The following is a 288,358-nucleotide window of genomic DNA, read 5'->3' as shown; positions in this document are numbered from 1 at the left end:
CACTGCTGCAGCAGCACAGCAGCTCTGAAATGGGGCCCCTGACACCTGGGCACTAACTCAGCCGGTCACCGCCTGCTGCTGTGCAGCTGTGGGTGCCTGGGCGCTGGGTGCTGATGCACCCCATGGGGGTACCCGTCCCTGGCGATACCCCCTCCCCGGAGGACTGGGCAGCCTGGAGCACAGCGCTGGGTGCGGGGAAGGGCTCCAGCACCACTGCCTTCCTCACTGAGGCAGACCCTCTCCTCTGGGAGAGCTGGGGGAAGAGCCCCAAAGCAGTTTTTGAATTACAGGGAGCCAGAGGTGGGGCTCAGGCTGCCCGGTGGTGTCCTGGACAGCACAACCTTCCTTCCAAGTCAATAAGTCGATATGTAATTACGGGTGAGACTTGCTAGCATGGTCTGCTGCTTTGTGCTGCCCTGGCACAGCGGTGCGGCTGTCGCTCCGGTGTAACCAGTCGGCATCCACTTTTGCCTTTGTGTTGCATTCAAGTATCTGCAAACCTGCCTCAGAAAGCTAAAATGGAGAGTGATGTACATTTGAGAATATGTTTTTCAAATCATTGTGAAGAGCATACTGTAGCATCCTCTAGAAGCACTTTTTAGTTGGTGCTCACAGTCTGAAATTTTTGGTAAGCTGTAACAAAATCAAGCAAATCCTCAGATGAAGAACACCCTGTGTTAAAATGAAGTTCAGACTGTAAACATGTATCAGGGACATAAAGGTGAAACAAAAAACAAAATGTTGCAGTGGTGTAATAATTATTTTCAAGTACGGGATCATTTATAAACACAGGATTCTCAGAGATGTGGTTATACTTATCCAAATATGTAATTACAAGGATACAAGTTTAAAAACAAGAATTAAATACTGTCTCTCAGTAATTACATAGGAGGAATCTATTTGGAAAACATCCCGTGTCTTTAAAGCCAAATATTAAAAAGCCTCAGACACAACAGACAGGAGTTTGGGCTGTTTAGGAGGTTTCATTGTGAATTGTTTCAACTGAGAATTTTTTTATTTAGTCTATTTTGTAGTTTTTAAAAGACTAATCTTAATTTAATTTTCTGGATTCAGAATGCCTAGTTATGAGCTACTAGCAATTAGTTCTATACATTTTTTACTCAAGTAATTTATAAATATTCTCAGCCTTTAATTCTACTATATATTTCATTGGGAATAAATATTTTCTATTTTTCCTTTAAAATGGTATTAATTCAATTGTATGGCATTACTAATATTCACATTAAAAGCATTAATTAGTGCTTTTCAGTATCAAACCCAAAGGAATTAGAAACTTAATGAACCAAAAATAGTATGACGGGATCTCTTCTATTCTCCACTAGAGCGGCAATAATTTAATATAAAGAGAGGCACTGCAGAATTTCCCAGAGAAAGAGAAAATTAGATGGTGGTTGGAACTGCAGTTGCTAAAGAGTCATGCAGCCATTAAAAAAAAGAGAGACAAGTGTCCACATTTCAGTTCAAGCAGAAAAAGGGACCTTAGGAGGCCCTGAAAACTGCTTTCTTGAGCAGCATACTGTGTATTGCTTGCATTGTGGTTTCATCTGTAAGAAATGTTACAGCTTGATTGTTAGAGCTACTACCAGCTGCATTTTATGCATTACAAAGTTATATATTACGAAGTTTTGATTTTTTTCTTTTTCCCCATTGGGGGCAATTGTTTGAAGCCTAGACATCTTGCTGAGTTAAAATGTAGCTTTTCTGTCCTTAAATCAAGTTGGGACAGGAAGGTGCTTTCTGGATCAGATCCTCTGTCACCCCTCTGCTGTGCGTGGCAATTGGGGAAGTACTGTAGATAGAAGGTTTGGTGTGAGCTGTGGCACTGAAAAGACCTGTCTTTGCTCTAACACTTAGTTTGCATACATGTGTTCCTAACTGAGCAGCAGGGAGAAGACAAATGCTGTAAGGTCTGGATTCAGGGAGGTGGGAACTTCTGAGTAATATTAGTAGCTTGACTAATGCCATTCAGGCTTTTAATTTCATAATTTAGGGACAACATGTCATCTACTTAAAATCTACAAAAAGCAGTCACTTAGAAGTGAGGAAATGAGGGATTTCAAATATTTTACATTGCTCACATAAGCAGGTTTTTTCTCCTCAAGTATATGTATTTCTTCACAATACAATAACCTTCATGTTAACCCCAAATTAATATTGTTCTGTCAATAGCAAGGCTGAGAAGGAATGCAGATGTAACTTCAAGGGAGATGATTGCTTCTAGAAACAAACTGGTCATTGTGACAGGATTTATCTCATCTAACTTTAGCTGTGTGAAAGATGAGTATCTAGTTTAAGTGTGCCCAAAAGACTTTTTCTTCAGACATGCTGACTGATCCATAAGTCAGATTTCCCTTGCTTACAACCCTGCAGTGCCCTGGACCTTATACCCTCCCACCTACAGCGCCGCTGCCAATAAATTAAAGAAGTTATCTGGGCTCCCTCTGTAGCTGGAGAAAGGGAATGCCCTTCAGGAGACCTTGTTTGTCCCATCGCAGGAGAGGCATCTGGGTGGGTCAGCATGAATGTCCCTCTGGGGTGCATGGGTCTCCCTCTGACATTAGAGGGAACCTAGACAAATTGCAGGGAAGGGTACTTTGCTTTTAGATAGCTACCAATGGCTGGGAGGAATTGCTCTGTTCATCAAGGGTTGGGAAGCTGCTGCTGCTACACCTTGTTTAGTGCATAGCCAATTAAATATCCTTAAAGCGAGCTTCTCCCATATTTTGCGCTTGTTAGACTGCTCTAAGACCTTTCAATTATCCATACTGATCATGAAATGAAAGGCAAAAAAACTCCCCAGACACCGGAGTCTCTAATTATGTATCACAGTTCTTTATAGGGAAGTTCGTGGCCCACATTTGTTTACCCTTCCTTTTATGTTTCTTTTTAGGTTCTTGCAGGTAAAGGTAGGTCATTGCTTCAATGTGTCTGAAATGACCAACATATCAAAACAAACTAAGGGTAAGCTGTGCTAACATGGATATACCTTACACCAGCTAATTCAGAGCAGGCAGTTTCTTTTTTTTCAGTCTTTTGTTAGCTGACCACACAAAAAATTCCCAAGTTTTCCAGCAGCATTTCACTTGTCCAGCGTTTTTGATAACTGATGTCCCTCATTGTTCAACATGAAGGTCACACAACAACACACCACCAGTCAACAAAGTGGGATGGTCTGCATTGCACATCTTGAGAAAATTGGGGTTTATACGTGATGGTGTAAACAACAGATACTCCTTTACATAGGAAAGGAATAGAAGTTCCTGCATAGCACATGTGCAATGTGGCTGAATTAATCGTACTGTTCAAGCGCGATGGTTTTTATGCCTACGGTTTTGCTGATAAATCTCAATGGTCATTAGTCCAAAATCAAGCTTTTCCCATGAAATAAAAAAGAAAATTTATTCAGATCTGAGGTTGCATTTCTGGTCTCTCTTATGGCTATGACAAACCCCCATCACCCTTCATATTGAAACAAGGGAAGAATGAGTTTGCACATTTGGAAAAAAAGAAATTGATCCTAAAGAATAAGGTCTTAAAATCTAACTTTGAAAAACACTTTACTTGTGATTTCTGGTGCAGAGGGATTTTTTAACTCAGTTTATGCAGCACAATAGCAACAGGCAGTGCACTGGAACTGAGAAGTGGGTTGCTATGCTGAGGTGCTGCAAAATAGCCTGCAGATGCTTTCTGAGGTCTAGAATAAAAACACTCCAATAATTAAGAGGGGGTGTTGTTTCACTGGCACCAAAATCACTCTGCTGACTACAGTTCATTATCACTGTGCAAATACCGCATGTGTAAGGTGGTTTATACTGTGTTCAAATTTGGAGTGCCCTAATTTAATACAACGTGAGCTGGGAAAGAATCAGTTTGAGATTGTTGGTATTAGGCATTTTCTTTGGTGGTTATAGTCTCTGTGTGTGACCTTAGGTCAAAATACCAAAAGGTGTAAACTAGAAGACTTGGAGGCAATCAAATCCAAACTTAGGTAGCAAAAACCTGAATGCTGGAAAATACAACCTGAAAAAGGAAAATAAATTAGACTGGCTTCTTTTCATAGGGAATGTGGTCGTATATGTTGAAACAATTGTCAAGCACAGATTTTTAAAAAGCGTGCAGTATCCAGCAGTTCCTCTCTAAGCAAAATAAGCAAGTTCTTCGTGGCGGTGTGCAGGGGAGCGCAGGATATCCGTGTTTCCTCAAACCATCTGCAACAGACCAGCTCTTGAAAATATATGAGAGAAAGAGTAATTTCCCTGTGCAGGTAAGGTTTTATGTCAGTGTGCCCAGCTGTGTGAGAAGCACTGCTGAGTGTGAGCGACGAATACATTTGCCAGCACAGCAACTGCGATGTCTGATTTATTGCTGTATGGGCTGTCTGGGTAGCTCAGCCCTGCAGCCTTTTATTCTGCCAGATGCTGATCACCTCTTGAGAGGTGCTAAGACACCTCATTTGTCAATGGGTGCTTGGCACCTTGCAGAAAGTGATCAGCGCCTTGTTGGGTTTGACCCATGAGTACTGAAAAATAAAGGTTACCCATCCTCTTGCGTGCAGAGACAGCTAACGCAAAGCCTGTGCCCTTGAAAGAGCCACTGTGACCTCTGGTGTGAGCAATTTAGAGGAGGAGACATCACTCAGTCTGCTGAATCTGCTCATTAGCTGCTGGAACAAAGATTCACTGTGAATAAATAGTCCTTTTAGCTTCTCCTACCCCACCATTTCAAAGCTAGAAAATATATTTTTGGAAGTGGCATCATGGAAGTGAACTGAGTGCCACCAGCTTGAGGGTCTCCCCGGGCAGCCTCGGGCATGGGGCAGTACCCAGCCAGGCTCCGAGGGAGGCTGTGGAGGTTAGATCCCATGATTCGCCCTCCTGCCTGGCTGCCCCTGCCTGCATGCGTGGGTTGGTTTGTGCTGGGATCATGTCCCTGGGGCAGCTCCCAGCACTGGTGCTACCGGACCTGCATCAGACTTTTCTTCTTTGCCTGGGGCTCCCAGGGGCTTTCTGTGGAGGGGCCAGCTTTTATGTATCTTGTATGGCAGAGAGCCCCAGCTTGTATGTAGCGCCAGCTCCGTTGAAACGCATCACCTGAGGCAGGGATCAGCTGGATCGTCTCCCCATCTCCACTAGAAACTACACCAGCAGCTTGTACCATGCTAATTAAACAAGTCAGTGCAGCTGTCAGGAACAAAACAGATGTTGATGTCCTACAAGGAGCATTTAAAACTAGTTTGTTTGCCAACTTGTGTTGCTGTTCCTTTGCTGATTGTAAAAAAATATTTCTTTTAAGTCAGGAAACAAACAGGTATATTTACTATTTCCTCCCTTCTGCTAGCAAACGTTTCTGCCACAGGTTGTATGGCTTTCAGTGTCAGCCAGCGGGAAAAACATACGGTTCCCTGAAAAAATGCTGACAAAGAAGTAATTTATTTTCTTGGATTTCTTCCCCTTCCTTGCACTCTAAGCCTCAAACAGTGGATGAATGTAGGAATTTTTTCACTAGCTCAATAGGGACATAGGGCAGGGTGCTGCCTCCCTGCTGCCAGCACCTCCAGCGGAGCCAGCTCCTCCTCTTGGGTGCCACCACATGCAGCACATCTGCGTGGGACTGGCCATGCTGCAGCACCGCGGGGGGCACCCTGCTGCCAGGTAACTACATGGTATTTAGCTTCTTCCCGTGGAGGGTTATTTCCATCCAGAATTTCATAGGATTCAGAAAAGGACTGAGCATTTAAAGGCTAGCAGGGGTTTCCAGAGCGAGGAAGAAAAGCCAGCACACATGTCCTGTCAGACACATCACCATCTGTGTGATCCACAACTGGTTGTGAGCAAGTTGTATGGTTTCACTTACGATCATCTATATCACAGTAGTGTCTAAACCAGCCCCAGTCAGTGAGAGGACTCTGGTCAGGGATCTCACTGGAAGCAAGTTTTGCCTGGTTTCGCTATGTGACTTGTCCTGCAGTCCTAGAGGAGATCCCAGATTTCCTTGCAGTCTCCCAGTCACTTCAGTGTGCCCCTGGCTCTGCTGCTGCTGGCAAACAGGCTGCTGAGCCCTTCTTTTTTTTCCAATGTACCTAGCTAAAAAAACTAAGTTCAACAAGTTTGGTCTAGATGCACTGGCTGAGATCAGAGTCCTGTTTCATTAGGCTTCATATAAAGACAGGATTATACCAGCCTGTCTCACAAAGCACTTGCAACTTGACAAACTGGAAGGGAAACAGCTATAATGAGAAATGCCTTGCCAAAATTCATGCAACAGATCAAATGCTGAGCCAGAAACATTAGCCAGGTATCCCAGTTCCTGCCATCACTTGTTCAGGTAGGCCTGCTTCAAACTGGGTAGCAGGTGGATCTATGTATTTATTCATACCAGTGGCTGCTGCCTCATAAGAAATATGGTCCAAAAATTACACTGCTAAATTAAATATACTTTGGAGGAATTGCTGGCCCCTGGCGGAGCAGCACTTCAGCCAAGGAACAGCTCTAGCAGCAGCTGCTCGTGCTGGACAATTAACATCACCTTCCTTGAATTTTGCAAAGCTAACAGCATACAAGGAGCTACCGAAGGGCCAGATGGCACCATTGACTTCTAGGCCACATTCACCCTTGATTTCAACAGAGAATTCTACCTAAAAATAATTGCTGTGACTTGGTCCCGGCTTTGGAGAATAAAGATGCATAGATTTTTCAAGCTATAAGAGGCTAATGCAGTATTCTAATCCCTCTTTGCATGAGAACAAATCACTGGATTTTACCTAGTCATTTCCACATCAAGATCATGACTTTTGGTCTAATGACAGATTATACTGCTATAGTATGCATGCTAGCTCAGTGCCTCTCACTTCAGCTGGAATTAAACTGTGGGAGTGAGAGTCCTCCTCCCCAGCCCACTGCCCTTCTGAGTAAATGTGGTTTGTCCCAAATTATCACAAATTATTCTAGCTCCTTGCATATGTGATAGATTCTACCTGCTCTGCACCTTCTGCTTTATTAATCAAAATCAGCTCCCTGTGAAGGAGGATTAGGTCTAGGATTTGCTTTTGACTGTGTTGCCCATTAGCTCTGCCAGAAGAAAAGTATTGCTGTAACTCAAGAAACATAACCCTGGAGATTGATACACTGCATCCCTGGGCATGCACTTGGAATTATGTACCTAAGAGTTCTGTTGTGGTTAACCCACTGCATTTTTAATGAGGGAATTCAAAGTGCTTAATACTAGTCAATCTCTTTCAAGACTCTTTTACAGTGAGCTGATCCAAATAGTTTCACCTCAGCCTGAAGCCTTTTTGGACAGTACCAGGATATAGTGCCATGTACCAGTGAGACAGACAGAGGGGCAAAGATAAGGTGCTCAGAATCAAAAGGAACCAAACTGTGGAGGTTACATATGGTGTTAAAACCCCACAGCCAACTGAGGGAAATCAGGGGTGATGCTGAAGATGGTAACTGAGCAGCTTGGCTGCAAAAAAAGTAGAAAAATCAGAACTCAGGTTTGCTTGTACTGAAAAGGTAATTTTTTTTTTCTATGATACGCATAATAGGGATTGGGTTTGCTCAGCAAAGCTTTAGCTCCCCTGTAGGGCTAGTGCTAGATGGGTTGCTGGTTGCTGTACTACCCAGACTGCCTTGACAGAGGTTCCCCTGAGAAAACTGTTCTTGTGGCCATGACACTGAACAATTATAAGAAAAAGCTGTGTGTACCACCAAAATGATGTGTTTCCATCTTCTTCGTCAGCTCAAGTAAGGACACGTCGTATTGCTGAACCAGGCAGAGCTTGCAAGTGTCTGCCAGCAGCAGAGAGCAGAGCAGGCGAGCAGCCACACGCAGGGGAGCCCCACTGTGCTGTTTAATTGTCACAAGGTGGGCATTTTCTTGTGGCTCAATGCAGAACAAATAAATAAAGTTTCTACCAAGAAAGCGACTTGCTGCCAAGAGAGGGAAGGAGTGCAGTTGTTGATACAGCAGCAGAAAAGGAATCTTGTAGGAAATCTGAGGCAGCGCCCTGCCGACTGACAAGTGGTGGTAATTTCTTCTGCTGCAGCCCTTCTTCCTCAGTTAGTGAAAGGGGCAGGTCTGGTTTCAGGGCCATTACATCTTCATGTAGCCAGAGCATTCTTTTTTCTTATTTGGGTGCCAACCATGGGAAATGAGTTCGATTCATTGCACAACTTTTACCATTTCTGGTTTTTTTTTTGTTTGGTCTGTTATAAAATTCTGTATGGGGTGAGCATCAATAGGGAAAAAATTACACTTGCCAGAGGCAACAGCTGTTATATTTGTGCTTGAAGAGGAAGAAAGAAAATCTTTTTGCAATGACTGCCAACTCCTTCATGCTTTTTGGATAAGAGTGAAACAACAGCTGGTACAGACACGTGTTCCTCTCCCTCCCCATCTTGCATTATTAGCAACTGTTAGTGCAAGTCAAAATAATAGTAATTTACTGGTAATAAGTAATTTTATCTGAAAATAGTTAATTCTCTACATATGTGAACACATTCTCAAATGGAAAGATACAAATTAGTCAGTGATTTTATTGAAGTAAATGGGGTTTTAGGGTGTTTGGACCGAAACTTGCACAGCATCTGATGTTTATGGCTATAGCAATGAAACAATCATGATATTTTCATCAAATCATTTGAATGAGAGGTTAGGAACTTGTAGTGCTCTGTCTGAGAAACTAGTAACGTGACAACACTCTGCATTAAGCAATTGCAGCATTGCAGTTGGTTGGAAGTGAGACTGTCAACATCTCCTCAGACTGAGGGACAAAAACATCACCAAAACACACTTTGATGTGATTGAGAAATCATTCTGGTGAAGAGAAATAAAAGACAATACCAAAGGGTTTCAAACTTTCAAAGGTCACACGCAGCACTTGGCCCGACTCAGGCAACATGCTATTGATGAGCTGCTCCTCCAGCAGTGTGTCTTCTTCACTCCTTGCTCCTCAGAGAGGAACAGGCCCAAAACACCCTTGCTTTCACCATTTCTTGTCAGGATAATGTATCATTTCTTCTGTTACCTTCCTTAACTCAAGGAAGAGGGGGAGAAATAAGTCCATGTCCTATCTTGGGTGCATATATATTTTTGCAGGGGAAGGAGTCCGCTTTGCTGTTTGAGCTTTTCTGATAAGTTTCTTAGCCTTTCCTGCCATTTCCCATGATAGCAGCTGGGCAACATGTGTTCATACAGAAGGACGGACTCCAGCAGGACAGGGAGGGCATTGCATCCACTTCTGGAGTGGGCGTGCACGCGGCGCTCACAACAGCTTCCCTACGACAGCTCTGGCTGGAGGGTGGTACTAAGAGCTGCTTCTTGCAAGGATCAGCTGCTAAAACTGAGCAGTTCTTAAGGACCTTCCACAGGAGGTCCTTCCAAGTCCTACAAAGATCCCTTGAGCAGGTGTCATGGGTGGTCACCATGGTGCATTAATCAACCACAGGACTATGATGAGTCCCCAGTGTGATACAGACATGAAATAAGATAAATATAGTTATCGGATGTGTCAGGCCAGGCATTTGCAGTAGCCTTCAGTGCTGTCACATAAAGGCAGAGGTAGAGCCCTCGCCCGCAATGCCGTGACTAAGCCTGGTCACTCGTGTTCAGGGAAGATTGTCAGATGGAAGCGGGTGAACATTCGGGACATTTTTTGGCAGAGAATGTGCTAAAAGGTGCCAAGAAGAAGTCACTGCATCCTTTGCTGGGGTTGCTAGTGAGGAGGGCATCCTGGGAGCCTCTCCAGCCCCACCACTGCCTGAGCCGACCGCACCAGCCCTGTGATGTAAGGCTGCAGCAGGCCTGTGAGCCAGTCCCACCTCTGAGTCATTGCCCAGTCTCCAGCATGGCCGTGAGTCATCCCTCCTTGGCTGTTCCTCCTCTCAGAGTTTCAGCACAGCAGAAAACCCCAAACAAAAGTGTGTTGGGTAGAGGAAGCGTGGTGCTCTCGTCAGAAACTGTCGCACGCTCACTACCCTCCTGGGCGATCACAAGGCAGACCCGCTGCTGCGGTTAAGATCTTTCCCTCTCTGTAACGCACTAATTGCCCAGGGCATCTGGCATAATCAAAACCATTCCTTTGATTTACTCAAATTCCAGTTTACTGGGTTCCCAGTTGCTGCTTCACCCAGGGGAGCAGGGATGGCTGGGGATGGCGAAGAGCTCGTCACGTCCTCTGAGCAGCAGCAGTGACGCAATGGCAGTAGACCTCAGACAAGATGTGCTCACAGCTAGAAAAACTGAGGAAACATGGTACTGTGGCACCGGCTGCCCCATAAAGCCAGGGCTTGGCCAGAAGGTGTGGATTGGTTTCACTGAATATTGGTTGAAAAGTAATGATAATATTTAGTTAGATATAACCAGGTGATGTCTGGATTACAAGAACAGAAGAAATTTAGACAAATGGGTAAGTTTGGGACAGCATCAGAACCCACATTATCTTATAAAGGAAGCCCAATTAGTAAACTTTTTCTTGGTAGCCTTTCTAGCCAGGAGTCATTCATCCAGTCTGGGATAAGTCAGAGATAGACTGGGTCTAAACGGAGCCCTGGCCAACAGAGTCCCAGGGAACTCACAGCCCAGCATTGACCGCTAGCATCACCCTGCTTCAGGGTACATAACATCATGCTCAGAGCAAGGGTTATGCCCTGAACACATGGAGCTCTCCACTGCTACCCGGCAAAGCTGATGTTAAAGGTGGTCCTTCATCCCTAGCCTGAAGAGCTAAGTCTGGGGGTGACTTCTCTGGGCAGGGAGCACTGGTCCTACGGTTGCCTTTACACCATCCTGAACTCCCTCCTCAAAGTCTCCAGCGACCTTCCCAGCCACGCATATGTAGCTTTCCTGTTTCTTATTGTCATTGAGCCTTACATGGAGCTCCTCGTTTGACCTGGGCTGACTGCCCAAGCAAGCTGATCCTGCCATGGACCCCCTGCCCTAGTCCAGGTGCCGACCCTTTTGTCTCTCCCAGGGGGTACAAGGAAGTTGCCCCTGTGTTCGCCTCCTCCATGACCTGCTGAAGGGTGAAAATTCAGCTCACTTCTGGTCTCTTCTTACTTCACTTGCTTTTAAAGCAGGAAACTCCATTAGTTTTCTTTCCTCCTCTGGCTTATATTCGCCACCTGAGATTGCAGGCTGCACGCTGGGGAGGTGCATAGCCGAAGTATGCAGGGTACAGACCTGCATCTCCCAGGGTGGCAAAATCCCAGCTGCAGCATCCCAGAGAGACTGAAGCTCAAATCCTCCAAATGGAGGGCAAATGCTGAGATCGATTTTAAAGGCAGCAGAGGAAAAGCCCAAGAGGGGTGGCAAGAGATGTCAGGGCATCAACCCCACAGGGCCAAGCCACAGCTCAGGAACTGCCAGCTCAGGTGGGGTCTCACAGGTGACGCTGGACTTGTTGACATAGACCCAAACAATGCACCATGCATTTCAGAAGACTTCTGAAACCTTGGAGGGGATTGAAGGAGAGGAAACTCTTCAAGAAGGTAGTTCTTGGCACATGAACAAGAGAAAAGCAATGCAAACTGTAAGTTAACCAAATGCGATCAAGTGGCGCAAGGTTTTGCCATCATGGGATGCTGAGGGTGGAAGAGCTGTGTGGGTTGCCTTCCATCCTGCCAGAAGGGCAGATCCTCTCAGCTGGGCTACAGGAGTGGTAGTCTCTACTTGAGCTGGTGGCTAAACCAGACTGGAAAGCGTTACGCTGATAACAAAAAGGGAAAGGCACAGGGGTACAAACTCAGTCTATTCTACTCCCCCTTGTAGGTAATGCATTGAGACCCCAAGACCTAGGCAGAGAAGAAATTCTGAAAATGCCTGTGAAACAGCATCTCAGTCAGAAATGGGGGAAAATGGCAATATTGCTTTATGAAAAGAAGCTTGCCTGAGTTGCTATGGCTAACACATGGCTGGGTGATGGGTAGTAACAGCGCTGAAAATCACTGGCTACAGGCCACTAATATATCTGAACAGAGAAAATGTGGGTGAAACCAGAACCTTGCTGAAGTCAGAGAGAATTTTACCATTTGACATGCTGCAAAGCAACAGTTGCCAAGCCTGAGTTCAGGCCAATGTTATTAGCACAGCTCCAGGGCGTCCATCTCAGTTTGGGACAATCACCACATTTTGCTTTTATGACTTTGTCTACAGATATGCTAATAATCACTTGGGCTCGGGCTTTAGCTTGCTGGCTGTGAAGCCAAAGTTGTATCACTTGTAAGAGGACTGCCTGACATAGCTCAGTTAACACCCTCAGAAATATTTCTTGGTGTGTGAGGCTACCAGGATGCGTGAGGGTAAGGTTTCACCTCCCTGCACAGAAGGCAGGATTAGTACATTCAGTGCTGAAATACACATTTTCCTATATACTACTGGAGTGCCAGTTCTAAATTCCCAGCAGAGGGAAAATAAGATTTAGATCAGGCGGCTCCATTGATACAAATGCATTTTAATTCCTCCAGACCAGCTTTTTATCCCAAGAGTGATGTTTGCTGGTATTTTAAAATTTTCTGTAGGCCTGCCGGAGCCAGCTTCCCACATCTCTAGAAATCTACTGTGAACAACATTTTCTTGGTTTCCTCTACTTGAATGCCTTCCAAGTTTGTAATTGGTGAAAGGACAGGTTTTCTCTTCCTGCAAAGATCTGAAATACAGATTTTTCTGGTCAAGTGGCAAAGATACTATTTTGGCAGACAGATTTCCAAATCATCTGCAAGCTGCTCTCTTGCTGGGGAGACAGGAGAGTCATTTCAGGAGTTTCCATCACAGAAAACAGATTCTCTCAGGGCTATGTGCTTGTGCCTGGCCACACTGGGTGAGGAGGGCTTTGCTCTGGTGTAACATCTTGAGCTGTGTCAGTCCCCTTAGTAGGGAGGACGAGGATGAGGAAGATGAGGTTGAGAATGAGGATGTGGAGGATGACTCTCCTGGGGTTACCGGAGAGCTGAGTTCCCCTTCACAGGTGTGATAGCCAGTGCCCTGCGGGCAGGGGGAGCCCATGGCCAGCTCCCGAGGGCTGTTGGGCACAGCATGGGGGCACAGGGGGCTCATGGAGCTGCTCCCCGTCTCACCACTCGGCTGGGCAGAGGAAACCCACTCCACCCAGGCTTGGTTCAGACCCAACCAAGGCTGCTGTGAACCCATTAAAATGAACTGCTCAGCAGCCTCCTCATCTTTTACCACACAGCATAAAAATGCAACACACCCCCATATAGTGAAGGGCCTTCCCTCATGGCAGCAACACTGCAGGGTGAAAAAAATTCAGCTCAACAGGTATGGTGGTTTTGGTATAGTAGGGAAGTGTGGCTGTGACAATATTATGTGTAATCTCACATGGCAAACTTGGGAAAAGTAGGCAAGTAGACTGGAAAGCAACCTGGCAGGCGCCTGTGATGCTGGAGCTGATACGAGACGTGCTCAAATAGGGTAACTCAGGTTCTGGGAATAACACTGCAGGTCAGAGTGCCCAAACACAGCTGTCTCCCACCTGGCCATAAGCAATGCATATGCCATTAATGAATGTATGTGGGCTCACTGGGGTGTACTTCTAGCACCCCTGTCTCCTATGTGTGATTGTAGGCTTCCAGCTTGGGTGTTGTGAGTCACTGCCTGGAGGAGCTAATGTCGCCACTGACTCTTCTGGGGGGGGGCGGGGCGGAAGGCCTCAGCACTTAGCTGAAAGGCATGGTGGTGGGATTATTCCAAACATTGCATCAGTTAAGCTTAGTCTGTTCTCTTCTGAATATGTGAAGGAACTAACTTGATGAACTTCTGAAAATTGTCTTTTCCTTTTACCTTTTAGACTTACGGCCCTAAAGACAGGTTCATTGGAAAGGCACTTGTAACTTGTGGTAGCATAAACCAGAATGAGACCTGAACATCTTCCTTTACTTTTTCAGGTGTTACCATTAGGCACTTTTGATGTCTGCCTGCCAACTTTGCTCCCACAGAGATGAAACTTGCTACCTCTGTTTGTAGTGAATAATGGCATATTCTTGAGCAGCTCAGTGGCCGTCTGTGCTTTACTCACAGAGTATGGTACTACTCATGAGGAACCAGCAGGCCCTGGCCCTGAATTAGTATCAGATGTTTGTGTTTCCTAGATCCCATTACTCATGCAAGGACAGCAGTGTTTGGGTTTGACAGGAGACGTCTCTAGAAAAGCCTGCTGTGAGAAAATAGACCGGTTCAGGAAGACCCCAGAGTTGGCAGAAGAGAGGATATGAGGCTATGGACTCCAGGACTGTGCTTGGATTTAGATGAGATCCTATGGTGATTTGCATTAAAAAGGATTTTGTTAATTTGACAAGTGAATCAAATACAAGCAGGCAATCCTTCTGCTGTCAGTAAATCATAGAATCTTAGAATGCTTTGGGTGGGAAGGGACCTTTAGAGGTCATCTAGCCCAACCCCCCTGCAGTGAGCAGGGACAGCTTTAACTACATCAGGTTGCTCAGAGCCCCATCCAGCCTGACCTTGAATGTTGCCAGGGATGGGGCCTCCACTACCTCTCTGGGCAACCTGTTCCAGTGCTTGACCACCCTCATTGTAAAAAATTTCTTCCTTATATCCAGTCTAAATCTATTCTTCTTTAGTTTAAATCCGTTATTCCTTGTCCTGTCACAACAGGCCTTGCTAAAAAGATTCTCCCCATCTTTCCTGTAGGCCCCCTTTAAGTACTGAAAGGCTGCAATAAGGTCTCCTCACAGCCTTCTCTTCTCCAGGCTGAACAACCCCAACTCTCTCAGCCTGTCGTCATAGGAGAGGTGCTCCAGCCCTCAGATCATTTTTGTGGCCCTAAATGATCCTAAGGTTCAATGGGTGACATGTATTAGCCTTTTTGTGTGATGAAATGTCACAGAAATATCTCCTTAAGATGCATTTCAGTGCGTGTGGATATCTTATATGTCTTCAGAGTATTTTGCAATATAACTCTGTCTCCCAAGAAAATGCAACAGGTTGTATCTTATTTGTCTTATATTGGTAACTACAGGCCTCAACTGAGTTTGGGACTGCTTTGCCAAGTACTATGGAAACAAGTCCTGGCCTTCAAGACCATTTCCAGAGACAAGCAATAGAAAGGAAAACAACCCCAAAAGCGGTAGCTTGCTGAAGTTCATCAGTCAGTCAGTGACACCGTCAAGAGTACAAAGGAGATATTCTTGAGCCCAACTATTAGAGCACTCTGTCTACCTAGGGAGAGTTCCTCGGTATTTGGGATTCTAGGACACACCATGGTTTGGTATTTCTGCAGAAATATTCAGAGCTTCTGGCCAAGCGTAAGAGGCTTTGTGTTCCAGGAGAGTAATGGGAGCAGGAGTGCAGCTCCCAGATGAGTGCTTTCCCTAAAGACAGTCACTCAGGGGCCTTTTGTGTAAATATATTATGTAAAATATGTACTTTAAGACAATAGCTACAAATGCCCTGCATTGCCTGGAGCTGGTTTTCTATTGTCTTTAGTGACCTCTCGTCTGAAGCATGGACTAAAGCCAGGCGATGGCTGAAGTGTGTGTGGTACATAGAGATGGGAATGAGGGCTGGCAAGTGCCATTGTTCTCCTCTTTGCCTCCCAGTGAACAGCATTTAATTCTGTTTTCGGCTGTCAGAAGAGATTAGATATCTAAATTCTGGTATCAATAAGCAGTCTGTCTGATCACTTAGGTGCAGAAAATGCGTTTCACAGAAGAAACTGTCAGATGCATGATTAAGCTGTTTGTGTATTACCACAGCAGTATAGCACATGTTTACGGAAAGTCAGCTTTTGAAAAAAGCACTAGAACAATACAAAAATAATTAAATTAACAAGAGTCCTGGGGATAAAGGATTAATTTTCCCAGCAGGCTGCCAGTGGGGATGAAGGCTGAGTTATCAGCTCCACGTAAGAGAGGTCTTTCTAGCAGAGCAGCAACACTCAGAGCTGTTTTGAGGAAGGCCCTCTCCAGGGGAACAGCACCCAAAGATAAATGTTCCTCAGAAATAAACGAAGACTAAAATGTGAATGATGGGAGGAAACCAAACAGAAAAACAGTATTGCAAAAGGGGGAGAAAAGGAATGAGCTATTAGTTGAAATGCTTACCAGCAGAGGACACTTTTGTTAGCTTTTTGTGGAACAAAAGGACATTGCAAAGTAAGTCAGAAAAGTGCTGCTTTTCAAAACACTTTACAATCAGCTCTGAAATCATATGTGTACATAGACTCCAGAGGCTTGAGCAGAGGGATATGAAAATGCTGCGTTTTTTCTCCCAGAGACAAGGGGAATGTATTTTTCCTTACAAAAATAAGGGACGATGAAGGAAATTTCTCAGGAGCATTGTGGCCCCCGCTGTGCTGCCCTGGGGCATTCCTGTGCACAGCGGGGCAGGCTGGTATCCCTGCAGGGAGGGCAGCAGCCACCAGCCCCACGGGGGAACTCGACATGGGGAGAGCCTGCGTCTCCTCTCCATCAAAATTAACTGCAATTGTTGCTTGTATGGGATTTAAAGCGCATGTGTGTCGCTTCTGCTCTCCAAAAATGCCATGGGAGGGGGCAGAAGGAAGACGTGCTCCTTTCCCGCCTGCAGCCCTTTTCCACGCGACATGTCCAACGCCCATGACAGAGAGAACGGAGGTGCTCCTGCAAGGCGTCCAGCCCCTCGAGGCACCCCGTGCTCGGCCGGTGCAGGGGTGCCAGCCTGTGGGGGTCCCCAGCCTACAGGCAGGCCATCTCCCACCTCGGGCCAGCACCAGTTCTCCCACCCTGGTCTCCAGCTCCTTGCAGTGGACATCTGGGCCTGGGACCGACAGTGGCAATAATGGTCCCTCTGGTGCAAATATTAAGCAAGACAAAATAAATGCAGGGAATAGTCCTGTTCTGACAGGAGGGGTAGGTAGGAGGGACAGAGGAGTCTGCACAAGCCCTGTTCTGGTCCAAAGGGTGAAGCAGAGCTTGGTCCCTTCTCTCCCCCTGGCTCTCAGATAGATGGAGGAGACAGCAGCTAGGAACACTGGCACCCATGGGCTGTTTGATCTCTCATCTCTTGCGAGGCTTTGGGGGGAAAAAAGCACAAGGAGGAATCGTCAAGGAAGGTCTGCTGAGGTAGGGATCTCTGGGGTGCACGGCCGCTGCTCACACTCAGCATCTGCTCCCTGGGGAGCCAGCCCATTGCCTCCCACCTGGCATCCGCGTCACCTCCAGCCTTTCTGTCCCTCCACACCCAGCAACACCCTTCCCAGCGTGTTTCCACATGGAGGATACAAATAAGGAAACAAAAGGAAAATAGGTCTGTGGTGCTGATGTGAAATTCACAGCCTGTGCAACGACAATTCTGCTTACGCCTTATTTCGTCCCTCCCTTACCTTTGCCTATACATGGCAAAGGGTCCAGCTCTCCTGTGCACTGTACAGGGACTACTGCAATGGGACCCAGCCTCAGCTAGCTGCTCTGTGCTACGGTAATAAAGACAATTAATAATACAAGCGAAGAAGGAAGAGGAAGCCAGTGTGAGCAGGACTTGGTAACCAACATCAGAGACTTGTTTCTGCAAACAGTAAGTTATAGGCTAGCACAGCTTTGTGTTTTACATAAATTTTATTGTGTTTTGGAGAAAAATGTGTACAGTCAATCAGGTTACTCCAGCAGCAGGTGGTATGTTTAGTATGTGCAGTCTGGTCTTTTTCTTTCCGGCTACTCAGCATAATTCTTAGCAGGATTTTATGCTCTAAAGGGTAACTAAAACCATCAGCATCCATAGGGATGTCTCTTCCTATTAGGGTTAATGACATTCTTTTGAAAATTCTTAAGTATATTCTGAAATTAAGAAGAGACATCCTGTGTTTTTATGAAAATTCAATAATATCCCTGTATCATTTCATAATACGAGTCTCTGAAAATGTTCTCTGTAGACAAAATGTGCTGCCAGTGTTGGAGAACATTTTCTTCAACACAGAGCTTTATATTTGTTGTAAATTTTGTCATATATCACCATCTCACTATTTTTATGAATAACAATTGAGTGGTTTTGAGTGGACAATTTTTTATTCTGAAAAGAGCTCTGGATTTGCAAGAGAAAAAAAATCCTAATGGAGCTGCAATTGCTTTAACAAAGTACATTTAAAAAAAACCCTGATGGCTGAAGATTAGTCATCTGACAGTGAGGAAAGTATTGCTTAAGGAAGGAACACAGACATCGTGCTTGTGAGTGCCAGCTTAAGATACTTCCATCTCCGTGTACTTCGCATCGCCTCTGTGCCATGGGACGCTGCTCCCAGCCTTGTGCTGGCACAAGTATCTTCTTGTTGCATTATGGTTCTGGGAGCTAAGCTGGCTTTTAGGCAAAAAATAATGGGCTGAGTTATTTTCCTTGCACAGGAGAGCCCTACTCTGGTTTAAAGTGTGGCAACACCTAAGACAGTGCTGGCAGAGCGAGGGCACGTGTGCTATGGCATGGAGGCAGGAAGAAGCAGCTGCAGAAGCGCTATAAATTGGAGCGGCTGCTGAAGACTTTCTCTGAAGTCATGGGCTTACTTTCTACTTTTCTGCATCAGTTTTTAGCCAATGCTTTTTCTCTGATGTCAGTGCAGTTATATACCCATTTCCCATAGGTAGAACTCCACTGACAAGCAAGCATGTTGTTTGGGACTCTCTTTGCCCACAACTATCTGCAATTTCCCCTGTAATTAAAAATGAGAACTTCAGTTCCAAATTACCTTCTTGTCTGTTACAACCCCAGGTTATCATTTGTACAATTAATTATAGGCAGACCTAATGTTAAAACTAGGAACTGAAAAAAAGCCCTATAAAAACAGAACACAGAGTCCATATTTCAGTCATTAAAAAACAAAAGGAATCAAGGCTTTCCTTGATTTTGGATAGTCCGTAAATGTCTTGAGATAGTACCTGAAAGAAAATAAGCAAGAGAGTGAACCTGCATACATACAAGGAAACTGCACAGTTTCAACACAGCTCAGCTGAGGAACCTTAAAACTCCTCCAAACTGCTTTGCTTTGTAGCCTCTGGGTGTTACTCTGCAAAAGAGCATTCCAAAACTATTTACACCAGGTTATTTAATTAAGTGAAAGCTGATGATAGTGTTAAGGCTCTAACAGACCTAAAGTAGAAACTTTAGGAATTCAGAGCAGGGGACCGTATCTACTCCAGAGGCCCGCAGAGGTTGCAAGGGAACCCTTAGGAAAGGTTCATATTTACAAGGCTCAGTAAAAAGAGGCTTTACCACGGCAGAAGCAGTGCTGTAACTCACGTTGGATTAAGTGACTATCAGGCCCACTTGACTCAACAGGGGCTCCAGCCGACTGCCTTACTTTCACCCAGTCACAAATTAGCCGATACACTTCTTGTACATTGTATTCAATTTTATCTTGAATCCTGGCCCTGCCCCTCTGCCCCTCCCTGGCATTTTGCAAACTGCACTCCCAGAGCAAGCAGCAGCATACGGCAAGAAACAGTGTGATACCTGTGATGGTGATAAGCACGTGGCCCAATGCAGCAAAGAGTAAAAAAGGCAAAGGCAAAGGCTGGTAGGGACCAGGTTGCTATGGCAAAACCAAACCATTCCACAATTTCTCCAAAGTAGTTGGCTCCAGAAACGTAGGTGAACAGTCCCCCTGCATTAACAGACAAAATATGTAATTTTTTACAGTCATCTCACGCACATGGAAGGTTCTTTCCCATAAAGTCAGCAGCAGAATATGCTACCTTTCTTATTCAGAGCCCATAACAGCAACCTAAACCCACTGCCCTGCAGCCAGTGGAGCCATGCCAAAGGAGGATCTTGTACAAGACTCTTGCACGGGTACAAGAGTCAGAGGTGATTCTAACCCAGAGGCTTCCAGCACTTTCACAATAATTTATTTTCATTTGGAAAAGGACTTAAGAAAGCCCATTATTAGATTTAAATTAAAATTATTAACATTAGTCAATTCTCTTCAGGCCCTAAAAAATATTTTGCAATTCCACTACTTTTGGGGAATGCAAAATCTGGATCTCAGTTTTGCATCTTAGCTAATCACAGCATCTGCAAGAGGCAGGTAAGTACTGGAGGTGAGAAACTCTAGGGAAGAGATACTACCATCCATAACCAGCCAGCAGAAGGAGTCAACACCAAAACCAGGAAACTCCTGGATCCCCATCCATATTGCTCTACAGAGCTAGACATTTCCTGGCTCACCACTCTGGCCCACGGCCACTCTTTCTCACCAAGCCCCGTCTTGAAGGAGACAGAAAGTAAATTCTGCACCTTGCATCCTTGGTGTTATTTTTTCCCCTAAAGTTTACACTTTGAATCTCCCTTTTGCAGTGTAAGAAGGCCACTACTTCTTCTTCTTGGGCACGGAGAAGACTATTTCCTTCTTTGTGCCTTTTACAAGGCTAAAATCCTCTTCCTATGTCCCACTTCAATCTTCTCTAAATTACCCAGCCCATTTCCTAAAACTTCTACTCACAGCTCATGTTTTCCAGATACTTTTGTTGCTTCTCATGGACTGTCTGCAGCCAGCTCACACTAGTCCGTGCAGCTCAGAGGGGCACCTGAACCAAATACCTGTGCGATACTGGCATCTCTGCTATTATTGTTGCTTTGCTGTGAATTCAGCCAGAAAACGTTATCTGTCCTACTGCTCTACTTTCTCCAAGGAGGTGGGGGATAAGAATATACCTTGAGGAATCTTGTAAGTGACTTCCCCGGGTTTCCTCAGCTGGCGCAGCAGGAGATCACTGTGAATGTTGATTCCCATTCCCAGCAGAAATAAGAGGAGGCCTAAGAAACAAAAAAGAAATGGATTAGAAAGACAGCTCTGCCTAGTTATCCCTACTCAAGCACATATGTGAGGTTTGTCTTTGGAGCCCACAGATAGGAGACCTAACGTGAGGTGGGTGGATTCTTTTTCAAGTCAAAAGATGCGCTGCTACTGAGAAGGCTACTGAACAGGGGAAGCATAGGTGACTGGTGACAAATAACCCTGTGTCAGTTGTGGGATCATGGTCCTCTGGGATCACCTGCATTGGAGAGCTTCAGTGTGGAGAGCAACTCTGGACAGAACGATGACCCTCCTGAGCACATTTTTTTGTTGGTGAGACCAGAGCACTTTCAGCTGGTGTGAGAAAAAGCTGAACTTCCCAGCTGGCCATGGTGACCATTTATTGAACATCAAGGGGGGAGCACAAAGTACCCAGCTGACACTGTTGGCTGATGGCAGCCAGCCACGGCTGTGGACATTACTGTAGAGTAACCACTGAGCTGTAGGCAAGTACCATTACTCTCATTTTACAGCTGGGGAAAGAGGAGCACAGAGAACACAAACTTATCCAGGACATCACCGGAGCTGGGATGGGAACCTACATCTCAACGCAGCTCAGTCCACTGCCAGCGAGGCTGCTTGGACAGAGCTATGGGCGTGCACATGGAACAGTTACTCCCTGAAAGATGCTGGCAGCTTCTGGCCAGAATGATTCATTGACCATACTCCATTTAGCTGAAAAACTAGAGGCATTTGATTGAGAAACTCTGCAGGCGACATGCCCTACATTTCATGCCACATTACACACTGAGAAAACCACCTCTGATCAATGACTGGGAAGCAAGGAAAGAAATAGAGGTGGTGTGTGCTACGAAGTACAGAAAAAAACACTAAATGCTGATAAAACCTCAACACTTCCAGTAGCAACAGAAAGTTGGTAAGAGTCTGTAGAGCAAGAATATACTGTTTGCTTTTTATTTAATATTTCAAGTACTGCTAATGCTGATTTCCTTTTTTTTAAAATTAAATATACATTTTATTTATCATGCAAATTATGTGATGTGCTGTTTTCTTTGCTGGGTGTGGGAGCTCTTACTAAACAATGTCCAGGATTTTTAATATGTGATGCTGTCTGAAAAGACTGAACTTGCATCCACAGTCTGAAACAGGGTACAGCAAGTACCTTGGTTATTTTGTACTTGTCATATCCAAAACATTTCCTCAGACCTCCATTTTAATCTTTATTTCTAGGTGTGCATTTAAAAAACATGCTCTGTGCAGCACCAAATGTGTAATGCCACCTAGCTGCTCTTGCTCAGTTATTCTCTCAGGGATTTTACAGGGTGAAATTCAGCTAGGCTATTAGGTTACAGAATATAAAGGAACCATATTAACATACAACCAGACTGTGCATGATCTCTAATCTTCCCACGTGTCTTACACGAGAAAAAAGAGCCCTTTGTCTCTAAAGCCTCCTTTATGCTGGGGTTTTGCCTTTCTTTTCTCTCTTGGTCGGAATAGCTGCATCAAGCGCAAAGCTCCCTAGCGGGGAAGACAAAGCCACAGTTTGCACTTGCACACGGCTGCTGCTGGGTGGACACTTCTGGCTGAGCAAGGGCACATCCCCGGTCAGCTGAGGCCTGAGATTGCATCTCCACAGCCCGTAGCAGCAGGAGGCTCTGGAGTGGTGTCAGTAAAACAAGGCTGGCGATTTGAGGCTAACACATAACATTGTACACCTTCAAAGGTGGCTGCCTAGCAGAAAAAAAAAAGGTCACTGCACATTTTTCGTTTTATCTGGTCCAGCAGGCAGGTTTTATGCTGATTTCCACCACAACTGATTTGAGTCACATGTTCAGTGAAGATTAGGACATAATTCAAAATGCTTACAAATTGCTTGGAGATTAGATCTTGGGAATCCTGCAGCTGTAATTACCTGATGTAAATCTGATGTCGGTGCACCAATCGTTTGGATATTCAGCACAGTAAATCAGGTAGTACCCCTGGAGGAAGCCATTATAAATACAGAATAATGTGCCAAAGAAAAGCAATTGCAGTGGGAAAGGTCTGCCTCTAGTGAAGAAGGGGTAAATGAATGTCCTAAGGTAGATAAGAAAACAAAGTCAGCGCATTACTCGTGATAACATTGTATTTGCAATTTCTTTGCTGTAGGAAAAAAAACTTTAACAAAACATAAAATATAAAAAAGGTCAATAAAGATTAAAAAAAGGAAAACAACCGCAACAAAATAAGATCAGCAACTGATGGGAACAAGAAACACTGCAGATACCCACATTTTTCTGGTCCTTCAGGACTGCACACAAGGTGGGGAGCTAGAAATGTCATCCAGATTCACTGCCACCTCGGGAATGTCTCTCTGCCTTCCTTCTCCATTGTTGGTAAAATGAGGAACTTGTGCCCACAAACCGCATTTTCATTTTAAGACCTTGCTGTAATGCTGCAGAGGGCTGAGCAAAGGATCCTGTGGAGGCACGTGGGAACACTGATGCTCAAACCAAAGTAGTGAGGGGCAGTGCCAATTGCAGTATTCCCCAAATGGGTGCTACTATGCCACAAGCACTATGAAGGAGCTTTGTTATGGAGAAGACATTCCTGATCCCACTACAAGGATTGATCCCTGAGGGCTTCAGCCCATGGAGGCAGATGGAGTTGAAGGTGGTGTCGAGACCCTTCTGGTTCTCTCATCCCCTGCAGTATATAGCCTAAGCTGTAATCCCCTTTCCCAGCCACTCCTGCTCCACTCCAACACGCAGCAGCTCTGTCCTGCTCTGCTCGGACACTTCGATGCAGAGGCAGAGCAATGTTGTCAGCTGCTTGGGGGAGCTGCTTTGCCTCCAGTCCTTCCCTCTCCTCCATGCTTTCAAACTTTTCTTTAAAATAAGAAGGGCTAAAACCCTAAGTTTAATACGCTAAACACCAAGATTTCCATGCAGCTCCAGCACCTAGGGCTTCCTTAGACAAAAGCTGTGCTAACACTAGCATTAACATGTGTAGGAGCAAATAATTTGTGCTTGTATTGTTTTAATTTTCATATATCTTTGGTTCAGATGGGTGTATCCCTCTTGACACTTTGAACAATTTATATCATCCTTGGGAGAGTGAAATGGAGAAGTTATATTCATATTTGTTAGGTATTTACTTACCTGGCCAATTAAGTTCTGATATGTGGTAAAATCTACACTCTTAATTTCTTTCTTTTGCCCTCTTGGGCTTTGGATGGTGCTTATCATACAAGTATACAAGCATTGTTGATAAGTAATCCACATACTGGGTTGCCAATATCAACTTAAGCAAGCTGAGGCTTAAAATGTCATAACGTTATAAATCTAGATTAAATCATACTGAGCATGTCTGAAAGGGAGTAAGCAGAGTACAAGCAACAACATGTTAATGTATTGACTGCTTTCCAAAGCAAGGTAAGACAGATTTCCAGCAATTAAGACAGTTGTGATGCAGAAGTGCTAAATATTTCTAAATATAGTGAAACCTAAAGGGTATGGAAAATATGTTTCAGACAGTGGTATCACATTTGTCATATTTATTACAGTATGGAAAGGAATGCTCTTTGGAGTAATGTTGCCAATAATTATTAGTTTTGCCCTTTTGGAATGGGATGCTGGAGTTACGAGTAGGCAAGGCCAGCTTTAGCAATCATACCTGCCTGTTGAAGTAATATTGACAAATTGGACCTGAACAGCTATGAGAAAAAAGTGGGAAACTTGCAAACGGAAACTTGGAGAAAGCAAATTATATAGAAGAGGGAATGGTATCACACCACACAAAGTGAGTTTAGGAGGGGAATTTATACAGCAGATTGGAGCAGGACTTGCATTGCTTTATCCTTTGTCAAAACCAGTTATGTTTGAGTCTCTTAATTTTTACAGCTGATGCAAGCAGAAGCTTCTAGCATGAGGTGGCATTTCTCAGCTCCCAGCAAAGTTGATTGTTGCCATGGTGCTTCCCGATGCTGCTGTTGCAGGATAAAGGTTACAGGCCCTTGACTTATCCTGCAGTAACAGAAGAGCAAACATCAGCCATAGACCTATCTACCATAGGTGCAGTGGATGCAGGACAGAAAGAACCTGCATGCAAAGTATAAGTACGACAGCAGGGGAGCCAGGAAGCATCAGCTTTTTTTTTGTTGAGGGAGTGAAATCCTGGCATTGCTGAAATCCCTCCTCATAGCAGTTTTGAAAATCCAAGTCAGGATTTCATCCAAGAATCTTTGTTGCGGAGCAACTTCTCCAAGGAAATCTCCTTGGGTCTGTAAATCCAGAAGCCAGATTCGGTTCTCTGTATCTGAACAATGCTCTAAGTCTTTGTTTTAATACAGCAATTGTTGTCTTGTTCTACATAGCTACTTGAGGGTGCACAAACTATTCCTGATGGGTTTTGAAAAAGCAACAGAAATAAAGGGGGGACACTAAATAGGTTTAAATATTCATGGAAGGGTCTGCATCTCTGCTGGAATTATTTTGCAGTGTGAAAATCAAAGGGGGACTGAAGGCCACCATTTTAGAATAACAGAACAAAAAATGGCCTTTTGGATTTAGACCAATGATAAATTTGACCTTTTTCTTTCAGTGCAATATTGATGACTAATCCTTTATTCCTTTATTATCTTTACTGGCGAAAGGCACTGCATCTGACTAAACCATTGCCAACAGCTTCTTTTTAAGTGAGTGAATAGTAAATTATTCATCTTCTTCTCCATCATTTATTTTCCAGAAGAACAGGCTTTGAAGAGAAAATCATTTGATATTGCATCAAATTTCATCTTGAAGGTATTAGTCCAGCTCCTTGAAAATTCCAGAGACCCTCAACCCAAATGGGGTAAACTATAGGTTTGTTCTTTCCACAGAAGGTGGAAATCTTTCACAAATGTTACCATAATGCACTAAGAATGGGCTCTCAGTCCTCCTCTAACAGCTTGTTAACTGGAGACATTTATGCTGCTGCTGTGTCTTCTCCTCTCCAGGGCCCAGATGCAGTAGGTCAGACAGCAGCAGCTCACATTTTCCAGTCTGGACACTCGAGGTGTTTCCAGTGCTCATGAGGTGTTTTACACCTTGGGGCAACTGGCTCAAGAGCTCAGGGCTGGCAGCTAAGAATGGGGGGCACCTGGCTCCCTCCCACCCTGTGGGTCACCAGCCTACTGCTGTATCTGCCCATCTAGCCCTCTGCCACCAGGCCCTCTCCTGGGTCTGAATGGGATGAACTAGGGGCCAGAAATTGGAGATACTGCAAAGGCGGGCAGGGCTGATGTGGTGCCTTTCCCTTTGAAGGTGGGTGCTGGCCATAACCCAGCTTGTCCTACCCATGCTGGGGAACTGTCTGAATGCCCTGGCCCATCCTCTGTGACCCTGGCCAGCCTCCAGAAGAGAGTTATGGACTTCTCCTGACCAGGGCTGCTCTGAGTCCCTGCAGGGATTTTTTGGCTTCCCTTGGAGGATGGGTGGCAGGGCCTGCCCTGCATCCCTGGTGAGGATGAACCAACATGCTGAATGGTGCCTGAGAACCATTTCCACACGGTCCGGGCTCCACACATTCTGGTTCCTCGCTTGTCCCACCCAGGCATACAAAAGGTGAGGAGGGCTGGTGGTCCAAATGAGGCCAGGCAGCCAGTTCCCCACAAGGGCGATGCCTTCAGGGCCCTCACAGCTCACATGTGCACTGAGCTGACTCCACAGCCAGCTGGAGCCGTGCATTGGAAAACACTCCACTGAGCGGTGGGTATGGGCACAATCGTTGCAGGGTCACGCAGGTTGGTGAGCCGTGCCTCTCCTGCAGGGGAGAAACACCCTGCTACATCGTGAGCACATGTCACAGTCCCTTTTCTCACTCCCTGAAAAGTCTTTCCTGAGGTGCTGTCTGCAGCTCTCACTGCTTTATTGGCACCTTCTCAACCAAAGGCCTCTCTAAGTCAGAGGTCACCTCTCTAGACTCTTTGCTGCAGCTCCCTTCTTAGGGAGGTGCTTTCAGTTTTCTTAGTTTGTACAAGTATCTGTACCCCAGGTGATAAGCAAAACTATGTGATTTGTGTTACACTAACTACAGAACAGTCAGACCTGAAAGGACTTCCCTGCTATGAAACAGTGGAGATCCCTTCGATCTGTCTTGTGCGCAGGTTGAAGAGGTCGGTGTCCAAACCTGGGGAGATTACACTGACCTCAAACCAGTTTTATTTGCACTGACAACTAACAACATAGGAATCTTTGCCATAGGTTGTCACTGGAGTCACATTGCTGGGGAGCTGCTGACACCCTTGACATACCTGACCACTTGGATGAAGGCTCAGGATGTTCACAAACATGATGGACTTCTACCTGGGGTATCTGTGATGTCCTGCACAAAGCCTCTAATTATTCGGGAGACTTATGGATATCAAATGGCATGTCCCAAAGACATCTCAGTTGGTTAGAGCGTGGTGCTAATAATGCCAAGGTCACGGGTTCAATCCCTGCTCACTGCAGGGGGGGTGGGCTAGATGATCTCTCAAGGTCCCTTCCAACCCAAAGCATTCTATGATTCTATTCTATGATCTGCTGCTGAACAGTCTGTGCTAAAATCTGCACATACTTTCTCTTTTTGAGCCCAATCCTGTAGGTTATTTGTGGATTGCCCTTTGAGGTAATTTTTAACTTTTACTGGTTTTGAGTTGTGTTACACTGATTCTCATTGAATACTTATAAAAGACTATCAAGTCTATTCTCCATGTATAGTCAACACCAGGGCACAATCTGGCTCCTAATTTTCCAGTGCCCAATTCAAAATTTTTCAGTTATCCGAGACTGGGTTTAAACAAATGTAACAGTTAAAATGTCAGTTCCAAGCAGCAGGCAATCTCGCTATCAGTTCAAAGGGAAAGTAAAACGAAATACCCCAAAATACTTTCAAAAGTGAAATGGAGAATTTTAACCCTCCCTCATCATGATGTCTGCTGATGTCCCAGCATATTCCTCTCCTCAACCATCCTACCCTGAGATGCTTTGCTCTTTCTCTTTCACTCTTATGGACTCTGCAGTAGCCAAAAAGGTCAACAAGCCAGGAATACTGGAAGCAAGGAGAGCAAGTAGGTTATTAGCAGCCACTTGTACTGTGCAGGGTGGACCACGTCCCTTTTGCTAAGAAGGTGTGCACAGCAAGACATTCTCTGGCACAGCCTCAGGAACAAAATCTGAGCTACCACCCAGGTCACGCACACACCAGCAATGCCAGCAGGCAGGAATGCTGGACTGGACGTTAAGCCTCTGGCAATACCCACTGCAGGTACAGGGCAGATGGCAGATCTCTCAACTGCAGTATTGCAGCTGTATCTCATTTCCTGATGGAAGGAAGGCTGTAAGTTCAGGAGCTGACCTTTTTTTTCTGGAGCTGATGTCTAGCTGCAGCTGCCTGCGGAGCCCGCCGGTGTAGAGGGTGTGCAGTGGCTGTGCGTGCTACCAGGTGACTGCCAGCTGCAGGGCACAACTTCCTTGCCAGGGCAGGGGGCCGCTCTGTGCCCAATTCCTGCATCACTGGGACTGTGTGAAACCATCAGATAACTGTAATCACTTGCTGGTCCATGGCCCAGTTTGTATATTCATCTTAAATCATTGTCCAGTGACTGCAATGGGAGCAAGAGAACTCCCTTTTTATTTTAATCATGCAGATTTACAGATCTAGTTATGACTAACACAAAGTTGGAATTAGCTCTCCTTTCTGAGCCACATGCAAAACATCTACTTCGTTGTTCCTCCAAAGATCTTTGGACAAACTTTTGATGACATTAATTTAAGGAACAAGAAAGATATATGTATTACTGAAAAGCTTACAGTTCAGCTGTATAAAACAATAGTAAACCTGTCACGTCAGGTACATTTCCAAGTATTCTGTCTAAAAAAATTTGCTCAACCTACAATCCTTGGGCTGTTTGTGGCTTACTTATGAAATTCATCCAACCTGAAGCCTGTTTGTAGGGACACTCTTTCTTTGTGGTCTCTTAGTAGCAGGTTCAGGGTTGGATGAAGACTTCTGGCAGGAGCAGACTCATCTTTCCTGGGCAAGAGACGCAGGCACACATCTGATCAAAGGATGAGAGAAGGACTGAGGAAACCCTGAGACAGATGGCACCATGGTTTGAGGAGTTCCTGAGAAGAAGGGCAATGGAGAGCAGAAAGTCTGGGCAGCACTGATTTAAGGCAAAGACAGCAGAAACACAGAAGGCATGGAAGACACTGCCATACTGAACCATTGGGGCTACTGAATTTGGACTGGAGATTAATAAGGACAGACATATTAGAGATAAAAAATAATATACAACATTAGAAAAGAATTCATTTGGGAGAGCTGAATAGCTGTAACCAAGAGTTTTCATGATACTGAAGGGAAGTAAGTTTGAATACAACAAGAAGAAAAGGCTGTTAAATGTAATATAGAAACAGCATCGAAGGAAAGAGCTCGTTAGGACTGGGAGAAGGGGGATAACCACAAGTTACAGACACAGGCAGGTCCTTTAATAAAAAGAAGAAAAGTCCCAAGGTTTGGAATGCATATTCATTTTCATATTTCTGGGGATAAATCATATTCCATTTAAAAGAGGCAGAAGGTAGCAGCTGCCCTGGGCAACAGACCACCATTTACTGTACTTTCTTTTGAATGATCCAATACTGGCTTCTGCCAAGGCAGAGTACTGACTGTGAAAGACCTCAACTCTAATCCAGTATGATAACTTCAGGGTTTCATAATTTCTCACGACTCATCTAACAACATTACACACAAACTGAACAAATTAAAAATGATAGAGTAAACTCCCTAGAATAGATAAGCAATTGCTTAACACCAGCATTTACGAGCAAAGCTCCAGAGTGATACTTGCTATCCCAGGAAGGCTGACACTGTGGATGGCAGCACTTGCAGAAGCCAGCTCCATCAAAGACTACAGTCAAAGGGAATCAGCAACCGCACTTGACTTCTGGCCACACAGTTAAATACCGACTTCAAGTTGAATCCTTACTGCTGGGTCAGAAAAGCTCAGTTGCTTACAACTGCATTTGAATGAGGTGGGATCATAGGAAAGAAAATACAAATATTTGCAAAAGCATGTGTGTCTGACGCAAATGGCTAAAAATGAAATGCTGCTTCTGTATTACTGCCAATCATTGCTGAAAAAAAAAAATATGCATTTGACCTTGGATACATTTAAGTAATCTGAGCTGTGTAACACTCAGTCCCAGCACTATAAACACCTTGAAAGTCAGTCATTCTGAGCATCTAGCACTGGTCAGTAGTGCCTCATTGATTGTTACAAATTTTAGGTGTGCAATGCAGTTAGCAAAGTAAGAAGGCTGAATACAGTTTAGGGATGAAACTTAGTCCTCTTCACATTGCATGCAGGAATTATTCAATGTGCTATACTTAAAATACAAGTGATTGAAAATGGAAGGAAAAGGAAAGGAACAGGACCTAAGAATGGGTATTTGGTTTTAATTAGTAAAGAAGAACTGTGTACGGTCAATTCCAAGGCAAAAATTTTTGCTCTTCTAAATTCACTACAATAGCAGGAAGGTTTCAAAAGTGTTTTGCAAGTCCATTTATAAATTACTTCCTTACTCCTCTTGTTGTTCTTCCATTATTTCTGGAACTGTCCCTGGAAAAATCTGATGCTGGTGATTACCAGCCTCCAGTTAGAACCAACAAAGGAGAATTCTTTGTCACTGGTAAAAAAAGCTCATGAAAACAATTGATCTTTTCTACTGGCTTTAGCAGGTATAGGAACAAAACCCTATACTTCAGTTATTATGCATTTTCTAAAGGGAAACCAAGAACAGCATTGTTGGGTCTGGTGCATTACCAAGCTGCTTCAGCAAGTCACAATCCATCAGCAAGTTACACTCAGTATATATTTATATTGGAATATTTGTTTCTCAAATGTTTCCATTTTGGTGTACAAACACCAAGTAGGTTTTAAATACCCTTAATAACAAAATATTTTATTTATATTTGCTATTAGCTAACCACTTATTTCTCCCTTTTTGCTTGTAATGTGGAAAGGAGATCTGAATGAAAGCTGAACCAAACATTGGGAAAAACTGACTGAATGCCCATAGCCAAAGGCAACTGAAGGAAGAGTCTAGAACCAGCTGTTGATATCTTTCCTGCCATCACCTGCCAAACTGGGGAAATTCATTGGCAAGACGGGGATTTGTTTTTAAAATATTTTGCCCTTTCATAGCCAAAGAAGGCAAAGTGAAGCTAATAGAGCAAAGGAAGTATGTCCTCTGTACAGATCCCTGTTGAAATCAGTACCAGACCCACAGTTTGTCCTCAGACACTACACAGCCAGGATCCTGGAGTCCAGGATGTACAGCATGATGGGCCTTTTGTCTAAAAAGCCAAACACTAATACTTGTAACAGCCTCCTTGACTAGGAGTGCTATATATCTACAACAGCAGGAGGCAGGACTCATTTCTATATTTAACTTGGGTAATCCTATTTTCGGAAAATAGGTTGGTCGAGTGAAGGAATTGACATAAATTGGATATATTATAGGAGAGGGACAGTAGCAGCAGGAGGTGTCCCATGTCTTGACCTTAGTAAGATTTTTTACACTGTCTCACATGTCAATCTTGTAAGTAACTTGGGGTTTCCTGGTTTAGAGGATGTTATTTGAAGTGGCTCCAAAATTGATGGATAAATTATATCAAGGGATAGTTAACAATTGTTCACTATCAAACTAGAAGGATATTTTGAGAGGGGTTCTGCAAAAGACTTTTCTGATACTACTCAGGGTTTTTTTTCATGAATGATATGCCTCTGGGGAAAAAAAATAATATTCCTAATGTTTGTGGCTGGCACAACTCTGGGAGATACTGAGCACACCAAGAGTGAGGGCTAGAGTTTACAGTAATCTTGAAATATTGGTTTCATAGTTTTAAAACAGTAGATTTGATTCAATAAAGACACTGGCAAAATACTACACTTGGGTAAGACTGACCAAGTGTAAAAGACAAGCTGGAGAACAGGCTGCATAGTAGAAGGAGTGCTGGTAGGTAGCAAACTGAGCATGAGCTAATGATGTCAGGCTGTTGTGAAAAAGGCAAATGTTAAAATGTAATGTGGGAACAGGAGTGCTGTTGGAGACACCTGAAGTAATCTTTCTCCTTTGCATGGTGTTAATAGGAACTTAAATTACACTGTGTCCAGCTGAAATCTGCACTTTATAAAAGACAAGGAGAAGGTGGAAGCAGCTCAGAGAAAAACAACTGTGGTCTAGGAAACGTGACATGTAGAAAGACTGAAGGACTCGGGGTTGTTTAAGCTAACTAAGAGAAAACCATTGGAAGATATTATAACAATTTACAACTGTATAAAAAGTTGCTGCGAAGAAGAAATGAGTAAAACATTCTCCTTATCTACCAGGAACACAAGAAGTAACAGGTCTAAACAGCTGTATGAAAAATGCAGCTTAGACATTAAGGAAGGACTGAGAAGCACTGGAACATACTAGCTGAAGTATGTTGGAGGAATCTCCATCGATGACAATTGCAAAGGACAGGCCAGACAAATGTCCATCAGGAATGGCATACACAGTCTTTAGACTCATCGTCTTTCCTTATTCTATGTATTTTACCCAGCAATTGGAATTTTGGACTGTGGCAGGCTTGGTTGTTACAGAGCACTGGAGCTCATGGAGCTCTCCCCATGCTAATTTCATCTGTACAGGCCAAACCACTGAGAAGAAAATGTGAGGACTATATGTGGCCAGGAACTGTCTGGGAATGGGAACTAGAAGCTATCTTGGTGAGAGAGAGGCTCTGACAAGAAGCCGGGGTGCAGGGATGAGATCTGGAATTAGCTGAGCAAAAAAACTAGCATGAGCAAAACCTTTTGCTCAGGCTGCAGACTGAACTCAATGCCAGGACAGCTATCTCAGTTGAAACCCTAACTAAACTTGGTCCAGATTTTTACTTGTATGAGGACAAGGGTCAACACAACTAGATGGATTGTGGTGATGAAAAATGTGCAGATCTCATGGTGCTTCATGCTTACCTCTACTATTTGATAGTATCTAAAGATAGTGTTAAAGATTATGAGAATGTTTGTTCTTTTATCTAAGCAATGGTGTGTCAAAGGCTTAGCCAGCCAAAGCATATATTTTAGCAAGGTATCTCACTCTCTTCTTCTCCAGAAATAACCACTTTATATTTATGAAGACAGATCACTTTGTTCCTATTGCTAAACTGTGGGTGTCTGCCAAAAGCATAAAATGTGTGCCAGAGTAACTTAACCAGACACTACGCTATGCACTTCAAAAAGCTCACGGCTCCACTGGAGCAGAGAGTTCAAAGAGTTCACAGAGGCTGAGAGTGTGAGCACAACAAAAAGACGCATCTACATTAAAAATGGTACAAAATCCAAGAATGCACAAATCTGTGCTCTTACAACTGCACTTAGAGAAAGTGCAATTATTTTCCATAAGTGGTCTACATGGGGCTGAGAAATGACCAAAGGAAGCCAGACATTTGGTAAGCTATCTCTCTCCAAAGCTAAATCTTGGTCAGACTGTATCTGACCAACATACACTAGACTCTAGAGTTGCAACTAGAGTTGCAAGACACATTGCTAATAGTCTTTAAAATACTCCTAACTGGCTTTTTCCACTCTAGTAATTCCTTCTTTTCCTCTTTTATGGCTGAACTCCTGCTCTGTCTCTATTGTGCTCTTCCAGACTTCCTGACTTTGTCCTTTCTTTGTCCTTCCTTCTTCAGATTCTCACCTCCTTTATGGCTCTTCATGTGTTTTTTTTTTCCAACTGGGAGTTGTCCCTCTCACTGCCCTACCACTGCACTCTGTCTCTTTTTTGTTGTAGTTCTTTCACCTTTGTCCCTCTCCCTTTGCAGTTATGGATGTGCATCTTTAGCAACAGGATTGCTCCCCTTGGGCTTCCTAACATGTCTTTGTTCCCTCTGCAGCAGCTTTTCTGGATCCTGTAGCTGGAAAGGACTCAGCAATGACACAGGATTAATATGGTTTATATTGACTTGTACATGAAAACGCATCATGCTTCCTGTACTATTTAATTTCACATTCCATTGGCTTTGCACTGCCTCCATAGTGTCACGTTTCAGTAAACTACAAACTCTTCGCATAATTGGGACATATAACAGCTACACAGTTGCTGCAATAGAAGCTGGCTGTTTCTTCCAGCGCAACGTCGGGCACCTGTGGACACCAGGGGAGGTGCAGATCTCCTGGGTTTCCTCTCTCCCGAGCGTCCATGCAATTGGTTTGTATGAAAGAGGAACAGGCCAGGTACCTGGTGGTGGAGGCTTTCCGGTGCCAGCCTCTAGCTGGGGAGCATGTCCTCAGGGACCTGTGAGCATGTGTTCAGGGGCAGGGGCAGCAGGCTCACTGCTCCCACGTGCAGCGAGAAGGCTCCCAGCTGCTTCGCTGGTCAGCCCAAGCAGCCATGTCTGGCAGCGGGGGTCACAGAGCAGGAGCAAAGTTTTGGGGCTACAGGAGACCGAGAAACACACCTAAGGACACAGGTTCATGAGGTGACAGCCAGCTGCAGGAGCCCCACCCTCACACGCGAGACTTGACACATCTGGGTTGTTTATTCTGCTACATGAAGTAGTTTGAGACTGTAAGCTATGTGTTGCTGTAAAAAAAAAAATCTTTGAGAAAACTGAGGTTGTAAACTAAAGCAGTTTCTCTCTAGCTCTGTTCTTTATATGCCTCTGTCAAAAATAGTTCTGTCCTGCCTCTGCTGAGAGTGCTTCTTTCACCATGTAGCAGGGTAATGGTAGAAGGATTTTTGACTGTTTCACCACTGTCCACAGAGTTCAGAAGCACAGCACCAGGTCATCTTCTTCCTTATTTGCTACTAGGCAAAAAAATGCTCTAAGAAACAGAAAGATGGAGCAACAAACCTCTCCAGCACTTTAGACCTGTTGTGTGTTGGGAAAGTCTTTTTCGTAACTGAAATGGCCAGAAACACTACATACATCTTTTTTTTTCCAAAAGGGTAAAAAATGTTAAAGCTGAAAATTATAATTTCTAAATCCTTAGGCTCACATTTTGAAGAACATTGGTTGAAATGTCTTACATTTGGAAAGGTAGTAATCCAAATTTCTTCTGAACCTGTAGGACCTCATGGCATCCATGGCAGTACATACACACAGAGAGGAACAGAATTTGAAATGGCCAGGACAGGTCCTGAGTTTGTGCTCACATTAAAATGATCACAGGATTTAATATCTTCTTTTTTTTATCTAAGTAAAACCACTACCATGGCCTGACTCTGAGTCACAGTCATCTTTGCTCCCTCCCAAAACGTGTCAAAGGATTTCCTAGCACTGAAAGTTGCTAAGTGAAACACTCAACACACAGAAAGTGTCAGTATTAAAGTATCCCTTGATCCTTGGATTTACCCTCTCACATCATCTCCTTTTCCCTTCCATTTCTTCTCACTCCTGCCCCACCTTTTGCCATAGCTGTTTTTAAAAATACTTGTCCCTTCCTGTGCTATTCAGTGCTACCTGGCCTTTTTATCTCTTCCCACCTTCTAGCTCTGACTGTAAACCTCACAGTGTTTTTTATTTCTCTGCATTCAAGACAACTTGTATTTTCCTAATCCAAGCTGCCAGGACTCCAGCTAGGAGACCACTTCCCTGTTGAGTAGCCTACCAGCCAGAAATGCATGAAAAGTCCTGCTCTGCCCCTACAGTGCCAGCCTGGACAATACTTGGCTGGACTGCAGGCTTACACGCTTTGGTCCTGCTTTATAGCCTCAGATGAACCAGAGGAACTGCTCTGCATGGGCAGACTCTAAAGATGTTAGCTGACAAACTTGATGTTTGAACAGATAAACGCATTTCTCAGACACAACTCTGCCAAGTTTAAATTGCTTTTCCTGGGAACAGCCAGACACACATCTCTACACTTTAGTAACCTTAGCCCAGGCCAAGTTTGAAAACATGAATGCTTTAATGATTCTTTTTTTTAAAAAGGCTCTAAAGAGAAACAACCAAACACAAAGAACAAAATAGCATAATGTAAATACATCTTTTTCCCCCTCCTTCATTGTTCACAGGAGCATCAGAAGTTTTATAGACACATATGCATTGTCCTGCCCCAGATGTGTGACAGGAGTCACTGGAAGGTTTGCTTAGGACAACAGTGTTCAGAGGTTTTTTGATGCACCTCTCTAACTGGAGGCCACGCTAATGTGACTAGACTGCTTTGAATAGCCTGGCTACCTTATTCAGAGCTCTCTTTAGCCCATACCAACTGATGACATGAAGGCCTACCTCAAGGGGATTTGGCTTTCTAGGAAAGACACCCAGCCCATCTTTACCAGTATGTCAAAGTGCTGCTGGTCATCACTCTGCCCCAGGATCTGCTCCAGCATAGTCCTGCCTGGGAACTGATCTGCTCCTTAACATCTCTGATAGGCAAACCCTCTTTCTCTAGTAGACAACACACCTCTTTGCAGACAACCTTGATACAGTGACATTTTCCAAAGACATTTCTGGGAGGCAGTCTCCCAGCATGGAAAGTGTTGGATTAAGTTGCTGAACTCTGGCACAGTTACACCCAAAATGGTATCTTACATATGGCAAAAGTTGACTGTGGGTGTTGCTACTCTATTACACGTTTAGAAAGAGTAATTAGGAAGGAGGAGGTCAAAAACAACTTCCTTCAAATGCGACCTTTTTTCATTGTTATTGCAGGTCACATTTTGATGCACCTTTCTAGGAATGGTGAAACTTTCTCCCCATCCTTAGGTATTAATACGGTAGCGATTGATGTTTCCAAAGTTCACAGCTAGACAGAATTTAGCTGGGTCTTAAAATGAATTTGGATCTATAGAAAAATACATACATTTTTCTTCTTATCAGTTGACTTTTCCCATCTTCCTGCACTGACTATTTTAATCCAGTTTTAGTATTAATTTTTTTTAATGAAATAATTTCATTGCTATTGTTGCACCTATGAGATGTTCCAGAAATAATTACAATGTCAGCTGAGCGGTCAGCAAAGATTAACACAGCTCTTATGTTCAAATGGGTGTAGGTGTACATTAATTTAATTATTTGACCAAATTCATTAAGGATCACCCTACTGACCAATTCACCTGCCACATTTAAATCAACATCTAGAAGGAGAGAAAGACACTTCAAGGTGTGTAAGTTAAGAATAGTTTCTTGATTTACAGTTTGAAAGTATTTATTTATCATAATTCTTCTTGACCAAAATGACTTTAATTTTGAAGGAGATATCAAGAATATAACTTACACCAAGGGAAACAGGTGCAGTGTCTGGGATGGAGGTTATTTCACAAATTTTTATTCTTAACTGAGCTCCCCAAAACTTAGAAATTACCTAATTGTATAAGCTTTTGAGTACACAAAGGAGCTTGTGAAAATTTGTCCTTTTGTCAAACTATATTTATTGGCTCAATAAAAAAGTGCTACCTCCCCCCATAGTGGCTGCCTCTCTTACGGTAAGAAATCAAAAAAATAGACTTGTAGACCTTGAAAGAGCAAAGTCTGTAACAAATTTCCCACTGCGCATATGGAATGACATATACACTTTTACACTTACACTTAACATTTTTCCCTTGCTTTTTATTTCCTACTTAAAAGAGCAGCCCCAATAAGGGGATACCATAGACATCCCATGATTAAAACAAGTAATTTCCTTGGCCTTAGGAGGCACATTAGGAGCAGTGGGTATGATGGGGAATGGAGAGCATGATCATGGCACACAATAATGCCTATCTGGGAAGAAAATCTGAAGTATAAATACAAAACTATAAAGGCTTGTAAAGCTGCCTGCTAATGACAAAATAGCACAAATGAATTGGCATCAGATAGAAATATACTGTTAAGAGGCATGTTGTCATGAAAAGAAGTGAAGAAAGATAAAAGTCTTAAGTTACCTCTGCAGAAATTCTTCCACTCCAAGAGATAAAAGGAAAAATTATGTGGGTACACTTCGGGCTGGGCAGAAACTATAGGTTTCTGTAATGTTAGCCTGCTTTCCAATGGGAAAGAAATGTATAGATAGGATTATTTGTGCTAATAGTTAGGAAGGCAATCAGCTAGTATTCTACTATGAGAGCACAATTAGGAAGGTATTTAATAATGCTAGAGGAGACTGCAAAGAAGCAAACTCCATACCAGCACTGGGTGTGTGAACATTTTACACTTCTGTGGCAAAGCATGCAAAGAGATGTTTTGTTAACTATTCGTACATTAATTTGAGGAACCTGGGTAAAAATAGCAATGAATCTAGTATTTTCACTGAAGAGAAGAAATTAGGTATTAGTATTACTGAAACTCACTGGGATGAATTGCAGAAAGTTAAACTCATTGATTGGGGAGCAAGGAATGCATGAGCAAGGCAAAGAGAATGGCCAGCCTCTGTTAGGGATATCACTACCAGCTCTAGAGGGCTATTGCTACCAGATCCAGAGTTACTGGTAAGTCCAAACAGCAGGAGAGAGGATGCAAATGTGTTACTGTGCAGCTGGTGAAGGCCAAAAGGAATCTGGTTAGGGTCTATTGCAAAGCATCAAGGTGAAGCAAAACAGAGAACAGGATTTGTTACTTGTCAAATACCTCCATGTTGTGTATTGGGAGATTAATGATAGAGGTTTCATGAGGCCAATAATGAAAACACCTTTAGTTATTGACACTTAATGATGGTGATTTTCTAAGACAAAAGGATAAAATAAGTATTTCTATGGGGAAAAAAAAATAATCTCTGGATTGAATCTGGTGGTTACTATACAGTCTGATTATATTCACTATTAGCACGGAGAGTACCACTTAGAAATATATAGATATACTTCAGACTTAATCTAATCTCTCTGTTTATCCACTTTGTGTTTAAAAAAACAGAACTAAAACTCCTTATGAACCAATACAAAATACTTTAAAAATTACAAGCAAATTAATTTGTAAATAACTTACTCGTTTGGGACCTGCATCCACCTGCATTTCTCTGGAGGCCTGAGCTGTTTTTCCTACTGATTGCAAGTAGGTACACCCATATGAGAAGACGACCAGCTTGTCCACGTAAATGCTTTCCCGCTTGACCAACCAGGCAGTACAGGTGGGCTCAAAAAGGGACTACATGAGCCACATTCTGCAGAGCTGGAGAGAGGGACAACCTTTTTCTTTCTTCTCCCAAATTAGTTTTGGAGAGAGAGGAACTGGCCAAAACAAGTGTAAAAAACTTATGCAGGAATATTGTTTTCAAATGCTCCTGGTTTCCCATTCTTTTGCCATGAAAGCCTGCTTTCCCTGAACTTTTTAGAAAGATGTCAATTTGTAGAAAATCAAGTACAGACACACCAAATGGGTCACCTGCAACCAGGGATCCAGCTGTGTCTGAAAGAGCAGCCTACTTAATGTCTGTCAGACAGAAATGAAACAGCAATTTCTTTTTAATATATACTAACAGAGTAAAAGATTGTGGTTTTGATTGGAAACAAAGTTGCAAAAGAGGAAAATAATAACTAAATGTAACTCTAAGTGGTATTTGAAACTGAAATGCCTCTTTAAACTGCTGGTGTCTCAGCTACTATGGGCAGCAGAGCGATGGGCAAATGCAGCACCCTGTCTTTTACACCAGTATCTTCAGGATTAACTTTGTAGGTCAGTGAGACAAGGCCTTCCCCCCGATAGTGTGCATGGTGGCATCTCCTTTTGCTCCCTCGCCACTCTGTCTTTCTCACTTCTGAGAGAAATGCAGCATTAAGGTTTATATGCATTTGATTGTGATGGCTTCCTCTCGTCTTGTTTCCCACCTTTGGTTTTTGAAGCTGGCCTGCAAAATGGAAATGCAGCAAACTCCTTCACGTGGGTACGAATGACACCACAAGTTGGAACCTGGGCAAAATCAAGGAAGACTACAAAGCCCTGGGCGCGCAAACAAAAAGTGTTGGTTCCCAAGTTCTCTTTTCTTCCATTTTACCAGTTAGAGGAAAGGGTGCAGCCAGAAATAGACGTATAATGCAAATGAACTTCTGGCTTTGTGGCTGGTGCTGTCGAGAGGGTTTTGGCTTTTATGACAACAGGACATTCTTCAATGACTACAGCCTGTTAGGGAGCCATGGGATCCACCTGTCTAGAAAAGGCAAGGGAATCTTTGGCAGCAGGCTTGCCAACTTGGTGAGGCGGGCTTTAAACTGAAGGACTCGGACGGCAGGGTCCAAAGTGGCAATGCTGACACCATTGCAGCCAACTGGGGAATAAGCCAGGCCAACCAGAGCAGCAACAAATGTTCCTTAGCTGCCTCCCTATGAGATGATAAGAACCAGAAGACCAACCACCTCAAGGTATGTATACCAATTCACGCAGCCTGGGGAACAAACAGGAGGAACTGGAGCTCTACGCCCAGGCAGAAAGTTATGATATCATAGGAATAACTGAAACATGCTGGGACAACTCACATGACTGGAGGATTGTGACGGATGGCTATAGGCTGTTTCATAAAGACAGGCAGGGAAGAAGAGGAGGAGGAGTTGTGCTCTGTGTTAAGAACCTTGAATGTATAGAAACCAAATAAGGCCCTATCAAATGCCTCTGGGTCACGATCAGAAGGGTCGTCTCCAAGGCGGATCTTACAGTAGGCATCTGCTATCGACCTCCAAACCAAGATGATAAGGCCAATGAAGCAATATTTGCATCACTTTGGGTCAACAGAACCTGCTTCTCATGGGTGAGTTCAACTACCCAGACATTTGTTGGAAGAACAATGCAGCAGCTCACATGTCATCCATCAAGTTCCTGGAATGCATAGAGGACTGCTTCATCATACAAATGTTAGATGTGCCAACCAGGAATGAGGCACCGCTGGACTTGCTACTCACAAACCAAGAAAACCTGCTTTGTAATATCTCAGTTAGCAGTAGCCTTGGCTGCAGTCATCACAATATTGTGGAGTTTGGGATCCTGCTGAGCACGCTGAAGGTTAGTACTAAGACAAAGATTTTAGATTTTACAAGAGCAAACTTCAGCTTGCTCACAGGTCATTTGGGAGGGATTCCATGGGAAGCTTCCATGGAGGGTAAGGGAGCTAGTGCGTGCTGGGAGTTTTTCAAGAATGCTCTCCCAGAAGCACAAAACCAGTTCATCCCCTTTAAAGGCAAGGGAAGTAGGCGGAGCAAGAGATCCCCTTGGCTTAACTGTGAGCTTCTGAGTCTGCTCAAAACCAAAAGAGAAGCATAGCAGAGATGGAAAAGCAGATGAATATCCATTAAGAACTACAAGGGCATTGCCAGGGTATGCAGAGATGCAGTTAGAATAGCAAAAGCTCAGCTCAAATTGAAATTGGCCAGAGATGTCAAAAACTACAAGAAAAGATTCTTCAGGTACGTAAATGACAGGCAGAAACAGAAGGAAAATAATGGCCTGCTGTTAAACAGAAGAGCTGAATTAGTCACCAACAATGCTGAAAAGGCAGAGGTTCTCAACACTTTCTTCACCTCTGTCTTTATGAGCACTGTTGGGCCCCAGGCCTTGGGAACACAAATCCAGGTTGATACAAACACAGACCCACTGTCAGTGAAGGAAGAGTTGGTACGTGAACTATTACAGGAGCTTGACCTGTACAAATTGATGGGCTCTGACAACACCCACCTGACGGTGATAAGAGAGCTGGCTGATGTCGTTGTGGGGCCACTCTCCATAATCTTTGAGAAGTTGTGGAGATCAGGGGACATCCCAGAAGACTGGAATAAGGCTAATGTCACCGCCATCTACAAGAAGGACTTAAAGGAAGATCCAGGAAATTACAGGCCCATCAGTTTTACTTCAGTCCCTGTGAAAGTTATGGAACGAATCCTCTTGGGGGCTATCACAAGTCAAATGAAGTCAAAATTCACCGAAGGCAAATCGTGTTTGACAAACCTGATTGCCTTCTACGCTCAGTTGATGTGGGGCGAGCGGTGGACATTGTATACCTGGATTTCTCCAGGGCTTCCAATACAGTTTCCCACAGCCTCCTCCTAGAGAAACTGACGCATTTTGGTCTAGACAACTGGTCTGTGGGTGGGTGGGGAACTGGCTGGCAGGCTGCACCCAGAGGGTGGTGGTAAATAGCTCCTTTTCAAACTGGCAACCTGTCACAAGTGGGGTCCCCCAGAGATCGATATTAGGACCAACACTGTTTAATATCTTCATAAGTGATCTGGATGATGGGATTAAGTGTACCCTGATGAAGTTTGTCAATGATACCAAACTGAATGGGGAACTGGACACTTCAGAAGGGAGAGCCACCCTGCAGGAAGTCCTGGATAGGCTGGAGGAGTGGGCTAACAAGAACCTTATGAAGTTCGACAAGGACAAGCGTAAGGTCTTGCACCTCGGAATACATAATCTAGGAGTGCATCACAGGCTGGGACCTATCTGGCTGGGGCGCAGCTCTGTGGGAAGGGACCTGGGGGTCCTGGTGGACAAGAAGGTCAATATGAGTAAACAGTGTGCTGCTGTGGCAAAGAAAGCCAACAGGATGCTGGGTTGCATCAACAAGGGCATCACCAGCAGAGATAAAGAAGTCATTATCCCACGCTACTCAGTGCTTGTCAGGCCACACCTGGAACACTGTGTTCAGTTTTGGTCCCTGATGTGCAAAAAAGATGTGGAGATGCTGGAGAGGGTCCACAGAAGGGTCACAAAGATGATCAAAGGACTTGGAAGCCTGCCATAAGAGGAAACGCTGAGAGAACTGGGTTTGTTCAACCTTGAGAAAAGAAGGCTTAGGGGAGACCTTATCACCATGTTCCAGTATTTAAAGGATGGCTACAAAGAAGACGGAGACTCCCTTTTTCCAAGGAGTCACATGGAAAAGACGAGGGGTAATGGGTACAAGTTACTCCTGGGGAGATACCAACTGGACACAAAAGGAAAATTTTTCACAATGAGAACAATCAGCCACTGGAATAATGTCCGCAGGGAAGTGGTGGATTCCCCAACATTGGACACTTCTAAGATTCAGCTGGACAGGGCACTGGGGTGTCTTGTCTAGACTGTGCTTTTGCCAACAAAGGTTGGACCAGATGATCCTTGAGGTCACTTCCAACCTGGTGTTCTGTGGTTCTATGATTCAAACAGGCTTCTCCTCGCCACCTGAGGTCTTCAGCTGGCATTCTCACTGTATTCCTTAACCAGCACAGCCCCTCTAGCAGGAAAGGCTGTATGACAAACTACATTTCAAAGCAAAATACTTTGTAAGTCATTTATCACAAGAAGTATTCCTGTACATACATCTTATGCCACTCATCATTTTCAGCTCATGGCCAGCTTTTGACAGAGATTGCATATACAGATGGCAGACTTGGCATTCAGTGCTTTTCTCACTTTCTTCCTCCTTTTCTCTGCCTTCCCACCTCACCAGTTTTGGAGGCCCTACCATTAAAGGCCCTATGTCATGAAAGTGAAGAAGCTCTGAGCTTACCTAAACCAGATGTGATAAATTCAGATTTTTATAGGATATTTGCCTTAGCACCATAGAGCATTTGGATTTGATTAAATTCACGCCATGCTGCGGTAATAAAGTGCACATTGAGAGATGAAGAGCTGGCTAACTAAGGATAGCAGACAAAGAGGCAGGGGGTGGGATTGGGGATTCCTCCCTTCCCTTTCCTCCCCTCAGCAGCAGCAGCAGCAGCAGTCTGTCTTTAGCCCTTCATGAAAGCCTCAGGGAACACACCATCTTGTGCTTGCCACAAAGAGAGAGGCTGCTGCCTAGTGGTGGAAGAGAAAGACAGAGAGCGTCCTGCTGTCACAGTTCACCACAGGCTGCTGAACTGCTGCTCCTGGACCAAGGCGGGAAGGGGGGAAGGTCTCCTGGCTCCATCCGCCTCCCTCTCGCATCCTCTCGGGCAGCAAATCTTTGTATTAGACTGCGCTAGGGGAGGGTTGGCTGTTTGGCCAGCAGTTGGTACTTAGATGACCATCTCCCTTCTTTTTCTGCAGGGGGCTAGATGGGAGCACACCACCTGCCAGACATGGCTCATGGGGCCCCACCAAGCAAGCAGAGTCCTACAAAGTCCTGTCAACGAGGAGCCATCAGCATTAACCGAGGGAGTTTCCAGAAGAGGATTAGAGTTGTTCTTAAAACACTCCAGCATATTCATCAACGACCTGACAATAAATACAAAATTACCACTGATAAAGCTGGTACATGGCACAAATTCTAGACAAGTGGTGAACATCAATGCAGGTAGAACAGTATTACTGAGCACTAAGCCCATACAGAAAAGTTAGTTTAAAATCAAAGAAATGCAGCCATACAAACACAAACCATTCCTAAGGAGTAATAGATTGTAACCTTGGTTACAATCGTGGTTACATCAGCTACAGGGTGCTCAAAGTAGCCTGGAAACACAGGGCTTCCTAGTGTGACTCCAAACCAAAAAGCACTCTTCCAATCTGTAAGCAGGTGCGTAGCATATGGGAACAGGAAGGTGATGTTCTCTCTAGATATGCTACTACAACCTTGGTATTGTATTCAACATCCAACACTGATGTCTTTATTTTAAAATGGATGTAGGAAAAGAGAGGAAAAAAGCCACAGAAGTTATCTGAGGGCTGAGGGGAAAAAAATGTCTTGCACTGAGGGCCTTCAGCTGTGGTTCAGTGACATGATAAATCTGGTTTAGGATACCTCAGATCAAATAAAAAATGTTGCAGCTACTTGACACCATGTGCAAAAGCAGGACAAATTAATTTTGCTGGTTTAAACCTGTTCCTAAATTTATGAAAAGGTAATTATATCCTGACCAACTTCATGCTGGATGAAGTATCATGTGTCTGCACCACTCTAAGTCTATGTCAGATCAGGTAACGTCTGTTCCCCTGTAGCTGGCATAAATCCACCATAAAAACATAAACCCAGCATAAACACCATATTATGTGCAGTAGCTAATTCATCAGAAATATGATCGTGTGCTCCTATATTATCTGGATCACACTGGTGCAGATAGAGGACCTGACAGCTCTGTAAAAGTAAATTGAGAGACGATCTGATTACTGTATAAGTGATATCATGGTAAGAAAACACTAAAGGATACTAAGAAGTGCTTTAAATTGGCACAGAGCAAGAAATAGCAAGCACCACTGGGAAGAAACTAAGGCTAGTCAAATTCAAGCAAGACATTTTAAACACATTGTTTAAGTGATAGTGAAAGAGTTCAGAAAACTACACTACCAAAGAAAACACTGGATTCTCCACAGAAAATGATGGATCCTCCATCTTCTGGGGTCTTCAGGTCAAGACTTGAAGTTACTCTCAAATATGTGCTTCAGTCAAACACAAGCTACTGGGGTAGCACAGCTGGTCATAACACATAGAAAGGCAGAATAGCTAGCATAGTGGTCCTTTAAAAATCTATGTTTCTCCATTATGGACTATATTGTCCTTCTGAGCGTACCTCTAATCAAAACTTCCCTTCCACATGCATGTTTGGTGTAATAGATGAAACAAAATTAGGAATGATAAAAGCTTCCCTGTGGAGAGAAAGAAGTCACTAAATTATGCAACAACATACAAAGGAACTTTTCTCTGTTTCGTACAAACATAAAGGAATGCTTAAATACAGATGTCAGATGATCAGTAGTAAAAGTAGGAGTAGATTAACAAAATACATTTATAATTAAAAGTGGAACAGCTTTATTCACGTCAAAATTTTAAAGTCAGAAAAACTGCAGTAGGCTACATCCATTAAATAAATGTAATTTTATTATTGATCAACTGTATGTTTTACTCATTATACTTGCAGTCAAGTTGAATCATGAAAGTATTTAAAACTGTTGTTAGATTATTTCTAGTAAAGATAATAAATAGAAGAAATATCAAGATAAAGTCTGGCTGTTATATCAAAGTACTGAACCTCTTTTCAAACACTATATGCCGATGAAATGCCCTTACACACTGTGACCAGTACTCCCTGCTCCTAACCCCTTGTAATACGGTTAGCCTACCCAATGCCATTTTATAAGGCAAACAGCCATAATACGTAAGCGCACTGATCGTGTATCGCACACCCACCCCCCACCCCGCTTCTTTCTACCCCTTTGTCAACATTGTAATAAGACGGTCTGCCCACCAGCTTTGTCGCCAGGATGTGGTGGCACCCATTATGGAACAGGGAAGTGTAACAGCACATGAGATACTGCCTACAAAATCCAGCAGCCGCAAGTGGGCTTAGGCAGGAACTGCTGCTGGATGGCAAACCCTGTGATCCCCCAGTGGTCAGGGATGCCTCCACCATCGTCATCGTCTTCCTCCGAGGACTGAGTAGCTCATGTTCTTTTAAGTAAAGTCTGAGTCTAGATTACAGTTATCATATCACGTGCTGATCATTAAGAATTTGACCTGATCTGCAGAGGGTCCAGGTGACTAAAAAGTCTAGGTAAATAAAAACTGTAGATAATAAGAAACGTATGCAAATTATTAGAAATTCTGTTTAACTGTAAGCTATGCTAATTACTAAAAATTCTGTGTAACAATAAGCTATGCTAACTGCTAGAGATTGTAGATAACAATAAGCTATGCTGATTGTTAGAATTTTTACATAATAATAAAGCTCTAATTATAACCACAACCCTGTGGCCATTGGCCATTCTACCAAGGATCCCTCAAAGAACCTGCCTGTCCGCATAGCATCAGCTGACACCCAGAAAAACTCCTAATTTGCAATTTTTTTTTTTGCTTTTTTACATAGAGCACTAATACTTAATACAACATTTCAAATATTAATTGATTCAGCAGAATCTCAGAATGGCTTGCATGAGAAGGGGCTGCACACTGTAAGAATAACACTGGAGTAATAATATTAGAAACAAAATTGTTTGTTATACAGACTTGGTTAAAATGAGGGCTTTTATTTTTACAAGAGAAAAAGTATACTCCAGCCACAGATGAGAAGACCCCCAAATTACTTGAGAAATAAAATGTATGAAAACACAGTGCTTCTGCCTAAGTCTAGCAGTAATGTTGAACAAGAAGCCACTGACTCAAAAGGTGTATGCATACCAGTAGGGTAACATTTCTTTCAGCTCTCTAGTCGTGCTCGTTGATTTCTGTTTCTGAAACGACCAGAAATTCTTGAGAATAGCAGAATGCATTTAATTAAATTTGGTATAACTACATATAATTAATGCATCTAGCTTTCTGGGAGCCAAATGTGTTATAGGTAGTGTCCTCCAGCTGACTTAGTGCAGCAAAGAAAAAACAATGTTAGTGATAACGAATATATCTCTAACATAGTGTTTTAGCACTTTAAACCATTCTCTGTTTTAAATTTATCTACAACAGCCTAGAGTTTCTATCCCTAAACTGTCTGTAGAGATACTGCAGCTGGATTTTCAACATATTGATTTTGATTGAGTTGCAAATAATAATTTCTGATCAATTATTACATGATTTTTTTCTATTTCTAGGAAGCAAAATAAAAAATAGAAAAAGGAATTGGGGGAAAAAGTGGCCAACTAAGTCAGAAAAAGTTGTGCCTCAGAAGCTAGATAGCTCTTTACTATGTAATGGCATAACGTTGTCACACGCACTTGCCGTTTCTGAAAAGCCATTTTTTCCATGAAGAGAGAACCGAAAGGCAAATTCCTCATGAAAGAACTCCATAGAAAATGGAAGTGGAGCAGACATAAAACACACTCAGCTCAATATGTCAGACGATATATTCTGGCGATATACTCCAGAACCAAGTCCCACTGACTGCAGAACCAGGTGACAATTGTGGAGCTATGTCACTTCAAAGTCATCACCAACAGTGGGTCAAAACTCTACTTTTTCTTTGAGCTCCTGATTAGTAAATACAGAATTAATTAGAGTTACAGCATTCATCGACATCTGATATGACAAAGTTTCTAAAAAAAAAAAGAAAGAAAAAAAGATAAATTGGCACTTTGGTAGTGAAACGGGAATGACGAATTGAGCATAAAGAACCAACTTTAGTGTTGTGGTACAGAAAGCCTGCAATGACTTTGTTTTTTCCTGTGCTAGCTGCACAGCAATGCGGCTCATTCAGTCCTTGCTCTCTCACTGCTGTAGTGGTTTTGCATTCGGGCCATCCTCACGCGTGTTCCCACGGCTTGCTTTGGCGGCCGGCGCTGCTCCCGGCGCTGCGTGTACTGCGCTTCTCCTGCCCGCAACAAGCGCTTCGCATGTTCCTTTACACAATATTTGGATTAGTTTCATCCAAAACTTTGCTCCAGCTTAGCGAAACCTTGTTCTTTTTTTTTTTTTTTTTGAGCTAAAAATTCAAAGCATACATCCTCTCCCCTGCTTCAAGCACCCGAATACCACCTGCTCCTTCCCCCGGCGGCCGGGACGGGGGAGAGACGCCGACCTGACCGGCCCCTACGTTTCGAGCAAAGCCCGGGAGCGCGGATTAGCCGCCCCCGCGCCCTCCCGTTGGCGATCATGAGAAGGACCGCATCTCACACGGAAGGCAGCGACGCTGCAACCAAACCTGCCCCAGCCCTCCCGCCCGCTCGGCCCCGGCTGCGCCCATTCCCGCAGCTTCCCTCGGTTTATTATTTCCCCCGTTTCCCGAGGGGAGGCCGCAGCTCTTCGCCGCCGCCGCCGCCGCTCGCCCCCGGAGCGCCGCGGGCCGGTGGCGGGGCGGCTCCGGGCGGCTCCGGGCGGCGCCGCGGGCGGGCGGGCTGCGGGGGCGGGGGGAGCCGCGGGGCTGCGGGAGCCCTGCCCGGCGGCGGTACCTGTAGAAGTAGTGCCAGCAGAAGAGGCAGCAGAGGAGGCGGCAGCCGAGCGGCTCGAGGCGGGGCGGGCTGCGCAGCGCCAGCAGCAGCGCGGGCACCAAGAAGGAGGGCAGCTCCTGCAGGAACCAGGCGCAGCGCGCCGGCAGCCGGCCCCGCGGCCGGCACAGCCGCTCATCGTGCTTCCCGTAGCGGGACGGCACCCGGAGGTACAGCGAGAGCTGCAGCAGCGCCAGGGCGCCCAGCAGCGAGCTGAGGGCCAGCACCAGGCTGGGGAAGCACTGCATGCTCGGGGGCGGGCGGGGGCGCCGGGCAGCGCGGGGCACGAAGGCAAACAGCCCTCGGCCAGCGCCAGCCCCGGCCTTATTAGAGCCGCGGCAGTCACCCCGCCCCGCCGCGCTGCCTCCCATCGCCCGGGCTCGTCAGAGGGCGCAGCCCCTCTTGCCGGCGCGGGCGAGGCGCCCCAGCCCGCCCCGAGGGGCGCTGCCCCCCGCGGGGCCCGCTACGGCCCCTCCCTGGGCCGGCCCGGTTCGGCCCCGCGGCCCGGTGGCGGCCGCTCCGCCGGGCGCGGCGCGGGGGGGTGGCGGCGGCGGCGGTTGGCGGCCGGCGGTTGGCGGCCGGCGCGAGGGCGGCCGCTGAGGGCCGGGGGGCGCGCGGGGCGGCACGGCAGGCAGCGGGCGGGTGCGCGCGGCTGGGGGTGGGGGGGGGCGGCAGAGCAGCGGGGCGGCTCAGGGGCTCAGGGGCAGCCCGGAGGTGTGGGCGGCTGATTCCCAGCCCGGGGCGATTGCTGCCGGTAAGGTGGGAGCGGCGGCGTTTCGTTCCCTCCGCCCCAGGCAGGTGTCGCAAGGCTTGGCTCATGGCGGCCTGGCAGCCCCACCCGGGGTCGCTGCGTGACTTCTGCGGTCACCAGGCACGAGGCCGTTTGCAGGCCGTGAAGTGACACCGCAGCCTGCAGTGCTTCTTGGCACCGTAAAGGCCACGCCACGGCTCGCCTGGTGATCTGTGATGCGCTGGCTGAGCAGCCGCCTGGTAGCAGGGAGTGCCGCTCCGCTGGCGTGCAGGTGGAGGGTAAGGGCAGAGAGGTGCTAAAGGCCAGATGAAAATTAACAAATGTGGTAGGACTAGGGAAACCCAGTCCAAAACCTACAAGTCTGACAACTCCAGCTCATCTTTGACATAACCAGAGCACGCTTAACTTTTTTAAGTGCCCCAAGTTTTAGTAAAGATGGTCCTAATGTAAGCCCCAGTTTTGCGGTGTGCTCAGAAGTCCTTCGGTCTCAACCACGAGAACCAGTTTTGACAAGTTTGCCTAAAACTACAGGCCAGGAATTAGGCTTTTCTTTGCCTGTTTCCTCAGGGATCTTCGTTTGGTAAGGATTGTCAGGGTGTTGAATTACTGCAGGGGGGCTAACAGAACATTAAACGCTGTGTTGTTAGTGGCCATTACAGCATACCACCTCAAGGCCATGAATTACGGTTGCATCCATGTCATTTTGCAGCTTCACTGAGAAAGCGGTTGGATCCAGCTCTGCAAAGGCTTGGACGCCACACAGAATGCTCTTGTGGAGCAGAGGTGGTTGCTTTTTATTCAGGGTCTGAGTGGTGAATGCACTAATCTAGGATGTGGGAGGCTTGGGTTCCGTTGCTTCCTCTGTTTAAGGGGATTCTCTTTCTGCAGAGACTGACCAAACCACCAGGCTGCAGACTATCCTGTAGTCTAGGAGGCACTTGCTCTGTTATGTTGGCTATTCTATGGGGCAGTTAGTTAAAACAGAGGAGTGGAGCTCTTTCAGCTGTGGATAATTTCTCCCTTATCCTTGTAGAGTGTTGTAGTCGCTAACATCATGTTCGTTGCAGTAAGTAAAACAGGTCAAGGCTTTTTTGGCCTCAGAGATTTGTGGCATATCATGGCTGTCAGCCACATGCCAGAGCACTCTTCCCCCACAGAAGATGCCTGTCTGCCTCCAAGTTGCCTGCTGGAGACAGCTTCTGGCACATGCCATCTCCCAGCTGTGTATAAAAGAGGGCTAGCTGATCTGGACCAGAACTGTGCTAGGTACGCTAGCCATAGAACAGGATAGGTGATGGGAGGCTAGTGGCATAGGCATCTGTGTTTGAGAAATGGTTCCTGGCTGTGAACCATCAGTGGAAGAAGGTGCCTGTTTCATGAGGCAAATCAAAGCTCAGTAGTTCATTGGGGATCATTGTGGGAATCACTTCAAAAGTATGCTTTGGATTCAAACTAAAAGTATAAAGGAGGCATAGCATAAGAAATAGAGGGGGCTGTGATCTCAAACACAGCACTGGTAGCTTCAGGTAGTCCCCTGCTCATCATCCTGGTCAGTTGGAATCAAGCTGAAGGGGCCTAGTTCTGCTCATTTACAGGGGAAGACGAATGGGGTGGGAATTCTTCTAATGTTTAAAAAGTGAGCTAGTCGCATAGAAACCATATCCAGTCCATGGAGAGAAGGAGGCACTTTTAAGGTGAGATTCATCTCATCCAAAGAGGTAATAAAACAGATAAATGAATCATAATGTAGAAAAACCTGTTTCTCTCTTGTTGGCTCTAAAAGACAAATGTGTCAGGAGAACTAAATCCCACTCTTGCTCTGAGTTAGAGCTCTGAAGTAATTTCTGTGGACAGACACTCCTCTAAGTACCACGGCATTTATGTTTGTTGTTGGAAACAAAGACTGCATGATTATTCATCACATTCAACTGCCAGACAGATCTTCCCCTGAGAATTCCTTCTTCGCGCCTAAGTACCACATCGGGGATTGCAATGAGAAAGGTGAAAGCAGTGCTGCAGAAGCATTCTTTGTATACATCAGTGGGTTTTGAGGAGGCGGCAAGGTGCAGTGCTGAAAGAGTGTGGTATGTGTAGGATCACCAAAACTTTATTTTAAACCAAACTTTGTTTTTCCCATGGGTGCAGATGAGGATGTTCGTTTCACCAGCCCAAAGGAGCACCAGGCAGTAATGAATCTTGCCCTGAAATCATCTTGAGCCAGCATCATCAAGCTACAAAACAGACACCATTTAATTCAAACTTTTTCTTCTCCAGTAAATTACAGATATTCTGAATGCTTTTTTATGTCTCAACAGTAAATAATTCAGTGGGAGTATTTGTTGGAAAAAATACTTCGAGAGTATAGTGTTTGCAGCCCTGCTGAATTAGAAGGGAGAGGGGGGAAAACATACAGTCTAAGCCCTGTTTGCATCTCTGATAAAACTTCAGACTCTTGGCTTAGTTTATCTTTGAAGAGAGAAATCCAACTCTTCTGAAGAATTGAATTGTACAGAATGTACAGGAGGTGCAAAATGAGGTATGTCAGAGGTATAAATTTATAAATAGGAAACATCTGGAGAAAGACTGTGGGTCATTTATAAATCTAGAGGTCTGTGGATTTAAGAGACTTTTCAGAAGAAAATTACAGATGGAAATCAAAGTGGTTTTGTACTACTGCAGGTCTCTTCCCTGAGTTCAGGATGTAGCCAAGAATTGGTATGGCCCAGCAGAGAGTCCCAGAATGGCTGGAGTGTCACATGCCCAAAGCACAGCCTGCCGCCTTCTGACACACCTGTGCCTCCTCTGATCCCATGGTGTATGTCCTGCTCTGGTAGCTCTGGGTGAGAACAGAATGGTTCTGTTTGATTGCCTTTCTGCAGTCTGGAGAAGTTTCTTACCTGAGAGCGCTCCTGTAAACCAGAATCAGAGCATAGTGAAAGTAAGAAGTAGTCTGTCACAAAAGGACCTGGAGCTTGGGTGTAGAGAGTACCATTAGGTGTGCAGACCTTGCAGCTGGACACATGTAATCTTTAGGAAGGGCTGCAGGATTAAGTTCCGAATGAGAACACTCAATAAGATGAACAATTGCGTAAGGTAGTTCCTTAGATCTCCCAGAAGTTTTATGTGCACTGGTGCAATTTTGAACAAGTATCTTTCCAGTGCTGACATGAATGTAGCTAGGCTGAAGTTAAGAAACATTGGGAGCTATCAGCTGCTGTTGACACTTTGGTTTACATCGTATGTATCCTGTGATGAATAAGAAACTGTTTGTTTCCTCATGGTTCATTTCCTATTGTGCCATCCTCATATAATTTTTAGTGCCGCAAGAGCACAGAGTTAATAATCTGATATAGACGTTTCCCTCTCAGTCACAAGTAGTCTTTTACTACTTAGCAGGAATTGGCATCTACTGACATAAGAAGCTGCATGACTCGCACTTTGCATCCCATGTTAGATCCAGCAGGTGAAATTTAAAACATTTAAAAAAGGAGAAAATTCTTTTTATTTTCCTTCAGTCAAATATGTTGATGCATAGAAAGAGTAGGAACCAAACAACATGTGATTAGTAAAACTCCATTTCTAAAGGCCTGTTCTGTGACTTGTGCAGGCAACTGTGGAAGAGCAATTAGAACTGCAGAAGTGTGCATTAACTTGGCTTGTGAAATTTAATAAATAAGCTGCTGCTGTTGTTCGTACTCCTAACAGTGATGGAAGTGTGAGAAGAGGTTTTGAGGAAGACAGGGCAGGTTACTCCAGTGTGTGTGAAGAAGGAAGAATAAATCTCTTGCAGGATTAACTTTAACCTAGTGCACACAGAGTTTTGCAGCAAGTTATTTTTAATAGTGTGTTCACATCGTTACTGGGATGAATATAAGAACTATGACAAACAAAAACCCACAAACAACAGGGAGTGACTTAGTATTCTAAGGCTGCCTTTCCTTTTACTTCAGATTTTCTTGAACAGCATCTATATAAATCAGCCACGAGATCAGAATCTGAACCCCAGTTCTCTCCTTTAATTCATCTTATTTTATCTAGTGACATTCTTGCTGTGTTGTCTGGTTTTCATATTCTGATCCCTGAGAACACAGTTCTTTCAGCAGAGAAGGATGATACCTTTACACCCACGCTGCCCCACCTATTCCAGTTTGTTAGCAATAAAACATCCTAACCACTGAATGTTACGAGATGAGGAAACACACTCAAGTTAAGTTAACTGTCTGGCTCATTGAAGCTGAGCCAGAGAATCACAAAATGAAAAGCAGGGGGAGCTTGAGGAGCACAAGAGAATCTTCCTCATCTGGTGTCTGATGTAAAGCACTGAGTCCAGACAGCGCAGAACTGCAGTTTCTGTGCTCACCAGAAGCAGGGACATTGTTGTTGCAGACAGTCTCTCCTGAGAAATTAGCTATAAACTCTAACATGTTTCTCCTGATCATTGTAAACCACATATTTTCAAAGACTTCTTGCTTGGCATGTCCCAGACGGGAAGGCCACCTTCTGAGGAATTTCATGTGAATGCTCCAAAGCTTGGGGGTGCTAGAGCGGCTCAAAGAAAATGTCACTATTTTTTTAACGTGGTTAGTTACTTTCTTTTCAGAAACAGTTGAATTGTGGCTGACCTTTTCCAAAACCTTTGAGCAGGCACCAAACTTGGAAAACTGCAGACTGTATGGTTAGAGCTGGCAAAGTTATAAACAGCGTAAGACAGGGCCTAACAATAGGAAATGCCAGGCATCGTTAATGGTTTTTGGTATTTTTTCCCCCTACCTGCCATGTATGGAAGTAACAAATGAGGTACAGCAGCCCCTGTGCTGCTGCGTTTTCCTGCCTGAATCCCAGCAGCAGGGGTTGCCACTGTACCACTGTTGTTGCCTGCCCAGCCAATGACTGGGTGGTGTGGGTGGTCTGAGCCAGCACTGCATGCACCCTGTGGAAACTCTGGCTATGCTGGATTGCAGGGCAGATGCCTTCCCTGGAGCTCCTAGGCCCTTTCCTGTTAAAATCAGGGACCTGCCGGGAGTGTGCCGCAGCTTCCAGCTGATGCAACTGGGTTTCTCCTCCATGGAAATGGAGAGTCCAGGAAGGGGCAGGACCTGGACAGAATAGGGCTGGCATCCTTATATAGAGTCGGCTGGGTAGTAAATTCTGAGTACACAGGTCCTGCAGATACATATTTATTCATGCCTCAGTTGCCTGTGTAGGGTCTGTTCCCAGACATGTAAATTAGAGAGGTTTTGGATTCTGGGTGCTTATGATGGTTAGCAAGTTCAGAAACAGGAAATTTGATTAATACTTTAGCTCTGTGGCTTGCTAAAATCTAGCAATTGTTTTGTGTAACTGGGCGGCATGGCAAGTTTTCTTTTCTCACCAACAAGCACCCACCTTCCTAGCTGGCTGTCCTGTTTCATTCTGCCTGTTTGTTCTGCACTGAGACAGCAGTCCCACTTTGGCTTCTCTGAGCCACTCCAGTATCCAAATTACCTCCTGAAGGCTATCCATATCTAAGGAGACCCCACAGGTGGAGTCTGAACTGCAGCAATCCTCAGATGCTAGAAAACCATAGGTAGCTTGTGACAAACCAGGGTAGCCCAAGCCCTTACTCACAGAAGGACAGAATGGGCTGCTTGGGGTAATTCAGTGTGATGCACAAGACTATTGTCATGAATATCTCTATATGATCATCTGTTTGTATTATATAATATCTTGAACTCTCAGAACTGTGACAGCACAGCCATATTAGCATTCTGCCTGTCAGTCCTTTATGGCAAGTCAGCTCTAATTTGGGCCCTTGCGGCAAAGGTGGCTGACAGTATCGTGGGCTGCATTAGGGGGAGTGTGGCCAGCAGGTGGAGGGAGGTGGTCCTTCCCCTCTGCTCAGCACTGGGGAGGCCACATCTGGAATGGTGTGTCCAGGTCTGGGCTCCCCAGTGTCATAGAGAGATGGAGAGAGTCCAGCAAAGGGCCGCTAAGATGATTAAGGGACTGTAACACCTGTTCTGTGAGGAAAGGCCAAGAGCTGGGACTGTTCAGCCTGGAGAAGAGAAGGCTCAGGGGAGATCTCATCAATGCATATAATAGCTGAAGGGAGGATGTAAAGAAGATGGAGCCAAATACTTTCCAGTGGTGCCCAGTGACAGGAGCAGAGGCAATGGGCACAAACTGAAACATGGGAGGCTCCATCTGAACACCAAGAAATACTTTTTCACTGTGAGGGTGACTGAGCACTGGCACAGGTTGTCCAGAGAGGTTGTGGAGATATCTATCCTTGGAGATCGATATTCAAAAGCTATCTGGACATGTCCTGCGTAGCCTGCTCTAGGCGACCCTGCTTGAGCAGGGGGGTTGGACCAGATGACCTCCAGAGGTCCCTTCCAACCTCATCTGTTCTGTGATTCTGCTAAATTCTGTGGCAATCTCTTTTAAACTGAGGAAGGGAAGTTACCAAGTGAACTGTTTACCATTTGAATGTTGCTAACACATGTATTTCAGTAAATGGATGGATTCTCTGCCAGAATTACAAGACTTGATTACATGAAGACATTAGTTGCATTCTCTTGATCCTAATAATTAGGGCATTATGACAAACCTCAATTAAAGTAAAAGTTGCAATAAAATTAAGGTGATAATTCTGTATCACTGATGTAAGTTGTTTAGTTTGGGCGAGTGTGTAAGCCTCATCTAAATCAGGACCAAAACAGCCATTAGTGAAGCAGCTGAGAATACCAGCATGTGAATTGCAATCTCAAAGTATAGCTTGGAATATGACCTGTCCCATTGAGAGAAATGGAACAGGTCATATCTTTCAGTGATGATACTCCAGGCAGTCTGCAGAGTTCTGGACCTACTTAGCATGCAAACTGTCTATAGGGAACAGAACCTTGCCAACAGTAACTGCCAAAGCATGCATTATGATCCCAACTGAGAGTTATTTGGTTTAGGCCAAAGCTGTGCCAAGGATCATTCTAGCAATTTAATAGTTGCCCTCTAGTGCCATTCATGGCATCGTCCAATTCAGCAGAGTAGATACAGCTAAAGGTTGCCAAAATGTATTTATTTTTAATGAAAGACTAGATTCCTCTACACCAGTTTGAAGCCATTAACAGTTTCTAAAACAAATTTGGTAGTCACAAAATCAACATGTTATTGTTTGTTATGTTTTTAAAGAGGTGGGACAATTGACAATTTAGTAAGTCAAATCAGCAGAGTGCAAATAGTGAAAGAGAAATTTCTCCTTGAACCGTATATCTGAGCAGGAGGAGTAATTACGGGTGTCTGTTGTTCCAGCCTCAACTTCTGCAGAGCCACTGAGGCCCCATCTGTTAAGTTGACTCTTGGAACCTGGATATCCTCCTTTCTACCTGGCAGGATAGCTCCTTGATGATTTTTGGCTTATCATCTTTTGCAAGTTTGTTCTTCACAAACTATGTAAGATCAGCACCTCACTTCTCTAAAGCAAATGCAAACAACTGTTTCAAATAAATTTGCTTTCTCTTGGTGAGACCTAATGGGATGCCTTGTAAGATGAGGACCTTTGTTTCCTGACCTTGCATGAAACAGAGCAGAGTTCTCAACTCTTTCCACCCTCCTCTGAGTTACTTTGAGTACTTTTAAATCCATATGGTATTTACAAATGATGGTGCCAGTTACAAGGGGAATTCTGTTTCCAAATCTGCCATTGACGTTATTATAAAAGAATGTTTCCAAAAGTGCTGAAATGAGCTATAAAATGACTCTAGGACTGAAAAAAATCATACAGCAATATTTTAAGATTATTTGTTTTTTAAGACTGAGAGGTGACTTTATACATGGAAAGTATCTTCATAGAGGTAAAATACTTGGTGCTAAATGACTCTTTAGCTTATCAGAAAAATGTGTAACAAAAAACAGTATCTGGAATTAAAAAACAGCCAACTTCAATAAAAAGTCTTACATTTTTAAAGCTGGAGGTGACTATCATAGAATAAACTTCCAAAGAGAAGCAGTTGGTTCTCCATTGCTTAATGCTTTCCAGGTAAGATTGGCTGCATTTCCAGAAGGTATACTTCTGGTGAGTGTAATTACTGAGTTCAATACATGAGTAGTTGGATAAAATAAAGTGGCCTGTGTTAGGTACTCAGATAAGGTGAACTAGGTTCTTTCTGGCCTTGAGATGAGTGAGTCTATGCGAAGCAAGAAGCAGCCATTGCTGGATCTATTAAATACACTTCTCTTCTGATTGGAAGCATGAGCTTATGAAGCTGTACTGCTCATACCAGAAACATTGTTCACTTCTTTGGCCATTCAGGAAGTCAGGATACAGCCTACGAATAAATGCTCTCTGGAACAGTGTGACATGCTAACAATACCGAGCCACTTCCACCTGTCAACTGGAGTGTGGATGAATTTCTCCAGCAGAAGCCAGAGAAAGTAAATAGAGGCACAAAGCCACCAATGCAGCTACCAACACGTACACTTAGCAGCTCAGCCTCTAGAGTTCATCTTTTCACATACCGTATTGAATGGTTCAATTAGATTTGCAGCAACAGTAAAGATAATATGATAATAGATTATTTAAGAAAAGTTATGTCATCAAGTAATCAGGTGGATTGTTGCATGCTTATGGTTACATACCTACTTGTAAATAATTGAATGTGTTTAGTTTAAATAGGGCAGTGGTGACAGTAAAGATTGTGCAATGTAGAAGCTGGAAAAAGAGTCTTGTTTGACTTGGTCTGCTGGAAGCTGATATTCTTGATTATACATCTAATTGTTTCTTGGTGTATTTTGTTATCCTCACACTTTGTTTTAATTTTGGCTCATTTACTATTTGGCACTGATCTAGTAACAAGACACCACATGTTGCTGGGCTGTGACTTCTAAAAGCCTGGCTGGAGAATCACTGTTTGACAATTTCTACTAACTTTCACTTCAGTCAATATAATAAGCAGTGGATAGACCATTATGAAAGTATCATGCAGAATGAGAATCCATTGTGTCTGGCATGTACAGTAAGAATCTGGGTAACATGCCATCTGTATAACAAAGGCACCGAGACCCTAGTGTTACCTTTATGCAAAAATCTGGATTCCCGTCATTATAGCTAAAGATCTGCAGTCCAGCATCTGAAGTGCTGGCAGGAACTGGAGGGGAGGCACAAGGAGGGTTGGTCATAGATTGAGCAGAGAGCAGTGGCTGCTAGGTCTGCAAGGGGTAAATGTGAGGAGGGGAAGGTGTGTGACGTAGGGGCAGAGCATCTGTGTGCTGAACACTTGAGTAGACTTGTTTGTGGATTCAGGCAGAACGTTTGAAGTATCTGGTATGAAGTGCTCAGTACAGGGTTACCAGGTGACATGATGTAGCTGAGGGCTGTTTTCTGAACTGTAGGCTAACACCAAACACTATGGCTTTTTTTTATGTACATGCCTGTGGTTTTCATATTTTAATCAGCACAGCATCTATTTAACATGCGCGTAATCTCTGTTTGCTATACGCCTCCTCCCCACCCCTGTAAATCCATTGAGATTACTTGAAGAGGCTCCTCTTGATTGCTGAAAGGTTGGATATGGCCTCTTCTTAGATTTCAAGGGAATATTATACTAGTCATTGGCTACTATTTTCTGTTAGATTTAATCAGTACCATTCCAGAGGAGACCCTGGGGATATGTATTTTGTCATATTGTCTCTTCAGACTTTGCTGTTGTCCTAAGTATGGTTGAGCAGGCATTAGAAGTTTAGCAAGGGAAAGAATGGTTCAATATTTTACCCAGCACTTGGGAGATCTACATGCACTTCTCAGATCTGCCAGAAACTCCCCATGTAGTTTTGAGCAAGTTACTCAATCACTTTTTCCCTCAGTCCCTGGTTTGTGAAATGGTAATTATAGCACTCTATTTGTAAGTAGGCTAGTGTGTTCGGGACTATGAGTTTCTTGAACACTACAATGCTATGAGCTACTTGCTTAAAATAGACCAGAAGGAACTAAGACGAAGGAAGCGTGCATCACCAACCCTGCAAGACCTTGTCATTAGCATCAGTGCTTCATGGCACAGCCCGTACATGTGCCTTGGTGCACAAAGCAAGCTATACTGGTGATGAAGCATTTCTGACTTCACAGTCTGTGAGGCTGATATATTCCCGGCACGACCTTAAACAACATGGGCCACACGGATTTTATGACTCTGCTATTGAAATGTAATTCTTTTATTTTACCCCTGTCAGCATTCTTTTAGGAATAGTTTGTCATTGTTCTTACTTACGTTATAAGCAGCTTTGGTTGTTCTAGCATTTGCCTTTTGTGTGCTTGCAAGCCCGGTACTCAAGTAGTAGTAATGGAGGGGCCATAATACTGTTTACCTCTGTTTTGCCAGGCTGCTCTGACTATCACACAGGAAGTAGAAATCTCTATGTTCAGTACTTCAAGCATTTGATTGCTTTCTGGTTGCTCACTTTCTGGAGCTGCTGAGCATGCCTCCCTACAGGATTGGCTGTAGCTAACGGATGTGTCAAGCTTACACTGACTGTTTAGATTGCTATTTTGTTTAATGCGCTCCCGGTGTGTCTCATGAGAGTCTCCAGAGACACCATCCATCCTGCTGTCCACTTGGGAACCACAAACTGCCCCAACCCTTGCAGGAGCCCTTTTACCCCACACTGATATCCTATATTCCCTGCAGCCATGCTGTAGAGCCCTGGGTAAGGTTCACTGCCCAATTCCTTTCACTAACTCCCCAGGACTTGTAGCAAAGGTGAGGTGAGTGGAAAGGAACAGGAGGGAGGAAGCATATGAACCAAAAACTGCATCTCTGGAGTAGTAGCTTTAAAGTCACATTGTCCCCTGTAAGCAGATTTCCTCCCATGTAAAATGGGGTTGCCAGCAGCCATCCCCAGAGGCTTGGCTTAGCTTGAACGCCTGAGCAGAGCAGGGAGGCTCTTCTTCCCAAGCCTCCTCTTGGGTCACAGTGGTGGGACCTGTGGCTTTCCTCCATCATCTCCCTATCAGCTGTGCTCTCCCTCACAGTGAGCTTACAAGCCTGGTCCAAAACCAACACAGCTCAACAGCACACTGAGACGTGGCATGGGTTGGGGGAAGAGAAGGAGGCATGACCTCTTCTTGGGGGTATTCTGGCAACATTTTCTTTAAGTTGTATCTCAACTCAATCTCAACTCCTCCATGGTTGGAGACAGGGACTTGCTATTTGGGAATACTTGAACCTAGGCTCTGTTTCAGAAATGTGGCATTTGCCATGCTTTTGAAGATCCACGTACATTTGTTCAAGTTAGAAGTATTGTTATCATTAACTAGAGCTAAAATAAAAATTTATGGTTTTTATTAAGAGAGTTAGAATAAGATCAACATGATTCTGGCAGAATTAGAGGGCAACTGTAGCTGAAGTGCTGAGCTACATAAAGGAAAAGAACAAACTGAGAACATTTTCACATGGTGCCAGTGACAGGAGAGAAGCAACCTTGCCTGCGCTAAGCCATATGCCAAGTCCCATAACTTAGAAGTTCTACGTATTGGCAAGCATACAGAACTCATATACTTTTAAAACTTAGCAAATGCCTATTTACAGCTTTATAGAAAGTCTGAAAGTGTCTAATTGTAATAGCAAGTGGAATAGGAATTCAAAAGGACTAAAATTAAATTTCTAAAACTAGGGTGAGTGCTTAAACTAGTGCATGCCCAGAAACAATTCAGGACAAATTTTGGTTTCTCTTAGGAAAACATTCTGAATTCCTGTATTATATTTCAAAGTAGCATGCATTTTTACAAATACACAGGCAATTCAACATATATGAAATTATAAATATGTATTTCTACATGATGCTTTTAATATAAATCTCATCAGTCCCATGGAATTTATCTAATTGTTTACTGTTATCAAGTGAGTGGCTGACTGACCTGTGGACTTGCCATATTGACTCAGTATGAAACCACACCTTTTCCTTGCTATAAGACGGAACTGGATACAGAAACATCTACTTTTCTCGGACAGGCAGAGATTGGCTGTTCAGTCACCGGCCAGCTGTCTGGCTACATATGTTAGCTGTAGTTTGGTTAATGAACATAGCTAATAGGTAAGATTCTGGTTGCATTAAGAACTGAATGAGGACTAATCCGCGCACAGGATAGAATATGAACCGGAACCAATTCATTGCTCTGGAATTAAAAGACTATGATTGGAAGCCTTTGGGAAAAAAATCTGATTTAAACATCACATTCTAACTTAAACACTGAAAGAGACAAATGCTTTTATGTGGAATTAACTGAGCTGCTGCAAAGGCAATCAGCGCGATTGGGATCAACAGAGCCACAGTTACTGAATGTACCTTTGTTGCTTGAGTTGATGGAACTAGAGTTACAATTGGGTTCATGAAAGGCAGGTCCTGCTTGACCAACCTGATATCCTTCTATGACCTGGTGACCCACCTAGTGGATGAGGGATGTCATCTGCCTGGACTTCAGTAAAACCTTTGACACCATCTCCCACAGCATTCTCCTAAGGAAGCCGGCGGCTCATGGCTTGGATGGGCGTACTCTTCACTGGGTAAAAAACTGGCTTGGTGGCCAAGCCCAGAGAGTTGTGGTGAATGGAGTTAAATCCAGTTGGTGGCCGGTCAGTCACAAGCGGTGTTCCCCAGGGCTCTGTTTTGGGGCCAGTCTTGTTCAACATCTTTATCAACGATCTGGATGAGGGGATTGAGTGCGCCCTCAGTAAGTTTGCAGATAACACCAAACTGGATGGGAGTGTCGATCTGCTCAAGGGTAGGAAGGTCCTGCAGAGGGATCTGGATCGATGGGCCAAGGCAAACTGTATGAGGTTCAACAAGGCCAAGTGTTGGGTCCTGTACTTTGGTCACAACAACCCCATGCAGTGCTACAGGCCTGGGGAAGAGTGGCTGGAAAGCTACCTGGCCGAAAAGGACCTGGGGGTGTTGGTTGAGATCCGGCTGAACATGAGCCAGCAGTGTGCCCAGGTGGCCAAGAAGGCCAACAGCATCCTGGCTTGTCTCAGGAATAGTGTGGCCAGCGGGGGCAAGGAAGAGATTGTCCCCCTGTACTCGGCACTGGTGAGGCTGCACCTGGAATACTGTGTCCAGTTTTGGGCCCCTCACTACAAGAAGGACATTGAGTTACTGGAGCGTGTCCAGAAAAGGGCAACGAAGCTGGTGAAGGCTCTAGAGCACAGGTCTTATGAGGAGCAGCTGAGGGAACTGGGGTTGTGTAGCCTGGAGAAGAGGAGGCTGAGGGGAGACCTTATCGCTCTTTACAACTACCTGAAAGGAAGTTGTAGTGAGGTGGGTGTTGGTGTCTTCTCCCAAGTAGTTAGCGATAGGATGAGAGGAAATGGCCTCAGGTTGTGCCAGAGGAGGTTTAGATTGGATATTAGGAGAAATTTCTTCACGGAAGGATGTCGTGGTTTAGCCCCAGCCAGCAACTAAGCACCACGCAGCCGCTCGCTCACTCCCCCTACCCCGATGGGATGGGGGAGAGAATTGGAGGAGTAAGAGTGAGAAACACTCCTGGGCTGAGATAAGAACAGTTTAATAATTGAAATAAAGTAAAATAGTAATGCTAAGAGTAACAGTATAATAATGATAATAATAATAATGATACACCAAGCAAGTGATGCACAATGCAATTGCTCACCACCCGCCGACCGATACCCAGACAGTTCCCGAGCAGCGATCGCTGCTCCCCGGCCAACCCCCCCCCAGTTTATATACTGAGCATGACGTCATATGGTATGGAATAGCCCTTTGGTCAGTTTGGATCAACTATTCCGGCTGTGCCCCCTCCCAGTTTCTTGTGCACCTGGCAGAGCATGGGAAGCTGAAAAAGTCCTTGACTAGCATAAGCAGTACTCAGCAACAACTAAAAACATCAGCATGTTATCAACATTCTTCTCCTACTAAATCCAAAACACAGCACTATGCCTGCTGCTAGGAAGAAAATTAACTCTATCCCAGCCGAAACCAGGACAAAGGAGTAGTCAAGCATTGGAACAGGCTGCCCAGAGAGGTGGTGGAGTCCCCATCCCTGGAAGTGTTCAAAAAATGTGTAGATGTGGCACTTTGGGACATGGTTTAGTGGGCATGGTGGTGTTGGGTTGATGGTTGGACTGATGATCTTAGAGGTCCCTTCCAACCTTAATGATTCCTAGTTTTTACTTTCATTAAAAAATAATTGAGCCACCAGGCCAGGAAACATGAAATTATTATTCTACCCTTAATTGGTTTAGTGGTGGACTTGGTAGTGTTAGATTAATGGTTGGACTGGATGATCTTAAAGGCCTTTTCCAACTTAAATGATTCTATGATTCTATGAAGTAGCATGTTGCTTTCAGTGTTGACCTGCTGCCTGCTGAGGAGGGAGGAAGGCACCCACACTGCTGTCACACACTGTAGGTGTTTGGGAAACTCCACGAGAAAGGTGAACATAGAATCATAGAATGCTTTTTTGGGTTGGAAGGGGCCTTGAGAGATCATTGAGCCCAACCCCCCTGCAGTAAGCAGGGATTGAACCTGCGAACTTGGCATTATTAGCACCGTGTTCTAACCAACTGAGCTAACCCAGCTGGTCAGGTGAGAAAGATCCTTCTTAATTTTCAGGCATGGGTTGGAGGCTGTTCAGCCATTTGGTGGAAATCAAGTATATTCAGCCTGCTGGGAGAGACTAGACCACACTCCTTACAGACAGGTGTTTGAAGAATTAGCTGGCAAATTTTAAAAAGTTTCTAAAGAGCATACAAGTTATCTAAAGTGTGAAATTAGGACACATTTCACTATTTCAGTAGGGATTGGCACCAGCATAAATTGCTGCCAAGTGAAAACTGCCAGCTCTAAAACATGGAGGTTTTTTCTCTTTTTAGCAGACTACTTTTAAGAATTTTCTGTGAAGGAAAAGACATTCATTTTCCCCTCACCTCATCCTCAGAAAGGCTGGTATCTTTCTCAGAATGAATTTTGAATTATTGTACTTTAAATTACCATATTTTTACTAAAATATTTTGGTTTTCCTAAAACTAGAGGGCAATGTATTGGTTTCCCCATATGAGTGATGTCCCCCAAAAATGCTGAACATTTCACCTATTCTTTTAATCAGCCTTAGGCAGATACCAAGTGGGAAAAATATAGGAAGGAAGAAAATAGGGAAGTGCCAGCAACATTAAGCAGAGGCATTATTATAGGCACTGCTTATAATGGCTTCTGGAATAGTGGAAGCAAGCTGGGTCTATTTATCCCTTTTCCACTATGCTTATTTTATTTTATTTTATTTAGGCAAATTAGTTTTCTTCATCTATGTTATAATACGGAATTTGAACAGAGAAGGGATACTGCTGAAACATTATAGTCAACTAAAAAGGAACACAGTAGTAACTGGATTGTTTTTTCCTGTAGGGAAAAAGACTTTTACTGATATTGTCCTTTTTTTTCCAATTTAACCCATATTTTTTCTCAAAATAATTGGAAAGAACTTTGCCACTTTGTTAGGAGTTGAAAGGAAAATATGTGAAAATGTCATGCTGATGTATATCCAAGCTTGAGGAAGTGCTGCTGCAATTATTCCTGCCTCCGCCATCCCACAAGGCCTTAGCTTGTACTAGGCTTAGCCTGCCTAATCACATTGTTCTGGCACAGCCTGGGCTGAATGTCCCACTTTTCTCTGAATGTTGTTGGCATATGCCAAAGAGCTCATGGAGGAACTTATGGAGGATCGGACTCTATCATAACAACTTGTTGAGGAGTCTTTCCATGGAGACGTGCCTTCCCACTGGGTTCTTCCCAGCAATCACAGAATGCTAAAATATATCAAGAGCAGTAAACTGTATGTGGGAAAAAAAACACTCCTGAAATGCACCGTGTGCTGTGACAAAACCAGTGAATTGCTTTAGATCTGTAAAAAAAAAAAAAAATAAGGATAATGTCATCTAATCATCATCATCAGAACATCTCCAGTAGAACTCATCTGACAAAGGAGTGTTAAATTAGGGCACATAACAATGGTACAAAAAGTTTGCCAGGATATTTAACTGGAAAAACGCCTTTCCATTTTCAGGCACTCCCCACAATGGCAAGAGCAAAAAGAAATTAAATTCCAAAACTGAAAAAAATTAAGGGAAAATAACATTTTATCTATGCTGGCAGTTGGCTAACATTGTTATGCCATGTAACTATGTGGTTTCTCTGTTCTGGTAACCCCTGCCTGGGCATGGCCTATATAGAAATGCTTCTTGATCTCATGAGTCATTCCCAGGAGATGGCAAACATGACTAAAAGACTGGAAGACAAGACACACACTACAAGATGAGAAACAAAAGAGCTGGAGGATGATTGAAAAGCTGTCAAAAGAATATCTATGCAATGACTGTGCAAGGAAAAGGACATGAAAGAAAGATGCAGAACATGATCACAGCACCCTTTTGCTCCTGTTCCTCCATAGCTGCCTCTTCTGTGCAGGCAGTCGCTTGCAATCCCACATAGACTTGAGGGGGGAGACAGTTGTCTCACTGGTTCCAGCCCCAAGACAAGGAGACCAGTAATGGTCCCCCAAGCATATACCTACCATTCTCCGTTACACATGTACCGTAGCACTTGAGTAAGCTGTGCAATGGTTTGCTTGGCTCAGGGTCGACATTGTCTTAGTATTTATGAAATCAATAAAAGCTTTTTGTTTATTGAGCATATGTTCTTGGTTAAAAGGTTTATTGAAGCACACTCGTCCTTCATAAAACATGTGGATGTCTTTTGGGACAGACAGTCAAATTTTTAATGTCACAGGAGGTCATATTAAATTCCAAATACCATAGCATATTAACAACACATGTACAGCAGCTTCAAAATTGATAATGTGCCATAACAATCTATTAAAGTTCATAAAAAAGGTTGGAGGCTTTTTCTGAATTGATGCATGAAGAAGTACTGGGGCACATTAATGCCCCTGCACCCTGCTTTTGAAGATAAAAGTGTCTTCACACACTTGCCCAATTGACAGAGGCACTGAGCAGCCACCTCTCTTTCTCTCCTTCTGTACTCTGCTAGGAAGAGCTTTCTTCTATTCTGCCACCCACTGAGTAGGCATTTGCTTTTAGAAACTTCTAAAACACAATATGCATTGGTAACACAGGGCAGAAATTTCTCAAATGCTTCAAGCCATGTCCTGACATGTTTCCATTTTTCTTTCCCTCTTCCAGAATTCATGGTCATTCTTCTTCAGACTAGTACTGTAGCTCAGATGATATTTTTTCTCAGATTTCCACTTACTGAAAAGCCTATCACCCTGAGAGCAGATAAGAACAGATTTCTCAAAATAACAGTACTATTATCATCAATTTAATGTCTACAATATGATGCCATGGAAAGTGGGGGGGATGCAATATTTATGCAACCAGAGTTTTGAAACATCTTGGCATCGGAGACTATTCCAGTACTTTGTAGACCATGTAGCTTAAAGCAGTTCAGGGAAAGAAATATGGAAACATGTTTTCAGGTTCAGTTCAGCATTTCAACAAAAGAGAAGCAAATGAAGAGAAAAAAATAGTCAACATAAGTCAATTATGCATTTCAAAAGAATGCTGCTTAAATCTACAAAGCATGAGCTAATACAGCATTAATTTTTTTTTAAATATCCTACTTTGACTAGTCTTTGTTTTGTTGAAAAAGAAAAGACACTATCAATTATTTGTATAGCTCTATCTGAGGCTGGCTGCTGTATGACATTTTCTGTTCCCTTTGTCTCAGTTTTAACACCTTTTTTGTACTTTCATACACTCTATCTTTTTATCTCCATCTCATTCTGCACCTTTCCTTTTAGATAAAAAAAATTGAATTTTTTTACTTACTTTGAATCTAGTAGTGAAAGACGATAAGATGACGATATTTTATATAGATGTGTGTGTTTGCTTGGACAGCAGAGATAACATTCTCAGCTATGTTCTTTAACAACAGTTCTTGACCCATAATTCTGTGTAAAAAAGCAGCATAAAAGTTGGCATTGAAAACTAATTCTACATTACCAAAAACAAGTTTTAAAAATACAGCAGCCTATTCTATAATACATTATTGTACTGAATAACTTCAGCCAGTGTGGGTTGTTGATTTTATGTTATAAGCTTTTGAGGGGTGAAAAAGTACACTAAGCATATTAGAGAGAAACATATTACCATTGATTTATTAATTTTAAAATGTGGATCAGTTGGCAAATGATCATTTTGTCTTTCTTGGTGCAAAACTTAATAACAACAAATTGTAGTAGAGCTAAGCACCTGCTGTGTTTTTTTGTTAACACAATTATGTTCAAAGCTTTGTCTTCATTTCCTGAAGACCAAGTTATACATACATTCAGCCATGGTGTCACTGAATTTCCATTTCTGTCAGTAGCACAATCAATTGAAACATCACCACATTCTTGCATTTTAATTTGTGGAAGAAAGAAAAGCCAGTTTGGCAGTAAAGCAATGTTGCAGCAGAAAGATTCACAAGGTAATAAGAGCTGGCTGAAAACCAGGACTGTCATTGTGCCAAGAAAGTAATCTAAATTGGTTTTACTTCAAATTTCAAATGTCTTTTAAATTTAATTGCAATTTCAGGGCAGAATTTCTTTGCTTTATGTAACAGTGGCTAGTAATACTGAGTTTTACTTCCGAAAAGTAAACTTGGGTTTACTTTGGGCTTGTGAAGACTCTTATTTTCCTTACCATAGCACTGTCAGTATGGACTGAATAGGGTTTCTTTTTGTATTTTTCCATGTTCTTCACTCATTTGAAAAGTGTCAAAGAAATTGTAATTTCTTGAGAGACTGGCATCTAATGGTCACTGTTCCAAGTCAAATGTTAAAGAACTCCCCCACACAGAAGTTTATTTTTTCTAATTGCAGTAATTTCTGTGATGTGTACAGTAGGATGCTCAAGTAAGGTTTGGGAAGACTTCCTAGCTCTAGCAGATGTTAAACATAGGGTGACTTTACATCTTTTCTTGTTTCTGAAATTACAGTGCTTTTAAAAGTGTTTTCTTTTGGATTCTTAGAAAACTCTGAGAAAGTCTGACCTGAGTCCAGCAGGGATACCTGTGTGGGAGGAGGCGTCAGTGTGCATCAGCTTTGTATTCCTGTTTCCTGGAGCAGTGACTCATGAAATACAGGTACAACATGGTGGCTCCTGTGGAAACCCTACTGACTCCCTCCCTGCAAGCCCCTCCGTGGGTGGCCTTGCCAGAGGGCTGTAGGGTCCCAGGGCTGCCCAGGCCTGAGGTGTGGGGACAGACGTGGGATAATGCAGCGACCACAGCCCTCCATGCTGACCAATGGACACTGGAGGCCCTTGGGTCTGGGGCACCCTGGCAGCTGAGCTGTCCTAGACCCATGTGGCTTTACCTCCCTTTGATGAGAATATTTTCAAGTCAATATTCCTTCACGTGTTAGAAGGAAACAGTTTCCCCCGCAAAAAATAAATTGCCCCTTTCTGGTCATGACTGTTAAAGATGTCGAAAGGAGTGCAAGAAAGCAACACGCTGTAGTCCCGCTGGATGCCAGTGAGAAGGGGGTACCTAGCCACTAGAGGTGCCTTGGAAAATCCCAGACAATTACAAAATCAAGCAACACTCAGCTGTCATCGCACATGCCAGCAAAGGCTGTATGTCTCTCATTTGCAGGCTCCAGACTGTCTCTAACAATTTGTGTCTCTCTTCAGCATGGGAACAGTGCTGCTTCAAGGAACAACGACACGTTCCTGGTGCATTACAAAGTAAACCCCTTGCTGCTCTGAAAGTGCCCATGGCCTGCAATCTGGGGACAACAGATCCCACTGAAGATAGGTTCATACTTGGGGTGTCAAAATGTTTCTCAAGGACTGGGCTTCCTGTTCAAGCTTTTGCTATATTCCCTGGTTTGCATTTTGCCACTCATTTTTTCCATTCTTCTGCTGCTAGCTATTTTTCATGAATATCTAGTCAGCAGGAACCTACCCTACTTCAACTTTACAAGAATTTTGACAATTGAAATTCACCCCATCATGCGTTTCAAAGCAAATCTCACAATTCTTCATCTATTCCTAGCTGTGAATTGCCCAGACATCTGAACCAAATTATGGCTTCGGCTGGCAAGAACAGGAATTTGCTCAATGCAAATCAATCGCTTCCAAAGAGTTTGTTTCATCTGTGCAATATTTTTAAATGCAAGTTTGAAGACCAGATTGGTAAGAACTCTTTGTTATCACTTATTGCCAACTAAAGACTGTGATTTCCTCCACTATTTTCAAAACAGATGGAAAATTAATTTCCCTGAAGTTTTGTTTTTTAATGGGAATGTATCAATTCTGATGCAAAATCTCAAAAGAATAATATTGAATGACTTAAAATTAAAATAAGAGATTGCAGCCCAACTCTCTCAATTTATTTTCAGCCTTCTCATTTCCCTTTCATTGTTACATTGCAATTTTTTTTTAATGTTAGAAATGCTGTTATAAGGTGGTTTCTATGACTTTGGGAACATTTTTCTCTTTCTCTCCAAATTTTTATTCTAGATTTTGTTTATTAATTTAAATTTCGACTTTTCATCCTAAATTAGAATGAAAACAAGATTCAAAATGCAAGAATTTGTCTCGGGATTTAATTACTTTCTTTCACCAGCTCAGAATTTGATCACAGCTGAATCATCCCAGTAACAAGCCTTGTATCACAAATCAGATTCCAAAGAACTGACTGCAGTTCATCTCCATCTCCAGACAGATACACTATCTTCATCTCAGGCTGTCTGAACCTGGGTTAGTACCCATCTGCCATCCTGAGGAACTTTTAGTAGAGGACCCATGTGCCTCTAGGCAGATGGAGTGCAGTTATCGCTCATCACTGATTTCAGCTCTAAGGCGCCTTCTGCCAGCCTTTCCTTAGGATGTGAAACCCCATATTCAAGCTCTCCCAGGTACTGAAACTAGTGGCACAGATCATTCAGTGCCTTTCTTGCCTAGTCTCATTTCTTGGAGATCCACCTATGCATGGGAACTCACATCTCATCACTTATTTTCCCCAGGATAACAGAGTGGAAAAGGATGCAAGGCAGGTGCAACAAAGGATGCCTTAGCCTCTTTAATATCCTAGGAAATTATACACAAAACCATCCTGAGCTGTGATGTCCCCACAGGAGGTCTCATCCCTGTCTGTAAGTCTGAGACAGCAGACACAGCAAGAGCTGTGATGGAGACCTCACTGTACTGTAAAGCCCCACTTACATACCCTGTGGATACGCACAAGCTCGCTGAAAAGTAAACACAGTTCTGCAATGACTGTTCAGACCCTCAGGGTTTGCCTGTGTCCTGCACCTTTTTTTTATTGGCATCTCAATGTCTTGATAGTTTGTCCTGGGTTTCCGCAGAATAGTTCACGTCTTGCTCAAACGCTGTGCTTTGTGACAGCAAGCAACTCTTAACACCACCTTGTCAAGTCTTGTGAGAGCAATACTGTCAAATGCACTTCATTAGCTGTCCTGACCGCTGTAGCCTTAGGAAGAGACTTGATCCAGCTGCCATAAATCCTAATGTAAACAGAGCAGGGCTTCCACAGTGTGCAGCCAGAGAGAGAGACGGGGTTGCTGGGAGGGCCACCCATGCCCAGAGGTGGAGTAACATGAGCATTGGCATTTCTTGGCTCTTTGCCCCCTCCAAGTCAGGATGTCATCTGAGGTTGGAGGAAACCAGGAAGTACAGGAAGGTTGGGATGCAGGTCCCTAAACATAGGTGTCTACTGCCATTTTACACATAGGATCTACATGGGCTTGTGCACGGCAAAGACACATAGGGTTTTATATGTCTCTCTCCCTCTCTAGCACACCTGTCAGTCCCATTTGGCTTTAATCCATCTGCACCAAACTCTAGCCACATGCCATCCCTCATGCTTTCACAGCATGAGTCCTCCTCCAGTGATAATAGCCTCCTGGTGCCAGATCAGGTGCTTATCAATACTCTCCCTGCCGGTACAGGATCAAACCTTTCCGCATCATGGCTTATCTGCCAAGGATCATCATCCAAACAACAAACAGAGGTCGTGGCTGGCACAAGGAATGGTATTTGGTGACACCACTTGCATTTCTCTCTTTCCAAACCCACATCGGTGTTTCTGAGTGCCTACCTTGGAGCATGTGGTTATTCTCAAACCTAGTTCAGAAAAACAGTTACACTAAGCATTGATTTAAGAGCTATTAATTTACTTGTTGCTGCAGTCATAAGGTTTAAAATTAATTTGCTCAGGCATATCCTTGTACCAACACGTCAGCATCATGTTTTAGCCAACGACTGTGCCATGTCTTACCTAGATGTCCAAGGCAAATTTCCGGCATGTTATTTAGGAGTGAAGAAATTGCCACATGGAAGAATGTCCAGAGTCTCTTGGCCTCCAACAGCAGCTGGTGCTGGGTGAATCAGAGAAGCCCTTCAACTGGCACTCCTCCCACCCACCCAGAGCTTCTCTTGACATGTGAGAGGTGTGATTTTAATGGCAAGGCCCAAGGATGCTGCTTTAGAAACTTCTCTTGTGATTAACATTAATGAAAGTATTCTCCACATATGTCTACTCAGTGTCTAATTTCTATATGAGTTGTGAGTTGTTGGTCTGAATGACAACTTGGCAGAGGGTTACAACTCCGAGCTTGGGAGCAGGGAATCAGGGATGCTTTTGGTCGCACCATGACCTGAGGAGGATATGCTCAGCTGGGTTTTTTTTTTAATAGATCTGCAGATGAGGTAGGGGTGATATTTGTTTCTGGATTTTACTTTGTTTTACTTGTGCAATCAATGTATTGTGGGACATGTCTCTATACCTAAAGCCTGGCAACTGGAAATGATACAGGCTAAAGAGAATGAGAGCTGCTGTGTGTGTTGAGCCAGTGATGATGCTGGGTATTAGTGACTATCAACCATTTTAGTTTCAGTAGTTTGTCCGAGGCTTGGCAGTTGACTCCTTTTTAGTCTCTGTAAAAAGTGTCCTGTGAACAATTCAAAGTGTGGGTCTCTGCAGATATGTCTCTTTAAAGAGACTCTTCTTTTCATAGTGCATGTTCCAAGACACAATAGATTTATATTTTGTGCCAGAGGTGCACTTGGGTAGAGACAATTGCACTGACTGGTTTACTGAGTAGGGAAGGGAAGTTCTTCTTAGTTGTGGTGTAGCTCTGACTTGATTTCATTTCTGTTCAAGAAGTTATTCCAGGTTGTTTATTGGTGTTTTGAGTTCCTCTTTTGATCAACATAATCTTTTTTTAAAATAATGTTTATGTTTCTTCATAGGGATAATTTGTTCTTTTGGCAAATTGTTTAATGACTGACCTTTTATTCTCGGGGAGCCATTTGAAACACACTTAACTAGATGTTACACAGGAAACATTCGGAACTGCCTCCTCTCTGCTCAGTGATTTAGTCTTGGCTGATGTTTGGTGACATTTCCACCCTGAGGAAAGACAGTATAACTCACAGCATTTTAGTGCCACTCTCTTTGTGGCTTATTGGACAGGTTTTAATACAATGGTAGGTAATTTATTTTCTATTTTTATTGTCTCTAACAAACAGAGCTGTAGATAAGAGTTTGAACTGGTACTTCATAGCTTATGTTTTCTTTCAAACCTTTTCCTCCCATGACTTTCTAAGACTCACCTTATATAAAACATGTAATTGTGGTACTGTTGGGATTTCTCCTAAAGAGTTGGGTTTGCTTTGATGGATGGCTTTTCATCCATTCAAACACTGCTGGGAAGTAGGAATGTGAATATTAATTTTCTGTAAGAAACACATGGACTAGACAGTCCTGGGTCTTTGGCACCGTGTGGAGAAGTTCTGGGATCCACAGAGCTAACAAAAAACCCTTTTGATGTAACCTTAGGCACTACCAAGAGTACAAAATAATGACAACCAATCTTATAGGAGGTGTGGGATGACAAAGTTTGGGGTAAGTGGCCTGGGCTTGGCTCCTGAGCCCCCCAAATTTTTGCACCAGCTCCCTTCTGCCTTTCTCTGGGCTGAAGCGTGAGGCACAGAAGACAAATGGCAGTGCCAAGGACCTTGGGGGATCAGCTCTTCTTGGACATACATTTTGCAGAACGAGTGTCCACTGGTGACTCACCAGATCTTGTCAAGATCCTCAGAGTATCTCAAGATCCTTACAGTATCTCAGCTTTGGACCTCTAAGGATTGGACAGGAGTTGATTTTCTCCTCGTTCTCTACCCTTGACTCAAGCAGCAGTGTTCCTGGGATGGCACTCAGCACTAGTGGTTTGCCACTTGAGTTCCACAAGATCTGTTAGTCTCTTTTTTCAGGCCGTATGAAAGAGACTTGGGGAAAAGTTTTGCCACTTAGTTATCACCAGGCCTTTATCCTGACGCTTAAGGAGAGATAGAGGAACCTCTGGGGGATGAAGGGGTGAAGGGTTTTGTCCCTTCTCTGGCTGTCATCTTTAGGCAAAGAATTTGGCAAATAGACTGCCAGCTGTATGTGGTTTGGCTGTGAACCCTCATCATTCCTCCTTTGTTCTCAGTTGGGTTTTCTCTCTGGAGCATGCAATTTTTGCCTAAAACACATGTGGTTCTTCCACCAGGTTGATTTCTGTTGATGGTGGATGTGTTTTGATTATGGGGATTGAGGGTTCTTTGTCTGTATTCCAGGTGCTTTTGGAGTAAAGGCAGCATTTGTCTCCTGTGTTCAGTTATTGTATAATGCCGAGGAAATGAGACAGGGCTTGGCCCTCACTGAGTTATTGCAGTCTCTTTTTAACTGAGTCTTGGTTAGGAATATTGTGAAATTGCCTTTCTGGCCTTTTCGTTTTGCTTGTTTTAGGCTGCATCTGAGTGAGTGAAAGTATCTGAAGCAGGTATCTGAAAAAATCAGTATCAGCTGCAAAGGAGAAAGTTTTCACTCTAAAATAGGCAAAGAATGACTTAGTAATTATTCATTCGATAATACAGAAGTTTTCAAGTGGACTAAGACTGATAAACGTCAGCCTGAAATCCTGAAGACCTAGTGGAAGTAACCTCAGAATGATGCAACCTCTGCAAACCCACAGAGGGCAAACAAGGTGGCCTGAAGATGAGAAAATGGAAAATGGAGTGGATAACTTTAAAAAGTGCAGAATGGAGATGGGAAATTATCAACTGAGCAAAATAAGTTTTCACTGAAAAAATCTTGATGGAAAAAATTGAACAAACTGTATCTGGAAGACAAAGAAGACAAGTATCAGCTACGATAGGTTTGTCAAGTATAAATAATGTTAAACCAGTTTGCTTTCCTTCTGCAATAGGGATAACAGATCTTGTGGAAAGGCCAAAAGCAAGACTGTCCACATTCCATGGTTCTAGCCAGGCCTTCCTTAGTGCTGTTTCATTTGATATTCTCATTATCATTTAGGAAAACATGGTTTAGATGAGTGGTTTTCAGTATTTTCTAATGTAGATCCATGACAAAGCTCACAGTCCTCCAAAGTAAATTTTAATTACTGAAAATATGCCTAATTCTCTTTGTTACATTTCAGAAACCCCTAAAAGGTAGCCCATATCAAAGCCTAAAAACAATAATTTCAAAACCACTGGTTTGCACAAAACTATCATAGGGCCAATACAAAACTGTTTGCACACATGACTACAAAGCAGGCACTGGTGGCCCACTATTGAAATGTAAAACATATGGAGGTCATCTCTTTGGAATCTCTTCTAAGTTTGCTCTGTTACTAGGTAATGGACCAAAAGTACATACGTCTCTAGAATCACAAATCATAGCTGGGAATTCTATGAAGCATTCTCCAGAAAACAATCTGAGAGGATTAATAAGCTAATTGAAGAAGCTGAATTCATATAAACAGTGTTCTTCTGGTGCCAATAAAGTAAATACTGTTCTTGTAAAACCAAGACTATAGACTGCAAGACATAAGAAATGACACTTCTGCTCCACTTGGTGCTTGGTAACAACTCAGCTGGAATATTGCCTGTGCTGGTCTGGCTTACATCCCTGCAGATGGAGAAAGTCAAGAGCAGCACAAATGACTAGTGATCTAGAAAATATGACTTAAGAAGAAAGATTGAATGAACTGCGTTCTCAGGCCAAAGGCAAAGACGACTGAAGCAGTCATGAAGATCTTTTCTATCCTTAAATATATATAAGGTTGCTCTACAAAGGAAAGGAATAATGTTTCCCATATTCATAATGAAAAATAATAGGCTTAAGTTACTGCAAAGGACATTCAAGATAAACATTAAGAAAAACATCACAATATTAAGGCTTAGAAGGGTTACAAAAACATCACAATATTAAGAGGAGCCTATGGGTTCCCCAGTGCAGGTCTTTGAAACATGAATCTGTCAGGAAAGGTGCAAGTACACATGGTGCAGCCTTAGGGCAATGTACTGACTGGTCTCAGAAGTTCCTTTACAGCCTTTATTTCTAGGAGCCTGTGAAGTTGTCCAGTTTAAGCTAAGATAACATCTGATAGTGGATTTCAGCCAGCCCACATGGCCAACTGTCTCCAGTTTAAAAAGACAGGACAATTTACAATAGGCAGTTCTTTATAATACTGATTTATACTGATAGTACTACAATCAGGTTTGTGTACAATTTTACTTGAAAGTGATGTAGATGAGACTATTTATAAATCCAGATTGTAGCTGCTATTTGTTTTGCACTGGGGTTATATTTCAGCTATGTCTTCAACTTTTTATTACTTTGTGCATTTTCACTGTTAAGGATCTGCTTGTAAATCATTATGTGCCTTGAAAACCTTCATTGAACTCAGATGGACATAGTCCATCTGTATAGCTTTTATAATCAACAAACTTTGTTGCCTCACTGTTCACACACTTTTGATTGTGTATATCCTGAAGAGCACAGGCCCTACCACTGATTCCTGAGTGATTCCACTGATGTCCTTTCTCCACTGAGAAAACTTCATTTTCTATTATTCAACCAGTTATTAATACATAAAATTATCTTCCTTCTAACCCCCTAGCAATTTGATTCTTTTTGAAAAGCTTCAAAGGAATCTAACACATGTCATGACTTTTCTCTACGCAGTGTGGGACCTTTCCCAACATACCACATTTCTCTATGTGACTGCTACTAGAATCTTATCCTGTGCCACGTCCCTGAGTGGAAGTAAGGATTGCTGATCTGTTTCCTGGATTAGAAATTTGTGTCACAACTGTCATCTTCCATCCCTGTAGCACCACAGCTGAGGTATTATGTCTGGATGGATTGTATATTCAAGTAGTAGTTTCATGACTTTATATCTGAGTTCTAGCTATATTCAGAACTCCAGTGTGAATACCTTCTGGCCCTGCCATCCAGCCATTATTCATATTATCAGGTCAGAAGTTTCATTTATTCATTCTTTAGTTTTAGGAAGTTTCTTTGCCATAAAGAAAGGCTAAAGACCAACATAGTGGACACCGAAGCTTTTCTGCTAGCCTTATTGCCATAGCTTGTTACCTGTCTTGCTTGCTCTTTTTACTCCTTGATATCATATCAGTCCCACAAACTTTTGGCTGGTTTCTGTTAGAGGAAAATATATCATGCTGGATCTGACAGCTCGAGAGAGCCGAGGCTGCCACAGCTCCATGCCCCAGGTCAAACCAGTAGCGAGGCTGCAAATGTATTCCCAGTAGGTATGCTCACACAAAGCACCCCAAGTCCCCTAAATCCCTGCCTTTTCCCACCTTTGGTCCTTTCCCTAAACATCTTGTAATAAGTCACATGCAATTCTAAACTGCTCTTCCCCAGCATCCTGTAATGTGTCCTACAGCCCCAGGCAGTGATCCCCCTAGTCTGAAAGGACATCTGGAGAGCTTCTCCCGATGACACCTTGTGATGGGTTTCAAGCCTGGACACAGGGGCTGAGGCCCTCCTGGGACAGCCCTGGGAGGGGCACAGAGAAGTCGCTCCCTCATTGCTTGGGGATCCTTGATTTGGGTTCCCGCCTGCAGTTGTGCCTCTGTGCTCCTCTGGCATGTGGAGATGGGCCTTTGGTGGGCTGATGACCACTGCGATAGGCCTGAGAAGAGCATGGCAGAGTGTTATATGTGTCCCTCTCCCCCGCCCCCCTCCCCATCTCTCTGTGCTCCTTTGTGGATGTGCAGGCAGGATTTTATTATATAACTTAACAATTTCCTGCTTCTGATGTGTTTAAAAACATTTAGTATTAGCTTTTGCCTTTAGTGACTTGTTCTTTAAAATATTTCATCTGGCCAACTTTGTTTTGTTTTCACATTTAACCTGACAGTCATCATGCTTTATTCCTTGCTTGAAATAACCTGTCTCTTTTTTTTTTTCCCAAAACCCCTTTTGTTAGCTTCTGCTGTTTAACCACACTGACTTCTTTGGCTTCTCAGGGGTCTTTCAGAGTTTTTATTAATTAGACAGCCACATTTATTCTCAGCTTCCAAAATGGCGTCCTTAAGCAATCTCTGTGATGCTCTGGGAAGATCATGGAACAGATCTTCCTAGAAGCTATGTTCAAGCACGTGGAGGACAGGGAGGTGATTCAAGACAGCCAGCATGGATTCATTAAGGGCAAGTCTTGCCTGAACAACATGGTAGCCTTCTATGATGAAATGACTGCATCAGTGGACAAGGGAAGAGCTATGGATGTCATCTATCTGAATTCTGTAAGGCCTTTGACATGGTCCTCTACAACATCCTTCTCTCTAGACTGGGGAGATGTGGATTTGATGGGTGGACTGTTCGGTGGATGAGGAATTGGCTGGATGGTCACATACAGAGGGTAGTGGTCAACAGCTTGATGTCCAGATGGAGATCGATGACAAGTGGTGTCCCTCAGGGGACCATACTGGGACCAGTACTATTTAATATCTTCATCAATGACATAGACAGTGGGATCGAGTGCACCCTCAGCAAGTTTGCAGACGACACCAAGCTGAGTGGTGTGGCGGTGACATGCCTGAGGGACAGGATGCCATCCAGAGGGACCTGAACAAGCTCGAGAAGTGGGCCCGTGTGAACCTCATGAGATTCAACAAGGCCAAGTGCAGGGTCTTGCCCCTGGGTCAGGGCAACCCCCGGTATCAATACAGGCTGGGGGTTGAAGGGATTGAGAGCAGCCCCATGGAGAAGGACTTAGGGGTACTGGTGGATGAAGAGCTGGACATGAGCTGGCAATGTGCACTCACAGCCCGAGCGGCCAACTGTATCCTGGGCTGCATCAAAAGAAGCGTGGCCAGCAGGCCGAGGGAGGTGATTCTACCCCTCTACTCTGTGAGACCCCACCTGGAGTACTGTGTCCAGCTCTGGAGTCCTCAGCACAGAGAAGACATGGACCTGTTGGAGTGGGTCCAGAGGAGGGCCACCAAAATGATCTGAGGCATGGAGCACCTCTCTTATGAGAGAGAAAAATTAGAAAGGCAAAAGCCCAGCTAGAACTCAGTCTGACCACTGTTGTAAAAGATAATAAAAAATGTTTCTAAAAATACATTAACAACAAAAAGAGAGCCAAGGAGAATCTCCATCCTTTATTGGATGGGGGGGGGGGGGGAACATTGCCACCAAGGATGAGGAAAAGGCTGAGGTACTTAATGCCTTCTTTGCCTCAGTCTTTAAGAGCCAGACCAGTCATCCCCAGGGCATTCAGCCCCCTGAGCTGGAAGACAGAGACAGAGAGCAGAATGAAGCCCCCATATCCAGGAGGAAGCACTTAGTGACCTCCTACGCCACCTGGAGACTCACAAGTCTATGGGGCTGGATGGGATCCTCCCAAGAGTGCTGAGGGAGCTGGTGGAGGAGCTTGCCAAGCCACTTTCCACCATCTCTCAGCAGTCCTGGTTAACAGGGGAGGTCCCTGATGACTGGAGGCTTGCCAATGTGATGCCTATCTACAAGGAGGGCCAGAAGGAGGATCCGGGGAACTACAGGCCTCAGCCTGACCTCGGTGCCGGGGAAGATTATGGAGCGGTTCATCTTCAGCACACTCAACAGGCAAGTGCAGGTCAACCAGGGGATCAGGCCCAGCCAGCATGGGTTCATGAAAGGCAGGTCCTGCTTGACCAACCTGATCTCTTTCTATGACCTGGTGACCCATCTAGTGGATGAGGGAAAGGCTGTGGATGTCATCTGCCTGGACTTCAGTAAAACCTTTGACACCATCTCCCACAGCATTCTCCTTAGGAAGCTGGTGGCTCATGGCCTAGGCAGGTGTACTCTTCACTGGGTAAAAAACTGGCTGGATGGCTGAGCCCAGAGAGTTGTGGTGAATGGAGTTAAATCCAGTTGGTGGCCGGTCAGTCACAAGCGGTGTTCCCCAGGGCTCTGTTTTGGGGCCAGTCTTGTTCAATATCTTTATCAACGATCTGGATGAGGGGATTGAGTGCGCCCTCAGTAAGTTTGCAGATAACACCAAACTGGATGGGAGTGTCGATCTGCTCGAGGGTAGGAAGGTCCTGCAGAGGGATCTGGATCGATGGGCCAAGGCAAACTGTATGAGGTTCAACAAGGCCAAGTGCCGGGTCCTGCACTTGGGTCACAACAACCCCATGCAGTGCTACAGGCCTGGGGAAGAGTGGCTGGAAAGCTGCCTGGCCGAAAAGGACCTGGGGGTGTTGGTTGAGATCCGGCTGAACATGAGCCAGCAGTGTGCCCAGGTGGCCAAGAAGGCCAACAGCATCCTGGCTTGTCTCAGGAATAGTGTGGCCAGCGGGAGCAAGGAAGAGATTGTCCCCCTGTACTCGGCACTGGTGAGGCTGCACCTGGAATACTGTGTCCAGTTTTGGGCCCCTCACTACAAGAAGGACATTGAGTTACTGGAGCGTGTCCAGAGAAGGGCAATGAAGCTGGTGAAGGCTCTAGAGCACAGGTCTTATGAGGAGCAGCTGAGGGAACTGGGGTTGTGTAGCCTGGAGAAGAGAAGGCTGAGGGGAGACCTTATCACCCTTAAAGTTAAAGATGTCCCTGCTTGTTGCAGGAGCGGTGGGACTATATGACCTTTACAGGTCCCTTCCAACCCAAACTGTTCTATGATTCTATGCCTATAAGCATATTATCCTCAGTTTCCTTTTAATTTCTTATCAAACAGCTTCTTTATTTTTACACGAATGTCTTTTTTAAAAAAGTTTTAATTCATTATTGTGGGGTTTGTGTGTGTGTTTGTCTTCTCTGTTCCTGCCAGAAGGCTGGATTTAATACATTATGATGCCTTGTATTGAATACTACTTAAATAGTTACCTACTGAACCATTTGCATTGGTAAGGACTGAATCAAGAGCTGTGTCTTTGCTGCAGGTCCTCTAAGGTCATAGCTACAGCATGACTTTAATCAATTTAATTGCTTTGTGCCACCACTGAAGAGGGTGGTCTTGCCTTTCCTCCCTACTGTTGTGCTTTCCCTCTGGATCAGGAAACAGAGAACTAACTCAGTAAAACTATGTGACACTTAGCAGTGCCATTTAAAACCTGCTGTCTTTCACTTCGGGAACAGCATGTTAAGCAGGGAGTTGAGCCGTCAAAAGCTCCAGCTGAGCTCCCTTTCAGGTTTGACTGGGGCTGAAAGTGCTGCCAACAGCAAAACTTTAAAAACATGGCTTAGGCTCAGCTCTGGTCCAGGTTCCTGGTCCCAGCTTACTGCAGACCCCTTGGGCAACATGTCCTTTATCTGTCCCTTGCCATGCTTGAGCAAGAGTGCCTATAACTGGCTTCTAAAAAAGCCAGTATAAAAGTAGAGCAGGTTTATCAGAAAGAGGTTCAGCACCTATTGGAGGAGTAGCCTTTTGCACTCTTCCGCAGTTCTTGGGGAAAGGCTTTGGCCTCTGCAGCTGGTAATTTTATTGTGAAGAGAAGGAGATAGAAAACATCATACTTCTTAGCAGCTTTGCCAAAAGCACTTGAAAACAACTTCAAAGAAGGACACCCCGCTCCATGCTCAGAGTGCAAAACATCATCCCTTTGTAGGGAGTTAAACCAGACCAATGAAATGGGGGAGAGACATCTTCTTTGATCATTTGTTGCTCAGACAACCTCCTCAGTAACAGTTTCTAGGTTAATTAAATGTTACTTCTTACTGACGACAGCTGAGCTTGCGTTCAAGCCTCAGAATTTGTTTCTGTGGCTGAAAGCTTGCACTCCCTCATAGTCACAGTATAAGACACAAACCTTCCAGTTAAGTAACGCACAAACATAACAGCAAACAGCAAGGTATGAGACCTGCCTTCCTGGCTTAAGTATTAGAAGTGGGGGAATGAGCTTCCTATGTCAGAGAACTGGTTGTTTTCTCAACTTTAGAGTCATGAATGCATAACTCTCAAAATTCATTTCTTTTCTTCAAGGGAAAGAATCATGCATTAAGTTTTTATGAATTTTCACCTTTTTCAGCTGGTCCATGATCAGATTGGCTCAGTCTACTCACTTTCTCTACACAAAGGAAGAAATAGGGAGGGAAGAGAAAACAAATCTTGCCTGCTCCTTTTACAATTAGGAGTAAGAGGAATGAGTGGATTATGTATGGAGGGTTCTGGTGGCTCTGTTCCTTCCCCATGTCTGTATGTCAAGTCTTGCAAAGCTTAATGATAGTACAAAAATCCTGCTGTCATGGGAAAACCATTATTTCTATGAATTACTACTTGTAGTCTATCTGAAATAGTTCCTGTCAAAAGGGAATACTTAAGACAGAAGGTCATCTGTTACTTGGGCAGCCTCTCCTTTACCTGTACTTTGTTCTGGGCAGTTCTTCCAAAGATTTCAAAAGGCTTCAACTACGGGAATGAACCAAGCTTAAAAATACTCAGTAGTGCTATGAATGCCAAGCCCCTATATTGCCAAGCCTGACTGTGATTGCTACCCCTGGCAAAGGGTTTCTTTCTGTAGCTAGAGATACCACAGATAGCATCAGATCCTGCAATACAAATACAAGCTAATGCCTGGCAGCATCTCCAGAACAGATCCAATGCAGCCAGATCTGGGGAGGTTTAACTGACAAATGGACATCAGGGTCCTAATTTCTAAAATGTGCATATGGTAAAGCACACACTAACTAAGCTAGCATATGCAGTGTAGTCCTATTCACAGAATTGCTAACTACACATGTCCAAAAATCACAAGTCAGGCTCTTCCTTTATATAAAGGGGCTAGTTTCAAAATAATGACATTAAAAAAGAAAATACCCATGACCTTTTGCTTGTTTGAACCCTTTCATCAAAACAAAGTAACAGTTTCCAGCTTCTCTCTAGCTCATGACAGCTAGAAACTGAATTATTACTTTTAATCAATTCTGGGATTGTCCTGTGTTCCCTGGACTGTGGGAGTCAGGGCTCTTAAGAGACCCTCTGGTAGCATAATAATTGCAATAAAAAGCCTCGGTTCTACAGCGCACACCCTTGGCAGCAGAAGGGCAGATCAGCTTATGGATTTCATTCTAAATAGGTGTTGGATGAAATTCTCTTCTCCTTCAGTTATTTAAGTTTAGGAAACTGAGTGCCTCTCCAGGGTTGGGCTCAGGCCTCTCACACCAGCAAAGGCAATCCTGCTTTCAGCCTGACCATCGAGGGTCATGGAAAAACATTACCAGGGTTTGTCCCCACTACAACGCAAGATTTCTGCTGCCTTTGTGCTTGGGAAGGCTCATGCAGCTGACAGTGCAGCTTTCATGCAGGACCTTTTCCAATGGGGCCACTCTCTTTTAAAGTATCTGAGTGCTTTGCAACCCTTTTGAGCTGGTATTTCCGGAGAGAAGAACTGCAAGTCAGCTTTTAAATCTGTATGTGTGGAACGAAAGCCTGCTGATGTTGTGACCATTTGTGTTTTTACACAGAGACACTGAGCTCAGGACATTTATTTCAGTGGAAGTGAAGTGCCAGTAGTTTTTACCATAAAGGTGATAGATGAAGGTAAAATGAAGGCTGTGAGCATGTGGCTAACCTCAATAACTCATACTCAGTTACAAAGCACCTGTGCCTTGCCTCTGTGAGATTTCTATCAATCTGTCAGGGCCATTTTATTCCAAGGTAGTAATTTTAAGTATTTGTCACAGGGTCAGGAGCCACCTCCCTTGGGCAGAGGCAGTACGAACGCAGCTTTCCAAAGCACAGAAGAAGAGACCAGGCAGGAGGAAGTGTGATTCAGAAGGCAAGAGAGGCTCCAATCTGTGTTCCCAAAATTATTTTTGCCTTTCATCCAAAGACTAGAGTGCAGTGTGTAAGCAGACCTGCACTCTGTGCCCCAAGTGCACTCTCTCATCCCTCGGGTACAGGCTCTTCCTTGCTGATTCTCTCTGATGTGAGTTTGAATGTCCTCCAGCTGAGAAAGGCTTAAAACGCATGTGTCATTTCCTGAGCACATGTTCAAACCACTAATTTAAAATTTAGGCATTACCACCAATGCTTTTTTTTTTTTTTTTTTTTTTTTTGTGTGTGTGTGTGCTTTTAAAGGATGCAGTGAGCCTTGTTTGATTCTGAAAAGGCAAGATTATACCACCAGCCCTCAAGATAGGACCCAGGTTTTGGTGCCCAGCATCTGGAGAAGGGCACTAACTCTGGACCTTTCCCAGTATGTCTCCTGGTGGCAAACTGTAGAGGCTCCCTGACCCATAGTATGCCTGGTTTCCAATCCTCTTTAAAGGGTGCCAGACTTCCCCTGTATCAAAAGTATGAGCTTCAGGTTCTGGCTTTCATGTCAGCAGCCCTGACTGGCTGCTATAACCTCGCAGTCCCGTAACACACTCAGGAGTTTAGAGACAGTTGTGCAGGCAGAGTATGATGGACCACAGATCCACTTTCAGCTCCTTTGATTCACAGGCCAGCACCCTGATGGCTTTCCCTCAACATCCACCACACAGTGAGGCTGGGCTTTGAACAGGGCAGCCTGGAGCTATTATCTCTCACTGCTAGAGAACAATCATAGAGCATTTAAAAGGAAATGAAGTGTGCTCTAGAGCCTTTAAAATCATCCCATTGAACTTTAATAGAAACGATGCTTCTGCTGTCAGATACTACATGATTAAAATACCACCAGAAAATACGTTTAGTGAAATTATACATTTTAATAGATTGCTACCCTATAGCAAGAGCCCGATTAGTTTCTTTTTTAATAAATCATCTAAGACTTTTCCATACAGATTTAAGAGGCTAATCTGACTTGGAAGTCTCAAAAGAGACAGCACTTTTTTAATGCAAAGCAGTCTTGTCTAAGGATTTAATTTTAGGACACTGTTTTTGTAGAAAAAAGATTTACCATTGCTAAGAAAACCTTGTGTATTATCACTCTAAATATAGATCCACTTGCTGGAGGAATACTGAATACTCTGTTCCGATCATCAGGGCAAAATAATATTTTTACTTCAGCATGAAACAATACCCAAACTTCAACCCCTTCATGGTTCAAGGTAAGACAATCATCTTGCCTGTTGCAGACAGAAAGAACTTTTTCTGAACTGGCATAGAATAATGTTTTCTTATTTTAGGACAAATATAAAAATGGTATTCCTTCTCAGGTTGTGTATTTGATGATGCTAAAAGAAGAAAAAATAACAGATAAATGTTTATTTTGTCATAGGCAAAGTGTTGCTTTATTCTCTGAGCACAACATCACATCCAAATAATATTTCAGATTCCCAGAGCAACATAACAACCCAGTCAAGTTCCCCAAAAATCCAAAGGGATTCACCACATAGGCGACCATGGGAATGGGATCATGCTCCGAAGATGGCAAATTCTGTGTTTTATTAAGAATTCCTGTGCAACTATTTGTTGCAGGGCCTCTTCTGCCTTTTTAACTTTTCGGAAGCTGATGCCTGCACGAGTAACATTGCTCCATGAGCAGCAGGACTGATAAAGCCTCGTTTCATCCAGACTCCCCTCCCTACTTGAGCCATCCTGCAGACTTTCTAGAGGGTCCCCATCTCCTCCTCCCTCTTCTCCCGTAGTGCAGGGGCGCAGCCCTGCTTTCCCCCGCTGGGGCTGTGCTTGACTTCCCCCCGTTGCCTTCTCCAGGCAATGCCCTCGGCCCCCCAAGCTGCTGGGGCAGCCAGCAAGAGCTTCAACCCTTTGCAGCAGGCTGGATGAGTATAAAGTTGCTAGTCTGGTGGGAGAAGCAGCGATAAGAGGTCCATCATCATCCCTTCAGGTGTTGTGCTGAGCCGGGCATGCTCGGAGCCAGAATCTCTAACTCTGCCTTTCCAGCAGGGATGCCCTCCCTCGTACCAGAGAGTGAGGCAGACACTGATATGGTACCTTCCTTCAGCACAAGCCAGAGCCTGTGCAAATCTCTCTGTGAGGAATATTGCCCTTCGTTCACAGGATTTTTTTCCTTAGAAATATTTCACAACTATGAAGGAGAAAAATTGCTCATGCCATCAGTTCTGTCTGCAAACTCTCTCCCGCTTCTTGGCAGTGGAGTTTATTAGTGGTGCTCTGGCACCATCATGCACTCCCAGGATGAAAAGATCAGTTGTTTTAGTTGTTTCTAATGAATATACAATTTTAAATAAGTTTTCCACATAAATTAGACGTTTACACTCTTCAGTAGTGCCAGATGGACAGAGCCATCTGTCAGAGATTAACACTCATTAAAGGACCACTTAGTATTAAAAAAATAACAATAATGTAGCATTCCAAGAAAATTTTTGCTTTGTACATTGGCTGAACTAAACAATTGCATGTGAAACTGCTCTTGTTTTCAAAGATCAGCATTTATGACTGCTTGTATAATACTTTACTGAATTGGAAACAAGAGATTGTTGAATGATTAACCCATTCTTACAGCTTGGGGGCATTTCTGAGGGTCTCTGATTTGGGATGATGCTGCAAATGCTGCAAAAAAAAAATTGGAGAGCGAGAGAGAGCACAGCTATCATACAGCCATGGGCAAGTCACAAGCAAATCGGGGATTGTTGCAGGAAAGGGTGAAGCCCTGAATACAGTGTCTTTCCCTTTGAATTGAGAACAAGAACCTGTATAAAAAAAGTTAGCAATACCATTGATTAGCTGATGAGTATTGCGGTTATCCTGCAGGCTCCCTCCTGGAGATTTCATTTGTATTTTCCCTCCTCACTGTCCCACCACCAGCCAGAAACCTTGCACCAAGGGAGCCCAAGCCCAAGCCTTGCACCTCTCCCCAGCTCCTTTGCACAAGGGCTGAGAGAGAGGCCCTTTGGCCATGACAGCCCACGCTGGGGCCACACTCCTCAGGCCACTGCAGCCACCTCACGCCTTGGGGACTGCTTCCCCCGGCCTCCCTTTCCAGCCACAGCCCATTTTGTCACCCAAACAGTGGTGCCTGGAGGCTTGCAGAGGCTGTCCACCCGGCAGGGCAGCAGCTGAGAGCACGCTGGTGCTGCAGCGATGAGTAGGAGCATAATCCTTAGTAATAAGGAAAGGCAAAAGGTAAACCCCCAGGCCTCCAAAAAGCTCAGCCTGTCTTTTCAGTGTTAATAGTGCAGGGTAATAGCTTCCTGGCAGGAACTTGCAAAAGGTGTTAGGTGCAGCGACTTGCGTAGTCTCTGCATTATGTTACACTTTATGGCCACTGGAGATGGGACTTACTGAACCAGGTAGTCCTTTCCCTTCCCATGTTTCTATTGCTTACATCTATCAATGCAAATAATGACAGTGTTTAATGTGTGTTTCTACTGAAAAGGTCAAGTGTGATTGGACAGCTGACAGAACTGCCATCAAAAGACAGATCTCAGGGCACTAAAAAAAGAGAAAGCTGTCTAAATGTATCTAAAAAGACCATTTATATAAATTAAATGTTTTCAAACTGGTTGTGCCTAATAAAATTCCCCATAGGTATTTCCACCACTGGCAGAAGCTATCTCAGAGCCGGCTGAGGTTTCCTGAGAATCTGGGGAGGGTGACCAAGGTCATGCAAGACTGACCAAGGGCAAACAGAGTGCCTAGCTTTATAAAGGGGGGGACAGATGAGCAAGACAACTGGAGACCAGTTGGCTTAACTTCAGGGCCCAGAAAAACACTGTAAGAACAAACCAGGCTACCTGCAAATACATGAAAGATGCGGAGCAGATGAGTGATGGCAAACACAGATTAATGAGGAACTAGTATGAAACCCATTTCAGGTTCTTCCTGTGGGAGGATAAAAGTGGAAACCATCATTCTCCATAAGCAAGAGATGTGCTTTGACTACAGTAAAGCTTTGGCATTTTCTAACATGGCGACTTATGAGGAAAGGTGACTTGAGTCAGCATGACACTATCGTAAAGCAGTTCAGAACTGGTTAGAAAACTTGTTTCAAAGAGTCATTGTCAGTAAATCCCTGGTCAAACAGTATAGTCATGCATCAAGCATGGATTTCACTGAAGCCAGTCTATGGTACTGTACTGTATCTTCATTAATGCTTTGGATACTGAGAGCCTGGAGTACAATTATTAAATTTGCAGATAACAGCTAGGGTAGAAGAACTTCCAGTACACAGGAGAGAGCCTAGGAATTCAAAATGATCTAGCCAAACTGGAGAAACTCTCTGAAAAACAGAAGGCAGTTTGATAAGGACAAGAGAAAGTGCAAACCTGACATGGGTTTCTGGATGAGCAGACAAGGCAACACCTGGCTACGCAGCTGTTCTGCTGAACTGAGGTCTTAGCGTGTGTCACAGCATGTTGCTGCTGCAGGGAAGGGTGAGCAGCATACTGGGTCACAACATGCAGTGGTTGAGATGTGTGAAAACATGAAGTGATACTCCCCCTGTTTGGCACCAGTCTGGCCTCAGCAGAAATGAGTCATTTGGGATGCTGTTACAGTTTGAGGAAGCGTTGACCAGCAGCCTGGAGGAAAGCAGCAAGAGCAACTAGTCATGGTGTAGGAAAGGATGGAGAGAATTAGGGCTGTTCCTGCCAGGGAAGAGAAAACTGAGAAGAGATGCAGTAAGCTTTTCACAATCAAAAACAGTAGCTGCAAAGGCGATGGGAGAGTTTAGCAGTTCTGCTGGGATAGGAAGAAAAATGGGATTAAATTGCAGAGAGGAGAGGGGGGTGTTTTTTCAAGTGCCCCCCTGGAAGGGCAGCAAAGCCCTGTCAGGACCATGCTGGGGGGCTGTAGGTGACCACACCAGAGGCTTTTCATGGACACATTGGAGAAACATCTGCCAAAGACAATTTAAGTGTGTGCGCTCCGAGTGGGAGATGGCGTGGCGGACTTCCCAAGTGTCACGCAATGTACCACTGCTATCTCTCCAAATGCCTGCAAGCAAGAAAAAGACCCTGGCAGCTGTGGTGGAAGTCACTAATGTTTGTCTCTTCCTGCTACCAAAAGGAAGTCAAGTACCATGGTTTCTGTTTTAAAGATAAGGAAACTGAGGCACATATCCCTGCTTGGGTGAAAGTTTGCCATTTGGTCAAGCACAGAGCTGGGCAAGAAGGCCTGTGCACTCTCTTCTAGAATGTGCAACCCTGTTGCCAGGGATCTGGTGAAGCAGTCACCCAGGTGGAATATGCATTTTGATAAAATTATCAAGATTAGAGCCAGGGCTCATTTTTGTGTCTATGTTGTGTTGCTCAGGGAAATAGTTAAGAAAAACATTGTATTTCCTTTATAGAACACTTTAGAAAATGTTTAATCCCTTTCATGAGGTGTATGCATAAGAGAAACTTGAAGATTTCATTGCATTTCATTTATCTGTAAAATTAATGCATCCCTCTTACTCTCCAAGGGGGGTCTTTTCTCCCCTGTAAATTTCTTTCTAGAGTTACACACTGCAGAAGCGGAGGTATTTGTCTGTCATGCCAAATAGAAGAGGGCAGTTAAAATAATAGACTTAATTCTTCTGATCTGTAGATGGGAGGGCTGGAGAAGCTTTGACCTCCTTTGAAAAATCTCAGGAGGGCAGAAACTGTGAGCTATTCCTAAAACATCCTTACAAAGCATTTTGAAATACATTGATGAAAAATACCCCATGGCAGCGACTGTATCAGTACCTAACTGTGCTGTATCAGCAAGAGTGCAGCCAGTGGATCAAGGGACGCAACTGTCCCACATCACACCTGGGCACTGTGTCCTCTTTTGGTCCCCCAAGGTCAAGAGGGACACTGAAAAACTGGGGAGAGCCCAGCAGGTTTGGGGGCATAAGCACACCAAGATGGTTATGGGGTTGGAGACCTTGGCACGTGAACAAACGCTGAAGGGACTGCGTTCATTCAGCCTAGAGAAGCGAGGGCTCGGGGGGATTCCATCCCAGTCTTTCAGTGCTGGAAATGTAGAGATGATGAAGGCACTCTCTTCATGAGGATGCACTGTGATGGACAGTCAAGTCGTTTCAGGCCAACTCTTGTCTCCAGACACAAGAAAAACTTCCCCACTGTGAGACCAACTGAAGGCTGGGATAGGTTGCCCAGAGGTGTGGTGAACTTTCCCTAGATGGAAATATGCAGGACTTGGCTTGGCAATGCCCTACATCACCTAACCTAAGGCCGTGCTTCCAACATGCGTTGGCCCAGCTGCTCTCTCTGGCCCTGGCCAAGCTGGGCTTTCCCCCAGTTTTTGTTTCTGTCAGTACAGCAAGTTGCTGGAGACTCAAAGAGGCAGCGTCTTAACAAGACTGTCTCTTACCTCTCCTTTGTCTTTCCTCTTATGGAGATACAGCTCCGTGGTAGCAACAGCCGGCAGCAAAAGGGTGTCTTTAGCATCCTGTCAGCTATGCCCATGCAAAGCAGCTGTATACAACACAGACGCAGGAGCTACACAGCCCGTTTTCACATACATCTCCCTGCTTGCAGAGGCAGAGCCACACCAGTGCTAGGTCTGCAGTGGCATGTCCCCAGAAAGGACTAGTGATGGCACGCTCCAGCCATATGAGGTGCATGAGGTGCCAGGGCCTGGATGCTGGATGCTCACCAGTTGCAAAAGCAACTCAGCAATGGGAAGTGAAGAATATGAATTTCAAAATGTTCCAGCTGGAGTCAGTTGGAAAAAAGTGGACATTGGTTTTTTGGGTTTTTTTTTTTTTGTCTTTTCCAGCCTGTCTTTTTAGTCCCTTACCTTCTGACTTCATTTTGGAATGCTCCTTAGTTATAAAATAAGCTGGATCCAGCCTGAGATTTCTCTCTCAGATAAGATGAGTTCAGCTAAAAGAACCTCTAGTCATGGAAAAGCTCATATGTCAAGAAAACGGACCTAGCAGTATTTAAAAGAAAGAGAAAAACAAAAAAAAAAAAGGGGGGGGGGGGAAGGAGGAAAAAAAAAAGCGCAGCAGCTTGGCTCCTATTCCTTTTTTAATGGACAAAATAATCTTGTAAAATCAACTTGCAGATCAGATAAATGAAACTTCTGCTTGGGATTAGAAAGTATGGACTTTTGTCTCCAGATACAATTTGAATGCGTCGTCTTCATCTCTGGTTTTGTTCCACTGCACAAGCTGCCAGCAGCGCCCTTCCACAGCCTCTGCCCAGGTTACAACGGCTGAGATGTGGCTCCCTCACCGCCTTCGTCAGCAGCTCCACATCTCCTTAAGAATGCGAAGCTTGAGTCATCTCCTATCGACTTCAGTGGGAGCTTGGTCAGACACAAAGGTGTTTTTTCAAGCTTTGTGAAAATAAGCATCTGTGCAGAGGTAGGATGCCACATACGTGGCCCAGTGGGTGCCCTCCTGGGTGGCCACCCCTCCACGTGCCGGGCCAAACCAAAGCACACGGACCAAAACCTGGGGACCGTCCTGCCCCTGAGCGCAAGGTTGGGAGATGCCAGGGAGGATGCTCACATCCGCCCCGCTGCCCCCGGCTCGGGTAGGGTGACAGCTCCAGCCACTGTCTCAGGCCCACTCTGCCGAAAACCATTAGACCTTTGGCACCACCTTTCACACGAGCAGGAGCGCGTCCTTAGCAGTCTACCTGCAATGCCACTTGCAGCGGAGCTTGGGGGAAACCTTTCCCTTTCCTCACCCAGCTCGTAGGCTGAGAGCAGGTTCAGCTTTTAGGCCAAGCTCCCACCTCGCCCCTCACTGAACAACAGCATTCTTGAAATACCAAACAAACAAAGTGAAGTCATTTTTGCATGACTTGCGAAACACCGAGAGATTACAAGAGAGCAAGATGGTCTGTGTCCAGAGATACAGCTGGAGGTGCACCATCACCTTACTTTGAATGCTTGCTTATAAGCTTCGTCGACAAAAATATTTGTATATAATAGATGGTGTTGCCGGTTTTTACTGTAGTTTGTGACAGAGATAACTCAGTAGGTGATCTCTAATGCAATTTTTTTTTAAAGTGTTTTTTTTTTTTTAAAAACCCCACAGTGTTATAAAGGGACTGTTGGAAAAGGGGGTTTTGGATATGGCCGCGAAGCTTAGGACAAACTAGAAAACGAAAGGCCCTAACCGATATTTTACAAATAATAGCACTACTACGATTTGGGGCTGGAAACATTGCCGCCTCCCGCCGGGACACACGGGTTCCTCCCGGACGGGCAGCCGTGCTCTGCGGGGCCGGCAGGCGCCGAGGGAAGCACGACACTGACACCTAGCGTCAGCCAGGCCCCCCCCCCCCCCCCCCCCCCCCAAAACAACGCCTAGGTAGGCACGAAGGGAACGACGGAGGACGAGCCTGCTCTGCGGGGCGCTGGGCGCTGCTGGCGGGGCGCGGCGGCGCAGCCGGGGCGCGCCCCCCGTCCGCAGCCGGCGGTGGCGGAGGGGCCGGGCCGGCGGCCGAGGGGGGCGCGGGCGGCTGGAGGCGGCGGGGCGGGAGAGGGAGGGCAGGCGAGGGCGGCAGCGAGCGGCTCCTGGGCGGTGAGGGGAGCGGGGGGCGAGGGGGCAGCGAGCCCCCTCGGCCGGCTCCTGGGCGGTGAGGGGAGCGGGGGGGAGAGGGGGCAGCGAGCCCCCTCGGCCGGCTCCTGGGCGGTGAGGGGAGCGGGGGGGAGAGGGCGGCGAGGGGAGCGCGTCCCTCACCCCAGCGCGCTCACTCGAGCCGGTGCGCGACTCTGCTTGCAGGAGAGCAGGCGGTGCGAGAGACTCCCACGGACGTTCATTCGCCACTACGAGCAAAGGCAGTTTTTCAAGGGACTTGCTGCTCGGAAGAGACTTCACTGGCATTTAGCAGAAAAGGCGCTTCCCTCCGGACCGGCAGTCCTGAGCCCGCCCCGCCGAGCCCCCTGCTCCAGTGAGCCCCGCTAAGGGCGCCCGCCTCCCCAGGGCTCCTGCTGCAGGTACGCAGCAAGAAGCCTCCCAGCCCCGGGCTGCCCCAGCCTTTGGGCGGAGGTTAACCTTCCGGTTAAAGCTTTCCCGGCTCTTCGTAGAAATACTACACGTTTGTTGAGTTTTGGGGGGTTGTTTATTTTTTGGGGGGGGGGTGTTTTTTCAAGTGAACATGAGAATACTCTTGTAGTTTCTGTAAAGTACAGGTTTACACCTGCCACAATGCATCTGTTACCCGCTTTACCAGAATTATAACTGGAATGATTTTTATTATTTTTAAAACTTTTTTTCTATTTTTAAAATAAAAATATTTTTAAAAATTAAAATATTTTTATTACTGGAATTTATTTATACATATATTTATATATTTTAAATATAAATGCAATATAAATTTTAATTTTTTTAATATAATTTGGAAATACACGGAGCACATGTCAGTAATGCCTCCTGTTGCCCTGCCAGCCGGGTAACTTCCCTGATAGATGAAAAGCTGAGCACGTACAAGAGCAAAGAGCTTATACACAACAACCAAGTCAGTTTATTTCAGAATCACTTGAAAGTGGCATTTGGTTACATCTCAGCCCTGCAAACAGAAAACCATTTCTTACAGCGCAGAAAGTGTGATTTCTCCCTGAAAGTAGTTGTGACGCCAGTCAGCATTTCCAGACCAGCCCTTTATTGCAGACATCTTACTGACAGGTTATTTGTAACACTGGCTCTTTGGACTGCGAACATAAAGGAAAATAGATTTTTATCATAAAAGATATGCACAAGCTCAACACTGATTCGCCACAGCTGAGCTGAAAGGCTCACTCTTCAAATCTTTATAACAATTCCTGGAGACAAATGGAAAATCATTTAGGTATTTAAGTATCAGCCGACACATCCCAGGGGACCCCTTTCCGTACCTGCCCACACAGCCCAGCAGCTCAGGCAAGCCTCTGCCTCTATGGCCCAGGCACTAAGATGCTAACGCTCCCCTTGGTGCTGCAAGAGTTCAGCAGAAAAATATAATAAACACCTTTTACCCAAGAAGGGACTTCACCCACGAGCACTGCTGTTTTCAGTCTTGTGAAGCTGCAGTCACAGGCTCAGGAAAGCAATTTCTCACTGTTTTAAAATTCACTAGAGAAAAAAAGAAATCTGAGAAGTTTAGGTTCAGAGACTTCCTAGTTTAATGCTTAACACAATGTTTTATTCCTCTTGTCATTTAGGTCTTTGTCATCTACAGAGCACATACTGTATCACTGAAGTCTAAAGTTTCATTACCAGCTTCACTCACAGTGGATTTGAGGCCCTGGATAATTCTTTAATGGGATTTAAATACAACTACTCGAATTAGGATGTATTTTTATTTGAAAACAGTGATTAAATAACTTTGGTTTCACAAGCTTTGAAAAGAGTATATAGAACTGTTTGTGGGGAATACATATTTACATGAATGTCAATGGAGGTCACAGGGCTGAGATAATTATTTACTTCTCAAAGCCACCAAGAATCAAACACATTCACTTGGAAACCCGGGGGGTGAGGGGGTCTATCTGTCACCTTTGCATGAAGGCCAAGACCCCTTTATTTACCTGTAACTTAAAGATAGCAGCATAGGGTTCTCAGCCTTGAGCTTCAACAAATTGAGTTAGGTTTGACAAAATACCTCCAACATTTCTTCTCTTTCAAGTAGCAGTAACAGGCTGCCCACCACTGCATCCAGCCCACAGCTGCACCAGGCAATATTTTGCAGTGTCAGCTCCCAAACAGGAGCGCAGAACAGTTGCTGACATTAAATTGGAAAAGCAACCATTTTCTTCCCCATCTATACCCATTCTCTCACCTCTCTGCCCTTTCCAAAAAAGATCCAAAAGCCTCTACCACACCCCCCCACCCAACCAAAACCCACAAGCAAACAAATAAACTGGCATAATCTCTTTCCTAATTTAGAGACACCACTACCATGGCATTTTCATTCCTGGGGTATAAGCAACGGGAGAGATGTCTCGCAGCCTGGCATTAGGGAATGCCCATACTATATAGATACCAGACAAGACGGGAAGAAGCCAAGGCTGAGTGTTCAGCTAATGCTGGAATAAGATAACCCCCAAATGACACCAGGCATCTGGAAATTGTCTGCGGTATGCATGAACGAATTGTTTTCAGAATTAGACAAAAATCAAGTAAGAAAAAAAAAATCTGAAATTAAAAAAAGAAAGCTCTAGAGACAATTAGAATAGAGGCAATAGATTTTGCATTACTGACAGAATAAAGTCAGTTCATCCCTACAGACCAACTCCAAATCATGTTTTGTAACCATCTATTGAAAATGCCATCTGGCTCCACTGTGGGCCCCAAACCAAAACATCTCACGTCTTTGGGGTGCACTAAACTGGATCCTGAAATTCAGTTTTTCTTCACACTGAAGATCTTTTCATAGGCTAGCTTGAAGGCTTAATTTCAGAAAGTTTCTCACAGAAATAGGAAGGCAAAAGGTCACCTATACAAGGGACTTGAAGCATTTCTCCACGAACGTAATAGTTTGGGCAATTTTTGAGAGCGGATCAGATACTAGTTATCACAGGGAATTCAGCCTGAGGAAATAACAACTGCAAATCATGGTGACTGATGTCATTTGAAAGCAAAGCCTCCTTTGATTCAGAGAAGAGCATTTTTCCTGAGGGAATAAGGGGAAGAGGACAAACGTGAACCAGAAAAACCCTACAGCAACCACCAAAATGACACGCCAAAGTACCAGGAGACTCTGTGCGCAGGGGTCAAACGGGGACACCCCCCCCACACACATTTCGGTGCTTGAGATGTCAATTCCAAATTCCCAAGCCAAGCCTGCAGCAATACCCGGTACCCCCGAGACACAGCAATGACCCCCTGACTGGGAAACAGCAAGAGCAAGAGCTGGGTCTAAAAATGCCCAGGCAAACTCGGCATTTCCAAAGGCTCCAAGAAGGGAGACGACATGGGACTAAGAGTTCAGTTCAAATAATGGCATCAGCTCAAAAGCCACTCCATGATTTTTAAAATAAACAAACAAACAAAGCCGAACAGTTCTTACGAGCCGATGAAGGCTGAGTTGAAGTAGCTACGTCCAAGTGGCAGCGTGCTGAGCGCGCCCGGGCGCGGCGAGGGGCACGCGTTGCCCGACGGGGTTACAGCGGGAGGCGGCTCCCGATGCCTACAGAGGCCTTCGCCGCCCAGCAGCGGCGCGATGCCTACGCCTGCGCTTTCTCCTGCTTCTGCTGAGCTAGAGCCAAAGGTGTGGAAGACCTACTGCTCCATTTCAGTGTCAAAAACATGACGCTGAAGAATTAAGGATTCGGTAGACGGTACTTTAAAAGCACTTTTTAAAGACAGTATTTAAAAAAAAAAAAATGAAACCCATAAAGAGCTTTTGTGAACAACAGGAGAAGGGAAAAACAAAGGAGTGTTTTAATGAACATGTTCTCACATTGAACACTTCTCTAAAATGCCCAAATTTTGAAATGAGAATCATTGCTCTGGCTGGATTTATTGCACCAGAAGAGTGGTCAAAGCTCAGTCATCCTACACGTAGCGGAAGCCTCCACAACAGTGCATAGAACTGTGAATATTCAATATTGTCTAAACCAGACACTCTTTGTCCCCAAATGCTAAGTTCAAATGCATATTTGAGTGAGAGTAAAATGTGTGGTAACGCTAAAATAATGAAACTATAGTCTCGAGTGAAGGTCTTTTCAGAAGTTTGTTATTCTCCTTATTTGTTTTTTCCCTTCTGACACATTTTAAATTGACTCACCAGGAAACTGAGCACTGAAGTCAACTCCCTCCAACCCCACCAAAAGACAAGATCAAAAAAACACCCGAGTGCTTTGAAATCAGGTATTTTCTGCTCTCAAACAAAAAGGGTTTTTACAACAAATCCTTCTGAAGCTAGAGCAGATTTCACAAAGCTTTAGATTTCTCTGTGTGGGCTTCTGAACTGTCATTGCTGGTTATTATTAGTAGGCACAGAAATTCCCATTTTAATTAGAAACTTTATTTTGAAATACATTACACAGTTTACATGTGAAGTGCTTTCACTGTAAGATATTTCATAACATTGTGCTGAGCAAAATGGCTGACCAATTTCCTTGAAGCTCTTCCACTTATGTTTTGTTTTTATTAAAACTGTCTTACAGAACTAAGATGCAACTTAGGCATTTGTATTCAGAAGCTAATTACTATGTTTACCTTAGGGAGAAAGAATATTCTTAACTGTTCCAATTAACTATGTGTTTCAATAACGACGTTAAGCATTTGGCATAAGACCGAAAGAAACCTGAGTCCTAATTAAACTTGTATTTATCAAAGATTTAAAAACAAAACAAAAAAGAAATTAATCTTCATGATCAAACTACTTTTTTTTAATAAGGCACAGTCAGACAAGTATTTATAAAGACTGGCTACCAGTTCAGTTTTACCTGCACAGCCTTCCTGCTGGTCTGTCAAAAGTAATCTGAAAGTTGTTTTCCCTGTCTGCTGCTGAGGCTTTTCAAGAACAAGGCAGAGCAATAAGGCAACTAAAAGAACGGACATGCAAAAGAGTTTGGCATTTGGGATGGATTCTGAACATCTGCAAAGTAGTTCATTTTGTAAATGGAGCATTCACCTGTTGTTATTAAAATGGTGGCCAACTGTGATAAGGAAAATAGAAGTGGTGTGAGCAGTGCCTGTTTGCAAAAGGGTACTTTAACAGAAAAAATCAAGAGGTCTGGTACGCTTTCAGGTAAAGACTTTGTATGCAGCAATGCCCACAGCTTTCAAAGATAATCTAAATTGAATTCTGAAATTCTCCTCTGCCACTCAGAAAAGCTGAATGTACCAGGAGGTTGCTTGACAGCAGGTGAAATATCAGGGAGTGAAATCTCCATTTAGATAATGAGCCAGTACTGCCATCCTACTTTGCATTTCTTATTAGAACAAAAGGAAGTCTTCAGGAATGATAACAACTCAAATAATTACACCATTATTTTGGCTGGAAGAAAGTTCAAGAACTCCTAAGATGTGATGATGTCTAAAGAACATGAAACAATTCTACCCACAGTCAAAGAATAAAGAATAAAAAATAAAAATAAATTAAAAAAAAAAAAAAAAGAGAAGCCTTACCTTCCCCTCCCAATTAAATCTTTTGAGGAATAATTGCTTGAGCTTAGCACTGTATGGCTTCTGTGGCCTATGAATACTTGATAGATACTCTAAGAATTATCATTTTCAAGCTACTGCTTTCTTTTCAATTTTAAGTCATTTCAAATAAAAATACTGCATCCATTTCACTTTAGTAATCAAACTGAGCATAAAAATCATTAAAATCGTATTTCTGATACAAATTTGTATCACATACTAAAAGATACTATTTTATAGATAAATGTAAACCAAAAAGAATTAGAATATACAAAAGGTTTTTAAAATTCTTTTGCACACCTGAACTCATAGTGCAGGTTTAAGATTAAAAAAATCTGTAAATGAAGTAGTCATAACAAATGTTGAATATAAAATACATTCAAAAGTATTTTACAGAATGGCTGAATTATCAAGCGTAAGAACTGAGGACAAAGGATGTTAATGACAAGCAGCCACATACAGAACACAAAGCAATAAGTTTAAATCAGACTATTTTGGTTTGTGTAGCCCTTTATTAGCAACTAAAATAGAAGATATCTGTTGTACATCACGGGTAGGTAACTGACTATACTGGAGTTTTATTATATTCTAATACAGGATCATTTATAAATGCGTTGTTTTCCTTTTTTTCTTCTTTTATTAAAAAGCTTTCACCCCTTTTTCTGTTTACAACTTGCAAAACTATTCTGAAAGCTGAGTACATGTGCACAGGTCTGCAAAGAGTGCAAATTTAGGATATGGTAAATGCTTCACATGTTGTATTTGTAAGGACTGTTTGCCACCATGCCTTCATAGCCATTATCTTTTCCAAAAAAATAAAAATAATTAAAAAAAAAAGTCACAAAGTTTCAATACCAGCCTTCCTTCCATTGTCCTAAACAAGAAAGCATTTTTAAATGAGTTGAAACTAAGGAAGGACTACACCTACTACAAAAGAAGAGAGTTCTATTAGTTTGAGGTTTCAGTATACCCAAAGACCAGGGACTGTATCTTTGTAAGGGCTAGGCTGGGACCCCGTATACAGAGTGTGTGCAGGTGCCATCCCTGAGCATTCAGCGGTTCAGTGGACCATAAGTGCTCCAGCTGCGTAACTCACTGAGCTGTCTTGCCAGTTTCGACACTGGCTTGACTGAGCATAATTCAAAAATGAAAAGCTCATGTTCATTCCATTCTTCTGGAGCTCGTTGATAGCCTGAAGAGAGGAAAAAAAGCTTTTTAAAAGAATGTATTGGTGAAATTATGACATTTTCTAGATCTCAGTCCTCTCCCCTCACCCGGGGGTCTTTGCACGATCTCCGATAATAATATAAGCATCTCCAAGTAATTTGTGGACCTAACCCATTTTTGTGCTGTTTCATTCACTGACACCCCCCCACTGCACTATGTACATCCATGCAGTTCTATAAAGCAACACTAAACAACCTTTCAAAATAGAACCTTCAGAAACAATGCTTTCAGTTCCATAGGGAATTTATACAGAAACACAGATGTAACAGAAAAAAACCCCAACCTATTAACACTTTTCAGATCGTATTTCTTCCATTAAAGAAAAAGAATGTACCAAGATAATTTACTAAAGTGTGACAACTGGCAAAAGTGAATGAACAGAATTTAGCTCAGATTCACTGCAAAACTTATCATTATCTGAGGTTAAGAGCTGAGTATTTTTGCAGTTGTCATAGTACTGGATTTTGCTACATGCATCCCCAGTATTGATATTGCTTATACAAACTTTTACAGACTCCAGTTTAAAATGTTCCTCTATACGTTCTCCATACAGACTACATTTCCAGTGAATTAAGTTTTCCCTTTTAAAAAGGTTAACATGCTTCCTGTTTCAGATTTGAATTACAGTAAAAAACACAGTGAGATTCACTCAAGCAATATGACAAATCTGCAGCACTCCAGCAGTGCTGTAAAGCAGCTGTGACCCAATTTAGACAACTGAGTTAAGCCAGGTTTATGTTTGCACTGCATCACCAAAGCAGAATACAGTAACTAGAAAGTACCAGTTAATCTGAATTCTAACTGCCATTAATTTATGAGTTAACAGTGCGCTGCACTAATACTTACTGAGGCAATCTCTCATCGTATTGTCAAAACTCAGCAACGCTGCCAGACATTAAAAGGCACTCGCAATAGCTGGCTAATAGCAATACAGAAAAAAATATATACGTTTGTAACTAATGACTCAAAAGAGTAAGTATGTACTTCTTCAGGGAGATGGATTTATTTGTTTATTTAGGGCCAAGAGAAAGCGAATGATTGTATTTCATTGAAATTCAAAAGGAACATGGCACCTCATCTCCCTTAGGGAACTGAAAACCCTCAGCCCTTGTAAGAGCTTACATTTGTCTATATGCAAGAGATGGAAATGGGAGACCAAGTTGAGAACACTTGGAAAAATAAATTAATCCAAGACTTGCCATTTTAGAACTAAGGAATACTCCAGCAATATTGTATTTAAAACAAATGTAAGCATTTTGCTAAAAGTTACATTTTTCAAAAAATCAGAAGTTACTTACGTTTAATAATACGCCAATAGGATGTCTTCCACATATTGTATTATGGTATTTCTTCAAGTAATTGCTAAAAGATACAGGGTCTAGCTGCTCTATAATGCTCATACCCTGAAAAAGAATCAATAGCAATGATTACTTCACACATTCATAAGCAAGTGTTTATACATCACCTATTTATGACAACACAGAATACTTCAGGAGGAAAAAACCTCTACTGTGTATCAAGGGAATCTCAGCATGTGAGCTCTAGCTTGTAGTCATCTTGTTACCACCTCTTGCCAAACTAAAAGTGCAGGAGCTCTTCCAAAGCTGTCAATGATCCACAGATCTGTGAAGCTATCTTTGCAGATACCAGTGAAGCTCATGTTAAAAAAGCTCCTCCCACAGACTAGCTGATCCCCACCTCCAAAGCTGCCCTACTTCCATAGGATTTTGTACAGCAATAACCAGACAAATTTACTAAAAGGGCAAAGTAGGAAGAAGTTTTGCCTCCACCTCTTCTCCCTGGTAACAGAGCTCAGGGCTGAGCACTTGCCTGGGACTTCTGGATGTCCGAAAATCCTAGACAAATCATCAATATACACAGATGCAATTCAAGCACGTGGCAAGCGTAATGTATCCTAGACATATCAGGCATGCAAGGCAGTTGATCTGCACACAGGCTGACCATCTATCTGCTCAGAGCATAAAAAGCAGATCCAGAACATCACTAAAGCACTAGAAAGTCGGTACATGACAGAAACGTTAAGAGCCAGGAGATGATGCTTCCACGTTATATGAGGCAGTCACATATATACATCCTTTTCTCCATCCACAGTGCGACCCATGATCCCATGGAGTCATACTATGAAAACCAGAACATGTATGGAAAACAAAACCTTCCACATGTACAAACATTTACATTCTTAAAAGCAAAAGGAATCTTACAACTCCAGACACAGCCTACTCGTACCCCATCCCATAGAGCAGATCAAATACAATGAAAGTAGTTTAAAGCAAGTCTAAATCAATTATTGTCTGGGCTTTATCATGGCTTTGCTATTTTGCCTGTATTAGACCCCATCCTCTTGTGCTTCTCCTTCCCCTGAAAATGATTGATTTCCTTCTCCAGGTAAACGAGCTCCAGACACTCACTAATTCAGTAAGACACATAGCTGTGCTTCTTACATGTAGCTGATGAAACAGGGAGGTTTGCTGTAGAGACTGGAAAAACCCATATACTTTGCACGGGAACAACGGGAGGTTGATAACAGAAAGGGAGAGAATTTCTCCTAAGGTTTCTGCAATTGTCCCAAGGCTTTCCCCTGCTTTTGGGAAAGTGTGGGTCATAAAAGGAGAAATCATGATGCAGGAAGCAGTCAGTCTGTCTGAAGTCTCCACCTCAAGAGTGAAACCTCTTGAATACTCTGCAAGGGCGTTGGCTGATCTGGCAGATACGCTAATTATTCAGACTGGATCACAGCTTACAATGGCGGAGCTGGAGATTCCCGAGAGAGTCAGGGAGGATTACAAAACAGCAACCATAACCACCACCTTTGTGTACTTTCAATTAAAAACAGACATCAGATGAATTAATAAAGAGATAAATTTTATGGAAAAATAAAACCAAACTATGCTGACCAATTGCTGGCAAGAGCTCAGTGTGTTTGGACCCCTGGCCAGTAATTACAGCTGTTACTCACTCCAGATCTACAGAACCTAAATGAGAGCCAGAAAAATAAAGGTAGCTATTCTCTAACTAGCAGTGATTACATAGATATCATTGCATTGCTAAAGTTTAAGCAGCATGTCTTTGAATCATCCATTTACTTATAAACTGTACATGTCAATACACAGCTAAAGAAAGCAGAACCAAACTTAACTATATACTCAGGTGAAACTAAACATGCATAAGGCACTTATTCAGATATGGAATAGCTCATAAGAATATATTTTATCCATTTGTAAACTCTTTCACAACTTTTAGAAAGATGAAAATGGCTGCTCAATTGACTGACTCATTTTACAGCTGTAAGTCACTGGAACATACTGGGCAGAGGCATTTGAGCATTTGTCTCGAATGGACATGGATTTATCAGAATGCCTAGTAAGCTTATTTCAATGCACAGTTCAGCACTGCAAAACATTTAGAGCTATGCAGTTCATCCCAGCAAATGCTAACAGAGTTCCATACATCACAGATTGGAGAAAATCCATAGGAAATGGGTTTTAACATATATCCTATAAGCATTCAGCTGTACTGAACTTTTCAATCTTTTGGATTTAAAAATCATTGTGGCAGAGAAGCAAAGACTACCAAGCTTGTTTCTCAGTCTAAAATGGTGCTGAGGAACAAAGGAAACATTTTTGTCAGGTTGTGGGTTTGTTTTTTTTTTCTAAAAAGCAGAAGTATGAAGCTAATCATTTTTTGTACTCAAAGTAACTCAGCCAGGCATGGTTTAGAACACAGTCAGAATACACAACAAAACCCACATGATAAAAATGCATCACACAGTTCTTCAGTTTATCAGATGGTTATTATGGCACCACATAGAAATTGCGTATCTCAGTTAACCAGACACTGTAAATAGCATCTACAATATCCTAGCACAGCGCACTTGATACGATTAAAAGCAGTTACATCCTTAAGTATCATCCCCTATAGGACCAGGTATCTACAAGCTTACCTTTACCAAAAAAAACCCCCAAACCCCAAACAAAAAAAAACCCAACAAACAACCCACAGGCTTATTTTATACCATACTCCAGTAATCCTTTGGCTGGTCAAGTGTAAGTTTGCAATCAGTTACTTCAGCTGCTTCTTCACACTTAAAAAAAATACAAACTAGTAGCACACTTATGGAAGTAGAAACAAATTTGGTCTTAGCACTAGCCAGTCCAAGCATCTTTGCATGTGGGAGTCACTCAGACTAGAGGATGAACAACCAACAGGGAAGTTAGTGGCTGGGCACAGCAGAGAGAGCAGGGCAGAGAGCAGAGGCAGAGCGCCATGGTCGTGCGTTATGCCCAAGCTAAGAAGCCTTCTCAGGCTGGAGCGCTGTGGAAGGTGCTGGCACGCCGTAGCAGCACCGCAGAAGCCACCAGAATTCAGCAGTTCATTAGAGCCACCTGAGAAGCCACCCGTGCTGTGCATGGCTCCTGCACAACAACCGCTGGCTGTTCTACACAGCTCTCCTTAACGCCTGCGTTATCCTCCCCCTTCAGCATTCAGGGTAACAGAATCCTCCTATTGACTCAAGTGAAGCATAAGGTTTCACAAATAGACAGAAAATGAGCAATCTGGCAGTGAAGATTGAAACAAGCAGTCTGCATTTTCGGGCTAGCCATAATCAAAAAATAATTACTCTTCAATGACATCTTACAGAATACTCCCCCACTTTTATTTAAAAAGATGGTAGGTATCAGGTTATGATATACAAATTACTGCACATCAGCTGCTCAATTATAACTCTTCATTTGAGGATTCTTCCCTAAGGTACCCCTATTAACCATGGGGTTGTTTATTCCTTTCACCGTCACTTTACAAGGTGCACTGTGGTACCCCCAGGGTAACAGAGCGGTCACATTAAGAGTTACCATGGAGAAACTGATGTCTGCCCAGCAGTATTTACTACTCTGGATTTTTTTTATGCTGGAGTCTAAGTGCTCTAACTCAAAATCACAGCAAATAAAATTTCTCACAGCGGTTACCAGGTTAGTAAATCTCCAATGCCCAAAACATTTAGCACTGTTTATGCACTAGCCAGGAAAAACATCATGCATCTGTACTTAAGGTCCAGTCTAAATAAGGAAGAGACCATTGTCCTCCAACAAGGGCATTTCTAAGGAAAAGTAATTTCATCTTAACCCAGAATACCTTCCTGCTTATAAAAGTGCTCATCCGACTGCTTTGCTAGTGAGGTCCAATAAAATTATTGGGCCAGTAATAGCAGAAGTTAAAACCTCTTATGGTTTTAATGCAGTTTTATCTCTATCTTAATGCTATTTTCTCTGTGGAAAGGCCTAGTGGTTACAACAATACAAGTTTCTTTAGCATACCAAATGACATTAAAAAATTCAATACTTATCTAAGGAAACAAGAAGTAGCTGAGTGGGGCATATAAAATTGAATAAACTCCTTCCAAAAGCTGGAGAAACATGACAGGGAGATCTTCGTGGCATTGTGGATAGCATCCCAAGTGTACCCACAACACTGCTAAAATTTCTGAAATTCACTGAAAGCAAAACCCACTCTGCACAGAGTTTGAATCTAGTCATATGTTTACATATGGCATGATATAAACAGGCAAAAAATAACCACATTATACTGCTACGCAGCATGTTTAGTCTTCCAGTTAAACTTAAGATTGATAAAGTATTTTCATAGTTCTTTAACAGTAGACATCATTTTCAGTGTTACAAAAAATGTCATTTCCTTTTGGCTGAATAACTACCAAAAGAAAGAGTTGGTGCAGCAATGTATTCACTAGAAGTAATTAAATGCTGAAGTCCAGTCTTTTTACAAGCTTTCACCACAGAAATTAACAAGGGGAAACTAATGTTTGCTAATGCAGCTTAATCTGCTCTCCTGCAAAAACAGTCAGAACTGCAAATTCTGGGACTCTCTAGAAAAACACTTGTCTTTATAGAGAAACCTCTCAACTGACAACAAGAATTATTAAAAAACTGGATAAATAGAATGAAGGCAAATTATTTACTGTTTCCATTCCAGCGATGAATAGTGGAAAAACAAAGAGGTTAATATGGATACGCAAAGCAAAAAACTCCAGAGATGTCTCCAGCAGATAGGATTTATTCCTTCAAGACAAGGAAAAAAATTAACATGTCCTGTATTACAACAGTTCTGTCTTCTAACAGATTTTACAGAAGCTACATGAATGATCCAAACAGTTTTAAAACAAATTTTAAGGTTGCATATTTCCAGAAGAATTACTTCTGTTCTGTGCCTTAGGTATAGTCTTGAATAACAAAATTTTTTCATTTAAAAAGAAATCCTTGGCTCCTGTGACTGCAAAGAAAACGCAACATAATTGGCATCGTGATCTTTATGTATTTAGCATTCCTTTCAGCTATTTGCCAAACCCAGAATGAAGTACGGTCTACTGCCTTTTCCCCACCACCTACTACAGAGTAAGGGGCAGGGGGAAGACTACTCCCAAGGAAGTGGTGACTTTCGTTTTCCTGACCAGCACAATCCCCTACAGCCTTCCCTCCTCAAAATGGATGTTGCTGAAACCATTAACATAATCACAATGCTGTTTCGATATGCAGGTATCATAGCTATGAAGCCTGAACTACCACAATACTCGATTCATAATTCTTACTGCTTCTCAAAAACCTAAGAGGGTATGTGGACAGGAATTACATTACACTAGGGCATTTTAGGTAGGCGAACATGCATTTATTCTCATAAATTATGCTTACTAGATTATACCCACAATATAATGTGTGCAGTCATTAAAATGGAGGATACTAGCTAAAAACAACAGCTAAGTTTTTATTGTGGTAAGCAAAGGAAAAGTATACATTCAATAAAATAGCTAATCTATAATATTTGGTTAGAGAAATTTCTAAAGTGTTCAAAGAAATGTAATGTACAGGAGAAATTTGTTAGTTAGTTCCACCAAATCTGAAAACTTACCATTTTATCTAGGTGCTCAATGGATCTATAAATTTCTCCTTGGGATTCATCATAGTAACTGTAACGGAACCTCTGACCTTGAAACAAAAATCATGTATAAAATAAAAAAGGGAAAAATCGTAGCTAAAACACTCCCTAGTACTTACTAAATAATTGAAATTATAGTACTTGTAAAGTAGTAATCTTCATTTATTTTATACGTTTTAGTTCCACTGAGGAAATTCTAGGGCAATCACAAAGTAGCAGCCCAGAAGCAAAGTAAAAAATACATGACGGGCAGCTATATTCCTAAAGAAAAACCTACAATGTAGAACTGACACTGCAGTATCACTTATTAATTGCCTGTTATTGCCTTGGAATCCAATTCTATAAATTAAAAAGTAAAGCAACATTTCATTTCGCTATCCCTCTTGACAAAGTCAACCCTGGAGTCAGGCTACTTCTGCTTCCACAACAATACCCACAGTAAATAAAGGTTAAAAGAAAGAGTTCATGATAATTCAATGAACAGTTCTAGATGGTTCATTAGCCACAACAGAACCCAGGTCATTCTTATATACCTCCACCTATTCCATAATTCAAAGATGAATAAAATATGCACTTAATTATGTAAGTTGACCAAAGATGACAATGAAAAAAGGGAAGAAGGTCTGTTGTGTAACATAAAACATCTTTCTGAAGCAATCCCTTTTCCAGCTATTACCACACTTAAAAGAAAAATGAAGTATTAAAGCAGGACAGAAGTCAAGGCTTCTGGAGTCTTTATAGCTCTGCCACCAAGATGAACTGGGATAGCTCTGGTGAATCGGCATAAATACTCCATCTGCTATCTTACCCAGCAGTAAAACGTACAAAACTTATTTCTGTCAGAGGGATGTTGCCATGTCCAGTGAATTTTTAGCTAATTAGTTTTGCAAGTTTCTTTGAGGTGCTTAAAAGAAGAGTAAAAAGAGCAAGAAACTTCAGACGCTTATTTAATTGCAACAGTAAAGAGATGCATATAGACCCATGCACCTTCACCATTTATTTCCTCCCCTACACTGAAAACACATTACCACATTAATATTTTTCATCTATTGTTCCAGATTAAAAAAAGAAAAAATCCTTTTTTAGCTTTACAAAGGCATTTAAGTTTCAAAGATGCATTTACCAGAAGTTAAAATGTTCAATGTTTAATAAAATACATTATTTGAAAATCACTACAAAATATTCATCATACTGTTATAATGAAGAGATGTGAAACTTACCCCAATGGCAAAAGTCAGAAGAAACCACAAAGAGGTTACTAGGATCAGCTAGGTATTTACTGAAGAGTTTTCCAAATTCCTGCTCTTTTGACTCACTCAGTGCTCCGACCAACACAGGAATAATAGTAAACTCATCCTTATGGCTTATAAGCAAAAGAAAAGAGGTTGTAATTCAAGTAACATCTGAAGTTTTTTCAGGGCTTGCTAACTGAAATTGCAGAATGTTTTAAAAGGGCACTACTGAACAGAAGATACGGTTAATTTGGTAAGGTCATGCTATGAAGATGTTTCAGAACCTGAAACTACTTCAATTTCAGAAAACAACCCCCCTCCCCAACCAGTATTTATCTTTGCTGCAAAGTGAAAACACCAGGCAAAAAGAATTGACACAATGAAACCAGCAATAAAGTAAGAATTAAATTCTCCTTGTATAGATGCTGCACAAATGTTGGGTAATTTTCCAAAGTATATGAAAATGCTCAAGATAGCACCCAGATGTATACTGATACTCCAGGGAAAATGACAAATACTATGGAAGAAAAGTTAAAAAAAAGATGGGGGGAAAAACACCCACCACAAATTGACAAAAATTATCACCTTTAAAGAAAGTTATTCAAAGTACTCATCTGAAATAGCAGGTGTAAGCAGAACCCTGATTTCAATATTAGCATTAAGGCTCCAAACAAACTTAAAATCCCAGAGAAAACAGCTATTAGTATTTGAACGTCTTTCAGAGATGCCTTGCAAAAACGGAAAAAAAAAAAATCAGCTATTGAGAAAGATTCATGAAAGCATGTCTAATATTAACTGTATTAAGTCAATATAAACACATAAACTTGTTTATAAGGGGTGTTCCAATTTCAGTAGCCAGGTGTTTGCTCCACTCACAGTTTCTATTACAGCAACTAATCCCACTCTGACCTTCTCCTCCCCAAAATTTTTATTGGGGGATGGGGAAGTGTGTGTATTATACACCATATAGGGTATTATATACCATAAAGGGTATTATTACTTCCTACTGCACTTCACATGTAGTTCAAGCATTTAATGCACGTAATGCTCATTCTTGTAGAAGTAGTAATTAGCCCTAGTACCTTTCCATGGCTTTAGCAGTGTAAGGCAAATGCATTTCAATACTGTGTTCATCTTCATCTGTCTGTAGGGACATACGCTCAAACATTCCAGTCTTCCACAATTCTCCATAAACTGAAATGAATTAAAGATTAATTTTTACTACTTTTTTTTAAGACACTGTAAAGCAAGCTACAGTGCATCTGTATGAGAACAAGCCCACTGTAACAAATTACTTGCCTCCAAGGGCTGTCATCATAAACCATTTGGTTTTTAAATAAACTCAGGATTAAAATTCTGTTCAAGTCATTAAGATACAAACACAATTGGTTCAGTTTACAAAATAAGTGTGTTAAATCAGTGACCTTGTTAGCATATTGAGAAAGATTTTCAGTTATGATACAAAATTTAAGTAACACAAATAAAACACATTTGAAAATATGTATGCATTTGCCCAGTCACTGAATTCTTTAATTCTTATTTTCACAGATTACACAAATCATACGTTGTTAAAAAAAAAAAAAAGTTGCTGATCAGCTGAGCCATTGAGGGATGTGTAACTATTTAATACAATTTATTATTAACTGAATCATGAAATCTGAAAACAGCAAAAACTGATTAAGTAATCCACATTTATAAGTTATCTTTTCTACTCTCAAGTGTGCTTGGTGGTATGCAGAGTCATCTCTACATTTTGAAAAATCTCCACTGGATGAAGAATTTGACGTAGGGCTGTGCCTCCTTCTCCACTCCATAAAGGAGTTCTACAGAAACCAAAACATTTGTTACCTAAGGAAATTTCTGCAGGCACTACGTTGAAAGCCTGAACTAGCTTGCTTAATCACAGCCACGACAAAATAGTAATACATCTGTGCTAGTTAGCCTTTCTGAAAAAGGTATTGTATTATTTAGGTCTACCTCAAAAACGCATGAAAGTCAAAATATCAAATTTATCTTCATTGCACCTTTAAGCTTAGTCTGAAAGACTGGTATTTCATGGACTAAGTTTTTAAGTTCCATAGGTACTCTGCCAGTTAAAAAAAAAAAAAAAGTCACATGCAACAATGCATCCAAATAAAAGCAGCTTTTTCTTCCTCTGTTATTCCTCTATTAGAAATAAACTCAAACCAACTCAAGCACTATGGTTTTTTTTCCAGACAGAATACTTCACAGAATAATGGAGCAGGTGCTTAGTGAGCTATTATTCAAATGTAACACTTTCTGACATCCCTTTTAAAGATCACTTGTCAAGAGGCACGAACTCATAATGGGAAAGATAAGCAAAGATTGAGAGTTCTTTACTTGCAGGAGCAAGAGAGACATTAAGGTTATAATACACCAATGTCTGCAACCACCAGGATTTTTCAGAAGTTAGCCTTCATTGCAGTAAAACCAGATGTATGCTTGTATGCCATTTAAAAGCAATGAAGTGCCCAACAAGAGAGTCCTCAGCACTGCAGTACCACAGTTAATACTCAAGCCTCAGCAATCTTCAAGATGTAAGCTTTATCATGCACTTACTCTTTTGGTCAATTCGGAGATCATACAGAGGTGTTCTATAAATGTCCACACTGGAAAGTGCACATCGGGAAAGGGGCACGTGATGGGAAGGCCCAAGAATGAAAATTTTTCGGCTACAACAATTAACACAAAAGCCCACAATTTAGACAACTGCAATTGTACAGAGACTGGGTTTAGAGTAACAAGTTTAATAAAAACGTACAAAGTGATACTTTCTGGTGGTTACCAATAGTTTTCCTCTGCTGCGTGTAAGACCACAGATCAAATCCATGGCCTAGCCTTGCTCAGTACCTCAGAAATGATCATGAGATCAGTTCAATAATGCTTCCCGTAGCCTTAAACCTCTTCAGCAGGTTATATATCAGAGGGCACTCATCAGCTAGAAATCTGTCCGACTGGACTCATTTGGAGGCTGGATGATGTGTTATAGTCTCTTAGAACAGATTTTTGGATTCTCTCCTTGGACCAAGACAACCTTCAGTTACGCACCACCTTCAACAACTACAGGTATGCACCCTCAAATGAGGATCATGGATTTATCATTTATTCAGAGCTTTTCTCTTATTTACTTGATTAGCTTTACTTCAGATTTCACTAAATTCAAATTTAAGCGATTCTCAAATGCTGTTTTTATCCAGCTGTTGCATCAACAACAGGGACTTGCATGTGTGCAACAGGAACTTCAACTTGTGTTGAACCTGCACATTTGTAGCTTTAGCTGATACTGCAAACTTTCATGCATCATCATAATGTTATTTCATCAAGTCCTCAGTTCCTGGCTCTTGATTAGATGTTAAGGGTCTCCTGCCACAGGACTTAAAGAAAAGAAGAAAAAAAAAAAAAAACTATAGGAAATTCAGCTTTTCAGATTCAGGATCATATCATCTTGCTTCTGACAGTGAACTAAAGGGGTGGGAGACATGCAAAGATTTTTTTCTTTTTCCCCTCACATGTGGAGTGCTATAGCAAGCTATACTAAAATAGTAAAACTTTTTACAGGGCTCATAAAAACAAAATATACAAATGTGCAATACTTCAGCTGAAAGATGAATGACTGGCCAATTCTAAACATCCCATGTGGTAAAATAGCAAATGATCCAGAAAGTTCAATCAACTCCATGTCACTGAACCTGGGGAATGCAACTTGTTCTAGAAATTTTAGAAAAACTAGTTATCTGTCACACTGTAAGTTATCTTCACTTTGTTTACAATCGTTTAGAAAGTATCAAAACCATTGCCTTTGGAGAGCATTACAATGTGTTATCTCATAAGCAACTAATAGACATAGCCAGTTTTTATATTAACATTGCAAAATACATACTTCGAGTAAATACTGGAGATGTTTCAAATTTTTGTCATTTAAAAAAACATTGCAGTCAGCAGAACACATAAGAATTATATTCCTTTAACCCAGAATAATTGGATTCATATTTTCAGAGGCAGGCACAGACTACAGTAGCGTGTTGGGGTTTTTTTTTTTTAGTTTTTCTTTTTTTTTTTTTTTCTTCAAACTGTTTTGCTGTTAGAAACACAAGTCCATTTAAAATTATTACAGCAAGTAACTTTCACTGACTTCAAATATTGTATACACACACTGGACACTTTCTCCACAGCAGAAGAGAATCCTGATAGCATTCAGCCTGTAATCCTGCACTGAAAAACCAATGCAGAATCATGATCAAACATTTTAACATACTTAAAAACCAAACAAAACCTCCCAACAAAAACAAAACAAAAAAGAAACAAACACACCCTGCAACCAGTAAAAAAAAAACCCAGCCTGGGCTTTTATAAAAAGCAATAAAGTAAATTAAATGTTTTTACCTGCAAAAAGAACATCTTTAACCCCTCCCTTCTAAAAAGTTAGTTACCAATAATCCTCAATAATTTTTGAAAATACTGCTTTACATTTTCAACAACACTACATTAATTTTTTCTTTTGTAACATCCAAACAATTTGAACATTTATGATGTTAAAACAGAAGGGATGCATAAAAGACTAAAAAGAGTACAAAATTAAAATTTGAGTACTTAGAGGTCTAACAATGTAAAAAGAACATCCAACTTCTCAGAAAATTGCAGTGGCATTACCTTACACTTTGTAAAGAAAAACTTTTATACTTACGTAATATTAGGATCCACTTGTTTGTAAGCGTGGGCTGCACAAGATCCACAATAGGTATATCCTGCATGTCTGCAAATCAAGGTGTACAAAATGTTAACATGTTAAATATTGTTTAACATCTTAAATATGTTGATATTGCTATTAAATGTTAATATCTTAAATATTATTTGTCCCCAATGAGCTAGAAATAGTAAGAGTGATCCAAAAATCAACTCCTGGAACAGCTGGAGAGCAGTGTTCCAGTACTGAATGTACGAGGGACATATTTGTTGAAGAAATCGGTGACTATTTACTTGAGGTTAGTAAGTAAGCCTCCAGATCAAAGCACCTTTTGTTATGTGTAAAAGATACTAGTAGACAGACTACACAACTGTGTATTATCAGAAGCTCATGATAATGCTAAGAGTGCAGCCAGAGGACAAGGGAATAGCAAGCTGCTGGAGAAAGTTCCTCTAACCACACTCTCGTAGCTGAATACAATGACAGTAGAGGGGTCTAGCAAAGAGAGACTACGCATTACAGCAGATAAACAGAGCCTAAAAATGCTCTGTCATTGAAGAAGAATACCTCAGCAACAGAATGAATAGGCACAAGGAAAGGAGTGGAACACAGCACGGAAGCTTTTACTGCAGAGAATGCAACATATGCTTTATCATTTCCTATCACTCTGGCCTGGAGCCTTTCTCAACCTGTGCGTGCTCCAAAAACATTCATAATAATTCTGACTACTCGTTTCAAATCTTAAGACCTGTTCTGTTCAAGCCTCTTAAAAACAGGACAAGATTCAGTTTACAAAAAGCATTAATTCCAGAGAATGTTCATTCCCCAGGGACCGAGGCCAAGTGGTGGAGAACAGCTCATGGTCACTCAGCAGAATGTCCACAGCAGAAGGCCATGCCCACATGGCACAGTGCTTGGGCCACATCGCCTCTGGAGCGCCTGCGACCCAAGGTCAATATTCAGTTATTTATTAGTTCATATATATTCATTATATTAGTGTTTATATATTCATTATTTCTTAGTTTATATACATTCAGTTATTTATTTTGAGTCAAGTATGTGCAACAACACAACTACAGCTTTCCACATGGTCTTTTTATACAATGACACTGAGAATGATACATGCTCCAAGTCCTGGGACATACAGGATATTTGAAGATACGAGCTCCCCATTGACAACACTGGAGGATTTTACATTTATTTATATGTTTGTATGCATACCTGCATATATACACACCCACAGAATGACACCTGGAGCAAGTTATCCTGCAAATTACCCTGGGGTTTTACTTCAGCATCACTTACCTCACTCATTCTGAAGAGCTCAGAAAGGTACTAACATACATGCTAAGGGGATAAACAGGAGACTGAAACTTAGCGAACCAGCAAGGTATGTTATATGACAATGTCCACAGAAAGGTTCCCTCTGCTACAGGCTTTTTCAGTCTTTCACAAAAATATTATTATCCATATCCCACTTTACAGGTGGGAAAACAAAGGCACGGTTAATGAAACAATTTGGTGAGACCATGGGAAGACCTCCAGCAGCTCTGGAAAAAGAACCCAGGTTACCTAATCCACAGCTGAAAGGCCTCTTTCCAGACATTCCTGCGAGAAACACTATGGCAGATTTGGGACAATTTCTTCTGCACATTCAATACTATTATGGAATACTTCAAACATTATGTCAATGCTATGTCAGTACAGGAAAAACATTATTTTTAAGGTGCTTTTTCTAGTGTTTCCTTTCAACTCACAATAAATTGGAATGACCAACATACTTTTCTTATTATATGTCTCAACCATCTTCGGTAAATTGAATTCTACCTAAGTAGTTTAGATGATCCCTATTACTCCTTTGGACAAAAAAACCCAAACAAAACCAAACTAAAGTAACAAAAGTAAACCATTTTGAATAGCTGAACAGTGTTTCATTACTTTTGTTTTAAGCCTTGCTAAGTTTTGATTTGGAGGTGATGTTGGTGTTTTGTTTATTTGTTTTGTGGGGTTTGGTGGGGGGTGTTTGGTTGCGTTTTTTGGTTGGGTTTTTTGTTTGGGTTGGGTTTTTTTTAATATGTATAGATGTTCTATACCAGAAGTGCACTGAAAGAGCTGTCATCTTTAGACTACCACTCCACTAATACAGCTCTTATCTGTCTTACTGAATCACAAGTGAATGTTATATCTTCAGCCCATCAGCAAAATGAAACTAATCATATACCAAAATGTGCACAGATTTCTTCCATTCCATGCCATATCCAAAATACTTACTTAGAAACCACATGACATGCCTTTCAGCTAAAAATTAGCTTTCACCAGTTTTCAAAATCACTCAAAATAAAGAAGCATTTAACTAATCAAGTATTGCATACACTAAAAACAGATTTCAAACTTACGGTGCAATAATGGCTCTAGCAGGTCTCTTTGTGGACTGTACTTGAGAAAGCCAGCCTTCTAGTTGTGCATTCAGCTGTGGTCCTGTGAAGAGACAAGGAAATACTGAAGCCATGAAAGAATCTAAAATACCTCAAGAATTAACAAATGAAGTCCAAATGTCCAACAGATTTAAAATAATCTTAAACATCAAAGCCTGTATTTAAATCTCAAAAAAAAAAAAGGTAAACCGAACATGCCTGTAATGTTGAAAGTTACAGTGGAATCATAGAATGCTTTGGGTTGGAAGGGACCTTTAGAGATCATTTAGCCCAACCCCCCTGCAGGGAGCAGGGACAGCTTTAACCACATCAGGTTGCTCAGTGCCCCATCCAACCTGACCTTGAAGGTTTCCAGGGATGGGGCCTCTACCACCTCTCTGGGCAACCTGTTCCAGTGCTTCACCACCCTCACTGCAAAAAATTTCTTCCTTATCTCTAGTCTAAATCTATCCTCCTTTAGTTTAAAACCAGTAATCCTTGTCCTGTCACAACAGGCCTTGCTAAAAAGATTCTCCCCATCTTTCCTATAGGCCCCCTTTCAGTACTGAAAGGCCGCAATAAGGTCTCCCTGGAGCTTTCTCTTTTCCAGGCTGAACAACCCCAACTCTCTCAGCCTGGCCTCATAGGAGAGGTGTTCCAGCCCTTGGATCATTTTTGGTGGCCCTCTTCTGGACCCGCTCCAGCAGGTCCATGTCCTTCTTGTGCTGAGGGCTCCAGAGCTGGACACAGTACTCCAGGTGGGGTCTCACTGGAGCAGAGTAGAGGGGCAGAATCACCTCCCTCGACCTGCTGGCCACGCTGCTTTTGATGTAGCCCAGGATACGGTTGGCTTTCTGGGCTGCGAGCGCACATTGCTGGCTCACATCCAGCTTTTCATCCACCAGTACCCCCAAGTCCTTCTCCACAGGGCTACTCTCAATCCCTTCATCCCCCACCCTGTACTGATACCAGGGATTGCCCTGACCCACGGGCAGGACCTTGCACTTGGCCTTGTTGAACTTCATGAGGTTCACACAGGCCCACCCTCTTGAGCTTGTCCAGGTCCCTTTGGATGACATCTCGTCCTTCTGGTGTGTCAACTGCACCACTCAGCTTGGTGTTGTCTGCAAACTTGCTGAGGGTGCACTCGATCCCACTGTCTGTGTCATTGATGAAGATATTAAACAGCACTGGTCCCAGTACAGACCCCTGAGGGACACGATTTGTCACCCGTCTTCATCCGGACATCAAGCCGTTAACCACTACCCCCTGGATGCGACCATCCAACCAATTCCTCATCCACCGAACAGTCCACCCATCAAACCCGTATCTCTCCAATTTAGAGAGAAGGATGTTGGTGGGGGACTGCGTCAAAGGCTTTACAGAAGTCCAAATAGATGACATCCATTGCTTTTCCCTTGTCCACTGATGCAGTCATTTCATCATAGAAGGCCACCATGTTGTGCAGGTAGGACTTGCCCTTGGTGAATCTGTGCTGGCTGTCTCGAGTCACCTCCCTGTCCTCCATGTGCTTGAGCATAGCTTCTAGGAGGATCTGTTCCATGATCTTCGAGGCACAGAGGTAAGGCTGACAGGTCAGTTGTTCCCAGGGTCCTGCTTTCTTCCCTTTTTAAAAATGGGCACAACATTCCCCTTTTTCCAGTCAGCAGGGACTTCACCTGACTGCCATGACTTTTCAAATGTCATGGAGAATGGCTTGGCAACTACATCAGCCAATTCCCTCAGGACTCTGGGATGCATCTCATTAGGCCGCATAGACTTGTGTACATTCAGGTTCCTCAGGTGGTCTCAAACCTGATCTTCCCTTACAGTGGGAGGGGCTTTACGCCCCTGGTCCCCATGTTGTGGTCCATCAACTCGAGAGGGCTGAGGAGAGAGGTTGCTGGTGAAGACTGAGGCAAAAAAGTTGTTGAGTACCTCAGCCTTCTCCTCGACTGTTGGTACTAGGTCACCATTCTTGTTCATCGGGGGGGTATGCCTTCTTTATCCTTCCTTTTCTGGTTGACATAGCTGTAGAAGCCCTTCTTGTTATTCTTTACAACCCTCGCCAAATTCACCTCCAGCTGCGCCTTGGCCTTCCTGACCCCCTCCCTACACAACCAGGCAGCTTCCCTGTACTATTCCCAGGATACCTGCCCCTGCTTCCACTGCCTGTGCAGTTCCCTCTTGCTCTTTAGTTTGACCAGCATGTCTTGACTCAGCCATCCTGGTCTCTTCCCTTCATTGTCTGATTTCTTACACCTGGGGACTGAGAGCTCTTGTGCTCTATGGAAGGTGTCCTTAAAGATCTGCCAGCTCTGTTCCATTCCCCTATCTCTAAGGACCGTTTCCCAGGGGGTCTTCCTGACTAATTCCTTGAAGAGCTGGAAGTTTGCTCTCCTAAAATTTAGGGTCCTGACTGTACCCTTCACTTTTCCCATATCCCTCAGGAGTGTGAACTCCACCAATGTGTGATCACTGCATCCCACGCTGCCTCCAGTCTTGACGTCACCAATGAGCTCACTTGCATTGGTGACCATCAGGTCCAGTATTGCATCCCCTTGGGGAGGGGTGTCTATTACCTGGCTTATGAAGTTATCCTCAATGCATTCCAAGAATCTCCTGGATTGCCTACAGCTCACCGTGTTGCTTTTCCAGCAAATGTCACGGTGGTTGAATTCCCCCGGTAGGATGAGAGCCTGCAAGTGCAAAGCCTCCTGGAGATGGAGGAAGAAGGCTTCGTCAGTAGGCTCCCCTTGATCAGGCAGCCTGTAGTAGACACCAAACAGAAGGTTCCCCTTGTTGCCTCTGTCTCTGATTCCTACCCATAAGCTTTCAACCTGCTCGTGGCTGTTCTTCAGGGACAGCTCTTCACATTGTGTTGATTTCTTTATGTAGAGGGCAATGCCTCCGCCCCTCCTTCCTTGCCTGTCTCTTCTGAACAGCCTGTAGCCATCGATAGCCACATTCTGGTCACGGGATTCATCCCACCAAGTTTCAGTTCTGGCAATCAGGTCATAGCTTTCTAGCAGCACAGTAGCTTCCAGCTCTTCCTGTTTGTTCCCCATGCTGCGTGCGTTTGCGTAGAGGCATTTCATCTGGGCTGTTGGCTGTGTCGCCTTCTTAGTGGAACACCCCTTGTTTCCCTTGAGGTGTTTCACAGAGGTTTTCTTGTTGGCTCCTACTACCTCAAGAGCCCCCAGCTCATCTCCAGAAGACTTTGACTGTGCTGCAATGTCCCCAGCATGCCTCTCAGCAACAGGTTGAGGGCTCATAGTACCACCCCGTCCCTCTAACCATTGTGTACCATTGCACAGCTTGTCAAAGGCAAGCCTTGTATGTTTCCCCTCCCCCTTCACATCTAGTTTAAAGCCCTGTCAATGAGCCCCGCAAGCTCCTGAGCAAAGACATTCTTTCCCCTTTGAGAAAGGTGGCTCCCATTTGACGCCAACAAGCCTGGTGCCGTGTAGGCCGTCCCATTGTCAAAAAACTCAAAGTTGTGATGGTGGCACCAGCCACGGAGCCATGTATTAATACATTGGGTCCACCTGTTCCTTCCAATGTCACTGCCCACAACTGGAAGCAGGGAGGAAAAAATAACCTGTGCCCCAGATTCCCTCACTAACTGTCCCAAGGCCCTGAAGTCTCTTTTAATCGCCCTTGGGCTAGGCACTGCAACTTCATCACCACCCACATGGAAGAGCAGTAATGGGTAGTAGTCCGAGGGCTGTACCAGGCTGGGAAGTCTCCTAGTGATATCTCTGACCCGGGCTCCTGGGAGGCAGCAGACTTCCCTATGAGGAGGGTCTGCCTGGCATATTGGACCCTCTGTTCCCCTCAGAAGGGAGTCTCCTACAACTATGACCCATCAACAGGAAACAGTAGGAAAGTTTCAACCTCCTAGTCCAAGAAGTTCATTTATTGCACATCCAAACACACACTTATTGTTTCTTGCTCTGTGGACTGATGCACGTACCATTTCATCATTAGAAAGGATGGCTGCTGATCTCAAAAGAGAGGCTAACAGATGATTGATTCCTCTGGTAACCATATTTGCAGAATTCATAAGTAAAAAGTTAAGACAACGTATACCAACAGAGCCCGCTATGGGAAGATGACATAATACAAAGACCTTACATACTGACATGATAGCCAATGGCTATGGTATTTAGTCCTTTGTTATTATCAAGCAAGCATAAGAGCAGAACACAAAGTACACTCGAACCTGGAAAAACTGTAAATACACAGGAAAAAGCTAAAAGTGGGAAGACACCATGCTTATATTCATGCCTTAACAACTTCTGATCAATTAACATATACTATAAATACATAAACTTCTTGGCAACATTGAATAGTGGATTGACCGATTATCAAAATTAACTTTTTTTTTTTTAAACTAAATCCTGTACCTCAAGCGGCAAATATTCTCAATTCAATTAACTGTCAGGTGATAAAAATGCCTTCTAGAAATACAACATTAAAAAAATACATTTTGGTTATTTCCCATCACAAAGAAAATTTTTTGATGTAAAGCTGTTCCTGAAGAAGCAAGTCTGGCAGATACAGTGCAACATTCTTTATATTAAAGAACACAAAACAAACTTTCAAGTAAAACTCATTCAGCTGCTCTTCTTAGAAGTAACATGTCATTAGCAAAGAGAAAAACAGATGCACTTTTTTCAGTTGATACTATGCTTTTGACAGAACTGTATGTCAACAGAGTTTATCTGTAAAGTATGATGTAGTAAGCCATTTTTCTTCTACCATGCACACTGCAGATTTTTGTATCTTCCCCATGCAGTTGTAAAACCACCAACTGCCAGGAAAAGTCAAAACCAAATTAAATACCTGAAACTACTTCACAGCTATGTTGCAAACAGCCCAGATCTCAAGCGGACAGCTCTCCAAAGAGCTGACAAGAACTACAGAGAACTGGAGCAAAGACGTCAACTTTTGCAGAATCCAGTCAGTCACTCACCAGTGATAGCCAAAAAGCTTTCTCTAGAAAACCCAGGGGGTGTCAAAGCCACCATTTTCTATACAAAACTTAAATCCATGTGTTTCATGAAGAAAAGGACAACTTCTGTGGTTGTAAAGAACCCTACCTTCTTACATGAAGAGGGTGAACTAGTGCAGTGCCATTTCCCTAAGCCTATAATTACCTTGAATGCCTTAGTTGCTGTCTACAGCACTGCTGTAATACAGTAACTTTGTGAAATGATGAAATTGTCCAAAAAAGAAAAAAAAAAACCAAACAAAAACACACACCAATTTTGTTCTGCTGATTCTGTTGCTTGGGGAAATTACAAGCAGCAGAGACATGCAAGAGAGATAAGGATAATGACATCTTAGAAAATGGAGGCTGTTGGGGAAGCTAAGTAAAAATAAATAGATCTCTATTTCCATCCTTTTTCTAAGCTACTAGGAGACTAACAAAACAGTACTCTATTACAGTCTTACCACTTTTATTTTTTATATACTTGAATGAAGACACAAATAACTTAAAAATTTGACTTTGTAATTCTCCCAAAGTAGGTGGAAGGATAAAGTACTCTTTAGGACACTTTTTTTTTTTTTCCCCAAACACCCATTACCCAGAGACTTAAAACATGGCTCTGCCCCACCTGACCCCTTCTCCTCAAAGACAACGATCCACAGGCAGCACAACAGCAGAAGGGCCAGAACCTCTCAAGCAAGACAAGACAGCCTTGGGACTCTCTTCCCCAACAAGACACAGTGCTTGGCTTTCCTCCATCCCTTCTTTAGCAAGGATTTTTGATTAAGAAGGTGGTCAAGGTGATTTGTCTTTGGTTAAGACAAATCTGGTAACTTGGTGAACAGCTCAAAGACAAAGTTCAGAATCTCTGGTAATTTCCTAAAATATGATTGTTCAAATCTGGCCAAAACTTACGAACTTACAGTGTAGGAGCAAAGTAAGATGCCCGGGTTTGCTTAGTCTGCTATTGCAGACACGCTCGGACAAAGTAACAAACATTTTTTTTTCCTAGAGTCAGTAAAACAACAGATCTGTATGACCCAAGGGATGAAACTTCTGTCAGTGTTTATTTAAGGACCAGGTAACACATACGCTTTCAGATTTTCTTCCCTTTAATGCAACTACAAAGTGCCTTTTAAAATCATTAACTCTGACCTAATGTAAGTTCCCATATCAACTGATACTTATTTATACTATTTTAATAAAACATAATCAAATCTCTCTCTCCAAAGGACTAACAGAAAGAGAGAATGAAGAGTACAACACACCCCCCTGACCTTTTAGGTAAAGGAGGCGGGGGGCAGGGGCAGAAGTAAAACAGAACCCACATAAGCTGACAGGAGTATAGCCTACCTGCAGCTTCCTATGCTTACAAATAATTTAAGGGGGTTATTTTAAAACTGTAATTTTCTTGTTACCAAATTAGCATCAACTTTTTGTTGAAGTGTTCAGAGAGGTTTTTCTTCCAATCTCTGAAACACAGTAGTGCTTAAGGCTAAAGCCAAAATATTTGAACTGAATATACAAAATATAAATAAACTCACATTATCACATAGATATGCTCTGCCATATGGAATTATATTATAGGAGATGAGTAGCTTCTTCATGAAGAGCTCTATAAGTAAGTTTTGTTCATATGTAAATTAAGTTAAACTGGAAAAAAGTCTTTGCAAATAGTTACCGAGATAACTGCAGTAAATATCCATCTCCTAAGCCGAGAAGCATGGGCAAGGAATAGCGCTGCCACCTATGGATCCTCCCGCCACAGTGGTGGGAAGCAGGAGAGGTCCCTGCTGCCCCAGCTGAAGGTGGGACACCCAGCTTGAGAAAGCTGGCAGAGGACACCAAGCTGAGTGGTGCGGTTGACACACCAGAAGGACGAGATGTCATCCAAAGGGACCAGAACAAGCTCAAGAGGGTGGGCCTGTGTGAACCTCATGAGGTTCAACAAGGCCAAGTGCAAGGTCCTGCCCGTGGGTCAGGGCAATCCCTGGTATCAGTACAGGTTGGGGGATGAAGAGATTGAGAGCAGCCCTGCGGAGAAGGACTTGGGGGTACTGGTGGATGAAAAGCTGGACGTGAGCCAGCAATGTGCGCTTGCAGCCCAGAAAGCCAACTGCATCCCAGGCTGCATCAAAAGCAGCGTGGCCAGCAGGTCGAGGGAGGTGATTCTGCACCTCTACTCTGCTCCAGAGAGACCCCACCTGGAGTACTGCGTCCAGCTCTGGGGCCCTCAGCACAAGAAGGACATGGACCTGCTGGAGCGGGTCCAGAAGAGGGCCACCAAAATGATCCGAGGGCTGGAGCACCTCTCCTATGAGGCCAGGCTGAGAGAGTTGGGGTTGTTCAGCCTGGAAAAGAGAAAGCTCCAGGGAGACCTTATTGCGGCCTTTCAGTACTGAAAGGGGGCCTATAGGAAAGATGGGGAGAATCTTTTTAGCAAGGCCTGTTGTGACAGGACAAGGATTACTGGTTTTAAACTAAAGGAGAATAGATTTAGACTAGACATAAGGAAGAAATTTTTTGCAGTGAGGGTGGTGAAGCACTGGAACAGGTTGCCCAGAGAGGTGGTAGAGGCCCCATCCCTGGCAACATTCAAGGTCAGGTTGGACGGGGCTCTGAGCAACCTGATGTGGTTAAAGCTGTCCCTGCTCACTGCAGGGGGGTTGGGCTAGATGACCTCTAAAGGTCCCTTCCCACCCAAAGCATTCTACAATTCTATGATGAGCGCAATGGGGTTTTTAAGGCTAGCCCAGACAGATGGACAGAAAGCCTTACAGATGCAACTTTTGGATGCAGCAGTCAACACACTTTAGCATTAATACTGTAAGATCAGACCTTTTATTGATTAAAGGAAGATTAGGTGGCAAAATACGAGCTTCACCGAAGCACATACCATTAAGATGTGCATTTCAATCCTATGAAGTAAGGTATAAATATAGGTATGTAACTAAAGAATGCTGACATTATCTGTGGATATTTCACATCCTGTTTTATTTTGGAAACTGGCAGAGGTTATGCCAAATTAAAAATAATTGCAAGCACAGACCAAGACTCCTCCAGACACATTTATGGAAACAGCTACAGGCAGAATTTATTCAAAGATCTTGCCTAAAAGGATAAATTATTTTTACAATCAACATTATACCCTCACAAAACACTGTAGGAAGTAAGAAGGAATTCTTCCACGCTAAACGCATGCCAGTGTTACCCAATGAATAACAAGACAAAGACATCTGGTAGTCACACGCTTAGGTTCATCACCTCAATTTACAGCTGTCGCGGTCCAGGCTTTGTGGGTTAAGCCAAACCAGCACATTCTTTCCACAGCCAAGCTCACCTCGTCGCATGAGACAGAAGTGCCTATATGCCAAGTGTCAACACAACATAAGGGGAACTTGCTCCTTTCCCAACAGCCACCATTACTAGTGCTAACTGAAAACTTAGCTTTTCAGATTGGCAAGGAAGACACGGTGCTTGCTCCAAAACCTCAGCCTCAGTAAATGCTGCTTCTACTGGAAGAGCATAAGCCTCAGCCAAAATTCTGAGCAGCACCAGGGAAAACTGCTCAGGTCTCCTTCAGCTGCACGTGTACAGCACTTGCAGCAATGCAAGTAATGCTGGAGCACAATAACAGTAATGATGCAGTCCCCAGGTTTTACACTTTTACTTAACAGCTTTTACTTGTCTAAGCATGTCTCCTGCCCTATAGGAGCTAACATTTTTCCCTGAGCCTTACTCCTTTTATCTTTTCATTACCTTTATCCATTGATGAAAAAGTCTACACCTCAAAAATACTTCTAATAAATATTACAGTGCAAAGTAAATAAGTCTTTATTTTTGTAGAGTATTAGAAAAATGAGTGTAAGTAACAGTGAAACCTTGGGGGCTGGCACACAATTAGTTTAGTAACTGGAACTAAGGGAACTCCTGTATCCACAACTCTGAAGGTGAATCCAAAACATTTAATTCAATTGTCAGGCAAACTCCAATCTGAAATGTGACAGAGGACTAAGTAGTTTCTCTTCTTAGTTAAAATTGCAGCAAGTGTGATTGTTTTAGTGAACACAGGTCCCACTTGAAAAAAAATCTTTGTTTCTCACTGCAACAAAAGCCAAATCCAAATCCTTGAATAAAGAACAAGTTTTATCTGTGCAAAGACCAGGATGTGTCAGGAATAGAAGGTGATTTCCAACAACTTGTGTTGATGAGCACATTCTCTACTGCTAGCATATACTCTCTTCCAATACTGAATACTGAAGAAATGGTGAAAGCAGCCTATAAGCAAGGCAGAAATTTACTTATGCAAACTAGAGGACTGGGGGAAAAAAAAAATTAAGACACAAATAAAGATTACACCAATGCTACATAAACTCTTATTATACACATTGTAAGATGAACATAAACCAGCAGGTAATGTTTGAATGGGGGAAAATAAAACTGAAGCCACAACAGAAACATTGAAATCTGCTTTGGTGGCAGTTCTCACTTGCATGTCCCAGTTTTCCAGTATTCCACTAGCTCTTTTATTTCCTTCACTGAAAGTTATTAGGAAATAAATCATCAAACTATAACTCCACTTGTTAAGAATATCAAACAACATGCACCTACCTAGCTTTATAAAATACCTTCCCAGTTAGGTCATTCAGAGATCCAAACAAATGACCTTCTGTTTTATAGCTCTCAGGAACTGATTTTGGCTCTAATACATGCTAAATGTAACCTGAATTTCTGAAAGTATTCACTAGGTGATACTTGCAGGCCTATTTTAATACCAGGACTGCACCAAATATAAAGCTTTTTTCCAATTCCAGTTGTACAGTAAAAGTTGAATCTACATTCTTGACTTGGAATATCTTGATTCTGACTGTATTTAAGTGATTCAGCTAGAAATAATAACCTGTATTATAAAAATAAAACTGTATTTTAAATTATTCCAGCATGCTTTTGCAGCATACAATGTTAAATAATACAGTCTGCATATTAATATTGTGCTCCATGATTAATTCATAAAAGAGCCAGCAATGACACATCCACTTTCCCCATAAAATGTCTAAAAAAGATAGAAGACCAAAGGGAGAGAAACATTACAGTTAGTATTTAACACTGCACAGAAAATACTTACAAATTTGCAAGACACTATGACTAGTTGTTCACAGATTGTAAGGTAAGAACTTAAGTTAATAGTTGTATTTGCAATGCTCCAGCTAATGTCACAACATTAAGATTTCATGATCAGTACATTAATTATCCCGCTACTGCAGAAAGCTCTTTCCACTACAACAGAAATCAGGTCAAAACTTTCTCTCATTTCAGTGACCCTCAGATGCTTTTTACATTTTTTCCTGGATCCATTTGTCCGTGACCATCTACAAACAACATTGTGATTCATTACTTGTATGTTACATTTATGAATGAGCCATGATGAGTTATTCCAATTCTGGGGAACACGCCAGGGCTCTTGGCACACCAGAGTTAAGCACTTTCAAAAAAGTCTCTTTTATGATATAGTGACCATCTTCCTCAACCCCACGTCTGCATTCATAGTCTAACAACACACAAGACTGCACGCATTATTTCCTTCTAGCCACTTCAGCTACTGCACGGACTCAGATCCAACATGCTACAGAGAAGGGTTTCTGCTCTAAGTTAAGGTAGGATGCAGCCACTCTGAGGGTCAGGGAAAGACATCGCAGCAGCTGTGTTTGCCCTCAGAAACCATGGCCAGCAGGCCTGGTGAACAGGTTACACACACTCAGCAACATCATGGCAGAGCAGAAACAGCTGTAACCAATGCACGCACTGTCTCTGACGCTTATGAGAAGTTCCAGCGTGTGCCAACAAGCACACGATTGCCGTGATTACATCATTATTCATAAAAATGGACACTTTCATGTCACTCTACAGGGCCCCCAAGCCCCAGAAAGTGCAAGTGAGAAAAGCTGTACTATCTCAGAATCGCACTGCTATTGCACATTGAAGCTGGCTACCTCAAATTGCTATTAACAGAGAGTGAGTGGGTTTTAGCACCAGAAGAATCAGTATTTGGTACAAAGGCAGTAAAAGGCATTAATGCAGGTCTTATTGGGGATTACAAAGGAGTAGAAGAGACTGCAAACGTGCTAAAAGAGTGGCCAATTTTGAGAGAAATGTAATTTCTTAACAAATTGTTCATGGAACACATCTGCCTTTTCGTTTGTTTTCTGATCTGCAGAATTTCTTCGAAGTATAATCCCTTCCAGCTGACCTAGACACCATCATGCAGACCTCAGCCCAAAAGCCAGGGTCTGAATATCCCTGGCCACATGACAGCCAGTTATTCGGAAGTTCTGGCATTTCTTGTCCAAACAAGTTAGAAGCTTACCCTTAGAAATGCTAGCAACAAGATTTCAGGGCCTACCTCCTTTGGGGTTCTTTTACTTACAAGCCGGAGCAGCAGAAAACCAACTCTGAGCACAAGAGTACCATGAAGTTTAACTATCTTAAACTCTCTTCAAACAAATGTGGAGACAGACTATTTACTTGGCTCATCATAAAAAACAGCTTTGAAGGCAATAAGCGCAATGGCCTTTCAAGTCAACGCAGCAATTACTCTGCCAACTCACATTTGCATCAATAAGCATATGGAAATTAAGGTTCTCCTAGTTCAAACGACTTGGCATAGGCTACCAGAAAGCACGCCTCTGACCACTATGGCTTGGTCAAGGAAAACAGAGAAATAAGCCATACCTAATACAACGACAAACTCATTTTGCAGGTCACATTACAGATAATGTAGTATCGTTATTCACACATGCTCTCAATTCGATTTTACTCACATGATTTGGAATAGCTTATGAAAAACACTGTGTGTTTTGTCTGTATCAGCATGCCACTGACTGGGGAAAAGTTGAGACAAGAAGATTTAGCAAACACTTTCTTAAAGAGTGGTACAGTATTCAATTAGCACTTCCAGTAGTCAGGCAAGGCAGGCCAGCTGCCAGTGAATAAACCATGTTCAGTGTCCTAATGTGTGATATCTCACTTGTAATGGCATGCTATACAGGAAAAAAAGATGCAGATATGCTAATGTTTATTTTCATTTCAGGAACGTATGGATTGATTCCCCACAGAACTGCCCAGCACTTACAGAACCTACTCACATGGAGGAGTAAATCCAGAGTGAGCCTCCACACCCTGTCCTGCAAACAGCCCATGCTCAGGATAGCGCGTCATACCCGTTACATTTCAGCTCCTCCTTTTCTATCTAGGAACGTATCTGTCCTTCATTCAAAATCATGGAAAATTGTGCCATTTTTGTTTCAAGTTGTCCTTAATCATCCCCCTCCTCCTGCTGGTCAAAATCAATTTCTCAAGAGGTCTGGATGCTAGGTGGTTAAATTAACCCAGCAGGAGTGGGACTTTCTTCCAAAAATAAATTGGATTGTAATATTTTTCACCACACAGTGATACTTTTTCTTTTTTTAAAACAATCTATATGATAGCAGTGCAACAGTGTGATACTTCTATTTACATGGTATGCCATTATCTCATTTTTGAAAGTGTTTTTAGCAGCCGCCATGCACCAGGCCGCTAGTCCACAGAAGCAATGGCATGCCACATACCGTTTTTAACTTTTTTTAAAAGCAGACATATAGATTAAGGTCTGCAAGTGAAAAAATAGATTATTTAGACCAGTGGCCTACTACCGGCAATGGTCATAGCACTGTTTCAGTTTGGAAGCTGAGCTATAAAGCTTCCCATATTCAGTGCTGCTGCTAAGTAGGAGGAGGAACAACTGACTAAATGGACTTCATTGTTAGTTTGCTGCCAGACAAATGCTCCACAAGTCCACATCTAAAGTCCATTAAGATGCTACGTGGACTGATGTGGAATGAACATGAACTTCCCCACACCAAGAATTCTAGAGGAAAAGATATGATGATAATTTTGGTCAAATTTTTCATACTGAACTCAACTGGAAAAACTTCTTAAGGAACTTCCTTTTAAAATTTTCTTTACAACAGCACATTAATGGATAAAGAACACATGGGAAGTTAAATGCTAACACCACCATGAGGCCCATCTTTCCCTCCCCCTCCCCACCCCACTTCTCAGCTTCATCAAGTGAGTAGGAAGCAGTGAGCTTTCTGCCTGGGACCTCACTTTCCCTCCAATAACAACAAAGTTGTTTACTTATAGTTAGATGTGACATTCTAACATGTGAACATGTCTGGATGTGCATAATTGCACAGCCAGTCTCACCTGCTCTAAAACATTAATTAGCATCATACAATTAGGTGATGTATTCGCACTAGAATGCAGTGCATGTTTATATTTTCCAAGGCAGAAACTAAGCAGCACATATGCCATAGCTGGAGAAAATAGGGGAGTGAGGGTCTACTTTCATCTAAAGCAATTGCTGCCCCACAGAAATGAGCAGTCTCTAAAGAAGTGGTATTTCTTCTAAACCCTCTTACACACATTGACCCTCCATTAAGAGTAGCAGCTCTCTCTTACTTGGTTGTGGCTTCACCTCTGATATTGCCTCCACTCCTGGAGTGCAGAGGAGCCAGCTAATCCAGTTCAAGGATATCCTCTGGCCACAAAAGCTGTTTTGCATTCTGGATCCATCCTTTGTCCTCTTCTCCCTCAGCCAGCTTCAGCCCTTCTTTCCCAGGGCTAACTTCTACAGCCAGATCTCACAAATACAATTTTTTTAAGCAGAGCAATGCGTGCGCTATTTTTGCGGCCAACCCCCCTGCCCCAATCCAGGATGCCATGCATCATCCTGGATGTTTTGTTGATGTTTTACCCTCAGGTACCAGGCACCTTGGGATAAACTGCCACTTAAAAACCTCATCCTCAACAGCCTCTTTAAAAGGCTTTCAGTCATGATGATTTTGAACACATCCTTCAAAAAATCATGTTTCTCATTACCCTTTCAGACAGTGTCATCTTAACCATGGAGCAGGATAAAGGTTTCCAGAGCATCTGCCTGCCCTGTGTAATCAAACTCAGCTCTGTAGAAAGAGAGCAGTTTTCAGGAAACAGGAAGATTAAATGCTAACCAGTTTATATATAACCCAGCAAATCGCTTCTGTGCCGAGACGGTAAGCACGAAGAGAGTAGGTAGGAGGACTTGACAACACAGTCCCTGGAGAATCAAGGGAATGCACTGAAGAACTATCACAATTCAAACTCTAATCCCTGCCTCAGCTCCATCCTTGGAGCTATGCAGGTTGAAACCACGTGGTAAAATCCAGACTTTCTTCAAGTAGTACAAGTGAGGAAACGAGCCTATGTTACAAGTTTGAAATCGCAGCTGACCTGTGAGTTTGGCCTAAAAATACAGGAAGATTTAAAGTTAAGTCTACAGTGAACACATACCCTCTTGGTCCCCATTTGTTTCCTCTTGAGTTTTGATGGACCCTCCCAAATGGCACACAAAAACTAGCTTCCAAGTAACAAATACTGGGTAGTCCCTGTCTTGCTGAACAGGGAGAATTCCTGCTCTCACATACCCTACGTAAACAACACAAGATAGTTCTATAGGAAGAGACACAAATAATGCTCTTTTCTTGTTTAAGGAAAACCTACAAAGGAAAACGAAACACACTTCCCAAAACTCCAGCCTATGCAACACCAACCACTTATCCCCACCACACACACTGTAACAGTTACTATTTAACTTGTCAGAAGTACAGTCACCATAACTCGTTACAACACGATTCAGTTTGGGTTTTTTTCATGCAGTGTAAGTGTCTGGGCAACCATCCCACACCTCCTCAATAAGCAATACCCAGAGGGCTGCCCAAAAAGCAACAGGAGCAACATGCGTTTGGATGTCCTATTACAGACAAGTAGTACTGGCTGAACTAGTCACACAGACTTACCAGGGTGTAGTCTAAAAAAATTACGCACTGAATTTGTATAGAAAAAAAACCAGCCAAACACAGCATCATGCCTCTTAAATTTATGAAAAAAAAATTAAAATTTTTATTTGCAAGTATCCGGCAGTAACTTGGTATGAAGTCCAATACCAAACACACTACAAAATTGATGTGTAAGGTCATCTAGTCATTCCACACGGCAGATCAATTTTCTGCCTTATTCATAAATGAAAATATGAACAGCACAAGCAAGCTGGGAAGTGTTACCACAAAGCTTCAATGTTTTGCTGTCTTTGCACATGTTTAATCTATACCTTTTACAGGTTTTTGCTTGCTGTCTGTAAACAGAGTACTACCCACCTTTCTAGACCACTGGAAAAAACTGTAATTGCAAGCTATGGATGCTGGATGAAAATTTGAGACCAGTTTTGTAATGGACACAACAGTTAATGTTTGGAATATTAAACTCGGAAGGAAAACAACCATCCTCTATTGTCTCAAAACTGCCTACCCACCACTTGAAGCCCAGCCATTTATCTCACAATCTGCCTCTTCCTGTGTTATCCTCCTCCTCGTATTTCTTTTCCTCCCTTTCAATTTTGCCTCATACCTTGTTCATTAATTTGTGGGGGTGAGGGGAAACTGCACCTACTACAGCCAAGACAACTGTATGACTTTTCACATCTAGTTCTTCTAAAATGTCAGTTTAGGATCCTGAATGCATATCTCTCTATTTTTTTTTAAATTGTATCCCTTCCCTCAAATTGTATCCCTTCCCTCCCTCTGAACTATTCTTTTTGACAGCCTCTTGTTCATCTAAGCTTGGTCACCTGCCGTTTTGGAATGATCTTTACTCCCGAGGCCAGTAAAAAACCATCCCTTACAAATCTCCTTATTAACAGCTCTGAAAATACAGATGTGCCTCCGATCCACGACAGCAGAGTTCTGCCCCCAAACCCAACAAAACTGATTTCCAAACATATGTGTTACCAAGCCATTATTACAGGTTTCTGTCTTTTTTGGGGAGGGTGAGGGGAGAGGTAGTTCTCCCTTCAACGCACCGTGTCTTTCTTCTTTTTCTGCAAATACTATATTTTTAAATGGACAGAGCCCATTCTGTACTACTGTTTTGTAACTTTTCATTACTACTAGAGAAAGTGCTCTGAAAGAAAAGACAGAAGCTCATCTCGGACTACAAGAAATGAAATAAACCTTATTTCCCCCCCCCCACCCCATCACCTGCCTTCTTAACCCTGCAAAGCACCCCAGACGTCGTGCATTCTCCGGGGGGGGGGGGGGGGGGCGGGTAACAAAAAAACCCCAAACAAGCAGAACAGCACTCCAAAATACCGAAATCTATCCGCGTGCTCTTACACCGATTAAGTGCAACATTCGGTGCGAGGCACAACACAGGGGCTGGCCCTGCCACCACTGCCTTGAGACATGAAGCTACAGCCAGGCGCACCTCTGAAGCAGGGGCAGGCACACCAGAAGCACCCGGGGGGCCGGTCCAGCCCTCGCCACGCTCCAACACCCGTTTTCCGGCGAGAGGCACCGCTGCCCCGGTGCAGGCAGCCGAGCCGGGCCGGGCCGGGGGGGGGGGGCCGCGGCGGCAGGCCGGTCGCTCAGCTCGCCGAGACACACGCTGCGGCCACCGGGTGCACAGCGGCACCCCCGCCCCGGCTCCGGCCGCCCCGGCCTCCCGGGCCGCTCTCCACCGGCAGCCGGGCCCGGCAGCCACCCAGACCCGCACCCGCTCGCCGGGCCCGGGAGGGCCGCGGCCCCCGGTCCCCCGCCCGCCATGTGCCGGCCGCGCCGGCGGGGGCGGGGCCGGCGGCCCCTCCCCGCGCCCGGTACCGGCGCCAGCCCAGGCCGCGGCCCCGGCGGCGGAAAGTGCTGATTCAGCCCCCGCCCCCCGCCGCGCTGCGGGCCGCGGCGCCGGTACCTGAGGCTGTGTACCAGCTGCCGGCGTGGCTGGCCTCCCGGCAGAGCACCCGGTTGGACATCTTGGTACCGGAGCCGCCTATGGTGTTCGGGGGAGGCGGTGGGGGACGGGCCCGGCCGCGGCGGCGGCGCTGCTCCCCCTCCTCCCCCGGCACGGCCCGGGCCCCGCGGGCGGAGGCGGCGCTGCCGGCGGCGCCTCCGGGCGGGCGGGCGGGCGGCGAGCGGGAGGGGGGCGCGCGGAGGCGGCGGGCGGGGCGGCGCGGGCCGGGGCCGCGTTGCCGGGCTCGGCCGCAGGCGGTCGCCCCGCGGGGGGGGGGTGCGGAGGGGGGGCGCGGGGACAAAGCCGGAGGCCGCCGCCGCCGCCGCCAACTCCGCGCTGGCAGGTGGGGGGCGCGAAGAGAAGGAGGCCGCGGCAGCGACTGGGTTTGGCCCGGCTCGGCTGCCGTGGACTAGGGGCCGCACGGGCGCCGCTCCCCCATTGGGCACGAAAGCAAAAGCCTCGCCGCCATTGGCCGCCCTCCCTCGCCGTTCCCGCCCACCGCTTTGACAGGCCCGGAACGGAGCGGCGCCGCCTCGTGGGGGGGGGGGGGGGGGGAGAAGGCGGGGTTCGGAGGGAGCGTCCCCCTCGGATTGGCCGGCCGCGTTGCCGTGGCGATCGCTTCTGGCCTCGCTGATTGGCGGGGCTGTGTCTCCGTGGTGGAAGGGAAGATTAGGAGCGCAGGTCAGATGAGGGGAGGCCGGTCCGGGGGGCGGTGGGGCGAGCGGGGGCCGAGGGGGAGCTCCGCTCCGCTCCGCCCCGCCCCGCTCCGCCCCGCCCCGCGCCCCCCTTCCCCCCCGCCCCGGCTGGCGGTAGCGGTTGCCCTCACGCGGCGCCGCCGTGGGGGCGCGCGGCCGCCGGGCCCCCTCCGCGCCCCCGGCCCCTCCGGCTCGGCGGGGCGGGGGGCGGCCGAGGGGCGCGGAAGCGCGGCCGGCTGCTGGAGCCCCCCGCCTGAGGCGGCGCGGCGGGCCCCTGGCTCACCGGCCGGGGCAGGAGGTGAGGGTGGGCGGTGGTTTTGGGAGCGAAGCGGCGCTTTCTGGGGCCTGGGGTTGCCCCCTTGCTGTGAGGGGCGCGCAGTGCAGCCTCCGGGGCCCCCTCCGCCTCCCCCGTCCCCGGTGCGGGCTGTGGCGGCAGGTCGGGGTTGGAGGGCCCGAGGGGCAGAGCATCGTTTCCCAAAGGCGGCGGTTTCGGGCCGAGAGAACGGGGATTTTGCGGGGCTGCCGCTCCTGGTTTCTGAGCCAGCACGGTTGCTTTCCTATGCCTCCCTGCCCGTACCATTACATCTTTGGTACCGTGACATGGTTTTGGGAGTACACTTGTGTAGAAGTCCCCGCTTCGTTTCAGCTTAATTCTTCCCCACCTCTTCAATTTTTTTTTTTTTTTTTATTAGCTTGATGAATGGACTGCTGCCATGGAGACATCAAGCACAGCTCTGAATAGCTCATAAGGCAGAACTGGAAAAGGGAGTATGGCCAGTACAAAAGGGGGGAAGGGAAAAAGCAATTTTAGCCACTGACGTATGAGATGCAACCAGGAGGGAGGGAAGCCACAACAGGAGAGACGAAGGGTTGCAGCCATTAACGTATTCAGACTGACTGATGCTTTGTGAGGTGGAAAATGTATGGGCCAGGTCAGGAAACACATTCCCTTCCATTTTGTTCTTCGAAAAGTCCTACAGCCAGTTACAAATGCATACAAAATACAGAGCTTTTTTCTTTAAACAGTAAAACAAAGAAAACGGCGGGGGGGACAAAGGCATTTTTACAGTAAGTCTTGAAGATCAAAAAGGCTCGTGCTGCAGAGGAATGGCTGATGTCATTTTTGTCAGTGAGGATCCTCCTCTGCACCCATGACACTGGCCTCCTGATGCAGCTGAGGGGCAATAAAGGACTGGAGTCTCCAATTAATAATATTTGTAATAGGTTGTCATGAGGAAATGGGGCCTGACTATTCCAACAAGTGTCTAATGTTTTATGTAGCGTTCATTGCTTTATCTGTCCTTACAGTATTCCGTTGTTACTTTACAAATAGAATGTTGAAAAAGGTTAATGTGGGTTATAACTGCTGCCTAGACTGGAAGAACTATCCTACCTGACTGCTTTAACATAAAACTATATTGGCAGTTGTGATACCCATTTATAACCCCCAAATCTTTCACATAAACTTCAGTACTGGAAATAGTTCCTGAACTGACTACTAATCCCTCAATAAAGTTAACTAAATCAGCAGAGGATAAATTTTACACCATGGGGAAAAATAAATATTGTGACTATATACTTACAAAAAAGGTCATGCCAACATACAGTTCAAGTTTTTGATGCACCATTGTCCCACCATCCACCAAGAACAGTTAGAGGAGGCTGCTAAGAGGAACATCTTACGGGAAGTGGAGGTTAAAATAATTTTTAATTATCTGGTATTCCTTTCTACCATTTAGAGGAAGAACTTTCATCTCCTCTAAGCACTTCCCCTCCAATGAAAATATGAGAACTTCTGTCGTGGTTTAGCCCCAGCCAGCAACTAAGCACCACGCAGCCGCTCGCTCACTCCTCCTACCCCGATGGGATGGGGGAAAGAATTGGAGGAGTAAGAGTGAGAAACACTCCTGGGTTGAAATAACAGTTTAATAATGGAAATAAAGTAAAATAGTAATGATAATAAGAACAGTAGAATAATAATAATAATAATAATATACAAAGCAAGTGATGCACAATGCAATTGCTCACCACCTGCCGACCGATACCCAGACAGTTCCCGAGCAGTGATCGCTGCTCCCCAGCCAACCCCCCTCAGTTTCTATACTGAGCATGATATCATATGGTATGGAATAGCCCTTTGGTCAGTTTGGATCAACTATTCCGGCTGTGCCCCCTCCCAGTTTCTTGTGCACCTGGCAGAGCATGGGAAGCTGAAAAGTCCTGGACTAGCATAAGCAGTACTTAGCAACAACTAAAAACATCAGCGTGTTACCAGCATTCTTCTCCTACTAAATCCAAACCACAGCACTATGCCTGCTACTGGGAAGAAAATGAACTCTATCCCAGCCGAAACCAGGACAACTTCCAAGTGGTAATCTAGACCGTTTAATGAGTAAGGACATTTTATAAGTACTTTCTTCTGGGTTTACTACCTTTCTTTATGTAGCGGTTTCTTCCTCTTCAGCTTACCTTTTAAAATTTCTTAAATATATTTCTTTTTTTTGTTGTTGCTGCATATCTCTTGGGCCAGATCCCTTTTGTCCATTTGCTTCCTTTTTAAGTTTCATTCTCCCTTAATCTTTCTTTGTGTGAAGTTTCTCACCTAGATTAGGTGTAGATTAGGATGAAGTTTTTACTTCATGTAACGTGAACATAGTATCCGTATAGATGCAGAGGAACAACTGCAGCTCAGTGTTAGCAGGTCATAGACAGCACAGGCTTTTTTGCTAATCCTTAGATTGTGGCACATGCCACAAACACCGTGGTAGCCTGTTTTCTGGTGAATCTCTGTCCTTCTCTGTTATCCACTAGCACTCTCAATCCAGAGCCCAGTGAAGCTGGAGGACGTCCTCCTCAGTTTCTGCCTGTTCCTGCCAAAGCTTGTCATCCATAGTACTGCTGGAGGAATTTCTGCTGTTTCCACTGGCAAGGGTGACAGTAGGATTTTTTTTCTTTGTTCCCTATCACATGTGGACATAATTCCACTGAGCAGCATTTAGTGATTTGTGGGTTCCTCTTTTTAAACTTCTATCACCTCCTGATCATGGGTTGTTTCTTTGTTTAAGGGCCAGTGACACGCTCCCTCAGCACCACATAATGTAAGTGAAAGAGGCAGAAACAGAAATGCAGGCAGCTCTTCAGTTAAATAGAAGAAGATGGTGGTGCCAGGCTTCCTGGTGCTCAGGACATGGAGGTATGGAAGTGTTCCAGCCACAGGCTGAGAAACTGGGCTCAGCTTTCAGTGAATGCTGTGAAGCATGGGTTAAGTTGGGAGATCCTCCTCCTTTGTCTGTAATTCCTCTGAGCACTGTTTGTAAGGGGAGAACTAACAGGAGCACTTACCTGTTCACAGCTAGTTCAGTCATTTTTCCCTGTGGTGTAGGGGAGGGTTGACACAATGCATGGATGATCCCCCAAGTCAGCACACCCTTGAAGCACAGACCACTGCTACACATCTGTCTGCTGACAGTTTGTTCCTTACTTGGAAGAAAAGCATGAAGGCAGATTGTGGCAAGAACAACTTGCCAGTTAGTGTGCCCTTAGCATGCAGGGTTTTCCTTGAGCAACATCTGGTGCCCAGCTTGGGTGGCACATCTTCAGCTGGCCCAGCTTTCAAGGTCTGTCACTGTCTTGGGTTTTGCTCTCATCCTCTTGCACATGGTTTATTTTACCTTCTTTCCTATCATGTTTTTCACATTGTCCACTTCCTGTCTCCTCCCTTCTCAGGAAGCTGTTCACTGCCACTGTTTTTCTCTTTACAAACTGTCATTCTCCATCTGAGGAACCTGCTGTTCCTAGTGGTCCTTCCTTCTACTGTTAAAAGCAGGCCCCCCCAAACTTCATAGTACTTACAAAGGAAATATCTCCACTTCCTGTATAATGTAGTAGCATGTGAGGTAATTTCAGTGGGTAATTATTCATCTTGTAAATACCTCAGCGTACACCAGAGAAAAAACGCAGCCATATGCTCTCCAGGAGATAATTCTCAACCATCCAGCAGCCTTTTATCAATGTAGGCTCCTCTCAGCAAACTGGTTTGTCATGCACAATTGCAAAGCAAACTTTGAGAAGAGAGGGAAAAGCACGTTGGGAGGAAGAATATGACACATTCCTAGTCAGTGTTGCACTAGCACTGCTGTACTGCCCTGTAGTTATTCACACAGCATTTACATTTTAAGTCTTCACTTAAAACTGTATTTGAATAATGAACATCAGCAGAAGCGGTGCTGATACTTCCTTAATCATGGTAAAATGCTTCTTTCTGTAACAGCTGGCATTCTGTAGTTCTGTGATCTAGGCTATGTAGTCACTTTTAAAATGAACTGACTTTGAAATAGAATAGGGAACACAAGCTAAAGCTTGGCTAAGAATAATCTGTTACGTAATTAGTACAATGATAAGATTAAACCAGAACCTGTGTTCTATCAAGTATGGTAGGCATAGGGATTCTTGTGTTCATCTGTTTCCTTTCCAACCTACTGGTTTCAACTGCTTGCATCTTTCAGAATTTTTCAGATTTTTCATTTGTTTGAAAGCAGCTGTTCTATTTCTAGAAAGTCTGATGGGGAGAGAGAAGTTCTTTTGATCAGACTACATTTACAACAGCGACAGCACTTCAGAAAATAAAATGGATAGCTCAAAGACCTGTACTGATTTTGGAGAAAGTTCTTGATAAATTGGAGATGCAAAAAAAAAGATCTGGCAAGTCAAACTGTATTTTTAGGGGGCAGCAGGCTTCAGAATATGCGGATGTAGAACCCTTTGATCAGAATTGCTTTTAGTGAGAAATCCTTTCTTCTGTCACTGTCCCCTTCAAGGTAAAAGATAATGTTCTTGGTGGAAGCATTTGAAAAGGCAGACGTCAAAATACTGCATATGAGTCATATACAATTCTTTCACAGTTACTGAATAGTAACTTCTGGATATTGGATCTAAAATAGCCATCTTGGAAGTTGTGCTGTGATGTTCACCAGGTATTCCGTTTTATTTTCTGCTTCATTTTACTGCCCTTCAGAGCATATACTGACTCAGTTACCGAGGGCAGTGTGGAGAAAACTGAAAAATAATTGTTCAAAAATCAAGAGATAATGGCTTTCAGCTACTTAGCAATGGCCTGTCATACATCTAAAGTTGCCATTTTCATTTATTTCTTAAAGCTTTTATTCTACATCATTAGTAACTTGTAGCCCCTTGTATCTGGTCTCCATTTTATTGATGAGTTCCTCATTTTCATAAATGTAAAATGACTTGGTTTTTAATTTGTACTTCGAAATGAAATACATTTATCTTGAAGCCCTCAGAACTGGTGTTTCCTGTGGAAAAATAGTACTTCTTTCTGGACTAAATTGGGATAGCAAGCATCTGTCAAGCCTCTTCACAAAATTTTCATTGGTTTGTAGTGGGGAGAGTTTAAAACAAGTAAATGCTTTGAAAATTTGGACTTTATCATTACTTCCTTAACCCTGAGAACTGGATTATTCAGATATGATCTGATTATTCAGATAGTAACTTGCTATCTTCTTCCTGTTACGGAGTATTCCCTATGCAGCAGATCCTAATTGGTGAAGCCAGTTTAACAGTAAAGGGATATGGTTGCACTTTTCTTGTTGACTTGTCATACCCTTGCAAGAATCACTAACACTTACTTCTTAGAGCTAGTGAGTTCACTGCTGCTAGTAACATTTCAACTTATTTTCTTGGAGGGAGCTGGCCAGAAAAGCTGCTGTAGTAAATCTTCTAACATTGTCTCCTTGTGAACATGGCTTTTTCATTCTCTTGAACTAGCCTAGATGGGAAGACAACAGCAGGTGACACCATGTACCAAATGGTGGCACCAACAGCTGAGTAGGTGGCATGCTGCTGGCAGCTCACCTTAAGACTGGTACTCATACTTTGTGAATCTAGGTTGATGCAAGAGCTGTCAGAAACCCAGCGTGTTTACAAGCTTTTGTGCAGCTGCTTGGAGGGTGTTACTGTAAGCTGAGAAAGCTGATTGTATTCTGAATTCAGGCATGGTGATATATTAGAGGAAAATTGCTCTGTCTAGGTAAGATTAAGCGTTGAGCTGCTTCTTTTTGTATGGTCTTGAACAAATTTGCAACACAGAAATTAGGGATCAGCATAGATTTCCCCCCTGCCCCATGTAACAATTCTTAAAATCTTGCGATGTTGTCACCTATGGACGAAACCCTGGAATGCCGCTTTAGCAATAAAAATAGCAGTACCAAGTCTTTCTGGTGTTGTCTTGTCTTCACTTAAATGTTATTATTCATTCCAGAAAGTCAAAACACTGTTGTTAAAATCTTTTCAGCGTCTTTCTTAAGTGTCAGTGTTTGATGGAGACTGTGTTCACCATAATGCAATAGAATTCATAATCTCATTCCACAATTTCTATACATTTTCTGAAATAGAGCTTTTTAGGCTTGGTTTTGGGTTTGCAGGTTTATCTCAAATTTTTTTGTTCCCCAATCTTACTGCTCTTGGACCACACTAATGCAATGTTTACCTCAGCATATTAAGAAATATGGAAAATATTGAGAACCTTCCTACCAGGAGTAACAGCCAGATCTCATTCCAGCCCCTGCAAGTTAGCAGACAATCAAAAAGTTATGTATTTTCCTCTGAAGGATCTATCTTTTGGCCACTCTTACCCACATATATCTAAGCTGTTAAAGAAGAAAAGCTATGTTAAAACAAAAAAATCCTCAGATTACCATAGGAAAGTCATCCAGATGTCAGAGAACTAAGGCAAAATATTATTTGTGTAGTGGGCCACCTAATATACTGCAAATACAGTTTATATCTTTAAGTCATCGCAGAAATAAACCAAATGAGAGTCCTAAGTCTCTTTTTTTTGTGAATTTATCCATAATTACCAAAAAAATTATGCAGCCTTTAATGTCACACAGAAAAAACCTCCAACCCTTGCAGCAAGTAATTTCATTTATGAGTTTTTAGCTGCTTGCTATGTTAAAGCAATTAGCTAAGAAACACAGAATGGAGATGGGAATGGTAAGATGGCAATATTGAAGTTTACTTGAATAAAAACTTAGGATTTTCATTAATTGAGCAACTGTTGGAAGCCAAGTTTACCATTTCTGTGACTGTCAAACCAATTATGGTCATTCTCCTGGTCTATTAAAAACTGGGCTATGCTTAATCTGGATTCCAGTATCCAGTGCTAGTGAACAACATTGATTACGCTCCTTGTTACAAGTTTCAGAAAACAAAAATAGGAATTCTGAGGGCTGTGTCTAGTCCCTGTACCCATTGCCAATAACCTAGCGAGCCAGTTCTCCAGCTACAATATTCGTATTTTCAGAGCTTTGCTAGTATTTTTTCACAACATACTGTTTACTGGCTTAATTCTAGCTTTTTCTTCTGATCCCTAGTCTTTTGTTGCAGCTTCTTATATTGTACCCTGAGGTCTGTGGCCTTTACCCCTACTGAGGTTACAGGAAAAAAATAAACAAGGGGTCAGAAAAAGATGTTAAAAATAGGGGGGGCTGGGGAAGAGGTGTTAGTAAACCCCAGGGAAAAAAAATCAGAATACTTGGTATTTTACTGGGTAGATTAGGATTGTCTTGGAGATTAGGAAAAGGTCCTTCACTGAAGAGGGTGGTCAGTCACTGCAACAGGCTCCCCAGGGAAGCAGTCATGGCACCAAGCCTGTCAGAGTTCAGGGAGCATCTGGATGATGCTCTTAGTCATATGGTTTAGTTTTAGGTAGTCCTGCGAGGAGCAGGGAGTTGGACTCAATGATCCTTACAGGTTCATTCCAATTTGAGATATTCTATGATTTTATCTTTGACAGAGAAAGAACGCTCCAGCTAGGGCTAGCAGTACAGAGAATTGAATTACAGAACCTTTTTTAAGTCCCTTCAAACTTTATTCTGTGTCAGTTAAATTCAGCACACCAGTACCAGGAGATCAATGACAAATGCTGAACAGCACACCTCATTAATATAAATATCTGAAACACTGGACGTTGCCTGGGGTGATCTGTTCAGCTGCTGAATCTAATTGTTTAGCTAAACCCATTTCCTGATGTTCTGAAGCAAGTTCTCTCCTCTCTACTTACTCAATACTTCCTCAAAATAAATTCTAACTGCTTTTAATTTGTTTGCTTTCTGTTTAGGCATGTTGCATATGGAGGGTGCTATATAAAATCAGATTAAGTTACATACATTATCACCCATGTGATTCCCATAACAAATTTTTCCCCTTTGTTTCATGCATTCAGGTGATGTAGCCCCATGGAATTATTCAGACTTTCATCCAGCAGTGCAGTTTCAGTACTTTATTTTGAAAGTCTCTTAACAGCTAGTTTAAAACAAGTGAACAAATTAAATGTAAAGTGTTCTTTATTAAATAACTCAAAAGGTAAAGCAAATTGTGCGATTAAGAAAGACAACATGACGGTTCCAAAAGATTTTTACAGCAGAAAATGAATTGCGGCAAATGAGCATTTCAGTCTAGCAGCCAAATTGTCCTCATTTTTATGGAGTTAATTTCGGTCCTCAAATTGTGACTTGTTTTTTAAAAGATATGCTGCTAGAAATTCAATGGGATTTGGCGGTCTGTAAAAAAAAAAGTAAATCAAAAGCAATTATTTTTTGTTATATGAAATTAGGTAGCTGAAGAACTAATCACCTTCCCTTAAAAGCAGCATACCTCCTCCCAAACACTAATAAGCATTGATTTAGGGACGACCAACTACCTAGAGCTACCCTGTAAATTTCCAGTTTATGTCTGATGAGAAAGTTTTAATAAGGTGTCTTAGTCACCATTGGTTCAATGTTACTAAACTGCTAGAACAGTTGCATACCTAGAACTAGGGTATAGTCTGTAAGCATAAATACTGTATGTACATTATTGGAAGTTACATCCATTTGCCTATTTCGTTAACTCATGCTATATAAAGTAAAAGCTAATCTGTCAGTGCTTTCTTGGTTCATTTTCTTCAAATGGTTACTGTGTAGCTTTGTGCATTATAGAGCTGTTTTCATGGTTTCTGGCAACTGAAATGAACACAATGAAACGTCAACAAAAACATCAAGCTTGAGAAGTGCTGTAACTTGCAAGTAGTCAATAGTAAACACTTCCGATCGCTAGCCTTAGTCCATTAAGTTTTTTTAAACAGCTCCTCCAGCTACAGTGCATGAATCCTACTAATCTGGATTTTGTCCGCAGAATAAATGACAAATTTACTTACTCCACACTGGGGCAGACCAAAGGTCTGGCAGTGAGCAAATATCCCTATAAATAGCATAAAAAAAAATACAAGTGCGCAGAGATACTTCTCTGGACCACCCTTTTGGCTTTCAATCATGTACCGGCTTTCTGAGCTTGCACCTATAATAGTCCTGGGTGAATTCCTCTACAACTTTGACCAGTTGCCCCTTGAGCCCAAGTAAAATGTTAATGTCCTCAACCTGAGGCAAAAAAGTTATATAGCTTAATTATGTCACATGTGAAAGATCACCTCCTTTTGTTCATTATGAATTTGCTACCTGTTTCACTTAATTTGATTACTGTATCAGAAGAGATAATAAACAATCCATCCCAATTCAGCATCTCTGTGCTATTTGTGATTAACACATTCCTAATATATTCTCTCACAGAAGTCTCTTTTCTCGGTTATCATCTATTCAGTCATTCTGTATACAGACAGCACTCCATACTTCTGACCACATTGTCACTCTTCTTACTTTTTCACATTCTACCAGAATGTAGGGGAACTGGAATCACACACAATATTAAAAATACAAGAACATTATAAATTTAAATAGTGACATTATGCTTGTTTTCACCCCTTTAATTTCTAAGTCCTACCATTCAGAATTTATTTTTGATTGAGCAATGCATTGACATATACATTTAACAGTTTAAAGGTATTTTTTCATAAGGGTAATTGTCAACTTGGAATCTATCATTTTGTCACTAGCATTAGGGTATTTATTACCCTCCTAGGTGCATCATTTTGTCTTTATTTGTATTCAGTCTTTCACTTTTTGTCATAGTTTCAATTTTTCATAGCAGTCTTCCATAGTTTCACATCGAGTTTATGAAGTTCCTGTGCAATTATGTACAACTGATCAACTTAAAAAAACCCAAACAGAAAACAAAACACACAACACCCCAACCTATTCTGTAAAACTCAGTATCATTAACAAATTTTGTCAGCTACTTCTTCAAATGGTTATAAATGATCCTTTCCAGGATTCTAGTGTTGAGCTCATTTCACCATGAAAATTCACCAAAATTTCACCATCTACTCTGCCTCATATCTTCCAATCAGTTCCTCATCCATATAAAGGCTTTTCCTTTAATCCCACAGCAATTAACTCTCTTTAAAAGCTTCTAGTGAATGACTGTGCCAGAAACCTTTTGGAAATTTAAACAGACTGTATCATCTGGATTCCTGTTTGTATGTCCTTGCTGATTCTTTCAGTGAACTCCAAGAGACTTACAAGATCTCACAAAAGTGGTATTCACTTCTCCCAAATATGTCATTTATCCATATGCTCCTATCCTGGATAATTTCTACTGAATTTCAGGCATAGTCATCAGATGTACTGGGCTGTTCCCTGAACATCTCTATATTCCTTAGAAAAAGAAATTAGCATCCTTAGTTACTTCCCAGTTCAATTTTAAGCAGAAGATTATACACAGCAGAGCTGGTAGTTCAGCTTTTTCATCCCTGAGGTTTTAATATGCTCAGCTGAATAGCCAATTTGACCTTGGTAGGTTCACACTGTTAGGTATTTTTCCTATATGTTCTCCAACCTCTTCTATCAATGTTCCAATTTCACTCCTGTGATGAGTCCCCATAAAGAACAGCTCCTTCCACAGTGAAGAAAGATTTAAAAAAAAAAAAAAAAAGTTTGTCTGTAACACAAGTATCCAGACTGTAAGCGTGGGGTATCCACCTCAGGCTGTGCTTTACATTCAGTCTGCTGCAGAACTCCCACAGATGTCAGCTGAAGATCTGCACGCCGCTCAGGTGCACACACGGGGTGTACCTTCCCAAATGCTCTTTTGCCTAATTAGCTGTCTGTACAATGCAGTTCAAATTCACAACTCCTTTTGAGGTTAAGACACTGTTGGCTTCTGGCTGTAGGTACCGTGATGCGATTATGGTCACCCATACCAGCTTTTGATAATGTTATTTTGGCAAAATTGAGAAATGGTTACATGCAGTATGACTCACCAATAGCTCAGATACACCAGAAGGCCAGAAATCAATTTGGATAAGATGAACAACTGCTTGCTATTATTGAAGAATACCCTTCTACGCTGACTGATAAGAGATTTGGGGCACCTCGACAGCATAATCTTTACTCAAAGGATAAACTATCAGTTTGCTTCTTACTGAATTGACAGTGCAGCTCAGCCTCATCTTTTAGAAACTGTTTTAATCTCTGACAAAGGTGCATGTCAGGCCTGACTTGTCTGTCTGTCTTTTAAATGGCACGCAGAACTCTCTAATTCCACACTACAAAAATCTTGTTCAAAACTAGAACAACTTCTTGCCTTGCTTCTATAAGGTGAATTATGTGATAAAATTCATAAAAAAATACATTTTTCCCTCCAAAACTTTTGCAGTAGCATACCTCATTGGGAGATCACAAATTCAATAAATAACTCTTATCACTCCATATGCACCCAAGTGAGGAACACATCCTGCATGGGCAATCATAATAATTCATAGGTTCATAAACCCGTGGTAATGACATTCTTACAACTAGCAAAACCACGGATGGTGTGCGAGGTCTGAAAAGGTGACACACCACCCAAGTTTGAGACCTACTTTTTTTCCTAAGAACAGAAGGAACGTTGAAGCATCTCACCTCTCTTTTGCAAGAACAGCGAGTCCCTGTAGCAAGATAGGTACAACTGTCTGATCCAAGTAGGCACGTGTGGGTAACGACTGAAGATCCACCTTCTGCTTTGATGTTTTCTCTGCATTTATTTTCTCATTTTCTACTATCCTCTGAAGTAGGGAAAAAAAGTGAATGAACATTGGTAATTTAGCAGCCACATCTACTTTGAAGTGTGAGTGCTAACAAAGTACCCATCTCTCTGTGATTCACTGGCAATAACTTCTTTACATCTTTTAAGAAAATTTAAGTGCATATTTTTCCTTGCACAAAAACCTAATCCAGAGGAGCCTTCTGTTAAATTCTTATGTTTTGGGGAAACAATGTTAGGAAGTCATAAGTTTTCTAAAACAGAAGACACCCAATCTCTATCATTTTTATTTCTGCTTTTGCATTCACAAATTTAAATGCTACACCACTGAAACAGGAATGACAATTAACAAGAGCAGTCTCAGTTAAATGGTTCCTGTATGCACGTGCTTCTAACACAAAATGCTAAAAGAACAAGAAATTCAGGTGAAGTCTGACAAAAGGGACTCTCTTAAAGTCAAGCACTTTGAGACTGTACTCTGTTAAAATATAGATGGACACTTTAATGAAAACATATGCAAAATGCTTCCAGGTGCCTTTTGGTCAAAAAGTGCTGAATTAAATGTTGCACCATTAACTGTAGTTAAAAAAGGATACCCTACCTCTGCCAGTAAACCAAATGTACTCAAGGCAACATATACAAATCTACCGATAAGGGACCAATGTATCCAATGCGTTATGGTTCTGTAGTGGAAGTTGAGGCACACGGAGAAGCAGTTATCGGGGAGGCGAGTCACAAAGGATGTTTAAGAAAAGTTTCTGCAAAAGCTTAGCATGCAGTAGGAGCTTATAATGGAGAGAGACTGAAGGCATTTCTTTAATAAGGAATAGTAAATAAATGTCATGGAGTTATTATTCTAACCCACGTTGTTACCTCCAGCAGAGAGAATGAATTGTGCCTACTCTTTCTCAGCATAAGGAATTAAAGACAGCTTAGATTATTCTGACGCAATATTTCGATTGACAAGAATATGAAAAGAATCACTCCCTTCGATACTTCTGCAGAAATGCCATCAACTCCTCCTATTCCCCTCCCTGTAATAAAAGTCTGGCTGGCTTTCTGTGGCATAGTATATTATATAGCTAAATATAATAGATAGCAATAGAATAGATAATGATCATAGGATACTTCCAAAAAATCCCACCTCATTAAAAGGTTCATTATTTACTTCAGTACCATTTAATGTAATGGAAGCAACGCAACAGAAAATACACTAACAGCCAGTTATGCAAGGGACTAGTATCTGTTGGTTCAATTTCCATCTAACTTTCTAGGGAACATTACATTTGCTGAAGTTAGACTCGAGACTCAACATTTTTCCCCTTGATTAGGAACATGACTTCCACTGTCCTTTACAGCAACAAAATCTTTGTTACCTCTACATTTTCAGTGAGACCGTATTCAGAATGGGGATTTTCTGGAACCTGTAAAATAACACACGGTCAGCAAAGTGCGAATGCTCCTTTTATGCATGCAGCGTTATGCACATAAAGCATTTCTTGCAATACCTGTGGCTGTCCCTCCATAATCTGTTCTGCCTCCATGATTTGAAAAGTGGAACTTGCTGGACGTAATCTTGGAAAGCAACAGAAGAGTTGGTCAGCAGACTGAGAGAAAGACCAGCGTTAGCTGACTGACACGCATCGCCGGTTACTAAGGCGCAATTACCAGAGCGCAAACGGAGCTGCTCCGTGCTCCCCCCGCCCCGCCAAACTCGTACGCGCTTTTCCCGCACACAGAACTGCGAAGCGTCTTAAGGTTCGCGTGACGCCCGCTGAAGAAAACGGCACCGGGATTAGAAAACACGGCATTCGTCATTTCGAACAAGAGTCCCCAGCGACGGCCCGCTCCCCTGCCCGGCCGGGAGCGCCCGCAGGAAGGCGGAGCCTCCAGCCGCTCCCCCCGCCCCCGCACGCCTGCCTGCCCGCCGCGCCGCGGTACCGCGCCGGTGCCCCGGGACCCCCCGCTGGGGGCCGGGCTGGGACCCCCCCCCCGCCGCCCCGCCCCGCCCCGCCCCGCCGGACACGTGCGGGCGCCGGCGGGGGCGGCCCCGGCCATGCCCCAACCGCCCCGCGGGGCAGAGGCGACCCCCGCGCGCCGCTCTCACCCGCCGCTGGGTCCGGGGCTCGGCGGGGCACCCGCAGCCTCTCCACAGCAACCAGAGCCGCTGGCGATGCCGTAAATGGTTTTGACGTAAGTGAAACGGTCGCGCTGCCGCCGCCGACCCGCGGCGAGCTGCAGCTGCGCCTGCGCAGGGTGGGGCCCCGCCCGCCCCGGGCAGCCGGCCGGCGGGGAGGGGGAAAGGGACGGGAAGCTCGGGCGGCCGGTGGGTGACGTCATGCATGGGCGGGGCCTCCTCCCGCCTCAGCCCCCTTCCCCATTGGCGGGTGGGCGCGTGGAGGCGGGTCGCGGGGCGGGTCGGGTCGCGCGGCGGTTCTTCAACCGCCAGAGAGGCGGGAAAGCGCTGGCGCCGCGGTGAGGGGCTGGTCTGGGTCCGCGTTTGGGGCGGCGGTCGTCTTCTTCAGGCGGTCGTCTTCTTCAGGCGGTCGTCTTCTTCAGGCGGTCGTCTTCTTCAGGCGGTCGTCTTCTTCAGGCGGTCGTCTTCTTCAGGCGGTCGTCTTCTTCAGGCGGTCGTCTTCTTCAGGCGGTCGTCTTCTTCAGGCGGTCGTCTTCTTCAGGCGGTCGTCTTCTTCAGGCGGTCGTCTTCTTCAGGCGGTCGTCTTCTTCAGGCGGTCGTCTTCTTCAGGCGGTCGTCTTCTTCAGGCGGTCGTCTTCTTCAGGCGGTCGTCTTCTTCAGGCGGTCGTCTTCTTCAGGCGGTCGTCTTCTTCAGGCGGTCGTCTTCTTCAGGCGGTCGTCTTCTTCAGGCGGTCGTCTTCTTCAGGCGGTCGTCTTCTTCAGGCGGTCGTCTTCTTCAGGCGGTCGTCTTCTTCAGGCGGTCGTCTTCTTCAGGCGGTCGTCTTCTTCAGGCGGTCGTCTTCTTCAGGCGGTCGTCTTCTTCAGGCGGTCGTCTTCTTCAGGCGGTCGTCTTCTTCAGGCGGTCTTCCTTGCCAAAGCAGAGGCTCTGTCCTGACGCTCGTTAACCGTTTTGAGGTGTAGGCCGAGGAGCCTTGGTTGAGGCCAGCTGTGGGGGAGCAAGCAGGTGATTGCATTTGCAAGTGCCCTGTCAGGACTGAAGCTGGTGGGATGTTTCTGTTCTCCCAACAAGCCTTTGAAAAACACTCGCCCTTCAAAGCTTTGTGGTACAGAAATCTGCTGATAATCAGTGCAGTTCGGCGTCTGAGGAGTGTGCTGTGACGTTTGTGCAAAGTAACTTTGCTGAAACTAATTTTGAACTGAAAAGGGGGTTTTGTTAGTGAAATGACCTCTCAGAGCTGTGTAGAGTACCGTTTGCAAAACACTGTTGGCCATTAATTTTGCCCAGTTGTCTCTCTGCTAAGAAAAATGCAGCTGCTCAGCTTTCTCTAGGTATCAGCTTTAATCCTGTCTTGACTTGAAGCTATCAAGAAATGGAAAATCTACCGCTTCTTTAGTTGTTGTACTGTATCAAATTGCACCAATGTTTGAACATCTATGCCTGACTTCTTCATTTAGTTTTCATTGGGAATTAATTTCTGTGTCTGGTAACATGGCTTGTGCTAGTAGATTAAAAAGGCCTTTAGAACCTTTTTATTTTTGGCTTGAGAAAGTAGTTACATTCCTGTGGTCTAAACTTTTTTTTTTGAGAAAATAAACTTTTTTCGTTCTTTTACAGCAATAGGACTGTTCCTTTTTCTGTCTGCTTATTGCAGTTACAACAATACATATGAAGGATCTAGCTGATGCTCTTAAAAGATCAGCGATATGGAGAAATAACAGAAAATGCTGTGTTCTCAGTTTATGCTCTGATGTAATCATCTAATTCTTAATGGTAATGATGAAGTGGGAATCAGAGAATTTGAAATAATGTTTACAGCAGGCTTGAAAACTGGTGCAGTCAGTCACAGATTTGATACTCAACTGAAGGGCTTGGAATTGTAGCAGAACCACATGCTACCCTTGTGTCAGTTTGAGTACATAGTGCTGCCAAACTTAGCTGGTGTCGAGGAGGCTAGGTGAAAACACAGAAGGCAAAATCCTGAGATTTTTTTCTAAAACTTAAAACAGGAATACAAATACATTTTTTCATGTGAACAGGTGAGGATGAAGAGGCTCTCTTCTAATTTTCATCATGTTCTAGCAGTGACACTTGAGAAATACATTTAGAATACCTGAATTTGTTGTAGCATTGGCTACCAAGGTGTCCTGGTTTTGGCTGGAATAGAGTTAATTTTCTTCCTAGTAGCAGGCATAGTGCTGTGGTTTGGATTTAGTAGGAGAAGAATGCTGATAACACGCTGATGTTTTTAGTTGTTGCTAAGTACTGCTTATGCTAGTCAAGGACTTCTCAGCTTCCCATGCTCTGCCAGGTACACAAGAAGCTGGGAGGGGGCACAGCCAGGACAGCTGACCCAAACTGACCAAAGGGCTATTCCATACCATATGACATCATGCTCAGTATAGAAACTGAGGGGGGTTGGCTGGGGAGCAGCGATCACTGCTTGGGAACTGTCTGGGTATCAGTTGGCAGGTGGTGAGCAATTGCATTGTGCATCACTTGCTTTGTATATTGTTATCATTATATTGCTATTATTATAATTACTCTTGTACCTTATTTCAATTATTAAACTGTTCTTATCTCAACCCAGGAGTGTTTCTCACTCTTACTCCTCTGATTCTCTCCCCCATTCCATTGGGGTAGGAGGAGTGAGCGAGTGGCTGTGTGGTGCTTAGTTGCTGGCTGGGGCTAAACCACGACACAAGGGAAAAAAAGAATCCTTTGCCCCTAGCCCCCCTGTTTCCCCATTTATACATGCTCTATTATATTCATTTTTTGCAATGATATCGTGTTGGGAGTGAGAAGGTTTCCTAACTCCACCTTTTGTGCAATGGTGAGTTGTGGTGTCAGGGTAGTTGCACCTTTCTAATTGCTGGGACTGTGGTGCTTGTCTGCTCTGATTCCAAAACCTTTTGCTGAGCTACCATGTTCTGCCTCTTGTATGTTACGAGTCCTCAATCTTCAGGGCTAAGTCAAGTCAGGTGGATGAGGTGATCTAATAGTTGCCTGCTCTGGAAAACACAAGGTTTTACTTCTTCCCCCACCCTTTTCTGGTGTTCAACAGAACACTTGGTGAGCCAGGACATCTCACTAAGCCAGCAGAAAGCTATCCATTGCTCTGATGTGGTTTTTCAAGGCTTTTTTTTTTTTTTTTTTCCCCCTTAAACTACATTAATCTTATGCCAGATTATTAATTATAATAGTTCACAGACAGGTCCTTATTAAGCTGGCTCTAGCATTCATTTAGGAGGGTAGGGTGATTCAACTTGCAGATCACTAAAATATTTAATAGCTACAATAGTGAACTGATTCTGTAACATTATAATTTGCTCACAATTCCTGACTGATGTCTACTTCTGAAGCGGTGTTTTGGCTTAACAAGTTGTTATTCCCCTAACAGGTGCACTGTTAACCAGTGCATCGGTCTGTATTTTATTGCTGTGATATAGTCATGTGACTTACAAAGGTGTCATTCTAAATTTTTTAAAAAGTAAAAGTAACTGAATAGACTGAGTAGTCAGAATTGTTTGAGATTCATTGTTTTCCTACTGTCATTCAATCTGTCCTTTAATTTATTAATAACTTATTCCTTCACCAGCTTTTTACTATTTAGCTCAGGAATGGGATGATACTTCAGATAGTAGGTGGATAATAGAGACTGTAGATCGGTAATCTGTTGTCACATGGCCTGCTTCACTTGACATCTTTGAATGCTACATAATATTAACACTGCTTGAAGCTTCTGGAATTTATTTGGTATTCCAAAATTTGTTAAATTTTTATATCCGGAAATGTGGTGGTTAGGGTGTTTTTTATATAGGACAGTTAGATATATTGAAAATAAAAGTATTACATACTGAACTTTTTCCAGTCATGAGTGGACTGGAAAATACTTAGTGATATCTTCACAATAGAAGTACATCATCCTTCTTATAAAATACAGAAGAAAAATACTTAATGAACCTTGCTTTTTTTGGCACTGATAGGTTTACTGTCTCTGTCTAATAACAGTTCTAGGTCATGAATAGTTATTTTATATGCTAATAAAATTCTGTATTTTATACAGTAAGAAAACTAATCCTTGGTTCTGTCTTTAAAAGAAAACAACTCTGCTCAGTCATTTAAGAAAAGCAATACACATTACCAGGGGAAACTTTCTGTACTGGAAGTAACTATATGTGGCATAAGCAAACAAGAAAAAAACACAGTAGTTTCATAGTAATTTAGGAAAAGACAATAAAACATTGGGGACAGAGCTATTTCAGTTTGGCATATTCTTTTAATTAACACACCCCAGCATCCCCACTTTCTCGCTGTAAACTGGGGAAGCTAGCTGCTGCACTGAATTAATTTATAGTATCTTTTTATACTTTTGGGACAGCCTAGGCTACTGTATGTGGTTCTGGGGTGTTGGAGAGAGATGATCCTGTCATAGTGTAACACCAATAGCTCTCAGGTTTTTATTTGTAGAACAGTGAGTGCGTGACAAAAGAAAACAAACAAGCAGACACCCAACAACCAAAAATAAAAGGGGGGGAAGGTTGAAGTGCAGAGGAAGGGGGTTGCTGTATGCTGCATGTAGCAGTCGCAGAACCAGGAACAGAACTTGTGAATGCTGATGTGTGGATGCCTCCCCTTGTTTGCTAGACCGAGTGTACCAAAGCATTTTAAGATTTGAAATAACCAAAGGAGTAGGGAGCGGAAGGGTCTGTCTCATCAGGGCAGACTCAAACAAGTAAGTATTATCGTCAGGCAAATAATGGGTGGCAGTGGCTAGGACAACTGGGTATTCATATTTGTAATGTGGGTGGGGAAAAAAAAGGCGGGGAGCGGTGCGGGGTACCCGCCTCCATTTTGCCCGCGGGGCGGCCCGCAGTGCCAGTCAGAACGATTAATTTCACTCAGCCGTTCATCGTCGTTCCGCTGGCTCGGTGCGTGTCGCGGCGCTGACACCCAAGGCTCTCGGCAGCGGCCGATGCCGTGGCTGCGCGGCGCCGACAGGACGCGGAGCTCGGCCGCCGCCGCCCCGCCCGTCGGGGTCCCCGCCGGAGGCCGGGCCGCTGCCCCCGGCGCTGGGGCCGCCGCGGGCCGCCCGCCCCCTCCGCCCCGGGACTACGCTTCCCAGCGTCCGCCCCTCCAGCGGTGCGGAAGGACGCGGCGGCGCCGCCGCCCCGGGGCCCGCCGGGAGCTGTAGGCGCCCCGCGGCGCCGTCCCCGCCTCCTATTGTCGCTGCTGCTGGGGGCGGCGGCGGCGCCGCCCCGCGCTCGGCAGGGGCCGCGGCGCGCTCCTCCCCCGGGGCCGAGCGAAAGGGGCGTCGCCGCCGCCATGGCCGGTTGTTGTCAGTCCCTGGCAGCGGGTTATGGCGACGGCGGTGAATGAATTCTCCGGGCGGCAGAGGGAAAAAGAAGGGCTCAGCCGGCTCCAGCTCCGCGCCCCCGGCCGCCGGGGCCTCACCCTCCTCGCCGCCCGGGCCGGCCCCCCCCGTGCCGCCGGCGGGGGCGGCGGCAGCGGCGTCCCCCCACAAGCGGAACCTGTACTACTTCTCGTACCCGCTCTTCGCCGCCTTCGCCCTGCTCCGCTTCGTCGCCTTCCAGCTGGGGCTGCTCTTCGCCTGGCTCTGCGAGCGCCTCTCCCGCGGCGCCCTCATGGCCGCCAAGGGCAGCAGGGCCGGGGCCGGCGACGCGCCCGAGCCCGGCGGGGCGCCCGAGACGGTGCGGGCCTGTCACAAGCGGGCCTTCGAGTGCATCTCCATGGCGCTGCGCATCGACGAGGACGAGAGAGGTAGGGGAGCGCCGGCGGCCGCCCCGGGCTGCGGGGGGCGGCGGGCCGGGCCGGGCCGGTGCCGGGAGGGCGAGCGGGCGGGCAGGGCCTGCCGGCCGTGCGCCGGGGTACTGGGGCTGCCGCTTTGAGTTAAAAAAAAAAACCCAAAACCCGCTCATGTCAGAAATAGGGGACGCGAAGGGTCTGCGCGGGAGGGCGAGCGGCGTCCGCCTGCGGCCCCGGCGCTTTGCGCTTTGCTCCCCGCCACCCCCGGCTGGGTCCGGCCCAGGTTGGGTCGAAAAGCTGCGGCTCAGGCTGGTTTCCCACCCAAAGCAAGTCTTTGTATGTCACTCTAGTACAAAACTTGAAAGTTTTTGATGGGGAGGTCTGGGTGAGGCGGTTAGAAATCGGGGGGTGTGACTAAGTAGCTCTGGGTTTAACCAGGCCACCCGGACGGCAGAAGCACCAGGGATAATAATAAGGGTGCATCCTTTAATGTACTGTCTGGCAGATAATGGGAACGTTGAAGTCAGTCTTCAGGAAACTTGGCTCTCAAACTGCCCATTTAGAGGCATCTGACTTTCGAGGAAAGAAATATTTCTTCATGTTTTGGCAGTTGCTTTTTAAAAATACTTTTCTTATTTGAGATGCTTACTCTTGAAAAAAAAACCTATCACTATGTGGCTAGAAGATCTTAAGGAGGGTGTTTAGGGTTCGATTAAATAAAACACAGGAGTGAGGAATTTGTTTTTCTGTCTAGAGGATTAAAAAAAAAAAAAAAGAAGGAATTGCTAGTGCATTTGATTTAGCCATTTAGTCTAAATGCAGCAGCACAACTCTGTCAGCATCCAAAAGGCAGTCCTTAGGGGCACGCTGTGCTAAGTTTTAAAATTCCCTGGAAACATCAGAATACCTTATTACGCCCTTTCAGTTGAGCTTTAGTGAAACTGCTATCCTAGAGGAGGAGGCGAAAAATATAGGAATAGGCCTTCAATAGAAGCTACATGCTGAGAGCACCATAAAAGCGAGGGATGTGTCTTGCTTTGCATTCACAGTTTGGGAGTGGCAGTGGCAAGCACTGGGAGGAGAAAAACCCACCATGTGCAGCAAGGTTAATTCAGAACAGATGTACAGCGTAAGAGCACTGAGGGTCATAGAACACAGCATGAAAGAAGGTGAGGTAGCTTAAAACTTCAGTGTTTTTGGTGATTCGTCTGTGAAGAGTAGCTAAGTCTTAAATTATCAGGTGCCTGTTCCACTGTTGTGGCTTATATAACTGTTGGTTTGAAGGGTGAGCCTTCAAATACCGGTTTTAATCATGGACTTGCTTTATAGATATTTTTAGAGTTGTCATATGAATTAGCTGCCCAGGTCATACATTTAGCAGCAAAGCTTTTTTTTTTTTCCTTACTAACAGGCAGTTTCAAAGCTGTTACAACCGTGCAAATGCAATATTAATTTCACTGAGAAAGAGCTCACTTGGCTTTAATACAAAGATTTGTTATTTGCTTACCTGTTTTTACTGGAATACATGCATACCTTTGAATTTATTGGATATGTAAACAAGTTTTTCATAACTTCCAACAGAAAACAATTTATTAGGCATAGTATGTGAAATGGTTGGGATTTCTGGATTGTCTAATATCCTGTTAATTATGTGGCATTTTTGCTGTTCTGAAGCTATGCGTACTTTGGTAATTATGACAGAACTTCTGGTAATCTTTATGCTTCTGAATTATTTGGGAAATTAATATTCTTGTTTTGGTATTTTCAAAATCAAGCTTAACATCTTTTCCTGAGACTGAGAAGGCACATGAGGAGCCAGCAGCTAAGCACCCATGTAGCTGCTTCTTTACTCCCCTCAGTGGGAGAGGGGAGAGAATAGGAAGAGCAAAAGTGAGAAAACTTGTGGTTCAGTGTAAAGACACATTAATACATGAAGGAAAGAGGTGGGGAGAAGACAAGTGGTGCAGAGGCGATTGCTTACCAATGCCCAGCCAGTTTCTGAGCAATGGCAGCTTTGGAACACAGCGCCCACCCCATTCTTCCTCTACCCGAGTTGTTACTGCTGAATATGATATTATATGATATGGAACATCCCTTTGTCCAGTTCGGGTCAGTCATCCTGCTGCTGTCCCCTCCCAACTTATTGTACACCACCAGCCTACTTGCTGGGGATGGAGGGAAAAACAAAACCTTGAGGCTGCGCAGCCTGTTCAGCAGTAGCCAAAGCATGGGTGTGTTATCAACACTGTTTTAGTCACAAATCCAAAACACAGCACTGTAGGGGCTGCTATGAAGAAAATTAACTTTGTCCCAGCCAGACCCAGTACAGCAAATGAATGTCTTCTAAGAAATGTGACTTTTTGATTGTACTTTTAATGTCTCGATCACTGAGAACTAGTAAACCGTTCTGTGCGGATTCACAACTGCTATTCAGAATGGCAAAGCAATTCAGGCCATAGCAGAAGTGGCTGGAATCATCTCAAGCCTGATTTCTCATAGCCATAATCAGCATTAGATTTACACTGCAGTTGAAACTGTTTCTATAGGTGATGGGGAGAAGCTTAAAGAAAAAAAGGCTACAGAGAGGATCAAAGTCACTCAGCTTCAATGATTTGATTTATCTAGCTTTGTTCTTAACAGTCAGGATATATTAGGCTGGCAGAGAAAGGGCAGTAATAAAAAGATTCCCAAAGTGTGTGATGTACACAACTGTAGGAAGGTGCTGCTCCTGTAGTTTGTGTTGGTAAGAAAAGCAAAGTGTGGAATTACCTGCACAGGGTAACTTGCCAAATGTTATTAAAAGGTTTTGCATCTGGAGAGGAGCAAGAGAAAACCCTTAAGAGGATTCTAGAAATGTATTGAAATACTTTTACTGGCACTAAAATTTGCTAGAAAATAGGTTTGGGACTGAAGTTATCAAAAGATTTGAGTGCAGAAGAAACACAATCACTGGTAACTGGCACTTGGTAACATTTCACAAAACTATTCCTTCTTCTGAAACTAGGGTAATGATATCTGAAGGTTTCATTCTGCATTTTTGTTTTTTCTAGCGCTAGCAGATTGTTAATGCTCATCAGGTTTAAATTGTAATACCTAATGTGCTGTATTCCTGTGTGGGAAGGCATACTTAGTGTGACTTATCTAACTTGCAAAAGTATGTTTCCATATGCAGGCAAGTATCTTTTTAACGCTGAGTATTTATAGAAGGGGAGCAATATGAAGTAGATATTCATATCTCTTTAATGGGTTGTTTGCTGTCATGGTGTCAGATAGTGTAGGTTAGGCATAGGCATGTTCATGGTTGTATTTGCTGTAATATCCATTTAGGCCATTGCTGGTACAGAGGTGTACTCTAATTCTACATGGATTGTACTTCACATGAAAGTTGACATACACCTGCAATGCAGCTGTTTCATGATAGGATGAACAAAGAAATACCCCTATGACAAATGAGCTGCTCTGGTACGAAAGTTAACCAGAGGAAAAGCGTCTCTTGTCTCACTTGTGTAGGATCTTAGACTCACTTTTCTTTTTGAGTTTCTGTGCTTCTAGTGTTATTCTGGTATTGACTACCACTGGAAGATTGAGACACATGTCTCAATTTGATGCTCCAGAAAGAAAAACTGTTCATTTTACCATTTCTGCTGTGAATGAATGTGTAGGCTAGCTTTTTTTTTGGTGAGGGGGACGGGACTGATCTCTTTAAGGCAGATGGGGAAGTATTCCTAAAACAGGCAAAAGTGATTTGAGGCTGGTGTAGTACCTGTTTTTAATAGAAAAAGCTTCTTTGAAACTAAGTAGATACAAAGTTGACAGTGTCCCTTTAAGTGTTTCTTTAAATTGTAGAATTTTGTTCAAATATCTTTTCCTTCCTCTTACTTGTTTTATGCAGCATTATATGGAACCATTCCTAAGCGTTAATTCATTACAGAAAATAATGGGTTCACTTCCTTTTTAAGCAGGACAAAAGGAACAAGCTGTTGAATGGTATAAGAAAGGAATTGAAGAACTGGAAAAAGGAATAGCTGTCTTAGTAATTGGTCAAGGTAAGCCAGTTTTGAGTTTTGTGGAAAAGATTTTGCTTTATGGCTCCTTCAAAGTGAGTAATCAATATTGCTAAATATGGTAGGTGCTAGGAACGGTCTGCTGTATGAATTAATTCGTAAGAGTGTTTCTTATTCCTGTTTTAGCTGTAGGTGAGCACTGGTCTGCTTCTCTGTTCTACCTTAATGTTCTGGTCTATAACACATGCAAATCTTGCTCCAGATGTTTTCAGACTATCCAAAATCATAAGCAGTTCATGAAGTTACTGAAGTAAAGCACTTAATTTCTTATGTAGTGGGAATGCCAAAACACTGAGTTCTGATTTGATTTGCCAAGGTTGACAGTCCATGTTCTCACACAGAAGTTTGTATTCCCTTCAGTATAACTAAAAAAGAAACATCCCAGTTTGGAATGGTCTAGCATTGTGTTTCTGGATAGCTTATGCTAAAATAGCTGAACATTTCCAACAATTCCAACAAAGGAAGAAAGCCATCTGTGTATATGGAAATTTCTTAAGCTGTAGTGTAGAAGCAGGTATGTGCCATAGCAAAGTAGGTGTAGTGAAGGGCTTGCTAAGAATTTCTGTCCTCAAAATAATATAATAATAATAACCCCTCCCAAAAGCCTAAATCTGTAGCTGCTTTTGCAGACTGCTGTTTTGTTCCTCAGCTATGTTTAGTAATGTTTGTGAACTGTATATGGTGACATGTTACTTACACAGCAGTATCAGTGGCATTTGATACAACCTGTCTAAATTGCACAGTTTAAAAGAAAAAAGCTTGACTTCAACAGACATTATCTTTTAGGAAGTGGTGATATTAATGTTTGTAATTCTGTGTGTTTTGAAATGTAAAGGGACACAGTCAACTGAATTTAAATCTGTTAATTTTGCCAAGTGAATTATTTCAAATCGTACTTGCCTCTCGGTCACTTTTCAAGCTTTTTAAAAATCTTTTTTATTTGACTTCTGTTTAGAAAAATGCAGTGACAAAGAACATATATTAGGTCAGCATGAGATGTTAGAGAATATGCAAAGCAATGCTTGGGTTCCCACCACTCTACAAGCCATATTGGAAAGCAGATAGTGTCAACTAACTTTAAATTCTTGATTAAATAGAAAGCTTTAGGATTTTTTCATTAGTTTTGCAACAATGTTCCTTAGTGGAGTGGGTAGATAAGGGGTTGGAGGAAGAGGAGGGAAGGCTGGGTGTCAGTATTTTAGCATTTAAAAAAGTTAATTTCCCAAATTGTGTTTTAACATTGATTTTTCTTTGTAAGGTGATCAGTGTGAACGGGCTCGACGTCTGCAATCTAAAATGATGACAAATTTGGCAATGGCCAAGGATCGCTTGCAGCTTTTAGGTACCAGTTACAATTTATGACTTTGGAAAGTTTGTCATTACTTGCACAACTTCATGTAATGCATTATTCTAAAATATTACTTTGATTTTTAAAGGGAAGGAGTCATTATCTGTGTAGGGTCTGTTAAGTTTGGTTTTTAGTTGAGAGTAAGTAGTATTTTTTTTTCAATGTTGTTGATGGATTTTGAAATTGGAATCTTGTGACCCACTTCCCTATGCCTAAAGAAATAGGTGTAAAAGTAACTGAGAAGTCTTTTTACCGTAGCACGCTTGACTCATAAACTGAGGAAGTCTTGACTAACTGTTGTTGGAGTTAGTTTAGGACTTTTGTGTTAGAACTGTAGTAAAACTTATGATATATTGCTCATCATGATTGCTAAGCGTGCCTTCTGTAAGTGTAACTACTTTATGTTCTGTTAATTCTGCTGTCACACCAATCATCAGGAAAATTGTTATAGGTACTGTAATAATAATTCTTTAACATTATGTAGACCATAAAGTTGTGAAATCCTAATTCTTGTAATTTTTATCTAGTAGTGTTATATTTTAAGACTAACAGGTAAGATCACTTATTTTCAGAAGCATAGTGTTGTATAGTTTTAGTTTTATCAAAATTAAGTGTTGTATATAAGCTCTTAATGGACAGAGTAGAACAGGCAGGATTGGAAATGGCATCTTACTGTGCATGATAAACAGGCAAAGATTCCCCCCATCAAGCAACAAACCCACAGCTTTGTGTAGTGCATCCTGTAAATTGCGAACTTTGGAAATGCCTTCAGTTCAGGCAGTAAAATGAAAATAAAGTTTTTTTTTAATTGTTCTTTAAGGGAGAACTAACAAATTGGGCTTGAGTTTAACTTGCGTATCTGCAGCTTTAATCTTGCACTGTGTTGTTTTGAGTTTTGCTAACTCCCTTTCCTAGGAGCATATAGAGCAGACAGGAAAACTCATGTTCTTTTCTCCCTTTACACTTTGTGATTTTCTGGTCCTGATTGGTGACTGACAGGGAAGTTGTGACAACCACAAGAAGGTGAATCTTTTTTGTTTTCCTTGAGTTTCTGTTGTCCTTAGCTCTTTTTGAAAGAAACTGAAGCGAACATGGGGTGAAAGAGGCTTCTGGCTTCTATGCTTTATTATGGGTGTAATAAGCCAAGCTGGTACATTCATCTTTACTACCAGGATGTGTCATCACATGCTATTTGTATTCTTCGTTCAGAGTGCAGATTGAAAGGTAAACAGATAGAATAGCATTTATTGCATAAGTTGGTGTCAAATATGTCAATTTTTTTACTTTGAAATTATCAGAAGTTTAGTCCTTTGTTCTGCTTAAGTTCTTGTTCAGTTTGCACTAAGGATTTGCCTCAAGCAATGTACCCGAGAGCAAAATTTGGATAGAAAGGAGCAAGTGAAGTCATCTGCCCTTTAGGAAGGAAAAAGATGTTGTTTGGAGAGATATTTCAATGGATTCAAGTCCCTGCAAGCTTGATCATTATGGATCTATTTGAGTAATATTTGTTATACCATCTAACCAACTTTCAGGTATCGACAGCATCTTTTTTTATTACTTTATATGTCATTTTACATGGATTTTGTGGAAATTCAAGGTAATCTAGAGTTGAATTGCATGTGCAATTCTTAACATAGCTTTTAACTTGTTACTTATAGTAACAGTTGGAAGTTCTTAAGTGGTGTAGAGATGCTTTTGTAGTTGAACTAAACCTGAGGCTCTTGAAGCTCTTAAGGTTCAATAAAGTGTTCTTTTTTCTATGAATCCAACTCTTAAGATCAAAGAGTAAATGTTTTCCTGTAGCCCTGTGGAATTTCTCAATTTCTTAAGGGAGAATAGGCAAGTCCTTTATTGCATTAGCTGGCAGGATAAAACAGACTTAAAGTAGACAATAATATCAAATATTTCATCCTGCTTGCTAGACAGAGATGTGATTGCAGACTGCCTAACTGAAATGCCATCCAGTCAAGCAAGTTACATCGGTAATACATAGAAAGTAAAAATTAAATCATATGGATTATAACTGTCCCTTAAAAGTGCTCAGTGCTTTGATTTTTTTGAAGTGTGTTGGATCATCAATGTAAGTTCAAGTTGCATGACACCACTGATGAGAGTATGATGTCTGATCACACCCAGGTGCTATCACCATGTGTCATCATACCACTGATGCTTTTTAATTTTAGACAAAGAGGATGTAGCTACTTACCTTGGATGATGGCTTTACTATTTTGAGCCCTGTTTTCATCTTGAGTCTAAATTACTGTATTGTGTTCTGTTTAAAGCTGTACTATGACACAGCCTGAAAGCTGAAGTTACTCCAGGTATGTTTCAGAGCACCTCAAGGTGACTTGATCACTTTGGCAGTTCAGTGACAATACTGAGTTATGCTAGCTGTTAGTGGACTTCAAAGTTTTACTATTTGAATTGGTGGTGGCCCTCATTTTTGATACGGTTTAGGGTGTGTTAGCTGTGCACCTATTTAGATGAGTGGATAAATCTTGCTCTGATGGTATTCATAGACCTGATCTCTCCTGGATGACCGATAGCCATGTTAGAATCATTATATTTGATATATTTAGAATCACAAGAGGATATTTGTTTTCTACAATCAATACATAAAACTCAGCAGTTTGCCGTTCCTAGAGACAGATAACCACAATGTCCAGTACAGCACTATTCAATTCTAATGCTATACACATGTTGTACCCATCTGTGTTTTCCCATTTCATAGAATCATAGAATGGTTTGGGTTGGAAGGTACTTTAAAGATCATCTAGTTCCATTCCCCGGCTGTGGGCAGAGGGACACCTTCCACTAGACCAGGTTGCTCAAAGCCCCATCCAACCTGGCCTTGAACACTGCCAGAGATGGGGCATCCACAGCTTCTCTGGGCAACCTGTTCTAGTGCCTCATCACCCTCATACTGAAGAACTTCTTCCTTATATCTAATCTAAACCTACCCTCTTTCAGTTCAAAGCCATTACCCCTTGTCCTATCACTACATGCCCTTGTAAAAAGTCCCTCTCCAGCTTTCCTGTAGGGTCCTTTCAGGTACTGGATGGCTGCTATAAGGTCTCCCCAGAGTCTTCTCTTCTCTGGGCTGAACAACCCCAACTCTCTCAGCCTGTCTTCACAGGACAGGCGCTCCAGCACTTGATCATTTTTGTGGCCCTCATCTGGACCCACTCCAACAGGCCTGCGTCCTTCTTGTGCTGAGGGTTCCAGAGCTGGACGCAGTGCTCCAGGTGGGGTCTCATGAGAGCAGAGCAGAGGGGCAGAATCACCTCCCTCGACCTGCTGGCCACGCTTCTTTCAAAGAGACTTTCTGTAGGACTGATTTCTATCAGCACAAGTTCCTTTCTATGTACTATGTGTAGCTTCAGTATTTTGGTTGAAGGATGCACATGGCACATGACTCAAATATCTTTTATTGGTATCCTCTTTGGTAATAATTCTGCCTGTGAATAGATACGGGCTTCAATGGACACCTTTTGGGATTCTTCCACTGTCTTGGAGGTGATGGTGTTTTTGCTTCAGGCTTGTCTTACAGGGTAACGTTTTTTTTATCGGAAATCAGTTGCCTTGAACTCAAGGTATAGTGTTGCCTAAATAGGACAATGGCTGCAGTGGTGTTTATTTGGTAGGTTTATGTCAACATTGTATCATCAAGGAGAAATAATAAATGAGATTCTGTAAACATTTCCTTCCCCCCCCCCCCCCCCCCCAATGTTTAGAGACATAGGGGGAAAGCATTTAAACAGAAGGTGATAGGGTGTCCTGTTAATTCCCTGGAGTAATATTTAATAGCTCAATTTATTTTCATTATTCCAGAGGGCTCTACAGCTACACTGTCTCTCAAGAAAAGTGATGTATTTGCTTTATGTAATTTTATGTGCAATATTAAAATTGCATGTTAATATGCGATGGGAACACAGTGTGTGAATTGAAACTGGACAACAGTTGGATTACATTTTTTTTTGTTGCAATTTTGGAGTTCCCAAATATGTGGAACTCACTAAGCCATTGATAATTGTGGTAAAACCCCAGTCTCAGACTGGAGTGTTGAAGAAAACAGCATTTCCTGAATTCCTGCTCAAGCCAATTGATTTTATTATGGTCACTCACTAGAAAGTGGTTTTTTTTTATATAAAGTTCAGAAATGTTCTCCAAAACGTAACTGATTATCTAATATCTTACCAAGTCTATTAATACTAATTTTGTTTCCTGAGCTTCTCTACGTACTTTCCATTCAGATTGTATGCACTGGGCAGGGAGTAGACTATTCTGCTGTCTCCCTTCAGTAGTGCTGCACCCACTAAAATAGTACACTGTGTTTGTGGTCAGTCATGCTAATACTACATACGCTATTTCTTAGAGTTCTTTAGAGGGAGGTTTTTTAGGGTAACTTCTTGCAAGTTACAAAGTTTGTGGTTGGTTGTAGGCTGTCCTTGTGTGACTAACATTTTCTTGTTTTATTGTACCCGACTCTTCAATGCTTTCAATTTAAAACAAAGTAAACCCTGGGTGCACATACTGATCTTGAACTTTAGCTTTTCATTTGCCTGTGGCTACTAAGTTTTCACTCTAAAATGCATCTTGTTCAGTCTGGATATTACTACTAAACTATCACTTAAACTATTGGGTCTAAAGATACTTGTCAGGGAAGCTGAGTGGTGAGTGTTCAGGAGCAGGCAGAAGAAGAAAGGTATGAAGTAGAAAGACTGGAAAAAGATCTGTAATAGACAAAGAAGCGGAAGCAGGAAAGTGTTTATGCTTGTTGGTTGTACGATCTGCAAGCTCTGAATTGCAATTCTTCCTCTGGTCACAGCATTTATGATCTTGGCTCTGCACGTTTTCAGTAGACTTTGGCTTCTTTTGCAGTACGTGCTTTGTTGCCGGAGGACATCGCTCCTCTACTTGGCCATCTGTTTTCCTGCAGCTTCTTGGTACTGTTATCTCTTGGGGGAGAGGAGAAAAAAATAAAAGGCTTGGGGGGGAGTGTGTCAATGTATGCCTTGCATCCTTACAAACTGTGGTTTGTTTGTACAAAAAAGGGGGGGGGGGTGTGAAATAAAGGTGGGAGAGGCTGTAAAGCGCCCCAAAAGTAAGGCCTAGAGGTTTTTAACTGCAGTGGGAAAAGCAGGAGTGGTAGGTGAGCTGCAGAGAACAAATAATCCTGCGACTTAATTCTTGTGTGATTTGCAGCCTTACACCTCTTTGACTTACGCTTTGGCTAGTTTATCATGACATCCTAGAGTTAATTTCTTTCTCCTTAATCTTTAACCTTATAAATCCTGTATTCGGATGTTTCTGGAGTTAATCCTCTTAAAGAACACAGCTTGCATGACAATTTTATTGACTTAATTTCAAGGCAATTATATTTCTAAATAGAGATCTTGAAAGATGTCATCGTAATGTGTATATGGTCTTTTGCTTGAACAGTTGAGGTTTCTGTAAAATGTTGACTGGCTGTTACTACTTAAGTGAAACAATTAATATGCAGGAAAGTGATGACTCCTTGCAGTTGGTCAAAAGTGACACCTTGGGGAGGACTTTCAGAAATGGGTTATCAACACAAATACTTAGTAAATGAAGTCGAATTAATCCTGACCATTGCCTTTAGGAAGTATCTACAATCGCTAGCCTGTAAAGATTGTTGTAATTAACTCAGCCATAAATGGCTAGTTTTAAAGCTGTTTTCAGTCATGCTTATACTGACAGAATTTTCTTACAAACTTGCTAAACATGTAGAATAGATAGAAATACTCCTTCTATCTTTAACCCTGTATCAAGTATAACAAAGCCAAACTTGACATTTGTGTGTTCAACATACATAAATTTTCTTGGTTCATTTTTATTTTTTGTTTGTTTATTTTGTCCTTTTTCCTCCCTCCCCCTCTGTCTACTATGTAGAGAAGCTGCAGGCAGTTTTGCAAATTTCCAAGCCGCAAATGGAGGTCTATAATGACAGTACTAACCTGGCATGCCGCAATGGACATCTCCAGTCAGGTGGGTTTGGTTTTACCAGCGCCTATTGAGGGGATGTCTCTCAATTTCTGGTGTATTACAGGGAAAAATATGCAATGCTATGTTCTGGCCCCACCAACTTTTTAAAAAATTGTTTTGTATTTCTGTTTTTAAAGGCTTTATATAAAATACATTCCATCCTTTCTATGACTTTGACAACACTGTTTTATTTTGTAGTATTCAGTTCTCTCTTACAATGACTGTCTTAGAATCCAAACCTATTTACTAAGACAACATTTTAGAAAATATTTCTCATGTTACATTCTTAAAGGAATTAAATTAAACCTGTTTTAGTAAGTGTTAAAGTCAATGTAGGATATGTAGGTTATATATTGTGCCAACATAAGTAGTTCTTCCTTTATGATACTGAAAGTGGATGTGCATTTGCATCAAGCTGCTTTAAATTTCAGGGGTATTTACTCTGAGAAAGTGATACACAATTAAAACAAGGGGGGGAAAAGAATGGCTTTTGCTTTTTGTCAAAGAAGGTTGTTTTTATCCTTTCTCAGAAGACTGCACCAGGGATACTAAAATACCAGAAGTAAACTTCTTTGTCCATACACAAGGAGTAAAGTTACCATGAGGTTTGTGAATTGTCTTCAGGAAATGTTTTAACCCAGCAGTAAGCTATTGTCACAACTGTGATCTCAACTGATAATTCGTCCAGTAGACTATAATGAGTTTAAATGAATCGGAGAGCTGACGAGCAATGGAATTCATAAAGCCTGTCTACTGAATCAAGACCAGTATTCAGTTTTTAAAGTAACTAAACTTGAAACTTAGTGTAAACCATATGCTTTTTTTTTTAAAGCTCCATTTCTAGTTCTGAAGTCATCTTACTGTTTGATTTTAGTCTTTCTAATGTATGAGAAGTTAAAGTAGTGGAACTATGTCATGTTAGGCACCTTTAGATTACCGTTAAGTGTGGTATTTTTGTTGACTGCATTTGTCAAAAAGATGTAGTTAAAATGGCTCTTCAGTATGAGTTCTTGTGTAGATTGAGCTTGAGAATTCTTGACCTTAAATGATCCAGTACAACTCTTGTATTTTTACCTGGTTGGCTAGAGATTGAATAAACAAATACATACATGTACACACAAAAGTTGATAACATGCTCTGATTTGATATGAACAACTTTTTCTTTAAACTCATTCCTTTATATGTTTTTGTACCTTTTTCTCAATGTATCTCAGAATTGGATGCTGTAGGAGAAGGTTAGACTGAACTGTCACTCTTAAAACTGTTAATTTAGTTACTTAAATCTATTAGTAACAAAGCGTAGAGTATCCATTGGCATCTACTGGAAATGAAGAAACATTTTGCCAGATTATTTACAGAAATTTCTGTAGCAGGAGGTGGTCACTGTTGGTAAACTTGTGGAAATTGGTATTAGTCCATTTTTACCCATTTGGAGTCATATTCCTGGTGACTTACAGAAGATGGGTAACTGAACCACTTCTGCAAAACTGTGAAGGAAAGGGCAGCGAAACAACTGCAAAGGGCAGTGGTCTTCTGGGGACCTTTTTTTCTGAGAAAGTGTCTTCCACCTTTCTGAAAAGGAATGCAGGCTAATGGAGAAACCTTTATTTACCACGCTCAGCGGGATCTGAGAAGAGACAGAAGGACTAAAGAGCAGGTCATAAAAAAAGAGTTAGGTACCAGACATCTACTAATTACTTTGAACAAGACTTCAAGAGGCTTGTTCCATTTCCATTGGCATTTACATTGCCAAAGGTAAACTTTAGATTCATAACTTGTTCAGGTTAGAGGTTCACCCAAAGTACTGAACTTCTCTTGCAGCTGTGGGGTCCCTGATAGTAACAGGAAAGTCAGCCTATTAATTGATGTCTGAATTTCTTAATTGGCTGGTGCCTACACTCACATGCTCACTCCTACGCTCTTTCTCTCTTCTTTTGGCGCGTGGGAGGAGGGAGTCTTGTTTGTAAGAACATGTTGCTGCTACACTTTCTCCTTAAAAGTACTTCCCTTATACATGTTGTAATAAAGATGGTATTTTTGCACGGACAGCTGCAATCATTTAAAAACACAAAGTAGATGGCAAGTTCTTAGAAAACTGTACAAAATCAGCTTGCAGGCTACTTGAGATAAGAGGACTGCTGTTACTGAGAAAATAGAGGTACTGCAGAGGTACTGAGCCACAGGGCTCTGGCATAAGCTTCATTTTGCTATCTACATAAAATATTACGTGTGCTGTTTTCTAATCAGGCTGGGCTTTTTAAAAGTCCAGGATTTTATGCAGTGTGAATCATGGTCATTCACAGTTTTAACATCAAGAAAGTGCCTTTTTGCCTGTTCTTTGGTCAAAAAGTGCTTTGCTTGCTTCCATTTCCCTTTAAAGGCCAAAGTCTTTAAAGATATTTTTGCTTCTTAATTCTGTCTGATGTTCTGTTCTCACAGCTATACTGCACATTTTTGTATTTCCAAAATATTACTGATTTGAGATTCTTCCTTCTTTCAAGATACTATGTGTCAGCCTTTCAGGCCAATTTACTTGATTTTAGCACAAGTGACTACCTATCCCTGTCTTCCTCATTCATCATTTCCTAACTTACCTGAATAGCTAGAGATTTTTCTTCAAAATTTATGTGATAGATTGAAAATGAGGTTTTATAAGACCTCATTACGGCAGTATCACCTGCCCTTCAGTTGCAGAAGGCTATGCAGTAACTTAAGAGTAATAACAAGTAGCCTTGACTTTATTTTGAAATATATATTTATTGTTTAATATCCATCACTCCTGTTCTCATAGCAGTCTTAGATATAAACCAGTTTAGCTGTATTGGTTTTTTTCCTTAGACAGGGATGTTTTCCTTTGCATTGTGGGTGGGGTTTTTTTGTTTTTAAACTAGTTTGGGAAGGAGATTATGCCAGTTTTGCCAAAGGCAGTGTTTATGAGTTTTATGAACTAACTTACTGGGCATACAATACTGATAGTATTACAGTAATTCCAGTGTACCATTTTACATTTAACATGTAAATTGCAGCATGATATACGATCAGAGAAAACATGAATCTCTCTTTCTTACCACAACATTAGCACTGTGCAAGCAGCTAGTGTTTTGCCTCATTTTTCACTTGGAAGTATTTGCTGGCATGTCTTTAATAATAGGCATATATTGGCAATGTTTTTCAAGTTGCAAAAATTCTACTCTTAATACTGAAGTTTTTTAACGAGTTTCCCAAGTAGTAGAAAAAGTAGCGATAAGATCATTTTTAACACCGTAATTTGGCAACAGTAGATATTTGACTGGCATGGCTCTGTCAATTCAGAAAGGAGAGCAACCACGTCCCTGATCGGTGTAGCTGTGCTACCATTTGAAACATGGAACACATCCTTGTTAGTTGCTGAAGTTTTCTGTTACGTAGCTTTTATTACTTGAATGTACCTATTTGAAAAATCTGAATATAATCCTTGAAGGAATTACTATTTTGGGGGCTGCTGTGAATGCTGATCCTGAATAACTATCAGTCTGGCAATTGCTGCATGTATTTTGCTATGCAATATTTGCAGAAAATGTATAGCTAAGCAGTTTAAAGATTCTTTTGAATAAAACTACATACATAGTTACAGACAATTCTAAAGTGGTAATTTTTTTTTTTTCCAACTTGGGGTCCACAGATGACATATAATAACTTAATCTCAGTCACTTTGTATCAGTTATCAATAGGCATACATAAGGAATTTCTGAGGAATATTCCCTGATGATTTTTAAGGTTTCACAACTGAAGGCTGGAAACTGTTCTGCAGTACTGGAACTGCTGCTGTTAATTTTAATTTAAACTTTTTTTTTGGATGCTTAAGAAGTTATAAACCAGCAGAAGCTTGTTTATTAAGATGTGCCTTAGTCTGTTTTAGATGCACAAAAGAAAATATAATTGGTTTGCTTTTTAGAAATACAAATCATGCTGTTACCTGTATTAAATAAATAAGCTAGAGCTGCATGTTTCCCAGATTCTTTCTATGTTTCCAGGTGTGTAGTATAATCAAGCTTCTCTTAAAGTTGTTCAAATGTATCCTTACTTCACTTTACCTTTAAAAAGAGTTAAATATTATAAATGCATTTTAACATTTCTTTCTGTAAGGGAGTCTGAAATTGGGCACATGTGTCTGCAGAGCTTATCATGATTTAACCAATAGAAAACCTCAGACAAAATTTGCTCCTTGCTTGTTTGTAATTTGTTTGGTGTGTATATATATTCAAATGGCAGGTTAAAATTGCAGGGATGCTTTCAGGAGGAGGCAGTTATTATTTCTGTATGATCTAGTGGCGTTAGCTTGGAGCTTTGAAGTAAATTATTCTGTCCAGTCAAGAATTAGAGAGTAAAATCAAAATGATCAAGCCCTTATTACTATCCTGTAAGTACAGATGAAGTAGACAACTGAATTGTTCAGTGTTTCAAATACACTTGAAAAAATACCATGGTTTGTCTCTATGATTAGAACATATTTTAGGCACTTCCTTACTGTTTTATATGGAATGGTGAAACATTTGGCCAAAGGCTGCTGGAGATATTACAGAAGTTTTAAGGTCACCTGCAGCATATTTCTGTCTCTCAGCAGATGATATACAAATGGGTAATAAATGCGTTTTGGGGGTTTTGCATTCATTACAGCAAAATATGTATTTTACATAATGAAATAATAGGGGCTATCAGTCTGACGATACATACATGCGCTCTTAAATACTTCGCCTGTTAGAAATAGCTTTAGATAAACTGTAATTCTGAAAAGTTCGATCACATTTTTATTTGCTGCTTCAGTGAAAATTTATATGTAACATGGAGTTTCCCTCTGGAGTTGACACCGAAAAACTATGTTCAAGACTAGTTCATCAGTGCTTCTTTCTGTGCTACCCATCAAGACTGACCACAGAACATATGTAAGCTTAGCGGTCTTGATTTCTGGAAGTACAGCTAGAGTAAATTGTAATTTGTATTTAAACCTTCCTCTTTTCCCTTCCCCTCCTCCTGTATTTCCAGCTTCCTGAAATACTCCTTACCTGTGCGGCTTTATGATACTCGAAATTGCAATGTGTGTGTGGTGTTCTCAATAGATGGGGGTTGTTCTGGGAAAGTATGATAATTGAGCAACATATTAGGGTGAAGGAGATAGAGAAAAACTACTTTAGCTTTTTGAAGCCTTCCCATGTTGACTTTAAGCCACCTGTGCAAAATGAGGCTGAAGGGAAAACAAACAAAACCCAAAAAACAATCAACCAAACTGAGTGACACCTTTTGATTAAACTGGACCATTCAAATTGTTGAGTAGCTAGGTTTTTTTAATAGATTGATATACTGCTTTCTGAACTTGAAAGTTACTAAGTGTGCCTAATTTTGAAGATGTTTTGACTTGGAAATTCGTGTGCAGGAATAACTAAGTAAATTTAACCAGCTCTGGATCTGTGTGTGACTTAGTAACCAGTTTTGTTTTGGTGGGATTTTTTGTTGTTGGGGTGTTTTTTGGTTGTGGTCCACCCCACCCCCCCGAAATATCTTACAGGTAAATGTAGTTAATTATATTCTTCAAATTCCCTTGTTTTTTGCATATTGATACATCTGCATTGTTTATGATGACCCCTGCAGAGTTTCCGTAACTCTTAAAAGGGGTAGATTTGTGATTGAAGAAAGGCTTTAGAACTTGTTAGCCAAGTAGTTCAACACATGGATAACTGCAGGCTCTGTAAAGATTTGCTCCGGGTAGTATATAAGAGTTTTATGTTTAAAGAGGCTGAGAATGTGGTAGTAAATATTGATCCTTCCATGATACTGTTTCACTGAAGTATTCTTATTAGAATTTTTTAAATTAAACATTCAAAATTATGAGGCTTTTTAGTTAAAGCATTTTTCACTGAACTGCAATATTATAAATTAAAAATTCTTTGTAGAGTCATTAACTTCCTTAAGTAATGGGACAAAGAACTCGTGACTCTTAAGACTAACAAGTCAAACTGAGTTGCAGATTAATAAAATCTTAGTGAAGAAACTTGTAGCTGAAATCCATCTTGAGCTTCCTTACCTCTTATGCCATATTTCTCTTACCTAATCAAAAGGCTCCTTAATCCTATTAAAAGGATATAAAATAAAGCAGTATTTACAGTTTCCATCTCAGACAATAGTACTGTCCTAGACAGCTTCCAGTACTGTATTCCCACCACAAAAAAAACCCCCGATTTGATGCTGTGCTCTCTGTAATCATTAACCAGCCTGACCAACCTACGTGCTCACTGTAACATGTTCTTACCTCTTAGTCTCTGTTTTGATGTTTTACGCTTGCCATTTCTGTGCCAGGGAACCTTATTTTATCGTGTATCCCATACTGACAATGTAGAAATCAAGTGCTATTTCACTTACTCTGGACCAAAATGGCCTTTTGTAGTTTAATCACCTGTGGCCAATATGTTAAGTTTTATCTGTCACCTAATTTGAGACCTTCCTGCTCCGTCATGGAGGCAAATTAGAGTAAGGGTGAATGGAATGTGTGGTGATGTTTGAATTCAGTGGTATAATATAATATTTGAAGACTTAATTTTAAATGTAGGAAGGTAAGCTGCTTCAGAGCTGTCCATTCAGAATTTACTTACACCTTGAGATTCCTGAAGTGAAACAGAGTTGTAAGAAAAAGCTCCTGGTAGTTGCTTGCAGGTATAACTGTTTTAATTTTCTCAAATTAATGTGCCTTGGTGAAACTTCTGTGTGGAAGGTGCTAGATAGTGTTAGCTAGCATCCAAAGTAACTAGCCTGCTAACATCACTTAAGGAATGCATGCTCTGAATCTAATGGCTTGAAATTTGGCTATTATTATAATGATTATTTTTAGGAGTTCTTGGGAAGCAAAATCTTCTGGCTGGTGTTCTGTCTTCTCCTGTCTTAAGGAATAGATGGTGTTCTTCCCTTGTTACAGGACTTAGCTGTCTTCAGCTTTTCTAAGACGGCTAACTAGTGTTGGTTTTGAGAGCTCCTGAAAATTCAAAACTTAACTTTAGGAGAAAGCTACAGTTAATATCCTATTAAAAGTACTAAATCTCTTTAGGAACTTGTATTATTCTGCTATACTACTGTATTATATGTGTGTCAACAATACCATCTTCAAGTTAGAATTGATGGTAAAAGTATGACTGCTGAAAATGTTCTCATGACATTGGTTTTCTTTATAGAAAGTGGAGCAGTTCCAAAAAAGAAGGATCCCTTAACACACACCAGTAATTCCCTTCCTCGTTCAAAACCTGTTGCAAAAACTGGATCCACAGGCCTTTCAGGTCACCATAGAACACCTAGCTACAGTGGGATATCAACTTCTGTGTCTAGACCAGCACCTAATCCTGCAGCTTCAACTCATAAGGTATGGTAAGGATAAATACAGCAGTATGTGCTTGGAAAGTCAATGTAAATTCCAGAACAAACTTTGGATTTACTGCCTTTATTGCAGTATTGTAGTAGCAGAAAGTTTTTGAAAAAAAAAAGCCTAAACCCCTAAATTTTTGGCCAAGCCTCTTGACCTAGGCTGCAGAGTGGATTTTAGAAATCAGGAGCCATCGGGTGGCTGCTTGGGCAAATGGATTTTAATTATGATTGCAGTAATAAATTGTTTTGACAATTGCCTGGGAAACTGAGGGAAGCTTATCTAGGAGAAAAATAAATGTTACTCCCAGTATGTGAAAGATAGAAGAAAGAAACCCTCTTACTCCAGAACTACAGATTTCCTCCCCTACATGTTCCTTCTCTTCCAAAGCGTGCATGCACAGGTTGTATTGCAAGTACACTGAAAAGCAAATTATGGTTAGATTGTGACTGAAATACAAAAATAAGCCCTATACTAACACGACACAAAAATGCTGCATTTCTTTTGACCCATCTTTTTCCCTTCCATCCTTATTTGCACCCTGCTACTCCCACAGTAAAGTAGAATAAAGAGCAGAGTGGACAGAACATAACTGTGGTTAAGAATTATTGCTGCTATAATACGAAGGCTTTTAAGTGGCCTGTTAGCAAAGTATGACAGCAGCAGAAATTCTTGCTTATAGGTACTGAGAATCTGAAACAGTTTATGATGCTCTATTTCTAGAATATGCTGGGGGAAAATACCGTAGTTAAATATAATGAATCACTTAAAAAAAAAAAAAACTCAACCAAAAAAAAAAAATCCTAGAAACAAAATCAAACCAAAAAACCCCTGTCAACTGGAGCCTAAGATGTTCTGCCTGTGGCTGAATATGATAGTATGATTTGTAGCAAAATACAGCATCAGACTATCTGGTATGTGTTAACATATTAGGTTTTACTGGAGCATATGAAATGTAATAGTAATTTTGTTAAAAGTATGCTTTAAAAGTATCAAGTTGGTTTTTGTTTGTGTTTCCTCCCCCTGCCCCAGGCTGCTCCTAAAAATAGCAGAACAAATAAGCCTTCTACTCCTACCACTGCTCCTCGAAAAAAGAAGGACTTGAAGATATTTAGAAATGTGGACAGTAATCTTGCTAATCTTATCCTGAATGAAATTGTTGATAGGTAAGTCTGAAGAAAAGTAGGTTTTTCAATGCAGAAAACCAGTTTTTTGTTCAGTACAGTCTTGGCCCACTTGGAATGAAAATTAGTGCTTTTTGTTTGTTGTGGGCTTTTGGGGGTTGTTTTGCTTTTTTTGTTGTTGTTGTTACTTCAGCAAAAGGATGAAAATTCAAATCAGAAAAGCTGATCTTTTTAAATGCTTAGCAATATAAGTTGTAGATTTCTTCAAAAGGGTTCTGTATAAATAGTCAACTGCATTAAATTAGTCAGCTGCAGCTGAAAAAGAGTATCTCATTGTTAGACTAATTAGTATTCCATTTCTTTGTTAGTGGGCCAGCTGTCAAATTTGATGATATCGCAGGGCAGGAACTGGCTAAACAAGCTTTGCAAGAAATTGTTATCCTTCCTTCTCTTAGACCTGAGGTAAGCAACTGGGGTTTGTTATCACTCTGTCACAGAACCAAAGAAATGTATTGTGCTTTGCACATGAAGTGGTGATTCTTGAATCCTGTCTTTACTGGTTACGATTGCTGTCCATAGCTGTGTGGTGATAGCCATCTTGGAAAAGGAGAATGAATAATTTATGTGTTAAAATACTACCACAAAATTCCTCATCTTCTGGTTAGTCAATGTTGGAGAAAGTGACTGAGGCAATAGCCTAAAAAAAAAAAAAAAAACCCAACCCCAAACCAAACCCAAAATTCCTCAGCAAACCACAAACCCTTAAAAAACCAAACCAAAAAATCCAAACAAAAAAAAAGCCTGAAAGCTTTAGCTCTAGCTGTGTGTCCAACCCTATATGGACATGTAAAGGACAAAGCCCATAATTGGAAGAGTAAAACAGATGAGTTTTGTGTAGGTGAATTAAGTCATGACACTATCTGCTTTGAAAAATATTAAATTGGTATTGTGATCATGTTCCCTGTGTAGATGTTGGTTAGACTTTCTGAATAGTCTGTTCGCAGCAGGGGAGGATGCAAAGAAGTGTGGTAGTGAACAAGCAAGTACACTGAGGTGTGTAACATTTGAGGGCAGATTTCCTCTTTATTTGGCTGAGTGGAAATTGGTCATTTAGGCTTTTATTTTATTTATCATAGGTGGTACCTCAACTACTGTGACTGCCTAGATTCAGGTCTGGCCTATATACTACTAGAATTTTCTGAGCCACTTTTTAAGAAAATTAAATCGGTCATTTTCTAAAGCTGGACTTGCTAAAAGTTGTGGGACTCTTGCAGAAATTGCATGCAATGATTTACTGCAATGCTTGATTATTCAAGCAAAATTGCTGTTAAACTGTTTGTTTGCTTGTGGGTCTCTTGTCACATTGATGGGTGACTGCAGTTGCTCTCTGGTCTTCCTCTTTCCTTTAATGCAGTTTCTGGTTTTGAAGCGTTGCAGGGAAGAAACCCTAAACCTGGCATAGCAGCATAGGAATATTAGCTCTGAGGAAAACAAAGCTTTGGCATCAAATATGCATGCTCTGATATTCTGATGCAGAAGGAAAATGTCATTGTACCGTCTCTGTTATTACAGTGCTTTAGTATGTCAAGTGTTGTTCAGTAACACTAATGAAACGAGTTGGGTGGGAAGGACTTCGAGATGTGAGGCTTGGAATAGTTAGACTCTTCCAATAACACTTGATATTTACATTAAGTTTGTCTTCGTATTACTGTAGCTAGCAATGGGCCTGACCTTGGTGTAGGTTTAAGATATGGCAAGGACAGAGAATCTTGCAAATTTTTAAACGTTCCTTGGAAGAAAAGAGGTTGGTTTTATTCCTTGTAAATGAATGTGGTAGATGTGGCAACTATAGGGGAATATTTAGTAAATTAAATACTGCTTCAGTTTTAACCTTAATGAGTGTTGAACTCAAATTCATATTTGAATAAGCCAATTAATGGTATTTTTGTTAGGGGAGCAAGAATTGTGAATAAATGGAAAACACTGGCTGCAACCATTTTAGCAGTAAGATGCTAATAAAATGGTAACAATTAGTTCAGACAGATTAGTCTGTTACGAAAACCTTTAAAAGCTTAGCGTGATAAATGGCAGTTGCAGCTGAACTGTGTAGGTGATGATCAAGGTGAGGGAGAGTTTTAGATTTGGTGTGGACTGTCTGAAAATGGTGGAACTCCCAAAGAATGATTCCAAACAAAAGGAGTCAGGCAGGAGATGCACATGGTGGTGTGCAGCATGGAAAGCAGAAATACTTGAGGAATGTAGTTATCCAGGTTAAAATGCTGGAATACATTTGTAACATAGGTGGTATGTATTAGTGAATCATGTGGGATAACTATTTTTAGTGATCAAAGCCAAGCACAAACAAAATGCTGTGAATGGTGAAATAATAGAGAAAATGCATGTTGGTCAGTCATCTTAGAAACACTAGGCTGGTAATGGAGCCATCTGTTATCACGGATATTGTGGAAAGGAGTGCCTGCTGACAGTGGTGTTTAGACAGGGTGTATATGTATAAGAGACTCCCTACTATTCCTTTTGGTTGTTTGTTGGAATTAGGGATGTGAGAAACCAAAAAAAGGAACTCCAAACTCTTCAGGAAAGCGGCGAAGACAAAGCGCTGGGGAAAACAGGCTACGGGAATAACTAAGAGATGTACTGTGAGAATTTGTAGATTTGCTTGCTGTGATGCTATGTATGATGGGCACAATTTTATAGTGTAGGAAAGATGAATCCAATGCAAAGTGAGTGGGAGGAGATTATCAGTAGCATTTAGAGAAAGTAGGTGGTTGTTAAGTAATATTTTAAATAGTTTTGGTCAAAGCTTTTCTTCTCAAGTTTCATTTAATAAAAAAAAGAGAAAGATGAAGAGGTTCTTCCATATGGAGTTCATAGGAACATTGCTTTAACTCTCTTGCTACACACCTGCATTCCCCCCTTTTTAAATGCAGTTGCTGCTTTAAACTTGTTAGGCTGGTCTGTCTTGTGGAATACGTTACTGCCTTTTATACTGCTTTCACAGTGCCTCTATGCACAGAATGATCCTGACGTAATTTAACTGTTGTGTGGGAAACAATAGTGACGTGCATTAGGTCAAGTTAGTAATAGAATGTAGTTCTCTCAAAACCTGTACTGTTGTAGCGCTGCTGCTATGGCTACCACTGTAGCCAGCGAGCCGTTCCTCAATCTTAAAGCATTTTCTTACAAAGGTAAATCAACATTTTCTTTAAGTCTTTGAAGGTAACTTATGATGATGTACTTTTCAGTTATTTACAGGACTTAGAGCTCCCGCACGAGGTTTATTGCTGTTCGGCCCACCGGGAAATGGGAAGACAATGTTGGTGAGAAAATTACTTCATGCACGAGTTGGTGTATTAAAATGTAACCATGAGGGGTGGCTTTCAGTTTGGGTGTTGTAGTAATAAACTGTATATTCTTCCTCGATATGTGTTATGGTGTCAATTTAGTACAAAAATGCAAAATTATTCTTAATTGTGGATTTTACAGAGGAGGGAATCACTAAACTGTTCTCTCTGTAATTCTTTTCAATATCACAAGTAGTATTTTAAAACTTAAACCAGCAAGTCCAAGTTTCATTTTCAGAGAGAGTAAAAGTAGCATCGTTAATTGTTTGTATACAGCAGTGATTAATCGCAAACGGTCTGCTCTCCACTAAAACATACTAGAAGTGCATTTTGGAAATGGGGAACAAGCACAGTAGCAAGAAAGGGGGTTGTCTCGCTTCCACACCACTGTGCAAAGAGAGTAAGTGCTGTGGAACCATCTGGCTGCTGCTTGTTTTCTCAGCCTGATGTGCTAGAGTCGGGGAACTGGAGTGAAATGGCCGTGCATCAGCCAGGGAGCATCGTGTGTCCTGATGCAGCTGAGCAGGGCACGTCGTCCTGCATCACGTGGCGTGGCTGCAGCTGCACGCTCCCCTCGCTGATACTGAAGCTGGATCAGCTCTGAAGCGCAGGAGTGTGAATGTTGAGCAGCTCACTTCAGCTCATCTGTTGTGTTTTACGTACTGGAACATAATTGCTAATCACTAAAATTAAACTGTATAACCAGGGAATCATAATTTCTTGAATACGGTGAAACTATTAAAAAAAGAGGGTACTCTGTATGAGCATTCTGGCTGAACTGGTTCTTTTTCCTATCTGTCCTCTGAGAACAGTTTTTGTGTAGATAGGGTAAGGAATAAAAATTTTTCATGTGATTTGATCCCACTGCTGCCCTAAATTACCACCATAAATTAGTGAAAACTGTTTCAGATGTCTATTCAGGATACATTGAAAGAGGTGGAGACTTGTATTCTGCAGTAAGCAGGCTGTAGTTGGCTATGGAGGTGATGTGATTAGAGAAGTCTGAGGGAGTCTAGAAATTTCTCTAGTGGTTTGACTGCTTATCCGTTCTTATCTAGAAGTGGCCTGTACAGAAGTTTTCTGTAGCATCTACAAGGTGTTCCCTTTGAAGGAATAGGGGTTTTCAAAATAGTCAATCAGGACATGAGTGCTAGCTACAGAAGCAGAGAGGTATCTTCAATGTGATGTTTTAAAAAGTACTATTTTTTTTTTCCCCTCTCCTAGGCCAAAGCAGTTGCTGCAGAATCGAATGCTACTTTCTTTAATATAAGTGCAGCAAGCCTAACTTCAAAATACGTAAGTAGCAGCTGTAAATTATATTGATCTGAAAACACACATGCTGTAATTGGGGCTTAAGAAGGCCAGAGACTTCTGATGAGTCCTTGGTGAACTGTTAGCCTATACTGAACATAAAGTTTTAAAGAAGTTACTTGTGAAGTAAAAAATTTTGGTTTGTGCTTGTGATAACTCAGTGCCAAAGGCTTTTGCAGTTCAGAATGATCCTGGCTGTCATATAGATGAATGGTTGTGGGGTTTTTTTTCTTTGAAAAGTAAATGAAGTGGGTCCCAGCTCCCATTCACTCTGATAATTTAGGCACCAAAATCTCTCGACAACTCAACTGTGATCATAAGTATAGTTGTAATCTTTTTTTTTAAGACATACAAACAATACTGTCATATGTAATACTGAACTAGTGATAATCTGAGTGTGTATGAATGGACTGAGTGTGGTTGGTTATCAGCAAGGTTTTCTGTAGGTCCTTATGTTAGCTGTCTTGTAATAAACACTTTCTAAACCCCTTCCAAAACCAGTTTATTTTTGTTTTAGGTGGGTGAAGGGGAGAAACTGGTGCGTGCTCTATTTGCAGTAGCCAGAGAACTTCAGCCTTCTATAATTTTTATTGGTAAGACCTTAAATGTTGTTGACTTTTGTGTATTTTTCTAAATGTTTTGACTTATTAAGTTGGAATCATCGGGTAAACTTCTTTGAGTAATTCTGCAGTGCAGAGCAAGTGCCTCGGATATGACCTGCTGGCTAACCAGTAGTTCCATATAGAGCATGTTAGATGACTGTTATGTTATTTAATTGGTGTTAATAGTGGGAAGAAATGCCCTCAAAACCACAAATGCTGTACTACCTTTATAGAGTAAGTCCATTTATGTATTAAACTTCAAACATGGAAATGGGTTTTGCTTGTCCTGAGTTGCAGTTTATTATCAGCAGGACTTTTTTTCTCTCATCTGTGCTCGGTGTTGCATATTCAATGGACAACACATTATACAAGCTTTTAAACTTTACTGAGATCTGTCTGTCTCCTAAGGAGTAAAGATCTGATCTCTCTTACTGGAGCCCTATACTAGCAAAAGAACTTAGGCAAATATGAAGACTTTGATGTTGTATGCTTAATTAAGATGTATTTCTTTGTTTTTTTAGATGAAGTTGATAGCCTTTTGTGTGAAAGACGCGAAGGTGAACACGATGCTAGTAGGCGTCTAAAAACGGAATTTTTAATAGAATTTGATGGTGTAAGTATTTAGTCTTGGGTATTGTTTGATTTAGCTGAAGTGGCTAACGTAGTGGGTGCCAGTACAAGCTACAGATGAAGCACAAAGAGGATTTGGCTGCTGGGGCTTAGCTCTGTCCCCATCACCCCCCACCTTGGTTGGCAAACAGCTTTTTTCTCTTGTTGTTAATTTTTCACCTGCTTACGTAGTAGAGAAGAGACAGAGAAGAAAGGATAATGAATGGCAGTAATAAAGGAGCTGTGAGAACAAATGTTCTTACAGGGCAGGAAGGACACTTGAGGGTTAGGCAGTGTTGAATCCTTGTTTGCAATTGTGTGTTTTGGTGAAGCACATCTCTTCATTCTGGCAAAGTAATAGAAGATTAAATGGCTTTTAAGTAGTGTCTTTTTGGTTTTTAAAGGGATATGTGTCACAAAAGCATGCACTGTCAAGGGGTAAGGTGAGACTTGAGGGATGAGGATTTCAAACAGACTGGTTCAGATGATGGGTATACACAGCTCTGACACATCAGAAGGATTAATTTCTGTGTTAGTATGCTTTTTATTGAGCTATACATTTTTTCTTGGCATCGTGACCTAGAGATGACAGGATACAGTAAGAATATATTTAATAGCATGTATGTAATACCCAGGAAAAGGAACTGGATTTCATAGTTTGGGGGGGAAACAAATGAATATCAGAATATTTTTTCTGTCACACAGCACTGTTTTTTGTATTGATCAATCTTAGTTTATATTCCACTAACACAGTGGGATATTGCTACAGTGGTGAAGCAACAGTAATGAGGTACAGGAGAAGATAACTATACAGAGAGATGACAAGATCAGGCAAAACTTCTCCAAAGTGGAATGAATCAGGACAAATAATGCAATGTGACAATGATACGCAGAAAGTATTATACACACGCACATGCACTTACTTTTCTCTTAAAGTGAAAAAGGGAAAATTAAACATAATTAGTAAGTTAGCAAACTTTGGATCAAGGTGTAATTGTATCGTACAATATTTTTGTGGAACTTTTCGGACTCAGGCAGCAATGAACTTAAGTCTGTGAAGGATTGGACACTAGATGAATAAAAACATGTCTCTCATACCCAAATGTTTTCTCGGAAGTCTGGAAGCTGTAACTCTCCATATTCTTGGGTATAAAGTCAAGTCTTGCAATTGAATGAATTGGGGGGAAATTGCTGTGTCTGTGTACTATTGAATAGCTTCTATTTTGATTACTGGCTTCTTGCGAGGCCCATATTAGATGAATCTCTGATCTGATTTAGTAGGTCTGGCTGTACCTTAGTCTAAAGTTTGATTCTCTCTTTCTCTGTAGGCTTCAAAACAATTTTTGGTGTTAAAACCCACAACAGCAGAAAGTCTCTAACTCTTTAAACATAATTATCTCCGGATGACTAAACTTCCGAGTGCTTTTTGTAGTCTCAGTTTTCTCCAGCATTGTAATGTGCAATTCCACAGCAACATTTGTGCTCTTGCAAGACTCTTTTCAAGCAACATAACTTGGGCATAGTGTCCTGTGTTTACATTCCTTTTTTTTTTTGTTTCTTTTTACTTTTTCCCAGTTTGACTTCACATTTATCTAAAGAATGGCTTAAAGCTAACTGCATATTAAAAAAAAGCATATACAGTAAGATCCCATCAGCATGCTGAGTACATGGCAAGCCTCTAACTGGTTTTGTTGTATTACTACTTGATGTAAGCTGAAAGCTGTCTTGCCTTCCTACATTATATAGGTACAGTCTTCTGGAGAGGACAGAATACTTGTGATGGGAGCAACAAACAGGCCACAGGAGCTTGACGATGCTGTACTCAGGTATCAAAATGTCTCTTCCTTTGTTTGAATGCAATAAAACGATATTCATTATGAAGAGCAGGTTTTGCTACTTAGTGTCTTGGTTGTTTTAAGTTTTGGAGTAAGTAGAAAAAGCTGTTCAGCAAGGTTAAATTCTTTAACGTCTCAAAGAGGTGCCTGTCTCTTCTCTTTTGGGATACATCTGCACAAGCATGATGGCTTTGGAATTGTCTAAACCAGCTGTAGCTGTTGAGACCAAGTCAGCATTTTATAACCCTCATGCATCTCATATATTGCTTTTTTATTATTTGGATCTTAATGGCAGGATGAAGGAAGAAATTTGACCAGTGAAATCCAGTATTTCTTCTCTGTGAATATTGGACTTAAGATGTCCAATGCAATTACAGATCTTGTTGTAGATTTGCCTTATGACTTTTTTGCTACAAGTTCTCATGCCTATCTTTTCTCAGTCTTCTTGGCTGAGGCAAATAGGCATGTCAGCACTGTCTGAACAAATAAAACACATTTTTAATGATTCCAGAGACTTTTTGTGTACAATGAAGAGATGCTTCATTTTGTTGTTGGTAGTCAGTGGTATTTCTACCTTTAGAGTGTTTCATCTCTGGGAGGAGTCTCATAACTTCAAATAAGAATAAGGTGACACCAGTGGCTTGTGCATATTGTTTGGTTGGTTGTTCATTTTGGGTTGTGGTTTGGTGTGGGGATTTTTGGTTTGTTTTTTGGGGGTGTTTTGGTTTTTTTGGTGTTTTTTTTTTTTTTAAATCTGTAGTTCTACTCCCTAGAATGTGATGATGTAAGTGAAATTTTGACATTTATCAAACTAAATGTTAGATCTGTATGCGCTAAAAAGTTATAAAAGTCTGTATGTATATATGTGGATTTTTTTTCTAGACGATTCACCAAACGGGTATATGTGTCTTTACCAAATGAGGAAGTAAGTATTGTTTTCCATGCATTTTCTTCATTTTAAGATAAATTTTATTAAAAAAGAGTATAAAATATATTTCATAGGCTATTCTTAACTTGCCCTAGTGGATGATTACAATTCTGTGAATTAACGTCTGGCCCAGCTTGGCCACATACACTGTGCTTTAATTCTGGTAGCTATCTTAAGTTCTTGCATTTTTTTGTTACACGTGCTAGTAGCAAACCTGATAGTAGCTACTCTGTATTTCTTGGTTACTGAGGTGTTGTGTACATACTGGCATGCACGGACAAGTATGAAGTAGGGCTTGCAGGAGCACATTTGGCTGGAGAAGAGTGTTTATTGCAAAAGATGAAAGTCGCTTTCTTAAAGTCATGTTTGTGGCTCAACAGCAGATTAGGGCTTTTGATGAGGATTCTAATGTATTATTTTTGAAGTAGGTTGACCCTTGATCTCATTATTGCCAAATCCCTATCTCTTCCCCTGAAGAAATGATAGTGTACAGTCTAATCACAAAAGCACTATAGGCAGGTTTAAACTAGTGAAGCACAAAAGCTAACCTGACAAACATGTAGTTTTGTTGTTGCAATAGAATTTTAAGTGTACTGTGAAAATGAGTTTTACATCTGATAAATGTATCTTCTTTTCAGACAAGATTGATTTTGCTAAAAAATCTTCTAAGCAAGCAAGGAAGTCCATTGACTCAAAAAGAGTTGGCACAACTAGCTAGGTAAGTATTTTGTGACTGTACTAAATAAATATACTCATCTGCTGCATTCATTCAGACTGTTTGATTCCTTCAAAATGTAACTAATGTAAATCATCAGATAGTGACAACACTTGCTGAGAATGAATTGCATGTGTTTTGGGAAGATGGTCTCCTGTCAGGCTGTATGAAAATGTTTTTACATATGCTTTTATATATATGTGCTTATTTTTTTCCCTACACCACCTGGCTGGGTTTCTGTTGAAACATGCTCATCAGTGCTTTTCTTTCTGGGGAGGAGGGAGGGGGATGCTTCTCTCCACCCATCCCCCAAGCAGTCCAGTTCTCCTCCCTGATGTGAAAACGCAGTGCCAGTTTTGCACTTGGCATGCATTTCAAATCAAAAGCAACTTTTGTTTGCTCATCCATTGCTAGGTTTGTTGAAGGTATTACCAACATAGCAGAACAAGCACTGGATAATTTTAGATTCTTTTCAGTTTCATATTTGGGAAAATGTGGAATAAAGGCCCTTCCTATTATGAAACTAAGTTGTTTTATGTTTTTCCTCATTAAGATTGAAACAGTACTGCTGTTTGTCACCCTCAGAAATTACGTGTAATGGGTGTGAAGGAAGTTAGATTAAAAAGCAGGTAGAGCACGTAGGGCAGGAAGGAATGAAAACAGAGTGCGAGCAAAAATGTGGAAGTGGATGTACTTCAGTCTTTGTTTCTGTTTGTGGTAGTACACGGGAGGTGAGTACAGTCTTGGATGTAGCATTTGTCAGCCTCTTAGTAACATTACAGAAATTTGATATATAATCCAACTGAATAAGTTCTCTCTACTTGAAGGATGCTAGCTCAGGCCATATTTAGGCTGTAGTAATAGCTAACTGGAGGAAAAAGACAGTGTCTTGGATTCTAACTGCAAATTTATGAACCAAATTACAAATGCAACTTAAGTACATTTTTTTTAAAGGGCTTAGAGAAAATTGAGGGTCCTGCCTGCTTCATATCCATCTTTGTTTCAAAAGAGATAGGTATTTAACCTCTTTCATGATTTTGTGTTCCTTCACTCCTCTGTAACTTTTTCTATAAAGTATAACAGAATTAATGATCTCCAGAAGACTGAGCTATGAAGTTCTTTTTGCTGCAGCTAGCCACTGTTCTACAAGCTCGGTGGGGTTTTTTGTTTTTAAATTTTTCTTTAGGTAACCCTTACTACTTCTTTTCACTTACATTGGCAGCATGTACTGGTGGCTTCCTCATTCAGTGGAGAGCTATAATCTGCAAAGTATTTAATCAGTTAACTTGGAAATTAAGTCTAATGCTGGAAAACCTCCCATAGAGATTGGGTCCTTGGTTTGATCCTCCCCGCCGCCTCTTGTGGTTCTGAGGATTTGGATGATCTGTATGTCTGCCAGTCTTACAATAAAATCAAACCAACCAACCCCAGTAGATAACACAATTTATCTTCCTTTCAGTTCACTTAAAGAATACCTGCACATTTACACTATATTACTTCCCAAATCAATGGGAAGTGTGTGCAAGACGCTTATAGAACCAGTTTCTTTCTGAATAAGGACCTGTCTACTGTATTTCACGTCTGAGCTGAATTAGAATTCTTACTTGAAGCTAAATGCATGAAGTGTTCACGCTTCTGCAGATAACCACCGAGGCTGTGGCTTAGGCTGTTGCAGCCATCTCAAGTCCCTCAGTTGGTTCCTGGTCAGTAGCAATTCCAGGTTTTGGCTTTAATACTGGAATCAGTTGGTGAGTCAGACCTACCTGTGCTAGAGATCATTTTCCATGTGTAAACTATAGGAGGCTGTTTCAGCACTCTGCTAAAGTGCAGACTGTAAATTGGGAGAGTTGAGAAGCTTGCCAAGTACTTCGAGACGATAGTCTGTTACCAAACCTTCAACACTGAAAAACGTCTTCCACCAGAAATAATGCTGTGTGTACTGTAACTTGCTAAGCAAAGTGGTGCTGCTTTTCAGATCTATATTTACTCTTCTGAATTAGTAGAATTTTGTACTCCCTGGAGTCCACTGGTCAACTGCTACCATGGTTTTCCATTAAGGGTATACTGCAAAACTGTCGCTTATTTTCAAAACCAAACACTACTGTTAGACTTTTAGTAATGCCTGCTTTTGCCCTTTGGCTCTGATGTCAAATGAAGTGCAGAGTTTTATTCAGAAAACTGGTCATGTGATCACATGATAATAAATGTGTGGTACTGGGTTCTCACTGTATTGATCAGGTTGAAAGAGTACAGGACAGTTGAGTTTTTGCTTCTATATTCATCTCTGACAAATGATGACAGACGAGTGGTAGGGCATTCTCATAACAGAAATAGTAAACGTGCTTGAGATTAGTTTCCATCTGCAAATCCAAGCTGTTTGCTATCTTTTTGCTTTTCCTAGAATGTTATTTGGGATTTGAATATCTGTACTTTAAATTTAATCTGGGAAAGACTTAAATATAGATCACTTAGGCTGAATGTACTTCTGATTTATTAAACTTGCAAAACAACATCAAAAAAATACTACTTCTGGTTAAGTAACATTTTAATCATCTGCAATTAAATTGATATGGTTTGAAGCAGGTTTTTCTTCTTCCTCCTTTCTCCCACTTTTTCCTTTGGCAAAGAATGACAGATGGATACTCTGGAAGCGATTTAACCGCATTAGCAAAGGATGCAGCGCTGGGCCCTATTCGAGGTACGTGGCATAGCTTTTTATTTAGGTTTTGAAAAAACTCAGTGCCCTTGATATTAGAGATATATTTTCTTACATCTTTATAATTCTTAAACCTCTGAAATTAAGCTTTTTAGATTGGATTTTGGTCTGTTCCTCATAATAGCATCTTCATAAGACTTACTTTACCCAAAATCCTTTGGTACCTCACCATGTGAAACAGACAACTTTTGTGTCTTAGGAGGAAAGCAGTGTGAAGTGTTTGGGGCTTTTTTTTTTTAGATATGGTTTGCATGGCATAGCTTTTTTTTATTTTTAAATCTTCTTAATGTTGAATTGTGATCCAGATGACAGTTGCGACTCAGGTAGAGCTTTAGCTATGTTTGTTCTTCCCCTGACATTTTCAACTTGAAAAACCACAGTTTTCATGTAAAGTGAATACTTTTTTTCCACCCCACCTTCACCCCCCACCCCCGCCCCCCCTTTGTTCTGTTTCACTAGCTAGTTACTGTGTGTCCAGTGGTCACATCTGAACAGGCTGATTTTGTTTAGTGGAGATCCGTAGTGGGATTTTGTGAAGAAAAGATTGTGAAGATTTGATGTTAGTTTTCTGTTTGCAGATATATTGTCCTACCTGACAGAAAGGTACTAAAGGCAGCCAGAGCAGAAGTGTTCTGTAATATCAGCCTACTATGTGTAAATAAAAGCTGTTGCAACTCTCTTAAATGATTTGTGGGAAGGAGAGGTCTGTGCATGTTTTGTGGGTGTGTTTAGTTTTTTTTTTTTATTGAATCAAAAATCCTGTAGCATGCAGTTTTGCCAGTGCACTATCTCTTTGAAAGCAGCTGCTGGAAAGTAATGGTTTTTTATCCACTTACTTTCAGCTGTTGAGATTGTAAGGCACATCTTCCAAAATCCTGCATAATAACTGGGAAACAGAATTGTATTAAATAGCTCTCACAAGAGACATCATGTCTCCTAAGACTTTTAATATATTTATTTAGAGTGGTTGAATTAGTAATGTGTGCATTTAGGTATGCAGGCTTTACTTTGCTGACAAATCACTTCACGTGCAAGTCCATTTTGAGAGGAGACCATGAAATGTTGTGCTGCCTATTTTTTCCACCTGCTCCTGGCTTCCAGATAAAACAATTATTTTTTTAAAATGTCTTCTAATGTCAGCCTTGCCAGTCCTGCCTAGATTCTTTTTCTTGCACCCTCAGAGCAAAAAGTTTGCTGTAATATGTTGATACCGTAACAGCAATGCAAGTGAAAAAAATGTAAAATAGTGAAGGATGTGGGAACGATTAGATCCCACCAGTACTGCACAGGGCAAGAAGCAGTCCTATGTGCCCTGCCTGACTTTATTTCTGTATTCTTGGCTGATGGTACCTTTCTGTTCCCTGAAAATTGTGCATGTTTGAGGGGTAGGGGGGTTGTAGGTACCAGGAGTAATAGTGGGGGAAGGCAGCTCTGTTAAGCTGTGTGCTGTTCCCCATACTTTAGGAAGAAGGAAGTACTTCTGCTTCCACTTTGTACTGTATCTGCAGTGATTTAGTGTGGGAGCAGCATGGTTGAGGAGCTGATAAATGGGGAAGAAGGAGATAAAAACACCATGTACCTTTCTGTACAGGAGACTATGTTGAGGCAGAAAAGTATAATTTTTAGCTGTCTTTTTTTTTTTTTTTCTCTCCAGAATACGGGTGCTTTTAACATGCTTTAGTCGTCAGAAGTGATTCAAGTTTTCTTATGAAACTCACCGATCTTCCTTTATTTTTACAGAACTAAAACCAGAACAGGTGAAGAACATGTCTGCCAGTGAGGTATGCTGTTCTAACAGTTGTATTTTCCCCTTTGAATAGAACATGTGCTCATCAGAAATATTTAAGGTCCTTTTATTTACATATAGCATCATACAAAATACCTAGCATAAGTTTTTGCAGGCATTACCCTTTTTGATTACTTCTTCATTGAAGAAAAATCTTTGCAAAGAGTGATTGAGAAGAAAATCTCTCCTCAGATGTCTGAGGTTCTTTGTGTAGTTTGTTGGTTACCAGGCTTACAAGCACCTTTTTTTCCAATAGTAAGTCTCTGCTGTTCTTAATTTCAGCTGACTGTCCTATCTTTTCCCTCACACTGAACTGCAACTTGATCTATTACCTATCAGATGATGTCAGAGGCCTGGCTTTTATTTTCTTACAATGTTACTACCCCAAAACATCCCAGAAGTATTGTGTCAAATGATTTATTTTATTTCTACACCCCCGCACCCCCGTCTTTACATAAAGCAAGTCATCTTACGGAGAACCTCTGAGGGGTTTTAAAACAGATTTGTTGTATATATGTGTAATACTTATGTTCATTCAAATGGACCATCATAAAGCAAAAAAATAGTAGATTAAGTAAGTTCCTCACCACAAATTGGAAGAAGTTGGTCCTGTGTATAAAAGTTTCTGTTCAAATGTGTGTGCAAACCACAGTTGCATAGGGGAAAATGAAGCAAAACTTAATGCTCCTGTTGCTTTCTGTGTTTAGCCTGAGATCATGGATAAGGCTATGATAAGCTGAAAGGATTTGTTGCAGAAAGATGAGAACATCTGTGATAATTTGTTGTGAATGCAAGTTTACCTCCAATAGCCTATAAACACTAGTCCCAAAGAAACATGGGGAATCTTCTCCAACTGTAACGTTAATACTCCTTTAATAATGAGACTGCTTGTTCCACACACTTTGGTTATCTCCCATCGTGTCTGGGCGTTTCTCTATATGGGAAATGTCTGTTTATAATCATGTCCTCAGCAAACAACTGAAAGGCATGGGTTGAATCAGATAGGTTAGATAAATGGAATTACTTGGCTGACAGTGTACGATGGTCTGAATACAGTTATGGTGAGGGTGGGAACTTGCAGTGCCTTACTCTCCTGGTATGCAGAGGTATGCCATAAATTCATTAAGAAATCCCATGGCTGTGCCCTCATATGCACCAGCTTGCACCACCTAGTGAAATAGGAAGTAATAACACAATCTCACGGGCTATTGAACAACAAGGCAGACATTACGATTACCAAATGTTAGTTTATTAAAAACAGTAAATACTGACAGTCTTAAATTACAAGACTCTTGCATGAGGTCATAGAATCATAGGACAGCTCAGGTTGGAAGGGACCTTGAAATATCATCTGGTCCAACCTTTCTTGGGAAAGGGAACCTAGATGAGATTATGTGGCACCCTGCCCAATTGTATCTTGAAAACCTCCAGTGATGGGGACTCTACCACGTCCCTGGGGAGGTTGTTCCAGTGAATGACTGTTCTCACTGTAAAAAATGTATTTCTTTTATCAAGACGAAGCACTTGTAGAATATGCTTTGTTAAAAGTGAATACTGAAGTACTTCTTGAATAATCTGAGGTACATAAACCACTTGTGATCCTGATGTCTTTCACTTTTTGTTTAGATGAGAAATATCAAACTATCAGATTTCACTGAGTCTTTGAAGAAGATAAAACGCAGTTTGAGCCCTCAGACCCTTGAAGCATATATTCGCTGGAACAAGGACTTTGGAGATACCACAGTGTGAAACACTACTTGAAGTGAAACAAAATGTCGAAGGAGCAATTGGTACAGCCTACTGGAAAGCAGCCAGAGTTTACAGGACTTTACAGATCTTTAAGTATCTGCATTAAAACTTGAGATTAAGAAAAAATTATACAATGTGAAAGGTGTTCATCAAAGCCTCCTTGCCATTTAGTGAGGATTTACAGTCTGTAAGTAAGAGCACAATAGGACTTCAGATAAGATTCCTAGCAATCTGATTATGGTTTGAACAATAATATATGTATTTTGTTTCTGCTAGAAGGCTCTGATGATATTGATCATTGGAAAACCTTTTCCTTATGTTGCGTGTGTGGTTTTTGTTGTTTTTAATTTTGCCATGACATTGATGTCGGGCTTTCTTCCTTACAACTACTAACTTATAATTGGAGGTTTGTAAACTTTGGTTCAGTTTTTGACTTTTTTATCCTCAATGTGCCAAATAAAACAATTTCCCTATGCAGAGAGAAAGAACAGCATTGGGGAATTATGATTATTAAAATGTAAAAAGCAGCTGGTCTGTTATTATTTGTCTTTTTGTTTAGTTGTAATGTGACTGTATTGTTCACAGAACAGTTTTAAAGAAGACCTTTGATAGCAGAACAGCAAAAAAACCCAACCCTATAGAACCAATTCAAACTGTCTTTTAAAAAAAAAAAATAAATTACTAAATAAAAAAAATAGACTAAGACATTCATTTACTGGCAGTATTTTCTCTTAACACATTTTGTAATGCTTCCATTGGTAGGATGTTAGTTTATGCTTATGGTGTACAACTTGAAGCCCAGCTGATGTTTCAGAGAGTAAGTGATGCTAATTGTCAAGTTTCAGAAATGACGTGTTTCTACTCTGTATTTTGGTCTGTTTAGGATAATTGAAAGTAAAATTTCCATTGTGATAATATTTTTAATCTACACATGTAAGCATTAAAATACGAGGCTACATGTTTAATACATGGCACACATTAATGTTTTTATAGCTTCATATGTTTTGGTTTATATATTAAAGTATGAAACATTCAACTGATCTGCTTTTTTAAAAAGAAACTGCATCTTTGTACAAATACTCGTTTTTATTATATAAATGACAAGCTATAAAAAAAACCCACTTCAGTGATAGCCTTTACATACTGTAATAAAGGAAAACATGTTTGCCTTTGCTTCTAAAGGCCTGACATCTTGTTTACAAATTCTACATGGATTAAACACAGATGTTTGCAAGGCAGAACACTAGTTCCTTGTTAGAGCAGGTTTGTGGAGTTGTTTTTGTTTTGTTTTTTTTGAAGACAACTCTCCCAACTTTAGTGGTATTACAAAAATGCATATTGTTTACAGTTGTTTTAACTAAATTGATTTATAAGTTCTGTTTGCTTTTAGTCTTAACAGAAAATTTTGTTCTTAATTCTTAATTTAACTTATTTTTTCTTATTGGTGGGAGTAAGTCAAATATTTCTGGGACTACTCACCTGAAAGTTGACTAGAAATAATATATATACACATATATAAAAACATATATGAAAAAACCTCTGAGCTGATAGGTGCAGTGTAAGTCTAGTAATACCCAGAGAGGACTCTGTGCTTACCGCGTAGTGTTGGGTACAAAATAGCAGAAACTGTGTCAAACTTTTGAGATGCACTGATGCAATAAGTTTGGGATTCTGTTTTTTTGAACCAGAGATGTTTTTAACTGATCTTAAGATTAAAAGCAGTTAAATAAGAGAAGATTGTGTTACAGTAGTATGCCTTTTGAAATAGTCTAACCAAACCACTTATAGCCTTCTAAGCGTCTGACTCTCTCAAATGTATGTCTGATGTAAATGAAACATGTGACTTCTGTTCCCCTGATTCACCTTCCTGGAGAAGTGAGAAATGCTAAAAGATTTCAGTTTCTTAAATCTCATGTCTTGCTTGCTTTGCCTTAGTTCTGCCTTCAGTAGACCATCTCTGTTGTTGGAGATTCCTGGCTGACTTGATCTGTATTTGTCATAGACTTCATAGCACTAAGCACAAATACTACTGTTTTTATTAGCATCTGCCAAATAGCTAAACAGCTAAGAAAAGCCCTTGGTCTTGCTGTTCATGAGGTTTGTAAACTTCCCTTGAGATCGTTTGCAAATGAGAACTTTGAGGGTAGCACTTCTGGCTTTGAGTGTTCCTGAGTATTTGTTATCAAACTCTGTTTTCCTCCACCTAATTTTGAGGAATATACTGGTATTTATTTGAAGTACATACCTATTGGCTTGCGATAGGTACCTGAAACGTAGAGGTAGAAGTTCCCATCTGCTATAACACCACTGATATGCGGCGCAAAGGGTCAGAAGTCTGAGCTGCTGCTTTGGAAAGAAGAAGGACTAGCCCTTTCACTTGTTTGTACAACCAGTTCAGGTCAAGGAAATCTGTGTGACTGGTATCACTGCTTTTTTGGTTGTCTATTCTGCCCTGATTGCTTTCTGCATAATGGATGGACTATAGCTCTATAAATTACTTCTAGTACACAGTAATAAGAACTTAATTTTGCTCTGCAACATCAGTTTGCCCTACAGCTGCTAGATTTTTAGCGTGTGACCAAGTGCTGTTTGGTTCATAACGCTCCTTTAAATGTCCTTATGCTATTTTCTGAATAGTGTCTTTTAAGAATAATTCTGTTCCCCTTAAGGCATTATCTTGCATCTTCTGGTTTCTTGTTTTACATGTACTGACTAAGTCCCAGCTTGGTGATTTTCATCTATGTGTTGGATTCAACTGTGTATAAAAGCAGATGGGGGGGTGAACAAACACCCCCACCACCAAAAAAAAAACCAAACCAAAATACCTGTATTTCCCAAATCTGTGGTATTTTATATAGAACTTTGCAACTGTATTTATCATAAAATCAGATTATGTTCTAATACAGTATCTTGAATTAGGATAGGATAAACAGGACAGCAGCTTGGATGCTTTTAACCTTTGCAAGGACTGGCATTACATTAGCTCTCTAAACCACATTTTTCTTCTTTTCCCCTGCATCTGCCCACTGCTAAATGAGTGACTTGACCCGCTATTTTGAGATAATTAGGAAGCAGCTTCTTTGGCCCTCTACAAGTGTGTTTTACTGACTTAAAGTGTAGCACTTACTGGAGGGAGGGGGAAAAAAAAACATAAGCCCCCTGTTAACAACCTGCTTCATACATCTTTGCCTCTTTTTATTAAGCAGGAAACACACCTTTTATCATTCCACCTGTTGGAAGAACAGTGTCTTCTCTGGAGTGGGTTGCAGCTTTTGGTGGCATAACAGGAGGGAAAAACTCAAGCACTGTGTGATGCTCTTTCTCCTTAAAATGACAATTTGTCATGTGTTACGACGTTCCCTTTACTGATGTTGACTTTTCTGTAGAGTACACCAAACCTGTACAGGTTCTCTGTGGCTAAGACAAAAACAATACTGAATATTAAAGATAAGCCTTATGTATGCACATGTATGTCTCCCTGTCCTGTTAGTTTCTTAGACTTTACAGAGTTCAGTGTGTTAGAAATAGGCATTTTGCCCCGAGACATCTTACTGACTCTACTTCAGAAACTCGGTTGCTAATAGAGTTCTGTTGAATATGGTGCTGCAACTTACTTTATGTAGATAATAAATGTGATAATAACGCTTTGAACTGAGAAGGAATTTGTTGTCACTGCACTAATTAGAGGCCACTGCTGACTTCACTGTTATGTTCTCTCATATGTTTTTAAAATGACAGTTTTTATACATATAACTTACTCAGACAATTAACCTTACATTCTGGTGTAGAATAAATAGTACTTTTTCTATTCTAAACGAGGCTTTTAGCACTGCTGCTGAGTCCATCTTGCGAAATTTAAGTGCTTTGCACTGGGAATACTGAAGTCAGATACGCTGGCAAATTTAACTGAGATGTCTGTTCTGCAGCCACTGTGGAAAGCAGCATTCTGCTTAGGGCTTCCTTCACCACCACCTATGGTCAGACTGTGCCCTAGATCCTTACAGTGCTTTCCTACCCAAGACATGGATAATGCACAGTTGTGCCTAAGACATGCTTATCTAGCTACTCCAGTGCTTTAGTGATGCTTCTGCACGTGGCAGCTTTGGGAGGTGGCAAGTGCTGTTGTAGATGGTCAATCTTCATTCATTGTCTGTGGCAGTCTCAAGCTTTTGTGATGTTTTTAGTGTTCGGGACTTCTACCAGATATCAAAAATGGAATGAAAAGTAGCAAGCAGGTAGTGAATGCAACTAATTTTCTCAGTCATTGTGCTAATTAGAGGCAGTTGCTGATTTCTTTGTTAGGTTCTCTTGAGCTGCTATTTAGTGTTGAAGGACGTTGTTTTACTCACCTATGTGACTTTTCATGCTTAGAATGATCTGCTGGTCATCCTAAGAGATGACTGATGGATCAGTTATTTTCTTTTAGAATTTTTTTTTAAACATTCTTTTCAATATTTTTTCTTTTAAATATTGTAACTATAAATCCACAGGATGAGGAATTTAAACTGTCGCTTCCTGCAAATACAAAATCATCTTCTGAAGTATGGGGAAACGTGTACTGTGTTTTTCCTGCTTCTCATGTAAATCGTTAACTGTCTTAGAGTGGAAACTGTTTACTCTGTCAGTAACTACCTCCTGAGTTTGGCAATAATTGGCAAGGTATATACTCCTCCAGTGGATTAAATATATTGGCTAAACACTGTGGGTTATTCAGAGTTTGATCTTTTGATTTCTAAATTCTTGACATGACGTCTGGAAACTGTGGTGATCAGCCTTGTTTTCCCGTAAGATTTTCCTTGCCTTCATAAGAAGTGCTTCTTAAAATCCTGTTTCAGAGAAGTGGCTTTGAGTAAAAAGGTCAATGTTCTTTGTAGTTGGTTAATATAGGTGTATTCTTCTAAGATGCTAGGGGTGTAGCCTCTCATCTGCAGTTTTTTTTACCATTGGAAGTGGGGAAGAGAGTACTTTGTCTAATACTTGCACACCTATCAGAGAGACTGGAAATACAGAAACTGGTTTTGCCACGATTCAAATTTTTATTCATGTGAAGGACTAGTCAGTATTTTTCAGAAATCTGGACTAAAGTGACAAAAACCAAAGGTGGAAACAAAACACTATACCCCACCCCCATTAAATATATTGGATGACTCCAGCCTGGGATGGGGTTAATTATTGTATTTTGTTTTGAAGCGCTTTTGTTTCATTGTTCTCTTAATGTTTTCTGAAACGTTACACCACTTTATTAATAAGCAATGTACAAAAGCATGATGAGCAGTCACATAGCTTTAGCTTCACAATAAAATGTTGCATTTGTCCTGTTCTTACTGTTTTCTTGTCTGTTTATCAGATAAAATGTCCAAAACTAAGAGCCTTTTCATTAAACCTGAAGCCTATTAAATTGCTGCTGACTTAAAAAAAAAAAAAACAGGTGTTGTATACCAAATGATGGAACAATAAATATGTAAATACCTCATTTAGTTTCTAAAGGACATAACTCAAGTTCTTAAACTAAACAGAAGTGCTACTTCCTGAATAAATGTGCTGAATGAAAGTGTGTGCTTATCCTCGTCTTGCTAAACCACAGTGAAAACCAGGAGGTTTCACATAACTAATTCTGGTAGTCAGTGTGAGGTCCTGAAAATAGCTACTTGGAGCCAATTTCTTTGGTATCAAAATGGCACCTTTTCTTTTGCTAGGGGGAGAGTGCTGCTATTATTTTTGAGGTAACAATCGAAATTCCTCACTTATCCCCCTCTCCTTACTGTTTGTAATTCCTTCTAGCCATTGTCTTGAGGCTGCGTCTGGACTGCTAACAACTACTGGGGCTTTCTGTTCTTACAGTTACATCCTGAAGATAAGATTAAAAAAGAACAGAAGAAAAAAGTTGGATTAGAGTAATTTTAATATTACATATGTTGGCATCATTAGGGGTCTCTCAAAAAACAGCCATGACCACTGCCTTCAACATGTCATTGTATCTATCACTGTTAAAGCAAGCAAACCAAATCAAAATCCATACAGCAATCAGACAAAAAAAAAAAAAAAAACACAACAGTGTTTTGGAGTGAAGCATAAGAGCTATTACTGCTTCTGTCAAGCATTAATTCCTTGGGATAGAAAAATAACATTGTTGTCTATGCGGGATAATTATCCAGTATCTCTCTTTGGCTGACATGCTACTTGGAGGTAGATTCTGAACCACTGAAATTGTTTCTGTTAGCAATTTTGTGTCCAAGTTGCAGATATTCAAATAGACTTTTTGTCTTGTAGAGGAGATGCTCAGATAAATTTAGTGAAGAAGCAAGAGCCTGAAAACAATATCCCAGCAGTTGCTATGTTGAAAGAGATTATGAACTTGGCAGCATAGCCTGGTCTGAAGTATGTTAGACTAATTAAAAGATAAATCTTTTCCCATTCCAGCCAAGATGGTGTGAGACAAGGCTCCATGCCTAGTGTCAGATGAAATCTGTTTATTTCTGTATTTTAATGTTTTAAGTTTTCCAGAAAAAGTGAGAAAGATCAAAGTTTTCTGTGGTTCCCCCCGCCCAAGCCCTGTTTCTGCAAATTTCTAAATACTTTGTAAACTTGTGAAATCCAGCCTGTTTCCTACAAGGGTGCATATGGTTCTGGACAGACAAGAGTTATGCAACCTTCTCTAAGTCATTTTTTTATTGTGTGTAATGATAATACAGAAAATATTATGTAGTGGTAAAGGCAGAAAGATGTAATTTAATTAAAATCCATCTTCCAACACATGTGAGTGATTTATTGGTGCTGTGGTATAGCTAAAAAAAAAAAAAAAAATGGGAATTTCAGAAGCCTACAACCAACCTAATGAGCAAAGTGTGGTGTTTTTACCAAATGCTTTTGAAGATTCCACTTTTTTTTTTTAATTTGTGGAGTGTATCATACAGATAAAATGTTACCCCTGTGGTTCACATGACTTCTGATTTCCTGGTTAAATTTGAGTGGAGGCAGCAGCTGCAGCATGTGGAGAGTTTACATACCACAACATTGCAGTTGGAATTCTCTTACCTGTCATGCAAGTTTTACAGACTGCAAAAGGATTTTTTTTTTTTAATTGTTCCCAAAACTACTTCATTCATTCCCAAAACTTCTTCATTACAGCCAACGGCTTAGAATGAGCAGGTCTGAGCCATTAAATACGTGTCTCATCAAATACGATTACTTGTCCAGTCACTCCCAACCAGAGTCAGGTTAAGTCTCTGGGTGTGTTTCACAGAACAGAATAGATAAAAATAAAATTTAACTGTTTTAATTATGGTCACTGGACAACTGAGTAGACCATTAAAAGCCTGAAGAGAGGACAGTGTTACAGAAGGTTGTTTCAAGTATCTTCCTAGGCACCATAATGTCTTAATGAAATATCTAGCTTCCATTTTTATTCCTACCTCTTTTCACTTATTTCCCAAAGGCAGTAATAAAGAAGCTGTCTTGTAACTAAATCTTTCTGTACATTAAAACCCATGCAGATGTTTTGTAACACAATTTTCCTTAACGGAGCTATCCTAACTTCCAAGAAAACTTCAGTTCTGTACCTTGTTCCTTCTGACAGAAACTACTGGGCACAGTTTAGTGGTCTGCTAGTCAGGTCACACAAGGAGATTATTGTCACCTTGCAGCCCTTGTGTTCCCACGTTCCAGAGCCTCAGTAACAGCGGTCACAGTGCCTTAAACGTGGCTCTGTGTTTTAATTCCCACAAAGTCCATTCTCTGCTTCACACCACGCCAGACTTTGGGATGGGGTTAGACTGACTGTAGCTCACTCTGCTCAATCGTAATGCTTCTAACGTTTTAACACATTCAGAGAGACGGGAGCGGTTCTCAGAACTTCAGCACACAAGGTAGTGACTACATTTTCAACAACAGAGTTCCTGTGGTTCTGAGAGCTACTCTCCTTTCCAAGTTTTGCATATTGCTGGAAAAAAACCCCACTCTGAAAGATGGGTACTTACTGCCGTTAATGCAGAACAGAGCAGCAGAGAGGCCTGGCTGTAGCGATGCTATCACGATTTTAGGTGCATTTTTGTACGCAGGAAGTAGCGAAACAAAACCGTCCTCGCGGCGTGCAGTATCGCGACCACCACGACGGGAGTCCTTTCTTTGAATTCTCACCGATAACGGGCAGATAAAATGCAGAAACGCAGCGGGATTTCATACAAAACCCGCGTGCCGCGAGGGAAGGCCGTCGGGCTGAGGGAGCTGGGGCGGGCAGGGCCTCTGCCGCCACCCCGCTGCCCGCCTCCCAGCACGCTGGCTGAGCACGAAGCGACCGGGGGGCTCGGCGCGCCGCCTCCGGGTGAGCACGGGAGAGTTTCTCGGGAGAGTTTCTCTGCCGAGCCACGGCGGCGGGGCGGGCCGGGCCCGGTGCCGGGGGCAGCAGCAGCCGCCGCCCGCCGGGGCCCCGAGGAGAAGCGCCCCGCCGGGGGCCCGGGTGGCCGCCGCTTCCGTTGCGCGTCACGTCCGCTCCCGCGCGTGACCGTTCGTTGCCGTAGCGACGGAAGCCTCCTCCGCCTCTTCCGGCTTCGCATGGCGCCGTCTCTTCCGGTGCGGGGAATAATATGGTGAGTGGCCCCCGCTGGGGGGGAGGGGGCGGGAGCGAAGTCGCGCGTAGGGACGGGGCGAGGAGGCCGGTGGGGCCGCCGCTGCCGGGCGGGGGGGCCCTGCTGCTGCCGCTGCTGCGGCGGGGTTGGTCAGGGCAGAGCGCCCCGGGCCCGGTGCCGGCCCGGCCTGGAGCGCGCCGCGCCGCCGTCCCCCGCCCCGCCCCGCTCCGCTCCGCTCCGCTCCGCTCCGCTCCTGGCGCCAGCCCCGCCGGGCCGGCGGTGACGTGGCTGCGCGCGGGGGTCCGCCCCGCCCGGCCAGGCCTCGGCCGCGGGCGGTGCGGCCCCTTCGCGTTAGCCAGGGGGGCCCCTGCGGCGGGGCGCGCGGCGCGGCCGTTAACGGCTGCGGGGCGCGGGAGGAGCGCGCGCTGCGGCTTTCCGTGTAGGAGTTCCTCTTCAGCCCCCCCCCCGCCCTGCCCCCGTACGCGGTTTCCCCGGTCACGCGTGGCTGTCCAGGGCGCGGGGGGGCGCGTAGGCCCCGGCCGCCGGGCCGCGGGCAGGGCCGGGGGGGTGCTGGGCGCCGCGGAGGCTGCTCCGCGGGCGGCGCGTCCCGAGCGAGCGGTAGATGCGCGCTCGGCATCGTAGCAGTGCTACGGTGTGAGTCTCGCTCTCAGCCTCAGAGTTTTCATGCGACGCCAAATCAGGTGGGGAACCGAAATTCCCCTCAGGAGGCACAGGTTATGTTGCCCCTGCTCCCGCGTGTCTGTCAGTGGAAGCGCAGGACCGTTCCTCCTGGTACGTATGGCTCGCTTCTGGCAGAAGAGAAGTCATTCTTCTGGGAATGACGGCTGTGTATGCTCGTTCAGCTGGGTGTCTGAACTTTCCCTTCGCATGCTGAGCGCAAATGAATTGGCATCAGTATCAGTAACAGATACTGTCACCTGTTGGCACTGTTGGAGCAGACGCTCACGCTCACCGACACGCTTCTGTACAGCTGTTGTAGCACCATGTGGGGACCTTCAGTGGCTGAGCTATGGGGTAGCTGCCCTCCTGCTCAGCACAGAGGTGTTTCTCTCCGTTGTGTTGCCAGAAGTTTAGAAGCTAGGGAACCTTTGTTGCCGAAGTGCATCATCTGGTGAACTAGAACTTGCTTCCAGGGGTGAGCTATGGCTAGCATGGGTTTGCGTGAGGTTCTCCTCTGTGGTACAGAATACATAATGCATGGCATCCTTCAGTAAGAAGGGAGGTGTGGCCCAGTGCAGTTTGGCAATGGATATAGTGCCAACAGCATGGGAAAGCAATGGGTGCTAAGGCGATAGAGGGGCCTTTGTAAGCAGGCAGTCTGCTGCATGTTAGAAAAGCTTTCCAAAGTGTTCTGTCATCCTGTATGTCTCTATCAAGAAAAAAAACATCATGTAATGGTTTGCCAGTAAAGAAAACAGTAAGTGCCAGCCTTTTGTCCCAGGTGAGCTAAACTTGGGATCTGTAGTACTGCTTTTTTTAATTCATGGCACCAAGGCGTATGTGTATTTCTACAGATAATATGAAATACAGCTGTGTTGACAAACGTGACTGTAAGTTAACTGAGTCTGGTTTGGTGACCAGCCTGTTAGTATGTCTTTTTGTCTTCTGCTGGCAGTTACAGATGTGATAGCTTACAATCAAACCTTGTTTCATTCAGCTCGAAATTAACGCATGTGACAGACCATCCTTTACAAGTCCATGGATTTCTATTGCAAATCAGAAGGGCTTTTTGCGTGGAAAGCTTCTTTGTGGGGAGAGTAGAATGGAGGGCAACTAACTAGAAGCTTGGGACCTCTGAGGAAGGGGAGCAAGTGGTATGGTTGATGACTTTTTCTGGTAGCCTGCTTCCTGTCACCTTTTCAGGAGAGCCACGTAGCACCCCCTCGCTCCCATCTCCTACATGCACATACATCCTCTCCACCCCAGGGAAGTGCTTATCTGCATGTAGCTAGAACTCAGGGGAGAAAGCACCTACAGTGACCCCATCTACTGTGTGCGTTTAGGTTAAGCCATGACTGAGATTGTTTGTATGTCTTGTCATGCTACTGGCCTTGTGTCCACCATGTTACAGATGATACCAGCGTTGTTTTTATTTCTCCGATAGGTTCTCATTTTTATATCTATAAAACCCCAATATTTTCCTGTTTAATAAAGCAGTTGGCTTTGGGTGGGAGGTATGCTTTGATAAAAATATTTGTTTTCAGAACATCTGTAGTAGTTTTGTTTAAACAAAAGTAAAAAACCACTCTTTAAATGGTATTTTGGTATATTTTCCAGTAAACTTGAATTCTGGATTATATCTAAATGAAGCTTGATTCTAAGTCATTCATCATTTTCTAATATAATAACCATTTAAAGTGGTTATCAAAAAATATTGCTGAATTTAATGTTTGTAGGCTATCTCTCTCTAATTAACAAAAAACTCATTCTGGTTCTTGGATATAATTGTGAAAATAGTTCATGAATGAGGATTTCCTTTTTGCTAATTTAAACTATGGTCTAAGTAAAATTTTTAATTAATTAAACTTTTAATTTCTTTTTTTTTTTTAAGGGGACAATACACCTGTTCCGCAAATCACAGAGATCATTGGTTGGAAAGTTAACACATGAATTTAGGCTGGTTGCAGCAGATAGGAGGGTAAGTATTTCTTTTAAAAAATGAATAATAATAAAAAATATGTTAGCTGTGATAAGTTAAAATACATTATTAACTTGAGCATATTTTGAGAGTATTTCTTTGAAATTTTCCAGCTGTGCTTAAAAAAAAAAAAAAAAATCCATCTGTGAAGCTGGATTCCTTCATGTGCATTGTCGCTGTCAATTAGTGTTCTCCAGAATTGTGCTTACCTTTAATGCGTTCAGTAGAACTGTAAACTGAATATGCACAGATGTCTTTGGGACCTAAGTTCCAGCACAAAGAAGGGAATCAACTAATCTAAAGTTGTGTAAGTCTGTCTTTAAAAAAGTCAGATGGTGTGTGCTGTAATAAAATGCAAATATTATACAGGGCTGATTTTTTTAGACCAAAAAGGTATTTTAGGCATGGTGCACAAGTGCTGTTTATAAACGAGTTTTGAGACAGTCTTTAAAGTTAAAAATAGAGTATGGGCTTGTTGTTCTGAAATTAATTGTAAATTTTTGGGAGGGAGGAGAAGCCAGTTCTGCTTGCATGATGAAGTACTGCAATAGTGTCCTTTAAAAACAGATAGGTATATTTTTGTCTTGTAAATTTTGGAAGATGTAAAATGCGTACTTATTCTCATCAACAGTCTTGGAAGATCTTGCTGTTTGGTGCTATAAATTTAATATGTATTGGCTTCCTGCTAATGTGGTGCAGCTCTACAAACAGCATAGGTAGGTGGCTCTCTTGTACTGAAACTACAACCAACTACCATGTGTTTCTTAGCTTGTGAAGTTCCAACATACTAAAAAAAGCAACGCTTAGCATGCAGTGGAGTTAGGTGGCTGCAGAACCAGGTTTGGAAAGTGCTTCCTTTTGATTTGCCACAGTCAGTTTAGAAGTGTTTCTTGCAGGCAAGTGTGGATGGGTGAAAGTCCTTCAAAGTTTGCAAGGCTTTCCAGACCTGCTGGTCATTTTCTTCCTGCAGTACCCTCTTTAACTTTAAGATTGCAAAAAAGTAGACTTTTAAGCTAGTCCTCAAACCTGTTCCTTATATAAACAGTACCAGTGACGTAGAGAGACCCTTACTTGCAGTTGAATGTTTATGGTGTGGCAAAAGGCTTCTCTGATTCCAGGAATGCCCCTTTTCAATATTTTGTCTATCGTCTGCTTTTGTATAGGGGCTCCAAGATGCTTCCCATCATCTGTACTGAAAGTAGAATACCTTACATTTTTAATTTGTGACACAGGTTTTCTTGCAGTTTCAAGACGGGTTGGAGGAGCAAAACAAGTAAAAAATTCTGTTGAACCTACTTTTCACTGTAATAATGCACAAAAGAGATCTCTTGCTTTGGTGGATGATGTGTTACTAGAAGATCTCCTGACTTTTCTGTATTTAAATTCTTAGTCACAACTTAGTCACAAGCTTAATACCTTTGTATCTGGGCGTTATTATGTGCTTTATTAGAATTAGGATCGCCACAATCAACCTGTTTATGAAGGTAAATATATTGGTGTGTTTAGGACATTCATATTATATACACATAAAAAAGACAGAGACACTCTATCAGCAGAGACAATTTATGTAGATAGAAGATGAAAAAGAGCTGCACAAGAGGGACTTAGAAGAATACAAGGGATTTCTGCATTGAAAAATTATATTAAGTTTTAATGTTTGCTTTTTTTACAGCTTTAACTGCTTACACGTATTTGACAATCTTTGACCTTTTCAGGTGAGTTTTCTCCCCATTTAGTCTTATTGTTCATTTGTGCATCTTTGTATATTTCTGTACAAATAAAACTTATTCACAGATACAAACACATCTTAGTCATCAGTCTAGAAACACTAACTGGTTTAAATACAGCTTAAATGAGTATAAGATTGTACATCACAACAAACAGATGATGAGAAACACCATAGCTGTATTGAGAATGAATAGAAACAAATCGGTTCAGTTGTGGATTTCTCTGTGCAGATGCATAACAACATAAACCAGAACTGTTTTATGCATCAAACTATTACCTGGTGGTTCACTTGGAACATTTCCCTAAATGCCACGGTCATTGGTTCTGAAGTATCCCTCAGTCTTAGCATCAGGAAACAAGGAGTATGTAATCCTATTTCAAAATATTTCAAGGGCTAGATGCCATGCACTCTTCCAATAAGGTCATTAGATATTTTTTAGTATTTTTCCTGTTTCCTAACAAAATGATATTAAAACTACTTCAGGTATGAAAGTTCTAAACACTTTTGATAATATTGATAATACAGACATGAAATATATTCAGTTCTTATCTGAGGTGCAGACTGGTAGCATTGGTTGGGAAATAAGCTGCATAAAATGCATGTATTTTTTTAATTATTAACCTACATTATCTTCCTTGCTAGCTCACTAGCTTATAAAAATCATGGATCAGCTATTTGCAGTCTGTTTTGCCCACTACATACTATAGCTTATCTGACTGATAGTAAAACATTTATAAATAACAGCAGTAAACATGCAGAAACGAAAATGAATGGTTGTTATAGGCACAAAAATACTTAACTTGATCTGTGACTGCATTAGAATTGTGATATAACTTTAATGAAACTCATATTTCTCTTAGAATTTTGTATCTGCTGAGTTTTGTCATCTTGACTCGAAATACCTTTTTCACCTTGGGGAAGGTTTTGATGTTGTATTTTGTATTTGTATAGAGTATTTTTTTTTTTTTTTTTAGTTTTAGGAGAAGATGGAATACCTCTGGCACTGACATATTAGGTTAATTAGGGCATGGACTAGAAGATTATTCTAACTCGCAGCGCTCTCTTTCAAGAGTTTTGATTTGCTGTAAGGGAGAATTCTGTAATTCTGCTGCAAAAATCAATTTCTGGTTCTTTCATTTTTGTCATCTTCCTGGTCATTTATAATAGTCTTACTGAGTATATGAATTTACTGTTTTGTATATGAGCAGTATTATTTCTTCTGCTTTTGCTTTTACTCCACACAGCTGTGGATCAGGTTGTGAGGATGTGATTGTTTAGCAGCTTTGGGGATGACTTCTTGATCCAGGCTGATTTAACATTGTCATTAATTAAGAAAGGGCTGCATAAAGGCACAGATGGCACTGAATCCGGGTAGGTTCCAATAAAAAAAAATTGACCAAAGGAGTAAATAGAGGAAAAACAGGCGAAGGAAATGAGACTCATCCTAGAAAAATTCAGGCTAGTACCATGGGGATAACATAATTGGAATTTCAGATGTTCAATATGAGAGGAAAAACTTGGAAAGAAAATAGCAAGAGATATCTGTGGCTGTCAGTGAATGGCCAGTTGGATTAGAGCTTGTGCAGATGAATGCAGCTAAAAAAAGTAAATCTGTTTTGGCCACATATGTAGACAAATTACACTGTGTAAAAGAAAGGCAATACTTGGCATAGCCTGAGACTTATTCTAGAGTGCTAAATCTAATTCATGGTATATCTCTAAAAGAAGAGTTTATTGGAGAGCTTTCTTCACTTTTTCACTGGGCTACAAAGGAAGTGACACAAATGTGACAGTCCTGTCGTCTTGCTTATCATGTTCCTTCTCGTTTAAATGGCCTTTCTCAGGTTACAGTATTTCTAGACAAGTTCATAAAGCACACGTACGACGAGCATTTACTGGGTGTCTAGTTCGGTATTTTCATAGGCTTTTGCTTTGTACTTTTCATTACTATTTTCTCAAACCACCTTTGCTTGTTAGATTCTGGGGTACCTGGTCTCATGTGCTCCAGGTGCCTTTCAGAAAAATTCATGGAGTGCATCCAGATTAAACACTGGTTGTGCTGTTTTGTGTCAGGGCCTCAGTGGAAAAATGCATTGTATTTGGAGTTACGGTAAACTTGATTTAGGCTGAGCGATGTTCTATATTGAAGAAGGTTGGTGGTAGCCTTTGTAAGCACAGCATGCTGTAAGTACAGCATTAGGCTGTCTCCCAGTGTAAGGAATTAGACTGACTACCATTCCGCTAAAATTATTTGCTGCCCTTTTTATGGGAACAGCTGAGATGTCATCGTGCAGTCTCAGTTTTATTCCCAAGCACAACCTTTTCTGGATTCACTGGAACCCTGATTGTGACAGTGATGGAGGTGTTGAGTTCATGGTAAGACATGGTTATATTCGTTTGTTCAGTTCTGATGGCTGAAATGTATATTTATAGATTATCCAGTTTGTAAAGGCTGCAGTTTTTTATCATAGTCTAATTCTCTCCCTTTTTTCAGTTTGGTAACATGCCTAATAAGCTACTGGGTAATGATGAAGAAACCCAGCCCAGTCTATTCATATGGGTAAGTACTAATAACAAGATCTAGTGTTTGATATTACACCATTTGATATGTTCCTGACTATCATTGCCTGTATCCCCCAACAGCCATGACTAATAATCTGTGTGTAAAAGAGCCTAAAAATAAGGGGACCCAAGACTGATGCTGTAAAGAACAGTTACAGAATAGGGGAGGAGAGGAAAGGGGAGGGACAGGAAAATGAATTAAGAAATGCTTACTTTTAAGCTGTTTGTGATAAGTGGAGTGTTGACTTAAAAGAAATTGAAAACAATGCCTATTCCAAAGAAAATCCAGTTTCTTCCCATCTATCTGCTCTTGAAAGAATTGGAAATAGTAGGTCTATCCTGCTGGTCCCTGCACAGACCAGAATGCATTTGAGGCATTGTTCAATGTTCAGTGTTTCTAAACTTAATTCTCAAATTTCAGGTTTGAAAGGTTTGAAGTTCTAGCCGTATTTGCATCTACAGTTCTGGCACAGCTTGGTGCTCTTTTTATACTGAAAGAAAGGTAGGGATTTGCACCATTTTCTTTAAATTTTTGTTACATATGAAGATATTCCAGACTGAGCAAAAGCATATGCATTCTACAAATGCTATCTGTAGAGACATGTCATAGCAAAAAATTCTTTTTTTTTTTTTTTAAAATATTGCTAAACCTTACTGCTCACTTAAATTTATTACACTACCTGTAGGCTTTAGATGAAATTATAGGAATTGATAAATGTAATTAAACAGCTTTCAAGGAAAAGACTCAATGTTCTTAAGAACCATATTTTCCAAAAAGTTAGGTATTTCATTTAACACATCTCCCTATGCATCCTGACTTTCTAAGTTCATTAATAAATAAAACCTTTTTTATATATATTTTTTTTTACTTTAGTTACTTCATGAAATAAAGCAACCTCATAATATATTAAGGATCTCAATGTTTAAACTATCAACTTCATCAGTCCCTGAAAGTCTGCTCAAGTATTAATTTGACATACCATCTACACTTGGAGGCATTTGTATTTCAGGAGATTAGCCTAAAAAAATTATTTCAGTCTTCAAAAATGAAGAGGCTTTTGTTAACATCTGGAGTTTAAAACTGGGGCAGTGTACCTCCCATTTTTCTATTCAAGGGTTCTATTTTCTCTACAAAGGGCTATGTTAACGACTTAGCAATTTTAACTATAGGTTGATCTGTTGTACTGACGATACACTGGAATGAATTCTAATAATGACGCACTGTCAAATCCTCCAAGTTTTCGAACATCAATTTTAGGAAATTCCCAAAACTTATCATAGGTTTTTCTGTTACAGCTGAAGCTCATTTCTTATTTTACTGGTGGGTAAAAAAAGATTTGTATCTCCACCACAGTATCCAACATCTACTTTATTTGGCCTTGCTTAGTGAGAGGCTGTAAGTCAGGGATTTCAGAACTTACTCTGTTGTGGTTACCAACACCGGTGGTGGCAGTAGCAGTATTTTTTGGCATGTTCATTTACAAGCGTCTTTTTGTTGTGTAGGTAGCATTCATAGTAGCAAGCACCTATGTGGCCCGGTGTAGAAATAGTTGGAAAATCTAAATCACGTCCTGCTTCTTTTCACTGTTAAATGCTTCCATCACTTATAAAAACTGCTGTGCTTATTTAAGCAAATCATTTTTGCAGTACTGTTTTTGTCAGTTTTTGTTTATGAATGGCAGCTAATTCTTCAGAACTGAAAAAATATGCTTCAGGTATCAAGGTTTTATTGTATGAATATAACTCAAATTTTCAATTATTTTTGTAGTGCAGAGCGGTTTCTGGAACAACCTGAGATACACACGTAAGAAATTATTTTGACATGTAAAATGATAGTTTTTTCAGTGTCCCTTTGTGTTTCTAATTTTTAATCTATCATGTATTAATTATGCAAGTACATTCAACACCAAATTGGTTTTGGTACCTTGGCACTTGTTTCAAACTATGTGAAAGCTATATTGCAAACAGTTTTTTCAAGGTACAATTGAAATGTGATGCACATGCTCTTTTAAATAATGATTTAACTATATATTCCTGGTTTTGCTAGTTTAGTTACTCTCATTTCTTCTGGAGGCCTCTTAGGAGGCCTGGTATGAGGAGGGAAAGATGCTGTGATCATTAGGGAACTGGAGGTGTTGCAAAGATGATGAAGACTATAAAGAATATGGGGAAAGGAAAAGACTGGGACATGGGATATATGGTGAAGTTGTAGTTCTCCTAGGAAAGGGTAGGGGCATAAGGCATAATTTCATAGGAAACTAAGCTTTTTTTAGCTCTACTGCTGAGGGGACAATTTATTTATATCTTCAAAGGACAGACAAATATGTGTGTGCATATATGCAATTAGTTAAGAACTGTTACTCAACATTATGAACATTATGTACAGCCTAATGTGATAACACTAACGTACGAAGTTCAGTGATCTCATGTAACCCTTAAAATGATAATACACTGCCAGTTATTAAGCATTACACTAGTTTATCTTACTCTTGTTTTCAGTCTCAGTGAAAGATACCAAGCAAAGTATTTTGATATTGTTACAAGTAATTACAGCTTGATTTCATGTTTTGTGATGGAAATTAAGGTACTTTTTTTTTTTGTTTGTTTCCCCCCCCCCCCCCCCCCCCCCCCCCCCCTAGTGGGCGACTGCTGGTTGGTACTTTCGTGGCTCTCTTTTTCAACTTATTTACAATGCTTTCCATTAGGAATAAGCCTTTTGCTTATGTCTCTGAAGGTATGTGATAGATTAATCTATAACAGAATTGGGAAAAGATTTTAATGTTCCTGTTTTTTATCAAGGCGTAACTTGTCTGGTAACTTTCTTAACTAGTGGGTATATATTACTATTACCTCCATTAATGTAACTTCATGCAGTTTACAATTGCTGTCTGAATTTCATCTCTAGTTTGCTTATAGGGCTCTCTGAGTAGTATGTAGTCATTAATATGATAAACTGAGTATCATTTTAATGCTGAAGCACCCTTTAGTTTCAATCTTTTGGATTCAAGCAGTGAAGGTCATCTGACAGATAGCAGAACTTTGAAGACATTTTACGGATATATTAATGGATTAATTCTTAATAGCTCTTTTACCTGGGACTTTTTCACTGTGAAGTAGGCTTGCAATCATTCCTGCTAGCTGTAAAACGTTTATAGTTATATATTATACTTTATATAAAAGATAATCATGATGGTTATAATCTGCAATTATATTTGCATTTAATCAGTTCAGATTATTATGAGAGATGGGTGTTTTACTTACTGCCTGGAAAAGTCAGACTTTGTGTTTTTTTTAAAGTGACAGTGAATCTGTTGAGATACATTTATTCATTCACAGTGTATTGGGTTCTTCCCTTAAAATGAAACTTTAAGTGTACTTTAAAATGGATACCTTTACTCAGAGTAATTTTAGTACCTTCTTTCTTTTGCAGCTGCCAGCACAAGTTGGCTTCAGGAGCATGTTGCCGATCTTAGTAGAAGGTAAAGCTGTATAACGTTTTTCAAAATTGTTAGCTTTTGGAAGGCAGTGTTGTTTTTTTGTGTATAATAACAATTTGGATGGGTATTGAGGCATAAACTGTTGTGTGTTAGAGCTTTTAAAATAACTTTACCTACTCTAGGTCTAGTGTATGAATTCTAGAGCATACATTGTCTCTCATATTACCCAGATACATCAAGCTAATGGAAGTACATCTTTCTGCATAACTTTCCCTTTGAATGTGTTCAGTACATTGTATGTAATTCTTCTTGGATGAAGTGAGGTAAACTAGCTTTGTCCTGTACAGACTTGAACTGCATTTCTCAACAATCATTACCCGAGTGATATATTTTGTAGTAATTTGCATTTATTTACTCTGTGGCGGTGGGCAAATGACTAGGATGGTTGCAGTTTAAATGCAATATATGAAACAGGTTACTCACTGAAACATAGCTGTGGAAACTCCTCACCTGTCCAGCAGGAAATGGGAAAGTCTGTGTCTTCCAGGGGCTGAAGCAGTGTTGCTCATTCATCTTGTCTGTTAACTCTTGCTTTTATTGGATATCTGAATGCAAGATAACATTGTTTGCAAATAATGTTGTCAGATGTCAGAAACGTTTATTTTGAGCCATACACGTTCTTCCAAGTACTTATGCTGTCAGTATCAAAGTAAGAATGTTAAACCATATTGTATAACATGTCAAGTATGCTGCAAAGCCCATCTGTTTCTGTGTGTTGTGGTTTTTGTATACAGTTTAGGAAAGCAGAGAACACTGGCTTGTTAAACAGAAGAATTGGTTTTATATGGGTATAAGGTATTACGTCATCAGACCCAAATGCTGCAAAACAGCTTTGGAAGACTACCAATAGGGTTGCCCAAGTACCTGGAGTTTCGGTGTAAAAAAACCAGTGGATAGCAATCCCAGACACTAGCAGAATTTTTCTTTAACAATGTGGTAACACAGTGTTACAGGGAAGGACACAGATGGATAACTTGAAGGGCTCCCAGATCAAGAGTCTAGAATTACTACTGGGTTTTGAGAGAACCTGTAGACAATTATGCCAACAATTTTTTAAAAAATATTAAATTTGGTCAGTAGGTATACAGCTATTTCAGATGTGTTCTGTGAAGCAGTGCTGATTACAAAATATCTGCACCTGTATATAACTACGTTGATTAAAATTCTTACAGGAGCAGACCAGCACATGATGTCTAAACATAGGTTGGTTCTAAACAGAGCAACAGAACATTTCATGTTGTTTTTTCCTTTAAATTTTCCAGTACGTGACATGCACTTACATTCACTTGAAAGTACAGAAACCCTTTTCTCTCTTCATGCTCCCATTGGTAGGAGATACCTATAAATAAATAACTTTTCCCAGTGTTCCCTCATGGGTTTTTTTGTCTCCTCTTATGCAGCTAGCTGGCCTCCTTCTTTTCAGAATCCATGAGTGAGTTAGCTTTGGCTTTAGAACACTTTTGTACACCAAGGTGGCAGATAGATTGAGGACTAGAGTTATGCAAACCCCCCAAGACTTACGTATATGTAACAGCAATATCTGAACCTGTAAAGTACTTGTGTTGTGTACAGCTGACACAGCTAGCTGTGTTACGAGAAAATAGGAAGTAGCACAAGATACGTATTTGAACATGTTAAAAAAACTGTATAAAAGATTAGTGTAGCATAGCGTTTTGTAGATGGGAAGATAGATTTAAATCTAAGATGCAAGAGGTAAGTATTAGTTTCAGATATGAAAGAGAATGTGACGTGGATCTAAACTTGTTAATTTTTGCTGACATCAGACTATTATGGAACTTTGAGCAGAATTAAAGGGCCTTTTTGGTCCTCAGAGACATCATTTGCTGGGGCTGCCAGGTGTATTTGAAGTCAAATGCTGAAACAGAGGGTGTAACTCTTTTGGGTTTTGAAGTAATGATGAACAGCTAGTTGACAACTGCTTTTTCTGTTTTATTACAGTATTTGTGGAATCATCCCAGGACTGAGTAGCATCTTTCTGCCACGAATGAACCCTTTTGTCTTGATTGATATTGCAGGAGCTCTAGCTCTTTGCATTACATATATGCTCATTGAAATCAAGTATGTACAGTTGATGTTTAAAAAAAGTAACTGTTTTTGTCCAGTCTATGGAAAATTGCATTTTTTACATGAAAGGAATGATCTCATCAAAAGCTGTAATTTGTATGAATGGGATTGCAACTTCATGACTATATTTGTCTTTTTTTCAAAGACGTATAGTTCAGATGAGATTGGTATGTGTAATATTCTGTAAGTGTATATAATTTAAAAGAATGAAAAAGAATCAAAAGAAAATTCTTATGCCTTTCAAAAACGTAAAAGATAAATGCTTTTACCTTTCTCTCTAGCAATTATTTTGCTGTAGACACAGCCTCTGCTATAGCAATTGCTTTGATGACATTTGGTACCATGTATCCCATGAGTGTCTACAGTGGGAAAGTACTACTCCAGGTAAGACAATGTCACAAAACGAGGTTTTTTGTGGTTTCAGTTTTGTTAAATGTCCTTATATTTTAAAAAACATAAAATCTGTTTTAAGCATTTGAATAGGAAGTATTCCAAGGGGAATTTGTGATGTGCTAGAAGAATTTTAAGGGCAGTAGAAATACGCATCATGAAGTCATAAGAGTTTATTGTTTAATGCCACTGGTCTCTTGTGTAGGTAGACCAGACTTAAAGACTCTTTTACTTAAACAGGGCCAGTTAATCTTTATTATTAAACTTTTTTTCTTCTTTTTTTTTCCCCTCCTTTTTTTTTTTAAAGACAACCCCACCTCATGTGATTGGCCAGTTAGATAAACTACTTAGAGAGGTAAGTTTGTGTATAATACATAACACAGTGTGCACAGCTATAATTAAATAAGCATTCAGGAATATGAATAGTTTTTGTGAGTAGTCCAAGAAGATTACTAAAGACTTTTTTTTTTTAAAATATTTTTTAGTTGCATGTAGAAAATGTGGATCTTGGTATCTAAGATGAATAGTGTCATTCAGGTGTCTGGAACAAATCTGTTAAAGTAGTGCAGGCTGTTGTTTTTATTGACTAAATTCGAGCTACTGTTGAAGTGGTTTACAAATGTGAGTGGGGGGAGGAAAAGGAGTACAGGCAGCTGTTGACTTAGCATATCAAGTTGAGAAATATTGCAATTTGGCAGCAAGAGTTATTGAAATATAAATCCTCTTTTTTAATGGATTTGGATGTTTGAGGGTAGCAAAAGTACAGTAGATAAGCATTAGTGGCATCATTAACAGACATTGTCCATTCTGTGTATAGAAGCTTTTATTTCACTACTGAAAATGCTGTATTATTCAACTATGTGTAAAAGTAAATTTCTAAAAGGATTTTAAACTTTATTTCTGATATTTCTGGATGTTTGTGTAAAATTAGGTTTCAACTTTGGATGGTGTCTTGGAAGTTCGAAATGAGCATTTCTGGACATTAGGTTTTGGCACTTTGGTAAGTTATGTCTTTATTGTCTTTAGCCTTTTAAAAAAGGGTTATCAGTTACTACTTTAAATTTTTTATTTAAATAAAGTAAGATATTTCTTCTGAAGTCTTAAATATAAAAAAAAAATTGGAGTCAGTACTCAGTCCTTGTGATTTACTGCAAAACTTTTCTTCTGTCCTTTATATTTTGTTAAAGCATTGTTATTGGTTAATATTATTGATGTATGTTGCAGCTCTGGATTAAAGCATGCGTTTTGCAACTGTAGGATTTCTTTCGTATTTTGGCAGAGAATTTCTTTTGTATTTTGGCAGTGAAGAAAACCCCAAACAATAGTAATGAATTTTTTTCAAATGGTGTATTAGTGTAAATTGTCTCAGAGGGGAAAAAAAGAAAACTGTAAACCTTCAGGTACCAAAGGTCTGCAGTAGAATTGTATTTTTTTCAGCATTTCTGGGGGAGGGGGTAGAAAAAACCAACTACAGATGTGTACCGATTTTCTGTAAGATGAAAGAAATTAAGGGTTTTTTTTGTGATACAGAACGATCACACAGAACTCACTTATTCCTAAGTTGATGCAGGTATGTTGTGACAGATGGAAAATTAAGACTTTTAGAATTTTTCTCTACTTCTGAATTCTTCCAGTATGCTACCCTTCTTAAAAAAAGAAAAAAAGCAGCCGTTCTGACTTGCTGATATGAAAACAGCTTTCAATTTACTATTTTTCCAAATACTGTATCACAGCATTGTTGGATTGATCACAGATATTTACAAAACCTTTGTATGCATATTTACCTATTGGCATCTTCCAGATTGTAGTAGAAACTTCCTGAGACCTGGGTATGTTTTCAGCTGCACCATCTGATGTAAAAATGGCTTATATAGCACAAGCTGTGAACCATGTTCTTTATTAAATATGAACTGAAAAAGCATGTGAGGGGTTCTGTTTTGTGTCCTGTTCTCTTCTGCAGCAGTAGTTCAAGGTAAATGAGATAGCGTTACTGAGAGGAAGGCAGGGGCAGCCTGCAGTTACATGCACGTCCAGGAGAAACTCTTAGTCCGAGTTCCACAAGGGGCATTGCCTCTGTTCTTGTTCATGGTCCCAGTCTGAGTGTGTCTGCCATGCATGTTGACCTCTTGCCTGCTCCAACAGCACAGTGATGACACTTTTTCCTAAATTTGGCATATGGAGTTTGTCTTCTTTTGGGCCACTTTTTTCCCGGCTGCTGCCTTTCCTGCCATCACGTGTTGTGTTTTATAGTTTGGTTTTAAGACTCACTTTTCCTGAATGATGATCTTGATATGTTCATAAGAGATCAACGCATTGGGGAAGATCAAAATGTATCCTAATTAGGGAATTATTTAATAAGCTTCCCAATTTAGTCAGTAGTCTCCACTGCAAAAGGTCTTTGCATAATTCTCTGCAGGATAACTTGCCTCTTCTTGAATGCATATGGAGAACCTTTACTGAAGTAACAGTTAACAGCCAACTTATTTTTATCACTTTCTAGGCTGGATCAGTACATGTCCGAATTCGGAGAGATGCAAATGAACAAATGGTACTTGCTCATGTCACTAACAGATTATACACATTGGTCTCTACCTTGACTGTTCAGATTTTCAAAGATGACTGGATCAGACCTACCTTATCATCTGTGCCTATTGCAAACAATATTCTGAACCTTTCGGATCATCATATTATTCCAATGCCATCTTTGAAAGCTGTTGATAATTTGAACCCTGTTACATCCACTCCAGCTAAGCCCAGCAGCCCACCGCCAGAATTTTCTTTTAATACACCAGGCAAAAATGTAAGTCCAGTCATCCTTTTAAACACTCAGACAAGGCCCTATGGATTGGGCTTTAATCATGGATCCGCACCCTACAGCAGTGTACTCAATCAAGGATTTGGAATACCGGCAATGGGAGCAACTCAAGGATTCAGAACTGGTTTTACAAATGTCCCAAGCAGATATGGAACAAACACTCGTGGGCAACCCCGACCATAATAAACGCCGTTATTTATTGTACTTAAGGGTATTGACTTAATTCTTTTATTACCCAATTTTTATAAACATTTGGAATGTCAGATCATTCTAAATGGCTGGGAACAAGTGCATTGTTCATATTCATGAAATGGTTAAATTGCAATTTTTTTCTTTGCATCAGCAGTAGCCTGTGTAATGCCACAGATATTTTCCAGACTTACGATACTTTACAGGTAGTTTTTATAGAGTGTCTATTTCTATTCAGCTTTTTATTCACTTTTCTTTATTTTCCCAAGAATGTGTTGGGATACAGCACAACTCCATAAGAGAGCAAAATTGTGACCAGGTAGCTTGCTTTTTTTTTTTTTTCCCCCCCTAATAAGAATTGCTTACTGAATGCTGAATAGCTGAGAGAATAGGAAATTGCAGAAATACAAGTCCCAGTTTTTAGAGGTTTTGATTGCTGTATTAAGCCATCTTTTGGCAAAGTCACAATTAGTTTTTGGTTGCAAAAATCCACCAATACTCATATTGTGGCCATTGTGAAGACAATCTGGCATTTCAGATTCTAATTAATTTTGTGAGACCGTGTTTTTACATTTTTATTGATGCTTTTACAGAAATTCAGATGGTTCAGCAACCATTTTCTAGTTGTAAGTATTCCATATTCATCTCTGATATTTCTTCCTTTTTGGTTTAACTGCAAAATTATTTAGCAATATACTGGGAAATAAAATATTTCAAACTTAAGATTTTACAAGCACCTCTTTTTTACGATTAACCCTATTTAAGATACAGAGCAGATGGCTGTATTGTTTCTGAAGCCAGTATTTCATTTTTGACCACAGAAAGTATTCTCTGATTCGATTGTGACTTTGTATTTTTCCTCTTTGTATTTTTTCCGTAGTTTCAGGGGAAAAATATCTATTTATATTCCTGGTTTATATCCAGAGTACAGGTCAGTGATCACTGACAGTTCTTAAAGTCATTGCTAGAGTGCTTAACTTTTGGGGCACACTTGGAACAAGACTGCCTAACTTGTCTCTGCTTTTGCATTATTGTTCTCTTGTGCATCTAGAAGGCCCTATTTCTTCAGGGCCTTTCTCGGAGAGCTCTTCCCTCTGACTGCTGTCTTTTTCTTCACTGCTCTGGTAACAGGGAAAGGCCTTTTAGAAATACTGCTATTTTTTTTTCTGTTCTGTGCAGTATGTATCTTTTAATTCCCTAGCCAATACCTCCTCTGCACTTTCTTCTGCATCTCTTGGCTGTTGAGGAGTGGGTTGCCCGTTCCTATTGTTTCATTTGCAACTCAGGGTGCTATATATTGGCTTCCACCTTGTTAATCTGTATGCTAAATAAGTCTCTCCATTTGTCCAAGGTGATTATATGGAGCTGTAGTATCTCAGGGACTCCAAAGATATTAATGTTACCTGAAGATAGCGCGTTCAACAGAGAAATCTATCTCTTGTAGAATTGAGTTGAGGAAAAAAACAGCCTTCATTTGAATTTTCAAGATCCGTGGCCTCTTCGCACTGGCTGAGGATTTCTTTTTCTGCATAAGGACATTGCTTTCCTCTTCCCCGCCCCCCGCCCCCGTGTTTCTTGCTCTGACGCATGGAGGAGGGTGTCACTCTTGCAAACAAAGCAAGGTGACGGTGACGTTCTGCGTGATGGTATCTTGCTGGGATGTTTTAGGCTGAGGGTAGTGTCCAGACTGCCACTGGTACACAGTCCGTGTAAGATACAAGTAGGGAATCTAGTTCTGTACTTCATTTGCAGCAAGAGTAACAGTTTCATTGCTGTGTTAGAAAATGTAATGACCTGGAAAACTTGCATTTAAAGATTACAATGAACTTGTAACGATTGGCTATGTTTCTCTGAGGTCAGTATTAGCTCAATAATCACCTGTGTTTCATTACTCTGTCTTTATGTGTAGTCTATTACACATGCCATTGCTGCATGGAAATTCACTGAAGTACAGAACACTTGAAGAGATTCTCTGTACCTCTTGGGTGCTGAACTAGACTGCGCTCTCTACAGCATCTGCAACACCTTAGAGCCAGCAGAATGTTTACAATATACTACTCTCGTGTGGCCTATTTGAGAATTGTTCCTTACTCCCAGTTTCATAACCAAACACTTGCCCTTTTTCTGATATTTTAAATACATTGTATTATATTGATTGCATGCCTACTTGTTTTTAGTAGAAAATTAAAGCTCCACTTTAGTAAAAAATGAAGCTGATCTTTGATTTAAAATGAGAAGGGAGAATGAGAATCCCAGAATTCTGAGTGCAATATAATCACTTTAATAAAATTTTTTTTGGAGTGATTGTTTACAATATATATCATATGTGCAGATGATAAAGATTCTTTTAGAGACTAGAACAGCTTTTTAGCTGCTTTATTGTTATGAATATATTAAGAATATTTGTTAAATCAGCACAGAGTAAAATGTCTCCTTTTATACGAGGAAAATAAAATCAGTGTCATCCTTAAATGACAAGGAAAAAGTGGTAATTTGTGTGCAAGATTTTATAGTTATCTTTTTATATATATCGGCTGTTTAAGTGATACTCTCAGGTGATACTTCAATCTCAATAAGCAGGTGTGTGAAACTCTAGAACTGTTTTGCTGGGTCTGCTACAAAATTAGACTGGGTCTTTGCAATAATTCTACAGAAAGCATTTTTACTGCATTTTGTCTTTTCTAATTGTATTTTGCTGTTAGGTGGTCACAATCTAAATGTTTATTTGAAATGTGGTGAATAAGAATTGCTAATTTATATCATCTTCATTCCTGGTGATAGGAATGCTGGCCCAGTTAGAGGAAAAAGACAACTGGTACTTACTGTCATTTCTGTCTGCCAGAGGATTTGGCATTGTTACTCCCTTAACTTGTTCCAACTGTGATTGCATAGGATCACTTCACTTGTACGTAAACGCGTCAAGCTTTATAGAATTTGAGGGGCATGTACCATTACTTAGGCTTAAGATTCTTGTGAAAAACTGCACTGTCCTGATATAAAAGGAACTAGAACGCCTACTACAATACAAATAACTAATGTAATATGGGGGGTTTTTTGCAGCTTTACCTATTGAGTAATGGCTCTTGAGTTCATTCTGGTTTATGTTTCCTTCACCCAGGAAATAACAACATACACCTTTAGGAGGACTCTGACAAGCCAGTGACAGCCTCTTGTGGGTGGTAGTGGTGATTTTTTTTTTTCTTCTTCGCCCCCCCCCCCCCCCCCCCCCCCCCTTGACTGAGATGTGACAAATCCTATTCAAGGAGAGAACGTGTGCAGCAATTCTGCTGATTTGTGTACCAGATTAGTTGAAGTTCCTCAGTTGATTTCTGTCCCCTGCTGCCACCATCCAACAGAGGGACAGAGAAACTATCCAGGAATAGGTTCTTCAACATAATTCTGAAGTGATCATCTGTACTGTGCATATCTAGATTCTACAGATTGGGATACTTGGTGACATTCAATGTTGAAACTGAGAGTGGAACAGATACCAGTACTGGTCTTTTCACTTGCATTTTTTGTTTTCTAGGTGTTTTATCAAATGGCTGGAATTTCTCCTGCCTGCTTGTTCTCCTCTGCCTTAGTAGCAGTGAGAACCCACCTTGCATCATGTCTTTGCTTTACTGACTACTTCAGGTTCTTGGCCTTTTGGGAGCTTAGATTCTTGGATTCATGTGGGTACTGGGCTGATACAAGTTTTCCTTCCATCAGTTATTTTTTAAATATTTTTTTAAAAAATAAAGGGGGGGAGAGCAGGAGCAAGCCTCTTCATGTTTCGAGAACCACTGAATCATATTACACCAACCTGTATCTCATTTCTTTGAACAGAGTAAACATAACTTATGCTTAGGCGGCAAGAAGTTGGTGACAAAATTGACATGCCAGACAGCTGGTGTAAACTACACGGTTAAATTATGGTTTCAACTAACTCTAATAGAGATTTTTAAAAAATTAGGCTTATCCCAGTTACAACAACCCTCTGATCCCACATTTCATAATGAAGACTATTTTAAGTTAACTTTCAAATTCTTGAAGAAGCAGTGGTGCACTGCAAATGCATAAAGCATTTTTCAGAGGCCCTGCAAAGTATGAAGTACCACAAGAGGACACCTGTAAAAATGAAATTAACCACACAAACTCATGTTTAATATTTCTGTATATAGCTATTTTGTTACCTTTTTTCACCACTTAGGAGGGGGCAGCAGGTGCCTTATACTGCTCAGAGTATTCAAACTTCGGAAGATTTAATTTAGTAGTTTAGAATGTTTTCTCATGGGCTGAAGTAGAGAATATGATAGCAAAGAATTCAAATAGTTTTGATGTAGTAATGTACAGTAACATCTGAAAATAAACACATCTGTCCAATTTTTAGAATTTACATCTGTCCAATTTTTAGAATTTTCGTGGTATTCCATTTCAGAAGTTGCATGCAAAATAGAAACGTTTCTCAAAAATGTTAAAGTGATGGGAAAACATAAAATGCTTTTGTTTCATCTTGAGCAACAAAACCAGATTGAATTTCATTTTCAGGCTGTCCTGTAATAGTAAAATTTTACAAATTTACATTGCTCTAAATACATATTTCTATTGCAACTTTAAAATATGTATGTAAATGTTGTCTTAGCTTAAGAAATGTTTGCTTTAGGAAAATGGTAAAATTCAGGCCAAATCTGACATGCCTACAATTCCATAGTTTATTTCCTTTTTAAATCTCTTTGCCCAGGATAGAACTTTCTAATGGAAGAAGTTCAGAGCAGTAAAATACTGACTTGTTTTTTCTCAGTTCATCCTCTACCAGCTTAATTTCTGCCCCCACCGTGCCCCCCCCCCCCCGCCCCCGCCCCAATGCTCTTATCTTTTTCTCACCAGTGGAAACCATAATTCTGTAGGTAGCTTTTGAATACTGTTTTTTCTGGCTTCTCCTATTGATTTCATTCCAGGCTAGATTTTTGCTAGTGTTACACTAAATTTATGGAATAGTTCCAGTATCTTTTTCTGATATAGGCTATGGCTTGTCCTTACTTTTTGGTGCTTAAACTGTTGTCTTGCTTCTGACTCTCATTTTACTTTTGATAGCTAGCACTTTGCCTTTAAAATTACTTATATAAAACTATAGTTTCTAAAGTAATTGCTTTCATAGTGTGATTATTTCTGATGTAATCTGTATTAAAAACAGCATGTTTCGTTTTTTTTTTTTTTTTTTTTATTTTGAGTCAATTTGTGAATGATTCTCACATGAATGAATGGTGTGTGCTGGGGTGTTGCTCCCACAATGGAAACCCCCATGTACCTTCCTCTTAGCATCACTCCCCACCACCTTTCTCCATCAAAAAGTATCCAACAAATGACAGGGAGAAAATTTAACTTGGGTTATTTCTCTGTTTCCTGGTGGCCTGCTGTCTGCGGACAAGAGCCCTTGCAGCTCTACCTTGTAGAGGAAGGAGGAGAGGGAGCAGAGAGGATTAAAAATCCCTTCTGTGTGTCAGGAGTTCTAGCAGCTCATTTCAGGGTGAGGTGGTTTAGTTCAACCCAAAGCAGAAGTTTGTTTTTGCGTGATTTTTGCCTCTTTTGATAATGTGGTCTAAATTTCCATTGCTGAACACTGCGCAAGTTGGTTACACCTTGTAAAAACTGTAGGTAACGCTGAAGTCAGGAGGCATTTTCTCCTGGGATCTTAATACGTGACATAAAACAGTGATAACAATGTGGAAAAACTCTGGGTTTTTTATTCAGAGGTAAGACATGGAAAGATCAAATTCCTTCCAGGCTGAAACTAATTCTTATTTAATGTTATCTTATTTGGCTATGTGGAACATTGGGCCAGGGACAGCTGAATCAATAATTGATGTAGCAAGAGCTATCGTTACATTTTGCTTCGCTTTATTTAATTGCTCTCCAATGCAATTAAATAGCAAATGTGAAAGTGGGCAAACAATATTTAGAATGGAGTACGATTTGTTGCCATCTTGTCTATCACAGGTTTAGATATTCCAGTACAAACACTTGCAGGATTTTGCTGAGATTGTCGATAGTGGTTTTGTCAAGGTTTTCTTCTGTGTCCTCCATGGTATGCCATACTGCAGGAAAAGGGGATGGAATCAGATGTAGGACTGGAACCCCTACAAGGAGGAAAGTGAAATTTGGAGAAGAAATATTGGAGAAGTTCTGTTAAGCCAATTGATATGTCACCATTTAGCAACAGAGTCAGGTAACTACTCAATAAGCTTTGTTTGTGTGTGTCACTGTAGCTTCCTTTTACCTTCTCTTTTTTGAAGCCTGTGACTGCAGCCCATCCATTTCATTTTGTGTTTCCTAAAATTGGCACCTTCCTTTCCTTTGAGTACTCTTCCCTCTTTTTTTTTTTAAGACATCTGTAGCTAGTAGTTTCACTGTGATACTTGCTTTTTTTTTTTGCTTTTTTTTTTTGAGATCCTTTACATTGTAGTTGTTGGTACTGTGTTTAGGAGCTACAGAAGGGCAGAGAAACCACTGCAGCTCCCCAAACTGAAAACTGATTACCATGTTCTTGTGACAGTGTTAAGACTGAGCACTTCTTGAAGCATTTTTAGTCCTCTCCGTAAATGGTAAAATAGGGTGTCTGTATTTTTACTCTGTAAAATAGAACCACTGTTATCCTCAGATAAAAGAACTTCCACTTGGAAGGATCTGTATTGCTGTATATATATACATCAAGCCACCTACACATACTGCAACTTTTAGGTAAAAGAGGAGTTAAATCAGTCTTCTGCTTCCTGATTGCTTTTTTTGGGGGGGGGGGGGGCATTGTTTCTCTCCAGCCTCTTTCCTGTTTTACTGCTTTTCCTCTCTCATTTTTCAGCAGCGTACCACTAAGGAATCTGTTTTCTTCACTAGGAGTTAATCATGTTATTAGAAAAGGTTTTGAGGTGTAGTCATTGTTTTTCCCTATCAGCTTCTCCCATGTAGGATTTTTGATATCCTTGGACATGCGTATGATGGCTGTGTTGGTTTTGTTGGGCCTGGGCCCTGCCTTGGTGTGAAAAATGAAAGATTCATGGAGCTGAAGAGCCACTGAGCAGGAGATAGTAACCATAGCTCAGTGAAGAGAGCACTCGCTTAGAAGTGGAGAGGTGTAGCTGCTCTTGTGCCCACTTCCAGAGCTGTGTGCGCATTTTACATTACTCAATAGTTAACAGAGCATAAGCAATGGTAAAATTAGGGGCTGGATATGAAGATAGCTCCCTCCTTTCGTAGTTTGTCATTGAACTAGTGTTACATTCCTTTTGGTTAACCCTTCTCTAGCGATATGACTCCACAGTCCTTGCTGTACAGTGGAAAACTTCAAACAGAAGAGTTTACTGTATCTACTACCCTTCTTTGGCCCACCTTAGTTTTGCAGATGCTCTGCTGAGTGCTTGAATCGAGAAGGATATCAAATCCATGTCTTAAACTTGGACAAGTGCTTTAATCACTGACCTGTAGCTTGACAAGGTGGCAGCAGTAGTACAACTGCTTTCCCTTTCTTTGATTGCATCCCAAAGGAAAAGAATGAACGTAGAGTCAGATGCCATGGCGTAGGTGTCTGCCAGGAGAAATGCTTAGGTAGGGAATCCTAGTTTCAGGTATGTGCCTAATGCCAAGAGGGATTTCAGGCATATCGTGTCCTTTGCTATTTCTGCTGGCTACTCTATGCACCTTTCCCACCCCCCAAGCTGACAGCTGTGAAATCTCTATTCTCTTTAGGGAATGAGGATGTCTAATTTGAGTATGTGAGTTTTTGCAGGAGTCAGTGCCTTCAAATTTGAACAGGTAATAGTAAGCATTACTGTAACTTTGACAACAGATCTTTAGAGATTTTTGTAGTCTTTGAAGATACGACCCTTGAGCGTTTTGCTGCTCCTAGAAAGAGTAACTAGCTGGCTAGCATGGTATGTAGTGATATCCCACTGGATCAGAGTTACTTATCTTTGTAGGACACTACCACTTACAGAAATTTCCATTATCTCCATGCCATTGGAGCTATGCTTGTGCAAGACGATGATGGGTATGTTTTATCGCTGCTTTTGTTCAGGTACGTTTTTCAAAGCTGTGACTCTTGGCCTGTGTAAAATTGGATTTGGAAGCCTGAAGTTGGGGCAAATAAGCTTGAAAAACAGGATCATATGCACTTGTTCATTCACTAAATGATGCATTTGTTACTGAACTTATACTTTAAAATATAAGAGCTTCCGGTACCTCTTAATAAAAATGGAATGTGGTCATCTTCAACCAAGCCTCGATGTAAAGTAGTCTGGAAATACTGCCTTTCAACACGGTGATTCTTCAACAGGTTCATGTTGTGTAGCTCTTGCTCTGTAATTCACAATGAAAATTATTATTACAACTTTTGGACAATATGAGGCGTGTTAGCACATTTGAATTACTTTTTCTCTCACATGGAAGCTCCGTGTGAAGGAAGAAGGAGGAGTTGGTGACTGTCTTTTGCATTTGTTTGGTATTTAGAAGACCTCAAGACTGGTGCCATTACCATCATTTTACAGAAGTGAGAACTAAAATACAGAAGTGAAGCAGTTCCCAAGAGCTGCAGAATGAAATCAGTAACAGAATCTGTTTCATGGCTTCCAAGTGTCTGGGGATCTTCCTCAGTTATTTTATTAATTAAATATTAAAATCTTTGTATAGGTTTAAGATGCACCAAATTTAACATTTACATTATTAAACATTATAACTGTAAAACAGAAAAAAATCTGATTTACAGGAACTAATACATTCAAAAACTACACACTAAATTTTTGAATTCATCAAAAGCCCATGCCCCTCTCCTTACCAATTGCTTGAAGCCTCTGAAACCATCGAATAGTGTTTGGAAAATAATTGGGAAAGACTGGATTTGGTGCACCAATTAAATCCAGTAGTACAAGCAGGTCCTACAGAAGAAAGAATCTTTAATACAGAATTCTTTACTACAACACCATCAACAGCAGCAGCAGCAGCAATGAAACCTCTTGGTTCCAGTATAGGTCATGACTAAGTCTTTGATAGCTCTGGCCAAAGATCTGGCTTTTCTACCATGGTGCCTGAGAAGAACTCATTAGCAGAACCTGATTCCAATCTGATGTATTTTGCTGTCTTTCCGAGGAGGAAAAAAGTAGGCCTTTTCTCTGTTCCTCAAGCTGAAGCGGACTGCATCACTTTGTTTGCAGTTTGTGTGTTGTATCCCTTTAAAAGAAAAGGAAATTGCTTCTTCCCTGGAGAACAACAAAGTCTTTGAAGGGAAAGACATTTTCTGAGTCACAAGATAGAGTGACAGAAGGAAAGTGTCTCAGCAGTGAGTAGGGAAACTAGACGGCAGTAGGGAGAAGGGAGCAGACAACCAGAATGTTAGTAGGAATCAAAGGGAAACAGAGAGCTTGCTGTAGCTTAGCACTGAGCTAGGGGAGACTTATTCCTAGACCGATACTATGTCTGCGGTCTTTCCTAATCACTTTGAATTATGCCTCTTGAAGAAGGTGGGTATCCTAGTTTATATTCTCACGAATTTGTGTATTGTGATTTTTCTATGACTCCTCTGCATGGAGAAGGTCTAAGCAGATCACCTGAAAAGCTCTTGCCAACTCTCTGTTTTATAACATCTCATAAAATTTCCACGAGTCTGCTTCTTCCTTTAACTTTGGTGGGGTTCATGGTTTCTTGGGAATTTGGCCAATTACTTCCTAATTAAATACTAAAAAAATGCAATTTAGTATTACTCGTTAGGGAGGTGAAAGCCACTTACTATGCCCTGCAGCTGATTTGTGGTTGTTGAACCAGGTGGGTGTGGAGTAGATACCATTTTTTGAGCTAAGTGTTGAGATCCATAGAGGGAATCAGAAGGGGACCACTGGACAAAGGCTTCTTCACCATCAAAAAAAATGAGCTGAAGTGAAAGGTCTGGTCTTGATGTTGAGCTGGTCTGTTGGAGGAAGTTAAAAGTAACATAACAGATTCTGGCCGGAACATTAAATAAAGGACAAATATTGTAGTCATATATGCAACATCAGTAGGGGTAGATTTTCAAGGTACCCTATGCAAACCTTCCTATGGCTGTTAAACAAGTTATGGTGTAATGGTGGTAGTGATCAGTCATTATTACTTATCTAGCACATGACACGTTCTCTAGTCTGGTATCATTTTGGTTCTGGTTAAAAGTTTCATGTCTGACTTTAGTGGATGTGAACTGAGTATGTTGAGACAGGCCTGCAAAATCAGGCAGCAGAAACATAATCTCAAATAATGAGGAGACGTTAGCAACAACACCTGATGTGAGTGCTAATACTATTACTTGATAGCGCCACAAAGGAGTAATATCTCTGCTACAGTTGTACATCAGTGGAGGTGAATTATGTGTTTTCAAGTTGATGGCTCTTTGAGGGACAAAGAGCAGTTGGTCTTGAGAAGAAAGACCATTTCTTTTCCTTCAGGGGGACTTGCAACTACCCAGGTGACTTTACTCTAAAACCAAAGCACAGAGGGTGGAGTAGATACACCCTTCCCTTTCAACAACCAAAAATATCACAGCAGTAAAAACTGAGAACATATATGATGAATGTATTTAAGGTCACAAAGAGACATCTATGTGAAATTTCTTCCCAATGTAGAAGGAGCCTTTTTCCTCTCTCTGTTTACTAACTGAAGCCTTGTTTGCACTGGCAGCGTTTCCTAATAATCTACAAAGTGGCTAAACACAGTTTGGTTCTGCTATATGAACAGTCTTGGGAACTGTAGTCTTGGCAGTTGCCATAAATATTTTAAACCCTCTATGAATTAATGTTTGTTCAAGTGAAATTGCATGATGTGGTTAAAAAGGTGGGGTCACTGGCAACAGTCATGTCCTGTATGGGCTACAACTCCCAACTAGCTGGAGCTGATCCAGTATAAACAGTAGTGGAAAACTTCTATAAAATGTCGCTCACGTAGGCAAGATGATATTGATTATGCTCTCAGTGATATATGGATTTCTCTAATGGCAATGCTTTGCTGCCCTTTGTCCTTTACACAGGACAGAGCTCTTTTGATAGCAGTCATTTTGCATTACATTCTGGAGGAAACTGTATTAATGCCAGTTGAATTTTAGGAAGTAGTATTTGTTTTTATTATTACTGTTTAACACATTCCTAGGTCTGAATAATGTAGAGCAATGTCTGCCCTTTAATTTTAAACTTAATCTATGTAACTGGAGAAACATCAAGATAAAAATCACAGCTTCAAGTCAAAGTAGAAATAGATTTGGCTGAAAACATGACGAAGTCTGTTATGCTACTATGAGCAGATCAAAAAGGTCATAGCTAATGTATTAAGCAGATGGATCCCAAAGTATATTTTGTTAACAGACTGTACAAATGATAGCCTGTGCAAAGTAATTGGATTGCCTTTTTGTCAAATGCTGTCATCTTATGTGATAAAACAATTTAATAAAAAAATGATGTATTACTTGTGAAAAATTCCAGTCTTTTAAGTCGGTGTGCAGGTTGTTCCATAAATAACCATCAGGCAAATTTATTCTAAATGAAAGCATATGTATTACAGGAGTGCTTTGTTTTGTGACTAAAAACATCAGCATATCCTTAATCTTCTAATTCTTAAATATTCTAATGTCAGAAGGCACCAAATCAGTTTCTGGAAACAACTGCCAACAAGTAAGCTTAATACCCAAGCTGAGTGTAGTCCCGACACTTTGTAAAGCATTTGAGACACCTTTTCCTGTGAAAGCTCTGTTAGTGTATGACTATTCTTCTGTAAGTAGTAAATACTGAACCAGTAGGTGGCACTCATGAATCTGTAATACTACAAGCTTGTAATCCTACAAGCTTTTAGAGCTTGTAGGATCAACAGATTTTTTTTGTGCCCAGCAATGGCAGCACTTTGAAGTGGATCTTCATAGCACAGGTAACACAGACTGATAATATTATATTATTACGTGACTGTTTTCCTGTACTCAGCCATCACTCATTTCATAAATAAACTATTCAAATTGATAAAGGAAAACAAGAAGAAAAGCTTGAAATCATTACGGGATGGAGGGACATGAGTGTAACTCTCCTGCACGGCAATTAGTTCATCCGTCTCCCAAAACAGAATACAACTGAGAGATTTTAAAAATGCAAGATTCAGAAAGCAACAAAACTTTTTCAAGGACCCTAGATGTTACTGGATATGATAGGAGTTTCTGAGTAGGGTTCTGTGCCTTTTAGATAGAAAGTAGGATTATATCGTGCCAGGTCTATGAAACATTTATTTTTCCTGTAGAAATTGTTATTTTTATATAGTATGTATTTGTTAGATAATTTTTAGATAGCTACCAAAGGGTGGCAGAAGAAGTTTTAATGTGATAAGGTACTCTAAAGTAGCAGATACAGATCTCTGTTCTGTTCTTCTTGAAGTCAATGAGAGTTTTACTATAGGCACAGCAATCAGAGAATCAGGCACGCAGGCTATGGGAGAGAAGTGCCCTAAGGCCTATTGCTATTGCAAAAACAAATTAAAATGAAACAAGCAAACTACCTTGATTAACTGAAGCTTGTTATCCAGGGCACGTGCCAGCTCCAGTATCATAGCACATGGCACAGCTGAGTCAGTTGCTCCTACAAACACTCTCTCCTGCCATTGTTGTCCAAAGAATTTTGAGTCATAGTGGCAAGCGAGTACTAGATGGCGTTTTGCAGAGGGGTCCAGAGTGCTGATAATATTTGAAAATGTTTGATATCCATATGGTGTGTATCTCTGAAATGTATCTTCTTCAATTACCCAACCAGCCTGTAATTTTTGAAGACGGTGCTTGATATGCTGCAATTAAAAAAAAAAACAAACCAAACCCAAACAGATTAATATGGCTTGCTTCAGAAAGATGTTGCAGACAAATTGTCATTAGGTAATTAATAATGGCACTTAAACTTATGTCTGTAAGTTCACGGTATTTTTAAAAGGTAAACTTTATAGCAAAAAAGGTAATGTCTCTATATACAATAAGCAATATCTTTGCTACCTTAGCCTTTGACTGGCTCACTTGCTTTTCATTTCTCCCTTTTGTCTTGTCTTTGGAGTCTGAGGGTGTTTGGAATGATTGCCCATTAATATGACACATTAAGATCTTAATCTCTGAAGTTTCCAGGCCAGTGTTTTTTCAGGTGTAACCAGGACAGATTTAATGTTTACCTCTTCAAATCTAAACTCAGTTGTGGCCTTAAATTAAATGTCAGAACTGGCTGCAGAGAACTTGGTGTGGCTACTTTGACAATTATCTCTACCTAAAGAGAATACCTCTAACAACCCCCGTTCTACTTAGTACAGAGCTCTGGCTAACTCCTATTAGAGGGCCATCTCTGCTGAGCAACTCATTTTTATGGGTCCCTAGAGTGCTTCTTCAAGGCAGATTCCTCTCTCTCTAAATAAACATTAGGAAAAACCTCTAAGGGGAAAAAAGAAACTAGGCTTTGAAGACTTGTCCTGCTCTTAGTGAAGTCAGTGGGAATATCACCATAAATTTTAGTGCTAGAACAAACTTCCATTCTGTTTGTGGTCACCGTCTGAAAGCTTTTATGATGTTGTATGGTCTATCCACTATCTGTAGGCAGAGCAAAGGACGTCTGTTACGGATTAAGGGGAATATATAAACCTGCATGGAGTTCCCAGTGTGTGTTAGTGATGACTGGCACTAGACTTCTCCCTTAAAGGAGTCTCATGCTTTTTCTGTGTCTTAACAAAGAAATGTCATCCATTTCAAACTCCATTGTGCTTTGACAATGGAGGACTCTTCTTTTTTTCCTTTGGTGGAGGTCTACTTTAGTACATGCTGTTACCTTGTAACAGGATGATCCTATTTTGAACATGATTTGTGGTTTTCTAGCCTAGGCTCAGCTGGTTTTTTTGTTTTTCATACTTCTTCCCCTTTCATTTGGCTGCCTTCCAGGGTATCACTAAAGAAACCACAAAACTAAATCTATAGAGAGACATGCATGCGCAGACACACAAACACAAAGCATAAAAAAAAGCTGCATTTTTCCAGTCTACCAACTGCAGAGTGGCAAATAAACTTATTGTAGTTATGACTACCTTGGAGCTGTTGAGTCACTGCCTAAAGGGTAGGTGAAGGCTAGTGAGATGTTGTGAATGTCTTCTAGAAAACTCAGCTGTACCACTGGTTTAGTCTGCCGCTTGGCTATTGTAATCCAGAACCAGCATAGCACACAGTCCTGAAGATGCCCACGCCGTTGAGTGCAGAGCAGAAGTGCTGAAGGGCAGCAACCCAGTTGCATGGTAACTCCTTGTGGCTGAAATACGATGTGCTGCAGTTTTTACTGGCTTGGGGCCAGGTGCAATCTGGATATGTTAGCCCAGCATTAACGCACTGCTGTGCTTGGGCCGGCGGAGCTAGCGTGGTACTTGGACCAGCGTTGCACTTCGTCATGTTGACCGTTTCATCTGCCTGCCCGTTTGGGCCCCTCTGATCCCTTTTCATGTCGATACACCCATCTGAGGCAACACTACAGGGGAGTTAAGCAGCACAAGACCTCTCCAGAAAAAGGGCAGGGGAGTGTCATTTATTTCATCCCTGTGTAGGGTCCCAGGGGATTTGAACTAGTGACCAAAAGCCCGCACACATGAGGGAAAGGACAACTGTTGTATTGTACTCTGGGTACCAAACCTTGTGAGCTTTTTAATTTAAAACATAAATTTAAAAATCATTCTTTTTAACTTCAAATTTTTTTTCATTGTCCTATGCAGCCCTGGGAAATAATGTCAACTAAAGTGCAAGCTGTGTCATGTAGGCTCTGTGCAGTCTAGACTTGAATAATGATAGAGTTCATCCCCCTGAATGAAAGGAATGTGTCCATCCCCTTAGTGGGCACTAAAGGCACTACCAGAATATAAATAATAGATGTTCTTCGAGGTTTTCAGGAAATGTTGTCTTACCTGTCGTACGACGTAATTCCCTGGTGATCCTGAGTATCTTTCTATCAGGATAGGGCGCAAATCATTCTCCCACATTTCAGAAACATCTGTGTTTGCTACAACTTTTTGAATAGCGTCAGAATGTAAAATTCTTGGTTGGTGAGAATACTGTAGAAAGGAGAAAAAGGGAAAGATTGCTATAGCTATCACTAGACCTTTTTAACCATAGTTTTCTTCAGAATTACAGCAAATATGATACATTGTGCTATTTTGATTTACTGACAACAAAAAGTAATCTTAAGAAAAGCTTTTCTCACAAAAATTATTGACATTTTTAAGTTCTGTGGTTTCTGCATCTTTGATTTCCATGCAAAATATACTAGTATTAAAAACATGGGAGAATTTTTTACCTACCAGCTCTAAAAACTCAACCCATGATTGGGTTCTCTCTTTTCTAATATCTGAATTCTACATACATCCAGTCATGTCTGCAACTATGCCACCTTCCAATGAGGTTTCCATTGAGACAAACACTAGAAGCTTTGGTTTTAGTAGTAATATTTAGCTTTATGCTGTGTCTACGTTATGAGGTGTAGTACTGCAAAGAAACACATAAGCTAGCTCAATCCCAGAAAGAGTGAAGCTGTGGCATTGTGGCCTCTGCTCACAGTGGCGGTATTGGTGTGACTACACAGCACAGTGCAGCTCATTTGGGGCTAGCTGGGGTAATACCAGCTTTGTGACACATGGGTTAACCTCAGAATTGGCAGCTTGTCTCCTGTGGCAAGAGCTAGTAGTGCGAGCTACCTCCCAAGTGGCTTCTTTTCTGTTGCCTAAGTACAGACCTTTAGAGCTATTTCAGGTGACCTAGAATACTCGAGACATTCTCGTGGGGATGGCAAATGCACGTCAAAGATGTGTAAGAGCCTTGTGCTGTTCTGGAGTGGTAGCTGAATGCCAGGTGGGATCCCCAAGGACATCTCAAATGCCCCTTTGGGCACCTCATTTGAACCTACCCAGTCCCTAGGAATTGTCTCCTCAGGAACTTCCTGAGTCACTCCCGTTTTTATAGATTACTATTTTAGGCACCGTCATAGGATGCTCCTATGATATCCATTCCTTATTCCTATTGTAGAGGCTTCCCTCTTCTCCTCCCTTTCTCCCACTGAAAAACCTGGTCTGTTTATTTGTTCTTTGATCAGAACTGCCTTACGTGATTGATCAGGCTTGCTGTCCTTCAGTGTACCCTATCTACCTCATTCTTTTTGGGATGAGCAAAGGGAGGGAAACGAACATGAGTGCACTGTAGCTTATAGTACAGGATAATGGTATTTTCTATGTTATTCTTTTCCTTTCTTGAAACTGTTTAACAACTGACTTGCTTTTGGGCTGCTGCTGCATCGAACTGACATTTTCACAGATGTATTTACTTTAACTCCATCATTGTATATGTTAACAAAAAATAAAAATATCATTCCCCTTCCTTTCCCACTCACTCATGTGCGTCACTTCACATTTGTCCAAAATGACTGCTGAAACTCATTACCAGGCCAGAAAGTGTACTGACCTTGTGATCTTCTGCAGTCCTGTATAATGACCTGTTATCTTAATTACCCTGGCTGACAAATACTGTTAAAAAATGGTTTTTGCCTCACTGTTTTTCTTCTACTTCATTTATGTGTGTGCTGAGCCAAGCAGGCACAAGCAAATATTTTCTAGACTTCACTGCAAGCCTGTAATTCTGCCCTTCTCTCTTTTCCTAGCTGTGTGTTTATGTGTGGGCCTTTCCTCTAACTCCACTTCAGTTTACTTAGTGAAATTCAGTAGAGGGGAGACACAAAGACACTGAATCCTACAATGCCAATTTTAGTATAGTGTTTAAGTTTAAAGCTGAATTTTAAGACTATAAGGACACCAAATGTTAGGATGTGCAGTTAACATTTTTAATGCTAGCAAATTTAGGCATGGGTTAAAGAAAATTTGCATTTCATCTGATAAAAAGAACTTTTCCAAATTTGGAAATACTATTGTAGAAGACACATAAACTGCCTTTTGAAAGACTAAACATTTAATATGGTGGAATTTACACCAATGTAGAAAAGGCGCAGACAAGAGAAAATGTTGTCAGGGAGCTGTTCTGTTTAGGATGAACAGGCTGTAAGAGGAGAGAAAAAGTCCAAAGCTACGCACTTCAGAAGAGTGTAGGAGGACAACTTAATTGAGGAAGTTCAGAAAACATGCCTTCAGTTGAACAAGTGAAGGGCTCAATTGGAATATGGAATAGTCTTGCTTCTGAAGTAGAGCATGCCTAGTAATTGTGGTCATTGAATCACTTTGCAAAGAAACATTACTACTGTTGAAATGCAAACGTATGAAAACACTTCAGAAGAGAGGAATAAATTCCCATTTCTAATAGTAGAGCTATCTTCAAATTTGGGAAGTGAAAGGAATTACAAAAGTGGTCATGAAATAAAAGAGAAGCAGAATGAGATCTGTGGGTGGCTTGTTGCTTACAGTGTTGGTCAATCTCTATTTCCTCCATGGCCACAGCAGGGAGGCAGAACAATGTATTTACGACAGGGCTACCACTAAGTACTACCACTTAGCACCTTTTGTACTAAGCTGCATAAAACTGCAAGACTTCAACCTCTACAAGTAGCCCAGGCTTACCTTGCTGATTTTGGTGTATTTCAGCTCGGCGCCAATGGAAGTTAGCTTCTAAGAACTCTTAAGTTTAGGGCCTGATTCCTCCTCCTCAATGAGGGGAGGAGGGGAAGGTCTGTACACTGTAAGACTTTCAACTGGCTCACACATCTCTTTAGAGAGAATGAACAAAAGTTGTCAAGGGACAAGAATTTGATGAGAAAGAGGAAGTGGTTCTTGGTTAGTGTCTGCAGGGGCAGAGGAGTTCAGATGCGATGGTTCTGCGGTTAGATACTAATTAGATCATTGGCAAGTGGATTGACTAGCAGGAATGGAATGAGGTGAAGAGCGTATTGGTGTGGTTCAAGGGGGCTGAAAAAAGGAGCACCGGGGCTACGCGTTTGTGCGTTGACTAGTGGGACTAAAGATTTAGCCTTGTGTATTCTTAGAGATGTGTGATATATGCACATATACATGTATTATGCATATTATAGATGTATTATGTTACAGATATGTACTCTACACATAAGATAGATGTCATATATATATAGTAAGATACAATTAATAGAACAGAAGGACAAAGTTTCCCCCCCCCTTTTTTTTTTCTTAAAAAAACCCCAAACGCTTATGTGAATGGGGAGTGAATAAAATCAAGGAGAAAGGGAATGACCAAGGGGAGGTGAGCGCAAACGTATGAAGGCAGCTTCACTTTGCCAGTTTGTCCTGGACTCTGATCTATTGGTGAAGAGAACGGTGCACTGCGTTAGTGGAGCTCAGTCAGTTCTGGCTGAACTTTGAGCTCAGCTCTTCTCCAAACACCTGGGGATGGGCCCTAAAAGTGTATTTTCCCTTTGGAAATTCCTGAACCCTTTAACTGAATGAAATTTGCAGTTGTGTGCTCTCCCATGTTCCACGTGGTTTGGTTCTTCACGAAGAAACCATGTTAGTGTTTCATAATTGGCCGCTAAGAGTTGTTACGCAGAGAAATCAGGGGTTTACTGCTTATTACTGTTTCACTAAATATTATCGTGAGGCTGCTTTTTTCACTAGTTCATACGCCATTTTGAATTAAAACCAATATAGTATGGCTCTGTGACAGGCTAAGATATTATATCCTTTCAAAACAATTACGTAGTAGCTATCAACACCATCCCTACTTGCATTTCCTGGATAAATGTACATCACTGCTGGAAGAGCTCTTTGTTTCCTCAGACTAAGACGCCGTCCTCTGAATCACTGTGATCGTGTTGGAAATTGGAGTATAACAGAATGATACCTGGAATATAACTTCGGATTTTGATCCCTCTTGTCCCGTTTGGGTTTCCCCTTAAATTCACGGACTGCCCCCGACAAAGCCCGCTGCCAGCCGCCGTGGAAGGCCCTGCTGCGCTTTCAGAGGTGCGAAGCCGCCCTGTTCTCCGCAGCCACGGCTCGGGGTGAGGGGGGAGCCGCGTCACCCGCCCTCACCTGCGCTCCCCGCAGCTCCCGCGCTAGCGAGGGCCGCCGCCCCCCGCTCCCCCCTGCCCCCGGGAAGGGGCGACCCCCGCCCCACACCCAAGCCGGGAGGCAAGAAGAGCCCGAGAAAGGCGAACGTGACCCACCTTCTGCAGGGTCCAGGCTGCGCCGCTCGCCCTCCCGTGCGCCGGGTGGAAGCAGGCGAGGGCGGAGAGGCACAGGGCCCCCAGCAGGCGGCAAGCGGCCGCCGCCCCCTCGCCCCCGCCTGCCCCCGCCATCCCTCTCTTCTCCCCTCACGGCCGGGCGGCTCTCCCCGCGGGCCCCCTTCCCTCCGCCTTCCCGAGGCCCGGCGGTGGAGAGGGGCGAGCCGGGGCCGGGGCCGGGGCCGGTGCCGGCGGAGGAGGAGGCGGAGTGGGAGCAGCGCTGGAGATCGGGATGGATGGAGGGATGGAGGCTGCAGCCGCAGCTCTGCCAGCCTCTCGCGGCTCGTCTCCCCTCCGAAACGCGCCCGGTCCCTGGCACCACGTCAGCAGCGCCCGGAGGGCTGCGGCTGCCTCCGCCTGTGCCCGGCCCCGGCCCCGGCCCCGGCCCCGGCCCCGCCGCCGCCGCCCCCTCCCTCCCCTCCGCCTCCCCCGGGGGCGCGGCGCTGCGGGAGGCGGCTCGGCGGGGCTCGCGGTGGTGGCGCTGGGGCAGCCCTGAGCACCCCCCTCCCCCCGCTCCCCGGTGCCCGGGGGCGGCTCCGGGGCGAACCGCGGCGCAGCGCCTGCCCCCGACCCCGACCCCGCTGCGCCGGAGCGCGGGCGGGCGGCTCCGGCCGCATTTCGGAGGGGGGGCTCTGCCGAGCGGCTGCTGGCTCCCCCTGAGACGGGCCCCGATCGTCCCCCGCTACTGATGACGGGTTTGAAATGAGTATTCGTGAAGGGTCTTGAAAGGCAAAGACCCACAGAATTGCAAAGCGCTTTAATTTATTATTTTATAAGCTCATCTTATGATCTTTTAGGCCTAAACAGACAATACTTGCTAAAAGGACAATCCTGTCCTCAGGCATTTTAAATTCTGTAATTATACTGTTAGCTACCGGCGAAGCAAAATTTGTGGTGAGGCAGTATTTTGCAGTACACCAATTAAAATGATTAAACCAAAGATAGAAGCTTCTGAGCACGCAAGCCCTTCTTTAGGTCATTTGACATCAACATCCTTGCTCTGCGGTGTTGTAGAAAACATGTGACTATTCTGCATCGCAGATACTCCATTTAAGGTCTCCAATTTTTACGTCACTCTTCAAGTTCAGACAATGCTAAAAAAAAATTGAAATTAAAAACGTGAAGAAAGAAAGGAGAGAGAGAGGGAGGGAGCAGGAGTAATCATCTTGCTGCTCTTCAGGCTCGTACTGGAAAGCTGCATCCTGGAAACTACAGCTTTGCAAGTATTCAAAGTGCCTGCATGGGTAATATTAGAGAAATGGAGCAACTTGTTGATTTGCAGACTCTTGACCCAGATTCCACAGATTTCCTAGAAAAGCTGGTGGATCTGCTGCCCAGCACACAGATGGGATCTCTGCTGGTGATAGTTTTACTGCAGATTCAGCATCCTTCTAGCTGATACTCAGAATGTGCCTGTATCCAAATTTTTCACATGTGGGGAAACAAAGAGTTAATTTAAACCAATGCCATTTTTTTTCCCTCACAAAAGTCCACACATTGCTTTGTGAGGAAGTTGTTCCAAATGCAAAGCCAAGTCACTGATGAATAGGGAGAAATGGGCAATCAGTTGATTACTAGGAAAAATCAGCATGGTTTACAGATTCTTAGGCAAAAGCCCTGGCATGTCAGCAAAGATCGAGTCACGGGAAACTACTCTAAATTCACCTACCAAGATGACAGTGATCCCAACAGGACTACACAACAGAATAAAAATCTGTTGCCCCTCCATCAGGTTTCCTGTGGTTGACTATATAATCCAGATGCTGGACGAAATTTCTGGCTGATGTGCCAGTGTTCCGATACAATTCAGCAGGAAAAAAAAATACAATAGCTACAGGAGAAATTTGCCAGGAATATAAGCTTGGTTCAGGACTAGCTAACACTATTTTCTCCTAAGGGACTGTGGTCCCACTTAGGGCTACGGTTCTTTGATAGATTACGAATTTGGCAAGCATAAATTCAGTTTAAGACAGTGTTGATCTCACCTACGTGCGAAACAAAGATAAAAATGTTAAGTGCCAGACCAGATGCATAGAGAGATTGAATGGGATTTTTTTAAAGGTGTTACTTTCAAAATTTGGAGGGGAGACCTTCCTCCCCTCCCCTCATAACCACTCCAGAAAGTTCCTTGTCTAATGACATAAAGAAGACTGAGAAAAAAAAAGAATCTATTGAAATGTAATAGAAATCAGAGCTGTTCACAGCTGAAAAGAGAATTATGTAACTATTTTTAAAAATAATACACAAAAGAAAATCAAAGGTGATGAACATTTTGTTTTTCCAGGGATTTATATAGGAAAAACTTGTTTAGTCCTACTCCATACCACCACACTGAAAAGAGGTCAACAAATTGCTCAGTGGTCAGCTGTTCTATTTTATACATTTTAAATGGTTGGTTTATTCCCCTGAAAAATCAAATAGATGTAACCAGATATCATCTAGAGAAAAAAAAAAAAAAAAGTAGATTATTCGAAGGAAAGCATACATTATCTGTGAAAATGCAATCTGTACGTCGTTCCTTTCCTGTAATCCAGTTGATGTGACAGTGCCATCTACTGAAGTCCCGAAGGATAGACGGTGGAGGAAGCGCTGTCGAAAGCTTTTCCTTGCGCTGGCACTGCAGCATCCAAGCGTCTGAGCCCGAACCGCCTCCGGGAAGCTGAGGCTGCACGCTCTGCCATTACCTTGGTTATTAACTGCGGAGAAACGCGCTGTCAAATGCTGAGGACTTAAGGCCCGCCTGTTTTCTCAAGAAGAAAACCTTCCACCGTTTCAAATACAATTTTGAGGCTCAGCATTTTAAACTGGCAGGCCCATGGTAGGGAGAGGGGAGTACGTGGGGTTTGCTGTGTTTTGAATCCACCTAGTGTAAGGCCATTTTGCGCCTGAGCTATGGCCGATTTACCAGCGGCGGTAAGCCAGCAGTTAGAATATATGGGCTGAGACTTCCAGTTTTTGGCAGCCTGGGCTGCTGCATATTCAGAAATCCTCAGGCAGCTCTTGCAGCCCAGAGGGAAGGGGTGGTGGGGCTGACGTTCACAAAGCAGCGCATGGGCCTGCAGGTGCCCGGTGCTCCCGTGCGTTCCGTGGGCTTGAGCTGCCCTTCGTCCCAGCCAACTCACCGGCCGCTGATCTCAGGGCGGGTTGGAACGGAGCCTTTGTCAGGCTGTGGAAGTACTGCGCTTGGTAATTCAGGTTTAAGAGATTCTGTTTCCGGGGGCTGATGTACTCACAGACAAAGTTTTAATAAGTGAAATGTACAGGTTAGCCCTAAACACTTATTTAGGGAAATAACTTTATTTCAGAGTTGGTACAGTAGGACTACATGATGTGAATGAGCCTACCCACCCAGCAGGTGCAAGGATTTGTGAGATCATTCTTTAAACTAGTGGGGGGTAAGTGAATTCCAAAAGATCAATTACATATAATTAATCATATAAATACATATTTTGTTTTCAGTGGATTTATACCAAGGTAAATTTTGATTCCACGTTTTTTAAGCCTATACTAAACTTTTCACTGTTTTGTTGGAGGTGGATTTTAGGACAAAGTTCAGCTAAGGGCTCAAACCGAGACGATGAGGTAATTCAGAGACACATCCACATTTCAGGATTTTATCCAAACCAAACCTGAACTCCTAACTCTTTTTCAGTTCTCTGATGGGGGGAAGAAAGGAGACCATGAAGTGCAAAAAAAAAAAAAAAAAAAAAGGAAAAGAAAAGCATTTTGACGTTTTGTCCATAGAGATATTAGTTCCTCTTTTTGCAAAAATTTCTTGCAGATCTTGCAAATCCCGAATGGGGGCATTTGCTATGCAAGATCAGTGAAAAATAATCATGGCAGCACATGTTTATAGAATTTCTCAGACAAATGCATCGGTCAAGTCTCCCAGGACATTGCCTTCTTTGTAACCCAGTTAGACAATACAAAAATGTTCCAAACATTAGATTGGTGAAGAGAAATGAACATATCCAAATGCTGTTGGCATTAATTTCAAATTGGAAAACCTTGACGTAGTTGTTCCAAATGCAGTTTGTCTATATAGGCCTAGTGGTCCACACAGAATGAAAAAGAGGTTTTTTTTTTAAAAAAAGCAAATAAATACAATAAAAGTTACCCCTATTTCCTGGTATCTTGTAGCTGTAAGAGCAATTTGTAAAGTGCAGCTGGCTTCAATAGGGAAAGCTCTGAGCTGTGAGAACAAGCTAAACATCTGAAGGAATGATGTGGGCTCAGAAACAAGACGAAGAACTTTGATGAAATCCACAGGAAATCACTAATTATGGTAGTCACAAAAAAACCAAACCAGAATGCTCGTCCTGTCAACTGGTGCGGAGAGGGCTAATGCTGGCATAATGCTGCGCTATATAGTCACACAAAGTCAGCTGCGCATATGCACAGATGTATGTGCTGCTAAGATAGCAGCATAGATGCTGAAATGCAGAGCTGCTTTCAGATGTGTTATACTCAGAGGTCTTTACAAACAGAACAGTTTTTGGATGCTTCAGGAATATTTGTTTAGTAGAAAGCACCGCTGCACAAATACTTAACAGCAGTTTGCTTTGTTTTGGCTGATGCTTTCCTGTGTTCTGTAATAAATTGATTTTAACTAATCCATCTTCTGTTCTAATTTATGAAAAAGCAGCTATTATGGCTTAGGGCAGCAAATTAAATGGCACCAACCCTATTGGATGGTATAAAGCTGAGCTTCTTTACAAAGAAGTATAATCATTGCCCAGTGACTGTGGTAATACCTAATATCCATCTGGTATCGTCCATAAACGGCTATTTTTAGGGCTGCTACTCAGAATGTGAGAAGCTCGCTGCACTTTAAATACTCTAGAGTATGACTCCTTGCTGTGCTAAACATCAAAAATCATGTTTATGGAGGCAAGCTCTATGTTTACAGTGGTGGCGTGTGGGAGTCCCACTTCAGAGGAAAAAGGAAACGAAGATTGCTCAGTTATCTGGTGCAGAGCTTTGGCAAGAACATCCTCTATTCATGGAATAGCCTTCATTAGAAAGTCCCAGGGTATTTTTTAGCATTCAAAACCAGTTAAAAGCAGAATCAACCATTAACTGCTACAGTTTTAGTTTAAAGCGGTTCCAGATTTCGACAAGAAGCTGCAGGCTGATTATTTATCAGATAAACTGGCTTCGGTCAAAACACAGACCTGGTTACTCGCTGTATCAGCTGCACTGTGTAAAGGTTTGATGCAAAATAGGGTGAAGTAAGCGGAAAGACTCTACTCAGCTTCAGTGGGTTTTAGGCCAGGCCTCAGGAGTATAAGATGAAGGAAATGAGAAACGTACGTTACAAACAGCACTGTAAATGACAAAGCACTAATCTGCTTCTCCATCTGTGTCTCGCTGAGCCGAGTATTAGAAGCCTTTGAATTTCTGTTAACAGCTTGCCTTTTCCAAGTGTTTTTGGTCTGGTATGTAATTTAAACTTCAGTAACTTCTTATGGTAGTGGATATTATTTTAGGACTTGTACACAGAAATTGAATCCAAATTCAGGAAGATTACGGGTTGCCTTTTAACAGGGAGCTTTTGGGCTGGAGGGTGGTGACAAACAGAGATTTTTGCCTTGTGACCAGTTTTATTTAGTACTTTTGCTAAATATCTTGCGTGCAGAGATTTGCTGATGATGCAAGAGTGGCATCATTAATGCAGAGCAGGAGGACAGGGTTTGGGTGAATCAGAGTATAGCGGGGGGAGGGCCTGAAGCGCAGCAGCAGAGGACAGCCATGTCCAAAAGGGCCTGGAGAACCTCTGTGGTAAGCTGCAAGCTCATCAGTGCGGGCCACCAAGAGGAGCACAGGGCCGCGGCGGACACGCTGGACATGCTGTTCGCAGAGAGCCCTTTCGAGCTGCCGGGTCAGAGCAGCCACGACACAGACCAACGTGATTCTGTGACACACTAGGTCAAGTATTTCCTGTGCAGAGATGAAGGGCCTTGTCCGAGGCCCTGGGGACATCTCCGTGGGGCTGCGCCGCGCCACCCACGCCCCGGAAAGGTGAACTGAAAGTGGCGCAGATGGAGACAAGGGCTGCGGCGGCCCCGGCCGGGCCCGGGAGCAGGAGGGCCCAGGGCGCTCCCTCAAGTACGGCGGGGAGGGCGGAGGAGCTGTCGAAACTCGAGGCCGGCGCTGGCACAACAGCGAGCTGGCGCGGACCCAAGTTTTGGCACGACTGGAGGCGGCGGGGGCCCGAGAGGCGAGGCAAGGGCGGCGGCGGGGCGCCAGCCGCAAGATGGAGCGCAAGCAACCGCCGGAGGCGCCGCCCCGCCGCGCCCCGCCGTCCCGTTAGCGGTTCAGGGCAGCAACCGCCACAGGCAAGAAAACTAACGGAAACTCTTTCGGGCAGGCCTGCGCATGCGCCGCCTCCCTCGCTGAGCCCCGCTCGCGCGGGGCGCGCCGGGGCTTGTAGTTCGCCTCGGCGCGGCGCCCCGGGCCGGAGGGGGCTGCGGGACTACAGCTCCCGGCAGCCCCCGCGCCGCAGCCCGTCCCGGGCGGCTCTGCTGTGTGCGGGGAGCCGCGGGGCTGCGCGGCGGGTGAGATGCGCGCGAGGCAGCTGCGGCGCGGGGGCAGCCGGCGTCTGGCGGGGCCGCAGGTGAGGGCGGCGGGGGCGCGCGCTGCCGCCGCCGCCGTTGGGGCGGGGAGCCGGTGCGCGGGGGGGGGGGGGCGGGGGCCGGGCCCGCCGCGCCGGGGAAGGGCGGGGGCGGGCTCGGAAAGTTCCTGCCGCGGCGGGAGCGGCGACGTCGCCGCCCCCGGCGAGGGCCCTGTCCCGGGGTCTGCGAGGGGCCCCCACCGCCCCCCGCGGGGGGGAAGCGCCGTCGCGGCGGCAGCTCCGCCCTGGCGCGGGGGTGCCCCGGGGTGGGGGTGACGGGCCGAGGCCACATCATCTCCGGAGAGCGGCGCCGCGGGGAGCTGTGCCGGCAGGGGCGGGTCGCCCAGCGGGGATTTAAACCTGGGAGGGACGGGACGGGACAGGACGGGACGGGCGGCTGCCAGCGCCGGCCCGGACGGGGCTGCGTGACCCGCGGCAGGCAGGACGCGTCCCGCCGGCGGCTCCTCCGCCGGTCCCGCCCCAGCCCGGCCCGGCCCGGCCCGGCCCGGCCCGTGGCGGCGGGGGGAGGCCGCTCGCTCGCTCGCTCGCCCGCCCGCCCGCCCGCCCGCAACCCCAGCCCTGGCACCTGCGGGCGGCCCCGGGGTCTGGCGGCGGGAGCTTCAGTCCCTCCCGGCGGGAAGAAGGTGACCGGCTCCCGCGGGGGTAAGCCGAGCGAGAGGAGCCGCTTGGAGGGGGCCACGAAGTCCGTGTCGTCCCTCACGGGGGGAGCGCAGGGCGAATCAAGTGCCAGGTGTTGGAGAAGCTGCCTGGATTGGGAGCAGCCCCAAAAGGAAGGGGAGGGTCAGCGCTTCTGCGGCGAGAGCGGGCTGGAAAGTAGGCTGCGAGCTGTGCAGCAGGGGCAGATGGGCTCCCTTTATAGCCCTTGTGCCCCTCTGCTTTTTGAGGTTTAGGTTTTTTTTAATATTTATATAAAATCGTAGGGTTGGGTATAAATTTCGACATGCGCTTGTTTTATTTGATGTTCAGAATCAGTTTATCCTGACTACAAAGTGAGCAGTTTCTATGGTTTTCCTTTCTTAGAAAGATACATTCTTTCCTACAAAGTAGCAAAAATAAACTTCATTAAAGGCTTATATGCAAATACAGTTGGTATGCAAGGGCTTTGTAAATGCAAATGCATCATGCTTTTGGTAAATATAATTAACATTCTAATTAGGCAGCTGTAGGTGAGCTTTCACAGTGTGTTTGCACTGTCTAAATTAAACTTGGTTAGTAGACCCATTAATTCTTTCACAGCATATGGCTTTTCCATTTTCTGTTATGTTAGTTAGGCATTATTGTTTAATTCAGATCCACCCCGAAGGCTTGGTATTTGCTGTCTCCCGTATCTGTGAGAAGTGAGGGAGAGAAAAGCAATATGTAGATAACAAAAATCAGTCATCTTCAAGCAAAGTTGAAGGCACTGTGCAGCTGCTTTCTTGAGAAAGGTGCTTAAATATTACTGTTGCTGCCCTTATTCATTTATGACCTTCACCTGTATCATATTCAGTGTGTTCTTTAAGGCAGAAGTGGTCTTTTCAGGTGTCAATGGTAAATGTCCAGCAACTCTTGAGTATTTGAAGACAACAGTTTACAGATACCTGTGCTGCAAATCCAGAAGGTATCAGTTTGTTCTCTCTTCTGGAGCCACTGTTAGAAATTTTTATCACAGAACCAAGAGCTTATTTTCATTCCAGTACTGCAGTTCATGTACCTCTCTTTCCTTATCTACCTTTTGCAATGCAATGGCAATGAGGTTTTGAGTTATTACACTGGTAAATACCAGGAGTGTGTAATCTGTTTTACCAGTTATCAGCCTTATTTGTAGTAAGGACAATTTCTACTGTATGTGTTAAACTGTGGCATTTCATTTCATCTTAGTAATCCTCTTTCTGAGATTTTTTTTTTTTTTGTGTGTGTAAAGGAAGGAAAAAAATCATGAGCTTATTGATTTTTGGTGTCCTGTATGGATCTATGCTCCTTTAAAAACTGTTAGCGATATGTAGTATCTATGTACTTGAACCACTTTTCCATTCACAGCTAACTTTTTCTGTGGCAGAAGTTGCATGGGAAATTTAAAACTGATTCTTTTTGAGCATTTCAGTTGCTCATGCAACACTTGAAATATCGAATCAGGTAGCACAGCATCTTGTGACAAGTATTTTGAGCCTGTGCTCATGAAAGGATTTATTTTAAAAGGTTGTAGCAGACTTGCTTTTTTAGTCAGACATGTGAGCATTAAATGTCTTCCCCCTTCCCCCCCCCAAAGGAACCAATGCTTGATTGTATGCTATGCGTATCTTCCTACAGTTAGAATTTGTGCAAGATGTTCTTCAGCTGTCTTGAATAAAAGTATTAAAATGGTATCTTAAGTACATGCTACACAGAGGTTTTCTTGAGTTTTGACATTATGGTTTGCTGGACATTTCAATGCATTGAATGAATTTCCTTCCCTACCCAACAGCTTCTCAGTATACATATACAGAGCAGAGCTGTGGTCTACTCCCTCGCTCCCTTTTTTTTTTCCTTCCCCCCCCCCCCCCCCCCCCCGTTAAGTGCTTTGCTCTGCTAAATTAATGTTAATTAAAAGATGTGGTAGCGTATTGGGCAGTGCTAGGTCTGATTTGTGTATCATATAGTGGGAAAAGAGTTAAGTTCAAGTTATAAGTACAAAATGTCACTAACGTAACATATTTGAGTACAAGGAATTGGTGATCCTACTGCTTCAAAGTAGAGTGGTTATGACATTGCTATGCAATTTTATGCATTTCAAGTGAAATAACAGCTTTATCTTTTCCCCTACAGGTGGAGTACAACGTTTCAAAATGCTGGAGATTATCTGGATGAAGCTAGAGATTACATTTAATGTGATTGTGTCTTCAGACATTCTGCTCCTGCATTTCATGAGCTAAAATATTTTATAAAAATGAAATTGGATACCTTCGCTGATTTGCAGTTTAACCGTGTCCTGTAAATTCAGAGGAGACTTTCTGAAGGAGGAATAGATTTGTCACATACGTGGACTTCTGTTGTTGCCCAAGGATACACTTTTTTTCTCATTCTGAAAGGCTATCTACACGAAGATGAGTCTGCATTTAAGATATGATCTGTGGAATTAGGTGAACGAGGATACTTTTAATGAGTTACCAACATTTATTTCCATCTGTGTTTCCACCTTTTTTTTTTTTTTTTAATACATGAAAATGAAGGACAAGTATAAAAAAGCAGAGCTGATGTATTTCTGTGAGGCCTTTATATAAGTCTCTGTTGACCGGACGTGGTGCTAAAGGACAGGCAATCTGCTTTTGATCAACTGATTGCAACTGCGGAAGGAGAACCTTTAATTTAAAGTAACTTACAGCTGAAATTATTTTACTCTTTGGCTTGCACAGAATGAAAGGGAAAATTAAGTTTTACTGGTCAGGGGTGTTTTACTAAACTAAGAAAGGGAGAGTTACATTATCCTTGTTTTCATTTCAAACCAAGAACTGACAACATATTTTTCTTAGAATTTGACTACTAGGGAGATCTCGACAGAGTAAAGCAAGTCAGATGTCAGCAAACAACTCTTCTCCCCCATCCTTACAGAAGTTTTCCCCACCTACGTGTCATGCTGCTGCACCACAAACCCCAACTTTGTCTTCAAGTCCCCAGTCGGGGCTCTCCAGTCGACTCTCCAATGGCAGTTTCAGTACCCAGAGCCTCACCAACTCCCGGGGCTCTATGCATGGGGTCTCCTTCCTTCTGCAGATTGGTCTCACTCGGGAGACTGTCACCATTGAAGCTCAGGACCTGTCCCTCTCTGCTGTTAAAGACCTCGTGTGCTCTATAGTTTACCAGAAGGTATGGTATAATGCTACCACGTCCTGCTGATGGCCATGGTTGTTTTATAACAGACTGCTAGTAAAAACAACATGTGACTGGAATATGCCGAGAAGTTTGGTACAGTGACAAAGATCCATGTTAAATGTTTGCAGTTATGCACAAAGAAATTTTGTTAACTCCCAAGATAGAAGCTTTTTAAATTAAAAGGAGTAAACCCTCCTGTTACCTTCTTGCTTGTGAAATCTAGTAAAGGAAGACATAGTAGTAAATTTTGTGCAAGAATTAGTTTTCACAGTATGGAGAATGTTTTTTCCTTTCAGTGATTGTCACTGATATCTTAGGTTTTTACCAGTTTATGCTTACTACTGTTGAGTATTCTTGGAACAGTATAGCCAGCTGTAATGAAAGGACCAATTGTGGCTACAGAAATGCACTGCAGGCCTGCAGACTTGCATGATACTAGCTTTTCTTTTTGTTTCTAGTTAATAATTAAAAACCCCATCAAACAGCTAAGGCTGTCCTAGCATTGTTATTCCATGTAAGGAATACATGCGTTACTCTTTTATGAGAGGACTATTGTCAGCATAATTTCTGTTAAAAGAGGGTTGACCAAGAAATAAAAAAATCTTAGTGTACTTTTCAAATGTGTCTTGGTTAAGCTGTTGCAAGTGCTGACTCTCTAGGAAGGAAAGAACATTGATCTTGCTGTTTTTGCATTGAAGTTTTATCTTTATTTAGGTTAGGTAGGTTAGATCCTACTAAGCAACCTGAAAAGTAGTTAACATTGTTTCATAAAATGATTAAGAAATAATTGCTCTTTTCCCTCAAGGCCAGGGGTGGGTGAGAGGGAGGGAGTTGGAGGTAGATTATTTTGTAGGGAATTGTTTTCTTCATGTCTTTCATTGTTGTGATTGGTATTTATGGTTGATTAGTTTTATTAGATGATTCTTTTTCACTTAATAGCTTGAAAGAACATAAATGCAAACGCTGTATGAACTCTCATTTGTGTATGCTTGTGTATTTTTTTTTCCCCATCTCATAACTTACTGCATCTTCCACATTTTTATAAACTAGTTGGCAAGCAAGCATAATAACTTTATGGGCTACCAAAATGTAGTTCAGCACGTTAGTTCCTTTCTAGAGAGACAAGTTATTTGGGTCAATTTTTTTTTTTTTGACACCATGCGTGTTAGATGCACTTTTTCGCAGCCATTTTAGGGGCTGCTTTTTCTTTCTGTATCAGCTCCTTCTCTCTACATCTGCATATTTCCTGTCTTCTGTCTTAAAGATGAAAACAAATACATTCACACTTATTTTTCTTTTTGCTTTCTGTTCTTTTGGCAGGCTCAGCTGAAAGTTTAGCTCAAGTTCTTGTTACAGTTCAAGAAACCTCTTATATGCTGAGCCTAATCTACTGCAAAACTGATGAGGTTTTCATGATTAGTTTTCCTCTTTTGTCTGACTTCGATCCGGTTTATTCTCTCCTGCAGCTGATGGTACCAGTAAATGACTGCTCAGTGAGAGCATGTTTGCAGGCAGCAAACTGATCAGGAAACAACCTTATGTGTGGTGGATTTATCTTTCATAAGTAGTTTTGCAGCCCGTGCACAAGTGGCAATATCCTCCCTCCACCCTCTGTTTGACAGCAATACGTCCTGCCTTGACTTTTTTTTTTTTTTCTCTTAGATCTGGTGACTGTTGCAAGCATATTAAATATTCTAGTATTAATATATAGATAAGTTTGTATTTATGTAAGAATTGTAAACGGTGTTCTTCTGTGTACTGTCATGCATATGGTTGCCTGTTTTTTCCAGTTGAAAGCTTTGAAGCTACTGGGTATTCTGTTGAGATTCAACAGTGTTAAAGCTTCCCTTTCCTCTGGCATTCCACAACCTGCTTAAACTGTCTTTTCTTGACCAGTTTCTGGCTCCCAACTTCAGGGTACTGTATAGTTTGTTCTTGTGATAGTTCTGTGGTTAGAAGTATCTATTTACTGTTGCACTTTTCTAATGAAAAGGAGAAATTTTTTTTTTTTTTTTGAATCATTTATAGCTTTTCTTCTTATTTGAGTGTTATCTTCATTAGAATTAAATGGAAGTTTCCTTACTTATTTTTAATAGTGCTTTTAAATAACATTTCAGACTTGTCTTTGTCTACATATCTGGAACAAAAAAAAAAGTTTCAGGTGTCCTTCCTCATTTGCTTGGAAGCTGGAACTGCCTGCTAACTCTACTGGAGGCTATAATTACGGTATCAAAAATGTTGATTTGGACTTACAGCAGATCTCTGAGGAGGATGGATTTTAACCTTCACAAAAGTAATTGTAGCACCCTCAGAAGTTTTCAGAAAAATAACTTTATGCATTGCCTTTATTTCTTTCAGGGGGAAATTAATCAACTGGGGAGAAAACAATCCTGCAAAAGCCTGTGTTGCAGAGCAGTTTAGTTAGGAAATAAGTACTGTGTTTACCTAATGCATTTTCATAGTGTTCTGTATTGCCAGTCTTGCTGTATTGTTGATGGTCAGCTGTGCTTCCTGCTTCAGACACTGCTGTTCCGTGTAGCTTGTTCAGGTTTTGCAGAAGGGTAATTAAAAGTAGCATCAGCAGAACTGAAACTAAAGAGACATGTGTCCGCAAGGGGAGCGAGATGAGTAATGCAAATATTTGATGTGTCTCTTAGCGCTGTTAAAAATGTTCTAAACATCAAGAGAGGAGCAAAAACTTTTTTCAAGTTGAAAGTTAAATTCAGGGATCACTATGTTAGGGGTATTGTGTATTGGAATGCTTAATAGAAATCCTCAGAAAAACCGAACTTTAGACTTTATAGGGATGCTTCAAAAGATTCTTGGTTGTAGTCTCAATCTATCTTCTCTGTTCATTCCTTATCTAGATTGCTGTATATTAAAGTACCAGACATACAGTTCTCAGGGGGAGTCTGAAGAGGAACCAAAGCATGAACAGATATGACTGCTGGAATAGAGAGAGTGTGTTTAGAAGCAGAAAAATGTGTAGCATAAGTTGCAGATGGACAGTGTGTGTCCTTGCACAATGATCAGATATTACAGAGGCAAGTTCTTAATCCTGCTTTGTGTTTAAATGCTATTTCTTCATTCCTCACATGAGAGGACATGAAGTAGAACATAAGGCTTACTAGCTTAAAACTAGAAACTCGCATGTGGTGATGCTCCGCTGCCTGCGAACTGAGAATTATGTAGGAAAGCATGCTATAAATTCTTTATTCAAGCTTATTTATTTTGTTCTAGTTAAACTAGTACCTATAAATGAAAAACATTTGATTGTTCTGTACTATTACTTGTATAGTATCAGTACCTCCAAGATTTATTCTAACTTTTTTCTTAAACTTACGAACTTTACTTTCATGATTCTGAAACTTCCCTTATCTACCTTTTTCATCTACAAACCTGTCCTTCATCCTTTTCATTTTCACTCATACTCAGCAGTCTTCTCCTTTACATACTTTTTCTCCAACGGCTTTGCAACATTTTGCTCTGAAATAGTCCAGTTGCCCTCCTATCTGAAATTCTTGTGATCCTTTCTAGCCGTTGCCTTCTCTTTGACTTGAGTACTGATACACTGTTTACCTGTACAGTCTGTTTCCTAATCTTCCAAACAAGTTTCTCTTTTTCTGCTTCACTGAACCCACCCAAATGGTCATCACTTAGCAAAGTCAAAGGCTTATTTCTTATGTTTTACTGATTAATAAACCTCTTTCGGATTTTTCTTCTGTACTTTCATAACATGGTGCTCTCATATGTCTTAAATTTAAAAAAGAAGAGAAAGAGCCAAATCAAACTTATTTTCTCACTCTCTCCCTCTTCTTTCTCTGCCCTTATATGTTTCTAGTACTTCATTCATGTTTGCTGCGCTTGTTTCCTGTCTATTTATCTTTTTCTTATCAAAGTTGATTCAGCCTTATATTTTTTTGGTCTGTCTGTGTCTTATTTAGTTCACCTCCAAAAGTAATTTTTCTTTCCATGGCCTGCCTGTTTCAGGTTTGTTCTTAAACCTTCTTTACCAACAATGTTTACAATTCTGCTATTGCTGAACTCTTCCATATGTAGTACATTGTTTTTTCATTTCTTTCTTCAAAGTAGTCTCAAAATTGTCTTGCTTATGTATAAGTTTGAAACCCTTATGTAGCACCTGTTGCTTTCATCTTGGTTCCTGTAACTCTTCTGTGTTTGGTGTCTTTGCTTTTGCTAGCAATAACATTTCTGTTGTCTTCATTTTTCTTCATCCTAACCTGATCACTCTCTTTCAACTGCACCTGTAATTGTCTGTCTCTCAACAGCAAGTTCATGACTGCGTATAATCTCTTTTATACTTGATTACTGGCTTTCTTTGTGCTTCTTTGTTCTTTCATCTTATTTTTTGGCTATTTTTTCCATGTTGGGTTTTTTGGTCATCTTTTCCTCTATAGGTAGGGTTCTTAAGGTGTCATTGTTTACCTTAAATGTTGTCTCCTCTCCCAACAGTACTTACACTTTCTTACTAGTTTTAATTCCCTCGTCGTTTCCTGCCACATTATGCTGTTTTGACTTGCCTGAATCTGTCAATAGCCACTTATGCAGATACTTAACATGTACACACTCGTATTCATTTCTTCAAGAGTCTGAACTGCATAAAGTATTGAGAACACAATCACTGGAAGTATAGCTGTGTTTAAAAGGAGTTAAATTTTGCATATTATGCCTGCTTGTGAGTCTTTCTACTGTTTCTGTAGTTTCATACTTTCATTGTTTTTATAAATGTTGTATTCCCTGGTCAATAATTTGAATGATCTGAATTGAATGTGATCCTATCAGTATGTATGCACTTTTTTGATAGTCCTGCCTATTATTTTAATTAGACTAGGTGGAATTTAATCTTTGATAATTGGAATATGACTGAAGTCTTTGAATTGTTTGGAAAACTAGCCATTTTCCTTTGAAGATGAAGTAGACTGGGGAGTGAGTGGGGGGGAGATGAGGAGATGTGTTCCAATATTTTGCTTTGATAATCAGGGGAAAAAAGGCTGACATGAAGAACACAGAAATGTACCTGTAGAATTTTCTAACCAAGTGACAATTAAGTGTATATCTGTATTATTTGTATACCTAAGAACTCGAGTTTTGATGGGGCTGAGTTAATGTAGTTTGGATAGCTAGCTCTTCAGTGAGGGCTGCTGAAGGCAGAAAAAAGTGTTTTATTTTAAAACACTTCGAATTGTCATGTTGTGAAAAGACCAAAACGTGTGGAATGAATATGATCTGTCTTCCAAAGGTTTGGACACTGTTACGGTAATGGAGATCTAGCTAACCAAATTGTGGCAGAGGTGTTGACTTGAAGCTTATTACTATCTCTCAAGTGTTAACGGATGTTTTAGTAATAAAATATTGAGAAGTAAAAGAATCATATTACAATCCATCCATATTACAAAAGGGTCTCTACAACTCTTGCAGTAACATTAGTATAACTAATAGGTAACAGTACTGCATCCATCCTTCTGGGTTTTTCTCCAGGTTAAGCTTGTAATAGTTCATGGTGCTTATTTTTGAATGTCTCTAAAATTAATGCAAATCATGTTTTGTATTCATTGGCTGTGCTCAAATCTTCCCCCCCCGTTGGTCTGCCTTCTTGACTTGTCTGCCATCTTCGTATGAGCTAAATAAGGCAGCAGAGTAATAGAGGCTTGAGGCATGAGAAGCAAACATGCCTGTGAGAAGATGGGAGCTGGGCAGTACTGGCATGGAGGTGGTATATGCGGGGCAGATTAGCATTTCCAGCACGGTAATAGGTTTGTATGCTGGAAAACCTAGCCAAGCAGTAGTCCAGGTATGTCCGTACTGAGGCATCTGGTGAGGGAAAGATCTTGTGCAACATGTTTGAAAGCTAATTGTCTGTGTGATAATGTGATCTGGCACATGATTCTAAAGAGTGGGAGTGAATAGCTGGGTAGGGATGCAGGATAAGAGATTGGAGTGATTTCAATGAATGAAGACACTTTCCAAGGTAATGGGTGTTTTGCACCATTAGACTTTGGAATTAACTTTCAGTGGTTTGAAGCATTTGTTTTGAGTTATGATGGGTCATGAGATATTGGACCTTGAAACAATATCCGCCTACACTTTTCCCTAGTGTGAATTTTTGGCGACTGGTCCAGAACTTTGTAAAGTAAGTCCTGGAACTTGAAGTAGAGGGATTTTTCAGTTACTGCCAAGATAGAAAGAAGCCTCAGTTGTGTTTTGCTCCAGCAATACTGGCCGCTGTATATTGAGTTCTTCTGGACAAAAAGAACAGTGTAATGCACTATCAATTAAAACTAGACATACTGTAATACTTACAGTATAAGCATTTTAGATAACACCAATTGTTTTTCTTGGTGTAACTGCAATAATGCACTAGTAGTGTTACTTGTGCTAGTACCACCCAAGTACAAAGGGTTGCATACATTCTTTATATAAGTTGATGATATTGGTGTACCAGAGATTAATTTTGGCAGTCTATCACATATGTAGACTTCCCGCAAGTGATTTCCTGTAGTTAGATGCTCTTTTGGAACTGTTAACACTGGGAACAGTCTACTTTTTACTTTTAGGAAACATAGTAGTACTGGGATTAGTAGTTTATATGTTCTGAGTCGCTGTGCAGATACTTTGGGCTTTTATGCAGGAAAGTAATAGCTGTATAATCCCCTAAGATAAAACAGGCTTTAAAAAATTCTGCTTTGAGTTTTGTTTTCAAGTTTACTTTATGAGCTCTTAACACTTCAAAGGAACTGCATAGTGTTCTTCCTTAACAGCTTCATGTAACTGAGCATAAGGAAGGCTATAAAAGCTGTATTTTGCTGCAGTACAAGAGAGGAAAATTTGGTAGTGTACAACTTGAACATAGTTTAAGCTTTGCGTAAAAATTCTGTTAAAAGATACCACTTGAAATAAAACCCTTGTTAATCGATGAGGTTATTCTTGGCCAGCAGTCTGCACATAGCCTTCTGGCTAAGGTGCTAGCAAGGAATGCTGTATTCCCAAATGTACTAGGGAGTGGAAGAGAGCAGGGCGCTGCACGTCTGTAAGGAGTCAAGCTGCTTGCAGAGCTCCCCCCATGGAAGCCTGGCCAAGTGCCTTAGACACGGGCTCTGACGGGCCACCTGCAGCTCATCAGGGCCGGCCATGCAGAGGGCAGCCAGCCAGCACTTCCATTGCTTGGGCGCACAGGACTGTAGTGGGGGCAGAGGAGAGTAATCCGAGCTGAAGTGTGTGGAGAGGAGCGGTCGGAGAGGCATGTTTGTGTTAGGGTCTGTTCTTTTATAACAGAGGAATCTCGGGGGGGGGGGGGGGGGGGGGGATGGGGGGGGGCTTGTGTGCGTGCAAGGAAAGGGCAGGACTTGTTCATCAAACTTGAAAAGTTTTGCTAGGTATGACTGGATCGGAGAGGCGAGGCTGCTGCAGGCTCCATGTCCCAGGTCCAACGAGTAGCAAGACTGACCATGTATTCCCAGTAGGCACAGGCACTTGGATACAGGTGTACAACACATACGCGTATACATGCAGATCAATACAGGCAGACACACAGAGCGCTCACATGAACACAACCAGCACCAATGGTCTCATACTGTACCCTTCTTTGGTGGTTCAGGATGAAAGTTTGTTAGTGGGAACACACACACAAAATAAAAAAAAACAAACAAACAAAACCAAACCAAAAAAACAACAACAAAATGTGGATGTCTCCAGCAGCTGGGCTCAGGCACTTTCTGCCCAGTAGCAACTGTTGGATAGGTCTTTCCAGCTGCCGGCACCTGGGTATTGAAGCTCTTGATTTCACTCACTCTGGTCTCTCCAGTCGCTGGCATCACAGACACGTGGGTGCTCTGACCTGTGGTCTGGCACAAGTTGCTGGCACTCAGACTCCCCATACAGAATGGGAACCCATCATCCAGAAAAAACAGTTAGAAATGGAATTTAATGAAAAGATAGGACAGACAGTGCTGATCAGGCACAGGGCATGGCCAGAGAATTGTTCTGACCAGCCCCTGTTTACAGATGACCAGCCTTTTTTATCAACTTATCCATCTATTTTTTCCCCATGTTTGTTCCTCCCTGAATCACCTCTTTCCTTGCCTTTGGTTCCTTCCATAAGAATCCCATAATAAGTCTTGTACAATCATAATTCCCTGGCATCTTAAAGTGTGTCACGTACCATTGGGCAGAAACCCCTCTCAGTTCAAAAGGTGCTGTAGTGTTGATTTATCTTGATGGGTTGTATGGCTGGAAATGGGCTGCGGCTCTCCTGTGACTGCCCTGGGAGGGGCCTGGACAGGGTTATCCTTTCCTTGGTGTCCTTAATTTGGGTTCCCTGTCTGCCCTTGTGTCTCTGTACTCCTCTGGCATGTGGAGATAGGCCTTTGGTGGGCCGATGGCTCCTGTGATTGAGCCGGGCAGGGTGTTATATGGGCTGCCCCACCTGCGTTGTTCCTCTGCGCTCCTTTGTGGACATGCAGCCAAGCACCTAACCTAACAGGCAGGATAGGTAAGGGAGCTGTTGGAAGGCTCCTCAGCTACGCATGTCCCTGTTGTGGATTCAGGAAAATCTTGTAGCAACTGCAGCTCTGTAGTACCAATGAACAGGTTATCTCTATTCTAACACTTTTAGTTTTTGGAATGATTGTTTCAGAAATGGAGATTATGCATGTACAATGCATAGAAGAATGTGTCCTGGGTGAAGTCTGTCACATATATCTATGGAAACTGTATACAGAGTCTGTGTTTAGTGATAGACTTCTTGCAATAAATACTAGCGTAGATTATGGTAAGTCTTGTTAGGCCTGGGCTTGTGATTCTGCATCTTAGTCTAGAAGCTACTGATCAAGCTGAAGCTTGTAAACAGAGGAATTATCTTTTATGAGGTTAAATATTACAGTTACAAAACCAGACAACCTTTCACAGTCACTTCATCCATATGTATGTATACTTGTTTGGAGAGAAGAGGACTGTAAAACATGTAACTACATTATCATAAGCATACACGATGTACGGCTTAAAAGGTCAATTTATGTAGAACCAAATGAGGATGTTGATGCCAACAGTTCTAACAATTTATAATAGATGTTTTTGCCTTTTTTTCAATACTTTTATTCCATAGAAATTAATTTAGCCTTTAAGTCTAGAATTTATTTGAAAACCAGATCGTAATTATAGGCATTATACTGTTGTTTACAACCTTTGGAATTAATGTTGATGCTGCTTTCTAAGGAATGTAATGTCTCACATTTTTAATGATTACACTTGCTGTCACAAAGAGGATTTGAGTATTTGTCTGTAACTTTTGTTTATTGTGTCAGCTAATGCTTTGTAGTCACCAAAATTAATGTGGTATGTTTAAAACATTTTAATAACTCCAAGATTTGTACATGAGAATGGATAAACGGTGTCACATGCAGGACACATATGGTCATAGCATTTAAAATAAGTCCTTCTTGTGTGACCTGGTTACTGGGGTGGGGGATTATGTGTAGGGATGTTCTGGCAGCTGTAGGATGGGTTTATGGTCTCAATGAATGAAAAAAAGAGAAACAAAGACGTATCTTTATCGAAAGAAGGAGACTTAAGCCTGTGAAATATCTTAGAGGTTCCTTAAAATCTGTGGTTTGTAGGTGGTTCTGTGAATTTAATACAAAGAGGCGGTAGTTCACACTGATTTTCTGAATCATCAGTTGTCCCTCCTGGCAGCTGAAATTAATATCAGCATTAATAAAAGTGTCATGGTTATCTGCAGGCAGATACATACCATATTCACATTGATTTTTCTCTCCTTTTTGTTGGAATTAAGTTTTTCAGCAGCATTATGCAATTGATATGCTATAAATAGAAGTTGTCTTGAGGATACAATTGATTATAGCATTGATGTGGTAGCTTTCTCTTCTTGATACTAGCATTAAGATGTGATACCTGGCTAAACAGTGTATATACTATCAAGGAATAAAACCTCACAGCACTTACCAAAAATGTAGATATAACTTGTTTTCTTGTTAATTGAGGCACAGTGGAATTTTGAGGTAGAGCTTAAAGCAGGTTTATACACTGTTTCAGGTATGAAGAACTGTCAGTTCCCTTGGAAGAATTACTAGTGTGCTGTATCTATGCATGCTCTGAATATGAAGTCAAGGCCTGTGCATACTTGCAGAGATACTGAGACACGTATTTGGGCAGCACAGCTGATTCTCAAGCTTTTTATTTGCTTTCCTAATACAAATAATCTTGGGGAGATTGGAAAAATGTAATTTTCAGAATATTCATGGATATTTGCTATTTATCAAGATGAATCAGCAGATGAGTATACTGAAATATAGTACGGTAAGAGAGGAGTTCTTACAGGTAATTCCAGATGACCTAAAGGATTTTAAGCAATAGCATTTTATTGTTTAAAGGTTTAAAAAGCATCTATTTTAAGGGAATATAATGCTACTGTCATATCTGTACTGTCATAGCTACTGTACAGAGTACAAGAGAGTATCAAATTTATGTAGGGAACTTAAGAGTGACTTGGGAGACAGAGGAAGCAGCCTGCTTGTTTGGCTTCAGCCCAGTAAATCAGTTTCTTGGTACTGTGGATTAAATACCTATTGGTGTCCATATAATTTTGTCAGGTCCATCTTTTGCTTTTGCTGGGTTAAATGGCACAAATTCTGCCTCTCTTTGTGACTGTCCAAGTAGATAATATGCTTTCCAGAGCACAGGGATTCTTCAGTATTATGTGTAATATAAATGTGTAGGGTGTGCACACCAAAAGAGGGAAGGCCAACTTAATATTTTGGATAAAATTGCTACCGGAAACAGGAAGTTATTTTCTCTCTGAATGGGAAGGGAGTGTGAAAACAATGGGTGTGACGGATACCTTCATTATGTCTCTGACTTGGTAGAAACAAGTCTTTGACTACTTTAGTTAAGGACAGTTAATATACCACAAGCTTCATGCAGTTTAGACCCTGTTACTTATTGACCGTGCAAGATCTAAATTACCAAACTGTAGTCTGTTACCTAATTAATTGAAAGTTTGTTGTGTGCTTTTCCATAATTTTTTCCCCCATTCTTCCTGTTTTCTTCTGTGAAGCGCTTCTGTGTGTGTGTTCACACCTTGAGTTTCAGTCCCAATTTAAACAAAAAGGCCAAAGGAGCTGGTTGATTGGTACTCATTCCTCTCCAGGGTCTATTCGTGCTCTTCTCTGTGAACTGTCTGTTTACTTTTAAGCTTTTAATTTTGTTTTACTCACACTTGACAATATGTTGAAGAGTGGGGAAAACACAGAATAAGAAAGCTATTTTCAGTGAAGTGTCATGGAAAAATGGCATGTTACTTAGTGTATCTATTCCCTATATGGATTTGCAATATTATCTTCTGTCCTTGGCAGGAATCAAGTTTTCCTTTTCTTGCATCTGCGTATCTAAGCTGTTGTAGAACAATGACGTGGAGCCTCTCTTGGCTTGACCCTCAAGAAGAGTGTGGCAGGTGCTGCAGGAGTGTCTCAAGCTGAATACCTGCCTGACCAGAATGTCTGTGAAATAAGGGTTACAAGTGGTGGTATCTGAGTTGGAAAGAGCTGCATTGGCTTTCAGGTGCTAGACTGATTATGGAGGTCTGAGAGATTAAAAACCCAAAGAAACAAAAACCCTAACATTTTTTCTTTCTAGGTTTGAAAAAAAAAAAAGTGTCACTGTTGGTGGGGGGGCACAGGAAAGAAGTTGGTATTGATGGGTTTTATTTGAGGTTTTTTTGGTGGTTTGGGGTTTTTTTTTTAACCTTTATGTCACATTTCAGTTCAGAAAATGCTTCAGTTCCTCAAAAATAAAGCAGATCAATTTTGTTTCCATGGAACACTTAAAACACTCAAGTTCTGTAGCTGCTATTAAAAACATCTATGTGTAAGATTATCAAAGACCATGTGTTAATTTAGAGTTTGCTTTCTATTGCAGTTCCCAGAGTGTGGTTTCTTTGGCATGTATGACAAAATTCTCCTCTTCCGTCATGACCTGAACTCAGATAATATTTTACAACGGATTACATCAGCAGAAGAGATACATGAGGGAGATCTTGTTGAGGTTGTACTCTCTGGTAGGTATTATTGTAGCAGTGGAACAGTGCTTTATTCAGTAGATTAAAAGAAAATAGAACTTTATGGAACATTGTGATGCTTGCCTTGAGCTCTTTGACTTAAGTCTCAGACTGCGTCACTGTTTTTGGGTAGAGGTTTCCAAGAAAATGAATGTGGTACTGATACTTCAGTGCTGAGTTTTATTATAGTTTCATTGTCATGTTTTAATCTTCTTCAGGTTTATTATTATAAATAAATCTGAATGATAATTTATAATTATATAAGTTTATTATTATAATTATTGAAGCTGAAATGCAGGTAGGATTCAGGACTTGCTCTTCTAACCCTGTTCTTGGCTTTCTTTTGCTTACATCTGTCTTTTTCTTCTGTAGCTTTCATCATTGATGGTTTACACTGCTAAAAGGCTTCATAGAAATGTAGTTGCTGATTCATACCCATAAGGACAGAGTCTTAAGGGTTATTGTGGTGTTTGAAAACAGTTTCTTTTAAATGATAAAGTTCTTAGAGTGGTGATTATTAACCTGTAGTACTCTTCAGTAATGAGGACAAAAACCCCTCAAACCCTGACTGATTTGAACTGTATGTGTTTCATCAATATCCTGTTGAATTCAACCAAAAGCCAGCTGTAGTTAAACTACAAATAAAAGCTGGACTAGTATCGAGCAGTTCTTTAGACTTCGAGGGCTAAATGCACAACTGAGGTTATGTTCTAAAAAGAGAGATCTCTTGGCTGTCATGGGATTAGATTTGTAAATTGGATCAATAAAGTATGATTTCCAGAGTAATAAGGCTGAGTTCCTTGGCTGCATTTCAGGACCTACTATTCTAGGCATGTCTAGGACGTTCAGTAGTTGATCATCTTGGTTTGAACTTTTCATTGCTTCTGGTGAATGGCATATTTGGAAAATTTGTCTTGTGTGTCTCTTCTTGACAATCTCCAATAGTTTCCTTATAAACAGACAGACCACCAGAAACTGAGGCATTTTGAAGACATGTAAATCTCTTTCAGTAGAGTTTTAAAACTGAGACATGAGAATCTGAATATGAAGTGTTAGTACATATTTGGTCAAAGAAAAGTAGCCATCAGGGCAAGGTAGTGTTGGTGTAAAATACTTTTTGGGTTTTTTTTACATTCCAAAGAAACAGGACCAAAAAATTCATTTAAATATATCTGTGCATGTTTAAGAAAAAGAACATTACTAGTGAAGTTTCCAGTGTTCCATGGAAACTCAGTTGTTTTAATACACGCAGTGGTCAATCTAATAAGCTTTTACTGAAAAAATCCTTTAGAAGACAAAAATCTAACCTATAGAACTGTCCTTCATTTGAAAATTTTGTAGGTTGCAAACCAGCTTGAAAATTAAGTTGCTCTTTCAGATGTTTACTGTTAAGTTGATTTTAGGAAAGCTTGTTGTATTTGCCTTCTCAGCTTATTGAGGTTTCCAACGTTGTGACTCATACTGTTGATTAGTTGTGGCCATTAGCCTACAGAATCCAACGTTTTTTTTCCTCAGTAAAAAAGCTTACTGAAAACTATGTAATCTAAATGCATATTTAAATGCTAAACAGTAAAATGCTGATGTCTAAACAGCTCATTAGTGTTCTTTGAATCTGCCATTTTTAAAACAACATGTTCTTTCCATAAATCCTTGTTGATCCTGTAGCAAGGACCATAACTTACTGCAATTTTTTAAAAGCTTTGGCTACAGTTGAAGATTTCCAGATTCGTCCTCATGCACTTTATGTGCATTCCTACAAGGCTCCTACTTTTTGTGACTACTGCGGAGAGATGCTTTGGGGTTTGGTACGACAAGGATTAAAATGTGAAGGTAAGTTGGTGATTTTTAGTGTATTTTTGTGTGTGTGTATCTACATAAGTTGAGGAAGAAGAAATTGTATCTTGTTTGATATGTTAGCATGTGATAAATGTAGTATTTCATAGAGTTGGAAGGTGGTGTGCATCAGGAAACCTGAGTTCTGATCCCAGCTTTAACACAAGCTGTGTGTGACCTTGGGCAAATAACTTCAGTGTTCTTGTTTCCCACTTAAAAAAAAAAAAAATAGCTAGCTTACAAGTGTGTGTTCTTTGCACAAGGAGCACATACTTTGAAGAGACTCCTGAAGGGGAATCCCTTTTCTTATGGCCTTCATCCAGCTGGCTGCGGAGCAGTCTGCAGCCTGCTGTCAGGTACTGACGCTGCCTGCTCACTGGCTTCAACTTGGCTCTTGCGCTGCTAAGTGAGGGAGTGATGAAAGCCTCCTGGTAGGGGGAAAAGCGTGGAGGGTGATCAGCTGCTTTGGAGTCTCAGACCTTGTTTCTAGAGCTGGGCTTACTAGAGATGAGTATTATAGCAAGTAATGCCAAAAAAGCTGTGTCTGTGGATCACATCAAGAACACTAAAAGAGGAGAATGTAACAGAACAATCTATTTCTGCCTTTACCATTTTCCTGATCATCTTTTTAACTGCTTTATCAAAATATTAGTACTGGTTTTGTTACTTGGAATGTTGGGAGTTTTTGTCTAAAAAAACCCATTTCTTTCAGGTTGTGGGTTAAACTACCATAAGCGATGTGCCTTCAAGATTCCAAATAACTGCAGTGGAGTGAGAAAGAGGCGTCTGTCTAATGTCTCTTTACCAGGAGCAGGGCTTTCAGTTCCAAGACCAGCACAAGCTGAATACACATCCTCTGCCTCTGAAGAAGTATGTAATGTGAAAAGGGAAACAATTTCTGGTTTTAAATCCTTTAACCTCTGGGATACTAGCTAGTGCTGCAAGTGGCTCATAATGAGTATGAGGGAGTTGAGCTTAACCATTATGATTGGTTTTAGTTCATTTTTAAATCTAGTGAGTCTTAGACTGTGACACTTACTGATAACTATTACTACTGTGAGAAATGAAATGGGAAGTAAATTATAACTTTTATGTATAGTTTTGTTATTAGCCTGTCACTCCCAGTTATATGAACTCTGAGAACTTTGGTTTCAGGAATGATAAAACCTTGCCTTCTTTGTAATACAGATTCATTTTGTAATTATGATATCAGTATAGAATAGTTACTTAGCTAAAGCTGTACAAATTGTAAGCTTTTATGCTGGGAGAGGAGAGAGTGTTCCTCATATGGTGGTAAGCTTTTCACAGAGTTAATCTAAAAAAAACCCAAGGCCTATCAAGGAGGGTGTAGGGGAGGAAGGGCTTACAGTAAAACAAGCATTCATAATAGTTCTTTGTTATAATGGTTATGATGATTGCTGAGAGGCTATCAATTATACTGCAACTATATTGGGATCTTAAGGCAGGGCAGGCAGTGATTAGATCCATTTGTTCCATTGCTGCTTTCACCATGGGATAAAAGCAGTGCTTTTGACGCTTAGTCTTTCTTACTTATCTAATTCTATTATTTTACAGTATAACAATTCTCTTACATTCTTACCATAGTTTAAAATATAAATTGTATAGATTTTCTAGTTCAAGAATGGAATTTTTTAGCTAGAGGCTACAAAGCCTAGTCTTGAGTCATGAAAAATATTTATTCTGATGTTTATAACTATTGGCGAGATTTATTCAGTGAATGTGGAATTGTAAGCATTTCTCTTCTGGTGGAATTCAACTTTGATTTCTACATGTGTGTTTAGTACCTCTTTGACACCTCTTCTTTGCTATCCAGTTTCAAATACTTGGCTTAGATGATCAATAAAACATTATCATATTTGCAGTTCATCTTTCAGCAGTCTTAAAATGCTTTAGGTCAGATGTACAGGGCCATGTTCCTTTACATTATTCTGTAGATGTGGGTAACTGTACATTTATCTGGGTGAATGTTCAGTATGATACCCAGTGCCTTTTTTTGTTTTAATTGCCAAAGTTTTTGTTTTAACTTAATTTCAAAGATTTCTTGTGGGGTTAATTTCCAAAATGATTTTTTAATTTTCTAAGTATTTTTGCCTAACTTAGTAAGCTATCCAGGAGTGCTGTACTTTGCTTTTTAAAACTGATAGCTTGAGGTAGTGATTTGATTTTTGGTTTGCCTACCTCCAGCATTTTCCATTTTGTCCCCTACATGGGGGTCTGTATATGCTGTCTGTGAACCTTGCCAGGTTCCTTAAAAAAGGTCATAAAAGTGAATTTTTAGCATTTTAGCTTCTGTGGAAATAAAGATTCATACATACTTTGCTGCTCTCTGCAAGGATTTTTCTGTCTGGGGTTTTCTTGGTTTTGTTTTATGATATCAGAATGTCCTCTTAAAGCTTCTTGGCCAGATTGCTGTCTTATTCAGTCATTTTCTGAGCCAACACCTCCTTCCCAGCTCCACTGAAATTTCACACACACCCCACCCCCGCCCCCTGAAGTAGAACTGTTTTCATGCAAATGGTGTATACCTTCTTTATTGCAGCGCTGCTGCCCGGAACCTAGTAAGAGGATTCCCTCCTGGAGTGGCCGTCCCATCTGGATGGAAAAGATGGTGCTTTGCAGAGTGAAGGTTCCGCACACCTTTGCTGTTCACTCTTACACTCGTCCCACCATATGCCAGTATTGCAAACGGCTGCTCAAGGGCCTTTTTCGCCAAGGAATGCAGTGTAAAGGTAAACATTTAATTTTCTGCTGCAGTGATAAGTTTTAGTAAAGGTCTTGTATTTAAAACTGATTTCAACTTAGATTGCCAGAAAGTTGTATACTGCGAAAGGGGACAGTATTAACTTTTGAAAAATTGCATATTTTTGAGAGGATTACAGCAGCCCTCATTTTCATTTTAGTGGACTGTGCATTGTATATTTTTCTGAAAAATAAGATTTAATCACTTGTAGAATCGGAACACCTTAATTCTACAAGGATAGTTCCAAATTAATAAAAATGGGAAATACTTCCCTTTGTTCAATGTCTGTCTTCTAGACTCATCACTAAAGAATTTGTAACTTTTCATTATGTTATTCTAGTACAGAATGCTGGTTATTATCTTTTGGAAAAAAATTATACAGGTAGGTGCCTTTCCTGAACTAGTTTAGTTCAGCTGCATTTTTATTATCATCAGCTGTTTTTTATTTAGCATATGTTAAGGTGCATGACTTCAGTTCTCAGACCCTTTTATGCAGTTCCTAGGGCATAACTATGACATTGTGATCTTCTTCCGGCTCTTTATTGCTGGATAGCACAGATCTGTCAGCTTTGTTGCAGGAAAGAAAACTAGTGATGAATTCTAAATATTAATATAGAAAAGACTTTCCATTGCTCTCATGTGAGTTTGTCAAACATGAGTACCAAAGGTCAACATTTTGAAAGAGATCACTTAATACATTTTCAGTTACCTTTCGTAGAAGAGAGCAAAAATTGTAAGCTTATAGCTGTGTTATTTCTTTTGACTAAAAATACTGCTGTCTCATGTAAGTAAGGAAGAAGTTTTATCTTCCGTTTCTGTTTTTTTTTTAATTTGCAGTCTTTGTAGTCTGTGTGAAGTCTGCATCCTGAACTGTTTTTGATCTTTTTCTTTTTTTCAGTCAGTGTGTCTCTTGGATACATGTAATACATAAATAATGAAGCCTGAAAAAGATGCTTTGCAGTTTTAACATATAGATGCTACTGACCATATACGGTTTTGACTGTATATCCAGCTGAACAAATGGGGCTACCACATCAGTTTCAGGAAAGTGAATGACACTGGATAAAAATAGCATTTATGTATGGAAAACAAGCCTAGAGAAATGTTATGTATATGCACAGGACAGAAATAAGTATATGAATAGGCCTCCATCTGTGCAGTATGATCCTATACGTATTTTTAATGTATCAGGAATTGATACCAAACAATCAAAATATTTTCATACTGCTTTTTCCTACAGATTCTTAAGGTTTCCCACCGCCTTCCTTGTGCACATTCCTAAAGCTTGGGGTCTTTCAGCAGTCCCATGTTCCTGAGTACCCGTAAGAGCCCTGGATTTCTTGAATTCATCCAGGCTTCTACTTGGACTCTGAGGATGATCTTTGGGATGCTAAGGCTATATTTGTGGTAATAAATTAAATGTGCTCTGGAACATTCCTGGACACTAAGGTCAACTGGGACAAAATGACCAGTGCTCATGAAGAAGTTTTCTTAGCATCCCAGCTTGGGTGGCTGTATGCAGACTGCCTGTTGGGAACAGTTTCATGGGATGCTCTGATTTATGAACTAGACCTGGGAACTGTTTGGGACTGTGCTAATGCTGTGGGCAAAAACATGCTAGGGGACGTTTCTAACTGTTTACTAGACTAGAGAGTTGCATTGCAGTACCCAAGAATGTTTCTGGATATAGTTTAATTTATTAGGATTGACTTGCTCTTAGTCTTTGTAGTTCCCTGGTAGGATTTGAAAAGTCTCTGTTTCTTCCAGCCCCATTCAAACTAGCAAAGTAACCATATTCTGTAATATGGACTGAAAACACTGCTATAGAAAGGACAGTTCATTGGTGTCCTAGGATGCTTCCTTGTAGGCACTTAGAAGCTGAACAGCATTGTATTTTGCTCCAGGGTTTGGCTTCTCTGCTACTAAAAATGGGGATATAATGATTTTTCTCTTGTCTGGGCCTAAAAGGAGAGCACAATGAGCTTTCTTTGGGTAGCAGAAAGGGGCTAAATTATCAGTTTGAAAACAGTTGTGGGGGCAGTAGGGAGTTTTGAAATTCATTATGTTGATACAGAGTTGAAAATTACAGCAGTGGCGCTAATAAAGGAATTTCCTGTTAATACCGCTGATGTTGTATGCTGGAATTTGCTCAGTAGGCTGCATCTGATACCTCAGATGCAGAAATGGCACACATCCAGGTTAGATTTCATCTGCACGTCAGGCCAGATCTGGACATAACATTATTCTGTCTGCCCTATGTCAGCAGGCAGAAGTGGAGCTTCAGTGTTCAGCCAAATCTGTAATCTGAATGATAGGGGAACTGGACTTTGCGATTTACTGCAGAGTATATTTGCTCTGTGATATAGGTGTGTGATGCTAGAGGCTTTGATGGCTGCAAGTCTTAGGCAGCAGGTGGGGCAAAATGATAGAGCTGAGACATTTAAATCATATAGCAATGGAAAAAAGGGTGTGGAACAGATGAGAGGGTGGGAAAAATTACATCATAATGGAAAAAATAACTACAGAGAAAGACAGAGAACTAGAAAACTCTTTTGTCCTGGAAGGAGGAAGTGCTGACATAATAAATAGTGGTGGGACAAATCAACACGTGACATCAGGACAAGATTGTTAATTTCCTTCTGGAGGTGACCTCATTGGTGCTGTCTTCAGTTACATGCAAATGTGTGCATCTGAACTGAAGCTTGTGATGGAAGTACTGAATGATAGAATGTTAGCGTCTGAGTAGGAGTAAGATTCTGGTATCATGGGCTTATTTATCTTTTATTTTAGACTGCAGATTCAACTGTCACAAACGCTGTGCATCTAAAGTACCTAGAGACTGTCTTGGAGAGGTGACTTTCAATGGAGGTAAGATGAGAAACACGCTTTCAAATACTGACAGATCTTTGGAGGCTTAACAAGATGCATTAGCTTTTGGTTCCCTCATCTTTGAATATCTTATGTCTTTTTGTTTTCTCTTCCCAGTTTTTTCACCTGAGATCACAGACAATTAAAAAGATTCACTGTAAATCTTACACTCTGGTGACTTTCATTTTACTTAATCAGTCTTGGCAAATATAGTATGCTTTGCTTGAGGTTGCTCAAGGAAAATAAAAAAATCAAGAAGCCTTCTCAATGTACAAAAATTAAACATCTGTTGTGATCGGTCTGCTCATTGTTCACCATGAAATATATATTTTTAAATGTTAATAACTGAAGACAAGTACCATTTTTTGTGACTTTCTCATATCCATGATTTTTAGTGGCCAGAGCTAGCCCAGCAGTTTGTGAGGTAAAAGAGAAAGGGAAAAAACAAAACAAACCAAAACACCCTGCTCTGATTTTTTTCAAGCCTCAGTTTAGTAGGACTATTTTCTGAGTAGACCTTACAGAGTTGAAAGGGGAAGGTGAGGAATGGTGTGTGGCAGAAAGTTCAGAGTCTTATTCTTAGAAGTTTTAGACCAGTATTAAACTGACGAAATACGGGATGGATGAGCAGACAGTGAGGTGGATTAAAAGCTGGTTGAATGGATGGGCCTAGAGGGTGATGATCAGTGGCATGAAGTCTAGTTGGAGGCTGGTAACTAGTGGTGTAGCCCAGGGGCCAATACTGGGTCCAATCCTGTTTGACATCTTGATTAATGATTTGGATTATGTGTACCCTCAGCAAGTCTGCCAATGACTGGGAGGACTGGCTGATACGCTGGAGGGTTGTGCTGCCATCCGGAGGGACTTTGGCAGGCTGGAGAAATGGGCTGACAAGGGGTAGTTGGACCAGATGACCTCCAGAGGTCCCCTCTAACTTCAACCATTCTGTGATTGTGTTGTCCAAAATCTTGATCCTTAGCATGCATATTTTTGAGGGGAATAAAACTGATGACATGCAGCAGATCACACCAAACTGTACAACCTGATTCAGAGGCCTCAGCAGCAGCCCTCTTAGCCAGTGGGTCCATTGCCATTGCATAACGTATCCCATCTGTTCATGCCTGCCTTCTCCAGCTCTAAGGCTCTTGCCTGGGTCTTGAGACTGATGGCAGTGAACAATAATGTGCAACATGTTGCTGCAACCTGCTTTCACCACCCTTGTGATGCTAAGGTGCTAGACGACGTAGTTTGGGAACTGCAGTTTCAGACAATTCTTCTGTGGACGTAAGGAGTTGTTTATTTTTGCTGTTCTTTCTCCCATCCTTAAATTGAACTCTCCTCAGCCCAAAAAAAGAAAAAAAAAAGGCTACAGATGAAGGTATTTGTATGTCTTAATTCTTAGTTTTCCACAGTGCAAGTTGTACAGCTTTTGGACACTTTAAACTTCTGCCAGTAGAGAGTCAGATGCGAATAAGATCTGTTGTGCTTTTCTCTTCCTGCGGTACCACAGCCCCTTTCTCTCTTCTGCTATTATGGGCTACAAGGGCAGCGAGAACAGAGTTGGGTTTCTGTTGACGGAGAATTTCATTTGCACAGGAATAATTTTCTGGGTCATCTCTAGCCATCAAAAGGTTACTTTGTACTTACTACTTGTGGAACAGAATTACTTAATGAGATTTACGTTTAGACCTTAAGCTTTTCTTTCAGTATGATTCTTGTTTTGGTTGGGTCTTTATTGCCTTGGCATTTAGCAAAAACAAATTGATAATGTTCATTAGCACGCTCTGCATCATTTATCAAAAATGAAGATTGTGTATATTCTGATTGTACTTTTATGTTTACTTGCATGAATGTGAACTGAGGAAGAAATTTTGTGGAGTTTTGGGGGTTTTTTTTGGTGTGGGGTTTGTTTTTGGGTTTGTGGTTTGTGGTTTTTGTTTTTTTTTTTTTTAATTGTGTAATTGAAATATATCTGAATCCTGTGTTGTTTCCAGAACCTGCTAGCCCAGGCCAGGACTTGGATATGCCAATGGAAGTTGACAGCAGTGAAATGAACAGTGATGGTAGTCGGGGTCTAGATGATGCTGAAGAGCCCTCTCCTCCAGAGGACAAAATCTTCTTTATGGATCCATCTGACCTTGATGCAGACAAAGACGAGGAAGCTGTCAAAACCATCAGGTAAATCATAAGGTGGATTTCTTTGCTCTGGATGTACTTTCCTCAATATTTTGAAGTAAAACTTTGAGTAAAACATTTCTGATAAGCAGTAAAACTGGGTTAAAAGTGTAGTTTCTCCATTTGTGTTTTTTTAACTTGAAACTGCTTTGTAAAATTATCCTGTCCCAAGAAAATCTGAAACATAAATAAATTGAAATATTATGGTCTCTTCTAATTGGAAAAAGTGCTGTGCTATGACTGTTATGAAAGAAATAAAGCTAGTGGTAAAATTTATGGCTTAACTTGACGTGGCTAAGACATGACTAAGATCTTTGTGACTTTAGCCTAATTTAGTTACTGTTATACATGTGTTGATTTAAAAGGAATTACTCAAGATATTTTAATGTTCACATCACAGTTTATACACATTTGAGGCAGAAGTTTGATTCATATAACTTGAATGTGATTTTTCTGGAGTCTTCTATCTGATAACTGTTACATAGTTCCTTTAATCAAGTTTGGTGTTTTTACTTTCTGTATTACTCTGAATAGTGTCATCCTGATTTTAGGTGAGTCATTATTAATAATGTAAGAGCAGTTGTATTGGGTCAAACCAAAGGTCGTTTTAGCTCAGTCCTTAATAGCAAATATGTGAGGAAGAGCATATAGTGATACCTTCTCAACTTTCAGTGATTTATAGCTCAAGGACTTCCTGAGTTGGAAGTAGCATCTCTTTTGTGTTCCATCTCTAGGTAGGATTTTTCCATTTATTTCTAATAGCATTTGAAGCAATTAAAGTGGGTTTGGTGTTGGGTTTTTTTTTTGTTTTGTTTTGTTTTTTTTGGCATGCACGGCATCCTGTGGCAGCCAATTCTACAGTGTAACTGTGTGCTGTGTTAAAGCATCCTTACATTTTTAGTTTTGAATCTGCCATGTGATTTCATGTGTTTGCAAACATTTCTGTTAGTGCCACATGTAGGAGCTCTGGTGTTAAGCGGGCAGCTTAGTGGTTCATTCCATCTTCAACAGTATGAAAACCTGTATGTTTAATGACTCTGTCAGAACGTTATAGACTGTCAAATTCTTTGTCTGCAGGACATTTAATATCCCTGAGCATTGATAAAATTTCCTAGTGCAGCTGTGATTTGAGTTAACACACCCCTGTTGATATTTTCATAAATTGAAAGTATGCTTAGATAGGGCCCTTTATTAGTGTAATAACAATATGAAGAAGTAGTATAGTCAACTTAGACAAGAGAAAATAATAGCAGTGCTGATGTAAATTATATTTTTATGCTGGATTAAGACCAGCAGTCTCAGCCAATTGTTTTGAGAGAGGACGATTTCTGTAGGTGTCCTCATTCCAGTGTGTTTCTTCTGTGTTCCATAGAGTAATTTAAGTGCTACAGTACTTGCACGAGGAGAGGTAGGGGAAGCTCAGATACCTTATTAATTTCATCTATCAATGAAGTAATTTGTATGGGAAGAAAAAGTGCCTGTTCCTGAAAATTATGGGCTGAATGTGTAGTACCAGTGTAATTGCAGTACTGTTGTATTTTAACTTGTTAAATATTAGTTGTTCTATCTTTTTTTAGTCCTTCAACAAGCAATAATATTCCTCTCATGAGAGTTGTACAGTCGATCAAGCACACAAAGAGGAAGAGCAGTACAATGGTGAAGGAAGGATGGATGGTGCACTATACTAGTAGAGACAATCTGGTGAGTAACTTTAGTTTCTTCGTACATTAAGTTATATTATTTTTCTAAACCAGTGTATTTTATTTCTCTTATTTAGATATTCTGATTTACAGTATCATTTGAAAGAACTTAACCATGATGTTCATTATAAAGAAATCTGGTGCAAAGGAGAAACTGTAGTTTATTCAAAATTCTTCATGTGGTGATTCAACAGTACTGTTCCTTCTCCTTTTTAAGAAGGAAAAGCATCTCTAAATTGTCTCAAATGAATTGCATGTTTAAGATTGCAGCTTTTCTGAGATGATAACTTGGAATAATTTGCTTATGTCATCTTTCTGTTTAGCAGTTGAACTAAATATTTGTATCAGTGTTTTTATTCAACTACATGAAAAGGTGGAAACAATTATAAAATTATGAGTATTGAAATGGTTGACACTATTATTCTAATGATCTAGGTGTTTGTAAATATTTATGTGTAGATGTGGGGAGCCCTTCATTCCTCTACCAATTCACTCTATCTAAAAGCAGGCATTATTGAACACCATCCCCCTCCCCCCACCCACCAAACACACTATTCATCTTGACATCAGTGGAACAGAGAGTTGTGGCTTGAATGTATGTCCTTGGGTATTCAAGCATCCTCCAGAAAGACTATGTTGTTTGTTTCCAGTGCTACCAATAATGATCTCTTAATTGAACCTTCTTAGGCAAGCTCCTTGGTTTTGTGTATTGAGGAGGAAGATAAGGAAGAATAACTAGGTTCCTTAGAGTTGTTTGATGGGAGGGAGTGAATCCTCTTGTCTTCTGGTGGATGAATGAAAAGGATGAAGTCAAGAAGTTCCCAGATCTCTTGAAGCACAATGAGTCATGTTGAGACTGTCCATGAAAGGCAGCATAAATACTTTTGCATTCTTTGTCTCTATGCAGGAGTCTGATTGAAGGGCACTTCAGGAATTTAGAGAAGCAAAGTTATTTAAGTTCTGTTGAAGTCAAGCTGAGGGGTGATATGAGTCAGCTCAGGTTACTGTAGTATTTTTGTTTTTTGTGATTGTCAACTAAACAGACCACTGTAAGTGGTCTGTCAGAAACTGCCTTACAAAATATTTGTTTAAAGTACAGTTTTCTAATATCTAGATGTATTTATCACAAACCAAAATAAGTATTTAGCATAGTTTAGATGAGATTCCAGCCAAGGCTACTTAACAGACACGATTATCATCAGCTGGCTATGGAAAAACTAAGGCCAGGTAGTAGATGAAGATGAGTAGTTCTCGCAGTGTTTAGGGCAGACCTGGTACTTGGCTGCAATTTAATCTTTCGGTACAGCGTGTACATCTTTCCATGGACCTTTTTTGTACATCCTCATAGAACAGTGGTCAGATTGTACACCTTAGCTTAGTTTGATTTCCCCCCACCCACCCCATCTGTCAGTCTGGCTGCTACCTAGATGGTATCTACCGAAAAAGGCCATTCAAATAAAGTGGAATATGCTGCCCCAAAGCAAAATACCTTCAGCCAAGCAAGATCTCCTAATGGGAGGAGATCATTGGCTGTTTCCCTTGACCACCCTGCTCTCAGCAATGTCAGACTATTTCCACTTCCTGAAACAACTTGCACTTTCTATCAGTTCCAAAGAGGTTCCTTTTAACTGCAATATCTGTATACTTCTTGCTGACCCTGGATAACAAGATATTTCACCCTTTATAATGAGAAGTTTCTGTATTATTGTCTGTATTCTTTTCCTTACTCTGAGACTGTCCTTTCTCAGAATACGGTATGGGCAGATTTTGGATCCCTGAGTGAGTTACCAACCTGTTCCTTAATTGCCCTCCTCAGAAGTCTTTCCTGATTCATGATTTAATAAAGAGCATATATATCCAAAAGACAGGTTGACCCTTATACTTTCAAGCAGTTTCCATTCAGTGCTGGCTGGGAATTCCATTTAGTTAAATCCATTCATGTCCTATGTTTCTTTATCTAACTCCTACAGGTAGTCTTAGCTTCCCCATGATTGAAGTCATTTAAGCTCTGCTGTATTATGTTTCAAACTAGTGTCATTCTAGTTAAGGCCAGAGTTAAGGGTCTTTGGATTTTTTGTCACAGAAAAATGAAAATGGTTTTCTAACTATACGAGTATGTTCCAAGCAAAGTAAGTTAGATTTATACAGCCATATTAGCTTTCTAAAAGCTTCTTTGTTTTGAGGAATGTTCCTCTGCTTAAAATTACAAGACAGTTATATGCAACAGCTTATTCATATTACTTTTTGGTGGAGATGATATTTAATTGGTGGAGACTTCCAGAAAATGGCTATTCAGGCTGCCTTGATTTTTATTTTCTTTTTTTCCCCCAAGATATTTTGTCCACTTGAATCTTGTAATCTGTCTGTCTTGCCACTGTGTGCTTTTGACCTTCTAGAATTCTGTGTTGACAAAAGAATTAAGGACTTGTTAGGCTTCCTCAGTCCTTGAAGTCTTGCAATGTTGGTGTGAGGGCACAGCGGGAGAAATCATGACTCCCACAATTGTTAATAAATTAAAATAATTCAGGTTTTGTGAGCACATGCATCTGGAGTGAAACCTGTGTAGGTAAGTGTTTTTCCTGTGCAAGATAACTGTTCTTGTCACTACTTGCTATTACTGTAAGGTAAGTGATTTTTTTTTTTTTTTCTGGTTTGTGGAAATAATTTTTATGAGCCTCTTCCTGAGTTTAAAAAAATCTTTATTCCCAAAGTGTATATTTTCATGTATCTAGCCTAAGATGCAACTGTAGATTAATGTTAGTTGATTATCTTAGTCATTTAAAGCCTTTCTTATTTAAATAATTGGTTAACAAAAGCCATACTAGTGATTTATTTCTTATGTTATTGTACTGTGCATTTTGTAGAGAAAAAGACATTATTGGCGACTGGACAGCAAATGCCTCACGCTATTTCAAAATGAATCTGGAACAAAATATTACAAGGTAATTAATGATAAGTAATAATTATGTTGCACTTGATTTACTCAGTGCTTTATAGATCTGAAATCTACTTGTGAGCAGTATAAGTATTATCTCAATTTCCCTGTCTCTTTTAATCAAAACTGTGACAGGTTAATTGTTGGCCAAAGCTTGTAAGTGAGAAGGACCAAGACTAACTCTGAGAAGTTGCTTGCAGCTCCTGTTCTAATCCCCTTGAGTATGTCTCTCCTTACATTTTACATGTACTGTTCTCCTGAATTGCCTAGCATATTAAGCTTTCTTCACAATTACCAGAGAATTTGTTTGGCTGCCAGTCAATGAAGGCTAGGATTTTTGTGTTCTAAAAGTAGTGACTGAAAGTTTGCATGCTTACGTATTTTATTTCGACGTTCCCAAAAATTAAATTATTTCCAACTGTACAACTGAAAGTTGCAAGCAAGATTCGGAGGAAAATTTACTGTGCAGCCTGGCATTATATAAATGAAACTTAGCAATAAGTTTAGTATATTGTTAATATAGTAATGTGTTCAATGGTGGAATATTCAGAAGATGTGTTCGAATGTATAAACAGGATTTTTCCCTTTCTTGTCTTACACCTTTAGGTGGGGGTCCAAATCTTGCAGCTTCTTCCTTTATAACATCTCTAAGATCAAGCCTTTTCTCTGTACACCCAGCTAAACTTGCCCAGATCCTTTTCATCCCTATCTTGACCAATGCAGTCTCTTCTTCTCAGACCTCCCTGATACTTGTATTGCCCTGTGCGTTCAAAACACAGCTGGTAAAATATGTTCCTTGCTTGTTGCTCCGTTACGTCACTGCTTTTAGTCCTTTGACTTGCCCCTTTGCCCCACTTTTTTTAACTGCTTAAATCTCGGGTTATTTGTCTTTGCTGTTAGAATAATTCACAGTTGTTGCCTTTACATTTATTTGCTCTTCATCTTAATCAGCTACTGTCTCTTATCCCCCTAATGCCAGCCTGGTGTTCACCTGCTTGTTCACTACTCTTGCAAGTGACGTGCACCTGTGTACCTTCCCATGTATGTGGAATGTCCTCTTCCAGCTAGTGTGAACTTGCAACCATTTCTTCCTTCAGATCTGTTCTCTAGTACTGCTTGTGCCATGATCTTAAACTGACAAGGTAGAGGAGTCAGTAGAAATGGTTAATATCTGTATGAAAGAGAATCTTTACCCAAAACGATACGTGAAGCAGTGCTTAGTGACTAGCTTACATAACCACATCCTCTTCTTAATGTTGTCTTGTTTCACTTTTTTCACCTGTCTTGTTCTTCTCTGGTATAAACTACAGGGGGAAAGTGGTCATTCTATAGTTATGCATCATTTGTATGTGGTGGGGGCGTGTCTCATGCTGAATATAAATGCAGTTTGTCTGAGTACAGAATAGTAGTTGTATAGAGAGAACTGTGGTGGGGCTGGAAGTCTATCTAAGCTTGTATAGAGGAATTCAGAAAACTGTGGGTGGGCAATGGTCATGCACAGTTTGACATTAGTTATGAAGCTTGATGTTTTGGTGTTTTGATATATTTGCTTTGATTTCTTTGCAAACACTTTAAGTTTTGAATATCAGTATATGAAAATACTATGTGCATTTTCATTTTTTAATCTTTAATATTTTTCTTCAGGAGATTCCACTTTCAGAAATTCTCCAGGTGACTCAGCCTCGAGATTTTTCAAACGTGGTGCAGGGCAGCAACCCATACTGTTTTGAGATCATCACTGACACGATGGTGTACTTTGTTGGCGAAAACAATGGCAGCAGTCATCACAGTCCTGTTCTTGCTGCCACCGGAGTTGGACTTGACGTAGCTCAGGGCTGGGAGAAAGCCATTCGTCAGGCTTTGATGCCAGTCACTCCTCAAGCTAGCGTTTGCACTGCTGCAGGACAAGGAAAAGATCACAGTAAGCAGGCAGACAAGGCACTATTATTCATATTCTGAAGCTGTCAATGGTAGAGACTCCTTTCAGAAAAGTGCTTATTTAGAGTGAAGTATATTCTCTGCTGAATTGGGTCTGTAATTTTCCGCAAGTCTCTAAAAAGTGACACTCAGGTTTGTGGAGGGTGGGCAAATCCTTTAATCTGTTGCAGCAGGAAGTAGTTAGTAGTTAAGAATCAGATTTACAATATTAATGCATATTGCAGAGCTTTATTGTAGGAGCATTAAGAACTCCCACGTAGTTGCTGGATGTAAAAAGGGACCATAGTTTAGGTATTTATGATACACTTAAAAGTGTGTGTGTGTATATATATTCAGATTATATACATATACTCTGAAAGAACTAAATTTGGATGCTTTTTGATGTTATCCCCTATATATCTTTTTTTAAATCTGTGAGATGTCAGTAGCTAAGGAGAAGAAAAGGACTTAGTGATGCAATGTAAATACTGCCAGTGATGGAAAGAACTTCTGCTGAGCTGTGGGTGGTAATAAAAACTACCCTATTCTTTTTATGCACCTGTCTTCCCTTTCTTTCTCTGGCATAGGATCATATTCATTATCAAGAATCCACTAAACTGTATAATGTGTTCTTTCTCTTCAGACATCTCCTTGTTCCTTGCAACAACATTCATTCACATTCTGTAGTGAGACTTATGCTTTCATTCTTTAGTTTCCTTTCATCTTCCGGCTACTCCTTAATCTTCTTTTCGGGAAATCTTCTTCTGCAGGAGATTCTGAAATTAGTTTCTCTGTCTCTGATAGCTGGCTACTCTGCATCAGCAACAGTTAAGAACATGTAAAATACTAGTCTGAGGTAAAGACACTTTCTGAAAATGCAGCCATGGTCTGAAATGGTAAACTATAAAATCCCATACTGGTATCTGTATTTAATTACAGTGAAGAAACATACCTGTAAGATGGTACCTCATAACTGGCCTTGTACATATGTAAAATGCCACTTTTGATATGAAATTCTTAGTTCCAAATATATATATACCAAAGCTCTCTTTGTTTTCGGGAACCTAGGGCTACTGTTGCTGAGAGACTTGCAAAGATAGTTGTTTTTCCAAAATCAATATTTTTTTTCAGATATAAAAAATACACTGTTAACACTTGACAGTGGTAGGGAATAGAGCTGCAGGGGTAATACAGAGAGGAAGTATTTTAAATGTTTAGGATTGTAGGAGTATAAGAAACTATCATGGCTTGTGGAGTGGCATTCACATAGACAACTCAGGTGGGTTTTTAAACTTTAAAAAGCCCACAAAATGTCCGTTCATCCCTCTCCTTCCTACACACTGTGAGCCATGAAATGTATCCCAAGAGCCTTTAAGAAAATTAGGCTTTTAGTTAAAAAACCAAAACTCCAAAAGCCTCAAATGGGTTCTTTTAAAGGAAAAGACCAGAAAAGGAGGGAGACATTGCTAGTGCTTGAAATACTTGCAGCAGCAGGGAATTTGTAGTGTCAAAATGTCCACAAGACACTAGCTAGTCAGTTTATACCACATTCTAGCCAGAAAGTAGCTAGAAATGAGGATGCTCTTCCAGTCTGACCCATGGGAAAGAGTAATTTCTGACTTTGCACTGGTGTTTGGGATGCAATGTTTCTTTGCGGGATGTTTCTGAGCTGAAATGAGAAAGAGAAGATTAGTAAGCTGTTACCTGGTATAGATTACATATTGAATCCTGGCATGATTACTGATTTCTTTAGAAGTCACAATTTTTCAGCCCTTATTCTTATGCATTTCAGACACTAGAAAAATGGGTTTATTTGGAAGGGATAACTCAGTCTTTACCTACTAGGTATTCTGTATTCTGTAGCCATCTGTGGAGAAAGGTTCAGTGTGTTCTCTTTAAACAGTTCGAAAAAATGTATCTTTACTTTCTAGTTACCTTGTTTCAACCTTGCTGCAGTTTGTGTTGACCTTAGTAACTTTTTTTTGTCTGCCTACTTTCTGGTTTTTCCTTGTGGTCTGTGCTGTTAATTCTAATATAGACTTGACTATGGTCAATAATCAGTAGACATATGCAAGGCTGTAATTCCTTCATATTCATATTTCATATTTCAGATGCAGTGTTTAGCGTGTCTTTGAGAACTAGTATTTGTTGCTATCTTAAGTTTGTAAATTCCTTCTTTGAGATAAACCACAGGTGGCAAAAATCAGATACAGACATTTTATTTGTTCTCTGAAATCTCAGTACTCTTAGGGTGATAAAGGCTCTTTTCAAAGTGCTAATAAATCTGTAGTATATCTTCTATCCACCTTGTAGGTGAACTTGTTCTACTTTTTTTTTTTTTTTTTTTTTTTTTTTTGAAGTTAATGTAACAAATTATAGGTGACCATTTGTCTGAGACTCTTCACCTCTGTCTTGGAAGTCAAAGGAAAAAGGGTGTTTTCTACCTGCCGTGATGTATCTCTTGTCTGTGCATCATAATGTTATTCCTGTAATGAAAACTTTGTGTCAATATCTGCTGCAGGCTGAAAAATTCTGTAGCTTTTTATCTGGTGCTTTTACTTGCAAATTGCACTTCCTAGATGTGCTCTTATATTCCAAAGATTGAGATGCTTCTGTAGTTTGTCCATGAAACAAAGATTGTTTATATTACGGGTTTTATTGCTTTTTTTAATTATCAGGTCTTCTGTTACTTGCTTTGCTTGATTTGTTTCCTTATGCATTAATTCTGTATATCTTGATGCCACAGAAAATTAGTAACCACGTTCATTTGACTATAAGGGATCTACCTGGTCCTCTTCCCTGTATGTTTCTGTATTATTACCAGAAATTCTTAGTACTTTACTCTGATACAATTGCCACATTACTATTGCTTTTGGGTCTCCACATCTCTATCTTGTACACACTCATACTGTTCTATTTTTATAATCGGCAACATGACAAAAATAGACAAATAATCCCAGCAAAACTCGCAGGGTTGTTAGTTTAATCAATCTGTGAAATTTGAGTTCCAGGGTGTGATGTTACTGCAGAACATCGATAAAAATCATTTCACCATGACTGGGTTAGAAGTCAGTAAAGGTTTTTTGTTTTGTGGTGTTCCTTCCCCCCCCCCCCGCCCCCCCCCCCCCCGTGTCTTTTTTACTAGAAAAAGCCTGCCCTTTCTATTTACTTACTCAGCCGTATCTTCTTTATTGCAGAAGAGTTATCTCTAAGCATCTCTGTTTCAAATTGCCAGGTCCAGGAGAATGTGGTGAGTCATATACATTGTATAATAATGGTGTTTATTTACCTGGGTATTACAAAGTAATTGATAGTAACAGTGTCTGGATGAGAAAGCAACACCAGGGCATGGTAGCTAAAGAAGTCTGTGTTACATACAGGAAGTAATCTACTTACCTGGCACAGCTGTTAGTCTGCATGGATGTATGTCCCTGCTTACAGTGCAGCTAAGTGCATCCTTTCAGTAAAAGTTTGTTGTGTTTTTTCCACTCCATTCAGGATAATGATGGCACCCTTTACAGAGTTTGATTAATGTCATATGTAAATACAGTTTAGCCAGTATTAATATGCTCATGAATGTTTTGATTGCTCCTGATATTTGTGATTTCTTTTTTCCATGCATTAGGATATCAGCTCTGTGTACCAAATATTTGCTGATGAAGTGCTGGGTTCTGGTCAGTTTGGTATTGTATATGGAGGTAAATTACATTAGATTCCATTATGCATTTATTAAGGTAGAATGTCTGCTTGATATAATTAACCTTTTCATATTTGCTTAGCTGTATCTAGAATGTCTAAGTGAAGTTTATCTTGTTTGGATTTTGTTTGGATTACTGTGTCATCTGTGGTTTTACGTACAGTATTTCTTACAATTCATTTTTTGCATTTAGAGTTTTGCATTGGCATCAAAATCAGTTTAGAATAGGCATTACATTTTGACCACAGTTAAACACAAAGCAATCTCTAGTCTGAATTTGGCCTTGGTTAATGGGGTTTTTTAATTGCAAATTCTAACAACTGTTGTCTGTATTGTACAGTATTAGAAGTCATGAATTTAAGAAGGCTGTCAGTTATACCTGCTTTTAGTGATATCTGAGAGATGTGGCCAAAAGCAATAGAAAAATACATACTTTAGTTTATACTTTGACAGTATTTATGCAAACGTCTTATTGACATATTTTATGCAAACAGTTTCTCTACAAATTTCTGTCAGCAGGATAAAGTAGAGGGAGGAATTCTTTGTCAAGAGGTCTCAGTTTTAGGTTTCAAATGTAGTTTTATCACTTTTTAAAAACTTCTATTGCAATGTATAACTTGTTTGTAGTATGCAATCACAAAAAGAATACTACAAATGCACCATATGAATTCTGTTTTATCTTTTTCTTTTTTTTTTTTTTTTAATCCAATGTGTTGTATCCCAAGTGTTGAGAAAACCACACACCATAGATCTGGAAAGAAAGAAAAAGTGATAATGATTTAAAAGTGGTAACCTTTCTGCTTGTGTCATGTTGTCTTTCTAGTCAGGGAAGTATTGTGAATAGAATACTAGGAAGTATTGTGGCTATGATTCTTCTGTGTGCCAGCTGTGTAGTTAAATACTTTTCTCTGTTACTTCTGAACTGCTTGATGGAAATGCAGTTTGATGGTCTGATTTTACATTGCTCTTTAGAGAGGTCTATTTTTTTTCCTCTGTATTTCTTAAAGCATAGTGTGAATCAAAGTATGCTTCCTCTCTTATGAATAGAACATGCACAAATGCAGGCAGTAGTTTAATGTTTTGATTTTATTTCTATACATACTCTCCTAAATTGCATTTTAGATAAATCTCAGCTTGATAGTTTTCATGATTCAATGCTTATAAATGCTTATAAACATAATAAATGCTTACAAAAAGCTTTTAATATAGTAAATCTTTTAACTTAAAGATGTCTTAAAATATATAGGGTATGTATATTCAGTTTCTTCAGATAAAATCACAAGCTGAAGGAGCGAGAAAAGAGAATATAAAAATTCTTTTGCTGGCTCTGCACACTGCTTAATTATTGCTGGTGTTTGGGGAGACTAGATCTGGTAACTTCTAATATTGGCTTCTCCCCACCCATGTAGACTTAGTGAAATAATGGTAACAAAACCTTTTATTTGAACAAACAAAGGTAAAATTAAGTTGCTTACATTGTTGTGGGGCTTGGTTTTTTTTGTGTCCTCTATTCTGGACAAACATTTACAAATTGTAAATCAAGAAGTTATAAGATATTGATATCCAACTCCTCTTTCTTTCTGTGAGAACAGTTTCCCTCTGCTTTTCCTGTTTTGGTTAGTTTTGAAGGGTCTGAAGAATGGAGACAGAAAAAAAAGAAAATTATTGACGGTTTCTTATGATGTAAAACTTGCCCTGAAACCTGGTTGGTTGTGTTGTACTTAAGAAAAGGAATTTTCAAGCTGCTTTTCTGTTAATCTTTCTTCAGGTTCAATTTTTAGCTCCAGTCTAGCTTCTGTAGTTAAGTGTTTTGTTAGTTTGGTGGTTTTGCTTTACATTCTCTTGCAACCTAGCATTTGTCTTCTGGGTTTTGCATCTAGTTCATAATTGACGGTATTTCTGCTACATTTCAAAATAATTTGATGTCTAGTGGAGCCAGAGTCACTGTCCCTGAATCTAGGGTTTTATTTAAATTATAGCTGGGTGCTGTGATTTCTAATATTTGGCCTAAAAATTGCTGATTTGTTACAGACAAAATGCCAAAGCTCCCTGTCTCTCTCTCTCTTTCAAGACTTCTGGCTTTATGCTCTTGTCTGTGACAGTCCATTATACAGTGCATGCTTTCCTTAGGACTAATGTAATCTTTTTAAAATTTACTTTTTTTGTGCTCCAATTGTTAGTTCTATTTGGTAACCTTGTAAACCCTTTTGGACCTTGGAGATGTCTCCATTAACTGCCTTCATCCAGTGGAGATAAGCCTGGTTTTGATCTTTTATTCATGATGATGTTTAAGGCAGGTGCATTAGGTGCTTGGCACAGCAGCTTTTGGAGCAGTTCCTATGCCCTGCCTAAGCCCTGGCCACCAGCACTGACTGCAGAGCAGCAGGTGAGGCCTTGCTGGGTGGTTAGCGAGGCATAGCTGGGCTCCCCGCAGCAGTGCCAGTAGCGTCCTCTGTGCTGCTTGCGCTGTAGCTGTGTGTGTCGTCCCTTTTCCTACAACGGTTTCCAAATCCTCTGCTGAGCAGATAATGACTTTTTTTCCTTTGGTGCAGACTTGTATAAATATTAGTTTAGTATTAAATGTCTTAGATTCTCAAGGACTTGCAGCATGTGATCCCATTAGCCTCTCTTATGTGAATGTGATAGAAGTCAGTTTAGCAGTTGTGGAGAGGCTGGGTAAGCGCTTAAAGCTGCTCACTTAGCCCTTGAAACATCCTATCTGTGTATTGCAGAATGCTTCCCATTTAGCTGATGCGGGTTGCAGCAAGGAATAGTATTTGGTGCTATTGACACACTTTTCTTTCTTACCACAACCTTTTAGAGCTTTTTGATCGCAACAGACTGCCTCCTGGGTGTTAACGTGTTGTTCTTCATGGCACATAATTACCCCTGTATTCCCACAGAGTATTAGATATAATTTCCTGTGCATGTGGAGTCCATAAAAGTATGAAACCACTGGAGAAGACTTGTAAATCTTTCTTCACGTTTGTCCTGAATAGTTTTGTTGTTTGGTTTTTTTACAGGGGAGGCACTGTTCTGTGGGAGTAGGGATTACTTACTCATGTGCAAGTCCCTTGCACAAACAAAAACTTCACCTAATACATGTAATGTCAATGTGCATACCTGACAGCAGAGTGGTAACAAGTTTATCTACAACCCTCCTGCTGAGGCTGCTCACTTCTTGTTACTTACATACCAGCTGCAATTTTAAATGTGAATACAGTAATATTGTACATTTGTACAAAATAAACTTGTTTCCCCAAAAAGGAATTTCTGCTGTAATGTTTTATAGCTATGAATTGCTTCTGCTTCTTGATGGCTCATGTTGACTTTCTGTTTAGGAAAACACAGGAAGACTGGAAGAGATGTGGCTATCAAAGTCATTGACAAGATGAGGTTTCCAACTAAACAGGAAAGTCAGCTTCGTAATGAAGTAGCCATTCTCCAGGTACAAAAGTATTTTTGGATCATATTGGAGTTTGTCTCAAGCCATTAGTTAAGGTTTTGTAATGTGTGTAAGTGCTCTGAATTGATTTCTAAATCTGTGTATGTGATTTCTGAGTCTTTTTGTAAGAGGGAATCTTAGAAGAGCGGGAATTCCTGCGTATTTGGTAGAATTGATAACTTGGGAGTGGCATCTACCCCCTGTAGGGGATCCACTGAAGACAGGTACTTTGGCTCCATGTTATCTCCTGCAGGTAGCAGGAAACTCTGTATTAGTTTTGGCTGTCTTCCACTACTGGCTCCTCAATCTATGAGTATTATTCTTGCATGTTCTGTACTAAAGCTACGGAGTGTATCAACTGTAAAATTAATCATTATGGATAATGTGTGTTAAAACAAATTAGTCTTAGTAGTCATAATGGGCAAGTTTCATGGGTTGATGTTTATGTTTCAAGCTAGTTTCTTGCCTCAGACATTCTGTTTTTTCATCTCTAACTCTCCACTTAACTGCTTTTTCATTTGGGGTACAACATCTTTGTGTAATTTGGGCGATTTTGTACTGTTTTATTTTAGTGATGTACCTATACTACTTTATTTTAGAATTTGCACCACCCTGGGATCGTGAACCTGGAATGTATGTTTGAAACCCCAGAACGGGTCTTTGTTGTGATGGAAAAGCTGCATGGGGATATGCTAGAGATGATTCTTTCTAGCGAGAAAAGTCGACTTCCAGAACGAATAACTAAGTTCATGGTCACTCAGGTTGGCATTCAGTCTCTCTTCTTTGAGAGGAAAGGCTAGATTTGTCTTTTGTAATTACATGAGAATGGAGTTTGGAGAAGGAGTTTTCTGTATTGTTATTTAAAAGAGACAGCACAGAGGGCCACACGCCTAATCAAAGTTGAATAAACATGGAAATAATTTTGAATGTTAATTATGTCAATTTTTTTTGCCCTTCTTTCCCAAAACATAACATTACAGGCATCCAAAGATGCATGTCAAAACAGTAAGCATTCAAAAGACAGAGAGGGAGGAGGGGGAAGGGGGGGGCGGGGGGGGAGGGGAAGGAATATCAAAACCATCAGTTCCAAGTCTTGATAGGCTGGAAAAAAATAGTACTTGCACAGTATATACAGGTTAATTCTTGAAGGCTGTGTTGATACAAATTACTGTATTGCTTAGTGTGTGTGGCTTTTGACACTTTTGATCCACTTGAATAGTTCTGAAAATGTTCTGTCCTTTTTGTAGATACTTGTTGCTTTGAGGAATTTACACTTCAAGAATATTGTGCACTGTGATTTAAAACCAGAAAATGTACTACTAGCATCAGCAGAGCCATTCCCTCAAGTGAGTGAAGATTAAAAAATATTTCTTTCATCACTTTTTGTTGTTCTTTTTTTAAAGAAACATATGCATTGCAGCTTAAAAGGTCACCTCTTGTGGGATTGTTCAACTTAGACTAAAATTACTTGAACTACATGTGTTACAGTTGTGGGGGGTTTTTTATTTTCCTTCCAACTTTTGGCCTACCTTTATGCTCAGAGTTCCATTTCAGTTTCTTTCCCCTCAGACATGGATCATGTCTCACAACAACGCTGTGCTCCAGCATTCTTTATTCCAACGAGCCTGAGAAGTACAATTACTGCCAGGACTTAGCAAAAGGCTGTGTAGACTGCATCTATTTTTATGCTTGTGAAGAGTGCATGGAAATTGGTATTCTGGGTTAGTGAGAATAGTCCAGTGGAAAAGGCACAGGACAAGAAGCTTCAAGACCAGTCCTCGTTCCTGTTCCAGTACTGTTGAACCCTGGGAAACAATTTCTTCCCTGTTGTACATCTCCTTCTCCTCACTCTTGTCTGTCTTGCTTATAAGCTGTTGTGAAAAGGGACTGGCTCATTTGTCACTGGTCTTGCTCAGGGATCTTCATCATCATTATGTAAACTAAATATAAACTAAATAGCTCATTTCTTTAAGAGAAGTACTGTTCAGCGATACTAGTATTTATGTACTGTCAACACTTACCCCAGTCAGCTATTACCTTAGATACCTTGGATAGTATGGATTTTGTGGAGGATATACAGCAATTAAAATCTGCTAGGCAGCATCAGGGAACTGCTTCCAGTCCTGTGACATTAATGCAAAGTAGAGTGGACTTTTGGAGAGTCATTTGTGTACATTTAGTGCACTGCTCTTTCCTATACCCTGAGGAGGGCTAATAAGCCCCACTAACTTGGGATTAGTGTTGGACTTGATCTGGATCCTTTTTTTTCTGTACAAGTGTCTGCTGTGTTCAAATGAAGGAACCATCCCAGAACCATGAAGACTTGTGCATCAGTGCAGCCATCAGCTCTTGATGCTTTTTACCTGGATGATTATTGGACTGTTCTGCTCAGAGCTGGCTGGGTCTGAGTTCTAGTTAAAATGCATCATTTGATTTCTCTGTAGCTGAAGCCTCCAGCTTCAGGAATATGATTAAGAAGAATGTAGTCTGGCTGGGACTCAGGTGCTTTTTTAAATTTTGGTTCTGTGCCTTGTGAGGGTGTGGATTTGCCTTGGAAAATGAGCTGAGTTTGGAATCAAGTTGGTTTTTTTTTTTTTTTTTGTCCTTATTTGCACACTTGTGGTCATGTACTACACAGACTGCCTCAGACCTGAGTCTGTGCAAGGCCAGTTCAGGGCTCAGTCTGAAGCATGGTTGATCCACAGTCTGCAAAACCAGCAACCTAAAACCGTAACTGACTGGCTTAGGTAACATTTTGTCTTTGTTTCAGTGCGTAGATGTTTAAATGATGTCAAAAACAGTATCGAGTACTGCTCTGGTCTTGGGCAGTAGCATGCTTTGGAGATGAAGCAGAGGTTTCTCAGTTTAAAATATATTCCTTTTGCAGGTGAAGCTGTGTGATTTTGGCTTTGCACGTATCATTGGTGAAAAATCTTTCAGGCGCTCTGTGGTGGGGACACCTGCTTATCTTGCCCCTGAAGTGCTCAGGAGTAAAGGTTACAACCGCTCTCTAGACATGTGGTCAGTAGGAGTTATTGTCTATGTGAGCCTTAGTGGTACATTCCCATTTAATGAAGATGAGGATATAAATGATCAGATTCAAAATGCAGCGTTTATGTACCCACCAAATCCTTGGAAGGAAATTTCTAGTGAAGGTAAAGAAATTAATTTTCTCTATTAGAATGTCTTTATATGTAGATAATGCATTCAAATGCTTAAACCTCAAGCTTCATTCAGATAGAAGTGTGAGAACTATTGATAGTTTGAGTTTAGTAGACTATGTCAAAATAGATAAATATGAGCTGGCATATATTTGTGAAAGATAAATTGTCAAATATAATGTTTTAGATCGCTTTCAGGGCAGGAGGAACCAAATAGATTTAGCAAGAAAAATTAATTGCATGCATGAGGAATGGGATGAATAACCTGAAACTTCCCAAAATCCCCAATGAAAAGTTAAATCGTGTGAGTGTTTGCTGAATCTTGATCTCAAAACATATTTCATCTAAACTAGAATTACAGAAATGGTTCAAAGTTGAATGTGGAATTTTAGTTTTGTACATTAGCAGGTGAAACAGAACCTGGATCTGAATGTCAGCTTTGAACAATCTGGAAGTTTATGAGGTTGGTCTCTAGAACTCTCCAGTGCCAGCTTTGTTACTAGTAATGTATATATGATTAGTACACAGGTAGATGTGGAAGTACATACACAAAAGTATACAATAGTGGAAGTACCTACATCATTTTGGAACACAGGATTATGCTCAAGTCAAGGCATTTCTGAAAATCACTAAAATCAGTAGGGAAAAAGATTAACGAGTAATATAGTAAAGCTTTTAGTGTTTCCATCAAAGCAGGGGGAAGCTTACCCTATACCTATTTTGTAGCCTCATTTAACATAAGTAAAACTAAATATAGAATTCAAGAACTTGATTAAGTTTAAAAGAGTTCAGTAGGATACACACACACACACACAGAGATTTGCTTGCACTGCAGCATGTGAATGATGATAGAGGTGATTAATATTTAAAAAATATAATTTTTGTTCTGTTCTTCTTTGTCAGCCATTGATTTAATAAACAATTTGCTTCAAGTGAAGATGAGAAAACGTTTCAGTGTTGACAAATCCCTTAGTCACCCGTGGTTACAGGTAAACCCGTGTGCCTTTTTCATGATGTTTATAATGGGTGAATAATGATTTTCTCTTTTTTTTTCTTTTTTTTTTTTTTTTTTTTTTAATTCTTCAGAGGCTTATTAAAACTGCCACTATCAAAGTCTGTTAACAAGCATTCATGGAGGTTTGAGTATGTCTGTTTTTAGCTTTGCATTTTATGTGCTCCAGGATTCTGCCTGTCTGTTAAGGGCTTCTTTCCTCAAGGAAAATTTTGTCTTACTGTCCCTCCTGCCTCTTACTTTCTGTCTGACATCAACATAGAGTTTTACTCCTCTGACACCTCTCCTGAACGTGGGCAGTGATGAGTGCATGGAGCCCCACTGAAATCGGTATCAAGACAAACATTGTTTGTTCAGTGCTGAAGTGGACACACAAGCTGGTGTGTGCTGCAAGTTGTAGTCATTTTAGAAGAGAATTCTTTGGAATGGAATTTATCTGCTTGTTTGGTCCAGGTTCCTTTCACAATGGTTTCACAATATCCATGCACACAAATAACTTAAAAGATGTTAAGTGGAAAGTCCAATTAATTTGGAGTACAAACAATATTGGAATGAGTATAATTTAATGTATATGTATATATACAATTAATTTTATAATAAAGCTAACATAGCTGTCTCGTTACAAAAAGTTTTCATGATTTACAGTATTACAACCTTAGGTACTAGCCTATTTAATTTGGAACCATTCTTTGTGGGCACTCTGGGGTATTTTGGAGGGAGGGTGTTCTTGTGTGTTTGTGGTTTGGTTTTTTGTGGTTTGTTTTTTTTTTTTTTAACAGATCTTGTTGATTATATCATGTGGCTATTTATACTAAAAGAAGAGACAAACTGCAGAATTTATCTGTGGGAATATGCTGCTGTTCTTAAACTGCTTCCTTAAATCTCTTTTACTCCTTAGGATTATCAGACTTGGCTGGACCTCAGAGAATTTGAAACACGCATTGGAGAGCGTTACATTACCCATGAGAGTGATGATGCACGCTGGAAAGAACATGCTTATGAACACAACCTTGAGTACCCCCAGCATTTTATTATGGCTCCTAATCCAGATGACATGGAAGAAGACCCTTGATTTATTCATTATGCTAAATTGCAGCAAAGGGGGACACTCCAGGCAGAAACTGAAGATAAGTTTTGGAACAACTGTTGCTCTTTCTGAATGCTGTACACATAGTTCAGTGTACAAAGCCCCAGAGGATCCTGCATTGACATGGGAATAGACTGTCGTCTGACAAGCTTTTCTCCATCTCTGACTTAAACTATGAGTAGTTACTGGACAGTGGGATAAGCCCCATCGAGTAACATTTCACCAAGCTGTGTGGCTACAAAGCCATTACTGAGGTGTAATGTGTACAGATTGAATGGTTTGTGTGTTTTTCAAGGTTGGTTTTTTGTTTTGTTTTTTTTCCTATAGCCTACACAATAAGAATTTTGTAATGGTTTTCTAACCCCTATTTACTAGGCCATAGAGGACTGTTTTCTGTTACTTAAATACATCTCCGGTTTCCTAAACTGTGCATGGTGAAAAGAGACTGTAAAAAGAAATCAGTGCGGAATACCTTGGCTAATAGCAAAGCACGGTGGTTTAGGTCAAATACAACTTCACAGATGAAGGAATAATTTGCTGCTGTTAAGACAGTTAAATATGTGTGTCTTGGTCCCTAACTGAACTTTTTCCGGCTACCCAAAAAAAAGAAAACCCTGTAACTTCTTACATTCCTCTTGAAATGCTGGCTGACAATCTAAAGAGATGACAATCAAAGCTATGCTAGTCCTTTATTATTATATGTTAAAACAGAGCAATAAGCCACAACAGTGTGTTGCTGTGCAAGGCTGGCACGCATCATTGATACACACCAAAGGCACTTTGCCTTAAAACTACACGAGTAATGCACAGAGAGCACACGAGACTTGATGTAGCATATCCTTTCACTCTGGAAAAACAGCTTCTAGCAGAAGGATGTGGAAGAATAGGGAAAAATACATGCAGCTTTCTTCTGTTGTTCTGAGTAATTTGACTTCTAAATTTTTCTGGTATCTTTCTAATTTTTTTAAGGTTCCCTGGACTTTCATCAGGAGTAGTTTGTAGCCTGCTAGCTTCTATCTTAACTCTGCTCAAAACCTCGGAGTAACGGTGGATATGATATCACCTGTTGCTTCTGCCAGGGCAGCTGGATTGTAGGAGAAAGGGCTTTGCCTTCCAACCGTAACCTGCAGCCCCTCCCATCCTCTTTACTGTGCTCAGCATTGGTGTTTGAGCTGAATGAGGAGTCCAAAACCTAATCCTAATTTGTTTTTTTATGTGGATGCCTCAGTTCATGGATTCCCAACCACTTACTGGACTTGTGGCACAATAGAGAGGAAGCAGCAATATTCTTTGGAAGTGACTCCCTCAGAGGACAGTGTAACGGTTAAAGTTCATGGTGTTTTGAAGAAGTTTGAGGCCATCAATGCTAAATGCAAATGGAAGAGGGTTTTTTTTGTCCTAATTTAAAAAGCAGAAAAGGTGAAATCTTTCTTTTTGTGTGGGATAACAGCATTGTGCGGGTGGAAGGTGCTGGATGGCTGTACGTATCCCTGATGCGCCAAGCTGCTTAACTGGAGCTTGGTTAGAAATACTTTTTAAAATACTGATACAGGCTTGAACTGTAAAGTCAGTGAGAGGCTTTGGGGTATCTCCTCTCTCTCCTACAAAGATTATTTTTTTTATGTGTGTGTGTGTGTATAGATAAGTTTTGCTTTTTTTTTTTTCCTACTGTTGTTATTCAGGTAAGGAAGCAGGTGAGCAGACTTTTTAAAGTTGTTAGATTTACATAAAATTTTACAAGGTTATTTCAGGGCTGGCAGCTGCTTGCAATGACAGTGACCTGGTAAAGTCAGTTGCAGTTGCATGTACCCACAGGTAGGTTTGTGTCTTTAACCTACCTTTTCCTTTCCTATTGCTAATCTACCTGCCACTTTGGTGTCTAAGTCGGTAAAGGCTGAACTCTGGCCTCCCTGTTAGGATATACCGAACTTTGTACAGAACATTGGTGCAATCCATATGGCAGTTTCCTACAGGCAGCAGTGGGCAGAATGTTTCAGCCTTCCGACCACCACCCGTCCTCTCTCCGAGCACCTAGTGTTTTTCTCAGGTTTGGCTGATGGCAGTCCCTGCCCCTCCTACACTGGGGGTCATCCTCCCCCTTCTGTACTGTCAAGGCAGTGCAAAGGAATTCAGAAGGGGCAGAATGTGTCCCTTAACCTTGCCATCCTGTTAAGGCAGGGTTTCAGGACTGATTCTTCAGAGAGGCACTATTTTTTGTCTTTGGAACCAGAACAATCACCTATGAGGCTGGTAGTCTAACATTTGCCCAGGCTCAGCAAGGGAAGCAGGGCTTTTTTTAAACTTCCACTGCTCAAGCGACCAAATTTCAGTGAAGCCATTGCTATCTTGAATCCTAACTGTAATAATGTAGATACCGTCTGGTTTTAAGCTTCAGATTTTAGACTCGAGCTGTCACTTCAGGTTTTCCTGTGGGGCTGTTTTTTGTTTTAAGGGAGGGAAAAAAGCAAGCCTGGTCACTTGAAAAAGCACAGCAGGAATAGAGGAAGGAGGGGACAACAGTGAAGTAGAAGGCCTGGCTGATGTGTCTCCCCATGAAGTCTGCTCTGCTCCAAAATATTATATGAGCTATTTATTCTTCAAGTTGGATTAAAAAAAAAAAAAAAAAAACGCTATTGGCCTTTGGAGGAGATTGCCTGACCGTAGACACAGACTTATGGGGCCAGACAATAGAAGCCACAAGCAGCTAATAGTCGAGGAACCAAAAAATCAGACACATTAGGAGTAAACGTTCTTCAGAGTAGTAAAAACAGTTGAGTTTTTAATTCCCCTTTTTTCTGCCTTTACTGCAAACTTTGACAGCAGTAGGTTACAGTGTTTCATATCCTTACCCCTACATGAATTAAGTTGCATTCATTCAAGAAATAATGCTATGATGATGCTATAAAAAAGCTCATGTAAAATTTATAGCCTCAAAAGGACACTGTCAAGTACTTTTATATTTTTATACATCCCATTTTTTGTAAATACCTTCTGATAAGCTTGAAAATAAAATTTATTTCCCTATCAGATTTGTTCTTTTTATTTACATGAATTATCTCTCCTATCACATGTTCATAGAAGTAAATGTTTCTTTATGCTTCCTTGGTTGTGGATCTGTCATTGGATAGGCCCTGCTGTGTGTGTGAATTCTGTTAGCAGGTGCTTTGGAACTAATAACTCTTTCTGCATGCTTCCTGTTGCCATTCTCTTTATAAAAATGTCTTCAAAAAGGTCAATGCATCTTGTGTTTTAAGTGAGTACCCTGAAAGTCTCCTTAGTGCATGTTTGTTACTGACAAGTTTTAACTTGATTCCACTAGTAAATACTTCACTCAGCTCTACTGTAAGACCCCCGAAACATTGTTTGCTCTGTGTACGCTGGTTTCTGTATGTGTAGCGTTTGATTTCTACACACACTGCATGGGTCAGTCAATAGCTTTAGTGTGTTGCACTAGGTTTACTCTGAAATAGCACTCCCAACCAAAACGTGGCTAGGCCCTGAAGCATAGATTGGTGTGAGGAAATTGCCTGGAGAAGTTATGTGACATTTCATGTACTTTCAGTTCAAAGATAAACCAAAATACTTAATTCTTACCTTACTGCATATATAGCTATATGCTGCTGACATTGCAAAACATCTAGTATGTGAAACCATAAAATGCAGGACTGCATTCCTTTTACTTTGGGTTTTTTATTTTATTTTAATAAGTTACTACTGAAAGCTACTATTATCAGACATTTTGCTATAGTATTTGAAATTACTTCAGTAGGAGTTCACCAAATCCAGCAACAGGTGGTAAGGGAGACTTTGATTCTGGCTTATGTTTCTTGTCAGGATGTGCAAGTCTGTGGTGAGGCAGCAAGGCAAAAAAGTTAAAACAGTCCCCCATCTTCTTGGGATTCATCAGCATATCATAGCTGTGAAGTAACTGCTCACGAGTTGCTGTGTCACGTGAATTCTGCAAGAGCACCTAAACAAAGAAAATGCAGGTTATAGCCCTTCCTGCTTTCCTATAAATTCCCTCATACCTGCAAATCTCTTGTTGCATCATTTTCACTTATACGAATGTAGCAGTGCCATAGTGTTAAGCAGAACTGGCAAGATCCCTGGTGGAGCTTATACACTGATGTATGTAGCGAAGTTGTGCATTAAATACTCCTAAATATAATACGATCAGTTTACTTTGAGAGATCCAGTGTAACTTATGTCTAGGAGAAGCAACTCTTTGATCTCACACCTACATGTTGTTTTGCAGAACTTTCTTTTAAAATCAGACTTCTATAAAAGCTCTCTTGCTGGTTAAGAGTACTGCTTGTGGATTAGGAGAGTTTATGTACCTGTAAACACTATCATACCTGCAATCGGAGGTCAATGCCCATGTTTTTTAAAAACTCCCGCTGTTTTATGGGGCCTAATGTGGTTGTTCTTCCCTGTGTCATCTTTCGAAGATAGCTGAAATCAACATCTGCTGTCAGGTCTGCTGTACCTGGAGCTCTCAGCACATCATGAAGTTTGTGATTCCGGAAACCCTGAAAAATTAAATTGGAAGATTGTACTCCCAGCTACCACAGCTGGGGCTAGCAAAGACTAAGTTGTGCATGTGAGGGCTGAGAAAAGCAAATCATACTTTGAAAATCTGAGATAAATGTAGCAAGGGCTCAGATTATCCTTTCCATGGGGCGGAAACCATTAGGGGTACTGACTAAATAGGGACTCAATTACTGAGTTTTATGATTGCAGCATAATGCAATTTTTGCTATTATGTCCACCCAAGACCTTTCTCTTACAAGAACCTAATGATCCAAGTGACAAATAAAAGATAACAGAGGATTTTGGCTTACTATTTCAGGGTAAATGACTTACCCGGAAAGTGTCAGTTTTGGTTCCCTCATGACCATAATCAGCAACCAGTGCAGCCCCCGCCATCCTTTTCTATACGACAGGCGAGCCTCTGAATGATGACACCAGCCTCAGGACACACTTCGACATGATCTCCTCATTTCTTCAGGCTAGTGCAGAGTTCAAAGATCAAAACACCTGTATTAGCAAACAAGTACAAGGCAAGAGTTCTTCACGCTTGACATCTTGGGATTGTTGTCACTTCATTGGGGCACAGAAGTCTGGGGGGTGTATTCTAGGCTACCTAGAGCTTGCCCTAGTTTTTGCTAACAGTCATTTTCAATTACTGTTTTCAGTCATCTCTTCTATAACCTATAGTCAAATGAAACTTTTTCTAACAAGTAAGAATACCTGCATCAAGTGAAACTGTATTACTGTGGTACTGAAAGAATGAAAATAGCTCTTCGGCTATGTGCACCCTTCAAAAAGGCCCGTGTGAAACTTTGAAGTTGGCTTTAATCTCAACTACTTCATTTTGTAACTTTAAGAATCCAGTGAACTTTAGAAAAAAAGAATAGTCTTAAGACACTTTCCATTAAAGGTCGGTACAGCACAGAAGTACCTGGCTGCACTGAGTACGTACACGGCAGGTTGAGAGCCTGGCTTAGGCAGGGCCCACTGTCGAGATGTGATGTGACACACGCAACGCAGAACTCTCCCTGTCAACTTGCTGCCTTGTTTGCTCTCTGAAGCATTTTGTCTGTTTAAGCACTAATGTTCCGAAGTTTGATGTACATAATTATTTTTGTGCTATATTTTGCAGTTAAATGCTTGTGGAAGTTTTGCAGAATGGAAATAGTAAGCTGTATTTACTCATTTATGGAGTGAGAGCCCTCCTCTTGCTGTCAAAGTAACTGAGAAGCAGCAAGTGTATGTGAAAAAGTCAGTAAAGATGTAAGTATGAACTCTGGCGGGTATAACCTTACCTGAATAAAGTTTTCTGTCGCGGGGGTGCTGGATGGTGACAGGACAAACCGCAGCTGGTCAGGAACTTCTGGATCTATATCAACCAACACCTTCACGCCAGCCTTTCTCTGTTCTCTGTTTAATGAGCCCAAAGTACTCATTTTAGGCTCTAATGGGTACAACAGTATCTTGTTTATTTGATTGAACTAATGTCTCAAGCATTTTCACAAATGTTTTAAGAACATAATATGCTCTAACAACAATTATTCATTCCTATTTAATCCCAGTAACTGCCTTGGAAAAAGCTTGTGGGTAGAGACTCATCTGCAGAGTCAACAAATACAGGTTTAAGTATACTTAAAGGAATGAATGATGCTGTTAAGAAAAATGCTGCCTCTTTTATTGACGGTGCAACATTTATTCATCAAAACAAAATATTTTATTCTAACAGTGGTTTTCATAAACTGATTATCAAATTAAAGTTGAAAGTTTCTTCTGAATCCTAACTAGGCCTCTATTTTCCTATTCCCATTACCATTCAAATGAAAGCCCTTCAGTCTTTGTTAGTAGTGGTACGTAAAATAATGTTTGAAATTAAAAACTTCATTAGTGTAGCGTAAGAAATAAAAAAAAACTTGAGACTTAGCTCAACAGAAAGAAATCTTTAGCTTTCTACAAGTTTTTCCATTCAAGAACAATTACT

At 41.5% G+C, this 288,358-nt stretch overlaps 8 protein-coding genes across 18 annotated transcripts; 3 read left to right on the top strand and 5 right to left on the bottom strand.

Annotated features, from left to right (window-relative positions):
• Positions 1 to 18,832: 18,832 nt before the first annotated feature.
• On the bottom strand, positions 18,833 to 48,795 carry SRD5A2 (steroid 5 alpha-reductase 2). The gene is made up of 5 exons (XM_075708217.1): positions 48,512 to 48,795; positions 22,692 to 22,855; positions 20,674 to 20,775; positions 19,474 to 19,624; positions 18,833 to 18,899 (listed from the first exon to the last, which is right to left on the bottom strand). The coding sequence occupies exons 1-5, from the start codon at positions 48,793 to 48,795 to the stop codon at positions 18,833 to 18,835; spliced, it is 768 nt and encodes a 255-aa protein (XP_075564332.1).
• Positions 48,796 to 97,874: 49,079 nt separating this feature from the next.
• Positions 97,875 to 130,950, bottom strand: MEMO1 (mediator of cell motility 1). Of its 3 annotated transcripts, XM_075707299.1 has the most exons (9): positions 130,868 to 130,950; positions 114,037 to 114,118; positions 111,641 to 111,709; positions 109,516 to 109,628; positions 108,018 to 108,129; positions 106,924 to 107,066; positions 105,677 to 105,753; positions 100,039 to 100,143; positions 97,875 to 98,705 (listed from the first exon to the last, which is right to left on the bottom strand). In XM_075707299.1, the coding sequence occupies exons 1-9, from the start codon at positions 130,926 to 130,928 to the stop codon at positions 98,574 to 98,576; spliced, it is 894 nt and encodes a 297-aa protein (XP_075563414.1). In that variant the 5' UTR covers positions 130,929 to 130,950; the 3' UTR covers positions 97,875 to 98,573. The 3 variants fall into 3 exon arrangements, with proteins under 3 accessions (XP_075563414.1, XP_075563415.1, XP_075563417.1); XM_075707300.1 differs by lacking the exon at positions 111,641 to 111,709; XM_075707302.1 differs by lacking the exons at positions 108,018 to 108,129; positions 109,516 to 109,628; positions 111,641 to 111,709.
• An 8,987-nt stretch (positions 130,951 to 139,937) lies between these two features.
• On the bottom strand, positions 139,938 to 145,700 carry DPY30 (dpy-30 histone methyltransferase complex regulatory subunit). Its single transcript, XM_075708095.1, has 5 exons — positions 145,682 to 145,700; positions 145,083 to 145,149; positions 144,951 to 144,998; positions 143,454 to 143,596; positions 139,938 to 140,180 (listed from the first exon to the last, which is right to left on the bottom strand). Exons 2-5 carry the CDS (start codon positions 145,116 to 145,118, stop codon positions 140,108 to 140,110), a joined length of 300 nt encoding a protein of 99 aa, XP_075564210.1. The 5' UTR covers positions 145,119 to 145,149; positions 145,682 to 145,700; the 3' UTR covers positions 139,938 to 140,107.
• Positions 145,701 to 151,084: 5,384 nt separating this feature from the next.
• Positions 151,085 to 187,994, top strand: SPAST (spastin). Of its 4 annotated transcripts, none has more exons than XM_075706788.1 (17): positions 151,085 to 151,490; positions 155,438 to 155,521; positions 156,798 to 156,881; positions 162,801 to 162,896; positions 170,090 to 170,274; positions 171,307 to 171,440; positions 171,767 to 171,860; positions 174,662 to 174,736; positions 175,985 to 176,056; positions 176,589 to 176,664; positions 177,195 to 177,286; positions 179,029 to 179,108; positions 180,000 to 180,042; positions 180,684 to 180,763; positions 183,388 to 183,458; positions 185,217 to 185,257; positions 186,889 to 187,994. In XM_075706788.1, the coding sequence occupies exons 1-17, from the start codon at positions 151,085 to 151,087 to the stop codon at positions 187,009 to 187,011; spliced, it is 1,836 nt and encodes a 611-aa protein (XP_075562903.1). In that variant the 3' UTR covers positions 187,012 to 187,994. The 4 variants fall into 4 exon arrangements, with proteins under 4 accessions (XP_075562903.1, XP_075562902.1, XP_075562905.1 ...); XM_075706787.1 differs by having other exon boundaries at positions 155,435 to 155,521; XM_075706790.1 differs by lacking the exon at positions 162,801 to 162,896.
• A 7,551-nt stretch (positions 187,995 to 195,545) lies between these two features.
• Positions 195,546 to 211,833, top strand: SLC30A6 (solute carrier family 30 member 6). Of its 5 annotated transcripts, none has more exons than XM_075706927.1 (14): positions 195,546 to 195,596; positions 198,148 to 198,234; positions 198,866 to 198,950; positions 199,907 to 199,949; positions 202,458 to 202,523; positions 202,947 to 203,027; positions 204,294 to 204,329; positions 205,165 to 205,259; positions 205,956 to 206,004; positions 207,982 to 208,101; positions 208,389 to 208,491; positions 208,805 to 208,852; positions 209,429 to 209,497; positions 210,998 to 211,833. In XM_075706927.1, the coding sequence occupies exons 1-14, from the start codon at positions 195,594 to 195,596 to the stop codon at positions 211,493 to 211,495; spliced, it is 1,383 nt and encodes a 460-aa protein (XP_075563042.1). In that variant the 5' UTR covers positions 195,546 to 195,593; the 3' UTR covers positions 211,496 to 211,833. The 5 variants fall into 5 exon arrangements, with proteins under 5 accessions (XP_075563042.1, XP_075563044.1, XP_075563046.1 ...); XM_075706931.1 differs by lacking the exon at positions 195,546 to 195,596 and adding an exon at positions 196,334 to 196,367; XM_075706929.1 differs by lacking the exon at positions 202,947 to 203,027.
• Positions 211,834 to 217,283: 5,450 nt separating this feature from the next.
• QPCT (glutaminyl-peptide cyclotransferase) lies at positions 217,284 to 230,784 on the bottom strand. Its single transcript, XM_075707630.1, has 7 exons — positions 230,653 to 230,784; positions 226,430 to 226,576; positions 224,021 to 224,302; positions 221,256 to 221,432; positions 220,308 to 220,407; positions 219,716 to 219,832; positions 217,284 to 217,620 (listed from the first exon to the last, which is right to left on the bottom strand). Exons 1-7 carry the CDS (start codon positions 230,782 to 230,784, stop codon positions 217,475 to 217,477), a joined length of 1,101 nt encoding a protein of 366 aa, XP_075563745.1. The 3' UTR covers positions 217,284 to 217,474.
• A 6,527-nt stretch (positions 230,785 to 237,311) lies between these two features.
• Positions 237,312 to 283,508, top strand: LOC104023781 (serine/threonine-protein kinase D3). 2 transcript variants are annotated; one of them, XM_075706794.1, is made up of 19 exons: positions 237,312 to 237,325; positions 240,128 to 241,165; positions 253,121 to 253,259; positions 254,958 to 255,089; positions 255,805 to 255,962; positions 257,653 to 257,842; positions 260,644 to 260,721; positions 262,716 to 262,899; positions 264,474 to 264,597; positions 267,461 to 267,538; positions 269,176 to 269,452; positions 272,646 to 272,698; positions 273,074 to 273,146; positions 276,487 to 276,593; positions 277,190 to 277,351; positions 277,838 to 277,936; positions 279,478 to 279,745; positions 280,655 to 280,740; positions 281,662 to 283,508. In XM_075706794.1, the coding sequence occupies exons 2-19, from the start codon at positions 240,875 to 240,877 to the stop codon at positions 281,833 to 281,835; spliced, it is 2,673 nt and encodes an 890-aa protein (XP_075562909.1). In that variant the 5' UTR covers positions 237,312 to 237,325; positions 240,128 to 240,874; the 3' UTR covers positions 281,836 to 283,508. The 2 variants fall into 2 exon arrangements, with proteins under 2 accessions (XP_075562909.1, XP_075562910.1); XM_075706795.1 differs by lacking the exon at positions 237,312 to 237,325 and adding an exon at positions 237,950 to 237,985.
• A 2,028-nt stretch (positions 283,509 to 285,536) lies between these two features.
• Positions 285,537 to 287,771, bottom strand: LOC142593236 (protein arginine methyltransferase NDUFAF7, mitochondrial-like; the record flags this gene model as incomplete). Its single annotated transcript, XM_075707689.1, is given in 6 exon segments — positions 285,537 to 285,820; positions 286,206 to 286,379; positions 286,714 to 286,770; positions 286,772 to 286,845; positions 287,101 to 287,168; positions 287,605 to 287,771. Coding segments are annotated over 6 exon segments (753 nt in total), but the record flags the coding sequence as incomplete, so codon positions are not given.
• Positions 287,772 to 288,358: the final 587 nt, after the last annotated feature.

The sequence above is a fragment of the Pelecanus crispus genome, chromosome 3 (genome assembly GCF_030463565.1).
Source record: "Pelecanus crispus isolate bPelCri1 chromosome 3, bPelCri1.pri, whole genome shotgun sequence".
Lineage (NCBI taxonomy): Eukaryota > Metazoa > Chordata > Aves > Pelecaniformes > Pelecanidae > Pelecanus > Pelecanus crispus.
This window is presented reverse-complemented; position numbering and strand designations above follow the sequence as displayed.

Coding starts and splice junctions, on each gene's coding strand:
- SRD5A2 (XM_075708217.1), bottom strand. CDS start 48,795: ATGCAGTGCTTCCCCAGCCTGGTGCTGGCCCTCAGCTCGCTGCTGGGC. Junction 22,856..48,511: donor TGCTGGCACTACTTCTACAG/GTACCGCCGCCG, acceptor TATCTACCTTAG/GACATTCATTTACCCCTTCT. Junction 18,900..19,473: donor CGTGCTTATCACCATCACAG/GTATCACACTGT, acceptor ATTTTCTTTCAG/GTACTATCTCAAGACATTTA.
- MEMO1 (XM_075707299.1), bottom strand. CDS start 130,928: ATGTCCAACCGGGTGCTCTGCCGGGAGGCCAGCCACGCCGGCAGCTGG. Junction 114,119..130,867: donor CAGCTGGTACACAGCCTCAG/GTACCGGCGCCG, acceptor GTCTCTTCACAG/GACCACAGCTGAATGCACAA. Junction 108,130..109,515: donor TCTCCGAATTGACCAAAAGA/GTAAGTGCATGA, acceptor AATTCATTTCAG/TTTATGGAGAATTGTGGAAG.
- DPY30 (XM_075708095.1), bottom strand. CDS start 145,118: ATGGAGGCAGAACAGATTATGGAGGGACAGCCACAG. Junction 144,999..145,082: donor TTATGGAGGGACAGCCACAG/GTATTGCAAGAA, acceptor GTTATTTTACAG/GTTCCAGAAAATCCCCATTC. Junction 143,597..144,950: donor GTCTCACTGAAAATGTAGAG/GTAACAAAGATT, acceptor TCCCTACTTCAG/AGGATAGTAGAAAATGAGAA.
- SPAST (XM_075706787.1), top strand. CDS start 151,085: ATGAATTCTCCGGGCGGCAGAGGGAAAAAGAAGGGCTCAGCCGGCTCC. Junction 151,491..155,434: donor CATCGACGAGGACGAGAGAG/GTAGGGGAGCGC, acceptor TTCCTTTTTAAG/CAGGACAAAAGGAACAAGCT. Junction 180,764..183,387: donor GAGTTGGCACAACTAGCTAG/GTAAGTATTTTG, acceptor CCTTTGGCAAAG/AATGACAGATGGATACTCTG.
- SLC30A6 (XM_075706927.1), top strand. Junction 205,260..205,955: donor TTTTGCTTATGTCTCTGAAG/GTATGTGATAGA, acceptor TTTCTTTTGCAG/CTGCCAGCACAAGTTGGCTT. Junction 206,005..207,981: donor GTTGCCGATCTTAGTAGAAG/GTAAAGCTGTAT, acceptor GTTTTATTACAG/TATTTGTGGAATCATCCCAG.
- QPCT (XM_075707630.1), bottom strand. CDS start 230,784: ATGGCGGGGGCAGGCGGGGGCGAGGGGGCGGCGGCCGCTTGCCGCCTG. Junction 220,408..221,255: donor CAAATCAGCTGCAGGGCATA/GTAAGTGGCTTT, acceptor TTTCTTCTGTAG/GACCTGCTTGTACTACTGGA. Junction 219,833..220,307: donor TCAGAGGCTTCAAGCAATTG/GTAAGGAGAGGG, acceptor TGTGAATTACAG/AGCAAGAGCTACACAACATG.
- LOC104023781 (XM_075706794.1), top strand. CDS start 240,875: ATGTCAGCAAACAACTCTTCTCCCCCATCCTTACAGAAGTTTTCCCCA. Junction 260,722..262,715: donor AGAGGTGACTTTCAATGGAG/GTAAGATGAGAA, acceptor TGTTGTTTCCAG/AACCTGCTAGCCCAGGCCAG. Junction 273,147..276,486: donor GTTTGGTATTGTATATGGAG/GTAAATTACATT, acceptor CTTTCTGTTTAG/GAAAACACAGGAAGACTGGA.